At 37.0% G+C, this 276496-nt stretch overlaps 34 protein-coding genes and 1 long non-coding RNA gene across 52 annotated transcripts in view; 19 read left to right on the forward strand and 16 right to left on the reverse strand.

The window, feature by feature from the left end:
• The first annotated feature begins 2178 nt into the window (after positions 1–2178).
• Positions 2179–13048, forward strand: LOC132197368 (sarcosine dehydrogenase, mitochondrial). Its single transcript, XM_059620618.1, has 17 exons — positions 2179–2338; positions 2921–2963; positions 3025–3148; positions 3618–3871; positions 4912–5124; positions 5392–5515; positions 5719–5927; positions 6278–6440; positions 6497–6641; positions 7336–7477; positions 8025–8222; positions 8878–9126; positions 9178–9326; positions 9470–9675; positions 11279–11495; positions 11579–11686; positions 12371–13048. Exons 2-17 carry the CDS (start codon positions 2934–2936, stop codon positions 12528–12530), a joined length of 2691 nt encoding a protein of 896 aa, XP_059476601.1. The 5' UTR covers positions 2179–2338; positions 2921–2933; the 3' UTR covers positions 12531–13048.
• Positions 13049–14101: 1053 nt separating this feature from the next.
• LOC132197756 (serine protease inhibitor-like) lies at positions 14102–22425 on the forward strand. Its single transcript, XM_059621283.1, has 12 exons — positions 14102–14262; positions 16262–16383; positions 16959–17072; positions 17145–17330; positions 17595–17774; positions 17833–17928; positions 18368–18488; positions 18544–18758; positions 19892–20004; positions 21384–21489; positions 21824–21959; positions 22092–22425. The coding sequence occupies exons 2-12, from the start codon at positions 16285–16287 to the stop codon at positions 22238–22240; spliced, it is 1515 nt and encodes a 504-aa protein (XP_059477266.1). The 5' UTR covers positions 14102–14262; positions 16262–16284; the 3' UTR covers positions 22241–22425.
• LOC132197755 (uncharacterized) lies at positions 22417–26673 on the reverse strand. Of its 3 annotated transcripts, none has more exons than XM_059621282.1 (28): positions 26491–26673; positions 26350–26438; positions 26220–26291; positions 26063–26161; positions 25843–26007; positions 25723–25785; positions 25613–25657; positions 25473–25544; positions 25400–25423; positions 25275–25346; positions 25160–25222; positions 24942–25013; positions 24795–24887; positions 24672–24737; positions 24294–24611; positions 24137–24238; positions 23962–24078; positions 23858–23911; positions 23758–23805; positions 23662–23694; positions 23340–23399; positions 23229–23279; positions 23120–23173; positions 22994–23062; positions 22874–22915; positions 22764–22808; positions 22629–22706; positions 22417–22572 (listed from the first exon to the last, which is right to left on the reverse strand). In XM_059621282.1, the coding sequence occupies exons 1-28, from the start codon at positions 26556–26558 to the stop codon at positions 22562–22564; spliced, it is 2145 nt and encodes a 714-aa protein (XP_059477265.1). In that variant the 5' UTR covers positions 26559–26673; the 3' UTR covers positions 22417–22561. The 3 variants fall into 3 exon arrangements, with proteins under 3 accessions (XP_059477265.1, XP_059477264.1, XP_059477263.1); XM_059621281.1 differs by having other exon boundaries at positions 22764–22826; positions 25473–25535; positions 26491–26669; XM_059621280.1 differs by having other exon boundaries at positions 22764–22826; positions 26491–26667.
• Positions 26674–27281: 608 nt separating this feature from the next.
• LOC132197476 (uncharacterized) lies at positions 27282–28255 on the forward strand. The gene is made up of 6 exons (XM_059620782.1): positions 27282–27348; positions 27407–27498; positions 27596–27838; positions 27892–27957; positions 28024–28068; positions 28130–28255. The coding sequence occupies exons 1-6, from the start codon at positions 27338–27340 to the stop codon at positions 28156–28158; spliced, it is 486 nt and encodes a 161-aa protein (XP_059476765.1). The 5' UTR covers positions 27282–27337; the 3' UTR covers positions 28159–28255.
• A 3882-nt stretch (positions 28256–32137) lies between these two features.
• Positions 32138–36563, forward strand: LOC132196848 (general odorant-binding protein 70). The gene is made up of 7 exons (XM_059619763.1): positions 32138–32296; positions 34303–34426; positions 34934–35040; positions 35101–35136; positions 35306–35453; positions 36058–36122; positions 36215–36563. The coding sequence occupies exons 1-7, from the start codon at positions 32231–32233 to the stop codon at positions 36230–36232; spliced, it is 564 nt and encodes a 187-aa protein (XP_059475746.1). The 5' UTR covers positions 32138–32230; the 3' UTR covers positions 36233–36563.
• Positions 36564–39627: 3064 nt separating this feature from the next.
• LOC132198467 (IDLSRF-like peptide) lies at positions 39628–47876 on the forward strand. The gene is made up of 4 exons (XM_059622545.1): positions 39628–39813; positions 43746–43880; positions 45707–45859; positions 45969–47876. Exons 1-4 carry the CDS (start codon positions 39708–39710, stop codon positions 46160–46162), a joined length of 588 nt encoding a protein of 195 aa, XP_059478528.1. The 5' UTR covers positions 39628–39707; the 3' UTR covers positions 46163–47876.
• LOC132198466 (polyadenylate-binding protein 2-like) lies at positions 45630–53757 on the reverse strand. 3 transcript variants are annotated; one of them, XM_059622543.1, is made up of 7 exons: positions 53706–53757; positions 53091–53198; positions 52919–53033; positions 52798–52859; positions 52523–52717; positions 52041–52195; positions 45630–46158 (listed from the first exon to the last, which is right to left on the reverse strand). In XM_059622543.1, exons 2-7 carry the CDS (start codon positions 53196–53198, stop codon positions 46140–46142), a joined length of 654 nt encoding a protein of 217 aa, XP_059478526.1. In that variant the 5' UTR covers positions 53706–53757; the 3' UTR covers positions 45630–46139. The 3 variants fall into 3 exon arrangements, with proteins under 3 accessions (XP_059478526.1, XP_059478525.1, XP_059478524.1); XM_059622542.1 differs by lacking the exon at positions 45630–46158 and adding an exon at positions 48186–48784; XM_059622541.1 differs by lacking the exon at positions 45630–46158 and having other exon boundaries at positions 49110–52195.
• Positions 53758–54121: 364 nt separating this feature from the next.
• Positions 54122–63489, reverse strand: LOC132198043 (hepatocyte nuclear factor 4-gamma). 3 transcript variants are annotated; one of them, XM_059621770.1, is made up of 8 exons: positions 63210–63489; positions 57158–57380; positions 56510–56604; positions 56318–56451; positions 55986–56250; positions 55789–55926; positions 55488–55724; positions 54122–55107 (listed from the first exon to the last, which is right to left on the reverse strand). In XM_059621770.1, the coding sequence occupies exons 1-8, from the start codon at positions 63367–63369 to the stop codon at positions 54818–54820; spliced, it is 1542 nt and encodes a 513-aa protein (XP_059477753.1). In that variant the 5' UTR covers positions 63370–63489; the 3' UTR covers positions 54122–54817. The 3 variants fall into 3 exon arrangements, with proteins under 3 accessions (XP_059477753.1, XP_059477754.1, XP_059477756.1); XM_059621771.1 differs by lacking the exon at positions 63210–63489 and adding an exon at positions 59433–59745; XM_059621773.1 differs by lacking the exon at positions 63210–63489 and adding an exon at positions 57440–57747.
• Positions 63490–63722: 233 nt separating this feature from the next.
• On the reverse strand, positions 63723–66750 carry LOC132198044 (uncharacterized). The gene is made up of 6 exons (XR_009441954.1): positions 66605–66750; positions 65835–66130; positions 65498–65750; positions 65149–65436; positions 64809–65087; positions 63723–64741 (listed from the first exon to the last, which is right to left on the reverse strand). It is a non-coding gene; the product is annotated as an uncharacterized LOC132198044 (long non-coding RNA).
• Positions 66751–67722: 972 nt separating this feature from the next.
• Positions 67723–73843, forward strand: LOC132197533 (E3 ubiquitin-protein ligase AMFR-like). Of its 2 annotated transcripts, none has more exons than XM_059620875.1 (11): positions 67723–67867; positions 69222–69660; positions 70275–70532; positions 70816–70974; positions 71033–71274; positions 71438–71668; positions 71725–71835; positions 71888–72129; positions 72188–72488; positions 72541–72678; positions 72737–73843. In XM_059620875.1, the coding sequence occupies exons 2-11, from the start codon at positions 69421–69423 to the stop codon at positions 72840–72842; spliced, it is 2028 nt and encodes a 675-aa protein (XP_059476858.1). In that variant the 5' UTR covers positions 67723–67867; positions 69222–69420; the 3' UTR covers positions 72843–73843. The 2 variants fall into 2 exon arrangements, with proteins under 2 accessions (XP_059476858.1, XP_059476857.1); XM_059620874.1 differs by lacking the exon at positions 67723–67867 and adding an exon at positions 67895–68052.
• Positions 73844–78648: 4805 nt separating this feature from the next.
• Positions 78649–94129, forward strand: LOC132197178 (neuropeptide CCHamide-1 receptor-like). The gene is made up of 2 exons (XM_059620282.1): positions 78649–78722; positions 91509–94129. The coding sequence occupies exon 2, from the start codon at positions 91516–91518 to the stop codon at positions 92728–92730; it is 1215 nt and encodes a 404-aa protein (XP_059476265.1). The 5' UTR covers positions 78649–78722; positions 91509–91515; the 3' UTR covers positions 92731–94129.
• An 8597-nt stretch (positions 94130–102726) lies between these two features.
• Positions 102727–156691, forward strand: LOC132198041 (uncharacterized). Of its 4 annotated transcripts, none has more exons than XM_059621766.1 (40): positions 102727–102863; positions 118670–118742; positions 124393–124423; positions 136319–136400; positions 139451–139641; positions 140382–140522; positions 140916–141499; positions 141594–142317; positions 142477–142842; positions 142944–143120; positions 143327–143697; positions 143762–144024; positions 144216–144532; positions 144594–144775; positions 144835–145295; positions 145350–145774; positions 145835–146086; positions 146150–146513; positions 146651–146742; positions 146839–147056; positions 147122–147374; positions 147638–148479; positions 148938–149058; positions 149120–149548; positions 149776–149909; positions 150021–150387; positions 150508–150714; positions 150829–151243; positions 151362–151662; positions 151750–151987; positions 152048–152260; positions 152320–152475; positions 152532–152658; positions 152864–152932; positions 153293–153483; positions 153607–153932; positions 154128–154590; positions 154899–155309; positions 155426–155572; positions 155848–156691. In XM_059621766.1, the coding sequence occupies exons 2-40, from the start codon at positions 118677–118679 to the stop codon at positions 155877–155879; spliced, it is 10749 nt and encodes a 3582-aa protein (XP_059477749.1). In that variant the 5' UTR covers positions 102727–102863; positions 118670–118676; the 3' UTR covers positions 155880–156691. The 4 variants fall into 4 exon arrangements, with proteins under 4 accessions (XP_059477749.1, XP_059477750.1, XP_059477751.1 ...); XM_059621767.1 differs by having other exon boundaries at positions 155426–155566; XM_059621768.1 differs by lacking the exon at positions 152864–152932.
• A 245-nt stretch (positions 156692–156936) lies between these two features.
• LOC132197058 (ER membrane protein complex subunit 8/9 homolog) lies at positions 156937–158327 on the forward strand. The gene is made up of 5 exons (XM_059620099.1): positions 156937–157247; positions 157316–157392; positions 157449–157518; positions 157575–157678; positions 157783–158327. The coding sequence occupies exons 1-5, from the start codon at positions 157047–157049 to the stop codon at positions 157976–157978; spliced, it is 648 nt and encodes a 215-aa protein (XP_059476082.1). The 5' UTR covers positions 156937–157046; the 3' UTR covers positions 157979–158327.
• A 13788-nt stretch (positions 158328–172115) lies between these two features.
• Positions 172116–198248, forward strand: LOC132196657 (protein spaetzle 3). Its single transcript, XM_059619448.1, has 5 exons — positions 172116–172704; positions 194486–194610; positions 196832–197152; positions 197399–197524; positions 197584–198248. Exons 1-5 carry the CDS (start codon positions 172171–172173, stop codon positions 197750–197752), a joined length of 1275 nt encoding a protein of 424 aa, XP_059475431.1. The 5' UTR covers positions 172116–172170; the 3' UTR covers positions 197753–198248.
• A 1359-nt stretch (positions 198249–199607) lies between these two features.
• LOC132196296 (centrosomal protein of 290 kDa-like) lies at positions 199608–207130 on the forward strand. The gene is made up of 35 exons (XM_059618842.1): positions 199608–199778; positions 199843–199945; positions 200004–200119; positions 200173–200268; positions 200326–200461; positions 200521–200657; positions 200719–200829; positions 200889–200998; positions 201049–201166; positions 201221–201411; positions 201464–201602; positions 201655–201814; positions 201874–202039; positions 202096–202228; positions 202284–202540; positions 202603–202726; positions 202778–202918; positions 202972–203121; positions 203186–203285; positions 203337–203455; positions 203510–203853; positions 203917–204187; positions 204241–204393; positions 204448–204726; positions 204775–204926; positions 204974–205198; positions 205259–205331; positions 205514–205645; positions 205702–205929; positions 205993–206207; positions 206268–206544; positions 206596–206709; positions 206763–206850; positions 206901–207022; positions 207084–207130. The coding sequence occupies exons 1-35, from the start codon at positions 199608–199610 to the stop codon at positions 207114–207116; spliced, it is 5484 nt and encodes a 1827-aa protein (XP_059474825.1). The 3' UTR covers positions 207117–207130.
• Positions 207131–207655: 525 nt separating this feature from the next.
• LOC132197420 (zinc metalloproteinase nas-4-like) lies at positions 207656–209737 on the forward strand. The gene is made up of 3 exons (XM_059620705.1): positions 207656–208133; positions 208776–209212; positions 209434–209737. Exons 1-3 carry the CDS (start codon positions 207803–207805, stop codon positions 209536–209538), a joined length of 873 nt encoding a protein of 290 aa, XP_059476688.1. The 5' UTR covers positions 207656–207802; the 3' UTR covers positions 209539–209737.
• A 34-nt stretch (positions 209738–209771) lies between these two features.
• Positions 209772–212035, reverse strand: LOC132196297 (phospholipase B1, membrane-associated-like). Its single transcript, XM_059618843.1, has 8 exons — positions 211802–212035; positions 211524–211734; positions 210891–211126; positions 210666–210828; positions 210341–210492; positions 210098–210275; positions 209884–210042; positions 209772–209776 (listed from the first exon to the last, which is right to left on the reverse strand). Exons 1-8 carry the CDS (start codon positions 212033–212035, stop codon positions 209772–209774), a joined length of 1338 nt encoding a protein of 445 aa, XP_059474826.1.
• Positions 212036–212224: 189 nt separating this feature from the next.
• LOC132196882 (phospholipase B1, membrane-associated-like) lies at positions 212225–215918 on the reverse strand. The gene is made up of 7 exons (XM_059619816.1): positions 215392–215918; positions 214788–215001; positions 213284–213510; positions 213052–213214; positions 212828–212982; positions 212600–212768; positions 212225–212539 (listed from the first exon to the last, which is right to left on the reverse strand). The coding sequence occupies exons 1-7, from the start codon at positions 215581–215583 to the stop codon at positions 212373–212375; spliced, it is 1287 nt and encodes a 428-aa protein (XP_059475799.1). The 5' UTR covers positions 215584–215918; the 3' UTR covers positions 212225–212372.
• Positions 215919–217702: 1784 nt separating this feature from the next.
• LOC132196880 (nucleolar pre-ribosomal-associated protein 1) lies at positions 217703–225566 on the forward strand. The gene is made up of 28 exons (XM_059619813.1): positions 217703–217996; positions 218099–218233; positions 218500–218648; positions 218721–218904; positions 218959–219104; positions 219162–219368; positions 219429–219652; positions 219704–219853; positions 219906–220067; positions 220118–220543; positions 220658–220930; positions 220985–221285; positions 221337–221596; positions 221650–221874; positions 221928–222157; positions 222208–222359; positions 222439–222657; positions 222715–222929; positions 222979–223087; positions 223150–223323; positions 223382–223660; positions 223715–223842; positions 223902–224086; positions 224144–224386; positions 224440–224688; positions 224743–224881; positions 224933–225118; positions 225232–225566. Exons 1-28 carry the CDS (start codon positions 217953–217955, stop codon positions 225535–225537), a joined length of 5700 nt encoding a protein of 1899 aa, XP_059475796.1. The 5' UTR covers positions 217703–217952; the 3' UTR covers positions 225538–225566.
• LOC132196881 (protein Peter pan) lies at positions 225554–227491 on the reverse strand. The gene is made up of 8 exons (XM_059619814.1): positions 227366–227491; positions 227111–227287; positions 226725–227048; positions 226462–226646; positions 226252–226399; positions 226091–226200; positions 225854–226035; positions 225554–225802 (listed from the first exon to the last, which is right to left on the reverse strand). The coding sequence occupies exons 1-8, from the start codon at positions 227381–227383 to the stop codon at positions 225579–225581; spliced, it is 1368 nt and encodes a 455-aa protein (XP_059475797.1). The 5' UTR covers positions 227384–227491; the 3' UTR covers positions 225554–225578.
• Positions 227492–227829: 338 nt separating this feature from the next.
• On the reverse strand, positions 227830–230028 carry LOC132197929 (lysophospholipid acyltransferase 7). Its single transcript, XM_059621544.1, has 7 exons — positions 229593–230028; positions 229375–229501; positions 229185–229323; positions 228980–229131; positions 228709–228920; positions 228462–228641; positions 227830–228399 (listed from the first exon to the last, which is right to left on the reverse strand). Exons 1-7 carry the CDS (start codon positions 229802–229804, stop codon positions 228009–228011), a joined length of 1413 nt encoding a protein of 470 aa, XP_059477527.1. The 5' UTR covers positions 229805–230028; the 3' UTR covers positions 227830–228008.
• A 506-nt stretch (positions 230029–230534) lies between these two features.
• LOC132197930 (sphingomyelin synthase-related protein 1-like) lies at positions 230535–234661 on the reverse strand. 3 transcript variants are annotated; one of them, XM_059621547.1, is made up of 7 exons: positions 234505–234661; positions 234103–234414; positions 233401–233876; positions 232894–233011; positions 232328–232478; positions 232086–232252; positions 230535–231710 (listed from the first exon to the last, which is right to left on the reverse strand). In XM_059621547.1, exons 2-7 carry the CDS (start codon positions 234280–234282, stop codon positions 231495–231497), a joined length of 1308 nt encoding a protein of 435 aa, XP_059477530.1. In that variant the 5' UTR covers positions 234283–234414; positions 234505–234661; the 3' UTR covers positions 230535–231494. The 3 variants fall into 3 exon arrangements, with proteins under 3 accessions (XP_059477530.1, XP_059477528.1, XP_059477529.1); XM_059621545.1 differs by having other exon boundaries at positions 232328–232485; positions 232871–233011; XM_059621546.1 differs by lacking the exon at positions 234505–234661 and having other exon boundaries at positions 232328–232485; positions 232871–233011; positions 234103–234498.
• A 7-nt stretch (positions 234662–234668) lies between these two features.
• On the forward strand, positions 234669–235899 carry LOC132197935 (26S proteasome non-ATPase regulatory subunit 10-like). The gene is made up of 5 exons (XM_059621558.1): positions 234669–234869; positions 234989–235087; positions 235145–235291; positions 235375–235544; positions 235596–235899. Exons 1-5 carry the CDS (start codon positions 234762–234764, stop codon positions 235747–235749), a joined length of 678 nt encoding a protein of 225 aa, XP_059477541.1. The 5' UTR covers positions 234669–234761; the 3' UTR covers positions 235750–235899.
• Positions 235900–235930: 31 nt separating this feature from the next.
• Positions 235931–240186, reverse strand: LOC132197933 (putative RNA-binding protein Luc7-like 1). Of its 3 annotated transcripts, XM_059621555.1 has the most exons (8): positions 240007–240025; positions 239511–239605; positions 238085–238188; positions 237416–237514; positions 236947–237066; positions 236581–236892; positions 236326–236522; positions 235931–236270 (listed from the first exon to the last, which is right to left on the reverse strand). In XM_059621555.1, the coding sequence occupies exons 3-8, from the start codon at positions 238094–238096 to the stop codon at positions 236150–236152; spliced, it is 861 nt and encodes a 286-aa protein (XP_059477538.1). In that variant the 5' UTR covers positions 238097–238188; positions 239511–239605; positions 240007–240025; the 3' UTR covers positions 235931–236149. The 3 variants fall into 3 exon arrangements, with proteins under 3 accessions (XP_059477538.1, XP_059477536.1, XP_059477537.1); XM_059621553.1 differs by lacking the exon at positions 238085–238188 and having other exon boundaries at positions 240007–240186; XM_059621554.1 differs by having other exon boundaries at positions 238085–239605; positions 240007–240061.
• LOC132197932 (guanine nucleotide-binding protein G(o) subunit alpha-like) lies at positions 240082–243245 on the forward strand. Of its 3 annotated transcripts, none has more exons than XM_059621552.1 (9): positions 240082–240231; positions 240399–240556; positions 241046–241193; positions 241269–241453; positions 241530–241690; positions 241748–241876; positions 241933–242047; positions 242108–242282; positions 242351–243245. In XM_059621552.1, the coding sequence occupies exons 3-9, from the start codon at positions 241070–241072 to the stop codon at positions 242539–242541; spliced, it is 1080 nt and encodes a 359-aa protein (XP_059477535.1). In that variant the 5' UTR covers positions 240082–240231; positions 240399–240556; positions 241046–241069; the 3' UTR covers positions 242542–243245. The 3 variants fall into 3 exon arrangements, with proteins under 3 accessions (XP_059477535.1, XP_059477533.1, XP_059477532.1); XM_059621550.1 differs by lacking the exon at positions 240082–240231 and adding an exon at positions 240297–240311; XM_059621549.1 differs by lacking the exons at positions 240082–240231; positions 240399–240556 and adding an exon at positions 240579–240702.
• A 569-nt stretch (positions 243246–243814) lies between these two features.
• Positions 243815–245917, reverse strand: LOC132197936 (synaptogyrin). The gene is made up of 5 exons (XM_059621559.1): positions 245782–245917; positions 245082–245319; positions 244892–245031; positions 244667–244832; positions 243815–244431 (listed from the first exon to the last, which is right to left on the reverse strand). Exons 1-5 carry the CDS (start codon positions 245878–245880, stop codon positions 244397–244399), a joined length of 678 nt encoding a protein of 225 aa, XP_059477542.1. The 5' UTR covers positions 245881–245917; the 3' UTR covers positions 243815–244396.
• Positions 245918–246074: 157 nt separating this feature from the next.
• LOC132197937 (DNA-directed RNA polymerases I, II, and III subunit RPABC2) lies at positions 246075–247148 on the forward strand. The gene is made up of 4 exons (XM_059621560.1): positions 246075–246168; positions 246236–246299; positions 246732–246820; positions 246873–247148. Exons 1-4 carry the CDS (start codon positions 246140–246142, stop codon positions 247081–247083), a joined length of 393 nt encoding a protein of 130 aa, XP_059477543.1. The 5' UTR covers positions 246075–246139; the 3' UTR covers positions 247084–247148.
• Positions 247149–247761: 613 nt separating this feature from the next.
• LOC132197931 (heparan sulfate glucosamine 3-O-sulfotransferase 1-like) lies at positions 247762–249480 on the reverse strand. The gene is made up of 3 exons (XM_059621548.1): positions 249032–249480; positions 248790–248960; positions 247762–248569 (listed from the first exon to the last, which is right to left on the reverse strand). The coding sequence occupies exons 1-3, from the start codon at positions 249463–249465 to the stop codon at positions 248158–248160; spliced, it is 1017 nt and encodes a 338-aa protein (XP_059477531.1). The 5' UTR covers positions 249466–249480; the 3' UTR covers positions 247762–248157.
• LOC132197928 (pickpocket protein 28-like) lies at positions 248844–256739 on the forward strand. Of its 2 annotated transcripts, none has more exons than XM_059621541.1 (11): positions 248844–251346; positions 251401–251604; positions 251997–252138; positions 252191–252541; positions 252993–253263; positions 253326–253385; positions 253684–253897; positions 253952–254043; positions 254093–255278; positions 255449–255660; positions 256604–256739. In XM_059621541.1, exons 1-9 carry the CDS (start codon positions 251087–251089, stop codon positions 254266–254268), a joined length of 1770 nt encoding a protein of 589 aa, XP_059477524.1. In that variant the 5' UTR covers positions 248844–251086; the 3' UTR covers positions 254269–255278; positions 255449–255660; positions 256604–256739. The 2 variants fall into 2 exon arrangements, with proteins under 2 accessions (XP_059477524.1, XP_059477526.1); XM_059621543.1 differs by having other exon boundaries at positions 255452–255660.
• On the reverse strand, positions 249745–251033 carry LOC132197934 (heparan sulfate glucosamine 3-O-sulfotransferase 5-like). Its single transcript, XM_059621557.1, has 4 exons — positions 250847–251033; positions 250594–250785; positions 250323–250496; positions 249745–250239 (listed from the first exon to the last, which is right to left on the reverse strand). The coding sequence occupies exons 1-4, from the start codon at positions 250999–251001 to the stop codon at positions 249789–249791; spliced, it is 972 nt and encodes a 323-aa protein (XP_059477540.1). The 5' UTR covers positions 251002–251033; the 3' UTR covers positions 249745–249788.
• Positions 256640–257587, forward strand: LOC132196300 (transmembrane reductase CYB561D2). The gene is made up of 2 exons (XM_059618854.1): positions 256640–256699; positions 257078–257587. The coding sequence occupies exons 1-2, from the start codon at positions 256640–256642 to the stop codon at positions 257585–257587; spliced, it is 570 nt and encodes a 189-aa protein (XP_059474837.1).
• A 1229-nt stretch (positions 257588–258816) lies between these two features.
• Positions 258817–260103, reverse strand: LOC132197636 (heparan sulfate glucosamine 3-O-sulfotransferase 5-like). Its single transcript, XM_059621036.1, has 3 exons — positions 259778–260103; positions 259555–259725; positions 258817–259347 (listed from the first exon to the last, which is right to left on the reverse strand). The coding sequence occupies exons 1-3, from the start codon at positions 260011–260013 to the stop codon at positions 258882–258884; spliced, it is 873 nt and encodes a 290-aa protein (XP_059477019.1). The 5' UTR covers positions 260014–260103; the 3' UTR covers positions 258817–258881.
• Positions 260104–261112: 1009 nt separating this feature from the next.
• LOC132197290 (organic cation transporter protein-like) lies at positions 261113–265292 on the forward strand. The gene is made up of 9 exons (XM_059620485.1): positions 261113–261378; positions 261473–261590; positions 261648–261751; positions 261811–261965; positions 262921–263228; positions 263933–264263; positions 264453–264628; positions 264883–265005; positions 265072–265292. Exons 1-9 carry the CDS (start codon positions 261113–261115, stop codon positions 265225–265227), a joined length of 1737 nt encoding a protein of 578 aa, XP_059476468.1. The 3' UTR covers positions 265228–265292.
• Positions 265293–266913: 1621 nt separating this feature from the next.
• The window catches only part of LOC132196301 (voltage-dependent calcium channel gamma-5 subunit), a 14810-nt gene continuing 5227 nt past the window's right edge, over positions 266914–276496 (reverse strand). The window contains exons 2-4 of the mRNA XM_059618855.1: positions 268038–268115; positions 267311–267448; positions 266914–267164 (exon numbers count right to left, since the gene is read on the reverse strand). Of these exons, the coding sequence (XP_059474838.1) occupies positions 266914–267164; positions 267311–267448; positions 268038–268115 (467 nt within the window). The remainder of the gene's footprint in view (positions 267165–267310; positions 267449–268037; positions 268116–276496) is intronic.
• LOC132196302 (EF-hand domain-containing family member C2-like) overlaps positions 267384–276496 on the reverse strand; it is a 23098-nt gene continuing 13985 nt past the window's right edge. The window contains exons 15-16 of the mRNA XM_059618856.1: positions 268038–268115; positions 267384–267448 (exon numbers count right to left, since the gene is read on the reverse strand). The gene's annotated coding sequence lies outside the window, so the exon portion shown is untranslated. The remainder of the gene's footprint in view (positions 267449–268037; positions 268116–276496) is intronic.

The raw sequence follows: 276496 nt of genomic DNA on the forward strand, positions 1-276496 counted from the left end.
CTATCATATATCTGCGTCAATGTTGAGTTCGCGAGATGAACCGTTTTTGTAAGTGCGCGTCATGAAAGGCAACTAACAAGAGCGTTAATAAATTTGCATTTGAATAAACTAGCGTTAATTTGGAGCAGTGCAAATAATAATACAGCTCGTAATTTTGCATTGCTCGCTTTTCTGTAAAGTGCCAAATGGAGCGGAAAATTTCACGCGTCAGGACGTCAGCGGCGCGCATGTTTCACAGGCGGTGTGTAGCGTGGGTGGCTTTGAAGCCGGCGTTGAATAATGAATATTGTTGGGACGGTCTCGACTCTACGACGATTTGAATTTGCAACGGCTCAATGCCTCCATACAAGAGCCTCCGACCCTGCCACTGGGCTGCAAACCAAATATTATTCTATCCTTTGCCCTTTCTCGCTGTCAAAACAAACCCACTGTATTTTCTGCTATTCCATTTTTCATTAAATTATAAAAAGGGGAAAATTTACAGACTTTGCCACAAGAAGGGTGAAACTTTTAACTTCTGCTATAAGGTTAACTTCATTGATTTTTTATTTTATTAATTCAGCTCAGTTTATTGAATTTTCAAAACAGAACTTGTTAATAAAATATTATTAGCAGGACGAGTATTTAGGTTCCTCTTGTAAAATTTTGAGGTGCTATTTTTTGTAACACGGCAATTTTCTCATTTCTTAAATTATTTGCTTTAATTTATTCCAAGAGAGCATCCAAGGCCGTTCACTCATTATAATTTTTAGAACCAAGAAAAGTAAAAAATAAAAATGTCTGTAGGCGCGCTTTGATCATTACATTTTTTAAACTCAAAAATAGTAGATTGAATAATTATAAATTTTGATTGAAGATGAAATTAAAACGGGCATTTAATTTCAAATTTTGAAGTGTAAACAATATTTGAAGCGTTGAAGCAAAAAGCCGAATAATAAGAAATTGAGGCTAATTGGCTAACCATTTGATGGTAAATTAATTATGTATTACCTCGTTAAGGGTTCTGTTGCTAATTAGAAAGCAAACAGATTGAACTATATTAATCACAAAGCACTGTTGCGAGATGCGAGAGTAGGCGGCTTGGTTCGCTATTTATTAATTACGGCGGCCGCACCACGTACCCTCATCAACTAGAAAAGGGCAAATGAAATAAACATGCCTTGAATATTTCCATGTGTTCAAAATCAAAAGGTTATACAATTGTTTTGCAAGCAAGTGCTGCCACTTCTGGTTGTAAATCTCACTCAAAAATCCGAGGAAACTCTGATTTTAATTTCAAGTCACATCAATTTATTTTTGGTTAAAATTCAAGACTGTTCAAGACTTTGTGAATTTTTAAAGTTTGGTTGAAAAAACAACGTTCCTTGGAAACTAATATTGGCAAGGGTAATTTACTTAAAACTGTTATTAAAAAAAAATTGGTTTTAATTTAATTTCATAAATTTTTTTATTGCAAATGGTTTTCCTGATCAAACTAATTTTTTTTCTTTCTTTTGTTGGTAATGATTAAAATTTCACTCCTGTATTGACGTTACTCAATTCTGTTTGCGTGATTATTGTAGCTGGAATAAAAACACAACGCAAAAACGTCTGCCGTGTTGCAAAATGAAGATAGACATGGTTGATTTTTCCACTCCGTCAAGACACAGTGCAACGCAAGCTGCTCTCATTCCTAGATAGGATTGCTTTTCCCTGAGAGACGTGTGCTATTTATATTATTTTTATTCGTGTGACTTAGACGCAAAAGTCAGAAGGCACAAATCATTGGTTGGTGCAAATGAATGTAGAGCAACAAGATGCTATAGCTTATGTTTTCTAGCAAATTTAAAAATTTAGTCAAATTATCCAAATTATTACTTTAAGTGTATTTTTTTTATTAACTGCAAAGATCCAGCGATTCTGAAAATAGTTTACAGTTTTCAAATAAAATAATTATACAATATAATATGTCTTTACCCATTTTTCACTGATTATTTGATAAAAAAAGATCAACATTCCAAAAAATGACAATAAATCGAGAAAGTAAGCAAGTATTATTGCTAAAAATCGACGATTGTCTATGTGCGTGTCAAAGACCTATCAGCTCTGATACAGCGAAGGAGGGGTCACCAAACATCAGAAAGAGATGCGAGATGCTTGGAGGTCAGCGAGGACCAGCAGCCGCACCAATACACACACAGCGCACCGATCATCTTAAGTTAGTCTCATTTGCCGAGTCGTCGAGAGCGGCGAATTGGTCCGACGATCGGCGGACAGCGGGTGACCTTCGACGCCACCGACCAGTATATGAGAGACGCACAATTTACATTTGCATGCATAAATAATACAGCAGCTGAAGGTATTACAATATTTACGTGGAACAGGTCACATATATTTTTTTTATTTGAATATGTCAAGAAGTTAATACGGAGTCGGTAAATTATGTTTCTTTTGAAAATACTTTTGATCTAGTTTTAGTGTTTATAACAAAAACACACAATAATATAATATGTCAATTCTCTAAAAATTTATCCAATTTTAAAAAGTTTCAAATCTCCTGCTGTTCACTCCTGGTTAAAATTTGAAAGTTAAATGTTATAAAAAATTTCTTTTTTTATAAAAAAATTCTAAAGAACTTGTTTAAATTTGTTTACTTTTGAAAAAAAAAAACTTTATTCTCCAAAGGAAATTTAGAAAGTTTGATTTTTTGATGCACCCACCAAGTCATGAACTTTGCTTTGATAAGGTTATGATAAAAAAAATAATCACTTATCAGTTATCTTGATGTCAGTGAACTTTGAACGTGCAGCTCGCATCTTATACATTTGGTTACAGACAGAAGAAAACAAAACAAAAACAAAGTGTGACAAAATAAATTTTGTAACCTATTTCATCAATTTCTACAACTTTTTCCTAACTGATAATTTTGAAATATTTTTAGATCAAGAAAAATAATGTTACGAGCAACTCGTTTGAAGTGGGCTGTAAGAAAATTAATTTTTTAATGATTTTTGCAAATATTGATTTATAAAAAAAAAATCACAGAAGTCGGTCCTAGCAAGGCAGAACAAGAATTGCCTTGTGAGGTCGATAGCGACAGTCCCAGAGAGTCACCAAGAACCCATTGAGACGCCTACAGTGCCAGAGACTGCTGATGTAGTTATTATTGGTGAGTTATAATTACAAGTTGTTATTTCTGCAAACGTCAATTCCACTTTGAAAACAGTTTATTCACTATGTTGTAAAACTAATTTGTCCCAAAGCAAATTAATTACGCGTCTGAAACATGCTTTGCTGCAAAACTTACTACTTATACTTGTTTCCTTTGCTCTAATGTAAACCTTCATTTTCTTTTCCACCCTGACTATATTCACTTCAAGTTCTCAGTGTTTCTAATTATAGTCTGCTCATGATAATTATACTCATTACACGTTCTCCGAAACTATTAAAAAGTAAAGCGAACTGTAATCTTAACATCTTAACACAAACTAGTCAAATTACAAAGGACAAAGTAAATTCTTTGAAAAATTTCACTTATATGAAGATTAAAAAAACAAATAATAGAAATAATTTAAAAAAATTTCCGATTCTTACATATAATGATTTAATTTAAGTAATGTGGCTAAAAATATTTGTAGGTGGTGGTTCAGCAGGATGCAACACGCTGTACCAACTAGCGCGGCGTGGTGTGCGAGCCGTGCTGTTGGAAAAGTCGCGACTTACTGCCGGCACCACATGGCACACTGCCGGCCTGATTTGGCGCTTGCGACCCAACGACGTTGAAATCCAACTTTTGGCCACCACGAGGGACCTACTGATGAGACTTGAGTCCGAGACCGGTGTCGACCCTGGCTGGATTAACAACGGCGGCCTTTTCATCGCCCATTCTAAAGTACGCAAACGAAAATAAAAAATTTCGTTTGGGCCGGCCCATGGGAATTCTCGAGCAGATTTGCTCTCATTAATTTTGCAATGCTGCACAATCTCCATTCCGGCACCGTTAGTCCTACGGGAAGGCTCAAAATTGCTTTTGCTCAATCCCAGTCAATGATCTAGGGAGTTCAAACCGGTAATTGCATTTTGCGTCGTTACTCATAAGCATTTTAACAATGGCCCCTCTGAGTATTTTTTTTTCTTTAAATTTTTGGACATTCAAAGCATAAAACCTTTATTCAGAATTTGCCTTACCTTGTACAAAAATGATTTTATTCACACTTTTATCTTGAAGTTGGAATTTACAAATTTACAGTAATTTATTTAAAATTAATCTTTGAAGAGAAAATATACTATGATTAGCCGCCACTTATGATACGTAAGGCTTTAATTTATACAATCTCCTAAATCCCTAACCACGAGTGAATTCTTCAGCACGAGCAACACGTAGACAATTTTGTTAAACTTCCTTTTCCACCTGAGTTGGACGCCTGTAGATTTGTAAATTATGCAATGCGGCGCGCATCCAAGTTCTGCTGGCTGAATAACCACCAATCTCGCCAGGCTCCCTAGGGGACGCAATTTTGCTAATGTGTTTTAGCGCCGTGAGTAATTCCGTCTGTTGCCGAAATGTTAATTAAAAATACGCATACATCAAGCTAAGTTAACGTTATATCCATCTGGAGGTGAAAGCCAGTTTTAATTGAAATGGTTCTCTTTATTTGGCTATTCTTTATCAAAAATTTGTGTGATAATATATACTATTTATTTTGCTAATGTGTCCACATTATAAATTTTAAGCATAAAGCAAATTTTTAACTGAATAAAAAAATTAACATAGCGTCCTAATTCAACATAATTTAAGTGTCTGCTTGAACACAATTAAAACACCGCATGCAGTAAAGTTAATCAAAATAATTTACATCAAAATTTTTTGAATTATTTAGAATATGAATATAGATGAGTACTAAAATTACCAATTTACATGATTTCTCTTAGGAGCGTCTGGACGAGTACCGGCGGTTGGCAACGGCGGGCAGGTATTTTGGAATTGAGTCGCAAATGCTGAGTGCCGCCGAGACCAGTCAGCTCTTCCCTCTGATCGACGAAAAGGCCCTTTATGGTGCTCTGTACAGCCCCGGGGACGGCACCGTCGACCCAACAGGCATGTGCGCCGCCCTAACAAAGGCGGCAAGCCGCGCCGGAGGCAGGGTGAGTTTCTCTCATGCATATAGCGAGCCGTGACAACGTGTGTGCTGCTAATTATTAAATATGAATGCGCATTCATTAGTGTTGCGTGCCAGAAAAGACTTGTTCATTCCCACCAAATTCACGACAGTCGAGACCCAGCAGTTTTGCATTTGCATTTAAATATCCTAACTTTAAATTCAGAATTTATCATTTTTTTTTAATTATTCAAACCATAAATTTTCAGGATGATTTATTCAATTATAATATTTCTTTTATATTGATCCTCAGGTTATAGAGGGTTGTCCAGTTTCGGGCATTCAGGTAGAGCGGAACATGTTTGGCACAAAGCAGATCACGGCGGTAAAAACGCCCTACGGCACCATCAAAACAGAGTGCGTTGTTAATTGTGCCGGTAAGTTTTTTATTTCACTTATTTTCTTACAATTTTGTAGCTCAGCAGCTCTTCTATCTCTCTGCTTTTCTCTCCACAAAAAGGAGTTGCGTCGCTCATTTTTATAAAAGAAGCTCACGTCCAGAGTTAAAAAACTTACTCAACTTCCTTCGTTGTATTTTCCCGGCTTAATTAAAAGTTTTTCTGTCCGAATCAAATGTCAGGAGTGTGGGCGCGCGAGATTGCCGCCATGGTCGGTCAGCACATTCCGTTGGTGCCGATGAAGCACGCGTACGTGGTGACTGAGGAAGTGCCCGGTGGAGTTAGGACTTTGCCAAATGTCAGGGATCACGACTCGTCCGTCTACTTTAGGGTGCAAGGCGACGCCCTCTGTGTTGGAGGATATGAGCCAAACCCTATCATCCTCGACTCGGTAAATCAAATTATTCTGACCTTTCTGGAAAATTTTAAACTTCGGGCGAAATTTTTCGATAATATACAGAGGAGCAGAGGAAAAACTTTCTGGTTTTGCAAGAGGGATATTTTTTAGGAGGAATAAAATGATTTAATTTGGGTTTTCTCAATAATTTTTTTTTTTAATGTCCGAAATTATCTTCTATTACCGGGATCAAGAGTTCAATATATGTGAAGAAAAATAAGCAAATAGCACAAAACATTTATTTTGCAAAATCAACATTTTTTAATTAGTATTTTTTTTTCAAAATAAATTTACTTCCTATTATTATTTTTAACAATAATTTAACAAGGAAACTGATTTATTAGGTTGCAAAAGATTTCATGTTTGGCCTATATGAATTAGACTGGGATGTTTTCGGCGTCCACGTGCGCGGCGCCGTGCAGCTAGCACCCCTTTTGGAAACTACGGGCATAAAGTCGACGGTGTGCGGCCCAGAAAGTTTCACTCCCGACCATAAACCTTTGCTCGGTGGGTGTCTAATTTAATGTGTCCGAGCCTTAATTTGTATTTACAACTACTTTTAGGAGAGGACCCGAAAATTCGCGGCTTCTTTTACGGGTGCGGGTTCAACTCGTCGGGGATGATGTTGGGCGGAGGTTGCGGAGAGCAGCTGGCTCAGTGGATCATCTACGGCCGGCCCGAATTGGCCATGTACGCGTACGACATTAGGTGAGTGAGTTATGACTAAGATGTGTATGAAGAATTATGGCAAGGGCTATAGAAACCATTTGCAAAATTAATTGAGCTGCATTCATTATTCTTCTCTTTGTTTATTAAGTTTTGTAGCAAAAATTTCATATTTAATTCCATACTTACAAATTTGTCAAAGAAAAAAAAATATGTTAAAATGCTTAATTTTTTTTATCAATTTCACTAAAAAACGCTAAATAAAGAAGCAAAATTGTTCTGATTATTCGGAGGGGTATTTTTTTCCAAAATTAAGAAAAAAATTGCAATTATTTACAATAACGTGTAAGTTATCTAGATTTTTTTCCAAAAAATTAATTTTATTCAGCACATGCATTATGAAAACAATACCAATAAATCCTCTTTAAAGCCACCCCCGCGGATAAATCTGCCTGGTGTAAAGCGCAGGAAATGCTAAATTGCTGCTTGGCAAAGCCGCTTACCCCCCATGAACGCGAATGGGCAATTCGGTTGTGGCAGCTACGACTTCGAACTGTGGCACACGTAGCGCAATTTCCCGGCATAAATTGCATTCACGTCACACACCAGTGGTGCTCACGTAATAACTAGGAAAAAGCTCCCAAGTTTTATTTCACGAACGTCACAAGCCAAAATCTTTTGCTTCGGATTTCACAATATATTTTTATTTTTTGCTTTTCGCTGGATGAACAAACAGACGCTTTAGCCCAGAGCAACGAAAAGCAGTGGCGTGGGCGAAGGAACGCAGTCACGAGAGCTACGCGAAAAACTACAGCATCGTCTTCCCACACGACGAGCCTCTTGCCGGCAGAAATTTCAAACAAGGACCCTTCCACAAGGTAATGCGACCCCCGTCGAACCAAAAATCTCGATCCAAAATGAGAAAATGAAAACGGCTACGACAAGAGAGGTAGTGTTAGAGGCTCTCAAGTTTTTTGATTTTATTATTAATACTTTCCTTACAAGGCTTTCAAACCTTTAGAGAGTTAAGAGGAAAAACGTCCGAGCTTGAGTGGGCCGGTGTAATAATTTCATAAATTTTGTTCATTTCATTTTATTCCGTGACGATAAAGATAAAAAAGATATATAAATAAACAGTAAGAAATTTTTGTTACCTGAAAATATTTGCTTGTTAATTCTTTGCAAACTGAATAAATATTTTTTTTTTTTTAATTCGTCTATTTTTTAATTTTTATGGCTGAGCACTCTGAAACAAACACGTTTTTGAAGTATAGATTTTTTTTTAATTTCATACTAAAAAATTCTTAAAAAAATATTTTTGTACACACTTTCAGAGACATAAATTATTAAATTATTATTAATTTTTTATTATTTTAATACCACTATTTTCTACCTCAATTTTATGATATTTTGTTTTTTCCTCAGGAACTTTTGGAAGAGGGATGCGTTTTCCAGGAGAGACTCGGCTGGGAACGAGCCGGTTGGTTCACCCTTCGAGGACCTGCCCCTGTGCCAAAGTACGACTGGTACGGCGCTTATGGCAACTCGAAAAACCCAGCCTCCAAGTACAAAGAATTACTTCAGGGCGACTACAGCTTTGGTCATCCCGAGCACCACCACGTGGTAAGAGAGATCCTTGAAAGTGGTTCATCTTTCTCTTTCCAGCTTTATTAAAAAAGTGGGATAAGGGAGAGAGAAAGAGAGAGATGATGATGAAAAGTAATGAAAGATTCGTGCGCAGATCATTAATTTTCGCTTGCTTTCATTAAAGTTGCCCTACTAAAGCTCGCTCGCTGAAAGATGAAAATGAAAAACGCGAAAATAATGGATGCGGAAAAGTAATTTTTCCTGCTGCTGAAAAATTTATTATGCAAATGGAATCGCTTGATACACTTTTGATAAGCCATAGATGTGAAATTACCCAGCAGAGAAGTTGGAAGCGACTTCTCTTGGTTTCATCCTTTTTTGTTCAATTCCCACAACGCAAGTTCTGCTACTTTAAATTCCGCCTTTTCACCACTAAAACTTTTAAAATGATGAACTTGAGAACATTAAGTTCTTTGATGAGCCATACACAATTGATATTGTTTTAACATTGCCACTATTCTTAAATAATTAATTCCTTCATATATTTATTCCAATAAAAATAAATTTTAATTACTTAATATTCATTAAAGTGCCCTTTTTTAAGTCATTATTAGAAAATCCGAGGAAATAATTTTTTTCTTTAAACCAAAATTTAATTTCATGCCTTCAAATTTCATTAAAAATTTAACAGATTGGCCAGGAATGCAACGCTTGTCGCAGCCAAGTGGCCCTTTTTGACATGTCCTACTTTGGAAAACTGTACCTTAGCGGTCCTGAGGCCCAACTGGCGGCCGACTGGCTCTTCACGGCCGACACGCAACGGTCGATCGGCAGAACCGTTTACACGTGCAGTTTGAACAAGCGAGGCGGCGTCGAGGCCGATCTGACTGTCAGCGCCATCGAAACAGGGCACGGTGGACAAGTTGATCCTATTTTTAAGGCAAGACTCAACAATCATTTTAGGCCTTGACTGAAAACTTTTGTATTTAAGGGTCGCGGATTTTACCTTGCGGTTGGTGGTGCTTCGTCTCAACATTCTTGGGCCCACATCAATTGGGTGCTCAAAGAGAGGCAGTTCAAGGCCCAAGTTTCAGATCTGAGCGAAGGAATGGGCCTCTTATCTATTCAGGGACCAAACAGGTGTTATTTTCAATTATTTCTAATGAAGAACATTTTTAAAATTAAATTAAATAAACGTAAAATAATTTTTTTTCGTCAAAATTTATGTGATTCCTTTTATGATGATATTTTTAAATTGCATTATATTTTACTATTTTCGTTAGCCGAGCACTTCTTCAGAATCTGGTTGACACTGATCTGAACAACGACTCTTTTCCCTTCTCAACCACCAAACTAGTCAAAGTTGCTGGTCACCTGTGTCGCGCCATGAGAATTAGCTTTGTGGGAGAACTGGGTTGGGAGCTTCACATCCCGCTCGACTCGTGCAAAAATGTCTACCGTGCCATTGTGCACGAGGGAAAGAAACACGGTAGGAAAATTTATGAAAATTTGGAATAGGTATTAAAAAGTCGATAGTCCCATTTTATGACTTTATAACTTCATTTTGCAAAGGTCAAGCGATAATTTAACGTTGTCTTTGAAGAGGAGTTATAGAGAAGATCTTAACGCTCGGCCTTGCACCGTAAAATTGAATTAGAAAGTGCACTTTGTGTTCGAGGGTTCTCTCTTTAGTACGCGCCTGCGATGAACAAGATGCAACCGGCCTTACTCTCACGTTAGCTCGGTTGCCTACCAACTATCTCGTCTACAAAGCCCCATTATTTGCGCAAAAGGCAGCAATTTTCTGACTGCTCCTCGACCATTGTTAAAAAATATACGATCGATTTGCTCGATGGTCAGCGCTCGGCTTGTAAAACCTAAAGTAGATAGTCACATCCATAACGATTCGCTTCATCACAATTTTTTATTTACAAATTAAATGTATATAAGGAATAATGCAATGAGATGAAAATATTAATTATATCAATGTACACATTTTGCAACTCTCAGATATTTTACATTTTCTAATAAAATAATTTAAAATACTCTTTTATGAAAACACACGTAATTGTTTCATAATTTTTTAACGTTCTTCATTCCATAAACTTAAAAACAAAAATGATAAAAATAAAATTATGAAAAGTTTCAATCTACTTTAACTCTGATGCTCTATCCTTAGTCCCGTTTTGCATGGCACGTTTTCCTCTACTTGACATTACGATTTTATTGGACGACGGTGAAAATTGCTATCAGAAATATAATATCCGAGCCGTCACGAAAATATTGGTTTATCGTTTTGCCGGCAGCGATAAAAATTGCTAAATTTTTCCGCGCATGAAACTGCAAAATTATGCATGTAGAACATCCATCGTGGTAGTCATAACGCCGTGCAATAATAGCGCATTTGAATAATTGTTATCCACGGCGCTGTGGCCACATTATGCAATCGATGCGCTTCGCTTACAAATCAGTTTGGTAATGATACTGATGCCTCTGGGCTACATTGCGGGCTAATGCACTCCGGCGTAATGGTTGGGAAACACAACGACGTCAGCAGAACCGGCAGAGCAGATGGGTACGCAGTGATTTGGGGCATATGATGTATCATGTCGCTTTGATAATTATACTGATAGAAAAATAATTGCATTGATGTAAAAATAATTCAATATTTTTTTACATATCAAAAAAGCATTTTATAGTTGCTTCGCAGAGGCGCAACACGCTACGTTGAAAAAAGCCCCTCCAAATTTACTTTGAAGGATAAAGGAGGAATAACCTTTGATATATTTATTCCACTTTTAAATGTATAAAAAAAAATTCCGAAAATATAAAATTGAGTTCTTTATCAGGTAAATGTTATAACTTAAAAAATTTTTTGTTCCTACTTTTTTTAAATTTTCATCTGATCTTATAAAAGGATTTAAAGATATGCCAGAACGAGAAATTTTCCCTTGGAAAAAGTCTATAGAAAACTGTCCGGAAAAACAATTAGGACTCTCTCCGCCTTGTTTATGGCAAATAAAGATAAAGGGATATGTTGGGATTCATGTTAGTAATGGGACTTGATGCCCCCCGGGGGTTTTGTTCCGCAGGTCTGAGGCACGCCGGTTACCGAGCGATCGACTCGCTGAGCGCCGAAAAGGGCTTCCATCTGTGGAACCTGGACCTCCGCTCCGACGACAACCCCCTCGAGGCCGGACTCGGCTTCACGTGCCGCAAAAGTGGCGGCGATTACTTGGGCCGGGCCACCGTCGAGGAGGCGCGCAAAAAAGGTCTCGCCAAGAAGAGGGTTTTCTTCGAGCTCAAAGAGTGAGAGACACTACATTTTAACGCCACTTTTGCTTTGTCCTTTTGCATGAATAAAGCCGCGGCTGCTTTTTTGTTACACACAGGCAAGTGCCCGTCTGGGGGTTGGAAGCCGTCTATAGAGACGGCGACGTTGTCGGCTACTTGCGAAGGGGTGAATTTGGATTCACGCTCAACGCCAGCGTTGGATTTGGGTAATTATTAATTTTATTTCTAAATTTTTCATCGTTCTATAATAATTTTTTCCAAAACTAATAAGGTTTATTTAGAATTGTTATGACATTTAAATTCAGTATATAATAATTTTAAATAAATTAGAATCAAAACAGAAATTAAACAAGTTTTTTTTTGGCAATCCAGTTCACTTGCATTCAAAATCATTTTTTTAGTATTATATTTTCAATATTGAATATAATAACATAGCATAAGAGGTCGATCATATGTTAAGGATGGGAAAATTTGTTGGAGACCTTTATAACCTATAATTCTGGAATCGGGAAATTAACTAAAATGAACTAATAAATACCAAATATTTGAGCATAAAAAAAATTCTATTGAATTAATTTCGTTATTTATTTATTTATTTTTTTGCCATTTATCAACTATTTTTATTTTTAAATCACCTATTATTTAAAAAAAAATTGCCTAAAAATTCCCCCTAAAATAATGTTTAAGCTTGCTTGAATTTTGACTTGAAACTATTTTTCATCTACAATTACCTTTTTACACTGAAAAGAAATCCCCTATTTTGCCCTTTAAATCATCAATTTTTCTGAACTCGAGTTAGTCGAGTTGATTTGATAATCCTGTTATAATTATCATAATAAATGTAAATTGCAAATGAAAATTAAAAATTATTTTGTATGTTTCATTTACAGGTACATCCGCCGTCCAGACGGTTTGCCGGTGACAAACTCGTTTGTCACAAGTGGCAGGTATGAGATCGAGGTGATGGGTGAGCGCATTCCGGCGGTGGCTCACTTGAGGAGCCCCTTCGACCCGGCTGGAAAACGAGTGCACGGGGTGTACGACGACTGATCCCATGCACGTGTGACGCAGTAGGTTTCGCTGCTGCCGCTTTTTCCATTGTGTGCAGGCAGAGTGAAAATTCAGCGCGCCTCCCACGGGATCTCGACCCGAGGGCTTTAATTTAAATGGCAGCAGCTTCAACGCTCGCGGAATGTGTGTGTAAATATTTGCAAGTAAAAACATCCGTTTCGAAGGCAGCCTGGCTCGCGTTCCCATGCGATTTCTATACCTTGCTAATGCTTCACTTATATTCGGCGGCTCTTCGTCGGTGTGCAGGGAGGCGGAAAATGGTCCAAAAGTCGATTTCGTTTCCAGGGTGTTTTCATTAAATTCCAACAGTAAAATATTGTTTTAGTTTTTTACAACGTTATTAAAAAAATACATTAATTTCGTAAATAATATGAAAACTGCCTTCAAAGCATGGGATATTTTTGTACGAAGAGAGATATCAAATGTAATGTTATATTTTGATTTTTTTATAATAAAAAGGCTTTTGAAAAAATAGAACTAGAATTACAGATTTTACTATTTCAATTTAACACTTACTAAGAAGAGGATAATTATACATTTGTAATTCAAGCGAAATAGAAATTTAAACAGACCTTGGCAATTGTTAGATTTATTTCATTAATTTGTACCAAAAAAGTTGAAAATTATTGCTGAAATCCACGAAAGGGAATGTTTAAAAGCAATTTGTTTTTTTATATCGTATTTTCATCAGATTATTAAATAAAATGATTAAAAAAAATCTAATTCAAAACATAGCAATAACTAACAAAATAAAACTTCTTTATTATGTTAGTCACATAATTTAGAGCAGGGGCAACTTGATTGGTCTGCCGAACGAACGCGTAGTCAATTGCCATATCATGGCAAAACAATTTTTTTATCGATTGTAAATAAAATGTTATCATTTTTTATGGAATTATTCAGTTAAAAATGTGTAATTAAAAAAAAACATAAAAAATGCTAAAAATCGTGCACTCCAATTTTTTTTATGATATTTAATTAAATTTGTGTTAAAAACTTCCATGAATTTAGCAAAGAGCTCATCTAATTTAGCTGTTTGCCATAAATCAAGGAGCCTGGCATTAAACATATTACCATCCTAGAGGTTACTTTTAAAGGTCAACAAGCGGTTTTTGAATATTTTAAAGAATTAATAATTAATGACTGAAGATTAGCAGATTTCCTTTTAGATGTAAATTTAATCTTGCTCGGCACGGCTCTATATAATTAAAAAGTTGAGCAGTATCCGTGTTTTCCAGATTTCTCCCGCAGAACTAGTTAAAATCAGCTGGCTCTAGTAAAAGGTACTTCGACGATGAGGTCAAGTTTTAAAAAAATATTTGGGCAAAAAGTCGCGAGCGGAGATTGCTTAATAAAATTCAAAATTAAAGGCATCGTCGATTAATGGGAAGGAGGTCTGGCGACGCCGATGTACGTAATGAGCTAAATTCGCCAGCAGGCGGTGGTGGCCTTGAATCAGGCAGGCTTTCCTGAATGACCAGCTCCTCGTCGGTCGCGGGGCCGGCGGTCGTGCGAATTACAAGAAGTGAGCACCGAAGCGGCGGCGGCGGCGTTTGGAAGGGGCCTTGACCGCCTCCGTTAAGTGTGCGATGGGAAGCCAGTGTGACTGACGAGAAAACGACTCACTCACTTTTGTTGTTGCTTCCTCGCAGGGCTTGTACAGTCTCAGCACAGCGGCCCAACACGTCTAACCTCTGCAACCTGCGGCCAGGTGAGTTCACCATCTAAGTCACGCTCTCGATCTCACGTCCGTGTTTACCCGTGATTTTTAATGAAAAGTCTTGGTATCATAAAAGATATATAGAATGTGACCGTATTGGCTTTGCTTTCTCCTATTCTTGATTGATTTCCAATATCATATGTACATATTTTATTACTGTAGCTTTCTTTATTATAATGTAATGAAATTATTTCTTATTATTGATGCGCTGCATTTTAAGTTAATGTACTTAAATTTTTCAACATTTTTTGTAATTAAAATTTTATTTTTAAACATTTGTTGTTCTAAAACTAATATATTAAAAATTAAAATGCTTTCTAATTAATATATCTTTGCTTCTTAAAATTGCTCTTAATAATCAATATTGTTTTTCACAATCACGGATACAATTGAAGGGGAGGAAACCGTAAATCCAATTAACCACTATTTTCTTTTTGTAATCAATTAATATCGCTCATTTTTATCCAAAAGAATAATTATTGATTGTCTTTACTTTAAATTACAAATATTTCTATTGAATATTTTTTATTATAGCAGTAAACGTATGTATAATTTTATGTTAATTAATATTAAATTTCACTCTTGCCGTGAAAAAAAAAACTCGGAGACATACACATTTCCTTTGTATAAAAATAAATATTGTGCTCCTTTCTGTCCTTTCAAACGCGTTCCAATTTATAAAGAAAATTTATAAATAAGAAAATCTTAACACACATAATATATAAGAACGAAAAAAACTAGTTTCTCTCGCTCAAAGCTCAAAGCAAGGCCTTGAGTGTTTTCATTCTTCGTGCAGCATTCATTGCAGACACGATTTTCATACACATTTTTATATTTCTTTCTTATTGACGTGCTCTTTGCACGTAGATTTTATTTGACTTTATAGCCTTGCATTTTTGATCAATAAGATTTTCTTATATCATCTGTTTTCTCATGCCACTTGAAGTGGTGACACGCAGCCACGAATTCTGACCGCAAACTTCCTTTCGGAAGTTTTTTTTGTGTCATCATGAAAAATAAATAATACGTCAATGCTTGGTGCAAATTGAGCTGACTATGTCACACACCGATGTGAATGATTGGGAATTTCAAAGTTGAGAAGCGTGACCACCTTGCTGAATGGCAGTGCTTTGTTGATTGTGAGCCGCGTATAACAAAGGGATTCCCACTTTGATTTTGTGTCACTTTGCTGTGCAAACACCGGCCCTATTTTCTGGCGTTTGACGTAGTTATTCTCCACTGACGTTTAAAATAATGCGTAATAACCTATAATTTTCTGGGAAAAATATTTTGTGTTGTAGTTCTAAAAATTATTCTTACAATTAGTAAAAGTATATAAACGTCAACTTTAATCTCCCCGAAACAGTGAAATGAATTTAAAAAATCATTTCATCCCCCTTTTAATATTTTTGTATTTTATTTTGCCAATTTTATGATTAGGTCAAAAGTTCTTCCTTTTTGATGCATTTTTCTTTTTCCAAAAAGCTAAATTTGAGATGTTACAGTTACAGGAAAAGAAACCCTGTAAAGTTTCTGATTAATTTGATATATCGTCGCATTCAATTATGAAAAAATAAAAAAACTTTCCCACTACCCGCCAAAATAACCGTGATTTGACATCTCTGACTGACAACTAGAGTCAATACGTCAAAACCGTTCAGCTTAATTGCGCAATTCTAAGCTGCTTGTCAAACTGACGCACATAGTTTAAATTACCGATGTCAGTTTAGCGTCACTCTGCTTTTGAACGTGACATTTGCTATTTGCTTTTGGTGTTACGTGTCGAACTGTCTGTTCTACAATATTATTATTTTGTCCTCAGGCGCGCACTCGAGTGTGCACCGAAACTGAACTGCTTGTGTAATAACTTTTGACGGCGCGTCGCTATTGTATTATTTCGGAGAGCCTCACTCTCCGACTATGACTTTGTCGCGCAGAGAGTTTGTTGTTCTCGTCTCTGGTTAATTAGCTGATTGCTGTGTGACCGCAGAAACACAAACGGAGACAACAGAAATGGGAAGTCGGCGGAAGGTTGTGGCCGGCACGATGCTGCTGATGACTTTCAGCTTGGTCATCACGGAATGCCACACGACGGCGATCACGTTTCCGCAGGTAATTAAAAACAAAAACAATGCGAACAACGCTCTCGCAAAAAAAAAAATAAACATCAATAATTACACGTGATGGGAATTGAAATGGTTTTCCTTGTTCAGCTGGGTTTTACTGTATTATTTTCCGTGTTGTCAGTTTTTAACATGTGGTTTTATTTTCATTAAATTGAACCAAAGATCATGGAAATAATATGAAAATTTTTAATAATAATATGGTCAAAACGCAATTTTTTTTTTACTGCTTGCACTTTTACTGAAGTTTTATATTTTTGACAAAAAAAAAATAGCACTGTCAATAATTATAAATCATTTGTTGGAATTTAAAACAATCATTTTCCGAAAATTTCAAATAATTTTATTGTTTATCGCATTTAAATTAAGATTCAATAAAAAAAATATGTCAATTTAAGAAAATAATATAATTTTATATTAATTCATGAGTGGAACATTAATAATTTTTCAATTCGGATCATATGGCATAGTAATTTTTTTAACCATCGCTACAATCAGTTGAAGGTATATTTTGTAAACTGTATTTTTCCTTGCTTGAAAATCTGATTTATCTAAAAATGTCAGGAGTCGTCAGAGAATAAAAGAGAGACCCTCATCCTGCAAAGAGAGCAGCAACTGCACATGCGAGAACAGGCGCTGAGGGACAGAGAGCAGCAAATAACGCAGAGAGAAAAAGAGGTACATTATTGAGCGCGCCACTGCGAAAAATTGGACGTAAACATCCTGGATGATTGTGCAACTTGTTCGCAGGTCTCGGAGCGTGAAGCTCACCTCGTAGCTGAGATGAAAAAGAAGCATGAAGCCGAAGCGGCGGCGGCTGCTTTGGCGCAACAAAGCATAATTGACAGGTTGGGTGCGGAAGGGGCAAAACTGCCAAAGGATGACCTGAACGAGTTTTTCACGGGACTTTCTGGCTTCTCGCTGGACATGATGCAGGTAAGGCATTTTCAATTTTCCCTTCTGCATTTAGATTAATTTTATGCCTTTGTATAAAAAATTCAAATAATCTTCTCTAATTAAATATTTAATAAATTTCTTAATTTTTTGTACCAAGTTATGAAGAAATATTTGTTTAGGTTTTATCGCTTTGGAGAATTTTATTGTTTGCACTCCCAATCAGACGTGTTAATTGCTACAAAAATGTTTCCTTTGATGCCATGTTATGATCCGGAAATTTGTATAGGGATTTTTATCTTTCAGAGGTTGGCCAAGAGCGAGACGAACGTTGCGTTTTCTCCTCTGACCACGTGGGTTTTGCTCGCCTTGATGAGCGAGGGCGCTCAGGGGTCAACTCTTCAAGAGCTCGAGACCACCCTCGCCCTACCCAAGGACAAAAATGTTACCTACAGAGGCTTTGAATCGATCAGAAGTGACATTATGGTTGGTTAAAATCAATTCAAGCTAATCAGTATGAACAATTTTGTTAAAAAATATATAGCAAATCATGAAAGGCAACTCGCTCATCAATTTGGGATCGGCTGCTTTTACTAGTCCACGATTGACGTTGAAGGATGAATTCAAAAGAATTGCGGAGGTAAATTAAATAAGAATTTAATTTTCCCTTTAAAATTTTTTCAAAATATAGTCGATGTTCTTTTAAGTAAAAAAACATTTTATGCAGGGATTTTTAGAAACAATGAGAAATTTTAAAAACTTATTTCATAAAACTTCTTATTATATGATTAAATTTTTTTGCTATTCTTCTTTTTTGTTGGTTTCAAATAACAGGATCAAAAAATTAAAAAAAAAAAAAATTTTGTTTCAATTTATCAAGTTTCAAGTTCTAACTCTTCTTGACTGTGAATTTTTTAGATTTCTGACATCTTTTTTTTTATTTTAAATTTTGTATATTATTTATTGCAAAGTTTTAGTCACAAATTTTTATTTTTAATTTAATCATTTTATATTTCCACCCAATTGCTTTTATTACTAAACTTACTTATTCTTGTAATTTTGAAATATATTTTTTACAGGTTTGTTACAACACCACCATTCAGAATGTAGAGTTCCGAAATAGATCGGCTGCTGCCACGGTGATTAACAAATGGGTGGACGATCTTACCATGGGCAATATTAAAGGAATCGTTCATCCAGGTAATAAGAGAGGTGTGGGAGGAATATAGAATTTTAAATTCAAAAACGAAACTAGATGACCTGGACCGCGCTGAATTGGTGCTAACTAGTGCCCTTTACTTCCGCGGCTCTTGGAAAGACGCATTCAATGAGAGTCTGACTCGCCGAGAACCATTCATGGACGACAGCGGGGCGAGGGTGGCCGAGGTCGATATGATGTACCAGGTGGGCCGATTCAGACTCAGCTTCATTGAAGGTCTCAAGGCGATCGCCCTCGAACTGCCCTACTCGGTGAGTCGCACACTTTCCTCTCAACTTTCAGGGATGGAATTTTTTAGAGAGGAAGAATAAAATAATACAATTATTTCCCGAGAGTGGTATGCAAACTTTCCCTTGTCGACACTCGAGTCATTTCGCTTTCAATTATAAGTCGCAACTCTAGCAAAGCACTCGGGGGCCTACACTGCACACTTGTTTCGCAAGTGAAAACAGAAAGCAACTCTTAACTTGTTCTTTTTTCTTATGTTAGCTGCCTTTCATCTCTCGTTTAAAAGCAGAAAATATTTACTTTGAATTTTTACTTTTCTACAATAATTCAAATATATGAATACACTTTAATTACTATGCATTTAAAACATTTTAATTTAAATCTTATAGTTTTTTCTTTTAAATTCGCATGAATGTAAAATTTATAAAACCTCCAAAACACTTTAACACAAGAATCACACCAAATAATGAAAAGTTCGCTTTTGCCCTGACGGCAAAATGGCAATTTTCCGCCTCACAAACTTTTCCCTCTGTAGCCCTCTGGTATTTTTGATGCACAATGGGATGAAATTCGCAGCTCGCAGTGCCATTCATCTACTGCGTTGCTTTCATCTCCGGCTCCTCGTGTTTCATACTCGCATTTGAAATCCGTCGGGGCTTCTTTCAAAATTTCACTCTCTCGCCCCGCTTTGAAGTCGAGCTGAAGGCATCCCACGCCAAAAAAACCAAACCCGCACGCTCTTCTAACTGATAAGCTAGGCGCGGGGATTAAGTTCCTCGCGAATGAAACTCATTAAGTGAGGAAGGATTTATTTTATTTTGCACGCACTTGCTAAAAGATTTTATTAGCAGGGCTCTATTTTGGGCACGCGCAACGCTTCCAACACACGCTAATTGGATTTAAACTTTGTAACTAGAATGTGCTTGCTCTCAGAACATAAATTTATTTCAACCTGATTGAAAAACTTATTTTAAATTTAAGGAATGCGTGTTTCTAAGATAAGAAAATAATTTTAAATTAAACATATCCACATGCATCAGTAAAATGCGTCAGAACGTAATAGTCATTATAATTTTTAATCTCAAATAAATATTTTTAGAGGTAAAAAAAGGAATATGGAGATGATTATTTACTTATTATTTTTTTCTTTTTAAAGAGCGAAAGAAATTCAATGCTCCTTTTGCTGCCTCGTCGTGGAAGCACCCTTACTGATTTACTTTCCAACATGGCCAGCTACACGGAACCACTTGTGCCCAGCATTATGAAAAAGTGAGTTGTTTCCTCGTCAATGAAGATTAATGAGAACAATTTTATTTCCAGATAAAAACTATACCCTTGTCAAAAACGAGACCGTTGGAGGTCGTACTCGAACGACCTCATATTTTTACATGGTAAATGTTTAGGGGCAACGGGCGGTCGCGATCGATCTCGGGCGGCCGCGATCGACCTCGGGCGGCCGCGATCGACCTCGGGCGGCCGCGATCGACCTCGGGCGGCCGCGATCGACCTCGGGCGGCCGCGCTCGACCACGGGCGGCCGCGCTCGACCACGGGCGGCCGCGATCGACCACGGGCGGCCGCGATCGACCACGGGCGGCCGCGATCGACCACGGGCGGCCGCGATCGACCTCGGGCGGCCGCGATCGACCTCGGGCGGCCGCGATCGACCACGGGCGGCCGCGATCGACCTCGGGCGGCCGCGATCGACCTCGGGCGGCCGCGCTCGACCACGGGCGGCCGCGATCGACCACGGGCGGCCGCGATCGACCTCGGGCGGCCGCGATCGACCTCGGGCGGCCGCGCTCGACCACGGGCGGCCGCGATCGACCTCGGGCGGCCGCGATCGACCTCGGGCGGCCGCGATCGACCTCGGGCGGCCGCGATCGACCACGGGCGGCCGCGATCGACCTCGGGCGGCCGCGATCGACCTCGGGCGGCCGCGATCGACCTCGGGCGGCCGCGATCGACCTCGGGCGGCCGCGCTCGACCACGGGCGGCCGCGATCGACCACGGGCGGCCGCGATCGACCTCGGGCGGCCGCGATCGACCTCGGGCGGCCGCGATCGACCTCGGGCGGCCGCGCTCGACCACGGGCGGCCGCGATCGACCTCGGGCGGCCGCGATCGACCTCGGGCGGCCGCGATCGACCACGGGCGGCCGCGATCGACCTCGGGCGGCCGCGATCGACCTCGGGCGGCCGCGATCGACCTCGGGCGGCCGCGCTCGACCACGGGCGGCCGCGATCGACCTCGGGCGGCCGCGATCGACCTCGGGCGGCCGCGATCGACCTCGGGCGGCCGCGATCGACCTCGGGCGGCCGCGATCGACCTCGGGCGGCCGCGATCGACCACGGGCGGCCGCGATCAATCAAATAATAAGAACTCGTTACTGGAACCTTAATGAAGCAATGTAATTAGTGACTCTTAATTAATCCGCCTTCGCAGAATCCGTTTAATCCCATGTTTTGTACGGGCACGCCAGCACCAGTTTTTGCCAAAACAAAATCGCGTTTGAGCCACTGGCTTGCTGCGTAGGCGATATCTAATTACTCGCCATACAAACCGCTCCCTTTGGTGGCGAACCACCCCCTGCTAAGCCAACGGGGTCACGCGGGATACTCTTTCACACTGTTATGTTTCCCTTTTGCAGGCTCGAGGAAGACCAAATAGCCGATACTGAGGACGAGGACACTCACGTTTACCTGCCAAGATTCGAGCTCAACTCCAAGCTTAAACTTGTGGACCTGTTGAAAAAGGTAGAACATTTTTTATTTTATGGATTTCCGATAGATTATACGGACTATACCTCATCGATCGATTAAAAAAATGTAATTTTGTTTATTTTTATTGTTTCAAAATATGAGTGTTTAATTTTTAACTAGTTTAATAAATAATCAGGATTTTTTCATTAAATTTATATCAAATCAATTAATATTAATATTAAATTAAAAATTGAACAATGAGCTGGATGAATTTTTTTTTTTTTTTTTTAATCATTTAGTTACTTTTCCTTTTTTCTAGAAGAAAATAATTTTAATCATAGTATCTCCATATTATCGCTATCTAATATTTATTTAAAAAAAAACCTAGATGGGCATCAAGAAGTTGTTTGAATCACGCGCAGATCTGAGAGGTGTGTCGACTTCTAATTTGTACGTCAGCAACTTGATCCACAAGGCGGCCATCAGCGTCACCGAAAAAGGAACCACAGCTTCTGCGTCTTCAGGTACACAATTAAATTACTTTCAAGATTTTCAGGTTTAGGAAAATGACATTTTATTCTAGCAGAGAAAAATTCATATTCATATTTCATCAATTAAATTACATTTTGACCAATCGATCAATTTTATGATTTCAGCGGCTGTGTTGCACAACTACAGTCTTCCCTCCACATTCAAAGCGAATCGACCATTCCTATTCATGATTATCCAACGGGCAACCAACGCAATTCTGTTCGCCGGAAAGGTAGGCAACCCCTCGCCCAGCGTGCAAACGAGGACATACTAAAGAGCGACGCGTCGAATCTACATTTATTTACCTCTGCACGCCGCCGCCACGCTGGTAGTTGATTAATTCATTCTGAATTCTCTGTGTAAGGTCACGCAACTTCGCGTTTTTTCGTGCGTAGGAAAAATAAGTACTTTATTATTACACTGATAAATAATAAATTAAATATTCAGTTTTTCGTTAAACGTGGAAAGAGTTTTATTCAGAAAAATTACTACTTTTTTTTATTACACTGATAAATAATATATGTATAAATTAAATATTCAGTAGTTCTTTGTTAAATGTGGAAAGAGCTATTTCCTTGTGCCTTCTCGATGGAGCTCAACGGCCGGCTAAAATAATTTATTAAATTATTTTAAAAGTTGAAAATAAAAATTTAATTTATAACCTGTTCCTTGGTACGGAATAGGTGCCACGTCGGGATTGTGGTTGTTGTATGGGCAAGTGCACTGACCGTTCATCATAACTGAAATGTTAAAAAAGGGCTTTTTCCTCGTTTAAATTTATTTTTTCGTAAAGTTACCGCCTTTCTTAATTCCTGTAATTGATGTTTTTGGAATCGAGGGCTCTGTCACAACAGGTGCAGCTGTGGATAAACTTAAAAAAAATCGTGAACCCAAAATTAAGTTTTACCTTCCTCCAGCGCGTCGCTACCAGCGTTGTTTTCTTCCAAGCCTGTGTGTTTATATTTTCGTATTCATTTATGAGTACATAGCGCGAAGGTTTTATGTTACGAAACAAAACATATATTACCCGGAGGAATCACGTTTGCTTGTTCAGCCGCATCATTTGGTCGGAGGCCTTGGTGATCATTATCAGAACCTAACGAGGCGTCATGTAATAATAATGCACAGCGGAATAACAAATGCGACCACTCACCTGAAATTTCATCCTCTGACGCAGAAACGCCGTCCGTCTGCTCGTTTACCAAAGCTAAAAGTGAATTAAATTCAATTTTGGCGGAAATAGTAATTTTTTTTTTTTTTACAATCTGCTGGTGGAATGGGTTTCGCTTCAAGCGTTTCAGAGAGCACCTCGTCTGATTAAATTTCATTTTTTTAGCGAAAAAAAAATCCAGACACAATTAATTCTTTATTACCCTCAGGTTGCAACACAACAGGTGGAACGGTGGTGGTTCGGTCCTCGACAAATTTTCCAACTGTGAATATTAATGGTGATTAATTGAAATACGGCGGGTAATTGGGTCGCTGGGGAAAATGGCCTCAATGAGTTGATATGGGCAGAGATTGCCCTGTGGTATGCTCCAATAAACTTCATTTGCAACTATAAATAACTGCGCTGCAACCCGCATCACATCAATACAGCACTTGTTGCATAACCGTGCATTGTAATTAAAATTTAAACACCCGCAGGCCAACGTGGATTCCCATCTGATGATTATTTGGAATTGGGGTAAATACCTGGTTTCGCTGCTGGTGTAACTTTACTCGACACTGCATGTTGTGAAATAAAAAAAATTAAAAAAACGATTTTTGATAGTTAGAAGAATTGGTTACCTGGATTCACAACTTTGGGGACTTTGGTTGTAATTACTGGTCTTACAACTATATTTCAAAAATGATTTAATTTATGTAATGATAATCTTATTTCTTTTACCTTTTTTATTGGCATTGGATGGAGGCACTACAGGACTTTGTGGTGCACTTTGAGCTAAGGCCAAATTTGTAATTTTTTAGAGAAACTCGACAAACACGTTATACCTTGAGAGGAAGCGGGTGGATTTTGCGCCACAGGAACCGAACCAACTGGCCTTTTTGGTGGCATAGCCGGAACTTTTGAAAGTTGAACTGGTGATGGATTTTGTTGAACTGGCACAGCTAACGATATAATTTTCGGATTAAATCGAGTATAAAATTATGGAATTTCCTTTATTACCTGCAGGGGGAGCTGGTCTTACAGGAACTTTCGCGGGAAGCGGTCGTGCAATTGGCGCTGCGGTGGCTTGTGGCACCACAGGGACTTTTTTGTTTACACCGACTAGCAATAAAATGGAATTAATTAAAAAAAAAAATAAAAATTAATAGTTCTATACTCGTAGCTATTTGGTTGGTTATGGGAGATTTTCCTGGAAGTTTAGGCGGTGCTTTTTTTTCTTCGTCAGAATCGATATTTTGACCAGCAGGGGCAACAGGGAGTGGTTCTTTGTAAACGGGTCTAGAAACTAACCCGGGCGCCGGTTTGATTTGAGATACGGGCGAAGTATGAATAGGCTTTGGCGTAACGACCTTTGGCTTCTTTTTCTTGAAAATCTCCTCCTCTGATTCCTCGCTTTCAGAACTGTCCCTGGCCGGGACGTTGGAGTTCAAAAGTGGTGCTTTGGGTGCACTTAACGCCGGTTTTATTGTTGGCCCTTAAATATAAACACAAAATTCTTTAAAGTTTTTAAATTATATTCTCATAAATAAATTACGTTTCACCAAACTTTTCGGCTGCTCGGTTGTAGGGTAAACTTTTGGCGCGGTAGGAACTTGAGGAACTGAAGTGTTAAGAGAAATTACATATTTTCAATTTCTTATAATTTTTTGAACAATACCAGGCTGCTTAACTGGTGATTGGATTGGGCTGATTGGGTTAGCTTGAGGAACTTGTGGCTTTTCATTGACAGTTTTACTGACCGCAGGCGAGACTTTAAATTGAAATTTTAAAAACACGAGATTGATTGTTTTAATTCTTTGAATACCTTTTGAGGGCTGTGCCGGCTGTGGAATTGCTTGAACGTTGCTAGGCGCTGCCTCAGTCTTTGCTATATTTTCTATAACGTTTGAATATTGCAGAATAAATTATTCTATAAAATAAGATTCACACTGATGTATTAATGAATATTTTTTGAAAAAAATTTTCTTTTTTTGAATCTGTAGTTCATATTTTTAAGATTTATTTTAATTAGAAAAAATATACCCAAGGGAGCGGTATAAGTGGCGTCAGGAGTTTGAACAGGTTGCTCGTTATCAACTTCAGGTCCTAAGTGATACCAGAAGTAAAACGAATTATAATTTAGTATTGAAGAAAAAACCTGTCTCTATGATGTCTGAATTTTCATTATCAACAAGCTCTGGTACAATTCCATCCTCCACATTTTCAGGTACTAGAATACATCTCTAGTATTTTTTTAGATTTTCACAAAACAAATGTAATTACCCGTCAAGCCTTGGTCTAAGGGCGCTTTTAATTGAGTTTTAAAATTAATATCTTTAACATTTATTTTATGAACCTTCTATTGGGCCCTCTACTGCTGGCAATGCAATTGGTAACTCATTTTCAAGATCCTTTCCAACTGGTTCGACTAACAGAAATTATTTTGAAACACGAAATTAAAGATGTTTTTTTTTAACAAAATTTATTTTAACTGACCGTTCATGTTGTTTGTGGGAGATTCAATGTCTGGAGTAGGAACGTCTTTAAAGATTGGATAAAGAAAATTTGAGAGTTAAATTGCAATTTGAATAATTAACAGTTAATACCAGAATTAATTTGCACCTCAGGGTCCTCTACAAGTTCCACATCCGCGTCGGGGCTTGCTTCAGCTAACACGGCAATTTTTTAATATTTAGTTTTCAATAGCAAATTTAAAATATTTTTACGAATATTTGCGTCAAGATTCTGTGGTATTTCTGCGGGCACAGGAGATTCATTTTCCTGCGCCTCATCAACCGCGTTGTTTGCCAAATTTTCCTCGTCCTGCTCGGGAAGAATATTGCTGACGTCAGTTGGTGAGTCTTCAATAAGCTCGGGGTTATCTGCCGATTCTGAATAAAAAAAGCAAAATTTAGGCTGAAACGTTTGCACGGGTTATTATTAAACCTTCTGCGTTGTTTGTTGACTCGCTTGGTTCACTTTGCGGATTCGTCAATGGGTTCATGTTTTGATTGTCAGTCGGCGGCCCAATCGGTTTATTGAGAGCTTTCATGGTAATATTATTAAATCTGAATAATGGAAAGTTGGTGAGCGTCGAGCTTACCTGGGCTCATATTAGGACTCTGATTATTTATCAAATTTGCAAAGGGACACGTACACTTCCCGTTTTTAATAACTGATATGAAATAAGAAAAAAATAATTAATTAATTTTTTACGAATTAAATTGACATACCTCCCATTTGCTCATTATCCTTGGGCTGAATATTTTGCAAATTCTGAGCAAAAGTTTGACCAGATAAAAAAATTAGGCACAGCGAATACCTAAAAATTAAATTTAGGTTATGAAAAATTTCCAGTTGTGAGAAGGTCCTACGATAATACTGAGAAGTCCATCGTCATCCGGTTGCGAGCAGAGTTTGAATTGCAATGGCAAATTCCCATTCAGAATTTGCGAGATCGTTTTATACGTGCCACGGTTTTGCATTAGTAACGTTTATCACGAATTCCTCATTCACAAGACAAATAAGCGCAATGGAAATTCCGTCCGTATTGACTCAGCCAAAGGGCACATTTCCCATTTTATGTAGAGCGTGCATTAATTGATATAACTTTGCCAGCTCCGCTAGAACGAAGTAGGTCACAAAAAGTAAACTCTTTTCCAACTCTCGATCCGTTACATTTACACTAGCAAGTGGAAAAATCCCAAACTTTAATGCGCAAAATGGATAATTATAAATTTGTCCTTGTTCAGCCCAGCGGGCCGAGAATTGATTCCTCTAAAAAATACTGCTCTACGTCGCGATCAATTAGAGTAAACTGTTAAATTAATTAATTTCAATCAGTGATGTATTTACAGCATGCAAATTTTATACAAATTGCTTAACTGACGCTATATTGCAGAATCATTAATATTTTTATTTACACTGTTTCAGTTTATTTTAAACAGCTACAAGCAAAAAAATTGGCTTCTTTAACTACCAAGGAAAAAGATATGGTCTTTTGTATACAAATTCCATTTGAAGGAAAATTTATTTAAAGTACTTCTAATTCTTTCACGTAAAGAGAGCACTATAATTTATCATTGTTTTATTTTTTATTCAATATCCAGCCAAGCAAATGCTGTCTCTCGTGCGTTCATAAACAGTTGACGCTATAAATAGAGGCATCAAGTTTGATTTGTTAACATTCACTGAAAACCCTAAGGAGACAACAACGGCACGATGGTGAAAGGGTAATTTTCAATTAATATACCTCAACCCTTGGGAACTTTTATCTTGAAATATTCAAAGGATCGTTGTTCTTTTGGGCATATGTGCTGTCATCGCTCTCACCAAAGGCACGCCAGTGAAAAATGCAGTCGATGCTAGCAAGTTGCTCAAAGGTATGCATAAAAAAATTTCCGTCTATTTGTATCAATATAAACATTTTGCTTGATGCTTGATTAAAAAATATTTTGTCATCTTATTATTATCTTTTAGCTCTGAATGATGCCACTGTAGAAAAGCCAGATGTTGCTGGAGTGAAGGCCAATGGGGAAAAATTGCTTGCTGGAAAAGCAGCAGGTTCCGTGGTGGTTGCTGACAAAAAAGTTGAGTTGCCTTTGCCCGCGGACCGGCGTCGCAGGGATGCTGTCAATGTAGACGACTCGGAGATCAAAGAAAAACTGGGCGACAAGGCGGATAAAGTGAAGGACACGGTGGAAAATGCAAAGGGCAAAGCAGGTACTTCTTTGCAATTTTTTCGGACCATCAAAGTACGCGTAAAATTTAAACAGGTGAAAAAATCAATGAGGCACAAAAAAAGGTTTCGGAAACGTTGAGCGGTGCCACCGATACAGTTGGTAATTAATGCAGTTAAAAATTAATTTCTAAGATAATTTCATTTTTGAAATTGATTGCACGTCTAGGAAAAGCTGCTGAAGAAAGCAAGTCAAAGGTATCCGAAATGTTGGGTAAGAAATATACATTTGAGAAAAAAGCGACGTAATTTGGAATCGTTTTTCAACTTTTCAGACAAGGCTAGAGATTTTCTTGGGCTTTAATAATTGCGAAGCAGAAAATTTATAATAAGTTGGCGCAATTCATTTTTACTTAATCGTTGTATAAAGGCAAGCAGCTGATATTTCCTCCAAGCATAAATATTGTTTTATTTAATAAAATAAATTATCCTTTAAAAAGTAATGGTGGTTTGGTAAGAGTTTATTTTCAAAATAAAGATAAAATATATCACTAATCATGACTTAAAAAATTGCAAATAAGTCATGCTGGGAATTTTTTTTAAAGAAATCAATGCAAAGAAAAATATTTTTTGAAACTGAAAAAATTTCCATCAACATTTTTCATAAAAGTAATGCAATTTAGTTTTCTTCAACAGAATGTATTACACAAATTTAACTCTAAAGTAAAAAATCTCGGCGCCGGGCCTGGAGGAGTTTCAATTTAATAAAAATTGAGTTTCAATTTAATAAAAATTGAAACTCGAGGCTGGTCGGATCATCTTAGCGTGAAAAGATGTTGGTCTATCGTTCATTCTTTGAGCTCTGGTGCGTCTGCTCAGCGTTTCGCAAAAGTGAAAATAACGGCGGGGCGATAAGGGATAATGGGATGAGAGGCGAGGGGCTCGAGGCGAAACGACTTGCTAACTCGATTACAAGGCGGCAAGTGAGTTTGTGTCTGTCTTTCCACACCGACCGTGTTTTTTGCCAAAGAATAACACGAACCGCGCAATTCCATCAGTTTATTTGGTCCCCATATCAATATAATAAAACCTTCTGAACAATAATTGTTTCACCGAATCGATCGCCTGAGGCCCCGACGTCATAGGTCAAAGGGCCACGCGAATTTGCATCAGACAGATCGATGCATGGTTTTCCATTCAACAGATACCTTGAAAAAAACTTTGATTTTCAATCCAAATAGACAACTTTTGGCTTCATAAAATTAATTCCGGATTAAGCTTTTGATAAGCATTTAGCTTAAACGAGTAAAAATTTTGCCGAGAATTATAGAACTGTACAATGTTTTGGCAGGAGTCATCTGTTTTTGATCAAATTTTTAAATAAATGCGGTTCTCATTAAAAAATCGCGATTATTCACATTAAAAAACCCCAAATTCTTATTTAATTACTTAAATAAAGAGTTATCATTGTATTGTAAAATGAAATAAGGTTTTTGATTGATTCTCCCATTATAATTTTTGGCACAAAAAATTACAATATCAAGAAAACGCATAAATAATTAAAAAATTAAATTTTTGTGTTATTCATGTTTTTATAAAAAAATTTGACTATGAAATGTTTATTCAGAGTTCAATGCTATTAAAAATGTAATAGAAAAAATCGGTTGAAAACAAAATAGCACGAAAAAATGTAATTCTTCTATCGACACAAAATGCAAGTTCTAATAATTTCATTCAAAAAATTTGTCTCCTTTAAATCTTTTAATCCTAACTTTTTAGCTAATTGCTTATGGTTATCATTGGCTAAGCATGACTATACTATATCTTATTAATATGTGATATGTTGTTGGTGTTGGTTGAAAGTGCGTGCAAGGCAAGGTAATAATACATAGTAAATGACATTTAAAAGGCGAGGCGAAATTGGACGATTCATCGAGCGTCATTGGCACACGTCGCGCCACATGAATATTCATCATCATTTTCCAGTGTCACGAATTGCGCACGTCTGTCCATCACAGGTATAGCTGTACCGAGAGTAGTTGACAAAAGAATTCGGGCCGCGTGCGACTCGAAGAGAATCCATCGCTCACTGCCGCTGTCAAGTGCGAAATTCCATTTGGCTCGCCCGTTCCACTCCGCACCTGCCTGAATGGGCCGACAGACAATTCACCTCTGACCTACGGAAAATCAATAGTCGGCACCGCCGTTTTCGCATCGAGAGATGATCAGCGCGCGCGAGTAAATATTGGATCGAGCCAATAAAAAAGTCTCTGCGGAAGGCGATTTTGATGTCCGTGTTTCTCGAGAAGCAGACGATTCAGCTTATTGCGGCTTGTTGTTATTTTGAGCTGACTACCAATATTATTTTATTTTTTTACAATGGTGCTCACGGCGTATAAAAATACTAGCACACAGAAAAACAACTTTTGTAAGAAGTTAGGAAATAAGTCTCAAAATTATGTTCCAAAAAGGCAAGCTTACTGGGTATATGATTGCATAACCAAAATATATTTTACTCTAAAATAAATTATAATGAAAAAATCTAGTAGTAAAGGTAATCTAAAAATATCATGTAAATCACGAATAAATATTTCATTATTTTAATTAAAAACTTTTGTATCATATTTTTTTAAATAAATCACAATAATATAAAAATAGTTATATTGTTATTTGTGATAAAAAAAGAATTAACACTATAATTTAAAAATTTTAAAATAAAAAATTTTTATTATTAAATAATACATTTTTTTTTTTAATCAATAGCCCCTGTACGTGAAAACTTTAAGGATTTAGAATGTTCAAATACGTAACATGTAACATAATAAAATAAGTAAATATTCAGTTGATGCACCAATTATGTGATAATCTTTGCTTATCATTGCCAAATAACTCCAGAATATTGCGGGAACAAAAAATTTATATTATACACAAAAATTAAGTGTTCAAGCTGAAATAAAAAAAAAAAAAAAAAAAATGCAGTTATTGAATTAATTTCTTAGACCCCAATTTTGAAAATTTAGCTAAAATATTGATTCCTCCAGTTGCTAGTTCCCCGTTGAGTGAAATCTTGAGAATTCTTTGGCAAATGACTTCAGAATAGCAGTGAGATAAAAAAATTATATATTAACAAAAATTAATTGTTCAAGCTCCAATAAAAAAATGCACAGTTATTGAATTAATGACTTAGACCCCAATTTTGAAAATTGAAACCTAATTATTGATTTCTTCGGTTGCCAGTTTTCCGTTGAGTGGAGTCCATACATATGTGTATAAGTTTACATTTTTTTTAATCAATAAAAGTGAATCCTACTTGATGGTTAAAAATTGAATCAGCTTGGAAAAATTTATTTGTTCCTTCTCGTTTCAAAATTTCTTTCACCCAACAACCGTTGATATTTCACTTTTGATCTTTATACAGAGATGTCGTAAACATGATTTGGCGCGAGGCAGCCGCTGCACTATTTTTCCCGGGAATTACTTAAAGCGGAAATCTTTTTTGATTCATAAAAAACCTGACAGCACCCAGCATACCTCGTAACAACAAAGCGCTAATCTGAACAAAGCAGCACGTGCTGGTGACAACACGTCGTTATCGCGTTGACGGCGGTTGTTTTATTCTTGGATTTTTTTTATCAAGTTGCAGTTCAATAATCTGACGAATAATGAATGGGATGCCGCCGACGCTCTCTATCAAGCACGCGGTGTTACGCATGATTCGTACTTAACAATTAAATTAATTAATAATTTTCATATTATTGAATGTCGATATAATTAAAGCTGCATTTTTAATTCATTCAAATAACAGTAAAAGCGACAAAGGCGTAAAAAACTTTGAAGGAGATGTTTGAAAATCTTTAAAAATCCAAATTAATCTTGCTGTTGTCATGTATACATATTTTATTTTTTGATTTTATCATAATTAAAATTAAATAGTTGTAATAAATTTTTTTCCATGATTTGCATTTTTTTAACCGTAACCCACTTGCTAATTTTATTTAGTCGTTTATAAGTATTTATTATTTTGAAAATGGTAATTGAACATAAAGATGATATATATAAAGAAAAAATGGTTTTATTAGAACTTTGGAGAATCTTAACATTGGCCGATGCGGTTGAATGCCCTGAGCAGCAAAACAGACAATAAACTTCTAATAATAATTTTCAAGGAGAGATGGACGATGTTGATTGATGGTTTCACTTTTACAAATTTTGAAAGTTGTGTGCGCGCCCGTGTCATATTTATATTTTTGACGGACGAGCATCTGGCGTGTAAATTTGCTTTGCCTGGACCGCGGCTTATCAGCGAGTGGGGACGTGCGTGAAACTGCAAGGTGCGTCCGGTGAATCGGCCGACGGGAGCAGCAAGGCGGCAAGGACCCTCTGCTCTCACCTTCCTTCAATTGAGGCCACTTGCTTAGTCTGCGTCAGGTGTCGAGATGAAGCTGCTGGTGCTGATCGCCGTGCTCGTGGCTTGCGCCGCCGCAGCCTCCACTCTCAATCAGGTACGCGCAAACAAACTCAAAACATGCACCTATAGTGCTCCAGAACTGTCATTATTTTCTTTCATACACACTCGAGAAGTAATTTCAAGTCTAACTGCTTGTTTGATTCAACGCCAAGAAAATATAAATTACTGCGCGCTGTTATTATTTAGCCTTGTGCGGCGTTTTATGTAATTTAGCACAGTCAGCGCAGATTAAGTGGAAAGTTTGTAATTGCAATCTAAGTTTTATAAAGCCGCCATTAACTAAAAAAAAAAAAATGAATACAAGTTAAATTTTTTTAATTAATATCTTTTCGGTGCAAGTTTTCACCATTTATATCTTTTGATTTTGATTATGGACAATGTAATATTTTTTTTAAAGTGAACGCTTTAGCAAAGCTTAACTTATTTCAAAGTTTATTTTGTAAAAATTTAACCGTCTATAAATGGTATAATTTTTTTTTTTTTAAATCAAGCCCTTATTTAAGTTTCCACTTCAATGCTGCAGGTTGTTTGATCAAAAAAATGTTGTAAAAATCCACAATTAATCTTTCTAGACTGATTAAAACCGTCCATGTTTCAAATTTGAGTTTTTTAGTTGGGAAAATAACAACGAAAATTTATGCATCCGATTTGCCAATTTTATTTTTGAATTATTTCAATAAATAGTTGTAACTTAATAAATTACTCTCAACGTATAATGTGAAATTTTGGATTTAGTGTATTTATCATTTATCAATAATTTTATTGAACATAATATTTTTTTAGTACATAAAAATAAAAAACAAACATATCTGATTTTGATATTATAACAGCAGGTTCTCCGCTGACTTTCTATTGCAAAAGTCAAAGGGTTAAGACGTTAAGAGATGACTTGCCGCTTAAGTTAAGCTGCTTTTTGTTTTCCGTCGCTAAACACAAACATCGTGTGCGCAATTTCCTTTTCTTCCAACAAGTATTATATCAGACGAGCGTCTTGATGAGCTGATGGCGATCTCACGTGCTCGCTCGTTGCAACAGCAATTATATGCAACTAATGCTCACTTTCACTGCGTTTAGATCTAAGGTTAATCTCCCATCTTTCAACAGCAGCAACTTGCGTTACTCCCGGCACGAAAATTAATCTTGCAATCCAGAGCAAAGAACTCGCCTTCCACCCAAAGGGAAATAATGATGATAATGGTTTGGAAATTAGCACCGGATTATCTTCCGCATTAGCAATTTTTTACGATAGGCGATTGCGGTTCGAGACGGTCCCATTAAAAGTGAAAGGCCGGCTAAAAATTTAACCTGCTTTTTATTATAATTTACATGCGAAATGAACCAGTTTAGTTCAAATTTTTTTATTCGGAGACCGCTCACTGATTTTCAGCGGTAAAACATGCTTGGTCTGAGAAAAGTGCAAAGGTGTCACTGGGACGAAAACGCGGTCGATTGTGCAGCCGAGTCAGCGACCAGAACAGTAAACTGGTCTCGTTGGTATATATTATTAAAGTTGTGAAACTCCCATATGTTAACATTGCAGTGACTCGGCCTCAAACATTCACATCAAAAACGTAAAATCCAGAGAGTAAATGGAAAACTTGACAAAGAAGCTGCAAGCTAGGATGTGAAATTTTTATTAAAGGGGAAGAAATTTTTTTGTATCAATTTTTACAAGATATCTTTAACACTCAAAATTTGTAATTATATGGTAAATATGTATATAATTAAAAAGTACTTATCAATATTATTTTTATATATTTATACAAGCGGTATTAAACAATATCAAAAGAAAATGTTTAATTAAAATTTTTATATTAACTAATACCGATTAATAAAAAGCTAATTATTCTATATTATCAAATATTTATACAACTCACAAAATAAATTTGTTTGACAAAGTAAAAACTGTGAAATAATTATGACATAATATGACGGTAGTCTTGACAGCTACGGACAAAGCAATTTAATGTTTCCGAGGCAATTCCACATTTCACATTCATTTCCCTCTTTTTTAAAGTACGCATGTTTGTATTTTTGTAGTTGCCACGCAGCAAAAATGTATCAAAGGGATCATTTCGTTGCAAAGCTCCGCCTGTCTCGCCGCAGAAAGTGGAAAAAGTCATCAACCAATGTCAGGACGAGGTCAAATTAGCCATCATCCAGGGTAAGAGAGGCAATTTTTATCTTTCCCACATCTCTGGAGCAATTTTCTTTCATTTGGGAGATGAAATTTTCTGCCCGCAAAGAGACACACGAATGTAATTTTCCTCTCTCTGAAAGGACTGGCTCTGAGTAGTCTGAGTAGCAGACATGATGATAGTGCTCTGGTATTTATTGAAATTTAATAAGAAAACTTGCAAAGTGAATTTCGTTTGAAGTTTTTAATTGAAAATGAAAGTATAATATAGGCAGTAAATTCAAAATAAACACTTGAAAAAAAATGAAATTACAGAAAATTGCTTATTCTAAAAATAAAAATTTTAATCAGTGCTTATTCATTAAATTTATCCTGAAAACATATACTTGCCTTTTTTCTATACCATTCAAAAGAAGGAGAAATAAAGAATAATTTACGGCCAATTCAAAAAAGAGCGAAGCCGCTCATTTAATTGGAGCGCACCTTATTAAGGAATTTACGAGAGCTCTCTCTTGATTTAATTTTTTTTCGCAGAGGCCTTGGAAAGCTTGCAAGAGGTGAAGGAAGAAGAGCAAAAACAGCAGGGCATTCAAAGAGTGAAGCGCCAGGTTTTCTCCAAGGACGAGAAGAAAATCGCTGGGGTAAACGAACGGCGAAATACTCACTTTCCACGCGTATTGATTCGCGAATTATTTTTTCAGTGTCTGCTGCAGTGCGTCTACCGGCAGGTGAAAGCGGTGAGTCACAAATCAATCCTAATTAACTCAAATCCATAATTCATTGAAAGCAAAAACGGCCACGAGCCGAAATTGATTTTGTGGCCAGGGAGAAATTGCGCGGCTTTTCCTGTAGCTGCGTGTGCGGATGGGAAATGTTATAATTGAGTTTTCATTCGGTTTGGCGCAGGTGGATCAGCTCGGGTTTCCTGAGACGCAGGGATTGATCAAGTTGTACACCGAAGGCGGAGACGACCCAGAATACATCTCTGCCACCACGAGAGCGGTCCATGCGTGCCTGGCAATCTCGAGCAGAGTTATTGCCGAAAGATACCAAGGTATACATAATATTGAATGGATTTATTTACAGCAAAGAAATTTACAGGAAAAGAAAGTATTTTTCCTTTCCAATGGTACTCATTTTTATTGGAAAATAAGTTCACGTTATAAAGAAAGAGGGAAATTTTGATGATTTATTTAAAAAAAGAAGACAAAAAAAGTAAAATAAATCTTTGACAAAATGTAAAAAGACCACCTAAGACTACTAAATTAATTTTTTTTTTTTGAAATTTTCAATTCAAACTAACTCTATCGTTTTCCTAAATTTTTTTTCGAAATTAATATTTATTTGTTGCATCCAAATGAATTTTATTTAGGACTAATGCAAAATTTTAACATATTTTAAGAAATTTTGGAGTTTTAAAGTAGTATTTTTTTATAATTTCATACCCTAGGTTAATTCAACTAACAGGAAAATAAAAACTTTACTTTATTTTTGTTTGGGATAGGATACTAAAAGCAGAAAAAGTTAGTAATGTCCGACCACAGAAGTAGATAAAAAATTTATATATGATATTTTTTACCAGAAAAACGCAAAACATATCATTTTTTTCTCATTTTATTGTATTCGTGTGTCTCTCCACGCTATTAATCAATTTTCAGAGCCTGGTCTTGCCTGTGATGTTTCATATGACGTGTTTGAGTGCGTCACCAACAAAGTTGCCGAGGTAAAGTGCTAAATAATTAATCTAAATTTAATTGAAATATAAATTCGTCTGTGTGCTTATAATTTTAATCAAATGATTCCAAATAATTCCAGTACTGCGGCACAATTTGAGCGACGGGAAAACTATAGGCGGACTTGCTTTTCATCTCATCCGAAGGAAATTGATTCTTCACGATTGCTCTCTCACATCTCGATTGACTATCGCTTATTTCACTTTGTTTAATATTTATTATATTGTGTACCATTCTCGCAGATATTTTTATCTGAAATCAAATCGTGCTCGAAAACATTTCAATTTCACATTCAAGTTCCTTGGTTAATCTATGAGCTGCCTTTTGATCTGTTACAAATTGCACAAAGCAAGTGAATTTTCACCTTAGAAGCCATGTTGTTTTTAATTAAATTTGAACAAATGAAAAGTTACAGTAACCTTTTATTTATTGTAATTATACCCACACATCCAAAAAACGGGGAGACCTGAAAATAAATATACAGTTCTGCACAAAGATTTTTATGGTTTTTCAAAAATACCACCGACTAAAAAAATGGGAGAGAAAATTAATTAACAAAAACACACTACGGAACGCACAAAAGAACCTTCAGAGTTGCTAGTTGCACAAAAAAAAAAACGAAACGCGCTGAAATGAAATGCCATCAGCGTTGGGTACAAACTTTTGCAAATTATTCTGCGGAACGAGAGAATTGTTTCTAAAAATAGAATCGTGAACACTCAAGAGAGCAAATTCCAACACTTGCTGCTTTTTCTTGTGAAAAGTCTTCCCAGATTTGAATTTTGTTACGCGAAAGTACATACATACGGCTGTTGTAAACTTATTTGCATGTTCTTGCTTATTCGCGCCGCTGGCTGCTATACTTGTTGTTTTTCTACACCTTCTTCAAGACGCGCGCTGCGAAAATGTGCTTTGCTGAGAAACAAGAAGGCTTCTGTTTTCATCGTGTGCGCCAGGCATGCTGTGTGGGTGTGGGAAAAGTCACTTGTAAATACAAAATTTGAGGTAAAATTGAATGTTTTTTCTCCAAGTTCATAACCGATTGCGATTTCAAATAAAAAATGAGCACATCTGTTTTACGGAATTGGTAAATGATAAAATCAAAATTGATTTTTTTGGAAAGATATCAATCAATATCAAAAAGACTATTATTTGTTGAAAACCTTAATGTAAAAAGTTGGATGCTTAAGAAGCAACTCTTGAAATTAGGACCACAACTGGTATATAATATTAATTATTAGCATCTTTATTATAAAGAACAAGGAAGTGCCACTTGTTTTCTTACTACTTCAGGATTCAATATAAAATGACGCTTTACAAAAATCTTCCAAAAGTCAAACCACTATATTGAGAGTCTCTTCTGTTGCTCTAGAAATGGCTTTTCCCGGGGTTTACGACCGCCATTTTTCACGGCAGAATCAAGCACTTTTCTTTTTAATGCTTTTTCTCCGGTTAGCATATTCAACGTCGCGTGGACGGAAAATAAACACGCGGTGAAGATGAATCGTAAATATTCATCACAAACTGCAAGTACTCGGCAGAAATAAACTTGTAAACTTAACGCCGATGCAACTCCTCGCACGTGTCAATATCGCGCAGGTCGGGTTTTATGCAAATTAGATGTTGAAGATGAAATTGTCAAGGACTTGTTGCAATTGCGAGAGAGAGTATGTATATAGGAGATTCGTTTAGCACGCTTTGCTTCTCCTTGCGAGCGGATGGATTGGATGGAACGAAGCTCGTTGGTATTAATTTTACTTTACTAACGTTGGATTTAATTTGCACTAACAACTGATACAGACATAAGAGATATGACCTCTCGAGTAGAGAGTGCATCTCCTGCGGACTCCCAGGAGGTAGAGAAGTAAAACGAGCGATTACTACTATAGAAACTAGAAGAAAATCCATAACCTGACTTTCAAATAAAATTATTTGATAAGATAATTCACATTAAAATGCATATAAATATAATTAAAACTAAAGAATGCATCCGTTAACCAGTTTTTACAGGCTAATTTTTACTCATAAATATTTGGTCGGTATCCCCAAATAATATGCTATTTTTATGGATCAATTTGGTTTTAATCTATGCTTCTTTTTGGTCAAAACGACAATGAAAAAGCGATTAATAAATTTTCCAAGGTTATATCACTACGATTGTTGAGTGCGTGCACGACGAATTTCAATAAATCATGTGTTCTCTCAAGGCCAATAATGATTAAGCTTTTGACGTAAATAAAATTTGCGTGATTAACTGACGCGTGTGAAGGGCGCTAATTACAAAAACTCTCATTTTGATAAAGGACGGGCGAGAATATTTTTGCATTTTCCTATCTAAGAAGATAAGCAAACGAAGTAAAAATTGGAAAAAATCTGATAAAATTAAAGAGCAGCTTTAATGGCTACTGCAAAAAGGTTTGTTTCCTGGAATACGCCGCTTTTCATTCGCCCCATTTCCTCCCACCAGAAAAAAAGGAAAATCTTCTTATAGCACTGAGTGAGGATTTCCACGCATTTCTACCTGGACGAACAGGAAAATCCTATTATGAATACATTTTTTATTTTCGACGAGTTGCTTTTTATTTATGAAAAAATTCTGGGAAGAGTTTTTGAAGACTCTCACAACGATAAATTTCAAATGAATGGAAAATAGTAATAAATAAACAAAATATTATTTCCATATAATCTCAAACTACTCGGTTTTCAGTAAAATCATTTGGCGAAAAGCATGAAAATAAAAAATCCTGTTAACCTTAATTTGAACTATAAGTATAAGCATAATCGAGAAACGAAATTATTGCTGCCATTTTCTTTTGATGCAATCCTCCCTTTAATATACGCCCTTAATTTACAATAAATTATTTAATTAGAAGTTTAAAATTATCCTACTGGACCACTCTAATCCAATCCAAAATACAATCCACAGCATAATTGGTATACTAATGCACTTTTAAGCAGTAATGCCCAGCCGCAAGGGGTGAAATCTAATTAGTACGAATTACGTTAATTTTAATTTGAGTTGATTAGAGCTTTATTCTAACTGTGCACACTTGTCAGGCATAATTGGAAAATTGGGGAGAGACAATAAATCCGTCCCAACCACTTCTAGTCGAAAGAGCAATTTTACGGTTGACTTATTAATTAAGTTATTAACAAGAACAGGAGGCGAAATGAGCACCCCATTATCTAGAGACAAGACGGCCGAGATTAGAATAGGCAGATAAAAATTCATAAAAGCCGCCGCGGGCGAATAATGTTGGGGGCTAAAGTACGAGTGGAGTGAGTCTTTGTGTTTGCGTAATGCAAATTAGGAGCCATTAGGCTGGGCTCTCTCTCTCGCTCTCTCTTCGTTCTCTCTCGCCACCTACAACCAACTGCAAAGGTAGAGCAACGGGGATTGGTCGGGGCGAATCGATAGCAGTGGCTCGGTGGTGGGCGTAGGCTGGTGCTCTATATAAGCAGGGGTGGTCGCTCGATACCCCAGCAGTGGCACTCGCAGCACCCCAAGCGCCTCCACCTCCCTTGCCTGCTGCAAGAAGAGCGCATCCGAGGGCGCCCTTTAACGCACCACCAATATGTTTAAATTGCTTTTGTTGTTGTCCAACGTTTGGTTCCTGTCAGTGGCCGCCATAGACCTGACCAGGCTCGGCTTCTACGGCCGCATCACCTCCAAGCGCAGCAGTGAGTTGCCCAATTCAAACGCTCGTTTCTCGCTATATTACTTCACTTTTCAGCCTCGAGCACTCCTCAGGGTGGCGGATTGAAAATTTTTAATATTCTTATCCATTTTCCTCAAAGCTTTTCTGTCAAAATTTCAAAAATTTCCTCCCTTTTCACTGGCTGAAAATCGGTCCTGGTCGGAAGGGACTTGTTGAATACTCGGTCTAGTAGAAGAGAAGAGGGCTATATAATTTTATCCTGCGTTGGTTGAGTGGAGCTTTTCTCTCAGGATACTGAAAGTACTTTTTTATCGCATTAAATACCAAATTTTCACCCAGACAAATCGTGCTCGTTGATTTCAATTCTTAAAGAATATTTTCTTTTCGTGTGCTAAAAGAGGTTGCACACGGACGCTGAGCACGGTCGTAAAAAGTACCTCTGTACAAATTGAAAAGACTTACTGCGTCGTAAAATTCATCATCTCTCCTCCTCGTAATGACTAACGAGCAAATTTTCACAAAAGTAGCGTCTCTGATAAGAGCCAACCAAGCATTTGCGGAGCTCATTTGAAGTGTCTGGAACTTTCGTGTGGTGAATATTAAGAGAGAAAAGTCTTTTCAACCTGCACATCTTTCTTTGCGTTTGTTCTATTTCCGTCTGGCCTTTTATGTCTCCTTCATTAAAACTAAACAAGCATTGCCGGTGCTTATCTAAACTCTTCCCAGAGGAGTTGAGGACCGTGTTTTCATACAAGAGCCACTCTTTTTTTCTAATTTAAGAGTTGCAAGTCGCATCTTTGTTCCAGCGACGATCCGCCACCTTGATATTATTCCTCTTCTGCATGTTCTCCAAATTGCACCCCTTGTCCCACATTCTACCATATTATTGCACACACGCACCACCCGAAAAGCAAGCAGACTTAGCAGACGTTTAGGAGTTTCCTTCTTTCGCAGCCACAGGTTTTTTTACGACACACGTCAAATTGGTCGACGGGCTGTCAATTATATGGACCATTAAATTCTGGGCGCCAAATTTCCCTCTTTTTATACACCCCCTTAATTCAGTTGAATGATTCACCCGGCAAAAAGTTACTAATTGAACCGTAATAAGAGCATTTTTATTTTGTTTCTTTAAGAAATGCGATACATTTTCACCATTTTTCAGCTTTTACTTGACTAGAGAAGTAAGTGAGCAGTCGCCGCGTAATTGCTTCCGACTTCGGTATCGCCGTTCTGACATTGCTATGCAACCGGCCGCACTCGCGTGCAGAGCGAGTTGCTTAAATCAAACTCCGATACACAGCCAACAAACGGGTTGTTGAGTCGTTGATTGATTTCCTCGACTTCCTTAACCGACCGCCGTCAATTCGAAAAACATTACTGTGATATTAACTTAAAAACAGTTCTGAAAGTAATTATATTTCCGGCTTTTATACGCTTTCAAAAAGTGTGTCGTTTTTGCTCAATTAAGACATTTGCAGCCTATCAAAATTTAAAATTTAAACGTAATATTACTGCTTTTTTATTTAAGAAGACGAGTCAGAAATTGATTCAAAAGTAAATTTTAATTATACTTCAATAAATTTTGAAGTAACTTCAGGAAAATTATTGTGCTGGAAATTGCATCATTAAAACCAATTCCAATGTATCGATGAAAGGAGTATTTTAATTTTTTTTTTGCAACAATACAAATTGTGAACTGCTTAATAACTTTTTATAATTATTAAAATGAAGAACAGTGGTCATTAAAATTTCTAATTGTTTTCAATATAATTGCAAAAAATTGCTCTTATTGTTGTAAATACTTGATTTAACTATGGCAATAAGGTGTCCTTAATTATTCGCATGTGATTACTAGACTGCCTGCTCGTTTTGCCAGCGATTCGTGCAACCCAGTTATGAAATTGTGTGCCGTTGTCATACTTCTCTAATTGCGCATGAATCTCTTCCCGAGAACACGCGACGAACTAAAATAAATTGCGTTGGGTGAAGGAACTACTTTAGTTGCATTCTCTAGGAACAAACTGGTAACTTGCCAAACATACCTTTTTAGTCAGAAGGCACATTTAAATAACACGCGGTTGACCCCGTGATTGCGTGAATGAACAAATTTAATCCAGGCGGCGTTAAAACGGAACCCACGAATGGAATCGACATTTGGCATTTTACAAAAGCTTTTTATCAGTCGGCAGGATCGTCACATTTCTACTTTGCCCAGCTCATTATTATTCTATATTTCCACTTTCGGGCAGGTCGAACTATGCACGCACTTTTGCCCGGCGGCACTAACGGCGCACTTGCATTTTTATCGATTCGGCCGCCGTCTGCTATCACGGCCCTTTTGTTTTCCGACCAAAATTTGCCGGCGGGTGTGAGCGCCGTGCCGAAAATCGTCGGTAATTTACATTTGGCGCTCAATGCTCCGCCCGAGTCGTACACGTCTGACGTAATTTGAATTTTAAATTTCCATCCAAGCTTTATTTCCTGAGAAGAGCTCCCTTGAGTGAAAAGCTCATAAATTATTTCAAGCTTTATATAAGGTGTAACGTTCTGGGAAGCCAAGAAATTCCTGTTTATTTTTATTTAATTTTTTTTAAAGTGAAATAGAAAAAAGAATTTGTTTAAAAAAAGGTCTCGGCAGTAAAAAAAAAATTAATCTTAAAATGCATTAAATATGATTTATTTGGAAATTGATTAACAATATTTCATTATGCTCCAACCTCCAACTAATAGAAAGTTTTAAGTAATATATTAAATTTAAAAAACAAAAAAACCCAAAAAAAACTTTTAAATCTGCGATAAATTGCAAAGTTAGCAAGCAAGCCATTTGTATCAGTCGAAGTGCACACTTAAGAGTAAAAATTATTTATCTTCTCCATGAGCATGAGCAGGATGATTCAGATACATCTAGTTTACATTTTTGTATTAGTTGGTGTAACTTTTATAAACCAGGTATTTTTTTAGAAATTTTGAATCATTCCTTTTAGCAAATCCTCAAAATATTTTGTAATTTATTTTTTAAAATAAAGCTAAAAAATTTCATCAGCAGCAGATTTAATTTTCTATTTAATAATTCTTTGAACTCTAAATTCAGGATTTAAAATTTCCCCTTTGTATAATTATGTGATGGCGCATCCCTTTCAATAATACTTTTATGAAGCTCTTACATGAATTGAAATGAAAAAATTTATCACAAAGTTATATGCAGACTATTATTTGCATATGAAACTAGCCCTCCCATGCTAGGCACTCACTTTTGTGCCGCGAGAGCACTTGAATTTTTCTCTTTTTGCACGACCGCTTGCAATTTTATTATACGTAGGCAAAAAGGCTCGCGAGTTTTCCGCTTGCAATATAATTGAGGTTGCGTGTGTGTGCAATCCCACGAGCGCACAGTAGCATAATTTGCACCGTTCTTTCTTTTTCGTTCCATTGTGTGGCAGCACATCAGCACAAGCAGCACCACTTTGCACGCCCACGCGGCAATTTGCACTACTTCTCGTTGTATTGTCACCACCCGACTTGATTTGCCCGACCCTGCTGAGGTGAGTTCCATTAATGAAATGACCGTTGCAGACTTCGGTTTCGTAGACTGCAGCTGGGAAGTTTTCTTGTCTGTCTGCCGACTGTAGAGAAGTTCCATCTTTTCACAAATTTTCTGCTATCGACACAAAAATAATGCTATTCAATAAAGCAAACCAGATTATCCCTTCATATACAATTTAATTAAAATAAAATTAAGAAGTAAAAAATCAAAATTTATAATTCAATAAAGATATGTTTTAAATTTTCAGGACCCATTCTTAGGTTTTAATTGTGTTATTAATTAACAAAAGTATGGAACAGTTTCAAAATTTCAGATGATTTTTTTTTTAAATTTAATGTTCTTCTCTGGAATTGAATGTATATGCATAATTTTTGGGTTTATTATTAATTTTAGTTTCCGTTTTCCAGCTGAAAACTGTCACCCGTATGAGCCATTCAGGTGTCCAAACGAAGAGTCCAAGTGCATTTCGATCCAGTATTTGTGCGATGGCGCCCCTGACTGTCAAGATGGCTATGATGAAGACTCGCGCCTCTGCACTGCAGGTGAGCTCCTTTCATCTCTGGTTCGCCTCGGGGTACAATTTACAGCAAAGATCAAATCAAAGCAAACTCCACTCGCACACAATGGCGTACAAAATACTAATGGAAAAGATGAAACAAATTTTAACCTTCAAAAGAAACGGAAAAAACTTATCTCTCTGTAAATAAGTAAATATTAAGTAATGCTACTTTGGCCTACATCATTATTTGCCAGAAATACACAAAATCCTTCTTTTAAAAAAAAATATAATTTTCTCGACAATAAGGATTTTTTTTAAAATAAACATAATATTGTGGATTCACTTTTTACATTGATCCTGAAAAATAAAAGTCAGGAATTTATAATCCCATAAACAAGATTTTTTTAATGATCGAGATTTATTTCAAATTTATCTTATATCTTAGATTAGAAGCACACAACTCTCGTTTTTTTTTTAGCAGCATGCTTTCCGCATTGTAAATTATGCATCATTTAATTTTCCACGTCACTTGTTCATAAATTCCGGAGAGATTACGCGCGGGGAATTTCCTTGAACGAATGACACGCGACCTAAATTTTTATGGCATACTTGACGCCTGAACTTTGAAACGAAACGGAGTTTCGCGTTTTGACGTTCCTGGTTTGTGGGGGGAATTACAATGCCCTCAAAATAAGGTGAACGAGAGTGCTCGTGATGAAAATGAAAAAGGCTTTCGGCGCACCGAGATAAGTTTGAGCCCCAAGGCAGCTTTAAAACGGATTATATAGAACCGCGCCCTGTGAGGCATCATCGATCTGTTTATAACGCGCGCCGTGTGTTTTTCAGATAATAATGTGGGGCTTTGGTAAAAGCACAAACAAGGGAAGGTAAACAGTCTTGATTGCAATTCCATTACCTGAGCTAATTTTGTAACACTCCAAATCCAGACTCTAAAAGCAAAATTTGAATTTATTTTCTCAGAATATTATAACACATATTTTTTGGAAAAACTAGAGGATTTTGAGTGTTTTATTAGATTTCGTACAAGACAAGACTGCTCTTGAAGAAAATTTACTGCATAGCAACTCATCCATCTTGCTCTCAACATATGTAGCTTCATAAACATTGTCCCGAGAGACCGCAAAAGTTTATGCCAAGGGCAAACTTGCTACTTATTCATCGACGGCTGCTGAAATTCAGGCAAAGCGCATTGCATGATTCATGATGGCACGTCGCTTCTGACGTCCAGTCTCAATCCTGCATGCTAAACTCTGGCTTGTTTTAAAATTTAAATTCTAATGCACTTACGTGCTGGAAAGGTTGCGGAATGCAGGTTAAAATTTAAAAACTCAAAAGACTTTTAAGCTAGAATGAAAAAGTGGTTTCACCTTTTCTGAACTCGAGATTAAAATTCGCGATGGCATTTGCAATTTTCGACTGCCGCGAATTAATAACTGCGCAGCAGGCGACAATTTAATTTTGCAACTCTTTTTCCTCAATTAATTTATGCCGTGTGGTGTGGAAAATGGTGGTGCTCATTAATATGCAGCGACCCATTAATTTGATCGCACTCGACGGGAGGCGAGAACAACACAAATTTAATCGCACTTGAGCGCCTGCCGCGGGTTTGAATATGCAACCCGCAGCGCTCCTTGATCAAAAGCTGCTGCAACAGAAGTTATAGCAAATAACACGACGATTTCCAGTTAGAAAAATAGCTTTGATAATATACACTCGGTCTCTATAAAAAGTATTTACATATTTTCCGTTTCTGGTTTACAGAATAAAATTGGCCACTTTGCAAAGAGGGTTTTCATTTATTTTCCGAAACACAGAAATCTCATTCTCTAACAATGTGAATTTTCGCAGCAAAACGACCACCTGTGGAGGAAACGGCGAGTTTCTTGCAGTCACTGATTCAGAGTCACGGACCAAATTACCTGGAAAAACTGTTCGGCTCCAAGGCGAGAGACGCCCTGGCACCTTTGGGAGGAATCGACAAAGTGGCAATCACACTTTCGGGTAAAAAACAACTTTTTACATTGGATTTTGGCTGAGTAATAATTGATGAAGCATTTTTGGGGGTTTGAATTTTGAGCCGGTACAAAAGATAAATTTCAATTTTCAACAGAGTCGCAGACGATAGAGGATTTCGGAGCAGCTTTACATTTAATGAGATCTGACTTGGAACATCTGCGCTCCGTGTTCATCGCGGTCGAGAATGGCGATCTCGGAATGTTGAAATCTCTTGGCATCAAAGATTCAGAGCTCGGCGATGTGAAATTCTTCCTGGAGAAGCTCGTCAATACTGGCTTTCTAGACTAAAACAGGCAGAAAAGGAAAAGCGTCAGTTTAGAGAAATGTACCTCGTAGAGAAGAAAATTCATCAAAAATTAATTCGTGGTAGTCAATGGGTTCGGTTGGAGAAGAAATTTGTTTATTTCATCTAGAAAAGTCAGTGAATGATTTTGGTTTTATTGGTTTGTGCGTTGCCGAGATACCAGAACTAAGAGAACCCTTATATCTATATCCATCCATCATTTAAAAATATCTCTCGAAAAGAATTGACGAATCAAAAGAGGAGTGTTTTTCTGTCCTGTCTGTGTAACCTTGGAACCTCTGTCAATTTTACAAAATTTGTTAAACTAAAAGCCAAGCAACACGGTTTTCTTCTATTAGAGAAATTATTATAATTAACTCGTGACTTATTGACAGCTAGAAATATGTAATTTGGTAATTACGGTAGAATTGAATCACGTTTATATTAATTTTGTTGTCAGCGAAAGTGGTGCAAAAATTAGGTAGCCATTATTTTTGTATGTATAAAAGAGCAATACACCTATTTATCAGCGCGCATAAGATTAAGGATAGAGTTGGAGCAATGGTAACTTACAGTACATCAATGATATCGATTTGAATCACATTAAAACATACACACACACGCAAATCCATTCTATCTCAATGTTTAACGTTTAACTCGGGGAAAATTACTTGGAGACTTTTAAATCGCTTGATCTCTACTTAGAATGAAAAACGCAAAAGAGCCACTCGTACTCGCTTAATATGATTTCAATCAATCGCGTCCGTCGCTAACTCCAAGAAATTTTCCTAATCAAGACTGACATGGTACGCAAAATATGAAATATTTTGAAAATATTATATATCACACACACACCTTAATTAGAATGAAAATATTCTGCATTGCTGTTACCAATATACTTATATCAAAACAAATATTAGTGTACGAATTTGGGACCGCGGGAGCTTGGATGAGTTCGATGGCATCAAAAATACCACTACGCGTTTAGAAAAACGTTCTTTTTCTTCTACGTAATATAGCATACACATTAAAAAGTATTATTAATAATTTATAAGCCATACTTAGATTGCGTAGTCATAAATAATAGTAAAAAATTATGAAGCGCAAAATGAGTGATTGTTTTTCACAAAATCAGAAAGGATGGTTTGATATGGTTTAAATGTGTTCTGTGATAGTAGCTACAAGGTTAAAAAATGCACAGAAGTATGTTGAAAGTAGAGCAGCGGAATTTAAAAAAAAAATCTTAAAATTTCAGCAAGCTATTAATTGTTTCAATTGAATTTGGCGTTGACCGCCACCGATTGGCCTAAAAAAATTATTTCTTTTGGCATGTGTGGAGAAAAATTGAAATTATTTTACTTTTCCTCGTCTTTAACACTACATCAAGTGAAAAACCATACTGTCTGTCAATTTTTCAGGTATTGGGCTTTGAAAAGCAAATGGTTAAAATTAAATTTTTTATTTCGCACACAATCAGTTGCGTGAATTATGCAAAAAATCTCTGAAACCTCAACGGCGATTGAATTTTCTTAACATTGTCTGACTCTCAACTTGACGCGCGCCGCTTCAATCAAACGACGTTGAGGCAAAGAGATTTTCAAAGTGTACATCTAATATTAATTGAAGTTGGGCATAAAGCTGAAAAGGAATTGAATGTATCATGTGTGATTAGTTTTATTTTTAATTTTCAAATATATGTGTTAAAATAATAACGACTTTACTTCATTCACCGTCTTTCCTTGTATCACACACTGAGCAGGAGAATTCAACGCCAGGGATTTCAAAGAATCAAGGATTTTTTTTGTGATACTCTCATCTTGATTTTATTATTCGTACATTCTCTTTTCAATATACATTTTTCTATTTTTGTCGGGAACGATTAGACGTAAAGGATCAAAAGGATGTGGAATCGGATGGATTGGGAACTCGGCTACATTAATTTTTTTCACTGGAAATCTTTTCCCCCATACATTTCTTTTTTCTTTTTTTTTATTATATATGGTGCTTTTTAATTATTTTTTTTCTTTATCTTTTATAAATTTCATGAGACCCCGGTAGGTGCGCTATTTTTTATGTCCTGAAACATAAAAAATATTATCTCGAAGCACTCACTTACCTCTGGAGTCATGAAAGTTGATGAGGATGATACCATGGAGACTAATTTTTTTGTCAGTATTACACAAGTACATAAGAGCAACACCAGATTCGGGCTAACTTTTTTGACCTCGCAATCCCCAGTGAATTTATTAGATAGGGGAAATTCTTTTATGTGCCCAAATTTCACATTAAATTGACGAGATCTTCTTACATTGGAAATAATAATTTTTTCTTTGTGAATTAGATTTGCATTAATCGTACAACCTTAAGAAAGTCGCTAAAATTACTACAACGTCACAATCCTGACGCTTCATTAAACACGAAAACATAAATACGGCGGACCGATTGATAAAAATAAAAACGGAGTTTGTTTCAAAACTAAACGACAGTCATCGAAAAAAAAGAGTGACCAAAGTTGGAAACAAATGAGCGTCTCTTGTCGGAATCAACCAAGCACACTGTGAGGCGCGTCTCGAGCCTGTCCGTAAATCCTTTAGTACGGCGAGAAATACGCCATACGGCGGAAACCCCTGCAACGAGATCAAATTTTTTTGTTTTAGTCACACCGAGCAGCAAATTTTCTATGGCAACCCTTATTTAATTTTAGAGATATTTTTTAACTAAGTCGATATGCTACGCCGAACCTTCACACTTTTCATGCGCGAATTTAAAGTTCCAAAACGATAATACTCATGCGAGAGACTTTCAAATGAAGTAGAGACAGCTTAATCTTTAGTGATATGATAAGGAAAAATCAGCAGCAAGGACGAAAGGATCAAGGAGGGAGCTGTGGTCAAATAAGCAATGGAAAAAGGGGCGTCGTTTGTTTGTTTTGCAGCCAAATAAGAAACAACATTTAAGGTTTCCATAACTTTATTAGAGATGACCACAGTTATTGATTTTTTCAGTGTTGTCATTTTTTCCAAATTGTCAGTCATCTCCGAGTTGTCCACCAATGATAAAAAAGTAAAAATAACGAATGCAGCACTAGTAGCTGTGGAGCAATAAAATGGTTTGGTGCGAGAGTTAATCAAGTACAACTTCATCGTCTTCAACAACAAAAACCCTTTTTCCATTGGTTATTCAAACAGAGTGTACAAACAGAGCAATCATAATAACAATTAAGAGACAACTTAATCTTCAACATCAACAATAATTATCATAATAAGAGGTGATTCACCATAATCATCATCATCAGTTTAATATTATCTCTGGAGTAATTAATTGTATAAATATGAAACAACATGGCGTTACAAAGTAGTGCTCTAAAATGTGGCAAGGGTCGATTTATCTTGTAGCTTGTATAAAAGGGGGTTGTTTTTACATTGCAGTTAGTTGGTTGGGTGGTTGTGTCCGTTATTGTAACAAAAGTTTCATCTTTTCGATTTTTTTTTGTTGGTAGATAAAAATTAATAAGTTGCTCTCCAAATGCGTGTGAATCAAAATCGTATATATCAATATAACTTTCTGTTTTTGTCACTATCAAACAAGCCCCTGACGATAATAATTGTTTCATTTTTCTCAAATATGTCTGCGTTTTCTTTCACTAAGTATAGTAGTTCAGCCTTAAACAAAGCAGCTAGCCCGTCTTGCGCGGCGGCCCCCCGATAATATACCAGGGTGTCCGGCGAGCGGGTGCCGCGGTAGCTTTTTTTAAGGTCAGCACCAAAACACATGACTTGACTGGCCCAGGGGCGCGCGCAAAAAGTAAACGGTTTTGCCGACGACCCTCCACAGGGCCAATCATAACAGTTCTAAGATTTGCTTCATCGTGTGTTGTATAACAAGAATATGCGATACAATTAAGTTTATTGGATGACGAGGAGGAGGAGAAAGTAAAAGCAGGCGCACATTGCCGTAGGTCGGAAAAGTCTCTCTCGGACCCCCAAAAGCCAAGGGTCGCTTCAAAATATCAGATAATGGATGGAGGAGGGAGTTTCGAGTTCCACGACACAACAGCTACGGGAGGAATTTCGCGAGTGGATCGCTCTGCGCCAATCCAAAGCGTCTACTTGCTAATGTGCACTTGCGACAAGGAGAAAACGGTGAAGAAGTATAAGTCTAGTAATAATTATTTTCGCAAAGACAGGCCGCCGGCCCGGACGAGAGGGTCTGGCCGGCCGGCCGAGGCTTGGCAAGATCAACTAGATTCAACTCTGCCCACACGTAGCCTTCGTAAAAAGACATTGAGCATTTCAGGTGCTTCCTCTGTTCGTGAACATTGCTTAAAATCTTTTGTAGAGGTAGCGGATATTCAACATAAAAAAGTGAACAGCCAAAGTGTGGGCATTTCATCTAACAGTTAGAGACAGGAGCGTGTTTGTTGATTAATTCCATTTTCCCACTAACGAGAGATAGATAAAAATAGTACAGCACAGAATTGTATTTTAATTACTTATCATTCATCGTTTGGGGCGTCTGACTTCATAAGTCAATGACTCGGTATAATTATATTGGAGTTGCTTTTTGCTTTGACTAGATGCGAATCAACGCAGTTAGTTGACACACTATTACTGCCAATGTGCATCTTCCATTCGAAACAGAGAAAATTAACAGCAACTGCTCACTTTACAAAGAGAGGGATTATTTAACTTGAACCAGGGCACGGCAGGAGAGAAGTTGGAAAGCGGCAAGGACCAATTTTAGTTTTCTGCTATTCCATTCAAAATAAGCTCCACGTGTGTTGTTTTACCAATCGTCCTCAAAATTTGCTCTTATGCAATAACGTGCTCTAGTCATAGGAGACGAGTGTGGGTGTGTGTGTGAACAAGAAATATAATTATCTCCACATACAAACACTTTACGATATAAGGTTCTTGAACTACACAAGCATTAGGAAAGTAGTGTGTGTGTGTATGACGACAGCAACAACTGTGGAATATTACTTTTTTAACATTGCATCGTCTTAATTTGTCGAGTAAGAAAATCCGACTCCTGCTAATTTGCTAAGCGGCAGTATCGTTTGATTAATAGAATCCTTATAATCCAAGAGAAAAACAACAACTCCGTACGATTGTATTCAAATTCAAATAATGTAACAACACTCCTTGCACGCTAGATTACACAAGGTAGAACGCAATGTGCAAAAATAAACACGACAACTTTGTTAATAATTATGGCAGTATAAAATAAATGTGGAAAGTCATCATTAAAAGTTGCTTTCTTGGTTTGCTATCTGTTTAGTCGACGCAGCAGCACAGAGAGTACCTCGGCGCCTCTCCCTTCCCCGCTGGGAAGAGACGAGCAGCAGCAATGGGTTCTTCAATTATCATTTTAACTACTATACAAAAACGTTCAACGTAGGGTTGAAAATTACGACGGTGAAAATCGCTTACATCAGTGGTAGCATTTTAAGCTGCAGTCAAGCATGGAAGAACTATCAGAGCTCTGGAAAGGCCCTGAACCAACCAGAAATGAATTTCTAAACTACCTGCCAGGTCACTCATCTGGCATCAAAAGAATAAGAAGACAAAAGTACAAGCAACCCAATGCCTGATGCAAAAGAAATGAGAAAAATGTGGTTGGTCAGGCTTCCAGAGCTCAACAGACTAATTGTTCAATAGCGATTTTTTGTCGTGTCGGAGGAAGATTGCTGCTGCTCACGTGTGCGTGTCCCTTCTGCTTCACTCGGGTAGCAGATGGGTCGGCCACAACGGAGGCGCAGAGGTGGCCGCCTGTCAGTGAGGGAACTGTAGCCCCAAGGTGGGTGGCTGGTGAGGGTGGTACTGAGCCATGATTGGCATCACTTGAGGAGGGGGCGCTTCTTGTGCAGGAGGCGCAACGTACCTTATACCCCGACCACGAATGGCCCCACGGTAGCCCATGAAGGCCGGTGCACCTCGTGAGCCGCCGCGGCCGCCACGGAATCTGGCTGCCCCCATGCCTCTGGGAGGGCGATCAGTCTTGGATAGGCCTGGTCTGTTGGTTCGTTTTGGCATCACCTGCAAAAATATTATCTTAATTCACTAAGTTTCTAATCAAATAAAATTTAAAAAGCAGCATTTCCTTAAAAAAAAGATAATGTTTTCACTTTGGGTGCAATAAAAAAAAAAAATTAAAATCCAAAACTTATTTAAAATGTGACCCAGGCAATCAAAACTAAGAAAAACATTATTTGTTCCATGATATGAAAGTGCCTGTTTGCATGAATGTATAAGATTGATTTCTTCACTGAAAAAAATAGCCACAAAAAATGAAAATGTTACTAATCTCAGGTAAATATTTATAATACACAATGCGCTATGGTTTAATACACAAGAAATCCTCACCTTGATCTGCCTGCCACGGAACAAGCTCTCATCCATGGCCATGGCAGTGGCCACGGCCTCTCTGTCAGCAAACTCAATGTAAGCAAATCCTTTTGGGTGTCCGTCATACTTGTTGCACAAAATAGTGACTCGGTTGACACTTCCACAGCCATGGAAATGCTGTTCCAGCTCTTCTGCGGTGGCTCCGTAGTCAACCTAGAGATTTTAGAAAAAAATTGCATAACCAAAACAGATAAATTTTGATCCAAATTAAAGAAAAAAGAAATGAAACCTACATTTCCAACGTACACAGACCGAGCATCAACCTCCATTTTTTCTTCCACAGACAAGTTTGAGGCTAAATTTAAGTAACATTTAGCATATTAACTAGTTTATTAGATAGGGTGAAATACATACCTCCTGCTGAGGGGCTGTGCATTTTCATCTGTTTGTCCACTTCACTTTGCAACTGCTTGAGTTTTTCAGCCTCCTCCTCCATCTCCCGAACTCTGGCCTTTATAGCTTCCAGTTCCTGTCAGAATAAAACAAAATTAGGAGTTTTCATTTTGAGAGCAACAAGAAAACTTACGGCATCGTCGGCTGCTCCAGCCCCAGAGTCATCGAGCAGCATGTCAGCCCCGTTGCCTGCCCCGTTTTCCAGCCCCTCCATGTCGCCCATATCTGCCTCTGCCGACATCTGAAAGCAAACAGAGAATGACTATGCACTCGAGAACATCCCTCGTGCTTATCCGATTAAAGTTCAATCGCTTCTAATTCAATCGTTCAGCCCTGCGGCATACTGATCATATGTTTGCAATGTCGGAAAGTCGATCGTGTTATTTGGTTACGCCCTAAACGGGACCTTCTCAGACTTTCGCCGAAAAAAGTTAAATTCTTGGCTGAAAATCTGAAGAGCGTCGATAATTTGAATAAAAAATACTTAATTCCATTAGTAAAACGCTATAAATTGTGCAAAATATGCAAGCGGACGCCGAATTGCATGTTTGCCATGGAGAACAGAGGTGCCGACTTTTCACAGCGACCGGGATTTGCAAATATTTTGCAAAATTATGTCTGCAGCGGCGGAATTTAAAGTTCATTCGCGAGATAAATATCTAAAGATTCATCTAGGCTACTAATTACATTCTAATTGAGTAAACAAACGCCGATGTTTACAGATTAAAATAAGACAGTTCAACTTTACCTGTGATTTTCTTTGCGGCAACTTGAAGGGCTACCAACCAAACGGAGTGGCGAAACGCCAGAGCCCGCGACCGCCCAAGACTTGCGTAAAAGGAAGCATGTTTGTATTGTGTCAATTGTGTGCGAATTGAAAAGCGAAAAGATAATGAATATTTCCAAGATCGGTGTAAAGTGAAGAGATATTTTTCAAACTTTTTAACGTTCAACGTTGAATTCACCTTTTCAAATGAATTTCCCTTTAGTTTTTATTAAAAAATTTAAAAATTTCATTGAATGCAATTCGCAAAATCAATGATATTTTGCAAAGAAGTTATCATCATGCATTGATTATGAACTGAACAGTCATAAATATATTATTACATACTGATTATTACATGAAAATAAAGCAAATTTTTAATTATATTTTATATTTATTCCACTTGAACCAATATACTTATCATAATTATACCCCGCAGTTTTATAAAATCATAAAAATTTCATATTTTAGTATTCACCAATTTTATTTTGATTTCTTTTTTAAAAAATTCAATTTTAATTTGATGTACATCACACTTACAAATGGTCAACTCCTTAAAAAAGTTTTTCTTTTCTCTCCAAGAAAAATCAAATTGAAAAAAAATTTATATATAAAGACAAAATATTTACAAAAATAATTAAGCTTATTTTCTTATGTTTTAATCCTATTTCGGTTTTTTCAATATTGCATCCTGTACTTGTAGATTTTTGTTGGCATTTTTTTTCAAGGCCTTTGGCAACATTTAAGTTTAAAACAGTTCATATGAAAACATTCTCGTAAATATATTTTACATATTTTATGGCGTTGATTTTATGTGTGAATGATAAAACATGATAAAAAAATATTTATGGCCATTTATGGTCAGACGAATTGGCAGTGCGGCACAAAAAGGGACATTCGTCATTTTACTAATTTATAGTGCATTTTTGTAAATGTTTACAGACATTTTAGAAAATTTGAAAGAAAATAATAGATTTACAGTCTCTTTAGAGCATTGAGCAAGTTTGATATGGATAATTTTTCCTCTAGGGAATAAACATTGTGTTACACCTGATTAAATAAAATTTCTCTTGGTGCCTTGGGTGGGTGCAACGGAGTCAATAGGGCGAGCTAGGCTGGAGTTCTCTTTTGAAGGTGCTCATCAGTCCTTGGAAGTGGCCACTGTTGTGAGTGGGAGAGTTGCCTAAAATCATTACGTCCCCACTGGTGGGAGGCTGCTCGATGTCACTGCACTCGAGACTGCTTCGCGGCGGACTGGAGGGATCATCGACGTCCGTCCCAGGAGAACTGAGAGCTGTGCCGTAGTTGTGCACAACTGCGCTGCCGTTCATACTCTGCGTGAGTCCTAAAGTGGCGGACCCATTGGGGACAGACTCATTCGTAGCCCCTAAAAGTAAAAAATAATATATTGATGTAAGTAAATTTAATTAAAAATTCCATCCGGGGAACTAGTTTCGTTTTTGCAGAAAAAAATATTGTGTCATGTTTATGTTAAGATACAAATTTTTCTAAGGAGGAATATGATTATTTTGATATTATTAATAAAATCACAGATTTTAAGTAAAAGGAGCTTTTAGCAATTCTAAGTTTTATTTTATGTCAAAGAAAAAGTTGAAAGTAGAAAAATGTAATTTAAATGAAACAAACAATGTTGAAAGTTGAACAAGCAAGCCACATTATTAAATGACAAAAAAAATTAAGAACAAGAAAAGAAAAAGCTACATTTTAAGCCCTTGTTGATTTAATTTGGGTTCAAATAAAAATTACCTCCAAGAAGCATCTCCTGCAGAAGAGAGTCAATTCGAGTAACGCCAAACAATTTGGCAAACTGGATTTGCTCAATCATCTGCCAAGTGATGGACTGCAGTGCCGGGAGGGTCAAAAGCAGCTCCCCGAAGCGGCCTCTTGAGTTGTACTGGCGATCACTGATGTAGTCCTCCAGGTTGATTTGCACCTGGTAGCGCATCGCCTTTATCCGCGCTGTCTCATTCAAGCCTTTTGCATCTACAAAATTAATAAATTGATTTTTTAGTTCAATGCAAAATATTTAATGAGAAAAAATACTCACTTGGATCAAAAAAGACTATCGCTTTGAGGCAAGCGAATTCTGTGTCGTCGATGTTGGCCTCTGCCAAAGGCTTGACCAGCTCGTCCATAACTCTGCAGCCAACACGGCTAATGTCAAGGTCTGAAGACATTCCAGACTCTGCAAAAATTGATTTGAATTAGTTAATTTAAAATATTCATGAATAAAAAAAAATTAACCTGCTGGGTATTTGGTTATGATGCAGTTGTTACCGAGCAGGAGCACCTCCTTGAGATGAAGGGAACGTCTCGCAAGGCCCAGAAGAAGATGTTCACCAGCGTGCGCCCTGAGAAGAGCCACTTGGTCGTCCAGGGGCAGCTCGGTGAAGGCGGGAATGTACTTGGCCCATTCCACCAGCATCAGCAGCTGCTGTTTCATCGAGTCGCACACGTCAGTGATGTTGGCGATTTTTCTGTTTGAGATCTCATTTTCAGTGCAGTTTATCTAAAAAGTCAAAATTAAATTATTGCGGATCTGATATAGAAATTTCCAAATGTAAATAAATATTTACCTCGAGGGCTGCACCAACTTGGCGTGAGAGCAAGTCTGCGTTTTGGAGTGAAGCCACCGAGAGACCATTTCCGACGGAGGACTCGTCGTAGCTAGGACGCCGACAACTTATCCTGTCACGCTCATTTTGTACGGCTGAAATAAAAATTGTTAGATATTTTTTTTAAATATTGCATCACAATAGATAATATACCTTCTTTTTTCATGCCAGCTTTGAAGCACTTTCGCAGACGGCAGTATCTGCATTGGTTTCGCTTGTCCTTGTCTACAACGCAACCTCGACTGAATCTGTAGGTCAAGAGATAATAATGCTTTTTGAGTACTTCAGTTATATTAATGATAATTATATTGCTTAATGCAATAAACTGACTCATGCATATTTAAATTATGAAGTAATTTTATGGATAAAAAATAGCTTATTAATGATATTATTTCAAACAATTAAAGATTTTAAACTTTCTTAATTCAAAATAAATAAAGGTAAAATACTATGAACATTACATTACTTTTGCTGCCTTTGGTTTTTTAAGTTTAAAAAAATCAGACGATATAGCATACATTTTATAATGCCTTTAGTGAAGTAACAGCAGCACATTTATTTATTTTTATAAACATTTTATTTTTAAATTGATGAACAATACGAACAATTAGAAATAAATTTTACCTTTGCTTTAAAGTCTATGTTTACATTCAAGAAAGTTATTTTATTTTATACTTATTTAGTCGCACATAATTTCAGACAAGTTGAAGCTGATCAAATTCATAAAGCTTAAATAAAAACTTTAAAAAACTAAAAACGGAAAGTTAAAATAAGCGTATGTAAAAAATTGAAAATTCAAACCTGCAGGTGTACAGGTGATTTTTGCGGACGCTGCGCCTAAAGAAGCCCTTGCAGCCGTCGCAAGAAGAGGCGCCATAGTGCTTTCCAGTGGCCCTGTCACCGCAGATGGCGCACTGCTGTTGAATCAGACCCTGCGGAGGGTTGCTCCCTGGCGAGTGCACCTGGCCGGTCGGCGAGGACGAGCCGCTGTTCATGATGGTGAAGTTTCCCAACTCGGGAGAATCTGCCAAAATAAAAGGCACATTTTTCAAATTCTGATGAAATGGAAAATCTTTCAAGTACGCGGACGTGACTCGAGAACCGAGTCAAAAGAAAGTAAGTGCTTGGCCGGTTTGAAGAGTTTTTCGTCCAGCATTCTGCTTCGCGCCGTTCCACAGAGCATCATATAAAAATGCAGTTTGCTCCAGGTTGAAATCAATTTAATTGTCCATCAAATGAGCCTCTTATCGCGGCAACCCGCACTTAAATATTAAATTAATCGTGGGTGGACTTTGAACTGGCTATTTTTGCGCACATCTTTTTCCCTTCACGCATGAGGTGTGAAGATAAAAATCTACTGCTCGGTAAACAAGGCTGATCTTAAATTTTATGATAGGAAGACTATTCTGCCATCAAGATTTCAAGTTGTGCGCGCGCGAGAGGCCACTCTTAATTGATAAATTAATTCGGTTTTTTTTATCTGACAAGCAAATTGAGCCGCCAAAACGATTAATATATGCGCAGACACATATTATAGAGATTGTTTGTTATCTATCTTAATAATAAGAGATCAGGGGACGTACGGTTTATCACTCTGTTCTCCACGAGGTTCTCTTTTCTTATAAGTCTTTAGTCACCTCTGGCGATCCTTGCGTAATTAAATGCCAATTATTTTCCACGCATCCATTGTGATAAAAGGCATAATAATATTAAGTGCATTTAATCAAGGTTTTACAATCGTCTAGCCCTTCTTCACATTCTGCTCACATGATTCTGATAAGATTTTCGTTATGGTTTTATTTTTATATTTTATGAGACATGAAAACTGGAGAGTTATAAAAATTGCTACTTTTAGCTGCTCCTATCGAGAGTCAAAATGGTTACACAAAATTAATAATTATTTAAAAAAATATTTCATCTTAATTTTAGTGCTCGCATCTTCCTTGCATTTGGTTGCTGAGAGCAACAGACATAAATGATTTATTTATACATAACCATGTACAATATTGAAGTGACTGATAAGCGAACCCGGATAGCTTGGTCAAAGGTCACCACGAGGTCATCATGCATTATCACGTGTGTCAAGTGTGGATCCAGCAAAAGACAATTATTATCGAAGAGGGAAAAAACGACCAATTTTTTTCTGTCAGTCAGGGAGCAGGCCAACTTAAATAAAAAATATAACAGCAGAAAAAATTATCGTTTGCCGCAAGATCCTGATGCTGAGCTAGTTTTGAAGATTTACTTTGGAATCAATATTCGTCGCAATTTATATGACAAATAAATAAGATGAAAAGTTTTCAGAAGAGGTCAAAAAAGTCAAGTGGAGATTGTTGTTAAAATAAAAATAGGATCATATGTTGAGGGAAAAAAATTAAAAATTTCTGCATCAACGCTGACGTGACTCGGCGAAAATAATGAGCAGCAAAGCAAACCTTGAGAGCGAAAAAGTTATAGTTTGGGGTTGTTGATGACGAATAGCGAGGCAAAGTTATTTGCTGTATATCTTGCCAAGCATGGGAGCAATGCGCTGGATGCCAACCTCGCACACTCTTGTTATCTCGAGAGACATCAGACAACACACACGGAGGATTGAATATTTTGCAATTAAATACTGGGGCTTTGCATGTCCACCACAGCTGTGTGGATGTGTCAACGCGGGTACGGCAAAAACCAAGAAACGATAGTAGTAGAAATAATTAAAATAATACATGAGCGATCAACCGGCATTAAAAAATCAGATCAAAAAGTTATAAAAAAATTTCCCATGTAAAGGAAAAACGAATTAGTTTTCTAAAAAAAATCTTCTGACAATTTTCAATATTTCTTTTTAACAAAAAATAATTATTTCAATATTTATTGTTCGTAAAAAATTACTTTCCCCCGATTTTTTTAGCAGTCAAAATAATAAACAAAGTGTGACAGATGGCACAAATTTTAACTGTGTTGCAATTTTTTCTTGTGAAAATGCTCGTCGGCAAAATTTCCGCGGCAACCGCAAAATCAAGCGAGGCGATGAAAACATGCGTCCGGTGCCCACAAAGCCATTCATGAAAAACAACGTATTTTTCCTTACCCGGGTTTGCTTTCATGTCCCACTGTCCGGACGGTACGTACGAATCGACGTAAAAGTTGCCGTTGAAGTGTTCGGCGGCGTGGTTGAAGAAATCGGCGGTGCAACCGATCGGCGGCATATTTTGCTGCTTGTATGAGATGCAATGAGAGCACACGTGAAAAACCAAGAACGAGTTGTTTCAATTCTGTTCTCGTCCGCGCACGAGCTCTGCGTGAATGAGACTGTAAGGCCCGCTCCCTCGCAGTCCAAGCCGAATAAAAAGTCGAGTGACGTCACACTTCTGCCAGAGTGACTAATTTGTCATTATTGCGAGCCGATTGTTGGGATTGTGATTGGAATCTTGAATGATGCGGCGATTAGGGTTTTCTGGACAAACACACAACCCCAGCGGGGAGAGAAATAAAATGATCTCGCGCTCTGCACTTCTGCAGTTGGGAGGGGATGAGTCACGGTTGCTAATTGATTTGTTTTGACCAGAAGTTTGCTTTTGATATGATTTCAATTTTTTGCTGCGTGTTTCTACAATTCCAGTAATAATAAAATTAATTATTTAATAACTAAATGACATATTCTTATGAAATTTTACTTCCGAAATCATTTTTTGATTAACTATTAATTATATTTTATTTATATCAAATATTTAGTTAATTGAAATAATTTTATAAATTTATTTAATTTTTCATTGCTACTTTTTCAATATTTTTTAAAATTAAATGAAATATCTGTCGTTTGTTCGCCTACAATCGCCTGACGCATTCCATAAGAGAATTAAACTTTAAAAAAATGCACTGATATTAAAAATAGTGAAGATTTTAATAACAATAATAATTTTCTGCATCAAGCAGCTTCAAATTGTCATAGCATTGAATTTTATACGTAATCCTATTTTCGAACGTTGCATCAATAAAAATTGTCTGTTATTTGAATCAATGTAATGAGAGTATAACTAAAAAGAACTGAAAAAATTTAATTGTTAATTATTGTTGATTACAATTTTTCTAAAATAATATTATCACATATTAATATACTGTTAAAACAACACATATAACTGGTCATATTAGTAAAAAGTCTTAAAAGAAATAATAAGTGACCAGAAATGAGCAACCATAATTATATGATTATTCTTAGCTCTTTGCTGGTGATAAATGCAGATAAATTTTCTTTCACAGAAAAAAGAGCAGTCGCAATTAATTTCAAGGATTGCGAGTGAACTATGACTTTAACAAAGTCAGTTTTTCTGATAAAACTCGCAGCAAATGCACACATCCTTTTGGCACACTTCCCGAGCATGTTTTCCATAACGAAACAATGAGAATAGCAATTAAAATAATGAATGCACTGTTTGCAATTTAAAATGTTTTTTTTTAACAAAGAGGAAAAAGCAGAATAAAATCGTTTCATTATTATTATTATTTATTTTGCAAAAACTGAAGACACGAGGTTATATTCAGATTCAGAGTTAACAAAAACACCTCTCGTTTCTTGTTGCGAACGAGAAATTATCTTTATTGCCCTTTACAAAGGCGCAAATAATATACCTGAAAACAAGTGCAGTGTTTGAAATATTCACAAAATCGCAGCGATTGATTTACAGCGGCTTTGAACGCGCACGACCACCGCCAAGGACGAGGGCATTACTTTTCTCAGCCCTTATCGCGGCACCGACTCGGAGATAAAGAAAGAAACGCAAGAGAAAGAGCCAATCCTCAAGCACGGCGGCCTATCGAAAATCATCATGTTTTATCTTTTATTATTGATTACATTGACGGATCACTTGTGCTGCACACGTCAAAAGCAGCATAATGGAAAATAATTTCTACACTTTTCTCGTTGCCACGAAAAATTTTCAAAATGATTTGGTTGCCGACTTAATTAAATTTTTATCATTTTTTTTCTCGAAGGGCGCGTATCTAGGATCAGGAGGTGACGGGTGGGTGCATCTTATTCAAATAGATAAAAAGATAAATATCAAGATGGGGAAGAAGGTCAAATACAAAGTGGAATAAGTGGATGACCCTGCTTTTAACATTACGAATGTGTGTGCATTTGTGTGTTATCGAAGGGTTAGAGCACGTGATAAGTCAGAGAGGTTGCATGATCCCATCCACTTTTTCGATCGTTCGCCGGCAAAGCATAATATATTATAATGATTATTCAACTCGCAGCTTTAATTAATTACCCTCCTCGTCTTTGAACGAGGATGCCTAGTAACAAGCACATGGTACTCCGCGAGCTCAATTTTTCTGCGATTAAAGAAGAAGAAAGCTAAGAATACGTTTACAAAATATCCGGTTAGACTTTTTTTCAATGAAATTTTAATTAAATTTCAAATAATTATTTTGAAAGTTCTTCTTATCTTAGCAGGAGATTTTATACACGTGTTGTATTCTGCAAAAATGCCTTCAAAACCGCGAATCTAGATAAAAAAAATTTATAGTGATAAGTGATATCAAAAAGTGTTGCAGCCAGTCAGCGAGTGCCAGCAGTAATTATATTGGCATTGCATAACCCCGCCGATTTAACATAGCAACGCCCAAAATAACCCTGCCAAGGACGAGAGAAGATTGAAAATTAAAAAGTCAATAACAGTGGGACGTTTTTTACTAGAATATTGGAGAATAACAAAAGAAGAAGTTGTCTCGGCGGGCGTACACAAAACGCTGTTCGCAGCGAAACGAGGAGACTTTCACGCGGGAGAAGGATGTTTCTCGCGGAAACACAATCAGCAGCAAAATGCGGGCGGCTCAGCGAATTCTTGACGATCTACCTGAGGCAGGCAAAAAGCGGAAACCGCAGATTTGCTTGATTTTTTTTTTATTCTGGATGGCGCCGATTTGCTAACGCGTCTGGCTGAGCACCGAAATAAATTCAATAATTATTTTGTCTGTCGACGTTTTCGATCAACATTAAAAGTTGTGACGTTTATTGATTTCGGCCCGAAATACTTATTCCGGCGGCCCGTCATTGTTTAAATTGACACAGCGATTGAGTTTGTTTGCATGAATGTGTAAGACGGGAGAATTGTGCGCTTTCCGAAATGATGGTCCGACTGATGGTTCACGCGCGCAGCGGCTGATAATACGACGGGCAATATTAAAATCAAATAATCCAAAACGCTGTATGAATTAGTAAGCAGGATGGCAGGATCTATTTTGTGCAAATAAATCAGAATGATAAACTAATTAAACACACAAATGTTTTGTTTTCAACCAAATCATTGTTGGTTCTAGCAAAATAAATATTATTTATATCTTTAAATTAACATTGGGTTAAAAAAATTATAATTTTTATTATCGTGAAGCATGAAATTGTCTTTTTTCATATACTTTAGGTAATCCAATAATTAAAATTTGCTCAATATTATATATTAAATTAAATTATTTTACTGACGCTGCATGATTACTTTTGGGGAAAATAATAATTATAATTTGGAGGATACAAGTTATTTTAGCTTCATTATTACACAAAAATGTCCTAAAATGAACTGATTTGTTTGAATAATTTAATTCCAACATAATTGTTAGCACTATTCATGTCACAATCAGTAAATGATAATATAATACTGTGAATTTTTTAGTGAATTTCTATATTTTTATTAAATATCTAATAGAATTGTTTATAATGTACATAAAGATAATTGTGAGAAAATTTCATTATTATATATAGTTGTGAGCGAGATTAAGACATTTTTGTAGTAAAAGGCTATTAGGGGTACAAAAATCAGCAGAGAAATTAAATTTATGCAAGATTCAATAAAATATAATAAGCAAGACCTACCGTGGACAGTGACAATACTGCCGGAGCCGTTGGTTACAGACGAGTTGTGGACAATGACGGAGGGCGAGACACCCTGCTGTTGCTCCACGGTGACGTTGACGTCCATGGAGAGGGGTGTGCAGCCAAGGGCTGCCCTGCGTCGCTGCGGACCCTGGATCATGACACCCTCTGGCGTGGAAAGGTCATCTGCAGAGGCATCCTATCGTGCCTCGAATGGGCCGTCCAGCTTCTTGGCCTGTGGCGCTCCCTGCGGTATCGCACCAACTACTGATAAGATGCGAGAGCCGCCGCCGCCGCACGCTCACCACTCGCACGACCACGGCACTTTTTCGACTAGATTGACATCGTACTGCGATGGATACATGGAATTGGACCCAATTTTCTCGCGACTTCCATAAACATCTCTACACCCATCGATCCGATAAAACTCTGCCTAACACGTTTATCTTTATCGTGTTTCTTGACCTTTATTTAGTTTTTATTTTGTTGCAATAAAAATATCAAAAATATAATATGCTGTATATATAATACAAGCATGCACATTTTTTTTATTGTTTAAGATATGTTAATATTTTGATCACAAATAATTTTTGTTTTACAATAACTTAATAAATCTAAAAGTTAATTATAAAATTATATTTATTTCTGCTGATACCTCCTAACCCCTTTTTCAACTAAATTTCACCTGGGATACAAAACATGTTTTTTTTTTTAAGGTTGTAATTCCGTTATTGTTTATATAATGTGTTGGGGATGTGTTAATTCACTGCTGCAAATATGTTTTAGTTATTGAAAATATTCAATTATATGTGAATTTTATTGAGGGCAAAAATCGGATATTTTTTCATTGTTATTTCAACACTATACATATAATTTATTTGAAATGGAGACAAAGTCATCAATTTGACAAAACCTTAACTTGCTAGAACAAAAACATTTGCACTTTTGTTTTAAGAACCCTACCCAACAATTAGAAAATCAAATCATAAATTGGCCTGCTGCCCCTGTTGGTCCTCATATCTGGATAACTCTAGTTGATATTGATAACGCAGTTTATCCTCAAAAGCCATATCCTCTCAAACTTGGCCCTCTCCTCGATGGATAATTTCTTCCACTCGCTGGAGACAATTTTGTTGATCCTCTTTGGCTGAGGATCCATGTCCTTCAGGTCTGCGCACCTCTCTTTGACCTGAAGTAGTTATAAGCAGTTCGTGGACCAACAACTGGAAAAGTCAAAACCACAGGCTCTTCTACAGAACCTGCAGCCTGTTCTACTCTTGCTGGCTGTTTTTCTTCAACAGGCTCACTTTATTCAGCTGGTTCTTCTTGCTTTTGAACATCCTTGTTGAAATTACTGGCTTAAATTCTTCGGCTCGAGCTTCAGTTTGATCCTCCAGCTTCTGGTCGGTACTCTTGGTTGGAGGCAGGTGGTGAACGATGAGTTGCGGAGACACGTTATTTTTCAGCAGCGCTTCTCCAGCTTGGGCTTCAGTTTGTTTGCCAATTTGATTTTCTAGGCCAGCAGCAGACTCCTAAATTTTTAATAAAAAACATATTCATTCCCCAAAGCTATAATTTATGTTATATTTTGTCTCTCACCTCATCTTTAACCATTTCAGCTACTTGAGCCGGATCCTCCGGCTTCTGGTCCTGCCGGGTCATTTCTCTTGGTTAATGATCGATGTGTTCCGCAGATGTGCGAGGTCTGCTGCTGCTCTTCACATTGAAGAACATCACCGTCTGGCGAACCGTCTTCATGGTCATGCTGATGAACTTTGGCACTCTCTCTTGCTGACCCTCGTCATTTTGCAGCAGCGCTTCTTTGGCTTGGGCTTCACTTTGTCTGCCAATTTGATTTTGCAAACCAGCAGCAGACTCCTAAATTTTTAATTTAAAACATATTCATTCCCCAAAAAGCTATGATTTGTTTGTCTCTCACCTCATCTTTAAACTTTTCAGCTACTTGAGCCGGATCCTGCAGCTTCTGGTCAGGGTCATTTTTCTCGGACGGTTTGCATTGCTGGTCAATGTGTTCCGCAGCTGTGCGAGTCTGCTGCTCTTCATATTCACCGTCTGGCAGCGAACGGTCTTCAAGGTCATGCTGATCAGCATGAACTTGGGCACTCTCGTCTCCCTCCTGCTGACCCTCCTCATTTCGCAGCGGCGCTTCCTTGGCTTGGGCTTCACATTTACCGCCAATTTAATTTTGAAAACCAGCAGCAGACTCCTAAATTTTTAATTAAAAACATATTCATTCCCCAAAAAGCTATGATTTGTTTGTCTCTCACCTCATCTTTAAACTTTTCAGCTACTTGAGCCGGATCCTGCAGCTTCTGGTCATGGTTATTTTTCTTGGACGGTGTGCGTTGCTGGTCGATGTGTACTGCAGGTGTGCGAGTCTGCTACTGCTCTTCACATTCACCGTCTGGCAGTGAACGGTCGTCATGGTCATGTTGATCAGCATGAACTTGGGCACTCTCATCTCCCTGCTGACCCTCCTCATTTTGCAGCAGCGCTTCCTTGGCTTGGGCTTCACATTGACTACCAATTTGATTTTGAAAAATTTTTAATTAAAAACATATTCATTCCCCAAAGCTATGATTTGTGTTATATTTTGTCTCTCACCTCATCTTTAACCATTTCAGCTACTTGAGCCGGATCCTCCGCCGGCTCCTAGCTGGTCCTGGTCATTACTCTTGGTTGGTGTGCGTTGGTGCGGTCGATGTGTTCCGCAGATGTGCGAGTCGGCTGCTACTCTTCACATTGAAGAACATCACCGTCTGGCAGCGAACCGTCTTTTATTCATGGTCATGCTGATGATGAACTTTGGTACTCTCTCCCTGCTGACCCTCGTCATTTTGCAGCAGCGCTTCTTTGGCTTGGGCTTCACTTTGTAGTAAAGCGCGCTATGCACAATAAACCTTAATTTATAATTCAAATAAACTTCGTGCAAATTAATCTTTACTCCTCATTTTAATTTTGGAATAAGTTCTGGATTGAATTTAGCAATTTTAATGCGATGACATCAAATTTTTTGTAAAATTGGGAAATTGGGAAAAAGAAATTGAATTTTTAAAAATCATAAGCAAAGCTTGCGTGCACAATATACCTTACTTTATGATTCCAGTAAAATTCTTGCAATTTTATCTTTACCTATGATTAAAATTTTGGGATAAATTCGGAATTTAATTAACAATTTTAATGCAAAACTATTTCAAAATTGAGAAATCGGGATTTAAAATAACTCGTAGTTTGCTACAATTATTTCAATTTTTATAAGTGATCATAATTATCAGTAATTTTTCTGGAGATCATAAATTTAATGTATATTATTGATTTGAAAACAATAAATATAATTCAAAGAAAGGGAATATTTTATCACGTTTGAAATTTACATTTCAGAATGTGAAGGGTTCACAGCATGCGTGTGTCACCAACAGCTAGCCTAATTTGATACGGAAGATGATTACATTAAACTCTAAAACATCCGCTAAAAAATTGGGTTATGATATTTAGGACAAATTTTGTTAATTTGGTGGTGATTTGAATTTAAAATCGCCTTTTCCTCGATGGGTTTTTGTGAGTTGTTTATCATTTCAGAAAAACAATATCCTGCTCTACATGTTTCGGCTGCGGGCTGCAGCCATAATTCATGAGCTGCGGAAACATTTTGACAAAAATTAGTACAAAAATAAATCTTTTTTCAAAAATTATTTTTCTTTCAAATCGACAATTTTCCGTGAAAAAATTATTTAACTTAATCTTGAAAAAAGGTTTATTTTTGTACTAATTTTTGTCAAAATTTTTTCGCAGCTCATGAATTATGGCTGCAGCCCGCAGCCGAAACATGTACAGCGGGATATTGTTTTTCTGAAACAATAAACAACTCACAAAAACCCATCGAGGAAAAGCCGATTTTAAATTCAAATCACCATGAATCAACCCTCGATCGTGAAATTCTACCACAAAATTGTTAATTTGGAATTACATAAGATTGAAAGATTTGAATAAATGGAATTTAAAATGAAAACATCTAAAAAAATATTATATTTTACTATAAAATGAACAGAAAGAAAAAAAATATCGTAAATAAAAAATAAATTGACAATTGACACAAAAAGTCAGTGGCTGCAAAAATGAATGTAATTCTAAAAAGATATAAATGCTCAGAATTGTCTTTTTTTATAGCTTCCTGGGCCATGATAATTTCCCGTTACCAAATTATAACATCATTTTTAGCTGAATCATTGTGCATCATTAAAGAAATGAAGCATAAAAATCTTTATAAACAATTCACGAACTAGCTGAAATATGGCGAGACATCACCGACGAAAGGGTTAATGTAATTATGCTGCACTCGAGTTTTATTGTTCCAAAGTGTTAGCCGCGCGAGGCGCGAATAGAATGGACCTGAGGAGAGCTAAAGGTGAGCAGCGCGCGTAAACAAGTCTTGCAACGCTGGGAGTTTCATAAGCGCCGCCGTCGCGCAGCCAAGGTGCAGGGCGGCCTTGCTCTAAAAAAGAAGCGCCTTTGATAGCCGTACTTTCATATTCGCGCGAGAGAAGCCAGCCAGTTATTTGGCTGCTCGCTCACTTTGCTTTATTGCCAGGCACTAAAATTTTGTGGCCCTTGGAGCTCCTCTCGCGGCGGGGGAGTAGGTAGGTGGTGCTCTTTTTATATTTTCGAAGCAGTGCGTGCCCGAGCCGCGAGTAGCTCGCCAGGGAATGTGTTTATGTGTCCCGAACGACGGTGGATGTTTTTATTCAAACGCGTGTGTGATCGGGCTGGTGAAAAGTGACAGTGCCCAATCAATCTGCTTCATAAACAGAACAATACACCACAGGTCTTTGTTATGCACTTTTGAGTATTAATTTTACAATAATTAATTAATTTGATACTATATTTTTTAAACCGCATGCTACTGATTTTTAATTGCAATGAAATTTAACGATTCCAAAAATTATTTAATTACTAACTTTCAGGTGTCTTGTTAAAATTGTTTTTATCAATTAATTCATTTTCTATTAAGTTAAAGTTTAGAACTTTTTTCTTCCTGCGTCAAGCAATCTCATATAAATATTTACAGCAAACGAGCATGATTTTTTTTCATTGTTTTCTGTTTTGTTACTTACGTAACGTTTTCCAAAATAAAGTTCAGTATGAAGAAGGAACAGATTTAACTATACTAAATTTACGGTAAAAATTAATTTAATTAATGCATTTCACGTTTTTTCTCCATTGAAAATGTTTATGTTCAACATAATTTACTGCCAGCTTTTCATTCAAATTTTCATTGCAACTGTCTTTCCGAGATTTACTTGTTATTCAGATTTGTTTCATTCTTGCAATACTATACCTCCTTACAAATAGCCATAGTATTGTTGATTTATAAGTTAAGGCATTACGCTCTAAAACACTCTAAAAATAGATAGACACAAAGCGGCTTTTGTTGTGCAACGACACGTTAATGCTGTAAGAAGTTAGCGCCTCGTTTTACATTCTTTTTCTGTACCGACGCACGTACGTTCAGTTTTTAAAATCTCATGTGCAATTTTTTTTTTCCTTTTAAAATTTAAATTTGCAAATTTTTTCACCACCATATAATACGCTTCACACTCCTTATCTATCAGAAAAGTCACGCCACCTTAATTTCATTTAATAGTTTTTTTTTGCTAATCAGCAATCAGCTCTCCGCACGTCACTTCTTACATTCACGTGAGAGGCAACTGTAACGTGAAGACCTTGGTAGTCGATTTAACTCTGCACGTACCCCTGCCATTCATGACATAGACTACCCCCATTGCAACACCGCCCACCCAGTTGCATACCCTCCATTTATGAATGAATAAAGGCAAGTGGGGGTCGCGACTAAGCCGGTCTTAGCCGATTTCCATCGCAAAAATTAAAATTCAATTTATAGTTGTCCGCCTGATGTTTGCGGTGCGGCGTATTTTTGCCAAATTTTGCGGAAATCGGAGCGTGGTTTGCGAATTTTGCTGTGTGTGTTGGCAGGCTTGCGGGCGCCGCGACTGCAGCCTCGAGAGAGTTGGCAACGTCGCATATTCAGCTGTGCGTAAAACTGTCAGAGAGGAAGCAAGAAAAAAGAAGGACGATTGGAATACGAAATAAATCGGCTAGTTTGTCCGTCCGAGCCGAGTGACAGCGGCGATGGCAGTACCCTGAAGGTGACCATGCCCTGAGCGGACCGAGGATGCCGGTGGTGCTGTTGGACAGACTACCCCTGCCCTCGCTGCCCGCGTACACAGCGGTCAGCGTGTCCCTGCTCGCCTGCAGCCTCTATTATGCGGCCCAGAACGCCCATCAACTCGACTTGGAGCGACAGCCGCCCTTGGCCGAAGGACAACTCGACCTGGCCACCCTGTGCTGGGTCTTCGGCAGGCGATGCTCGACAATTCTCACCTTCATGATCCACGAGCCCTTCTGCATTTGGGTTCGTCCAAATCAATTGCATTGTTGTTGGTCTAGATTTTTATTCTGGTTTGGCCTTGCAAAAAAATTTGACTTGAATTTTGGCACTTTTGAAATTTTCTTCAAACCTTTTAAATCTTATTCTCGTGAAAATGTATAGTAAATTTAATAGTAAAATTTACACCGATTTTCAGGATTTTAAAAACAAATTTTGGTGAATAAAATCTCCAATACAAATACATAAATAATTCAAGGTCTTTGACAAATTTATTTACATACGAGCTTGTATTTAACATTATATTTTTTTAAGCGTACAAAATTTAGCAGAAACGTTTGCAAAGAAAAATGAAACTTAATTTAAAATTTTTATGTTATTTAAAGATAATTAATTTTGATAATTTCTTTCAATTTAATTTAAATTTAACTGGAAAAACAGCTAAGATAAAATATATAATTTTTTTTCCTAACATGGATAAAAACTTTAAATTATTCCTCACTTATTTCTTAATTTACTTTTCACTAAATAATTATTATGTAAATAATTTTCGCTAGCTTTTTCTCTCTCGTAGCAGCAGTGAAATGTTTTTGCGTCTTAAAATTAGGCCGTTGATCTTTGACCTGTGCCTTTCTTTGCAGCCGCTGGTGAACATGGCCTACTGCGTGTTGGTGCTGCTGGGAAAGTGCATCCAGAGCGCCGTTTTTGGCGAGCTACGCGTCTCCGAGAGCAATGCCATTAAAGACACGTTCTGGAACTTTGTCTTCTACAAGTTCATCTTCATCTTCGGCGTGCTCAGCGTGCAAAAGCTGGAGGAGGTGGTCCTCTGGTGCTCGTGGTTCACCCTGCTCGGCTTCCTCCACCACTTGGCCCAACTTGCCAGAGAGAGGGCCGAATATGTAATTTTTTTGCTAATATTTCATTTTTTTTTCTAAAACAAAAGTTTAAAAAAATATGCAAAAATTCCCTATTTTTAAACATTTTACTGAAAATGATTGATAATATTTTTTCCTTTTTCTTGAATTGCTTTCTACTAATTTATTATTTAGCTTAAAACCAAATACTCATATATTTAGTAAATCGCATAATTTCCCAACTAAATTTAATATATTTGATTTCACTATACTTTAATTTAAAATCTTTTTCCATTCAATTAACTGAATTTTTAATTTAAATTTGCAGTTAAGTATGTCTGTGAGCCCTGGACGTGAAAGATGGAGACACGTTCGCCTCCTAGCCTTGCTTGCGGCCATTCTTCTGGCCTCTGGAGCTATGCTTCTGGTCTGTGTTGCAGTCGGCCTTCTTATTTCCCTCAACACCTTTGCTTTTATGGGTGCAGAGGTAAACAAACTACCTATGGTGCCATTTTTCCTCCTATAATAAATATTAAAAATTTCAGTGCATTCTCCTTACTCTGCGAACGCTTCAAACAATGCTGCGCTACTTGCTTCACCTTTATGATGTGGCCCACTCCGCAAATCCAGTGCATCACTTCTTCCCTAGTGTGAAATTCCCAGCGGCCAAGGGTCACGCCCGACAAAAACTTAATGAGAAACTGAGTGGCGACGAAAAGAGCAACGACAGTTCCTTGAGAGATAATGTTGCATCAGATGTGACCGACAACACAGCCTCTAGTCAGAAGTGAGATTTTTTTGCATTTTGAATCTGAAATATTGTTGAAAGAGGGTTTTTAGCCTTCAAAAGGTTTTTTGTTGATTATTGTTTTATTATTACTTTTTTTTTAATTTCAAATTATTTTAGTACTATTTACATTACTGCCATTAAATTTGGTTATATTTTGCAGATGGTGGGTGCGTGGTGGTGGCGCCTCGTATTACCTGGAATTGCTTTTCGAGCTGGCAGCCTTGCTGCTGGACCTTTTGCATCACATCCACATGCTTCTCTGGTGCAACATTCTCTTGTCGATGGCCTCGCTGGTCATTTGCATGCAGCTCAGACTGCTTCTGCACCAGCTGAGAGCCCGCCTGGCCAGGCACCGACATCGTCTCCGACTGCAGGCCTACATGAGAAAACAGTACGTTTTTATAATTAGTTATCCAAGACTTTATTAATCTTTCTTAATTCTTTCAGTTTTCCGTCAGCTTCCAAAGAAGAGCTAAAAACTCTTGATGATGATTGTGCTATTTGCTGGGAAAGTCTTTGCACAGCACGCAAACTACCATGCTCGCATTTTTTCCACTCGTAACTGTCTTAAAATTGATTATGATCCTCTTATAACATTCAATTTTATTAGTTGGTGTTTGCAATCTTGGCTGGAGCAAGACCCATCTTGCCCAACATGCAGGATGACCCTATCCATTGGAGACTCAAATCCTTCGGCAAACCTTACTGCCTCAACTGGCTTTGTGGGGTTATTAGGCAATGTGCTGGGAGGCCTAGTGGGCTCCATTAGAGATCATGATACCCTGCTGGAGAATGAACAGAGGGATCAGCCTCAGCAAATCAACAACAATGCACAAGTCTTCCACTTTGATGGTAAAATTTTTCACAGTTCTCTCTTGTAAAGATATCATTATTTTTTTTTGCACTACAGGATCTCGATATGTTTCGTGGCTGCCCAGTTTTTCGGTGGAAGCTGCACATTCGCAGTTGGGAGGCCATGCCGAGTTGAACCCGTCATCCCAGTTGCACAACATGGCTCTGCAAGTGCAGCAGATGTTCCCGCATTATCCATTGTGGGTGCTTGTTGCTGACTTGCGAGTCTCTCACTCCGCAGAATTGACGGTCGAGAACATTTTAGAGGGTAGGCTTCTGCCTCCAGCCCCAATGTTCAACCCGGACATGACGGAAACTCCAAGAGATCCTGAGCCAGCTCAAGAACAACCTTCTCTATTGTGAGATTCTCTAAAACGACTTATCCTCTTAAATTTATTTACAATTTTATAGTTCTGATTGGCAAGAAGAAAGTCCTGCGGAAACAGCAACAGATCCATTTTCTCCAGTTGCATTCTCAGACGAGGCTACAGAAAGGCAAAGAACTCTAGCCAAACGAAGAGAAGCTTTAGTCCTGCAAGCTAGACGAAGGTTCGTATCAAACAATATAATGTAAATTTTTGTAAACTCATGGTGATTTTTTAACTAGATATCTGCAGAAGAGCTCAAATTCCTGTGAAGCTTCTGCTTCGTGCTCTCACGGTGGAATCTCATCCAATACAATATCAGATGCTTCCTCTAGCTCATCTAATTAAGTATTAAGTTTTATCTTCTTTTCCAAATCAAAACGCTAGATTTAATTTGAGTAGGTTTGACCTTTGGAAAGGGGAAAGTGTTTTGTGTTCATTGGGACAAAGGTGGGATTCAGATTGCAGTCTTCCTTTCCCTCCTGAAAACCATTTAATTTACAAGTTCGGCTAATTAATTAAGAGGTAGAAAATGCATGGAGACTATTCATATTAAAATCAGATTAATTTAAGACAAATATCGCCCGACTTCCATCTCCAAACACCCTAAAAAATTAAATTGTGCTGTATTTTCAATTGAACGTTTCCCCAATGAACACAGTTGTCTGTAAACATTTTTCATTTTTATAATTTTTATTATAAACATAGAGAACAGTAGATTTTTCATTAAATTTACTTTTATCATAATGCCTTTTACAAAACCCTAACATTTTTTAGTGAGAATTAACTCAATAAGTTCCAGACGCAATTCATAATTTGACTTCTAATTTAGGTTTTGCAATAGAAACCTGTAAATATGTGCCTGATTTTTCAAGCTATTGCAAATTAGCTATTATTGTAATTCAGTATGCAAGAGGAAACGGAATTTTGAAAAGACAATATATTACAAGAAATGTTATAATCACACTGTGTGTCCTGACTGATTTAGGTTGTTACTATTAATTTTCTTCTCTCCTGTCCAATCCTTCTTTTATTAAGCTTGTCAACACCTTTAAAAGAGCAAAATATATTTTAGTGTGCTGATTGTGGCATCATTTCCAACAAGGATGCAAATAACTGAAACGCCAATTTATCAAAACAAGCCATTTTTCTTGTTTTTTTTTCTGAGAAGGAAAATGCATCGTGAGTCAAATGTATGACTGCAGAGAGCATAATATATATTATTAAAATAATGAGAAGTGACGTTCTAATTTACAACAATAAAGTAAATTATTTAAATGCATTAGTGCTTTGAATGATTTGTGGAAATGATAAAATGCAAAAATAAACATCAATTGAGCAAATTTCAATTCTGATTTTGATTTTGTGTCATGTATAGGCAGCTTTATTACAATTAAGAAATACCTTACCACACAACTCTTGTCTAAAATTGCAATTTGTTGCTCTGCTTTTCTTCTGGAGCACCCTATTAATTAATGAGCACGTTTTAATTATAAAGGGCGGTTTTCATCCCAAGTAGTGCAACACACGTTTTAACCCTTCCTCTCCCTCAAAACAAGCCACAAGAGCAAGCCTTAAAATGCTGGAAATTTCTCGGCGCTATTTTCCAGCAAATTAAATCAGGTTTTGGCAGCAGCGCCAAAGGGGTGCTGAGCAATCATCAAACATCATTCAGGTACTGCTCGACGTGCCTCCTCTCAATCGAGCACTTTGCTATTGTTCTCTCCACTGCTGTTAACTGACAAAACGGTGGCCCTTGTGCGTTTCGCAAGGTACACAAAACGCCTCTCATCTTGAATGTGTAACCTCTCTCGGCTGCTCTTACTTTGGGTGCGCGGCGTGCATGATGTGAATTAATTAAGGGTGCTGTATAGCTCCGTTAAATCAGAGCGCGCGCTCTTTGTGATGAGAGAGAGAGAGAGGGAGAGCTTCTTCCCAAAAGCTTCTGTGACTGAAGGTTGCTCACTTCTCTGCTTATTTAGTATTTTAATTAGCGCATACATGTTTAAGTAACTATAGGTGGAGAGTACTCGGCTGTCTTGTTTCACTTATTTCAACCACGTTTTGTTTACAGAAGCCGTCCCTGTCACAGTTACAATAAATGTTTATTAAAATATGTATTTATCATTACCACTCTGCCATGTGGATAGGGTACATTAAACTATGTAAATAAAGTTAAGGCTTTGGAATTCTTTCATAATTTTATGAAATAATCAGTGAATTTAATTAATTAAATTAATATCGTTTTCATGGAAAACTTTTTAATTTTGGATATTCAATATTTCGCTCTCATCAAAGTGAAATTGATTGCTTTTCCACTAACTGAGAGGAGGAAAGTTATTTAATAGAGGGACGTGCTGTGATAATTGCAGTGCACCGTGCTTCAAACAAAAAGCATCCATTATCGCTAGTATCCAACTTTGGAGCTCAATCAGTTTTCTTACTTCCCGAGATGCAATGAAGAAATAACACATTGCCCTGTATTTGTGAGAAACTCTATAGTTGCGTTCCACTTAGCTCTCGGAGCTCATCATTGTTGGCGAGTGCGGGTGACGCCTGGTGAAGATGGGGAAACCTTTTTTGCAGACCAAATAACATGAAACGAATAATATTGCAGTCAACAACGCGTGCTATATTTACACAGTTACAAAATATAAAATATGCTGCTTGTATCTCGACGAACATTAGCCGTCCAGAGAATACATTTTGGAAATGACAGCCAGGCAACTTGTTGAGAGAGAACCTTTCAAAAACAGTCGTTCCACCATCGCGAGCTGTCAATTTTGTGCGAGCACACGCGACTCTCGAATATGTGTAAATAATGCTCACATGGCCCCTGGCAATGAATAGAGAACCAGCCAAATATATTCGCCCATTGTTCTGCGCGTTCAGCATTCGACATTCACAAATTAAAGCTGAGGTTCGGAGCGAGAAATAATGAAGCATTAAAGAACCACTACAACTACACGATGACATGCCACTGCTGGCATTGTTGAAGCAAAAATTTTATTTCAGCAATTTATGCATATAGACTGAAAATATTTTTTTGGGACCTTAAATTTTTTTTAACTTATTGCTATTTACGCTATATTGAAAATTAAAAAAAAAAAACTGCAAAATTGTTAATGCCAAAGTAAAAGAATAGGCCTGACTTTATGTTTTTGGGGTTGTATGAGAGGTGAAAATTAAAAACATTTAAATGACTTATATTTCAAGATAAAATTAATAATTAATTTAAAAACAATTTTTTCTTTTAGCTGAAAACTATTATTTTTTTATATAAAAAATGTATCATTCGTAAAGTCGATGTGAGTGACATGCTTCAAATCTCATTTCCCAGTTACCCTCCAGTACCATAACACTAATATAACTCTCTGGTACATACATTAATGATAGGTGCACCGCAGTGAAGGCTGACGGGGCACGCAAAGTGTGTGCATATAAGCCACCACTATTAGTGTCATTTCGAAATCCGCAAGGTGTGCAAATACGTGATGGGAAATGGATTCTGGGTGGAAAGCTTTTAATCTCGAGCCACATAGACGAAGTGATGAGTTGTCAAAGTCACTTCGTGCAAAATGATTGAAAATCAATTTCTACTGAGTGTGTGCGTCACTTCTGTGCGCATTACCGCCTGCTTATAATTTTGATTTTATATTGTTTCATTAAATAGGTCACGAGAATGAATGGAACAAAGAGTAATTATGATGGCTATTTGAACGTTATGAGAGCCAAAAATAAATGTATTGCATGAAGTGCGATTAAAATCTTACGAAAATTAGTTTGCACTGCTGTGCTAATCGATCAAAATAAATATGAGATTTGCGTGTTATAATCTAACTGTAGGAAATTAGTGTGTGGGATTGCTTAATTTAGCCCTAATTATAACAAAGAATAATGGATGAAAAATTTATGATCTGCCTAGTCATTTTTCATGAAGTTCTAATCTATATTTAAATTTATGGCAAAATCAGAATTTCCTTTTTGAAATATATATTTCCTTATTTCAGCCTTGACAAAATATTCTATGACGATTAATTTCTTTTGATTTAACTGACATTCTGGACTCTCTGGAGCTACCGCCACTTTAATTACATCTGTGGATTTGTGCCATTTTGTCTTGACTTCGCGATGATGCAATTTCTGAACAATAAAATCAAGTGCGTACAGGACTTGAAGGAGAATTGGGGCAATATATATTTTATGGTACATGCACAATATGGAAGTCGCTTTGTATAGGAAGCCTTTGAAAATTTTCAGCTATAAAATGATATTATGTGGAGGACATCAGCTTGTCGCATCTGGACCAGAACATATGCAGCCAATTCAATGTGGCCTTATAGTCATTTTATGCGACTTGAGATGAAAGAAAACGGGAGAATATAGAGATGAAAGAAAGCAAAGCTTTTGTGCATCCCGCACAATTGCATATAACCTTGACACATTGTAACGCACTTAACCCAGCACTTCATGCATTGTGTGCGATAAAAGGTGAATTTGATCTATTTCTAGATTAACAAAAATATATTTCCATTAACTCTAAAATTGTTTTTAAAGTCCTACAGCTTGAAGACACTTAAAGAGAAATTTAATTGTAAATAAAATGGAAAAGGAACTCGTTTTAAATACTTGCAACTTCCAAAACAAGCCAAATTTATTTTGGGCAAACAAAACACTTGCCTTGATTAAGCTTTTTGTGGCATCAGCGCCATACATAAATTAGACTTTTTGCGTCTACTACCGCAAAGGGAACTTAAAAGATTGCTCAGAAAAATCCCCGCGGGCGTTATTTCTTCACTGCAAGAAGAATTTTCCCTTGGTACTGTGCTTGGGGTGTGCCGAAAAAGCAATAAATAAATAAGAACTCTTTGCCGTTCGTCGTCGGTTGACTTTTTTGCTCCGAAGGCGGCTGCTGTCGGAATTATTGTGAACCCAAGCAGGAGGAACAAATTTCCCAGCGTCGGTCCTACGACCGCCTGCGGGGCCGAAGTCGCGCTTCGTTTCAGCCGCGAAGGGCTCGACCGATACGCAAAGGGCAAAAAGTCTACGCAGTACACAGAAGTTGGGAATTTGTGATTTTAAAGGATAGATAATTCATGCTCTCCTCTGCACTCTATCTGTGCATCAGAATCATGGTCCGTTTGAAGTTTCACTCGCAAAAGTTATAAAGTTAATATCGCAGCTCACATCAAAAATTCTTCTGTTTACTGCTTTCAGAGAATTTTCGCTTTAAACCATCAATAGCAAAGTGTTTTCCAAAGGATTTCTTTGAAGCTACAAAGCAAAAACGTAACTATAAGCCAAAAGGTATGAGAGGATGGATAAAATGAGAGCATTTCTGTAAAGTTTCACGGAAAGAACGGCGCATAATATAATTTTCTGATGCGGAACATTATCCCTTTTTAAACTCGGCCTCGTTTATTTTTAATAACTTTAAAAGTGCTGAGGATTAGTAGAGAAAATAATAGAATATTTACAAAGTAATAAAGCTGATTTGTGACTCATAAAGAGCAGACGTAAAAAAAATTATTTAAAATTCTGTCTGCTCGTGAAAAAGATAATTGGTCTCAATCATCAAAATCCAGATATATGCCAGAAGTCATAATTTGACAATATTTTTAATTAAATTCGAAAAATAAGATTTTCTGGAAAAGTTTAAAAAAAGATACCTTGAACAACGATGTTAAAGTGCTACTCAGATAATGGCTAAAATATATTTCAATCATCTTTTTGTGTACATTATAAAATAAACATTTTTTCTCTTTTAGGAAATTGATAGCTTTTTTCAATCATACTGTGAATTATTTCGAGTGGGAAGTTACACCAGACAGATCTGGATCAAAAGCCAATAGGGTTCAATTGGTTCAAGTAATGTGAGCAAGTCTTTTTCAAATCAGGCGCAGCACAATCAATTACACGCCTCGCATCACGAAAAGACGATTTACACCAAAATAAATGAGCCGACGTGCAAAAGAAACTTCTGCGAGATTCTGCCGTTTCCACAGAAACGCCAGTGGCCGATTCATCAGGCAAGGGTGTTCCACCCAGCGAGAGACGCGAGGCGCACCAGCGGCAGGGCGCCAGCGCACATTCTTCCCCTGTTTGGTGAGTTTATGAGGTGCGTGGTCAGAGAGTCTCTCCCACATTCACATCACCGCCGTCGCCCTCGCCGTCCGTCCCATACTGCCTGTCTGCAAACAACCAATCCAATAGCTGATTTTTTTTAAGGTAAGCGAAATGGAAAGTAATTTCTATAGATAGCATTATTCTGGCTCATGAAAATTTTACAGCAAAAAGTTGATTGATGAAATTATACTTTTAGTTTTGGTGAGTTTAGGCACCTTTTTATTGTAATTTATGCTGCTCTTCTATTATAAATATTTGCAATAAAATTTTGATGGGGGAACTTTCTAGTCACGGGAAGTGAGGAAAATTATTTAAAATTTGATCAGAATTCAAAGCCCAGAAACCACTAGAAACAGGAAATAATTAAATTAGTAATTTTCGACTTTTACGTGGAATTACGTTCCAAGATGTGAGCTACAAAACCAGTGTAAAAAAGTTACAAAATTCTTGTTGTGATAATAAAAAATATTGATTGAGGGAGAAAATTTTCCAAAATTAATATATTAAGTGATAAGTTACTGATTTAAAAAATTTGATCAGTTAATTATATATTAGTTTCAAGGATAATTTGAATTATTACGTTCAAAAAAATAAAAATATTTCAATTTTTTTACTGAGGAATACTAGAATAGACAAACAGACCATGGTTTAAAGAACGTAAAATGTTTTTAATGATGCACATGAAAGAGTGTTAGCAACGCTAATGAACAACCCACTCAAACTTGTGGCCTGCTTCGTATTTATATTTACAGATAGGTGATAAATATCGGACCTCTCTAGTTGCTTTTTTTGCTGTAAACAAAGAATAAGTACAAAGCGCATTAATTTTATTTTAAAATAATTTACAATTCAAAATGATTTTGTGTGTGTTTTGCTGTGATAAAATTTGGTGCTTTTGATTCAATAAATCGTTTTATGTCTTGAATTTTTAAACGCTTTTGTGAGAAGTGAGTAGCTGAATTACTTCAGGCGGTAGGTTATCAAAAAATTTGAGACTGCATTTGAAAGGTTCATTAAAACTTTTAGCACGAAATGCAGAATTTGGAAATAAATTATATATGCGGCATCGCCTTGAGGCAATTTTCCTGAGACATGCTCAACGGGAGGACGTGCCATCATCTCGAAAACATCCTTTGAATTCACCCTGCGGTGGTTCATTGCAAACCGAAGCCGCCTCTTTAATCAATCAAAGTTTCCTGCCAGCCACTGCTTATTATAGTTAATATCGATAAACAAAGTTTTGAGCGGTACTTTTGAAGGCGTCAACAAATACTCTCAAAATGGCAAACGTCCAAAAAAACAGCGTCTGTGTTCTTTTTTGATTAGACAAGTGGTTGCAAAAAAAAAGCTGAAAAAAGGCATGTGTGTGCGTTTGATGCGACGAGCCCTTTCAAGCAAACGGATGGAGCAATCGGTGCTGATTTTGCACACAGGGAGTTTTCTAAAAGGCGCGCTGCCACTTGCCAGCGGGGGTTAAAAGCGTCTCGTACTAAACTCAAGTGCTCCCTCCTTCGTCCGTGCGATGCGGAAAGCCGAGATAGAAAATATTAAAGGTGGACTAGCGACGTTTTCTGCCTCCTCAGCAATACACACACACGCACAATGTTTTGGTTTAAAAATAGCGACGCAAAAGAACCTTGACTTACAAGATGGCTCATTACGCGCAACTGGCTCGTCTAGACCGCTGTGCCAATTTTATAGACTATTGTCATCGATGGCGAGTGGTGTGCGTCATAAAAATCGCAATTAAAGAAATGGAGCTCCTATTCATGACGGAACGGGAGCTTGCGTGGGAAGGAGCACCAATCCAATTTAATTTATTTCATAAAATCTCTCCCGACAACTTCTGATTGTGAGATGCGTCGTCTCAATAATATTCACTGGTTTTCTATATCACGCTTTATTTGAATTCATGCAGAGTCTTTTTATTTCCTTTAATGTATTATTTGTGTGTGTATTTCTTTGTTCTGTAAATAAAAACTTTTCAGAGGCCTTCTAACAATAAGTAAAAACAACAGGCAAGGTAAAATAGGTGAACCATGTTTTTTTTTTTGCATTTTTCATTTACATAATGGTATTCCATAGTACTTATTAGTTGAAATTTATCCAAAACAAACCATTCTGTCAACAGTTAGTCAGGTGGGTTTAAAATTTTAGACCGTTGAGAGAAATTAGTAAAAAACATAGGCAAACTAACTGAACGCCGTCAATAAAAAGTAGCAGCTAATTTGACAGGAAATATAATAATTATATTTATAAGCTTTTAACTACTAAAAGCTTTAAATAATTTAAAACTATCACCCTGGCGCTTGGGAGATGAAAGATTTCATATTTTATCGGCAGGGATTTTTCATGAACTTCGCCCACCACATCAAATTAAAAATTCAATTTGCGAAAAGCGGAGGCACGTTTTTTGCGCGCCCGGAGGCGTCGCCTTTTAACCAAAAAGGACGAGAAATTATTAAATCATTATGCAACTGGCTGCTCTTGCCTGTCGAGCCGGTTGCCTACCTACCACCCGCAGGCGGAGAGGCATTTCAAAGTATGCAACGGCTAAACAAGCTTAGTGCAAAATTTATATTCATCATATCCGGCGCTGAAAACAATATGAATGTGCTGCTGAATCGCTGTCAAGCACTCTCGACGCTTTATTTTGTCTGCCCGTAGGCTGATCAAATACGTCTGTTTGCCAACAGACAAGCAGGCAACATAATTACAATTTAAATAATTTGTGAGAGAGAAAGATACATTATTAAATACTTCGTCTCACCTCAGGACTCGGGTCATTTGCCCTTGGACGAAATGAGAACGCAATTAATAACGGCTGCCTCAATCAGAAAGTTAATTCCTTTTCATCCGGGAGCTTGCACGAGCGGCACACGCGGCTGACCACAAATCTTTCCTTCCCAGAGACTTGGGTTAATAAAACTTTGGGCTTAATATAAATCACAGGAAATTAACTTTTTTAATTCCCTAAGACGGCCGAGACATATGAGCATGAACTTTGTACTTTACGAGCTGCTTATGCTTTTGAGTTATGAATGATAAGTTTATGAGTTTTAACGAGTTTTTTTTTTTTTTTAATAAAATAAGTTTTGAGGGCAAAAAAACCCAGTTGGTTATATTACAGTCAGCAAATTGCAGCGAGAGTGGACTTAATTACAAATATTATCGCAAGGCAGTGTGGTGTCTCTAACTGAATATGAATGAGAATTATTATTATGCCCTCGTGTTTAGATAGCGCCAAATGGGCCACCTCGTGTTTTTCAGTCGCCCACAAGAGCCATTAGGCGACTTCATAACAGACATGAGTCGTAAAAGTAAAACCCTCAGAGAGGAGCAAAGATTCTGCTTGCTTTGAGTATGATACATACACTGTCTGTCTGCCTCCTCTCTTGCCGCGAGGACATTTCTGAAAAGGCGGGCGACCAGCAAAAGCTAATTTGTAGCTCGTCTTATATAATTTTTTGCTTCGGTTAGGGGAAAGTAAAATGTTATTGGCGCTGGGCCAGACCAGCTTTGCTCAAATCTGCCTCGCAGCCAAGCAAATTGACATTTTGCATGTTCCTTTGCCAATTTTCGTGTCCGATTTAACTACGTTTAAGGCAGAAACGCAATGAATGGATAAAAACAAACTGTTGAATGGCAAATGCGCGCTTAAGAGGAATAAAATTGAGAATGGCTTATTAATTTAGTTAAACATTTTGGGAGAGTGATTTTGAGCTCTAATGAATGCACAAACTTAGTTAATTACATTTCTGCAACACTTTGGCTTACGATGAATGTTGCTGACGTTTTCGGGACTTCATACTTTAGGAAGAAAGAGAAAGGTGTAGGCTTTGAAATGCAAATAAGGCGCCATAAGGCCCTTTCACGCAAACTCCAAGTTACCTGCATGACTGATGGTTGAAAGATCGCAGAAACTGAATTCCCATATAAACGGGTTAATATATTACAAAAAAATATAAATTAAATTAATTGATGAAGCAATGTTTCAGTAAACAAAATATAATTTTATTTTAAAAGCAAAGAAAATATTCCTATCAAGATTTTAATTACTTTTTGAGAAAAAGCTCCTAATCGACAAAAAAAATATTAATTCATTAATCACTTCAAGAAATTTTAATTGTGCATAACTTTCCATATTATAATTGTGATAAATCACGGCAGCTAAAGAATAGTTAATTAAATTGGGTTTCTCCTTTGGATGGAGTCGATTCATGAAAAGCAGGAAACTGAAGCTGGAGTCCATGCAGTGACTAATCACTCTCTTGATGCCTGTTTGTAAAACGTCATGAGTTGCTGCAGTTCATTTATGATATTGATAATTATGCGGGTTTCATTTGTATTGCATTGGACAAGAGAGCGCAATTAGGCTGACACACTGATCTGTAATTGCAATGTAGAAATTTTACATGCGGAATGAGTGAGCTTTTTGTTCCGAATGAAAACGGTGAAACGAGCAACTTTTTTTCATCAGGGCTGAATGTTAAAAACACTATATCATCACCTCAGTAACAAAAAATGAAAGGGGATTAAAAATTCACCATTGGATGAAATTGCAGACTGGTCTTGTTTGCGGAAACTTGGGCTTGAATTTAGTTTGCTACCGGTGTGCAAACAACTCGCAGCTTCCGCGCCGAATGTAAATTTCTCGACTAAATGACCCATACTGATGTGAATTGGGTTTTGTTGGCCGGTCGAAAATGGTTTCGGTTCCCTCGCTTGCAATGCTCTATCGGATTTCCATTCTCTGGCTGGCAGATAGTGGCTGTGCTGTTGCCGCTTGGCCAAACAAGAGCGAATAATTCACAGGGCTGAAGGCAGTCCGTTCATATTTTTGTGACGCCTTTTGAAAGAGCGAGAGAGACTCGGGTAAATACATGCAGCACCATTGTTTTGTGCTCGTAAACAGGCACTGCTCAAGCACGCCGTTGTGAAATGCCTAGCAAAGAAAAGGAAAATGCCCTTTTTATTTGCTTCTTTATTCAGCTTTATTAAAATTTAATACAAAAAAAATGAGAACGTTTCCTTCAGAGGAAGACATGAATTAATTCCCATCTTTAGAAGAGGATTTTTGTTTGAATAAAGCGAGTATGTTTTTTTTCAGCCCGAATCTCGTTTTACTCGCAAATATAAATTGTGAAACAAAATGAAAACATCTCCAGAGACTCGCGTGTCTTCAGTGGCAATTAAAAGACGAGAGAGACAAGCAGCGCCCGGCATTAATCAAATTTGCACCCGGCAAAAACAGTCCAAGCCTGAGAGACCTAAAGACCCGCGCCAAATTGCCAGTGCAAATTGCCAGCTGAATCCACGACGGAGCTTTAATGGGAATAAGAGGAGCTGGGCCCTCGCACTTGAGCGAGCTTGCAAATTAAATAATATTTTCGTAACAAATTAAACGAAGACGAGCAGTCCAGGTCGAGCGGGATTGCGTAAATTTTTAAATTTTTCATATATTACGAAAATATTTATCTTTAGCGTTGCGCTTTTTCGTTTAGATCTTCTTGCCGCTGACATTTTTCCATTTTTGTTCTCTTTGAGATTAATTTTGCAGAGAGGTTTGTTGGTCGTAATTAAAACGCGTGTTGCAAACGAAACAAGAAAAGCCTCTTCACTGAGAAAGGGAATTTTCGAGGCGGATTATGATGGCGGCGGTCAAAAGGGAAAGAAATTTCCTCTGCTGTTTCATTTTGTTTCTTTCTGCCCCTATTGTCAGAGCCGCAGTTTTCATTAGCTGACGAGTGGGATTTGGCGCCACGCGAAGCACGAAAAGTGGAAAATGAAAGGGAATTGATCGTCGTCCGTCGAATAAAGAAAATTTGCTCGCAGACAGCCTGCAAACCTTGTGTCACAACGGCTCTATTTCCTTGACGACAAATTTCCTATTCAAAATGAGATGACACAATTTTTTCTTTGACGTTGAAGATGGGTTCTCATTTTTGTAAAAAAAGACATCACGCGCAAAGATGACGGAGACCTCCCCTTTTCATTTTCTCTTGATATCCTTTTCAGATGCATGTAATGGCAAAACGTAAAAGAAGTTAGGTGCGTGAAAATTGAATTTCCTGTTGAATTTGAAATAGACGTTGGGATTTATCACCAGTTTCGCGAATTTTAATTTCGACTATAAGGATAAAAAAAAGTGGAATACTTTTTCTTCACACAAGTTCTATGACCAAAATTTATATTAAAAATAATATTAAACAGAATAAATTTGTTACATGTGTAGAAGTTACTAAAATACAGCTTTATTAGAGCCCAAATTAATTACCAATTTCTGACTAATTTAAAAAAAAATCCTCTTGAAAAATTACATAAAATTGGTTAAAAGTTGAATTTTATTGAATTTTTTCGAACTTTTTGAAAAAAAAAAATATGGAAGAACAATGTTTAAATTATGTCATATTATTTTGAAAAAGGTACTTTTAAATCTAAAATTAAACTTTCTTTCAATAATCTGACGAAAATTTTTATGAAAAGTTGGATTCATTTCATTCCACTTTCTCATTCATTCTACAGAGTGTACATAGCAGTACATACGTACATGTGGTACCCACTAAAGTTATCACGGCGTGAATGATGGAGTGCTGTGAAGAAGCGGCTCGGTTTTGCCACGTTTATTTTTAGACACCGGCGCCTCTGAAGGTTTTATCGCAGTTTACCACGTTGAATTCTAAGCAACATCGACTGGCGTCAATTTGAAAAGTGGCGGAGAAAAATTTTCAGCCACTATGTATTTCCCGGAACGAATTATCCAAAGTACGGAGGAGGAAATCTGTCACCTAGGCAGGTGGCTTTCTTCGTAATTGGCGGCCACACAGTGTGCTTTGCTCATCGTGATGAAAAGGCCATAAGTAAGTTTGGGCTTTAGCAGCAGATTATTTCCTGTGAGGAGTTAATTACTCAAGATTATACGAAGAAAGCTGTCAAAAAGTTTTCAGGGCGGAACAAAGACGGCGCGAAACTTGCTTGCAGACACTTGCCCAAAACTTACCAGGCCTGCTGGCTAACTCATCCCCTCCGTGCTGATGCAAATTAGTGCTGCAGGGTAAACCGCGGAAAAAGTCTCCGGTTGCTATTATTATTATTTTTTAACAAAGACTCCTTTGTCTCTATTATATTTATGACCACTGTAAAACAAATTATCACTGATTTATTATCATTAATTATCTTTGTGAGATTTACAAAAAAAAATCTTCTTTACCTCCTTCATTCTTCTAAAAATTGTGAGAATAAAATGAATTAAAAACACTCCTATGCGTCAATCATCCAAGGAAGGACTCTATTTATATTTATTCTCATCGTCATATTCAGCCAAGAATATTTAATTCAGTATTAACTGCACAGTAAATAAATGTATTAAGAGTTGTATATCTATTCATTAGTTAAAAATGGCTAGCACAACAGACGCTTGCAATGGGCTATGCATGAATTAAATTCCGCTGAAAAAAGTAAAAAAAATAATTAATAATTTTATAAAAGTTTAATAATTGAATAACATGGTCAAATTTACAAAGAAAAATGTAAAAAGTTATTCAATAACAAAATATTAATAAAAAAAAAAAAATCAATGACACTGAAAAAAGAAATAAATAGTTGATTCGCAATACAGTTTAAATACATTAAAAAATGAAAGTTAAACATTTTGCATTATATTTTACAATTTCTTATTATAAATGATTATTAATATATTAAGAATCAAACCAGAATTTTAGACAAATTATTAACAAAATTGGTTGAAATAAAAATACATTAAGGCAGAGAATTTTAAAAATTTGCAATCATTATCTTATGTTTGTGTTATGGGAGTTTGAGGGTTCAAGGATTTGATTTTTTTGGTGCACGTTGGTCCTTAACCAATTCGCAGAAGTTCCTTCCAAGCAAGAGACGTGCTCTCGCATGAATGATTAATCAACTTAAAATCGTGGGGCCTTCACTGTCGGCGAATTTCTCTGGAGTGAGTGGCAATCAATTGGCGTCTCTGCCAGGTCACTCGATGGAATGCCCACATCTTGGTCTATTGACCGCGCTTGGGCAAACAGCACTCAATAAGTGCGCCGGATTTGATTCCCGAGTATTGCTCCTCAATCAAAACAAACCAGCGCCTTTCTCCTTTCTCGGCTTCTTAAAATAATAAACCACTGGCGCGTCAGAAAAGCTTCCCTTGTTTGATCAACCAAAAACCTTCCGTTGCAATATCGCTCGTCGTGGGTGGATGGATGACGACGGCGACAATCACGCTCCCATCATCCCTGTGACACGTGGGGTGCGGCCAGGCACTATTTTCTACGCTCGAGTGCTTCTTCAAGAGCGTAGGGGGTGACCGACTTTTGGGTATGAATCTTGACTTGATCAACGACGACGTGACGAAGAAAAAAACACAAGTCCCGAAGGGTGGAATGCAAATTGTTATGTAAAAAACTGCGTTGGTTTCCAAAAATGATATGCTTCGTCTGCATTTTGCGGAGGACTGAGAAATTTAACCGAGATATAGAGAGTATCGCGCTTCTCCCGCAGGGCGCAGAATTCCTCGTCGAGCTCTTCTTCAAAATGAAACATTGCTCTGCGACGCGTGGGTTCATTTGGGAGTGGAATAATTAACATATTTGCATGCTTGGAGAAATGCGCCATGTTTATTTGCGTATTCAACAGCGAAAAGAGAAAAAAAAATTGGTGAACGCATTATTATTATTAAAATGAAAAATCTGTTGGAAAGTTGATTTTATTTCATATTTTTTCCAAGATTAATTCTCTCAGGAAAATTGTTATTTTTGGCGCTCAGAGAAAATAATCTTCCTTGCGATCGATGTTCTGTTGTTTTTATCATTACAGAAAAGCAATCTCCAGCGGCTTTTCAAGACCGCGACATTTTCGAGAGTTGGCAGAGAAAATTTGTCTTCCTATAATTATATCAGAGAAGGAACAAAGAAATTAAGTTTGGCCATTGAGTCTTTCCTAAATAAAATCTGAACTTGAGGAGAGTAACTTGATAAAAGAATATGAGAAGGAAAAATGACAAGAGCTGAAAATTCAGTTATTTGTTCTTTCTTTCATTTTCCTCGTTCAAGGTTGCATTCAATTACAAACCATTATTATTTAAAAAATATTTTCAAATTTCTCCAGATTATAATTTCAATAATTGAACGTAAACAATGTGATTGGAACCATCAATAAACAACAGTGATAATTTTAAAACCGAACAACTAAAAAAAAAATTAATTATGTGCATAATTGGAAAATGGGTATAATTGGGTAATTTTTTTAAGGAATATTGCCAGAGGGACGTCAAGGATGCAATTTTTCAAAATGTGCCCCTTAAAAAATGTTTTCCGATGCACCAATAAAATATTGCTGGTGAAGTGGAGCAACCCATCTTGAATCCAACAAAAAAGAGACAGGCAGGCCAAAAGCACGATCCGAGAAACTACCCCTCTTCTTCAGAAGAAGAAAAACATATTATTGGGTTGGAATATTGCGTCTTCCCATCCAATAAATCCGTCATGACTTATCGGAATATCTGATGCGAGCTACGAAAAGCAATGCGGATACTGCACGGAATATGATTAAAGGTACACACAAGACGTGACGTTGAGCGTCCCGTGCCAATACATAGCCGTAGTTGAACCTCTAATCAGATTACCAAGAGGCGTTTGCAAAAGCATCACTTATCGAACGTTCCCAACCGATGGCGGATTGAGCATTTACACAGGGAAAATAATATTCTTTGTATAAAGCTCATAAATATGAGATATATTTAATGTCTCTCAATTTTGGTCAGAAAAAAATGAAAATAAATCGCTGTGATATGCACTAATGTATAAAAGAAACAAGAAAATAATTACAGAACCATTAGCGCAGTTTTCTGCAGCAAAGGTTGCTTAGAGACAGGTCTTGATTTTTGTTTATAAATTTAAAACTTGAAAAAAGGAGAATGTTAAAAAAATAATATATTTAATACAGATTAGAAATTAATTTTAAAAATCAAAATATTAATAAAATGTGTATACTATAAAATAATAATTTAAATTTTGATTACAATTAAAAATAATTAAATAACATAGTTAAAAATAACAATATAAATTAACTACATTAGATAAAATTTTAATTAAATTTTTTTCTAGCATACAAAACTTCAAGTTGAATTCATTTTTCAATATTTGTGATGGATAAAATATTTCTTTATAAAAGAAACAGCCAATGAAATTAACATTGGTTTTCACCTCATTGGTTTGTCATGCAGAGTAATTTGTGCTGATATTCGAGTTGATATGGATTATTAATTAGCCTCCGAGGTGCAATTTAGCTCTTGCACGTACAACACAGTGCGTAAATCAACCGCATACGAATATCAAAATCTCGGCGCGTGCTCCTCTCTCGGGGATTGCGAGCTTAAGTGAATTATGATGTGGAATCATAATTTAATCGCGTGGAGGCTGCTGTCAGCGACACGGAGCCTCGGTGGCAACGGCAATTTTGCCTGAAGCGGCTCGCAACGAAATTCGACAAAAGCCTGCGCGGCTATTTGCGGTATGATGGATGATCGAATGACGCCGCGCGTATACAATGTCCTACACAAGGCAGCCGCCATTAGCGAGGATGCTCTGCCTAATTACACTTTCGCGCGCGGCCTGAATTTCCTCTGTCGCGACACCCACACATCAAAAGTCGCGTCACCCCTTCCGGTGGAAAAAAAACATACAGAAAACTTTTCATGCAAATAAGAGAGCGAATTAATTAATAGAAAAAAGCTGAGCTCTGTTTTGAACTTAAATTTCCCTTCAGCTCGGAGAAGGGGACACGAGTTTTGGATCCTTGATGAATGAGTTTGCAGACTAATTGGACGGCAAATATAATGGGCGTGAATCCGCATAAATCACGGCCCGCTTTATCGCGCGACGGGCGATGCCAACGCATGTCATTAAATGAGAGGCGGATTATGGGCCATTGTTTTAGTCTGGACTGCGAAAGTGTAATAACTCGTTATTGACGGTTGTCACTTTTCAAAAGAGATTTAATTTGGATGGTTTGAAGGATGGCTTTTTGAATAAAAAGGACATAATACAATTTTTTATAAAAAAAAACATTTTTTTTGCCGCTTTTTTAATATGTTTATTTTTAATTCCTTTTTTTTTTACTCTTTCGCCAAAAATCAAAGTTTTATAATATTCTTTACGTGCGAATTTAAACTGTTCAACGAGGCGCAAATTTCTAAAATTTCCCTTCATTAACTGGTGATATAATTTTAAAACTCCACTTCTAATATTAAATTAAAATTTTGTTCTCAAATTGCAAAAAATATTAAAAGAGATTGAAAAGTGTAAAATACATCAATGGGTTTTTTTTCGCAACGATAGCGTTTGAGCTTCATGATTTTGTAATTAGACGATACTTTCCAGTGCAAATTAAAACCTGGCAATTAAGTGATAACAAAAAGGCGGATGGAAGCTTCCACGTCAGTGCGTTCTTTTTGTTGCCTCTCGTAAATAATAAGAGGAATGAAATAGCGTTGTTCGGGGTGGAAACAAAGAAAGACAGATAGCGTGGGTCGTTGGCTGTATGGAGTTTCTTCTTGCACAGACTTGCAGAGTTTGCAGACAGGTTTTTATTTACAAATATGACTGAGATTACGCTTTTTCAGAGGATTATGGTACTCTGTAAATTGTATTCGCCACACTTCTATTCAATTTTACTAACAAATCTACTAGCGGAAAATTCCCTCGCCAATGTAAACTTATGTGGACTGTAGACCCAAAAATTAATTTAATAAACCTATAGCGAACAAACGCACCGGTGCGTGCAACGCCATATCCACGATATTTCATTTTGTGTTGACGGCTAGTTTATCGTCAGACTGCAATTTGTCTCTCGAGTGGTGTGAGTGATGCACGCACACGCAACAAAGATTCAACAACCCCTACACACTGCATGGCTCATTTCGTGTTCCGCTTTTCTCCGAACTATTTCGGACGGCGATTTGTCTCTGCACCCTTTCAGCTTTTCACGTTCGCTGGCAAACGGTTATTCTTCATGCCGGGTTATCTCCAATCTTTTCCTAAGAACAAAACGAAAGCAAAAATGCTGAATTGTCTTCTTCGAAAAATCAATAAGCTCAAAAATAAAAGGGAGATTTGGCGGGAAACTTTATATTTCAATAGCACTCTGCATCAATTAAATTTTCTGCGAATTCTTTTTAATTTTATAATGACTCATTCTCAAAGTTGTACTTTTGTTATCTACAAAATTTTCCAGATAATTCCAATTAAACTTCAATCCTGCCAATAAAAAAGAGCAAAACTTTGGGTATTAATTCTGGCAGAATAATTTAATTTTCCGCTTTGCGTCTCATTCATTCGAATCAAGAAAATCTGCCGCCAAGTTGTTACAAAGCTTATAATGAACTTTCGTACACAAAGCTATATCACTTCGAGCATAGCTAATATGTATATGGAAAGGGAAGGCCGGCCCGCCGCAAAGACTCTATCGCCTTGTTATGGCCGATATAGGCAACAAGCTTGTCTCGGATGCTTAACAGGTTGCAACACAATATGCCTTGTCATTTCCATCGACTATCGATTACAGAGTGACCCTCTGGTTCCCATTATATGTTATGAGATGAGATTAAAGTTGCCCCGCTTATAAGTTTTCTAGCAAAGGGATATAATGAGGGTTGCTAAACAAACAACCACTTTTATTATTTCAAATGCCTAATTTATTAATGAAAATGGGTCAAATGTTTTACCGTTCCTCTTTTTTTTTAATTTTTGAATCCGCATTTAGACGAGGTTTATTATTTTGCAGCTATTATAAATTCATGTGAAAGCTCCCTTTACCAAAAAAAGTACTATTAGCACATTTAAAAATTCCATTCGTATTATGTTGCAGACTCACAATGTCTGAAGAGAGCATGATGGACAACACTACGGAATCAGCGTTTGAGCGGCCGTCAAACTCCACGGCTATTTTAGCCAACACGTCCCTCTCTCCATTTATTGATGATGAAATGCAGTACGTCCCTTACGAGCAACGCCCTGAGACCTACATCGTGCCGGTAGTTTTTGCCATAATTTTCGTCGTCGGCGTTTTAGGCAACGGATCCTTGATCCTGATTTTTGCCAGACATCGCCGAATGAGAAATGTTCCCAATACCTACATCTTTTCACTGGCGCTGGGCGATCTGATCCTAATCGTAAGCTGCGTTCCCTTCACGTCAACCCTCTACACTTTTGAATCGTGGCCCTACGGTGCCTTCATCTGCAAGCTATCTGAAACAGTCAAAGATCTGTCCGTCGGAGTCTCGGTTTTCACTCTAACGGCTTTGAGCGCTGAACGGTACTGCGCCATCGTCAACCCCATGCGAAGACACGCGGGTGGAATCCTAGGCTCTAAAACTGTAACTCTCTGCACCGCTATTGGCATCTGGATCGTTTCATTGATTTTTGCAGTTCCGTCCGCTGTCTTCTCTCGACTACGGGAACATGTACTGCTGAACAACCATAGCGTTATCCTCTACTGTTACCCTCTGCCTGGAGACATTGGAGACACTCCAGACAAAATTGTAATCGTCTTCAAATTCCTCACCTATTACGCCATTCCCCTGTGCATCATTACCATATTCTACGTCCTCATGGCCGTGCATTTGGAGAAAAGTGCCAGGAACATGCCAGGCGAGGCGGCTCACTCGACTCAGGTTCAGGCCAGGAAGAAGGTAGCTAAGATGGTTCTGGCATTTGTCGTCATTTTTGTGATTTGCTTCCTGCCATATCACGTTTTCATGCTGTGGTTTCACTTGAACCCTGACTCAATGAGCGAGTATGACGAATTTTGGAACACTTTGCGCATCGTGGGCTTCTGCCTGAGCTTCCTGAACTCCTGCATCAACCCAATTGCTCTCTACTTTGTCAGCGGCACCTTCCGCAAGCACTTCAACCGTCACCTGTTTTGCTGCTGCTGCCCTGATGAGATTCCTGAACGCACTCGGCGCAACACCTTTGACAAGAGTCGTCGCAACGACGCCTCCTCGCACACCCTCGTCCACTTCCACAGCTCTGTCAAACGCCACCACGAGGTAACTGTGACAACGGCCTTCAGCCTAGACAAAACCTGAGGTCGCGACGGTGCTACCAGCTCGTGTTGCACCGTAGCCTGACGACAGGTAAAATTTTCACCTGAGAGTGAAAGGCGAATCGAGACGGTTTTTTAGAAATGAATAAACATATTTGATTTTAATTGTTTCAATTATTGATAATGTGGCAACAGGGTGTCGTTTGGCTCAAGGCAGAACTGACAGAAGGAAAAGTGTTGGAACTGCTCTACTACAAGTAAAGTGAAGTGATCAGGGAATCAGATACACAGACGAAATAGCCCTAATAAATTATTTGGTCTTCTGTCTTACTCAAATTCCTTTGTAAAACAAAAACCGATCCAAACCCCTAACTGTTAGTACAGAAGAGATAGAGATTTGTTAAGGTTGTAATTCCAAATTTGATCTTATTGATGTTAAACAAAAGACCTGTGGAAGAATAATGCTATGAAACTTTTAAACGTTGGAAAATCAGAAAATTAGCGCGATTTGTTCAATGTTTGATGTGATATACGTAAAAATAAGAAGTATAAGTTGCTAAAAATAAAATAGAAATGAAAAGTACACTGGGAAAGCGTAAGAATGGAACACTTGAAAGTTACTAAACTTCACAGTATACTATATATTTATCCTGGAGAAACCTCACTTATTATTAATTTGCTCAAGAATCGTATATCTTAATCGCCATAGTGTAAAGAAGGATAAATGTATAACTGTTGAAAATTCAAATAAAATATATGGAAAGAAATGTTATTTTGTGTTATGTAGATGTTAAACGTTATGCAATGGAAAATCTTTATGAAATATCTATAATATTATATGAGATATAATGAATGTATATATATATGTTTGATTTTTTGTTTTTGTAAAGTTTCTAAATTTCCCAAATTCAAGTAAAGCAATTTAATTCTGAAAATACTTTTGGCCACGGAATTTAAACTGATTCAAACTAAAATTCAGATATACCACAAAATTGTATAATGTAAATCAATTCATGTTATTATTATTTTTTTTTTTAAGCACAAAATTATATAAATATTTTTTAATTTATGAGTGTAAGTTGTCAAGAAATGCACAAAATGCAGCATGCTCTACATCGTCAATTTAACTCAAAAATTCTACGTTATTTTGTTTGTGATGTAAACTGCTGGAGTTAAAGGTATAATGCAGTTAAACTCGCCACTGTAAAGCATAAATACTACTCAAAAATGTGCATTTATGCAAACTTGGTAATTTCCTGAATTTTACACAATCTGTCATTACAAATAGTTGCATGATCAAAATTTACTCCTGTGTAAGGATTGACATTGGATTTTTTGTACTTTAATTTCAATATATAATTATTTTGAATATTAAATTGCATTACGTTGAATATTATGTCAATTGGTAGAAATAAAGAAACCAGAAATAAATCAGGCTCACCAATGCAAAAGTCTATTTTTATCTCCCTTGTTTGGAGTCATCTAACAATCAAGATTATATTGCAATCCGCTAAAACCCCTCAATGATTTGCAGTTGCATTATTTACCAGGAGATACGGAAAAAGTTTTGATGAGAAGCTGATAATATATTTATTCTCCACTTCAAGGTATATATTAGGATATCTATTGCATTTATAGTTCAAATAAAAGTTTGTAGTCACTTCTGCTACTTGCGACACTTTTACTTCTAAATAAAGCTCAACGGCTCGTTTATGAATGCGGGAAATAGCGGTGGTTTTATTGCAGCAAAAGTTTACAACTTGAGGAAACTATGCAACCTGCAATGCATGCATAGTTCCCAGATTGCCTACACAACTGGTAAGATCATAAAAACGCGAACGCTGTGGCTTTTAGTATTATTTGAGACTATTGTATTATTTCTTGGCCGGCAAGATTTTTTCATCCTTTCCGTCATAAAGTTTGAGTAGACGTAAAATTAAAATTTAATGAGATAAAAATTTGAAAAAGTTAGAAAGTGCGAGTTCTGAAATCAATTTTAACAACGCTTTATAAAGTTTGACGGCTAATTAAAATGAGTTATCTTGCAAGTTCGTCAGAGGGTGTTATCATCTCTCACGTAACGAGCTTAATTATGAAAAATTAGGCAGCTAATGAATTTTGCGCGAGCCAGAAAAGGCAAGGGTCAGGCAAGTGCAGTGACACCCACCGCCAATTCCGTACGCACCTCACGCAGCAAATCCACTACTTTATGGGATGCACAGGAATTTATTCATCGAACGCGCGTGGTTGCGTCACCAAACAAAACCTTCAAACTTTGGAGCGCGGCCCAGCCTAATAGAATTACACCTGCGCCGGGGTCAAGGGCACAGGCGCTCATCTCCCCAACCGCGATTTAATCAAGAGTCAATGAACATCAAAGTTTCGCCAGCTATGTCATCTAAATCGAATAATAATTTTTTACACGATAAAACTTTTTATTAGTAAATGTTTTATTTGATTGAATTTGTTATTAGGATTTAAAAAAGGAGAACGTTTTCAATGAAAAGATATAAAAAAATATTATTTTCTTTTTTTTATTCGGCAGCTGTTTCTGTATTCAATGGGCTATCACAATGAACCATCAGATGGTTGGCCATACTCGCACCTAATCAATTGCGGCATAAGGACGTGTTACTTGTGAGGAGCGGAGCAAACGTGCGAAGGAGAATTCAGAAGGCAATCCATCTATCTATAGGTTTTGCTGGCGAGCAAATTGGCTGTGACGATGCAAAAGGAATGCGCGTCAGGCAGCCTTGCGTAATCAGGCGTGGAGTGGCCGCCCTGAGAAAGGTTGTCGACCCTCGCAACTCTCATCACTTGCGCGCGGCGAGGAATAGCGAAAAACCTGCTCTCAGGAAGTCCGCTGCTGAAGCGGGTATTCCGCAGGCAAATGCGCCAGAGCCAGCTTTTTTAATTAACTTTTCTCGCTCACCGCGATAACACACCAGAGCCACACACCATTTCTGCTTTGGTGGGCGCCGTCTGTGAAAAAATCTGAATTCGACCAAGTCATTCGCTCTGGACTCGATTGTTCTCGTGGGACGTGCGGAACTCGTGATTGCATTCAGCGTGCTGGGACTTATCGGTTTAATCAAATTTTGTCAAGGTCGCTCCCTAAATTCGCTTTATCCATTTTTCGATGAATATATACATTTTATAACAATAAACTGGAAACGCAGATTTTAATCATAAATTTTATCAGGATATTAAATTATATTTTGATATTAAAAGAAATTATTAGAAAAAAAGCATTTATAATCATTGAGACGTTATTTCATTATTTAAATATGTTTTATTTTGCAAAATAATGATGAAAGTACCCTAGTTAGATATTTTTAAAACGAATTCGGCATTATTTCTTTTGCTGACTCTTACTTTCTGGAAGTGTGGCAAATTTTTTGTCTTGCCCGCGGAGGAATCTAGTAGGCAAGCGAGGATGGCTGAATGTAATTATTGTCTGCGCGAGTTGTCCCGTTATTTTCTTCTCTCGGCGCCGCGTATTTGCTTGACCGCTCCTTTCCCATCTTGTGCAATCTTTCCTCTCGCGAATAGGCGACCACGCATTTTTTGGTTCAAAAAAGATGGATGCTAATTGTCTTCAAAAACAACTTTTGCCGCGGTCCAATGGCTTTATGTGCCGATTCTGTTCGATTCGCAACAAACTATGGCGGTCACGCTTCAATTCCTATATCCGATTCTCTTATTTGAGCAGTGTTACTGACCAGGAAAACAAACTTGACTCTGAAAAATTATTAATCCACTCTGAAGGATTTCATTCTGAATGTAAATTAATGATTATGGCTCAATCTGTCAGTCACAAACAGGCATGTAACAGTTCATGAAGTTGTCCGGTTTATAATAAAACGCAATTATTTTGAATTATGGTTCATCTTCGTGCGCACCGCTCGCGGAAGCGCAATCTCTAACTGTGCTCCACATGTGCTCTGCAGAGACCGCCAAGTTCATAATTCAGTTTCATCTGTGCACAATATGTTATGTAATCAGGACGAGCGTTGAGGGACAACACAAATCGCAAATCACATTTGCAGAGGGCTCGGTGTATCCTCGCAGCGATCTGATCTACCGCCTTTGAAGGCGTTTACAATATGTCATGTGGATGAATAATATCGGTCACAAATGGGATTTCAACAACATCAGCTTGATCTCATATTGCTATTGAGTAATTGCATTGATTCTAATGATGACACCAACAAATCATGTCCTCTCTGAACTGGATTGGAATATTTTCTTTTCAAATAATTTTTTAGTGAAATCTAAGTTAATGACGCAATTCTCAGTGAATTGCTAATAAAAAAAATATGAATTCAGAAAAAAATTTATAGCTCGTTTTATCAACTAATAATGTAACCAATATTTGACTATCATCACATTTTTATTCTTTTTTAATACATCTATTTTTTGTTGGAAAATTTAAAATATTTAAATTGACAAATTAAAAAATGAAAATAGCAACGGAATTTAAAAAAAAAATGACTGTGTATTATTCTAATCATATAATCAGATATTCTTTTACAAATTATTATTATTATTTTAAATTTGCGTTACATGATATTCCTTTATGACGTTGAGCTGTTGAAAATAGCTTAATTATAATTATTGTTAGTTTTCATCTTCAAATAATTGTTATTTTAAATGTATATAAAAAAAATTCCCTATTTGCCAATTTCATCCATTTAATTTAATTTAATTTTTTCAGTGTTTTCCTTATGACCGCCAGTGGCGACTCATTTCTGAATTCTTCTTCTACAATGTGTGAAATTCTCCTCGTCTCATGCGCCACAACAATGTCGCCGTCGACCGCTATATATCGGAACAGTTGTCACGTCGAGTGGAAAACAATTTTTATAGTTTAGCAGGAGCACGTGCCGCGGCTGTAGTTTGCACACAGTGTGTAATGCACGCGCGGAGCGAAAATATGTAACGGCGCAGCACTATTAAGGCATTGGAGCCAAAATTAATAGCAGTAACTTCCTCCTTCCATACCAAAGGTGACACTTCCTTGTTTGAAAATATTCTAAGGAAAAGGGGCCACCTCGCCCACGCCTTTCTTTATCTTTATGTGCCGTATGGCGAGTGTGCAGGATTTATTTTTGAACAATTATATTATTACATTTGCCGTCTTTTCTGGAGAGGAGGACGAGGTATGCGAGGAAGGAGAATCAAGTGAGAGAGAAAGAAAGAGGCGGCTAACCCGTTATGCACACGGCAGCTGAAGTGAGTGAGTGAGTGAAGGCGTGCAATCGGTTATTATTGTTATTTCATACAGTTTACAGTAACGAGAAAAAGACGATTGAAGAAGAACACCGGGCTGAACAAACATATGGTTTATTTAAAAAATAACTTTATAATTTTTTTATTATTTTTCGTACATTTATATTTTAAATTTCACTAAATAGTAATAATTTGAACAACAATAGCATTCTACTAGTACCTTTAATTTATTATATTTTCAATTGTTATAAATTTAATATTTACAATTCATTCAAAATAAACTCGGCAATGTTAGTTTAATTTTATTTTGTTTATATTGGAAAAGAAATAAAACCTTAAAAGCTGGTAAAAAAAAATGTTAAATTTAGACTTTGAAAATCAAATTAATTATTCAAAATTCATTAAACGAATAATAGACATAATCTTGGATTTACTTGAATATTACAAAATAAACCATCATAGTTGGTGCAAATAAAGAAATCTGGTCAAAATTTTGCATCAGTAAATATGGTAGTAATTAAATTTTTTATTGTTTCTTTAAGAAAATCACCTGGCAAATTTTGAATATTCATATCTACGGATTGAATTCAGTATAATCAATTCATAATCAATTTTATTTTGCGCTCATACACAAAATTTCACTCTCCATGGCACACACAGAGTTTGAAATTAAGAACAATTGAATTTAGCTGTGCATGCATGTGTGCTTGAAGGGCTTACTTAGAAAATTTGTCCGCATACGAGCGAATGCAATTCAAAGCATTGCTCGACAAAAGCCTTTATTCCTCATTCTTCTCAACTTTGAGACTTCAAACGCTTGCCGAGTCGGTGATTCTCGCACGGATCTGGGGCTGGTATCACGTAATGAGCACAAAACAAACAACTCTCAAAAAGAGGTGCTCCACTGACGGGGTAGCAGCAGCGAGAGAGAAAGAAGCAAGAGCGTTGTTTTCCTGGAAGTCGCTTGCCTCTTCAGGATGAAAATCGAGTCGGAAGAAGAGAAGCGCGCAGCTTGCGAACAAATAAATTGAATTTACATTCGAAATCGTCGCCGCCGCCACTGAGACGTGTAAAATGTGTGTCCCAGTGCACGAATAAAGAGCGCTCTCCGGATGTAGTCTTATTGCGCGACAACCAGAGTAACATGTTTTATTGCCGCATGATCTTGAATATTTACTAACTTTATATAAATTTGCTAACAATAAGCCGAATAAATTGTTGACTTTTAAAAATTATTTTTGCAAACTTTTTTACAATTAAAATTTGTGAAAAGTTGATATTAATTTTATTTTATTTGGTAAAAAGTTAATAAAAATTATTATTTTTTTTTTAAGATATTAAATAAGGAATAATCTCTTCCCCACTCAATAAAGCTGGTTTGAAGTTGCATTTTGATGAATTTAAAAACATTTCAGAACAAAATTTATCTATTTTGAGCTTTTCATAAATAATCAATTGGGGAGGATCCAGGCAGGTGGTCCTAATTTACATTTTTATGCACCCAAGCAAGTTAACGAAAAGCTCCTAATCGTATTCCACCGACACTCTCCCTTTGGTCAAACACGAACACCCATTAAATTTTTGAAGAAAATTCCACCGACTGCCTCTGAAACAAAAACAACGCAAGCTTTATTTCCATAAAATTCCTGTAAATCAAAATACACTTAATTTCCTGTAGCTCCTGATTTTGATGCAGGAGGGCTCGACGTTCATGATTTTGATTTAATAAAAACGCTCAAACGCAGGCAGGTATTAGGGGTCGAGTTGTTTTCGCTCTTTTATTCCAATCTTCTCGGTTCGGGGAAAAAATCTCAGCAGCATCTCTCGTCCCCTTATCCAGCAGGTGTTTTCGCCCTTGGGTGGGATGTTAATATGTTTTCCCGCCACTTTTTTTTGTTCGTGATGAATGGGGCTGAAAAGCTGTGCGTCAGGGGTCGACAAAAAAAGAAGCATTCAAAGAACATCAATCCCTTGGTCAGAGAGAGCAAATGCGCTCCCGCTATAATATAGCAGCAGCAAAAAATTCAAGTGAAAACAAATATTTCTAATTTTTAGAGTTTCTGAAGCAAAAATCTGTCCACTATAAATACTTTGCTGACGCCAAAAGCAAAAATAAATTTGATATTATTATTAATTAAATTCTTTTATTGAAATGCAATTGCTTTTGAATTTTACAAAAATATAACGATGATATGTATTTATAAATTAATGTAGCATTTATACATATAATCTATATTAGTTTTAATTATAAATTATTTTATTGATTTTCATGCTATTCTAGATAATAAAAAACTTTATGTTACAGCATTTGATTATTAATGAAATAAAAAAATGTATTAATTTGTAATGAAAAATATTTATAATCTTTATTTTACATTGCGAAGATTTAAATTTATTATTATTTTTTTTATTTGATATTGTATTGCAAAATTAAAAATTACTCCAAGTCCGGTCTTTATGATAAGTTGCTACAACCTATAAAAATACTACATTTTGGTAAACAAAATTTAAAAATTAGGTTCCAGATTGAGCAAGTAGTTTTATTTAATGAGAAAGCAAACCTAAATTTCTAGCGATTAGATTTTTCAACACAGATCAATGTTGTTAAAAAAATTATATGAAACAAGTTCGCCCATTTCCTGTTAAATATTTTATTTCATTTAAAATGTTTAAATTATTTGTAAGGATTTTCCATAAAATAATGATGATTATATAATATGCATGTTGTGAAACTATATCAAACTAATCTTTTGAATTAAAAAAATAATCATGTTTTATTCATTTTTTGTTAATTAATAAAATCAATGCGGACTTGAATAACCTCAATAAGACAACCATCAAATTTTAAGGGCCCCATCTGCCATTCTTTTCTGGAAGGATCAAGACACTCACTTGTCTTTGTAGTTTGGCCAAACATAGTGCAGCAAATTTAGAATGGGCTGTTGCTATTTCGAATGCCGGCGGTTTCAGGAAGGTCCTCCTTATTTGCGTTGCGGCGGTTTTCGCTCTGGGCCCATTCTTGCGCCGAGCCCCGCCAGCGCAGATTCCTAGCGCGCGACCGGCTGAAAGCCGCCTTGCCGAGGGGCCTTCTTTGTAATCTAACTGTACAGCGTCCTTACCTTAAGCCTTTCTTTGCCGATAAAAATGCAAAAGCCGCACCAGAGCCGACCGGCCGGCCATGCAACAAAACAATTTCGGTCTCGTTCTCCTGCAGACTCTTTCTCTTGGACCAAACTCATTACTCGCGCGGCGCAACCTGAGTGCTGAGATGAAACCGCCGCACAATGGACGGCCCGAAATTGAAATGTAGGGTAGTGAGTCGGTGCTGGGCGTCTCTCGCAAAAAGTTCTCCACGTACATTGGCGTTGCAGTGATTTCAAAGAGACTCCATTCCTTCCCTTTCCTTTGCTCGCTGATTTATCAATTTATTTTTAGGGAGTTTTCTTTCCGAGCTAAATTTGTTTTTATTTCTTCTCTGCTGCGACGCACAAGAGTGACGGAGTAATATTGTTTTGGTGTACAAATTGGCTTTGTGCGCCGCTAAATTCAACAGAAAGCTCCCTCTGTTTCTTTCCTCATTTTATACATAAAAAGATGTATCACCAAATTGGCTTCTTTTTTATTTCTTTGCTCTATGTGCAACGCGAATCTCAATATATAATACAATTTAATACAAAAAGGAACCTGTTGAACAATGAAAATGATTAAAAACCTATTTTTAGTTTAACTGTGATTTGTTTAAAAAATCCCTTTTTTGTGTATCTGCTATGCCATCAAAGGCACTTTTATAGGGGTGCAATTTTTTTTGCACGCATGAGCAGAGTGCCTTCACTAACTCAATTTGCGAATTTGAAAAAACATCTGACACACGCTACACACGTGACTTGCATGATGATGTCATTTTGCTTTTGGTACAGCCCGCGTTCTTTTGGTCCAATAACATTTTGCATACATAAAAACGATACAAAAAATTACAGAAAGATTTTAATCGCTGCGATTAATTATTGCGTCTCATAAAAAGCTTAGTTTTCTTTCGTAAATATCATTTTCAAAACTATTTTAAATTTTAGAATTGTGTGAATGCATCCTACACATGGAAATATGGTATTAAATTTTATATTATTTAGTGGATCTAAACCGAATTGAATTCTGTGAATAAGAAAATAACTTTATCTAGATATATATCCAGTTAAAAACCAAATAACAAATGATTTTCAATAATCTTTAATATTATTAGTTAAATTAGGACTTCATTTGATTATTAAATTTCAAATATATATATCAATGAAAAGTAAAATTGCCTTAAAACTGTGAAGGATTTTTTTAATTGCATATTCCGTTTAGGTTTTTACACGTAACGTTATCAATGCTAGATCTTTGACCTTTTGTGTCATGAAATTTATTTCATTTATCTGATAGACATTCGATAACAAATTGATATAAGGGAATTTTTCAAACTTACAATCAACGATAAAAATCTACACAGTGAGACAGGAGTCAGAATTGTGCCATGAGAAGAGGAGTGATATTACAAATGTGTGGCTCAATTATCAGCATGCGTTTTCTTTCCCATATTTCGTGGCCCGCCGCGAGTTTGGAGAGAAGATGTTCCCATGGAATGCAGCCGGCGGTACGCACAGGTGAAGTAATCGAGGGGAGCAGCGGCTCGTAAGGCCCATTATGCCGAGGCAGAGGCACGCGGAGTGGTCCTTGCGGCCGCTGCCAGCTCCTCAGGTAGTGTCAGCCAGGTAAGAAAGTGGGGGAAGGAGGTGAACAAAGTTCTTTGCTCGACGCAGGTACAGCGAGCGAGGCGTGTAGTGTAGCGTTGGAGGGCCGCCAGGGCCATCGAGCGCGTTCGTCTTGCTTGCTTTTTCCGTGAATTTGGTGAAAAGGACTCGCCACCTGCGTGATTCGCCCTTGGATTACTGTGATTCGCACCCCCAGGTAGGCACTGATCACTTTTTACAATAATTTCCACGCGAATTTCGACGGCATTGTTGCGTTTTCGTGCCCCCGACATGAGGCGCGGCCGAGCCGGCTTCTCTGCAGCATTTTATTCTCCCAGCGTGCAAGCTTGCTTTGTGAACAGAGCACCCTCGGATCACAGCAATGTCCGGCCGTGTTTCGTTTCAAACTAAACGAAAAAAAAATATCAAAATTTGGAATACAGAAATTCAAATTTCTAAATTTAAAAACAAAATAAATTAAAAGATAAGTTTTCAGTAAATTATAAAGATTTTTTTATTTTGTTTAAATGATTATATAATTAATTTATTTGTGACAGTCCAGAATAAATCCTGCAATATCTAAAATTTTATAAAAAAAAATTATACTTTTATTCGATCCAAAATTCGCAGAGTCCGATGAAAAGCTCACAAAAATCTGAATCGACGATCAGATTATAGAAGCACCTCTCGCCTGCTCTCGCCTATTAATATTAGCCAATCTTTGATGGAAGTTCAGTGACCATCAAATCCTTTAATATTTCTAGCGGTCGCTGTGGAAACCTTGAAAATCAGCAGCTCGCGGGACCGATTATTTTAAAGAAGTATTATTAGTTCCCTAGATTACTAGGAAATTAACTTTAGCTGCTGGTTTGATTTTTTAGCTAAAAAATCTAGCTCATTTTAAATTAATTTTAATTAGATTTTCAAATCTGTTCTGAACCAAATTAACATTAAAGAAATGTAAAAAAAAAAATCTGGTAATTCTCTTTTTAGTTTTTACACAGTAGATTATTTAAATTTCAAACTAATTTTTTAAGTTGATTAATGCAAAAGGTGGTTAACAATCTTTAATTAAATCAGGACGATCATTATCATCTGCATAAAAAGAGAAGAAAAGTCATGAGAACCTGGGGAATTTGGTCCCACACGGCGGCTCCTATTCTGAAATTTAATAATTATATCGCGAAGCATGATTCGCCTCCAGCAACTTGTGTAAGAAGGGGTTTAGTAGCGACGGTACGTGAATAAACGGCTGTAAATATTTTCATATGTATAATTGCGCGCAGGTGACGTCACGCTATGCATTTATTGTGTCAGGCGCGGCACAAAGAGGCCTTCCAGCGCTTGCTTTCCGAATATGAATGATTCAGAAAGTACAGTAAGGGCGAAAAAGCAACGGCATTCTCATTTCATGAGCACACACATATTTTTAACGTGTACTAGTCATACACGGTCTCTATTATAATATAAAAACCTGTTTTTAAATCCGGCTTCTAGAACTGACCATCAATCATTACGAGATTTAAAATTAATCAAGAAGTTTATTTAAGAAATAAATTCCAACAAATTTAAATCGGGTGCTGAAACACTTGATTGAATACAAAGAGGAAAGTACCGGAACTCTATAGAGAATCCTTCACTGAGAGAAATATTTACTTGTATGAAATCATATTTACTTGAATTCAGTCACTTTTTTGATCGATTTTGAGCCAAATCAGCTCATGACTTGCGCCAACAAATGCCCATGTCTTGAAATTCAAGTCATGATATTTTGTTGTCCTAAGTCATTGGTTCAACTCATTTATTTACTTGAATCAAGTCATGGATTGAGTTGAATTTTTGCAGTTGCGCCTTCCAGTCAAGTCATCATATGACTTAAATCAAGTCATCTTTTACTAAACTGCCAACCTTCTGTGCTTCATATATTTAGTCACATTTTTAGTTGGTTCAAATTACTATTTATTTGAAGGAACTTAAGGTTTTATTTGAATTAAGAAAATTTTGTTTTCATTTGACAAATAATTTTATTGATTGTCCAAAACATTCACAAACAACGTAAAATGCGCGCGGGAAATCTAAAAACATTAACGAACAAATTTGCTGGCTCTCTGACAAAACATATGACAAAGGCCCTGCATTGAATCAAATATTTGACATTAAAAATTATACTTAGGTGAAAACCTTATCTGGCGCGTCCACAAGGGTACACTGCTGATTTGGAACCACTGCATGATGCCAATTAGTGCTGATCATGGAAATTTTGGATGTTGCAGCAAGAGTTGGTTTCTCACTTGGTGGAAAATTTTCAATCAATTCAAGTGGGATGTCCTTTCATTTGTGAAATAGAAGTGTTTCCATTGTATTGAAACGTCCTCTGAAAATATTTTAAATTATTTTATTAATCTGATAGAAAAATGTCGAGCTTCGTAAATTCTCTTTTATTCGACTTAAAACTACTTATTTCTTATCAAATTGTTAGAGCGCTTACCTTCAAACAATGGGTGTATCATTAATTGATGCCTCCGCTAGGTTTTTGTTGCCTGAATCCGCAAAATATCCACATTTTCTTGGAAAATAATCAGCCGACATGATGCACGTCCACCGCCATCCTCTTAACTGAACCTGACCATGAGGCCGGAAATGACGTAGTCAGGTGGCGCTCGTAGCAGTTTTGAACCGTTCAAGTCATTTTTGACTTGTTTATAGTAAAAGATTGTTGGTCGCAACAAATTGATTAGTTGCCATTAGCTTTCAGTATTACTTGAAATCCTTGATCAAAAAACATGGCGAATTCAACAAAATATTTACTTGTAATCAATCAAAATTTAATTGTATACAGAAAAAAACATTTAGTTAATCAATAAATAGTGATTTGTTCATTCAACAAATAGCAATTGCTGCTTTTACTTATATGAACTTAAAAAGTGAGTTCAATTCAGTAAAAATAATTAATTGACGCTCAACAAATGCCCATGACTTAAAAGTTAGTAAATATTTCCCTCAGTGTTTGGTCTATTAATCGTCAATAAAAATACTTAAATAAAGTAATTTATTTATTTTAGAGTGCAAAGCCCTATTGAAGCGATACAGAAAGTTCCTAACAATAAGTGTTGAAATGTGTTGCAAGCGTTAAAAATCAATCATTGCACGCCCTTTGACGTTTTCATCCATTGAGTTCCGCGCGTGTCGCAGCGGAAATGAATTCGCCTGTCACCGATTCATTTGGATAAATTTTGTAATATCTCCGCGGGTTGTTTTGATTATTCGCTATGCAAAATGCCGAATGAACGTCACGGTGGTGAATTTGCATCAGTGGAGAAATCTGGTAGCGTTTCATTATGCGCGTGAAAATTAATTCTCCAACACAAAAGCTGCGCAGAAATTAATTACAAATATTTAACAGAATAGCTTGTTTACATTGCCACCGAGTTTATCTTGATTAATCATACGATGGTGACGCGTGGAGTCGAAAGTTCAATCCACCCACGTAGACACATGCAATCAAAAATGAATAACAAAATTTGACCTTCAGCTGAAAAAAATTGACCATTTCAGTCAATTTTATAAGTTTTTAATCAGTTTAAAATGAGTAAGATTATATATTGAAACAAATTTTCTTATGAGAAGGTTAATTAACAAAATTCATAATGCAAGAATGACTCTGCAAATGGCTCAGTTATATGCAAAATAGCAGTCTCAGGCTTTGAGATGCTGTTTGTGATGAATCATAGCTCGCCGTTGATCCCACACAAAACGTTCTCAATTCTAGGTCACGCCGCGTTTCCTTGATGATTGATTCACATTTACATGAGAGCTTAATTGCTATGAAATAACTTCTGACCATCAATTAGTGCAATTGATGTGTGAACATGAACCTTGATAAATAGCTTTCCGGGAAAATCAACCCTGTTGCTTTGCACCTGCAACATCAGTTGCGATTTCTCATGCATTTGGCCAGTCTCTGCTGTTTTTCCAACCCTTAGGAAAATATTATTTTTTGATGCTGTATTTTAACGTTCACCCCCGTGGATTAATTTTGCTTTTTCGACGCTGGCCATTTTTAATCTGGTGCCGAGTAATCCAATTTTCAGGCCAGCCGATCAAAAATAAATCAAATTCATATATTGACAAAAGCTGCCACCTTTTTCGATTTTTCCAACCGAACGATTTTGACTCTCTGCCCTCGGCAAATGCATACAACACTTTTTAATAAATCCACCGCAGCAATTTTTTTCTGAAACTTTGTTCCCGGTATTCATAAAATTTAATCGTTGCACAAAGCTGCCGAGGAATAAAAAAAAAGAATAATATACTAAAGCATAAATAAAACTTTTCCCGGGGTGCAATATAGACGAGCTCGACTGCCATAATTAATAACTTTGTGTCGGTTCTCGCTCTTGCGGCCGCAGCAACGTTTTCTGCGGTGGGGTGGCAAACTTTGATAATCTGTTAATGTCCCCCAGCAAACGGCGTCCCCACTTTTGAGGTAGAAGTCACGCTGCGTTGCGAAATCGGTGGTCTTCCGCCGGAGATGCACATCTCCCAAACAAACGTAATAGTTATAAACGCATAGCCAAGCCAACTCATCCTTACGTAATTATGAACACTCGGCCGCATTTGGGTCGTCCGTGGGGCGGAGTCGTAATTTGCATGAAATCGGCTGCAATAAAACGCGTGAAAAGGGGCCGATGTTTGTTTAAATTAATTTTTTCAACGCGTCCTATTGTCAATAGCTTTTGTCTTCAAAATTGCAAATTATGCAAATTTTCAGATAATTTTTCTCGGAAAACACAATCATTTTCCTTTTAGCCCTAAAGTGAGTTCATTCAGAGAACGCAGACACATTTAGAACAATGTGCATTCCGCAAAAGAGGAAAGAGCCACGAGCGATGCCCAATGTTCCTCTCACAGCATTCCGAGTCGGAAAGTGGACTCAAAATTCCTGACATCCCTTTCTACCCCTTTCGCCTTTAGGATAATATACAAAGCAAGTTAATATATTTTGTGAATAATGTTGTGTGCTCAAAATAAACCCTTGTAGAGAAACCACAGAAATTGCAATTGTTAATTGCGTCAATTGTATGAGAAAGTTAAACAAAATTTGGAGAGCCGTGAATAGCTAACTTCAGCAAAAAGCAAACATTGACAACATTTCTCTAAATGATTTTAAAATTCTCTTGTTGTTTTTCTTGAAAATTGTTTTATAAAACTTACAATAACAAACTTACAATATATTTGTCTCGTCGTTTATTTGCAATCCGTCCGAAATTCAGATAAATTCCAACACTCACTGTCAGTTGCAACTTTTTAACGGAGTTTTCCGCTTCGATTATGAAACCAGAATGTTCTACTGATTTTTAAATTCAAATTTTATTATTTCCCCATTTCCTTCTCAGAAATAAGAGTCGTTGACATTGTTACTTTTGAAGTGGAATTGATTTGCGAATTATTTGGCATGTTTATTTCTAGAAAATCAAGCGCATCAATGATTGCCTGCTTTTTATAATGAGCTCGGCGTCCTACACAATTTTTGGCCGAGGGCCCCACAAGCGATACACCCGGATTAGGCCCAGCGCATAAGCCCTTTCAGCGGCAATAATCCGCTCCGCCTGCACGGACCATTATCAAAAAGCAGCACCCAGTTTCGCACACCACCCGTATACGTTATATTTTTACGAACAGATAAACCAACTCTGCCTTCATTTTCGGGTCCGACCATCAATAACCTGCGAAGCATAATTGAAACTCGGCGCAGTTTGCAAGACAAAGTTTCAAGTGGAGCACTTTGGCCACCATGCTCATAATATGGCACCTGATCCGTTGAAAGCGGCGATCGAACGAGCATCAGCAGGTACTACTTTTCATTGCTGAATATTTCATATGAAAAGCAGCCCCTTGGGCAAACACGTGCGTTTCTTCCTTGGCCGATGTGTCTTTTTATTATTTGCTGCCGTGGCAGGTATGAGAGAAAGCACACGAGCCCAAAGCCGGCCGGCCGGCTTGCCAAGTTGTGGAACTCGAAAGCCATCGGAGACCACAAACATCTTAGGTCAGGGTTGTTTATTTTAAACGGTAGGTTTTTAATTAACATGATTTAAATAATGTTATTAAATTTTTTTTAATAAAATGAATGGTTTGGGAAGGAATGGACGTGTCAGGAAATATTTCATGCAGTAGTAATGTGATTCAAGGACCAAAAATAGAGTTTAATCGTCAAAATTTTATGATAATTAAATCATAAAAAAGTATAAAAAATAATTCTTGCACAAGATAACTGAGCGAAACATCCACTTTTCACTGAATATATTAAATTTATACTATGGCAGGAATTAATTTAAATATTAAGAATAAAATAAAAGCTTTTAAATCATAATGATTTGAAATCACATATATTTAAACAAACAATTTTTTTAATTTTAGCAATTAGCAAAACTACATTATGGAAAAGAAAAATAGCTGAATTAAATTTAACATTCAATTATTAATATTTGACATTTGACAAAAAACCTGTTTAAATTTTTAAGTTACATTTTATATATACTACTTGTATGTGTTGTTATTAAAAATAATAATATAAAAGCTGTACCACCGACAGCATATTATTCTAAATTCTCTTCCTCATGCCTGTGCTGTAATTAAAGAGCCAAATCTTGATTTGACATTTACACTTGCCGCAATGGCCGCGGGTCGTTTTCTTTCACTCTTGCCAATCTGGTCGGTCCAGACGGGCAATAAAAGCATTAAACCGGCGAGGGAAAGTAGTACCGAAATCCATCCAGACGACCCGTTTTACAGATTTACGTAACCCACAGCATCCACCGTGCAGGTGCGGAGAAAAATCTCCAGCAAACACATGCATTAATCAAAGCCATACACACGCTGGAGCATTGTGTCTGGCGAGAAAGCGAGCCAAAGTCCCGCAGGCTGATATGGAGTTTTATTTTATATTCCAAAGCACAACAGGCTGCAGCACTTCAGGAAATGAAAAAATGTTTTGTTAATATTCTGGGCGAGATTTTTGAGTTCGTTATTATTTTCGCGTCCGCCGTTGCGCTGCGAGGGAGAAAATGACCGACGGTTTTTTTTATTCTCGGCACGCCTTTTTCACGCGCGTCTTCAATTCATATCCACAAAACTAATTTGCATTTTGTAGAGGCCACTCTCCACCTCAGAGAAAAGGAAAACTTCTCTGAAAAAAAAATAACTCTCTGCTGACAATGAAAAATATGCATTTATAAGATTTATGTTTCACAGAAAATGGTAAAAGGTAAATGCTTGTGAGCAAAAAATTGTTATGCCTTTTTTTGTGCATTAAAATATTCTGCGTGTTTTAAAGTAAAATCAATTTGCTGGATAATTATTTAAAAATAATTTTCAATGCGTTTGAAATCCTTTTAATGGTCACCATTATTGATGGTAAGTTGAAAACAAATCAAAATTGTCATTTCTCTCATGATTTTTACCCGAGTGACCATCAACCGTGGAGGCTGTTTATTCCACACAGTGTCGGTCTGTCATTGCAAATTTCCCACGGTGCACGACGACACAAAGCTGGTCGTTAACTAGTTCCATTGTTTACAAGCGCAAACTATAAATGACTAAAAGCCAAAGAGACACAGAAGAGCGTAATAAAACTTTGGTGTACGCTGGGCACGTTGATTAGCCGGCTCGGAACGGACGTCGCTGCACATTGAAATGCAAAATGTGAACGGCCGCTAAAATTGAGAGCCTTCTTTGTCAAGGGCTGACTCACCTCGAGCACCTATTCAAAAGTGTCATTCGTTAAACTTAGCAGAGAAAAACTTGACGAGAGTATAAAAAATATTCTCTTGCGCTATTGAAATGAAAAATTATTTATTTTGGAAGATTCCCACAACTGTTTCAACTCTGATGAATCGTCATTAGCAGAAATTGAAAGGAGAAATTTATAATGCATGCATCCAAGGAGAAAACTATTTTTTATTTTTACTTTCATTCGGCATTGTTTGCTTCTTCCTTTGCCGAAATTTACATTTCCGCCGCACTGTATATATAATAATATCGATCGGAAGTGAAAGCATTTCGCGCATGCACCTCAGTCAGTCGGAGAGCAATTGGAACTAATGCACAATATAAAAAGGCGGCTTGGATCATTTGAATGCGGGAAAAATAAACATACATTGCGATGCTCCGGTGGTTAAAAGGGACGCACTAATAAATATTAACATATGTACACTTCCTCCTCTGCTTCTCCGTTTCTTAAGTTTTCAAGCTTGGCTGACGATAATTGGTTTGTTTGACAAGTGGGTGATAATTTGGTCACGCTGGATACAGGTCTTTGGGCCACTAGCGGCACCGATTTATGTTAACCAAGCATTTCACTATCAGCATAATATATAGAAATATGATTCTTTTTTTTTATTAATTTCAAATTACCAAGAATTATTATTATTATTTTTTAATTTAATACACTCCAGTGAAGTTAAATTTGGAAACCACTTAAGAGTTACTTGAGATACCGAGAGACGTGTAACCATTCAGATAAAACATCAACTTCCGGTCGGCTCCCTCTCCTTTGTGCACCAAAAGGAGGTTCTCGTAATAAAATTAACCGTAATTTTGGCGGTCAGGTGCAGCTCGGTGCGGCTTATTTTCGGCCATTATTTACGGTTATTAAATTAATCAATTTCGGTGCTCGGCCATCGGCGGAATTATCGGAAAGGGTCGCGGATCACTGACCTCCCTCGCCGCTAACTCCGCAGGCCTTATATTGCGCCCTGAGGAAATGCATGAGCCGCCTGCCAATTAGGCAGCCGGCCCCGCCGGCACTGTGCACCAAAATATAACACGACGAGAATGTCATGGTTTGCAGGCGGCATTGCCGGTTTGACCCACCCACCCAGAGCCTTATAACAAACACGTCCTCTCCAGAAATGGAGGCTCCATTGTGAAGAGCCCTTTTTGCCTGGGGGCCGAGGTTGTGATTGATGGAAAATGAAAATAAAAATCACCTATTGTGACGCCTCTGCTGGAAATATTTTTTCCCGCTTTGAAACGACGACTGTTCGTGGCACATTTTGACTCCGGGCCAAGTGCTGGCAAAATAATTTCGGCCTCTGCTGCCCCGATGTATATATTGGCAATGATAAAAATTCATTATTGGAAATTTCTGGAGCTCACAATAACGTGAAAATATTCAATTTCGAAATTTACTACATTTAATTTGCCCGATTTCATATTGTTTGAACGGTTCAAATTTTTTTCAAAGTTTTACTTATTAAAAATAAGGTGATATTAAACCTGACCTTAAAAAATCAACATTTAAACTCTACAGCGGATGTTTTCATTTCAGACAAATGTATTCACAAATATACATATTATAGGGAAAGTGATAGAAACCCTTTTTATTTTAGTTTCCTGTGAAATCTCCTTTGTTTTCTTGTTTTTGTATAATATTAGTTTATTTGACCTGCACTTCAAGGTGTGACATAATCTGCCTAGCATGTATTAGAATTTCGTCCCAAAAAACAGCACCAGAGTCACTTTCAAGGTTTTCGCCAAAATTTATGACAGCATGAGAGCAACGCTTCCTTTGTTTTGTGGCTAAGCCTGTGAGAATTCTGCGGCTCAACCGTCAAATTATGCGCGCAAATGCAGCAGAGAGGAAAATAACTCGCAATCATACGCGTCGTGACGGAAAAACGGACAACCGAAAATCATCAGTTCCACTCAAAATCTACCAAGCACGTTATTTGTAAATTGAAGTCGCTATATATAATTTCTATGCAATTGCAATCGTCCTATTCATAATTTCCAAAGCCGCTTTTACTTTGAACTCCCATCATTAGCTCTCGGTGTCGCAAATTGCATTTTAATTCACCTGCAGGCAATGTGGAGCACGCTTGCTTTTTGTGCAAAACCCCACGCTGAGCACACAACTAATCCTATTTGGAGAAACCGCGACTCATTCAACACTTTGTGTTATCGAAGCCACTCTTGGTGGTTTCATCTGATCACGAGTGGCAGAGCTTCTTATGCAACGATATACGACGACTCGGCGAGAACGCAATTGTGTGCGAGAATACCAAGTGCCATTTCCCACCGAGAAGAGAGAATTAAGCGAATCAGAGCGTTATTTGCACTGTGTGGGATGCGAGCATTCAAAGAGAATGCAGCCGCAGGAGCGCCTAAATTAGCACAGGACTGTCTTGTATCAGATGACACTCTCTCATTAGTGGGCTAACTTTTGCAACAGACCTCCAAGACGTAGAAAGATGAAGTTGCTAATAAAATACTTATATACATATAAAAATTAAAAATCCTTTACTATCTATTAATTTTTGAGTTACAAAGTTTATTACTTAATTTTTAATTGTATTTTATTATAATTTCCTGTGCATAAATTATTTGATATATTTTCTATTTTCAACAACAAATAACGCATTTTAAGCAATTAAGCAAAGAAGTTATAATTATTTCGGTTGCTAAATGCATTAGGAAAATTTCAACAGCATAATTTGAAGCTTCGGATTGCCTGTTAGTCTAATTGTTGTTTAACATAATAGTTGCAAATTGTGTATATAATAATATTACTGAGTTATTTAAAATTATGGTAAATTAAATTAATATATCTAAATATAGATTTTTGTGCAACACAATTTAACTTCAAAATACAAACGCACTCCACCAATTGTTTCTTCACTAATCCTAAATTACGTTGAATGATGCTTTTGCGTGTATAGATGGAAAAGTATCAGTTGGATTTTTTTTACTTTACAGCATGTTGCGACAATTTATAAACGCCGAAGCTTACCGTTTTCGTTATGGCTTTATTTTAAAAAATGCTTTCAGCCTTAATGGTTTCGGTAGCGGTTTTTGAGAGCCGCTGTTTTGTTGTTCCTGTCAAGGTGCAGCCGGCCCACATGCTGGCTGGCAATTTGCAGCACGAGCCGCGAGCGAATTTGTACGTACATGAAGGCAACGCACATGTGACATCACTTTTTTCGCCACCTCTGCGTATACTCGAATCGCCATTTTCAATTTCCCCGTTCGTCGCTCCTAAATGAAAAAGTTCGAGGCTAATTTAAATATATATTTCGCGTTTTGATTTATTTTGCTCGCAGCAGAAAGAAAAGTACGACACGGCTTTTGGAAACTTTTAGCGTGTCAGGCAGCCCAGGACCAGAGACGAGACGTAAAAAAAACTTTTTACGGGTACAATGGGGTGTGATTGCGACAAAAGTTTGCTATGTGAATTAAAGAAAAGGTGGTTGAAAAAAATTTCTTTCCAAAAGAGAGTAACTATAAATTAATATAAATCTTACAAATACACTTCAGATGTGATTAAACTTGCGAGATTCATTTGGCTTCTTTTGATATCTAGAGATGAAAAACCGTCAAAAAACTTGACAATTTTAGCTCTTTGACTGAAGACGGTGTGCTCGTGATTAATGAGCTCTACTTCTCTGCAAAAGGCAAAAGCTAAATTAGCGTTTCGTCTCCACGTTTCTGATCAACAAGAAAGGGCAGTGAAGGAGAAAAAAATTGGCGTTTTACGCTCATAAACAAAATTTCAGCTTTTTGGTCCTACGTCAAAACGTTAGATATAGAGTTGCGAAAATAAATTAGAGTCGCAGGAAAAGGAGAACCATTGAGTCGCAAAAGAACACGATTGCCAACCGGCGTCTGGGGAAGCATAATTAATTTCTTAATCGACAATGAGATTCAAAGAGTCTCAATGGAAAGTAATCAAGTGAATTAATTAACGTTGCAGCTCCTGCTGTGAGCTCCGATGAGATTAATTAATTTTCTTTGCAGCCGCGGTACTTTTCTTAATCCAATATAACTCCTCGCTTGGCCACGTTTCCTTTTTGAGAAAAACTGTTTGGCACCACCACATTTATATTAATTGCTCCCTTTCGCAATTAGTGGTTTAACTGTATACCGCTTTGTCAGGGCGGCTTTTGCGTTTGATTTGAGCTTTAAATTGCTATTTTCGCTTCTTTATTTCCTGCCATGGAGCGCAAAAAATAGCCTCTCGCGCCGAGAAAGAACAATATAAACCTAATCACGTGGCTTTCTCACGTTTATTTACAGCTACGGAACGCTCGCCGGCGCGGGAGTATTTCATTCCCACCTCTGACACAATAACTCATATTTTGCCAATTGGCCTTTGAAGCAAGAAAATTGGGGTCTGAGCGAAAATCCGGCATGAAATTGGGAATTACTGAAGGGTATTAAAACGTAGTTATAAACAAATTCCATTTAATCCGACAATTTGGTGTTCTGGTGGAAATAATCCGCGAGCACAGGCGCCAGGTCAATATCGTCATAAGCCGCCGCTTTTTGCTCGTTAAGGGTAATGAGAAAATCAATCTTCAGCTTCGTTTAACACTTTGGTGGAAAATGCGAGGGGAATGAAATCCGTCTCAATTTCGCACGTGCGCGCACAATTGTGAAAGTGACACACCAATGAGGCCCAATTACTGCGCGATATTTTTTGATAAGGAGGGTTAAAAGGGTATTGGTGCGTAGATATAGATCATTCTCAATTTCTGACGTCAATCCCTCGTTTTTCATTGGTCGAAAATTGAATATTTTTTTAATGAGAAAGGTTAAAAACGAGTTTATTGGCATATCAATCTCTGTCAAAATGTATCATTTATAGGTATTCAAAAAGAAACAAAGTGCTACTATCAACCAATTAAAATAAAAAATATACAAATACAACCTTTTTAGCTTATCAGAAAATGAAATATTAGAATTATAAATAAATTTTGAATATATATATTAGTTATTGAAAAAAATTATGATCCATACAGAGATATTTTGGAAAAGTTCTTTCAGCAATTCATACGCCTGGTTGGATATTGGATACTAATTCTTGTGCCGAGATTCGATCAAGCGAATAATCGGAGTTAAAACTCGCTTGAGCAGAAGACCGAGTGCAAAATTTAAAAGAGAAATAAGGCTTTGTTGTCGTGACCGAGAGAAAGTCGCGGATCTTGCAATTGAACAGCGTCGTGCCTGAGATGCAGCAAGTAATCCCACAGACTAATCCATTTACTCTCGTTGCCACATGAATATTATTATTGAGAAAAATCACATGGTGCCAATTCTAATAGGCTGCTTGAGCGTGTGAATTAGACCCGATGAGATCAAAACAATTGATTCTGACGTAATTGCACTCTTTTGAAAAAATATTCTCATTAGCACCGAGAGTTGCCAAGGGAAATGAAATATTTACTCTTTTTGATGGCTATCGTTGCAAGCTTAATGACGATGGCAATTGTGTTTCACTGGAACGAACGGTTTTATTTCCATCTATTTTTGGAAATAAAAAAATATAAGAAAACTCTTATACGGTCCATCTAGCACACCCTGCCCAACAAATCTTTTTTTATTGTAACCTAATACACTATATTCTCCGCTTCCCTTTTTTGGTTCTTTCTTCTCCAATGTCCACATATTACGGAGAGAGGGAAAGGATCGACTTGGTACCCAGCAGAAAACGAGGCCAAAAATCACTCTCGAGACAAGTTGGACCCGGAATAATATTATATCGCCCTCGGGGCTTACGGGAAAGTAGTTTTTTTCCCAACGCCGAGCGAGGGCGGACGCGGAAAAATGATCGGCTGGTGCAAATGAATATGTTACCCCAGCAGTCATGACGGAAAATGTATAACTCTGTGGCCCTAGCTCGGGTTTGATTTATGGTCCGGAGAGCGTCGAGACAAAAAGAAAGATGAAGAAAGTGAAGAGCGTATCACGTGCTAGTGGTAATTAATTGCGTTAAGGGTGCCGCGGATCACGTTGCAGGATCAACTTTTTCGTGCCTTTGAGCAAAAGGCCGGTGCTGCTAACTTCAAAGCGAGTTTCAAAGTGGAAATTCCTTGAGAGGCTATGTATGGCAAAGGAGCCTTGGTCGGCAAGGAGGGTCCTGATATGAGAAAACTTTGGCGTCAAGACACCCTTAATTAATAGATAGCCTGCAAAAGGCTCATTGAGCAGAAATTTTATGGTCGCTTTACTAGAGACGTTTGAAATTGCATTCTAGAAACCTGCTCTTTACAGTCAAATAAAAAATTGCAGAATTTTATTTGGAATCAATAATAAATTCAGTACTACAAAAGCAATTGAAATATTCTAATAAAAATATATAATGAATGTTTTAAAATTGCTACTCATAATAACTATTGAAACAAAATTTAATGCATTGAATATTCATTTTATTCCCTTTAATATACGCAATAAACGCCATTTATCTCCTTCTCAAAAAGAGCACAAGGAAACTCAATCGGGTATTTAATGAACCCCTTTCAAAGCTGCATTCATCGTCGCCACCGTTCCAGAGAGATAATTACTCAAAGGGGAAGACACGGACGTTTTTCATAAACTGCTCTCTGGAGAGTCCATTAACAAGGAAGCCTCTCTGATAATAATGATGAATATCATTTTCTACCTGCGGCGGCGGCGGCAACCAACATCAGAGAGAGACGCGCCCTTCGGAAAAGAGTAATGGAATGCACTCGAGGAGGAAATAACGCTCTGTAGCCAAAGGGTGTTGTATTTTCGTGTCTTGCGTGTCTGAACAGTTGCACACTCAACACGGCCGTACACTTGTATTTTATACTTGCACACACCATTTATTTTTCGTAATTACTCTCCAGAGCTCAAATTCCAGCAGAAAAAAATAAATAACCAAAATGTAGGCCGAGACCGCGTGACACGTTGATCGAGATTTTTCCCAAGTAAAAAATTTGATATTCCACTCGTCAGACACCTGCTGGTGCAAAGTGCACAGACGCATGCGATGAAAAGAATATGAAAAAGATTCGCAGTGTCCGTTGAGACGGCCCTGCAATTGAAAAAAGATCGGGAAAATATTTTTGGCTTCGCGGTGTTGCTGCCCGCCGAGAATGTGATGTGGTTTTCTGATGCGACACACCGCTCGCAGGTATTGGGTCAGCGCTGTGCCGAAATGCCAAAGTTAATACGTGCAAATATTCGCGTGTGGTTTTTCCTGAATCCCTCTTTGACCATATAATTAGGTTATCTGCCAAAAAAATTGAGTGGTTGGATATTTGCATGTTTGTAGTATTTCAAATTGATATTGAAATAAATTTATTTCATGCATAAAACTAAAATGTCTCAAAATGAAGTTCAACAGATATGGATAATTGATAACTTAAATTATTGTTCTGGCAAGGAAATAATATAAACATTTCTTTGATTAGTGCCTTTGCTGGAATATTTAAGCAACTTTTTTTTCAGATATAGATATTAAAATATAATTTATTCAACTTTTTTTAGAAACTCCTTAACTATAAGTTTACCTATGGCCCACACAAATTGTTTGATCTGCTTAACTTACGGAAAATACAGTTTTTGGATCAAAAGCGCCCAGAACAGCACAGAAGGTTTATTCTACTTTTTACCCCTATATGCGACAAATGTCATGCGCAGCTAGGTATAAAATAATGAAAGGACGTTGGCGGTAAATTCTTTCCTTTTTCATTGCTCCCTGGAGGATATTTTCCTTTGTGCTGCTTGAATATTTAATGAAAATACTCATTCATAAACATTAATGGAGCAGGCTAGCTCAAAAGAACATTGCAAATTGAAGCAACGGAAAACTATGTTTGCGCTGCTGTTCCAAACCATGCGCTGACAATACAATATACCATGAGAGCAGTTACCATGCGGCTATAATAATGTAAAAAATTGTATCGTTTAAAATACAATGCAGTCACATAATTGCGAGACGTAAAAAATGAAAATATTTAATAATCTTTTTTACACAACATTTTAAATCCTAGTAAATTGAGCAAAACATTTACCTTAATATTTCCCTTCAATAAATTTTCTCTGGAAAATGGAAGGAGCTCTGAACTTTGATTATAGACTAATTGTTTAAGACTCTTTTATATTTAATATTTACCATATTTACGCACTTCAAAGACCTTCTTTATACTTAAAATAACTCTGTTCTCTTTTATACAATGTATTTGTTGATACTAACGCAAATTTCTTCTATTGTTTCAGAAGCAAGATGTGGCTTCGCGGTTTAGCCGCGTTAGCAATATTGCTGTTTCTACAGCAGACAGCTGAATCTCAGGTAAGCCAAAACTTTATATATATTTTTTTTTTGGTACGCGAGGAAAAACTCATTTGAATACGTCATCGTCACAGCTTGAAATGAAAAGATATTTACTTATTAAATTACCTGCCATGAGCAAGCCAAAAGGAATGCACGTGGGAGTGAATATTTCTTTCTCTTGATCCCTTCAAAATTTTGGCATATACTTGATCTCATGAAGAAGCTTCTTTAACCTTTAAAAGCTGATTTGAGACTTAATATTCCCTCTTATAAAAGTATCTCATGTCAACCAGTAATAAAAAAGACACAAACTTACTTATCGGCTCGTTATTATCAAATTCGTCAAAAGATACTAAGCGATAAGATGATCCCAAATAATTTCCCTTAAAAAGCACCCCAAACGGACTTTTACTTTTATACCCTGATCGGATTCCAGCCGTGTAATCCACCCTGCCTGACGCAATAAATTTCAACACCGCAGAGTCTCTCGACGATAAAGAGAGGAAAGTTGCTATCTGCTCTTTGTGGCGTCTGGCTGCATTAAAAGGGACAAATCTGACAAAGGGTCTGGCTGTGCAAGGGGATGCGCGCCGCGCGCTTATCGCGAGCATTTTTTTCTTTATTATTACGCTCTGGGAGACACACGAATACAATTTATATCTGTAGAGCAGCGCTCTGCTTTTTTCCTAGCTCTCGCGTCGGCGACGTTGGTTTTTTCTCACGCCACTGACACATAATCTGGCTGACCCTCTTTCTTCTCCATTCCTCCTACGCACACCGCGGGCTTAGAAACGGTCTTTGTCGCGCTGCACAAGAATGGCGAGATAGATGTGGAAAGATGCCATAGATGCTTTTTTTGATCACACAATGTGTGGAAAAAATTGTGAAAATCTTACCATCTGAAAATGCGTGCTGCTTTTTAGAGCATTGTCGTGCCGTCGGATGCACCTGCTTTATTGAATTCACTTGTGCGAGGAAATGTGTCATGTGGAAACGTCGATTTGGAATGATTTTATTTCACACAATATACAAAAGTTACGCCCCTACCTATAAAAATTCAAAATCTTGTATTAACTTTCCATGAAAGTATGTTATTTAAATATTCAAAGACTGGAATGAATGTTAAATTAAAAATATTCATTTCTATAAAATAAAGTCAGTCGTCCCTTGATGTCACAGAAAAACTAATCAAAGTTGATTTCAAGCTCACCATGTTAATTTGTTTTTGCCCTTTGCTCACACATCCTCACTCAAGTTTCGATATATATTAATTTATTGTACCGACAAAAAGCTAATTAAACTTATCCGATTCATTTTCCATACCACCCTTTGCTACTCGTCATAATTATAAATCATCGTTTCGCAGCCACACAGCAAGATTCGTTTTTATAATTTAAAACCTGCGGCACTTCTCTCCGCTCCCTTTCATTATCCTGTGCTTGCTTTTCTTAATTAATCTCAGGCTTCGTTGCTTTTTGAACACCTGTCTCGCAAAGCGGGAAAGAAGCAATCATAATAATGACTTTTGATGATTTCTTTGTGCAAAAGCAAAAGTCACCGAGAAAATAAAAGATCAGTGCTATTTTATTTTAAAGCCACAAGTAACCATTCGATTTTTTTTATACTTCCGTCTAACTCCACAGAACATTTAAAAAGCTTTTGACCCCAACAGGGCTCAAAATTGGCCGGATAATGACTAGGGAAAATCACAGGGGGTAATATTTGTTCTCATTTGTGCCCTACGGGGATAATATCCACCCTTGCTAGAAACTTATCTCTCAAAAAAATGAAAAAGAGCGGCCAGTGCATAAAAAATACATCTTATCCAAAGTTTTTCTGAGCCGAATACCAGGAAAAGCAAAATCCTCTCAATGACCTTTTCGCAGGATTTCTTCAAATTCGAGGAAAGCTAGTCAGGGCAACTCCATCCTCTTTAAACTCGGAGAAAAATCCGTAAGCTTACCGGGAAGAACAGAAGGCTCGAAAAGCTTTTTATATTTTTTATTCACCTGCCCGGACATTTTACTCCCCTTTTCACCTTCGCATTCTTACCATTATTTTTCTTTTTCACTGGCGGCAGACTCGGCGGCGTGCACGGCCATTGAAAGCAGAGAAGATTCTTTAGCACAAAAGGCCAACTACCTGTTCCAACCCCAGCTAAAAAAATAAAATAAATCCACCTCGCACAATAGAATTTTATGTAAGCCGAGAATTTTTCATCTCCGAACAGGACGTGTCTCCACATAAAAAATGATTCGATGAAGCGTCAAATGCATTTTAAATGGGCTTTTATTAAGTGAGAACCAAAGGATCAGAGGGTTTTTGTTTGTGTTTCATATAAATGAAAATGTCTTTATTCACCGTGTTGAGGCAGACGAAGAGGGTTAATTCGTAATTTATTTCTTCCTCTGACGGTCTCTTTTCAAATGCGGGTGGCCCGTTTGAATTAAATTTTCCGGACCAAGGGGGTTATTTCTTTACAGTCTCGAAATGAAGAATTATTACAAAACTGTCTCACCACGTCAGTGTGTGCGAGTTTTACACTTTGTACGCATGTCAAGAGCAAGCACGCATCAACAATATTTCTCGAGAGCGAAAGAAATTTTGCAGTGCGACGGAATTCATTTCCACTGATGCGCTTTGTTTCTTTCGCGACGGAGAGAAAGGGGTGCTGAAATATGCTTCCGTCCCTGCAAATGTTTAAGCCCCATCCATCACTGCTGCAGCTTTTCCCAGAGGCTGGTCTGGGACCGTTTGCAAAGACAGATTGTTGTACGCACAAAACATTCCAGAATAACTAAAGCATTTTAGCAGAAAGCTTTTAAATTCTTTGTTCCACACTACCCCTCTGAAACTTCAATAAAATACATTTTAACAAAATAAAAAAAATCGTGGCTCTGCTCAGGTGTTTTTACTTTGTGGTACAAATATACAACATAAATTTTTGCAATTTCTTAGTTTGAATCTTTCAAATTATTTAAAATGAATAAGAATAAATAACTCTTTTTCCAAAATTTGATCAAATCTCAATTTAAATTAAATATATCGCAAGGTTAGCAAAACAAGGCTTGCTTAAGATTCTCTATGTTCATTTTGTCCTTCCAAAATTGGGTATTCGCGAGAATCTGCAACAATAAAATCACCTCATTCCATCAAGGAAGCGGCGAATTCCGGAGAGCGAACGCAACAACAAACGCCTCCATATAGACCGAGCCATAATTCAAATCCGCCCCGTAACAATGAGCAATTCTCGAGAGGTATCCGCGTCGAAATCTGGCCTTGGAATGCCGCGTGTTACCCTATTATCCGACAACAAGGCCCGATTTATTTTCCGAATGGGGCCATTTGCACAGGGCGAATCGGTTCCCAGCGTGCGGAGTGCATGTGTGCGGCTTGTTGTTATAGGGTTTGTGGCGAGCAAAAGATAAGCCGTGGATTTCATTACGAAAACCACGCCCTGAAATATGAATTCACGCAGCGGCGGCCTCGCTCGCACCCGAGACCTCTCACCTCTATATTGACGCTTGTTCGCATGCGGATTGTCAGCCAGCTGTCCGTCGATCACGGTCCTTTTCCATTATCTGGGTCCCGCACAACAATGACCAAAAACATGCTCCACCCGTGCTTGTTTTCATAGCTTTCAATCAGAGAACAAACAATTTTGACTTTGGAATTTTTACAGACCCTATGATCTCTTTTGATATTGCATTGATTTTTCAATCTATAGATTAAAGCATTTTTGAGACATATATATTATTTATCTAAAACACAGTCTATTATATATATAAAAAAAATACTACAAAATCTTAATACGCAAAATTCCTGTAACAATTATAAACAAAATATTATAAAAATTTCATATATTGAATAAAATGGAAGGACGAATCTTTAGGGTGTTCTTTTGGTCAAAAATCATTCGGTTTTTACTGAAATATAAATAGAAATTTGATTCAATTCAATTTTTCTATTGTTGTGAGATTGAATACAGTAGCTGCTGCTCTCTTCGAACGAAAGCATACAATAAACGACTCTACAAGGAAACCAAAAAATATCTGCGCTCTCTGCGAGAAGTCACAGACCATTTTTCCTTTCGTCTTCTTTTCAAGCACGGCGACTCCCTATTTTCAGAAGTATCCTTGGCTTTTAAAAGCTCTTTCCGCCTCTCTCACTCCAGCATAAGTCTCCAATTTTTCTCTCAAATTTTCGCACGTGTCTGGAATAAAAAGATCAAGGTACTATACTTTAACCATGCTAGACGATTTGTGAAAGGAAGTGAAAATGTCAATTTTTAGGGATGTAATATTTTCCAACTAGTGTTCATTTCTTTTTCATTTCGCGCAAGTTTCTGTTTGCACTGTAGTGTGCAATCAGCTAGGAGCATATTTGCGAGGAAAATATGTTCTGCCGGCTCATTTGCACAGCGTGCAGTTTTCTGAGGGCAAAAAGTTGTGCGCTCGGATCCTCGCACTCGACCCTTATTTTCCAGCCCAGCGAGAGATAAGCTCTTCACGTGTGTGCTACAGAATTGGTTTTTGCATCATGCTCAACACAATCTGCTCTTTTCATATTGCACTCTGTGTTGGAGAGAAATTGCACGAAAGAGAGCCGAGAGCGCGTTATATGGATGAGTAAAATACCGCGATTAAGGGACGTGAGCGTTTTGCAAATAGAAAAAAATATATGTAAAAAGCATCATTAACACTGGATGTGTCAGAATATAAAAGCTCCATAGGTGGAGATGAGAAGATTTAATAATTAAATGTCAAAATTTAAGTCTACAATTCTCGATCAATATTAAACCGGGCATTGTTAATTAAAACTTTATATTTAAATTAAATAAAAAAATATTAAGTTGATTTATCTCATTTACATGATTTTAATTTATCCATGAGGAAAATTTCATGCAATTTCTAATAAGGGCCAATACTAATTAACAAATTTTTTGCTAATTTTAATAAATTCAGAATTTTTTTGAAAGTTTTTCAGGAAATTTCCATAAATTTAGAGAGCTTATAACTGAGCAAAAATTGAGACAAGGCCAGTGCAAAATTTAATTTCACAAGACGAGAAAGACACAATTAGCACAAATCCTTCGGGAACGCGATTTGCAATTGTAATGCAATTCCCTAGCTGCAGCAACGACGACTGCTTTCTTTTGCAGACAAAGCAAGATACGTTTCTCACAGTTACACGGCACCGGTGTGCGGATAATTCACGACACAAACGAATGTAATGCAAAATTTATCAAGGAATATTGTGTTGTACCACGCAGCTGGTGCACTCTATTCAAAAACAAATCCGATTTGCATATCAGAGTGGATGAAAAATAAAAATTCAAAGCTTTTTATCTAGTGCAGCCCTTGTTTGCCCTGATGATGGGAAGGTACACACAACGTCTTGAAATTCATACATGTGCGCGAAAGAAAGGAAACGTTCTCCAACTTAAGCCGCGGCACTCCATGCTTGGCGGCGTCTCTCCCCGCGAGAGTAGGGCAGGATTATGCTATGCGCAAACCGCATCTTGTGCTGAAAGAGGGCCGCGAGCAGCTCGACCTATTCAAACGCACTTGACATAATTCTCCCGCCCCCGCGCTTTGCAAACACATTTGCGATGATTATCTTCGATCCGCCAGCAAATCGATTAATGTGCAATTTTTGTTTGTTTCAGGAAACTTCTAGTTTATTCACATGTCCCAATGGTAAGTACAAAAACTGATAATATTCCTTCTTATGATATTTGTAAAATCAAATACTGGTGACACAATAAATTTTTAAAACAAATAAGCAAGTCAATTTGATGAGAACCCTTTTGTAATATATATTAAACGTGAAATTGAAAGAAAACATTTTATAAATCAAAAGATTATTCCAGACTTAAACTGTAAATTACAATTTTTTTTCTCATTTAAAATTTGTTTAAACTATTTTCGTAATTTCATGAAATTGATCATTTAGGTTTACATTGTTGAGAAAATTATTAAATACAGATTGAGCACATCAAATTGTGAACGTCAGCTTGTTCTCGCAGCGCCAATTGAGTTAATCCCTCTGCCCCAAGCCGCGTCGCGCCCCGTGATGAAAATTAACGCGTGCCACCCTTTCTGAAAGCAGCTCCTTTTCCTGCTCCCAACATTAGTATGGAGAAAGAACGTCTCAAATTCACACAGACGGCAAGAAAACATCTCGGCGGCTCGTGCGTCTGCATACAAATGACGTCATTTCAGTTCCGCCAGCAAACTCTGACCTTTCTCCGTATGTCCAACCAGCAAGTGCCAAGAAACGTGTCAATTTTAATCGCACTAGCCTTCTGAAAAGGGATAGTTCGTTGTTTACTTTTGCGCGCAAATGTGCACAGCGAGTTTGCCTTCTCATGAGAAGTTTCGCGCACACCCTAAAAGTTTTGAATAACTCTTTGATGTAGGCCATATGTGGAGCAAGAGAGCCGTAATAACACGCAGCAGCACACGCGCCGAGATTTCAAGCAAGCTCTGAAGTAAAAAATTTCTTTTTAAAAAAAATATGCTGTCTCGAAACTTTTCAGAGTAAAAATGAGAAAAGAATTGAGACACATTCCGTTGTTACTTTTTGGCAATATTTATACAAACAAAATATCGTCCTAGACGAAATCTTTCAATCTGCTGATGCAATTATTAACCTAATAAATTATGCCACAGAATTAATATTCATAATTCACATGCTAAGTTATCACCAGCAAACCCCAAAAGCAAGTTAGCAAGAGATGAGATTCTTCAAATTCTTTGAAATTCTATTCGATAAAGAGTTGAATTTTTTTTAACGACTTTTACCAACTTTTTGTTTTGAAAAGATTTTTAAGCCAGTCAATATAAAATTTATTATATATATGCGACATAATGAAAGACTGCCAACTTTGATGAAAGGAAAAAACCAATTTCTCAAGCAATGCTCAGGCTTCCCTGAAGGTCTTCCGCACCAGACGATGAATAGCCGCCAATATTGAACGGATAGATTACAACGATTAGTTCCGATTCACCCACTATAAAGGCAGAAAAATCAAAGAGCTGTGCAAAATGAAGCCTGTACAAACTTCCTCTATTTTTTTTCTTAGTGTTTGCAAAAAAATTATCCAGAGCGATGCAAAACCTTGCACGCCAGTTAAACTTGTATTTGAATAAATTGCAATAAGTTGAAAATGGCAGATTTTAATTTAAATTTCAAAGGCTGAGAATCGAATAATTTATTTTCTTTGAATTTCGGAAGGAGAATGTAAAAAAATATTTATTTAGATATTCCTTCACATTTTCACTGCTCTCAAGTATGCACACACAAGACATTTTTTCTCATTTTGAAAGTATTAAAAATGTTCATGTTTACTCTGGAAACCCCAGTACAAAAAAAGGTAGCTTTTTAAGCATTCTTTATTCTCTGCGTGTATATCACTCCGAGGGCCACTTTGCAGAGCGTGAAAATTAATTTTTAATCAGCAGCGGCGTAATTGACAGTGGCAGCTCCGCTTCCTCTTTATTAATTCACCACATTCCACGGCCGCGCGGAATTCAAAGTTTGTGGTGAGATAAATTACGGCGAAAATTGCCAAGGAGTCGCGCGACAGGAAAAGAAGTTTTCCAATTATTTTTGTGTCAATTCTTGCCGTTTATCTCTTCCTCGAGCGACAAAGCTTTTGTTCCCGGTGGAATTGGATTGCTTGATAAATTTGTTATTGGGAGCGAAGAGACTTTTCCCGATGATGCTGTTGTTGTCTCTTAGCAAGTTTGCAAAAGCGGCATAACCGTTGGCAAAAGCTTTTAACTTTTTATATAGTCACGCCAAATACATCGTTTTTGCTTTTGACATAGGAAAAAGCTAATAATTTATGGAAGCGATTTGTACATGAACTTGAGAAGGAAACCTTGCGAAACAAAAACTTTTGCTTAAACTAACGTTTTTATTTAAAAAAAAGGAAAACATAAATTTTGAAACAAATTTGGCAACCTTCCTGGGTTTTATTATTTATTCTTCTCGCGCAAATTTCCACTATTTAAATATTCTATACAATAACTTAAGAAGAGAACGCTTTTGTAAAGAAAAATAATTAATTTCTTTTATTTTTTTAATTTACGACTAAGTTTTGAGATTTTTTTGTTCTCTTAAATTTCAGATTTAAATTTTTTATTTTCGCATCAACATTGAGTTTGCCACCTGCTCACTTTATATGCTTGTGTCATACTGGCGAACAAAAACCTTAATTTGCGCAATAAATCTCCCAGCAGTCGGTTCAGTTACCGGTAGGCAGACTGGACGTGTACGCGTTCAATGATAAATTGAATCTAAGTGGCGCTCGCAATCTGTTTCTCTTGCCTCCTTTGCAATTCGCACGTTTCTCGCAACTCACCGTCGACAACGAGTCGCACAGAGACAAAAAAGAAAGGGCCGTTCACTTGGCTCGCGTGTGCACACATAAAGGGTGGAGGGTTGCCCACGCAGCTGCCGCAAAGACAAACAGAGAAAGGGGCATTGTCATTTGCTTTTCTCCTTGGCCACTCGCCGGTCATCAGCTCAGAAGTAATTTTGTCAAGTTTCCGACGCGACACTGATGATGGAAAAATCATTGATTGCTCTTTTCCAAAGAGAGCTCAGTCTCTTGAAAGTTGCGGGAAGCTGCACGAATGCCGTATATATGAAAACTTTTGAACTCGAGTGATGAATAGAACTTCCGGGAAAGGTGGAGACATTTTCCTCATAGGAGAGGCCACAAAGTAATCGCATTAAATTAATAGGATGAAAACGTATTTTTCTGCTGAGAAATTAAAAATTCAATTATTTCTCAAAATAAGGTACCAAGCACGAAAATCACTCGATTAAATTGGTTAAATTTTTTAGGGTCATAGCTTTTGTCATAAAATCTTAACTGGAATAATTTCTTGTGGATTTTCTTACAAATTAATTTTTGTTTCCAGATATAAAAATTTATCATTTTCTGTGGCAAACCATTTTAAAAAGCTCTCTTTTTGTAAACTAAATAAGCAACAAATATTTTGAAACGTGAGCACAATATTTTTGCTTTTTCTTTTGAATGCCAGCAAGCGCAGCAATAAAAAGCCAAATTGCAGGCTGCCTTATGGTGAGGAATAAAAATCATGCTTCGCGAGTCACGTTGCTTGGCTGATTGCATAGCCTTGAATTGATTCCGAGAGTGTGTGTGACTCACGAGTTCACGATCTGAGAGAGACAAAAGGGCTGGCCCCTGGAGAGCGAAACACAGCAGTGCGAACTCGAGTCGGTCAAAAGGTTTATTCAAATTTGCTCGAGCAAAGGGCGAGAGAGAGAAGAAGCGGCGTTGATTGTGACGCGATTGCCGCCCGGTAAAATAAATCAAGCATGACGGAGCTCAGTAAGTAGTTGGCTTCCCTTGGTGCAGGACGAGAGGTGCTAAAATCAGAGACACTCGCACTCGCAGGAAATCGCGTTACCCACCCCGGCCTTGGATGAACACTTCTTCGTACGTGTACAACGCCTCCGCTGCTGACTTTTTTCTTGCAATTTGCTTTGCATTCATCGAGTAGAAAAGAACTTTTCTCGACTAAAAAAGCGATACAATTAATCACGCTGGTTAAAACGCAAAACTAGTGTCAACACTGTGCAGGAAATTACCTTTCACAAACTTCGTGCAAAAAATTGATCTAAACCAATCTTGCATAAATTTAAGTGATTCAATTTTAATCTTTTTTTTGTACATTTTTTATTGAATAAACTTATTGTTGATAATTATTATAAATATATTTTAGTGTCGAACTACGCTCGTCAATTGATTAATTTCATATTTATTAATAATTAATCCTGTTGGGTTTTTTTCGTTATGCAAACGTTTCATTGTTAAATGTTGAGAGATAGCACTGCATTAAAATAATTGAAATAAAAAAAGGCAGCAGGATTACGACCTTGCAAAATGCTGCAGACAACAGGTTCTGCCTGCGCACCACCAAAAGTGGAGCATTTAAAGAAAAGCTACTTGCATGTCATACTTTTCATCAAATATAAAAACGATGATTTAAAAGAAAAGGAATAATACAGATGCGGTCGCTGTACGTTTTAGTCTTTTTTTTCCAAAAATAATTATGATGAGTGGTTTGAGAGAGAGAAAATCCTACCTTTTTGCAGACCAGTTTGTTGTAATCCTGTAAAAAGAAAAACGTATATTTAATATTTCTCATTAAGGAAATGAAAAATGCAGGAAGTCTGATTCATGGGAAAAAAATGTTTTTCCGACTTTCAGAGAGATTGGATGGATTTTATTCAAATTGCGTCATCGGTGAATTTCAAGAGCACGCGAACTCACTCTCTCAAGTCTTTCCAGTGGTTATATACACTGATGCAACCGTCTGCGGCGAAAGGTGCGCCAACAAGGGCTGCACAGTCTACATTATAAATCCATTCTGTGTCTCCGTCGAAGGCCAGCCACAGTATCTCGTTAAAGGGAAACCAGGCGTGCACTCGAGAGAAAGATAGATTATTTGAATTGCAGACGGACTCGTCGTCGCCGTGCAAATATATGTACATACAAAACCAACGAGAGATGTTCTCCTTTTCTTCCGACCGCGCGTGGCCAGCGTGGAACAACTTGATTAACCCAATATTGGCACACAAAAGCTCTCCGTGTGCGCACTGGGATCAATTTGGCCAGCTGAACTATCAGACGAATCTCCTCTACCTCTGACTCACTACTACACAAATGGACCTAATTGGATTATGTTCGATATTCAGTGACCATACATAATATTTAAACAGTAATTTTGAGTTTGGTCAAAGTTTTTTCACCATTCTTGTAAGTGCGCAATTGTTTTAAAATATAATGTTCAAGAACAATTTTTGACAAACATTTTCAATCGTTTAATTAGCATTAGGATTTTTCAATTTCATTATTAGTAAAAGTAGGCAAAAGGGAAAGGGTACTTTTTGTTCAAATGGTATAGTGAATTTTTCGTTTCCATTATCAGCAAAAATAAATGAAAGATATTTCTTTTGATTTTGAACGGAGCAAAAACGTTTCATACGTAACAGGAATCGCGAGTAATGAGCAAATAGATTTAATTACTTTGCTCTTGTTTCGACGGAAACAATTTTGCCAATTAGTCCGTTTTCGGCAGGGCGTCTTCCTGCACCTAGTGCGAAATTGCAGTTACACAAGAGCGAGCGGCACGAACCCAACTCTTGCCATTTAGTCAGAGTTCACTAATCACCGCGTAACGTTTTCATAACATTCTTTTCACGAAGCACCCGGAGCAACTCCCGAAAATTGGATAAACCCTTGAAAATACGGCACGCAAGCCACGCTGGTGTGAGCACACAAAGTCCCGTATTTCGACACATCGCAGCTGCCGCAAACAAAATATCTCGATATGCTCAAATGGCGAATTATTGGCACGGACACTCCATTAACTTTTACATCAGAGCAATAAAATAAATACAGTGAAAGAAAAAACAAGTGCGCCCAACATCCTCCAAGGTTCCGCCTGTGCGCACGGCCAGATCTTTTCTTTCTTTCTGACCGTGTGTTGAAAATTCGCCACGGTCATTGACAGCGGAATTGCCGGACGGCATTCTTTGTATGTTTTGCTAACTGACTATGTGCGCCGAATTGGCTCAAATCTCGCACTCTTTCGGCGCCGCAGCACGGTAAAAAAAATTCACAAATATACGTTTTGAGACGCTTGGTTTGCGAACCTATTAGCGCAGCGATTTTTGGTGAAGGTGCTTTTTGTTCATTCTCGGAATCTGGCTCCTCCAGTCTGTTAAACAACCGTTGATGTATTTCTTGCATTTACTCAAGATGATAGGCGTAAAATATTTACTACTGACCGTAAAAATTTCTAAGGAAAACATAATACTGTTAAATTGAAAAAAATATCAGCCGCACATTTTTCTTCAACTAATTAACTTACATGACAAATTTGAATGTATAATTAAATAATTATATATTTTCAAAGCAAGCGAAAATAAGGAAAATAAATCAATAATATAAAGATATTTGATTGGCTTGAGTATAGCAATCCATGAACACTCTAAAATAAAATTTAATACTTATTGATTTGACAGATATTTAGAGCAAAATAAAAATAAAACTATGTTAATTACGGAATTTTTTTTTGGGCAAATTTTTTTACACTATTTTACACTATTTACACAAAATTCCAACTATTTTACCAACAACTAACTAAACCCCTTGCCAAAAATGAGTGTCTATAAAAAATTTATCAAATTTATTGAAAAAACTTTGCAAAATAAATTTATTTCAACCACACTTACTGAATTTCCTCACAATTGGCTTCTTACTTTTATAACATTAATTACAAAAATCACTCGGCATAAGAAATAATACTGTTTTTTATTCTCTTCTTTCCTCCGAAAATTGACCTGTCCGATTCAGCAGAGCGTGAATTTCAATAAAGTTCGCACAATCGTTTTCGCTGCTATCGCAGGTTGAATGCGTGGTTGATTTTGTGCTCTCTCGTTGGTTCGTTTGTTTGTTTTCATCGTGGAACAACGCGCGAGTGTGTTTTGATTCGAACTGCGCGAACCGGCGCTTTTGAAATGAAAAGAACTCGGTGGCCAGCAGGCGCTGCAGATATGGGAAATTAAATGTACAGCTAAAGCACTTTGCACGCGGAGAGCGAATTGTTGTGTATGAAAATGTATCCGAGTGGCTGGCTGAGTCAGAGCAGACTCGCCTTTATTATTTCATCTGATATAATTACCAATTTACAGTTACGACGCAGGGAGACGTAGCTCCTCTAGAGCAGAACTCGCGGCCGTTCTTGCTGTAGAATTATTACAAGAATACTCTGCTTTTTAATGGAATTAAAAATTAATTTGTTAATTAACAAACTGAGTGTAAATTCAAATAATATATATACAGTGGTGAAGTCAATTAAAATGCAGAACGAAAAGGAATTATAATGGTGTCTAAGAAATTAAAGTACAAATTAAACAAAAAAATGAATTGATAAAAATTTTGAAATGAAATAACTTCAGCTTCGTAAACAATTTCATCAAAAGAGCAGACGTATGTATATTTAAAATTAAAAATAGTTTTTAAAATTTGGTTGAATTAAAACAATCAATTTAATTTTTACGCCCTATTTTCATGAACGTATTGCAAGATTAATTTGCTACTTTTGGAATGTGAATCATCTGATCGGCATCTTTGTCAGGCCGATAGCCAACTAAAGAATAGTACATTGAAGTAATGGTCATGCGCACGCTGGCAGCATTAATAAATAATTGAGCTGTTCACGCCATTGTCCATTGAAATTATTCATGAATGGTCGGAAGATTAGCCAGATATTCCATTTCCAACGGGTCGGTGCTGGAAAATAATCAGCGGATTACAAAACGCTCGACCTCGTTACCAAAAATTAGTATTCAAAAAGCTTGTGAAACGCGATTTATCACATACAGGACTCGTCGACATCAGTTAAAATGTTAAAAGGAACGCTTCAACAGAGATGGAAATGTTTCTAATTGCAGTTGGAATTGCGCCACCAAGGTGCAATAAATAAATGTGGCCTTTAAATATGCACACGCATACAGAAGATTAAAATTTTAAAATACTTTTTAAAAAGTAAAAATAGATTTTTTTTTTCAATTTTAATACAAAAAGGCTATTTTTTTATGCACACAAAGTGGAAGAAAATCATGATTTAAAAAAATGCTTTGACCAGATGGAATCAAGTTGGTAAAAAAAGGGCTGAAAATTCGTTTTATTTTTAATCTAATTTTTGGACACGCCATCTGCCTCCGCAAACCCTCGGTGCGAATCGACGCTTTTTTAAATGCATGCGAGAGGTCCAATTATAAAACATTTTCCCAACAGACGCGAATGTAATTTTCGCGCTGGCGCGAATCAAATCACACGCGTTTGGTTTCTCTATGTAGCTTTTTGTTCCCCGCGCGTTAATTCCAATCAAAAAATTAAGCTGGAATGAAAGAGAAAAGAATTAGAGTCAACGAACTCTCTCGACTTTACGCTTGCTCACGTATCAGGCTAGGTCGGCTCTGAATATTTATTAGAAGAGCGGTGGGCAAAAAGTTGTTTGACACCGACGTGCGGTTCGGTCGGTTTTCGCGGCCAATGCGGGCCGGACCTCCTGTTTGTTTTTTGCCACCAAACGGAGGCAGCCAGTGGAAAATTTAAGAGGTGCTCAGTTGGACACTAACGTGGCCCTTCATCAATCCTGCCGCTGCCAAAGAGGCAAAAAGTGAAAACTTTTCAGAGGTCTTGTCCGAGATTAAGTGATCTCAGCCGCTTTTGATTTGAGTCATAGTATGATAATGATAATGTTTGAAATGAACTATGAAGAATGAATTACTTACGGAACTGTATCATTTTAATTAATTACAATTATCTAGTGTTAACCTTTGTGGAGATTAACTCTTATACAATTTTTTATGTTTAAATTATATATATTTTTTTAAATAAATTTCTTATACACAGTTTTATTAAAAACTTAAATATCATTTTAAATAAAATAAAAAACAAAGCATTTTATAATGTAATATATTTAAAAAATTTAAAATAAAGAAAAATTATCTTTTAAGATGTATCATTTGTCATATTAGTGTTTACTAATTTTTAAAATTATATTAAATTTGATAAAACAAGAAAACGTTAATATATTTTTCATCATTATTTCATTTCATTATATTTTCAAAATAATTTCTTATTTATCATATTTTCTATTATGTTTCACTTGTAACTATGAAATAATTTGGTATTTACTATATGTAAAAAAAATAAAATTATCAATACTTTATTAATGCATAATTTTTAATTTAAATAAATTTGATCACTTCTCTCACTTGTTTTACTTGGGAAATTAGAGGCCACCAGAATACATACAGCAAAATAACACTGGGTCAGTGTCAAGTCACGTTTTTCTCCAGTGATCTAGTTTCGAGGGCGATCCATCAAATTCGATTTACTCAACATCGCAACTTTTTCGTCTCTCGCACGAGAGAAACTTTCGCATTTTTTCACATATACCACTCGGAAACGTGACAAGCGCAGTATTGAAGTTCACGTAAAGCACGCTTATACTTTTTTATGCAAATTTTATTTGTATCAACTTGTTCCAATTCTTTTGATAAAAAGTCTTCCATTCAAATCAGGAATGCAATTTCAATTAAAACCGCAACTTTAGCAGCTGCGGGAGTTCAATGAGCTGCGATAAAAGTGGCACACAAGCGGCCCACTGAATGCATATTGTAAGACAAAGAAGAGACCTGAAGGGCTTCCAAAGAGCGCATTACGACCCACATACTCTGCGCGATGATGCACACTATCAAATGCCCATGCAGTCTGGCCCCTGAGGCGCCTTCTAAAAAAAAATTCTGCGCTGTTCTAGCGTTTTCATCATAATAAATAACAAAAATGCTTAAAGAATCGTGATGGTTTGACGTCCCATTTTTTTTTCATTTTCGTGCCTAATTTATCGCTGTCATTACCGCACAGCTTTCTAACACTCACAAAACATAAAATCCATCAAAACTTTGTGTTGAAATGGAAAACGGGCCGCTCAATCTGACGCAAAAAGATATATTTTTCAATTTTACCTTTTATTTTAATAACGAGTGAATAAAAGATAAAAATAGCTACAAATTTAGTCATGACATGAAAGTTTTGGAAACATGAGATCTTTAATTTTTGGAAAGCAATTGAATTTATCCTGGTAAGTTAATTCTCATGTAAAAATACTATTTAGTTTGCAAGTTTAATTCCATTATATAGTATTTCCGAGTGGAACTGCAGGCAAGAAAGAGAAAACGAGAAATGCGGATTAATCGAAGCTGAGTTTCGAGTGGCCCTAATATGGAGCGCACTTCTCAGTTGTCTGCAGATTGATTCCCATCGTCATTATTTTATATACCATTACTCTACACACGACACTCTGTGTGTTGTTTATTTTTTCTCTCTTCATTCTATTTACGCTCAGCGGCAGCAACTCTCATTCTTGCCAGACAACTTGCCGGCCGTTTTTCACCAAAGTAAAACAATGAAATGCGCTCCTGATGGCCTCTTTAAATGTTGGTCATTCATCTCGTTCCGAGAGCGGCGGTGGCCAGATTAATTTTATGCTTCACCAGAATTGTTTGCATGCGGAGAGAAAAGACGAGCTGCTGTAAAGTACGCCTTTTTTAATTCATATCGGGAGGCTGCTGGCGTTAATTTGATTGTGAGGAGATACAGTTAAAAACGTTTTATGGTTCCAAAAGTCAATCTCTTATTTTGCTAGAAGCATAAAAAAAATCTAATTTTCGTTCGAGATTCTTTTTAAATGAACGAAAAACATATTGGAAAGGAAAAATACCAGACTTATTTAGATAATCATATTTTAAATTAAGTCTATCAAGAAGATTAAATGAAATTATAAATTTAAAGTATTATTTATTTATTTTTATCTTACTTTAATAATTGCTTAGCTATTTTTTTTTTTTAGTTAGAGTTGCTCTCAATTTATGACCTTTTCATCCCCAATTGTAGTTTGTCGCAACTGCTGAGAGCTTCATTTCTTAAATTGATGGAAAGATCGAAGCAAGGAAACTGCATTAAAGTCTAATCATTATTTTATTGATAACAAAATGAAAGGGAATATAAATTTTTATTAACTCAGTTGCCGGTTTCCCTTTTTGGGCTTGGTTATTGAGAGCAGCTCTTGATTTGGAAATTAACCAGGTTCTTGTCCTGTGCGTTCTCGTTCATTATAATCAGCCCATTATTTTGTGGCGAGCCGATGCTCTATCCGAGATAAGCCAAAAAATGAAGGAAGTCTTCAAGAAATCCGAGCCCGGCCAAGCCAGACAACAATTACACTGGGCTCGGACTACAAGGCGCTTACACAACCCAAAATTATGACGTGCATCCGTCTCTTTCTCAGTCAGTCAGTGAAAAAATGCGTTGGCCTATCGGTTGAAATGTATAATGACGAGACGAGAAGAGGCCGCATGTAATTTACAGCGTTTCATTATCGAGCACACAGGAAAGGTGGAAATAAAACGGCGCGACTTGACCTCTAAAAGAAACTGCCGCAGCGGTCACGGTCAAGTGTGTCGCGCATTTTCTTGTGCATTACTGTTGTAAATGTATGCACTTGATAAATATTTATTACTTCGGCAATTTTTTCAACATGTACCCTCGCAGACCTGTTTTTGAATTTAAAAACAAAAATTAAATTGCGTGCGGAAGGTTTCTTAGACTATAAGGAGGAAATTATTCGTGTCTGCCGTGGACATTCACTGCCGGAGAAGCGGTGATTTTAATGAACGGTTGCATGAGTAATTAGATCTGAGAGTGCGATTGCTGAACGGTATTATTAATTCCTGGTGCCGCAGCTGCGAGAGGGAAACCCTTTCCTTCCAGCAAACGAGATTCTCTAATTCAACTTGCTCAATTATTTTATTGGAGGAAAATAAAGCAACGGGCCATTTGACGGGCTAATTCATCTCGCAGAACTAGTTTTGAGCCAAAAACGTATCAGATAGATATTTTATTTTAGCAAAACCAGATTTTAATGGCCCAATTATAGTTTTCTTCTTCTCATGAATGTTTTATTTTGTTACAGGATGGGAGATGAGAGGACTGCACTGTTACAAATTTTTCAGTATAAGACATTCATGGCAAAAAGCTGTAGAAATCTGCAGAAGGTAAGTTCAACCAGAATTGGTAGATTTATTTAATTTTATTTTACGAGTCCATTGACCGACCAAGCATGAAATTTGCGTGCCCAAATTAAGCGCCTGCTTTTCAATGCAAATCAGCCTTGCGTGAATTTGGCATAACTTCCGAATCGCCATGACCAATTTGAGCGCAATTCAAAAATTAATAGTCAGTCACACGTTTTTATTAATAATTCCTTTCCTTCCTGCGTCATAAATCCGAGCTCACTCACTACTTCCCGATCAGGCCGCGAAACTATTCAAATCAGTCGATCTGCGGTGTGCGTCTTTGCTGCGCGGTCAAAGACCTTTTGCCGCCCGTGTGCACCTGATCGTCTTTGAGGAAGACGCAGGCGCGCAGGTCTCTCTCTCAGGGTGCCGGCCGGCCGGCTCGGCCGCACCTTCGCGTGCCTTCCGGGTCAAATTCACCTGTGGCCCCTTCTTTGACAGTCATTATGTTAATCAAGCCGAGAGTTCGGCGGACGGAGTTGGATAATCGTCCAATTTTTTATTCTAATCCTTCGCTGCCTTTTGTCTGATATATTCAAAGGTTTTCTCGCGTGCAGGACGTTGGCTTCTTTTGTAATTAGAAGGAAAATAAGTTCGCGGTTTTCGCAGCTACGGTGCTAATTGCTTTAATGTATAGGCAAAAAGATTCACTCTTCTGTGGTTTTCTTTCCAATTGACGGAGCAAATTTTTTTTTTATACACGCGCTCCTTTTTAAAAATGAAAGCAATTATCTAAGAATTCCTTAATAATTTTTAATAGAGTTCAATAGAGTTGAATGTTCTTTTGTTTTGCATTTTTAAAATCACGAAAGTTATTTTGTCCAGAGGTAGAAGATAAAAAAAAAATGGAATAGTTTTATTTCATTGTCTTAATTTTAATTAAATCGAGATCGTACAATATATTATCAATCTTACTCTTATATTAATATTAACTGTAACAGATCGTTTTTAACATAATAAACTTTTCTTAAATCCAAAATCTATGGAAGTTTTTTACAAAATCATTGTTTTGAAAGCAAGTGAAATCAGGAATTAAATTATGTTTATTATTGAAAATAATATTAAATTAGCTTTAAGGTAAGTAAATTAGAAAATTTTTTCCTCAATCAACATCTTACACATTCAAATCTATCTGAATTACAAATTCTTAGTATGACACGATATTTATACTTCTTTCTTATAGAATTTACAGTTTAAGCTTCATTGATTCTAACGCAATTTCATGAGAAAAATTTCTTGGGCTTATACAGGTTATTACGTGGGCGAAGATCTAGCTGCGTTACAGAAATAAGACAACGGCAATAAACATGAATTTTCCGTGGATAATTTTTCAAACAATGCTTGACGTTTTTCATTCAAGATTCAAAAGTTCTCCGAGCAGCCCAATGGTGCATGTCAGAATGAAGCTCTTTCTTTATGTACAAGTGAAAGTAACGCCGCGTGAATAACAATATGGAAAGATGTAATTTAGGTGCAGAGGCGGCGTTTGACATTTAAAGATTGCCAAGCAAGGATTGGCTCATCTCTGAGTGGTGATTCACGGCAGGGGACGCGACTCGCAGCAACGAGAAATAATTTTACATGAAGTAGGCTACGAATGCCAGCGCATATCACGACCATTATATATTTTACTTTGCTCCCTATTAGTACGGGAATCAGGTGCCGGAATCTCTACCACTGCTACTCGGCTATTTCGCTCACGATCCGCGTTATGGGCTTTGTGCGCGGCCAGATCCAATTCCAAGCACCTTTCATCGTTCTCCGTCGTGAGGTTGAATTGTTAATTTGCAAACCGAACGAAAAGTTAAATGGTAATTCAGCGAGGGCGGACATGAAGCGAGGCATCGTGGGATTTGAACAACTTATTTACTTGAATCGGAATGAGCGTGATACCCATTTTAATTAAAAAGTTCAAACTCATTGATATTCTTTCCTGGTACGTGAACTTCAATTAAATTTAGGTCAATCGTTACAAATTCAGTACAGTTTATTTGATTTCAATTTATTTTGAATATTTTAGAATTGAAATTTTTTTTAAAAATGATATTGGTCACAAAAGAACAGTTTATTTTAAAATTAAGTATTAATTTATATATATTTTACTATAGCAATGTCTTTTATATAATCAGGCCGCATTGCACTCTGGAAGGAAAATAGAATTTTTTTTTTAATTTTTTTTTGCAATAGTTTTATGAATGTCGATTGTGCCGACTGCTTCACCTGTACAACAAAAGGGCATAAAGCTAAATTAATGTCTCCCGGCGGCAAACTAAAAACGTGAACTCTGAAGATTTATTTTAAGATTGCGGAAATTCTCATTCCGTGAAGCAACGCATTCCGCACGACTCGATTTCTCCTTTCCTCTATCGCAAAATGGCAATTTTTTCAATTTATATTCCGTGCCATCTTTCACCTTTATCAAGCCAAACCCCCTTTTCGCGGCCCATTACTTGGCCATCAAACTCAAAATAATTTGCATCGCAACGTGTGATTTGGCGATTTTCTTGGCGCGCCGAGTCTCTGTTTCTGACACTAATAAACGCGCCGTGTTTGTTCGCCAATCGAGTCGTACATTATTTATAAGAAAGGAGTGCTGTACCAGCATGAGAGTCGTGACTGAAAAGTCAGCCAAAATGCACTTACCGGGGAAAGAAAAGTTGCCGCTCGCTGAACTCTCAACTTGTTGCTCTCTGGAGGCATGACAAATTCACCTGTGCGCCACACAGCGATTGATCCAATTTTTTTGCTCTCATGCCGTTTCTCTTCAAGTGACTTTTCTTTATTGTCACTTTTGATGATGCACGTGCGCCGCAAATTTCTCCTTGGCTGATTTGTATTTTGTCAATTTCACTTTAGAAATACTTATTCCTAAAAGGCACTTTAAAATTTGAACTTTGGAAAGTAATAATCAAAATATATTAAATTTTGCGTAACTATTGATAGCGAAAATTTAATGATTTTAAAATAAAATAACATATTAAAAATTTGTTTTAATTCAAAACTCATCATTTTTCTCCTTTTGATTTCAGGTATGGCAGTCACTTGGTGCTGGTCGAGTCTTACGACGAAAACAACGCCACAGCCAGCCTGGCGGCCAGAAGTCTTGGTTCACCATCAGGAGGCTCCAACCCCAAATACTGGCTGGGGTTGACCTCTCTCGATGATCTCAGGACCAACACTTTGGAAGCGGCCGCCGGTCTCCTCGTTTCCCAGTACTCAGGTAACTTTTAATTTTTATGTATTTTTAGCCCACCTGAGAAAATATTTCGGAGGTTATTGGCTGGGCGGCGGCTCTGATTTACAAGTTCTAGGTATCGCGAAGATGAAAAATAATATATCTTTAATTGCCCGCCTAGCTGAGGAGCTATCTGTGATTATCTAACTGGAGGATCGACCCACACGCGTGTGGCATCCTGTAATTATCGCAGTTTATGACGCGCCCTGGGCCAATCGAAACCGCAGCCTGTCATTCCGAAAATGAAATAATTTCACCTTTTTTTTTGTCCGAGTGTCAATAAAGTGGTCACTTTATGGTCGCGTCGTTACGCAAGCAAGCGAGCGATTCCGGTTCCCAGCGCAGCAGCCGAATTCACTCACTGACACTTTCTTCCCATTCGCTCCGTAATTTTATTGCTCAAGTGTCGCGCAGGACCCGATTTGTCTGTTCGAGATTGACAGTAAATTTACCGTAATTGTCACTTTTGGAGGAAGTTTCCCATGGACAAGATTTTCTTGCTACTTCCAATTTATTTAATTCAAAAATTGAATGCTTTTTGTTCAGTCGGAGACAGGCGTGCGAATCGTAGCAATAAAGACCGCCTGCCAATATCTTCACCGTTCCTTTCTCGAAGCGCATGAAAAGGCGACTCGCTCCGTCTCTGTGCTTTCACCTATCAGCCTAGTTGCATTATTATGATTATTCGGAAGTGGCTAATATTTCCTTTTTGTTTGTCACTCTAGGTTTCTGGGAGCAGCAGCAGCCTGACCCCAAGTCTGGCGTTTGCGTCGACGTGGCCCTTACTGACGACGCCCAATCATGGGAGCTGACCACGTGCGAAAGTCTGTTGCCCTTCATGTGCCGCGCCAACGCCTGTCCTGCAGGTAATAAAATCATTTTTATAATACGCCTCTTTAAAAAAAGAGATTTATTATTGATAATTTTTTTTTGCATTCATAGTTACTTCTTTTATCATTATTTTGTAACGTCTTCCTTAAATATAATTTGTAAATTTAAATTAAAAAAAGAAAAGATTTTAAATATATAAAGAATTATTTTAATTAAATATGATTGCGTTCCATATATTCTTAATATTTAAATTTATCTATTAATTTAAGTCAAATTTTAGTTTCTTTATATTTATAAAACTTAATTTGCATTCATGAATCTCTTTACGCAACTCAATTAGAAAAACATTAAAACGTGAAAACTTTTAATTTTCTATTTTACCAAAGATGAACTTTATTTTTATCAAATTCTCTCTATTTCCTTTTTAGGTTCATTCCACTGTTCGAATGGCAAGTGCATAAATTCCGCCTTCAAGTGCGACAAAACCGACGACTGCGGCGACGGCTCCGACGAGCTGGACTGTCCCAATTTGTGCCGTTTCTACTCAGCCAGCGGCGGCGATGTTTTGGAGAGCCCTGGCTACCCGCACAAGTACTCGTCCCTGGCCGACTGCAAATGGACCCTGGAAGGTCCCAGCGGTCACAACATCCTGCTGCAGTTCCAGGACTTTGAAACCGAGCGTGGATTTGACACGGTGACCGTTTTGGCCGGTGGCCGCACTGAACGTGAGGCCGCTCCTTTGGCCACTCTGTCTGGAAAGCAGGACCTCAGCACGCGGCTGTTCGTCTCTGCCTCGAACTTCATGGTCGTCAAATTCAGTTCAGACGCTTCGGTGGAGAGGAAGGGCTTCAGGGCTTCGTGGAAGACGGAGCCTCAGTCTTGCCTGGGCAACCTCAAGGCTACTGGACAGATGCAGGAACTTTCATCCCCTGGATACCCTGCCAACTACCCTGGTGGACTCGAGTGTCTTTACATTATTACTGCTCAACCCGGAAAGATCATTTCACTTGATGTAAGTAAAAACATTTCTATTTCAAAAATTATTACCATTTTTTTTATCAAAATTTATATATATATTTTTTTTAAATTTTTTAATTTGGTTACAGTTTGAGGACTTGGATTTGGAAAAGGGTCGCGATTCAATCATCATCCGTGACGGCTCCTCACCAAGGGATCTTGCCTTGGCTGACATTTCTGGCTCTTTGGATGAAAACCCTCGCCTGGTCATGTCCACTGGAAACCAACTCTATGTCTACTTCAAGTCCGTTCTTGGAGACTCGAAGAGAGGTTTCAAAATCAAATACTCTGAAGGTTGTCGCTCGACCCTTTTCGCCGCTAATGGAACCATCACCTCGCCTGCTTTCGGCCTCTCCAACTACCCCAACAACCAGGAGTGTTTGTACACAATCAGAAGACCTGGAGGCGGCCCAATGTCCCTTAAGTTCGACGATTTTGAGGTCCACCAGAGCGACTTTGTTCAGATCTACGATGGCGCCTCCACCAGCGGACTCAGGCTGCACCCTGGCGAGGGCTTCACGGCCTCCAGCAGGCCCCGCATCACTCTGACCGCCAATTCTGGAGCAATGCTGGTGCGATTCATAAGCGACCCTCTGCACACCGCCGGCGGCTGGAAGGCAACTTTCTCTGCCGACTGCCCAGTTTTGCAGCCCGGCGAGGGCGCTCAGGCGTCCAGCAGGGACACTGCTTTTGGAACTGTGGTAACTTTCACCTGCCCCAGAGGACAGGAGTTTGCCACTGGAAAGCAGAAGCTCGTCACCGAGTGCATGCCTGGAGGAGAATGGTCCATTGCTTATATCCCCAAATGCCAAGGTAATTTTAATTTAGAATATTAAGAAAAAAAAAACGAGAAGAAATTTTAATTTTACAGTAAATCAAATTATTAAATAAAATATATTAATTTTTTGAATAAAGCTAAAAGATTTAATGAACAAATATTTTTTTTTTAATAAAAATGAAATTATTTCGCAGAGGTTTACTGTGGACCTGTGCCACAAATTGACAACGGATTCTCGATTGGCTCGACCAATGTGACCTACCGAGGACAAGCGACCTATCAGTGTTATGCCGGTTTTGCCTTCCCAACTGGTGAGCCTGTCGAGATGGTCTCTTGCGCCGCCGACGGCCACTGGGAAAAGTTGCCCACCTGCTTGGCCTCCCAGTGCGCTCCTCTTCCTGACATTGTAAATGGAAACGCCACCATCATGAACGGAGGCGGACGCACCTACGGAACCATTATCAGGTTCGAGTGTGATCCTGGCTACGTCCGAAATGGAGCTCCAGTCATTCTTTGCTCAAGCAATGGAACTTGGTCCGGAGATGTCCCCACTTGCTCTCGTAAGATTTATTAATTTTATTTTATAAAAATATCTAAGCCACATTTTTATAAATAAAAAAAATATTTATTTAACCTAAATTATTTTTGCAATTGTTTACAGGCCTGCACTGCTATGATTTGCCAAAGATTAAGAATGGATTTGTCACTGACGTTTCTCGCAAGTACCTGTATGGAGATGAGGCCAGAATTCAATGTCACAGAGGCTTCAGGCTTATTGGCTCCAACATTGTGCGCTGCGGTGAAGACGAGCAGTTTGAAGACTTGCCAACGTGTGAAGGTAATTTATGCTCAAAATAACCTCTATTAAGTGTTTCCTTGACTTACATTCTATTTAAAATTTAATATGTAAATAGTTAAGCCAAGTTTAAATTTGGCCAATTAGTATTTATCAAATAAACTAGTATCTTTTTATGTCGATGAAGCAAAGTTCTTTACTTTTTTTTATAAACTTTTTCTTAAATTCACTCTCTTAATTAAATCTAGATGTGAACGAGTGCGCCAGCTCTGGCTGCGATTTGGCCTCGACCGAGTGCGTTAACACTCCCGGCGCCTTCCACTGCAAGTGCAGGCGTGGCTTTGCTCCCAGTCTTGAGTGCAGACCTGTTAGTGACCTCGGCCTGAGCGCAGGAGGCATCCCTGACGAGTCCATCACCGTGTCGAGCGCCGAGCGTGGTTTTGAAAAGGAAAACGTGCGTCTCAACAGCGCCACTGGCTGGTGCGGTGCCAACCCTGAACAGGGCACAAACTGGATCATGGTTGACATGAAGGCGCCTACTGTACTCAGGGGCTTCAGGACGCACAGTGTGCCTCGTCAAGACGGCAACCTTGCCTTCACCTCTGCTGTCAGAATTCAAGTAAGGCTTTTTATTTTATTTATTTATTTTTTAAATTAAAAAAATTTAAAAAAATATATTTTAGTACACAAACAATCTGACTGATGTTTTCCGCGATTATACCAACCCTGATGGAACTCCAGTCGAATTCAGAATTCTCGAACCCACCCTGAGCGTTCTCAATCTTCCTCTGCCCATCGAAGCCCAATATATCAGGTTCAAGATTCAAGACTTTAAGAATGCACCTTGCATGAAATTGGAACTGATGGGATGCACCAGGTTGGAGTGTGGTGATATCAATGAGTGCGCCGTCAACAACGGTGGCTGCGACCAGAAATGCATCAACAGGTACAATGAGCTATTTAAATTTACAAGTATAACAATTTAAGAGAAATTTTTTATCATTTTTTTTCTATTTCCAAACTGGTAAAAAAAAATTACAGCAAATTTTAAAATCACAATTCGTTTTTTAATAAAATTATTTTTATTATATTTAATTTTTTCTCAAGTTCATTCTAATTTTAAATAATTACAAACAGCCCTGGAAACTTTTCCTGCGTGTGCAACAATGGATTTGAGCTATTCCGCGCCAATGGAACCGCAGGCTTCAACGTGGCCAGTGGCGAATCTGGAGAGCGCGACGGAGACGTCTACCAGCGCAACAAGACCTGCGTGCCCGTCATGTGCCCCCAACTGAAAACCCCTGAAAATGGCCTTCTTCTCTCCACCAAGGAGCAATACCACTTTGGAGACCTGGTCGGCTTCCAGTGCAACTTTGGCTATGTCCTTGTCGGCGCCACCAACCTGCTCTGTACCTCTGGAGGCGTTTGGAATGGAACCGAGCCAGAGTGCCAATGTAATTATTTTATTTTCTCAATTAGAAGAAATAAATATTTAATTTATTCCGTATTTCACAGACGCCCAGTGCGTGTCTCTTCCGGATGACAAGTCTGAGGGACTCTCAATTATACGGCCTGACCCTGATAACGTTTTGGTGCCCTTCCGTGAGAACGTGACCATCAGTTGTGGAGTGAATGGACGCCTGCTGCGCAAAACATACTCTTCCAACTTCAGACAATGTGTCTATGACCCTAAACCTGTAAGTTTTTTGTTTATTAAAATCTGATCATGATTTAATAAATTTTATCTTTTTCAAAGGGTTTCCCTGATTACTGGCTCTCTGGCTACGCACCATCCTGCCCAAGAGTGGACTGTGGTGCTCCACCACCAACTCCTGGCGCCGAGTACGGCAAATATGTGGACACCAAATACCAATCATCCTTCTTCTTCGGCTGCCAAGACACTTTCAAGTTGGCCGGTCAGACCAGCAACAATGACAATGTGGTCAGGTGCCAGGCCAATGGTGTCTGGGACTTTGGTGACCTCCGCTGCGAGGGACCTGTTTGCGAAGACCCTGGCAGACCTTTTGACGGATATCAGATTGCTAGGAGCTACGAACAGAGCTCCGAAGTTGAATTCTCTTGCAACCGCCCCGGCTACATTCTCATCAACCCAAGGCCCATCACTTGCGTGCGCGAACCTGAGTGCAGAGTCGTCAAACCTCTTGGTCTCTCTTCAGGTCGCATCCCTGACTCCGCTATCAACGCCACTTCCGAAAGGTAAAATTAAAATTTTAATATTTTTGTTTAAAAAAATCTAAATATATTATTTAGGCCTAATTACGAAGCAAAGAACGTCCGTCTGAACTCTGTGACTGGTTGGTGCGGCAAGCAAGAGGCCTTCACCTATGTCAGTGTTGACATGGGCCAGGTCTTCAGGGTCAAGGCTATCCTGGTTAAGGGTGTGGTCACCAACGACATTGTGGGCAGGCCGACCGAGATCAGGTTCTTCTACAAACAGGCTGAAAACGAAAACTACGTTGTCTATTTCCCTAACTTCAACCTGACCATGCGTGACCCTGGTAACTACGGAGAACTGGCCATGATCACTCTGCCCAAGTACGTTCAAGCTAGATTCGTCATCCTCGGCATTGTTAGCTACATGGACAACGCCTGCTTGAAGTTTGAACTCATGGGCTGTGAAGAGCCAGTTGCAGAGCCTCTGCTCGGCTATGACTACGGATTCTCTCCTTGCGTTGGTAAGATAAAAAATAATATTATTTTCAAGCTTGTTTTACATAAATTTTGTTTTATTTTAGACAACGAGCCCCCAGTGTTCCAAAACTGCCCTCAGCAACCGATTGTGGTTCAGAAGGGAGCCAGTGGCCTCCTTCCTGTGAACTTTACTGAGCCCACCGCTGTTGACAACAGTGGCAGCATTGCCCGTCTGGAGGTCAAGCCTGTTGGTTTCCACACTCCTGTGACCATTTTCCAGGACATGGTTGTGAAATATGTTGCCTTTGATTATGACGGAAACGTTGCCATTTGCGAAATTAACATCACTGTTCCTGGTAAGAATTTTGAGCGCTACTGAATAAAATTTATTATTTTATTAATTATTTTAACTACTTTAGATGACACACCACCGTCACTGAGCTGTCCTCAGAGCTATGTGATTGAGTTGGTCGACCAGCAGGACAGCTATGTGGTCAACTTCAATGACACAAGGCGCCGCGTCAACGTTTCCGACGCCTCAGGCGACGTGACCCTCACCTTTGTACCTGAAAAGGCCACCATTCCCATCGGCGGATTCGAAAACGTCACCGTGGTTGCCGCCGACAAGTTTGGAAATCAAGCGTCTTGCCACTTCCAAGTAGCAGTGCAGGCGACACCATGCGTTGATTGGGAACTGAAGGCGCCTGCCAACGGCGCTCTCAACTGCCTTCCTGGTGACAAAAGTGGCCTTCAATGCATTGCCACTTGCAACCCTGGATTCAGGTAACTCGACAATTAATTTATAATTTCATATTTAAATTAAATTGCAATTTTATGTACTTTAACGCATTCAAAAAATTTCTTTATTGGACGGTGACCAGCATAATACAGCTGATTTTAATTTATAAATGAATTTACAGATTCACGGACAACAGCCCATCGAAGACATTCAGCTGCGAAGAAAAGAAAAAGTGGACGCCAACTGCTGTTGTGCCTGACTGCGTTTCTGAAGGTGCGTGTTGCAAAGAATAATTGTTTTAACTTCTTTTATTCATTTTTAATATTATTTTATAAAATTTAACTAACGATTTTTTATGTCATTTTGCAGACACCCAGCAGGCCGACTATCTAGTGGTTCCAGTTGTCACATACAGAGCCAATGGAGCTGTCGCTCCTCTCTGCCTGCCGCAATACGAGAGCTTTATGGAGCAATATTACACCGGACTCAATTCCATTCTGACCCAGCGCTGCTCCAACGTCAATCTCAACATGAACGTCAGTTTTGTTAAGACAAGGTCTACGATGATTGCAGAAAACCTTGTGAATGTAAGAATTTGCAAAATATTAAAATTGAAGGGCACTGACTTTATTTATTTTTTCTTAATTTTTAGATGAACTTCATCATTGAGGTCGTTCCTGTGATCAGACAGACCCAGCTCTACGAGCTTTGTGGCTCCACCCTGAACTTGATCTTTGACCTGAATGTGCCTTACGCCAGTGCTGTGATTGAGCCTTTGCTCAACGTCACTGCCATTGGAAACCAGTGTCCTCCTCTGAAGGCCCTCAACTCTTCCACTACGAGAGGGTTTGAGTGCGGAGTTGGAGAGGTGCTCAATAGCAATACCAATGATATTCCCAGATGCTGTGAGTTAAGATTTTAGGTTTAATTTAATTTGTACAAAATGAACGTAAAATAAGTAGATTAAAAGATTAAGAGTACAGAAAGTTTCATAAAAAATTTAGATTGCTTAAATAATTCTCTTAATTTAACAAATTAATTTCAATCAAAGTGGCTGAAACTGATATTTTTTTTTAAATTTGTACAGTATTTGCATTCCTTACATTAAAATTTTAATTAAAAATGTTGTGAATTAAAATTAATAAACTACTCTACTTCTTCATTAAAGTGCACTGCCCTGCTGGAACCTATGCTGGTGAAAAGCAGAAGACTTGCACGCCGTGTCCTCTCGGCTTCTACCAGTCCAAGGACCGTCAGGGTGAATGCGAGCGCTGCCCCACCGGCACCTACACCAGGGAGGAGGGCTCGAAGAGCTCGGCCGCTTGCGTGCCAGTCTGCGGCTTCGGCACTTACTCGCCCACCGGTCTTGTGCCCTGTCTGGAGTGCTCGAGGAACTCATACACCAGCGAGCCACCCACCGGTGGCTTCAAGGAGTGCCAGGCCTGCCCGACCAACACCTTCACCTTCCAACCAGCCGCCCCTGGCCCTGAATTCTGCCGCGCCAAGTGCGCCCCTGGAACTTATTCGGACACTGGTTTGGCGCCGTGCGCCCCTTGCCCTCAAAACTTCTACCAGCCCCTCACGGGACAGGTCAGTTGCCTCGAGTGTCCTACGGACATGCAGACCAAGAGCACCGGCGCCGCTGGCAGGGAGGAGTGCGCCCTCACGACCTGCGCGGACAACGCCTGCCAACACGGCGGCCTCTGCGTCCCCATGGGCCACGACATTCAGTGCTTCTGCCCTGCTGGCTTCTCTGGCCGGCGCTGCGAAATTGATATTGACGAGTGCGCCTCCCAGCCTTGCTACAACGGCGGAACTTGCTTGGACCTGCCTCAGGGCTACAGGTGCCAGTGTCCTCAGGGATACTCTGGCCTCAACTGCCAGGACGAACAGTCCGACTGCCGCAACGACACCTGCGCTGAACGCGCAATGTGCAAGGATGAGCCTGGAATCAACAACTACACTTGCCTCTGCAGATCTGGATACACTGGGGTTGACTGTGACATCACTGTGAGTAATTTTTATAATCCCATACTATTGCAATTTTAACAACTTTAACGTCTTAAATTGGCATAAAATTAGCTTTTAACTTGGATTTAGAATAATTTTTATTCGATTTAAAAAAGAAAATATATTAGAATAATTTTATATGATATAGATATTTTACATTTAAAATAATACATTTTACATTTTTTATAATTAAAATTATTATTATTATTATTTTTTTTTTGAAGAAATTTTAATATTTTTATTTAATATGTACTGCGAACAATTTCAATTTAATTATTATTGTTTTATTTAATTTTAATGACTAGTTTAATATATAATACCGACATATATATGTATTTATGTGCACAATTTTAGAATTCATATCACTGAGCTGATCATGTTTTAAGATTATTAATATAAAATGCGATAATATGTACATTGCATTTGAATTATTTGGTCATTCAAAATTTTAACTTCAGATTGACCCTTGCACCAACAACCCATGCGCTAATGACGGCTCATGTGTGGCTCTGAAACAAGGCAGGTTCAGGTGCGAGTGCCCTCCAGGATGGGAAGGCCAACGTTGTCAAAACAATATAGGTACTAATTTCTATTTTCCAATAAAAAAATCATACATGTAACAATTTTTTACTCCTACTAGATGACTGTGCTGAACGCCCTTGTCTTTTGGGCGCCAAGTGTACCGACCTGATCAACGACTTCAGCTGCGACTGCCCGCCTGGCTTCAGCGGCAAGCGTTGTCAGGAAAAGGTCGACCTCTGCGGCGACAGCCCCTGCCAGAACGGCATCTGTGTGGACAGGTTGTTCTCACACCAGTGCGTGTGCCACCCTGGCTGGACCGGCGCCTCTTGTGAGGTCAACATCGACGAGTGTGCCAACAACCCATGTAAAAATGGAGGCCATTGCGAAGATGGAATCAATGACTACACCTGTACTTGCGAACCTGGTTTCACTGGAAGAAAGTGCCAGCATGAGGTTGACCACTGCAAGGTGGCGCCTTGCCAGAATGGAGGATCGTGCGAGAACAACCGCGACAGCTTCACTTGCAGATGCAGACCTGGTTTTGCCGGCAAGTTCATTTAATTTACATATTAACGTTTGCTATTTTTTTTAATTTTTTATTAAAATTTAAAAATAAAAAGTTATTTTTTGGCACTTAATTTTAATTATATATATCCTGTATATATCATGGTTTTTATTTTAAAACTCAACTGCGTGCAATTTTCTACAATAAAAAATTGTGCCCGAAAATCATATTAATTAATATTTAATGTTAATTTCATTTATTTTTAACAGGAATTAACTGTGAGCTTGAGATTGATGAATGTCTCAGCGACCCTTGCAATCCTGAAGGAACTGACGTTTGCGTTGATGGGGACAACAAATTCACTTGCAAGTGCAGAGAGGGGTACAGTGGCGCATTCTGCCAGGTATATTTAATTAAAAAAAATTAATTTTGCTCTTCTTTCATTTTTATATAAATAATTTTTTTTCTAATTTTTTTTTGGAATTTAATTAATTAAATTTGTAAATTTCTTTAGATCAATGATGATGACTGCTCAAGCCAGCCTTGTCTGAACGGCGGAAAGTGCAGGGATGACGTTGGCAAATTTGAGTGCACTTGTCCTCCTGGCTGGACTGGCCAGAGGTGCGAGAAGGACGTCGGCTTCTGCTCGCAAAGGCCTTGCCAGAACGACGCCGAGTGCATTGACCTCTTCCAGGACTACTTCTGCGTCTGCCCCTCTGGTACTGACGGAAAGCACTGCGAAACCGCTCCTGAGCGCTGCATTGGAAACCCTTGCATGCACGGAGGAAAGTGCCAGGACTTTGGCTCTGGACTCAACTGCACTTGCCCCACAGACTTTACCGGAGTTGGCTGCCAGTATGAGTTTGACGCTTGCGCCGCAGGTATTTGCAATTTTTATTCAGAGATTTACTATCTAATTTATAGAGAAATTTGTATTATTTATATCAACAATAAAATTATTTTATTTTATGAAATATTGATAAATTATATTATTTTTTAAGGTGTTTGTGAGAATGGAGCAACTTGCACAGACAATGGTCCTGGTTATGAGTGCGCTTGTGCTCCGGGATTCACTGGAAAGCACTGCGAACAAGACATTCAGGACTGCCAGGAGAACTCATGCCCACCTTCGGCCACCTGCATCGACCTTCCTGGAAGGTTCTACTGCCAATGTCCATTCAACCTCACTGGAGATGACTGCAGAAAGAGTAAGACCTTACTTTTGTTTTTAATTTAGGTTCCAAAAACTGATTAATTTTTATTTTTTTTTTATTTTTTCTTTGATCTTTCTACTTATTAATTTTTAATAACCTTTTTATTAGCTGTACAAGTGGACTATGACATGTACTTCCCCGAGCCTGAGAGGAGCAGCGCCACTTTGGTGGTGCCCTTCAGGACAGGTCCATCTCAGAGCATGACCGTGGCCATGTGGGTCAAGTACGCCCAGCGCGACGAGAGCGGCGTCTTCTTCACCATGTATGGCGTGACCTCTCCGCACGTGCCCTCAAACAGGAGGGTCATGCTCCAGGCGCACAGCAACGGCGTCCAAGTGTCTTTGTTCAAGGAGCTGCCGGACGTGTTCCTCAGCTTCAGGGAATACGCGACGGTCAATGACGGACAGTGGCATCACATCGCTGTCGTTTGGGATGGCTCGGTTGGCACTTTGACCCTGATCACCGAAGGTCTCATCGCCAGCAAGGTTGAAAATTATGGCGCTGGAAGACAGCTCAGCGAATAGTAAGTGGAGAAAATTTTCCTGATTCAGTTTTTACATAAAAAATCCCATTATGCCAAAATTTTGACCTTAAATTTTTATATTTGATGGTGCTAAAATTTATTTTTTTAAATTTTTCAGTGCTTGGGTGTCCCTTGGAAAGCCAAGAGGCGATGCTAAATCCTACTCTGACACCGGTTTCCACGGCCACCTGACCCGCGTACAGGTCTGGGGACGCGCCCTTGACGTGACCTCTGAACTGCAGAAACAGGTCCGAGATTGCCGCCTTGAGCCTGTTCTGCACCGTGGTCTTGTTCTCACTTGGTCTGGTTTCGAGGACACTGAGGGAGGCGTCGAACGTATTGTTCCATCCAAGTGCGGAGAACGCGTCTGCCCACCTGGCTACTCAGGTCCTCGCTGTGAACAACTCCAGCAGGACAAGGTAAAAATCATGTTATTTTATTATCCCGACTCGTTTGACTTTATATTTTATTATGGAAATATATAAAATGTTTATTTTGTATCTCAGGTTGCTCCTAAGATTGACTACTGCCCTGGGGATGTTTGGGTTGTTGCTCGAAATGGATCTGCCACAGTTTCGTGGGACGAGCCTGCCTTCTCTGACAACGTCGGCGTCGTCCGTGTCTCTGAGCAGAGTGGACACCGTCCAGGTCTCACTCTCATGTGGGGAACCTATAACATCGCCTACGCCGCCTATGACGCTGCAGGAAACGCCGCCACTTGCTCATTCAAGGTCTACGTCCTTTGTGAGTTAAAATATTTGAATTCTCAAAATGGAAAAAAAATATTTTCTTTTAAAATTTCAGCTGAATTTTGTCCCGAGTTGGCTGATCCGGTTGGAGGTACCCAGGCTTGCCGTGATTGGGGCTCAGGAGGTCAGTTCAAGGTGTGCGAAATTTCTTGCAACTCTGGAAGCAGATTCTCCGAGCCGGTGCCCAAATTCTACACTTGCGGTGCTGAAGGTTTCTGGAGACCAACGCCCAAGCCCGGACACCAGCTCGTCTACCCCGCCTGTTCTCGTAAGTTAATTCTTGATTAATTTTGTTGCCAAAATTTAATAATTTTGGAAATTATTTAGCTGCAAGACCTGCCCAGAGAGTATTCAAGGTTGGAATGCAGTTCCCCAGCTCGGTCTTGTGTAACGAGGCCGGACAGGGAGTGCTCAGACAGAAGGTCAAGAATGCCATCAACACTTTGAATAGGAAGTGGAACTTGTGCTCTTTCAATGTTGAAGGTAACAATTTTAAATTGATTTTTTAATACAGGATTTTATTCAAATTAATTAAATAGGAACTCGAGAGTGCAAGGACCTGAACATCAACGTCAAGTGTGACCACAGAGTGAGGCAAACAAGACAGGCGCCCAACAATGAGCACGGAGGAACTTACGTCCTTGAGTTGAGCCTTCCAGTTGAAAGGTAGGGAGAGAGAAAATTCAAATTGTATAAAAATTCAACTCTGTGATGCCCATAGTAGTCTTTAGTATTTTTTGCACTATTTTATTTAAATATCAAAAATTTGATCTTTTCAATCTTTTGTAAATTATATGATTATGTACTGTGTTACATAAAACATGTAAAACTGTGAATCATTTGGGAAATCTCTGTCACTTCATCATTACAGGAAAACGCGTCAAGTGAGACAGGCAGCCAGTGATACATATCACATTGATATTTCATTCCCAGCCGCAAAGTAAGATAATCGTACTGTCTCAAGTGTTTCAATGTCGATTGCGGCTTTTCATTGCGCTTCTTACGTTTAATATTTGCTCTTCTTAAAACTGCCAAAAAATCTATGTGCTTTTAGAAACTTAGCAAAATAATTTTCACGTTAAAATGTGATAATAATTCCTCAGCTCTGCAGACCAACCGATTGCCAACTGCACTTCTTATATTTTCATGCACCATATTGATGCAGCCACATTAACACTTCTTGCAAAATTTAGCAAACGCCTAATTTAATTGTGCTTTTAGTGAGCTTGTCAATTATTCAAGCTTTGCATAAATTTTTAATAATCTCCACCTTTTCTAAAAAATTTAATAATTTCTCCAGCGATCCTGTTGTCAACATTGACAACCAGGAGAGAGCTACCATCGCTCGTCTTCTGCAAAAGCTTATTCTGGAGGATGATCAGTTTGACGTGAGGGAAATTCTGCCCAACACCCTGCCTGACCCTGCTTCACTTAACTTGGAATCTGACTATGCCTGCCCTGTTGGACAAGTTGTAGTCGCCCCTGATTGTGGTAAGTTTCTAAATTTTAAAATTAATATGCTCTTTTCAAAATTGAATATGTTATCTAAAATATTGAATAAAAATTCAAGTTCTAAGAACTTTTAATTTATTGCTATAATTCCTAAATTTTTAGTCCCTTGCGCCGTCGGCTCGTACTATGACCGCGAAACCAAGGAGTGCATACCTTGCCCGACCGGCTCCTACCAGAGCGAGTCTGGCCAGTTGCAGTGCATCCAGTGCCCTACAATCGCCGGACGCCCCGGTGTAACCTCAGGGCCAGGCGCCAGGTCAGCAGCCGACTGCAAGGAACGCTGCCCTGCTGGCAAGTTCTATGACCCTGAAGCCGGACTGTGCCGCTCTTGCGGTCACGGATTCTACCAACCTGAGGAGGGCAGCTTTGCTTGCCAACTCTGCGGACTTGGAAAGACCACCCGAAGCGCAGAAGCTGTTTCAGAATCGGTAATTATTTTACTATTATTTCAATTTTTACATTTTCACTAGTTTCTAATATAACTTATTTATAATCATAATTCTTTTCCCAAAAATTGGAGACCATTATTAAGTTATGATTTTATTAGACAAACCCTGAAGTATTCTTAATTTTTTAAAATTATAACTCGTCACTGTACTTAATTTAAATAAATTTTTTTAAAGGAATGTCGCGATGAATGCTCGTCTGGCCTGCAACTGGGACCTGAAGGTCGCTGCGAGCCCTGCCCGCGAGGCACCTACAGGTCTCAGGGCAGACACGCCGCCTGCCTGCCTTGTCCTCCAGGCCGCACAACCCCCAAGGTTGGCGCCGCCGCCGTCGAAGAGTGCTCCCTGCCCGTCTGTCTGCCAGGCACCTACCTGAACGGCACCCTGAACACATGCGTTGACTGCAAGAAGGGCACCTTCCAACCAGACTCTCAGCAGACCTCTTGCGTCGCCTGCCCGCCAAACACCAGCACCCAGGGCACCGGGTCGACCAAGGAAGAGGAGTGCGTCAACCCTTGCGAGATGAGCGGCGCCAACATGAACTGCGACGCCAACGCATACTGCCTGCTCAACCCTGAGACCAGCGAGTTCAAGTGCGAGTGCAAGCCTGGCTTCAACGGAACTGGAACTGTTTGTACTGGTGAGTAAAATTTAATATGTTAAATTATTTATTTAATCTATAAAAAAAACTTTGCATTCATGAGTTAAAAATTTTTAAACTAGATCTTAAATTCAGTTAAAAAATTTTTTGGCCCACAAGTGAAATAAACAACAAAATAACCCAATTAAACATTATTTATTTGTAGATGCCTTAGCTGCTTACAAAAAGCTTTAATTTTCCTCCTAAAAGATATTTTTAAGTAATTGTGATTTTTTTAGTAATTTAAAACTTATTGCAACAGATTAAATAATTTTCATTAATTTAATTGTGATTTTCTTTTTGTTTAGACCTTTGTGCCGGTTATTGCGAGAATGAGGGTGTCTGCGTGAGAGACGCCAGAGGCCAGCCCTCGTGCAGGTGCATCGGCAGCTTTACCGGCCGCCACTGCGCCACCAAATCCGACTTCGCCTACATTGCTGGTGGAATCGCCGGCACGGTCATCTTCATCATCATCATTGTGCTGCTTGTCTGGATGATCTGCGTGCGCTCGACGCACCGCAAAGAGCCTAAGAAAATGATGGTGCCTCCGATGGCTGGTGCTGACCCTGCAGGGTCGCAGGTCAACTTCTACTATGGCGCTCCCGCGCCCTATGCCGAGTCGATCGCGCCCTCACACCACTCGACCTACGCTCACTACTATGATGACGAGGAAGATGGTTGGGAGATGCCCAACTTTTACAACGAGACCTACATGAAAGGTTCGTTTGATAGAAAATTTTAATTATCTAATCCAAGCACTGATTTTTAAGGGATTCTTTTAAGTAGAATTTTTTTTTAAATATTATCAATCTGATTTTTTATTTTTATTTAACAGAGAGCCTCCATGCTAGCGGAAAGGGAGGAATGACGGGAGTTAGCAACATGAACAGTCTGGCAAGGTCTAATGCCAGTCTGTACGGCACCAAGGATGATCTGTATGACCGTCTGAAACGCCATGCCTACCCTACCAAGAAAGGTAAAAGTGCGTATACAAAATTTTAATTGAGAATCAGGAGAATGGATAAATCAAATTTCATTAATTGCTGATCAGAATGAAAGTCAATTTCCAAAATGGATAAAAAAAAATTTAAAAAAAAAAAAATATACTCATTGAAATCCCTTTTAAAAATTAAATTATTATCCCTTAAAAAAACTTGAAATTATCAAGTCAATTTTGATGAAGCAATTATTATACATTTTAATATTCATGATAGAGTCAGTGAAAATAAAAATAAAATGAAATATTTTGTGTTTCAGACAAGAGCGACAGTGACTCCGAGGGCCAGTGAAGAAACCGAACTGAAAAATGCTCAAACCGAGCTACACCTTGAGCGTGGCTCACATCACACTTTCTCCTTGAAACCGATGCCGGAAATCCATATTTTATCAATTAACTAATTGTCATCAATAAGTTCAATCGCCAAAATTTACTATTCAGAATAAGTGGGTAATCAGCTAGACACGGGCTAGGGTGGACGGTCGGGATTTTTGATCATCCTGTAGACGTTAGAGTACCACATTACAGCCATGTGATAGTCAACTCGCCCGCACACCCTAACCGAAAGCCTTGGTTTCATGGAGACACATACCCTGGCATATGTGTGTGTTTATTTATATATGCATTAATGCTGAATCAATTCAGGAGCTAAGATTCGGACTAATTAGTCCGAGTTTTATCAATTGACAAGAAGTGCCTTCATTTAGTTATGACATATAGATTGTAGGGGAACGAGACGAGTAATTTATAAATCTGGCACTCAAAAGAGATTTTATAAATAACAATAAAATAATAACCAGCAGCCTGATGTGCTCTATCTGGAAGGCGCCAGAATATTATTTTCGTATGTAGGTTTATAACAACGAAATATACATGCTGTCAGACAATATTTAAATCGAAAAAATCAATCAACAAGATAACGTTTGTAGTATCGTAATAAGCAACCAAAATCTGATTAATTGTAACTGTGGGTGAGTGAACGATCAAAGTGAATGTACATGAATTTTTTTATAAAAATGAACTGCGTGATTGTGCATGCTGCCGAGAATGACATTTTGTGTGCAAAACAATTTTTACTGCATCAATAAAGGACAACCTCAAATATAATAAAAAACGTGTTTTTTTTTTTTAAATTTCAGTCAATCTATATTTTTAAAATTTTGGCAGACAAAAGAAATTATAAAATAATTAATACATATTTTTCTGATATTTTTCATAAGAAGAGAGATAACAGATAATTTTATGCGATTTGAAGTACTTCTCAAGTATTTTGCTTCGCGTGCTTTTGGCGCCGTCAATTCAATACCCCAGGATGCGATCGCAGCGCCATCGCAGTGACGTTTCAATCCAGAGACAAGAATCTTGGCCAGCTGAGGACTTCCGGACGTAAATAAATGTCAATCAGCGTTAATGAAGCTGTAATTTAGCCTTCTAAACCGAGAATTTTCGCCTTTTCACAATGACTGAGGTCAAGTTCAGTCCCTTGGCGTACTGCAAAGTGATTTTGCACGCCGTAAAATATCCGCACGCGTCCGTGAACGGAGTTCTTTTGGCCCCGGAGAACGCGAAACGTGACGGCACATTGATCATCGAGGACGCAGTGCCGCTTTTCCACATGGCCCTGACACTCGCCCCCATGGCAGAGGTCGCCCTTCAACAGGTCTGATGAGATTTTAAAAGTCCTCAAGTGGATTGAAATTATTTTGGAACAATTTAAATCATTTGCAGATCGACAACTACGCGAGCAAAAACAAGTTGGTCGTCGCCGGGTATTACGAAGCCAGTGAATTTCTCAACGATCATTGGTAAAATAATTTATAAAATTATCCCATGATAAGTTTAACAAACCAATTCATTTTAGTGATTCGAGGAAGGCCAACAGAATATCATATAAAATTCAAGAGAATTTTCCAGGGGCATGTTTTGTTGCTGTAAGTTAACTTTAGTTGGTTTTTAATAAATCATAATAAATCTTTAATTTTTATAGCTCCACAACGAGATGCTGTCTCTTGACCAGAGCGAGGTGCCTTTGTATGCAACAACCAAGACGGACGACTCTGGCTGTTGGATATTCCCCGGGAAGAAAGTCAAGTAATAAAATTATTTAAATCACTTCTTAATAAATATGATAAATCATTCAAAGTAAATTAAAATTTTCTTATCACAATAATTACCAAATAAAATTATTTTTCCAGACTGGAAAAGGAATCGATCACTTTGCACGCAGCTAGTATTTTGATAAACCTGCAGACTTACGATGAGCTGGTTGATTTCGACAACCACCTAGACTGTCCGAGCAAAGACTGGACGAATTCAGATCTGGAGCTGACCATCAAAGAAGCCCTAAGTCATCCCGAGGAAGAAGACGACGACGAAGAAAGTGACGAATAAACTAAAGTTTTGTATTCTCTTGGTGCATCGCTTTTTAATTTGTACAAAGTTTTCTTCTCAAGGGTCTCAAAAAATCCCAAAGTATTGATAGTCCTATCTTTACTACATAACTTCAGTGCCATTTCATAAGGCAAAGAATTGTACTTGTTTTCATTATTTATAATTTCCTTGGTTTCATTTGGTAAATTTTATAATAGCCACTTCATTGTTACTTCCTAAGAATTCCACCACTGAATATTCCGAAATTGTCTTTGATTGTCCATTAAATCTTGTTCTTGTTATAAAAAAAAAACTTGTCAGGAATATGAATAATAAATATTGGCCTTCCTGATGTATCTGATTTAAATTTTGAAGCACCTTGCATAACACAATTTAACCCAGCATATTAAATTAATTTTTTTATATGTGAATCTATGAATATGAACTTTTGTTTTGATGAAAATACTGATTTTTTTTCTCTCTGGAACAATTTCGTTCTATCTACAAACAATTATTAATAAAAAAAAAAATTGCAGGCAGGGCTTCATCCATATCACATCAGTGAATAATGATTTAACAATTCACAACAGAGAAAACTAAAAGTGTAAATTTAATAATTTATTCAATTTACTAGCAGAAAAAAACGTATTGAATTGAGTTGAAATTAAGAATAATATAATATGTGATATCTACGTAATAGCTGCAATTTTTTAGAATTTAATGGAAAAAACTGATCCAGTGGTATTTGTGAATGATATAACACACGCCTGATGAATTATTGGTCATTGTTTAGCAGTTCATGAAAGCCATGCTGGAGATGAGCCACCTGCGAATGATAAAATTGCGACTTCCAAGTACACGTCTGAATGGATTTTCAGCTGCCATATATCACAACATGCACAGCCGCGTGCTATAAATTATTTACGAACTTCTTTCGTTCAACAACCTAAAAATTTTTTATCTTTCTCAATACTCGATTTCAATTAAATAAGTAAAAAAAATTTATTACAAAGAGATTTAGACTACTTTTAAAAATTTTATCTAAATAACGCATTTCATAAAATTTGGAAGATCTTTTATTATGAGTGGTGTATTTGAAGGGAGAGTCCATTTCTTCTTGAATCGAGGAATGCCAAAGTGTGTGTTTTGTAAATTTATTTGGAGCGCAGGCCAGGCCCAAAAAAATTCGCAACGAGCGCTGCTTGTATTCACATAATAAACTTGGCTGGATATATGGAGTGTAGTGTATGATGGATGTTTTGAGCCAAGGTCTTCCTTCTCTGTCTGCGAAAGGTCGCCAAATTCAAGTGAGCTCTATTTTTAAATCGCATTTTGCTCTAGATCGCTCTTGAGATGAGCTAGCAGGTTGTTCTTTTGGCCTGTCTACCAAGATCTGACGACGAGCAATAAAGCCCAAAGGTTTGTAATTTGAATTAATGGATCTATTTATAACTTCAAACTAGAGTTGAAAAAAATTAAAATAACTTAAAAAGGAGCTCAGAGAATGTTGTTGTCAATTAAATAGGCATATATAAAATATTATTCTGAAAAGTCAAGAGGTGGACAAATTTACTTGTTATGCAAATCACAGTAATTTTTATTTAAAACATTTTTCCTCGTTAAATTCCTTGAAAATGTAGCCCAATTTAAAACTTATCGCAGATTCAAATCTGAAAGGTATGCGAAAGTATGAATCCTGTTTGAAGAAATTTTAATAGATTCAATACATTTGACGACCTTCAAAGTAAATTGACTTACAAGATTTACATAAATGTATTCTATTAAATAAATTTAAATTTTTTTTTTAAAGTTGAGCCCAAAATTCGGTAATCCTTAAATCTTAACCTTTTTCCTTCAAATTCGTACATATTATAGTCATGGATGAGGCAGTCATCAGATTATTATCTAACAGTGCATGTCAATAAACTGTGATTAATAAATTACGTTTTCTCCGCGAGGATACTGCGTGTTGTGCAGCCTCTTCGTTATTTTATAGCGACCTCTCCGCCTCTGCGAAAATGCACCTGTTTCGCCGGCCGATTACAAAATCCAAAGACTCGCAGCGGGAAATCAATCAATATCGTATTAATAACCGATCTTGATCTTGACTGCTGTAAAAAAAAATAATATTTTCCTGGAAGTTGCTGACCAAGCAGGCTGCCCGGAAGTGCTCGCGAATAATGAACAAGCGTGGCCGAGAGCGAGTTATATATTGCGGATCTCGGGCTGAAAGTGCGCGCGGGCACGGGTGTGGCCGAGGCCTCCGGACCCCCGGCCCCCTCCTCCCACACCCACCCATGGAGGTCATCCCAGGCACGTGTATTTATCTGCGAGGAGTAATGTGTCTCGTGTAATATACCAACGCCGAAAATCTGTCCGAAGCGTGTGTTACAATTCTTCTGCGGACGATTGTTGTCGCCGCCGTAATTACAATGGGGCATTACGGGGCCCACACTCGCTCTCCACGTCCTCCCAAATATAGATTCCATCAGCGAATTGGGTGGCTCTGAAATTTCAGTCGATCCTTTTATTTGAGTTGTTGCAAGGCTTTTTGCCCATCGCATTTTAAATGACTTTAAGATTGTAGCCTGCTCTGAAAGAAAATAATTAAGAATTGGAAATTTTTATATTTGGCCAATTGCAAATTCTGCAATTTTTTATTTTAATGGTTTTGGTACTGTTGGTGTGACAGATGAAGTAAATTTTATTATTGTATTTCTTCAGTGAGGCTTTCAATTTTATTGTATTCTATTGCTTTTTTCGGGCACACCACCTGAAACCACATTATTTTACGCTGAATTAAAAATAAATAGGTTTGCAGGTGATTGCTGAGAACTGACCAATTTTTGTTTACATCACAAATGACAAGATCAAAAAGATGGCATAATCAATATCTAAGAATCCGCAATTTCAATATAGAGGGCTAAGAAATTTCTCATAACGATTTAAAATACATAGAATTAATTAAAACCACTATTTCAATTAAAAGCTATTTTCAGTTACGGCAGAACTGAAAAATGAGATATCCTTGTTAATAAACGCGGACAAGAAAATTAATTTAACAAGTGTGATACACATTTTTATTTTTTTTTACATAAGCGGCGGCGTTGCGCACGTACAAAAGCATCGATTGTTGTAATTCAGCACAAAGCGCGCTTTAGTTTAACCTTCGTGCTAGCGGCGGCATTCACTGATTATTTTTCCAGCTGAGATTTATACTGCAAATAACGCGAGATTGTTTAACTCTATTCTCTGCATCGATGCACTCGACCGACGACAGAAATCAGACTTGTTTCCCAATGAACTTATTTAGTTGTACCATATTTGTTCTGACAATTAATAAAATATGTTTATGTTTAATTATTGCTGCAATAGTCGAGTTCCGTCTATTTCAAAAAGTTGAAATTAAATATTAAACAAAAGAGTATCTATTTTAACGGGGGATATGCTATTTTTATCACAAAATAGAATAAAAAAAGTTTCCTTGAATTGTTTGTACAATAAAGGGCACTGCTTTTTGTCGCCGCACCTTGACATCAGTACAAATACTGCGACTTTGTGCTGAAAATCAAGCGGTCGCATGAATGAACGGCAACGACATTATAAATTTCATTGATAAATCGGAAGTGAGACGACGTTTTACAGCACTCGTTTTACGCACGATCGCACTCGATAAATGGTCGCAAAGCAAAAACATGGAAACATGCAACTGAATGAGAATTAGGAGGCGGACAAAAAGAAGCTCAGAAGGCCGCCTTTGCTGACTTTGAAAGAGACACAAATATAAATAAACACGGGAATAAAAAGGCGTGCATTATTACTTGCTCTCTCTCCATTCAGCCACGGACATAAATCACTCTGTACTTTTTGCGGTCGCACACAATCGGCTACAATGATAATAAATAATAAATCGTATGACTGATGTTGCTCTTGATTAACTAGACGAATATATTGTTACTCAACTTTTTATTACAAATTGAAAGCAGCTGTTGTACGGAGATTCACTTTTAATAAATAAACTTTGCACCGCTTTGCACCATGGAAAAGCTAAATTTAATAATAATATACAAAAAATGATTTCATCAGAACGTCAATCAGACCAAAATGTATTGAGGGAAATAAGCACAATTAACAATTTAGCTCTTAATTTTCATGAACATGATTCAGGTGTAGTAAAAAAATCTTAGTGAGCATTATGAGTAGCATATAACGCTACTCCAAATAATAAAAAGCATCCTCCGAATAACCCCTTTCAACCCCTAGACTACCGTCTAGCCGAACTTTTCGTTCCAACTCAAAAGTCTTTTGATAATCTTGAAAAGAAATTTAATGAGAAAAAATTTATTTAAATGAAATAATTGGCGAAAAAATTGAGGATTTTCAAAAGGTAATGCGCATCTCCCTTCAAAAACTCTTGCAAAAACGATCATAATATAATATTCTATTTATTCAATAATTCGCATCGGCGTGTTCGGTTTGAAAGAAATTCAGTCCAGTGGATTCGTGGTAAACATAAATATCCGCAACGTGAGTCGATTGGCGTGATTACATTATGTCAGAAAAAGTGAAAACAATGACGGCTGGATTTGCAGAATGCCAATAAGGCATTGACATTGAAACAATGAAAGAAACGCGCATAGAGAGGCGACACATCTGTCCTCTTATTCTCGTCACGCCGCCAAATCTTTGACTTGTTTAATAATAATGAAAATGCGTCAAGCACATTTCAAAAATAAGAGGAAAATAACGAGCTTCAAGAGTTAAAATTTGAATAGAAAAAGAGATCCAGTGTCAAAAAGTGACTGACGTTTAAAGTCAAACGTCATTCTTATTGTTCTTTCAAATGTCCAAAGATAAAACAACTCTATACGAATGTAAATTTTCTTCGAACTTGTGATTCTTGAAAATTGCAAATTTGCTTTTCGGCTTATTCCGTTTCAACAAGAGCTCAGCGGGACTGCAGCTTTGAATCTGCAGCTGCACCACTCCTTGTGAGCTCGGACACGCACGACATGCAAATTCCGAGCCTGGACACGCTGAGTGCGTTTTGCGACATTTGGAGACAGATACTTTGTTGTTTGCTGAGAAGAAAAAGAGCCGCGCTTCCAACAGCGATCAAAATAATGGGTACTTTGCGCCGGGACAATACAAATGGCCTGCAGTGCGGGTGTTTCGGCGCCGCTTGAGCTGACTTCTAATGAGAGGACCACACGCAAAAATGCAAATAGATGACAAGGCGATTGGATGACAATACTTTTAATAATTTTAATCGGAAGAACAGGCAAAATAATCAAATGGTTGAACAAATGTAAAAATTAATAATAAAAATCATCTATTTAAAAACTGCGTTTTAAATTTTAAATTTTAACTATGTTTATTTACATCAACCGAATGAAGAACTATTTTTCAACATCAGCCGAATGTAGAACTTTTTTCTACATCAGCCGAATGTAGAACTATTTTTCTACATCAACCGAATGCAGACCTATTTTTCAACATCAGCCGAATGTAGAACTATTTTTCTACATCAACCGAATGTAGAACTATTTTTCTACATCAACCGAATGTAGAACTATTTTTCTACATCAACCGAATGTAGAACTATTTTTCTACATCAACCGAATGTAGAACTATTTTTCTACATCAACCGAATGTAGAACTATTTTTCTACATCAACCGAATGTAGAACTATTTTTCAACATCAGCCGAATGTAGAACTTTTTTCTACATCAACCGAATGTAGAACTATTTTTCTACATCAGCCGAATGTAGAACTATTTTTCTACATCAACCGAATGTAGAACTATTTTTCAACATCAGCAGAATGTAGAACTTTTTTTCTACATCAGCCAAATGTAGAACTATTTTTCTACATCAACCGAATGTAGAACTATTTTTCTACATCAACCGAATGTAGAACTATTTTTCAACATCAGCCGAATGTAGAACTATTTTTCTACATCAACCGAATGTAGAACTATTTTTCAACATCAGCCGAATGTAGAACTATTTTTCTACATCAACCGAATGTAGAACTATTTTTCTACATCAACCGAATGTAGAACTATTTTTCAACATCAGCCGAATGTAGAAATTTTTTCTACATCAACCGAATGTAGAACTATTTTTCTACATCAGTCGAATGTAGAACTATTTTTCTACATCAACCGAATGTAGAACTATTTTTCAACATCAGCCGAATGTAGAAGTATTTTTCTACATCAACCGAATGTAGAACTATTTTTCAACATCAGCAGAATGTAGAACTTTTTTTCTACATCAGCCAAATGTAGAACTATTTTTCTACATCAACCGAATGTAGAACTATTTTTCTACATCAACCGAATGTAGAACTATTTTTCAACATCAGCCGAATGTAGAACTATTTTTCTACATCAACCGAATGTAGAACTATTTTTCTACATCAACCGAATGTAGAACTATTTTTCTACATCAACCGAATGTAGAACTATTTTTCAACATCAGCCGAATGTAGAAGTATTTTTCTACATCAACCGAATGTAGAACTATTTTTCTACATCAGTCGAATGTAGAACTATTTTTCTACATCAACCGAATGTAGAACTATTTTTCAACATCAGCCGAATGTAGAACTTTTTTTCTACATCAGCCGAATGTAGAACTATTTTTCTACATCAACCGAATGTAGAACTATTTTTCAACATCAGCCGAATGTAGAACTATTTTTCTACATCAGCCGAATGTAGAACTATTTTTCTACATCAACCGAATGTAGAACTATTTTTCTACATCAACCGAATGTAGAACTATTTTTCAACATCAGCCGAATGTAGAAATTTTTTCTACATCAACCGAATGTAGAACTATTTTTCTACATCAGCCGAATGTAGAACTATTTTTCTACATCAACCGAATGTAGAACTTTTTTCTACATCAGCCGAATGTAGAACTATTTTTCTACATCAGCCGAATGTATAACTATTTTTCTACATCAACCGAATGTATAACTATTTTTCTACATCAGCCGAATGTAGAACTATTTTTCTACATCAACCGAATGTATAACTATTTTTCAACATCAGCCGAATGTAGAACTATTTTTCTACATCAACCGAATGTAGAACTATTTTTCAACATCAGCCGAATGTAGAACTTTTTTTCTACATCAACCGAATGTAGAACTATTTTTCTACATCAACCGAATGTAGAACTATTTATCAACATAAGCAGAATGTAAAACTTAAGCGATTCCAAATAATTAAAAAGATTAAAAGAAAAAAAATTATCTCTGTTTACGTGAAAAGATAATTTGAAACTTATTTTAGATTTTAGTATCTAATTTTTGCAATAATGTCAGAATGAAGTAGCAATATAAATTTTATATATCTGGTATATTACCAAAATTAACGATTAAGTTTTTTCAATCGTCTTTGCCATGATTTAATTATCGCTATCAATTTTTAAATGGTTATGCGGGTTATGCAAACTCATTGCAAAAAATTGTCCTTGTTTGGAATTTTAGTATTTAACAAACCCCTAAACAAGAAAATATGGAACTTCAACACACGTGCATGCAGGTGGTTGAAATCGTAATGCTTTTCTCCTATGGCCATTATTCAATTACAATTTGGATAAACCGCGTAATTTATTCCTGGCGGTCGCCGAAATTAGCATACCGTAGGTCACATGTGTGTGGTCCAATGTGGAGAGTACCGAGAGTATCCATGTATGTAACATGCTTCAGTGACCCCTCTGATCTAGACGCGGGAAAAAGAATGCAGATGCAAGAGGGAAAATGACTCGCACGATATACATTTAACGCTCGGTTTTACTTTCTAACGAGATCACGCTAAGGAAAACACGATTCTATTGAATAAAATATTTATGAGCAAGATGATGTGTCTCTTTAATCTGGCATTTTAATTAGTGCACAAATTAGCTGTGAGGAAATAATAATTTTAAAAATGTGTGTAGAATTGAATCACTGGACACAGCTTTCTCCCTCGGAAGAGCAAAAGTCAAAAGAGCACCGTACTGTTTTATTGGGCCTCAGTTTGAGATAAAATGGGATCGGTAACATGAATCTGCCATCAACGTGTGCTAATTGTGCAGAAGAGGAAAAAGGCAGTTGGGATGTACAGCCCACACGCTTGCAAAAAAGGTGTTTAGTGGGTTCAAAACAGACATGTTAAATGAAATGAGAAGGAATGAACGAAAATGAAAGGAAAAATTCTTTACAAAAAGAAATCTCTAAATATGAATATATATTCAATTTCAATATTGCGACTGCAAGTTAGCAAATGGATGCAAATTTATAAATAATTTTATAACTAAATGATCGATAACCATGAAATTATATGGTAAAATTAAAATATGATTGGATGGTTTTAGTTGCAAATAATATTTATTGATATCACAGAGGAAATCGCTGCCCACATCAAATATACATTGATTATAAATTCAGAATAATTCGAATTAATTCATATTTAACAAAAAACTTTCTTTTGTACGGCCAGGCCAAGACAAAGTCTTGTCGGCCTGTGCCCTTTTTAGTGGTGAAGAAACACACCACCCAATTAAAGTTTTAAAATTTTTTATTTTTGGTTCGAGTGATAAAAATTTAAAAAAATAATATGGTATATTGCACGTGAAACTAAAATGTTTTGTTAAATAGCAAAGCCCTTAATCTATAAAATTATGTCTTCTTAAATTTGTAGTTATTCCTTTTTTTTTAACCATTATTTTATTTGAACAGTGTACTTTTTTGCGTTGTATGTACCATGAATAGAGAATATATTAAATAAAAAAAAAATCCAAAAATATTGAAATAAGCCACATAAAATTTAAATCTACGTAACCTGAAAATTAAAATTTTCCTGAAAAGATAAAATACTTATTTGAGAACAGACTAAAAGAAAAAAAAAAGAAAAATCAGTCTAATTAATAATTGTGTTCTTAATTTTTTTAAGTAGCGCTTAGGCATGAGTGTAAGGCCTTACGCACCAATGTAAGCTTAGGCATCAATGATAGAGTTTTTTTTATAAATAAGCTTTCTTATAATTTCTTAATAAAAAAATTAACATAGAATTAACTTAATTTTTATGGCGTTTCAATTCATCAATCTATTAAAAAAAAAAAAATTATGAACATTGAAAACAAGAACTTTTTCTTTAAAAATTGAGTTTTTTCTTGTAAAATTAAAGCTATAAATTTTTAAAAAAATATTTTTCTGCCACCTTTAGGTGCGCACGAGGTGCACGTTTAATAGAGTTGTGATGTGATGCTCGGCACTCATCACTCATTCACTTGCTGTTGATTGTCAGTTTCAAATTACATAAGCACCGGTTGTGGCAAAATGCACCCTATCTTTGAGAGACGGTCGCTTATTTTGCCCCGAGGGTGTGGCCAGCGAGCAATCAGAGCAGAGAGCGATCACCCACGCCTCAATAACCAGCAGATAAACACACCGAGAGTATTACTTATTCTCTCTTCTTGCTCTCCGCACGGCAAATCTCAAGGCCTCAACTTTGGAAAATTCATTGCAGGGCGCGGTTGGAGCGCCGAGTTTGGATTCCTCTGTTCATTCTTATTCGTCTTGAAAGTAATTAGCCACGTCTCGTTAAATTTAATTTAGGCGACGCAGATTTATTTGATTGCTCAATCCAAATATGTATAAGATATCGCCCAGGACATGTTGACACGCCTTGATAAAAAATTAATAGCTATTTTGCAAATTGAATTTCACATGATTGAATTACCGTTTTTACAAGCAGCAGAAAAAAATCCATAAAAATGTTTAAAATTTTAATATTTCAAAGTCCAAACAATACCAGTAAATTTGAAAAAAAAATGTGATAGAATTCTATAAAAATAATTAACTAAAGAACAAAATTTATCAACGCCTTTAATTGAAATGTTGTACGCACGTAGGATAAGAAACACCTCATGGCCAGTGACACGTTCGATCAGACATTCAAATGCAAAATAACGTCCAATCATTAATTAATTACCTCGCATTATTCAAATTAAATCGACTGACAGATTAGAGTACTTGCTCGAGAGTTTACATATTTAAACGCAGCGAGTGGTCTAAAGAAAAACTCAGTATCAGCAAAAGGCATCTGACTGCCGAGAGTATAACGTTGTGAAAAAGCAGTCCTTCTACACATGCTTGTCACTTTTCATTGTTGCATTCCAGCTGCGGGCGGCGCACTGCCTGCACTTTCTGCATGCCGCGCGCGAATTAATTAATCATTATTTAACTCGAAAACTTTCCTGTTGGTGGCAAAATCTGTAACGGAAATGCCTTTCAGTGCAATGATAAAATAAATTACGTGATAATCGTAAGTAATTTTGTATTTCTCAAACGCCGCAGTGAGTAATTTAATTACAAGAAGTGCAGGTCATATTTATGTCGCGCATTATGTTGACACTCAACGTGCACGCCGCGAGATTATTTATTATTTTTGTCACTCGCTTGTGTTCTATCGCGAGAGATCAATTTTCACACTTTGTTGAAATTATGCGCTGTATGGAAAACGGCGCGGTCGTGATCGGGAAAATGTGCACGATTAAGGTACATAATGTTCAAACGCAGTTGTTGTGACGAATACAAATTCTAGCATTTGAAATTTTATCTCATTAGCATGCTGGGTATTGTGCAATTCACTTCTCAGAAGGAGAGTTTGTTTTCACTGATCCTCTCTGGCTACGAAACTGATAAAGGAGAAACTGCTTTAGAGCTAGGTTATTTAAATTTGAATTAGAAATCATTCTTGTTCAATACCATAGATAATGGATTTTTTGGCTTATCATGAGAAAAATAACCAATATAATCAAAAATTGAAAATGCAGTCCTTTCACCAATGAAATTTAGAGAAAATTAATCGTATTAAAAATCATATATATTAACTAAAAATTTATTACACATAATTAAAGCAACAATTTGGTGCGTATTTATGCAGTTTATTTATTTTTAATATTACTTTTATTATCATATTATTATTATTTAATATAATCATAAATGATTATAGATTAATTGTAAATTGAATGGAACAAAAAACGTAAACGTATTATTAATTGATATTTTTTTGCAATACTAAAATTTGTCATCAGAATAAATATAGACTTGACCTTTATACCAATGTGAATAGCTTATATATAATCATAAAATTGTTGTTTATTCTGCGATACCCTCCAGTAAAAATTAATTTAAAACAAATTATATTTTATGAAATTTACGATTTATTTTACTAATACGACCTTGTTTATAACTGCAACCTACATTATTTTTTTTTAAATAGTCTATACAAACCAACAAGCTACAGCATTGAATCACTGTGCGAACTCGGGCCTTATCAATACGTTATTGGAAAATTTTAAACTAATTTATCCACCATCAAGATAAGAACCCCAATCCGGCTTGGAAGAAAATTAATCATAAATCTTAAGTTGGCGTCAGCTGAGGTTGTAAATCATTTCCCGGTTTGTTATCCTGTGATTTTTGCAAAACACAAAAATGCGCGCGCCAAGGCCATTTTCATAATTTTAGGGACTCAAAAATCGACTCATATCTGCTGGCGACATTGAACCAGATCAAACGCATTCCTGATGTCAAACCTCATGATGCGACAACGAGGAAAAGCGGCTTTTAAATGCAGGCTCCAATTTCGCAGAAATGTGTTTTTGATTGATCTTGCAAACTTGGCGAAAGATTAATCGCTGCGAAAATTTTTCGGATGATGAAAAAGGAACGAGTTCGGCGCGGGTGACCTCAAAAGTATTATACACGCTTCCCTGCGCCGTCGTTGAGTTGAGTTGTCACTTTTTTTAATTGAAGGCGGAGACGAAAATTGTCATAACATGCTTCCCTGCCTCACCTTGCGGCCAAATATTTGTCGCGCGCGTGATGAATCGATGTGGAAATTCGTCAGGCTGCTGCGTAAAATAGAGTAAATTTTTTTTCTTCCCAAATTAAATGCCTTTTTTCCATTCAGAAATGCAGACAGAAGCTCCTGCAGCTTCATTAAAAATGTTTGTTATTTAATCGACAGACATAAATAATTTTTTTTTAAATCGTTGTTCACGATATTTTTAATTCATGGATTTTTAGACATGTGAATTTTTTATCATCGCTAAATTTATTTATTTATTATGACCTCAAAATTTAAAATGAAGAATAAATTTGTTTATTTCTTGAATTTCTTCCATGTATGATGTCCAAAGAAAAATATGTAGATTTTAACCAGATGAATTTGAGCCTTCATTATTTTCAATGGAATTAAATTTGATTCAAAACGTTTTCAATAAAAAGTTAAAAAAAAATTTTTATTTTGATTTGCAGGTCTCGCATACATAGCGAATTGCACTGGCTATTAACGGTGGGCGCTCTCGTTTTTTTGCTGGCCGCTCAGCCAAGGTAAAGGGGCAAGCAGTCAAAAACGCACACATAAAAAGTGATCTCTCTTCAATAAATACGCGCTGCGACCGATCGAAGGTTGCGATTGCTATCTCTTAACAAAACACACACACACATACACACCGCAGCAGAAAAGAATATTATATTGTGTGTGTACGATCAGCACATAGTTGCTGCCGCCGCTCTTAATATCCTTGGTCTCTCAACTTGTGTATATTTTTATTTACTTTGCACGCAACCAGGGAGGCAACCAATTAGCCGCCCACCGCAGCAGATTTTGCACCTGATCGGCGACCCTTTTTTTGAATGAAATTTTCCATGCACCGCAAGAGCAGGAAACCGCAGTGCCGGAAAACGGGTAAATTGACGCCTATTTGAGTTTTGATTTAAAAAAAAAAAATGTACAAACAGGACCAGGATTTAAATTACGCACATGCTTTGAGCTAAATTTTATGGGTTTGGATTTTAATGCTCAAGTAAAGCTCAAATGAAGTCTCCCTTGTTGAATTTGGCGCAAGTGATCTCATTAAACTGGAATATTATCACCTTACAAGGTTGTTAATTTCCAACTACAATTTTTTTCACGGTATATTAGCAACTGGGAAATACCAAAATCCGGTACAATTCGTCCTTGACAGATCCTTCATTAACAACATCAGTTAGCTTCTCACAAATTAGTTCTATTAGTTGTTTAAATTTAAAATTAGAAGTCATCTTCAAAAAATTATACAGTAAATAAGGAAAAATTGAAAGGAAATGTGATGTATTATGTTTTGATTATTTTGTAATTTTGCATTTGAAATAAACCATTTGAACAGCATTTTATTTTATTAAAAAATTTATTATTTATTTTTGCAATATAATAGCTTACTTAGAGCACAAAATAATGAGGGCGATCCAAAAGCCTAACCTGGCCCAGGCTTACTTGACTTAGCCCCGGGCTAACTTAGCCCACCAGCAAAATTGAATGGCGGGTTAAATTAGCCCAGGCCAGGTCAAATTAGCCTGGGCCAAGTTAGCCTTTTGGATCGCCCTCATTATTTTTATGTGATTTTTCATCTAATTTAAACCGTTCAGATTCTCTTTCAATTTATAGATAGATAGAAATTTGTTAAACACATCACTTCAATTTATTCACTCAGAAAATTTAAATTTGGTACACCACAAAAATTCCCTAATCACACCTTCCTTTGGAGAGTTGACTGAAAAAGTTTTGCAACCTGATAAAAATAATTTTAAATAGCTTTTACAGAGAAATACTGAACCAAATTAAAGTTTCCAACAATGCGCGGAATAACATAATTCTGAAAGAAAGGAGATAGATCCAAAAAAAAGTATAAGTATAAATTCCATAAGTTGCTTTCTGCTGCAAATATTTTTAATCTATTTAATGAAAAATTGTTTTTCATCGAATAAACATAGAAAGATATTTATATGTTTGACAATTGCTACAAAAATGTGGTGTAAAGGTATAATAAAAACTAATTCTAATTTGAAAAAGAAATATATTGTTAAAATTTTAATTTTCTCCTGAGGTGTCTAATTTTTTTTTAGGATTTTGCAATTGAAATCATGCGCAAAAAGTCAACTTGTTGTTTTCCGCGGAGCACTGACACAGAGCAGGGCACCCCCGGGGGTCACTCTCACTTGCTGCAGCGGCAGGCGCGTCGACGGACGGCCCCTTGGCTGCCCCCACCTCGAGAGGCAGCGCGGCGGGCGCGCTTCCTTTCTCTGCTCCAGCGCTACTCGTCTGGCAGGCGTGCAGGTGATCGCACCTGAGCTGCTCGTCCGCGGCCCCGCAGGCCACCGATCGATGTCGCTCGTCAACTTCAGTCTGCCCTTTGGGGGCGCAGCCCCGGCCTTTGCCGAGCCTTTCTTCAACCTGCAGCAGCCCCCGCCGCCGCCTCCGGTGGCGCGACCCACCCCTGCTGAGATCAACGCCCTCTATGCACCCCAGCAACAGCAACGGCCCCCGCGCCGCTCCCAACAGGGGCCCTACCTGCCCCCGAAACGCAGTCGACAGCCGCCTCCGCCACCCCCACCAAAGCAGGACCGCAGCAGCGCCCCCGGCCGTCGCGCCAACAAGCCGCCCCCACCGCCCTCGCCGCCGCAGTTCACCCCCGTCAAAGGCAACACCAACAGCAACGGGGGTGGCAAACCGACGCACACCATCCACGCGGTCATCGACTACGACGACTATGATGAGGTGCTGACCTCTGACCTGCCGCAGCACGAGAACGGGGTCACCCCTATCCAAGGGCCGATTTTGCTCAAGAACGACTCGGTGCCCGTCGTGCCCCTCTACTCGTACCCTCTCCTCAGGAACGGCTCCTTTGTCCAGATACCGGTAAGTACTTTTCCATTTGCATTGTTATTTCAATCATTTCAAAAAAGCTAAAATTTCATGTTATTGCAATTAAAAATCAGTATTTATTGGTATATTAAATAGTTCCATGGACCGACATAATTATTCTTAAAATGTTTTACATTACAAAAATTCAACGGTTTAAAAGCGACAAAAGTGCATGTATATTTCAGAAATTTGAAGCTGAAACCATTTTAAATCTTCAGAAATCACTTGCGCTGGAGAATTAAAAAATAAGTTAAATCATGTTTATACGAAAGTTTCTAATTGTAATCTTCAAAAAGATACCATAGATTCAAATTAAAAAGAAATCTCATCAATAATGATCAAAATCTCTTTTAATTCAAAATTTAATTCTGATAATTTTTTACTTAACAAGAGAGAAATGTTGAGCATAGATATAATTCAATTCGTCACAACAGGTCAAAATTTATTTAAATAAATAATTTAAAAAATTTCAAATTCTGCATGAATAAATTAAGTTAATAAATAGCTTAAAAGATTATATGGAATTGATCTAATCTTTTATCATTGCTTATGCAGATAAGGAAGCGAAATATATGCGTTTTAATTTTAAAAATATAAATTTTTACTATTTTAAATAAATTTTAAGCAAAAATAGACGAAAAATTATTAAAATATAAAAGACAATAGTCCCGCTCAAAATGTAATAAGCGCTTAATGGTAAATTTTAATTAAAATATAATGGAAGGTAAAATAAAATTTAAATGATTAATTGTTATCATTTTTTTAAAATTTTGAAACACTTATCAATCGAAAGAAGCCATGCTAGTAATGCTTTACTCTCGAAATGAAGGCTTAAAAAGTTTTCAATAATGAGAGTTTAAATTTCATTGTGTATAAAAAAGCTATAATTACGTGAAATACTTCGAAATTTTGAAATATGACTGTTTCAAATGCTATGTCAATGATTGCACCTCATTAAGCAGCTGATGTTTTCATCACATGTGTCTCTGTGAGACGCATCACTCTAATTTGCCAGAAGACATTTTAATTAGCTCTAAATGGCAGAAAATTATGTGTTTTGTTTACGATCGAAAACGACCTAGATGAGAACGTGTTCTCGCCCGCGATTACACTTGTGTCCGACAGCAGTTGTTATAGTTCCCTGCCTCAATCAAGATCAAGTCTCGCGAGACGCGCGGTAGAGGATTAATAAATTATAATTGCACGTTCGGGAATGTTAATGGCTGCAATTTCTAATAACCACGGCGGCGGCCACTGGCTATTAATAATATTTCACTTCGCTCTGTCCAAACGAGCAGACAACGAGCAGCACTCATTGTTGCGACCTACACCTTGATTTAATATAGCCCTGACAAGTAATTAATTTGGCAATGGCGCGGAGGGTTTCATGCTTTACGTCAGAGCAAAGAGAGTGTGTACGCATTCAGTTCGGAAAATCAGCCGTAATTTAATCAGTATTCAAGGAGATTCAGTCTTTGGCGGACGCGAGGCACGTACTTCCAAAATTGGTTCATTCTGATCTTGATAAAAACAAAGTTAATTTGCTTTTATAATCTCAAAGTGAGTGGATAATGAACCTGAATTGCACAATATTCTAGTGACAGCATAATATGATGAAAATAAAAATTCATAATTCTTTCCAGAATAAAATTAATTTTTTTTCTCTTCATAAAAAAAGGTTTAATTCAATTATTTTTAGTATAGAATCAAAATTTTAAATTTTCCTAATTATTTTTGCTTCACTGTGAGAAAAAAGGAATAGGAAATAAGGTTTTTTGTGAGAGGCAAAGAAATAAGTAAAAGAAGTGAACGCGAGTGACTTTTAATGAGCAACATATGGCCAGCTCTTAAAGTTGTAGCACCTTTTAACGACCGTAATTGCCAACAAGATTTATCCTCCCCGCTGAATTCCGACACCGAACCATTAAACAACCAAAACATCAACCTGCCCCTGATTTGCACACGTCTGAAGTAAAAAAAGAACACGATTCTTAAGTCCTTTAAAGGCAGTGCAGGGCTCTGAGCTGCACCGCTGCAAAATTAATCAAAGCGCCGAAATTCACGGTCGCCGCGCTAACAAATTTCGCACGCGGCCGGAATGGACAAAATACAAATTGCAGGTGCTAACTGAAATCGGTGTGTTCTGCTGCGGGTGAAATTCTTGGCGAGGGCGTCGCTCACTTGCTGAGCCCGAGCGAGAGAGCGAAAGAGCAACTTTAAAAGAGCAGTACGCGCCTTGACGTGCGTGTTTCATTGTTAGCGCCGCGCAAGACCTTGGCTCTGCAACTCAGATACAACAATCATGTGCATTATTGGACACGTTTGCTCTTTACAATCCATCATCATTTGCAAACAAAAAATATTTGTATACAATAATAGATTTTGATTTGGTCTTTCATCGAAATTTCCAGCTTACACGGAAAATTGTGATTCTTTTTTATTAGAACAATTTAAAGCAAGAAAATACAACGTTGTTTATTTAATTTTGATATATTATAATCATCAATAATTTAATTTATTACTTAATATATATTTTTAAGTATATATTATGAAATAATACCTGCGCGCAATACAGTAAAAACAAGATCAATTAAAATTCATCCCCTCAATATTCTGGAATTTGTATTGAATATTAAATTATTCACTTTCGTGAGCTGTTCTTGAGTAGACTGAAGAATAAACAACAATAAATAAGGTTTCAATTTTCTTTAAATCTAGATCTCCTTGTCTTGCTAAAAAACTAAAAAAAGGCAGATTGCGTAAAATCAAAATTTTCCCGAGCGGTTTAAGCCAATGTACGAGTCGATTATTTAAATTATGTCTTTATTGTTAGTGCACAACTAAGCAGTTTATTATTACTTTATTATTTTATTTCAGGATGATTAGAAAGGCTGCCTTATTTTTTAGTTAACTCTAATTCATTGTCAGATGTATTGCCGATTCACTTTGCCAGTGTTGAAATTTAAATTCAGCGTACCAAAAAAATTAACAATATATATACATCTGCACGAAATCTCGCGATTGGCCTCGTTTTCAATTCATATATTTTATGATTTTTTTATTTGAAGTTTCAGCCGAAACGCCAGTTTGATGCGAGTGAGCCAAGAAGTTTGAAGGGTACGAGTTTTTCAGGGTCCTCTTCAATTTGGCCCGCGAGTCGCACGACCGGCAGTATTATTCTAATTAGGCCTGGCGCGTGTTTAAGACAAGATGCATGCACAAATGCAAATCTCCCTACCGGCTTTCTTCTGTAGTTCAATGACAAATTGGTCCATTTAAAATTAGCAAGACTCGTGCTCCGGTTGTAAATACGTAAAAAGGTCCATAAAGAACCGCGGGCGAATTTTTTCAACTCTGCAAAGCACGAAGGAAATTCCCACGACGAGAAAAATCTTGATGATTCAATATTCTGACAGCGAACGCCAGATCATGATGAAATGAATCAAATGAAATCTGTAGTCTGTTATTTTACTGTTTGTAAATAAGTCACCTCAAAACCGATTTTATTTTTTCAATTTTTTTTAATTTCCAATACAAGAATTTTAAAATTGGAAAAAAAAGAGAAAAAAGTGCTTCTAAAATGCCCGAAATCAAAAGAGACAGCCGCCGCAAAAAATCCACACCACCAATTTTTTTTTTAGATTGCGTCTCATCTAAAACTTTTCCGAAATTCTGGATTACGTAAATACAATTATTTTCGCTTCAAAAGACTACATCTCATTTAAAAAAAAAAAAAAAAAAAAAAAACACACACAAAAAAACATGAAATTTGACCTTCGAAAATTTCCAGTAGTAAAGAAAACGAAAATAAAATTATTTCACCATGACAACTCATAAGTCTGTGTCGGTGTCGCAGAACAATCAGAAGGCTGAAGAAACATGACAGAATTTATGAGAGCAACAGCGGCAAAGTATATCACATAGTAATCTCGAGCACTAATGCACCCTAATGCGCGCTAGCTCGACACAGCAAATAAATCTTGGCGCATTTCGCAATGGGGGACACTCGTTTTTATGCTTGGCCACACACATAACGGCTAATTGCAAATAATACGCGAGCAGCAACATAAATAAGATTGAAGGAAAACGTCTCATGGTTTATAGAATTGATATACAAAAATTACACGAAAATCAAGTGGATTTGCACACTTGGTAGCAGATTTGTATAATTTATAGAAAGTGAAATGAGCATGTGAATGGCAATTTTAAAATTACCCAGGAAGTCTTTACTTTACCGCATAATAATAATAATATATAAAAAATTGATCTGAAAATCGTTCCGCCTCCAGGTCGACAGTTTCTGGTCAGTTTTTCCACCTCTTACAACTTGATAATAATGATTTTATTGTACAACACAACACGCATCTCTCTGAGCAGAGCACCAGGTGAAATCTTTTCTCTTTCCACGCGGTGGAGCGCACCTGTTCGAAAATCACGTAATTGGCTTGTTGGGAAATTTACGATTCTGCAGCTCCTTTCTTATCTAACGGCCACTTTGACGTCTAAATGCGCGTAGAAAATGAAGTTGTCAAATTTGATACACACCTTGGTGCCCTCTCGGCCTGGCCGTCAGCAAAAAACGAATCGCGCGAGATTTCCGTCGAAAATGATCAAATGTTTGCACGCATTTTTTTCTGGCATCGCGCGTTCCGCCGTTTGAAAATTCAAGCGGCGTGCTATTATCACAAAACGACACGCATGACTCACTCAAAGTGTGTCCTGCTGCCACGTGTGTATGCTCATGACTCACGAAATTATGTGAGCGAAATTATGTCATTCGGTGATTCCTAAAAATTCCGAGGCTGGCATTGATAAAAAAAGTCTCCTCCCTGATGGGTGTGTTGCCACAGGTCAAATTATTATCATTATATTGCATGGACAAAGAAATAAAATAAATTTCTTGCTTATATATTAAGTGAGTACATAATTTAATCACAATTCCACAAGTTCTCATTTCTTGAAAATTTTGTTTACAACAAAATTGCTATTGAAAATCTATAATTCAGAAAAATTTATAGCTATATACCTAGTATTCTGATAATTAAATAATTTATTAGCAATTGAATAAAATTTGGTTGATACAAGAATTGCGAAGATTGCATTTTAATCATGATTAATAGAAGGCCAATATAAAAAATAAGTGCACAACTGTTTTATTATTTTTTTCATCTGCCTTAATCTGAGATTCACCATTTTAAACCAATTATTCTTTGAATTTTAAATACCAAAATAGGTTTTAAAAATCCAAATGTTATTAATTTAAAGATGAATAATTAATAGAAATTAAGAAAATTATTATTTATTTAGAAAAATTGTAAAATTTTATTAAATATTTTCATGGCTAACTGCCTATATTTTATTATTAATTTCCATGCATTTTTATATTTGTATTACAAAATTTAGATTACATTTAAATTTTAAATTTTTATATACCTTCATGATGTACTGTTCATATTTTTTTTTTAAATATTCAAACGGCACCCTACCGTTTTGAAAAGCGATTTAATTCGCTCCTCGTATGCACTCTCGCCGCACAAACAAGACATAAATATAAATCACATTATGGGAAGTTTTTTATTGCAGAAGATGCACCAAGTCGACTGCTTTTTATCTTCTTCCCACGCTGCAAAAAGCAATGCCGATTGACCGGCAGCAGATTACAAACAAACTTTCTAACGATCTCTATTCATGGATCGAAACCGCGAATCGATTACGCGAGTTGCGCAAATAAAATTAGGCAGATTCGCCCTGCAAGCAGAGGCGCCGTTTCTTTCCCACCGCACCGGTGCCAATCGCTGGTGCCATTAGCTGGTGCCAAGACGCGACTAATTTCTCGGAAATGGCCGAGTGTTTTTGTTTGTGTAATTTATTAACAAGTAGATAATCATTATCGCGCTTCCCAACCTGGCGTTGCTTGGCATGCAGGCCGCGCAGACTTTTTGCTTTTGGCACCGAGCGAGCAAACGCAGACGCTCATTTGCATCACCTGTAGGTTTAACCTCGCGGACAAATTGTCAACCGCCGGCTGGCTGGCACTCGACGCGATAAAAAAGAAAGAGTTTTAGCTCCAGTATAAATTTATGCTTTAAAACACCAAGTGGCTTCAGTTATTTATTTGTTCAGCCACCATAGATTTAAATCATAAAATATTCCCAGGAAAAAAGTACCAAAAATATTTTGCGGTGATGGTGTGATAAATATATAAAAAGTACATACTCACCTCAATGTTTATTAAGACTCTCTTTATGTACTTGTTAATAAAATAAATTTATTTAAAGGGGGTTCGACTTTGACCATATTTGAAAAGTGTAAGAAAAGTTACATTCAGCTTGCAGAAGAAAATATAAAAAAATTATAAAAACAAGAATATACATATTTTGCACTGGATTTTTTTAAAATAATTTTCTAAAGAAAGTATAATAGAATAATTCTGGTTTTTTAATTTATTTACAAATTTAGATTATGTTAAACTGATTATATTAATAGGAGGAAAGTCCAATCATTTATTTTTTTTCGTCATGCATATTTTTTAATTATTTATTCGAAATAAAAATTACAAATATTTAAAAAAATTCTAAGATATATTTCATTTAATGTTTTATTATATGTTATAATGATGAGGATATATATCTGTTATCCGGCTCATTTTTTTGCTATGATTTTTTGGCTGCCCCCCAGCGAGTCATAAACGCCATCTACGGATCCTGATTCGTGTGTGTTTTCCCCAATTTGCTCGGAATTCTTCACAGAATTAGATCATCTCCCGGCGGCGACTCATGCAAGACTGACAATTTGGTTGCTCACCCTTCAAGTTTTGCCATTGAGTGGTCAGTCATTTCACGTCGAGAAAAAGAGATTCAAGTGGCTTTTTTCTAGCATAGCCACTCGAAAATGTCTCGTCATTTTAAATAATCTCTGTTAATTTCACTTCAACGTATTGTCCCGCTCCGGTCAAAAGATGCGCTCAACAAAGGCTTGTGCTAATTAAATTTTAAATGACAGATCGGTTTGTTAGGTTACAGCTAGCGTTACGCCTGAAGAAAGTTTCATCTGCATCCAAATACACACATCGAAATGCTCTGAAGATAAAAAAAAATTAAAAAAAATAAGTCTGGAAAAAACAACCGATTACTACATTTCTGTTGTTCGATTTGATCTTTGATCTGTCGATTTCTCTCAAACTAATGAGTGAGTACAGAGCTGTAGAATTCAGGCCGGCAATTGCATAATTAATACTTAAAAATTGAAAGTAAAAAAAATCAGTTGTTTTCAATCATTTCAATATTGAAATTGTTAAAATATTATCATTCTCCTCAAGAATATGAAGAAAATTAAATTTTAAGACATGCAAAAAATTGAATTCATAATTTATTTTGCTGAAAAGTCGATCTGGAAAAAGGTCAAGTAAGAAGACATAAAATACTTGCTGAGAGGTAATCAACATGTGCTTCTGTCGCGACACAAGTTATTTGCAACTCAATTACTACACCTTGTACTAATTACAAATACGCATTGACGAGGAAAAGAGAGACGGAAGTACATAGTGTGTTTGTGTGCGCCTTGTTTATTTTTTTCCTCTCAATGAATGTACGTAGACCATGCTGAGCATTAATCACACTCCTTTTAGAACTCTGTGTGTGTGAGTAATGAGATTAAGACCTCACAACAACGTCCTTGCGCCGGGAATGAATAATGCTCCACTTGTTGATGGAAATTAACTCTTGACTTGTGTGTGGCTGGACCAGGAATTTGCCAAATGCGCCAAGGTTGCGCACACATTGTTTCGCAACATTAAAAGTTATTATTTTTTTCACTACAGAAATGACAGGCGGTGTCTCTGATTAAAAAGAGATTTTTAGATTATATTCCACTGAGAAAGCAGTTTGATTCCGTCGCGATGCCACTCAGGCCTTCAACTCTAGGGAAACAACTTTTGCTAGCTGCTCCACTTCTGCTATGCGCAACGTCAATTTTCTTCCAACATAATATTGTGACATGGCACTCCCATCTTTTGTAATTAACAATGATGTGTCGGGCGCGGCTTTCATAGAGAAGTATTCAATTTGGTCCAGTGTGGGTGGCCAGCAACAGGTGCAGTACGTTTGTTTGTCTGTCTGTCCACCATCCTACTTGTTTCTGCACGGTCTATTGTACATTTTGCTTTTTTCACCCATCAAGAAAAAAATAAAATTAAAATAATATATTTGAAAATTGAAAGGTTATCCGCACACTTGTAATTTAAAATTGATATGAATGGTCAACGCAGGTCAACGTTAAATTTTATTCAACTTGATAGTATATTTTTCCTTTGAATGACAATCCTAACTGATTATTATTATTTTTTATTTATAGTTTAGAGCACTTGAATTTGGAATGGAAATATTCTTATTTTTTTAAATAAATTTTAATCGTTTTTATTTTTTATTTTTGCTCGTCATGTCAAAATCTGGTAATCTTTTACCATGGGCAATAGTTTGCCTTTCAATATATTTTCTTTGCAAAAGCAGTTTTGTCCGCGCTGCAAAGCAGTCTCTCTACATTTCTATAAACTCACTCCGTGGAATATATCTTGCCTTAGGTCAGTTTGCTTGCCAAAAATATGCATGACCAATTTGACAGCAACCGTACATATAAGTAATGACTGCGACTGCATCTAATTGTACACGTATTGTCCGCGTGGGAAGAGTCGCGAGAAGTTTGATGCCAAGTCCAGGCCGATTTCTCGAACGTGAAATATTATTTGAGCAAGAGCCAAGAATGTATTCGATTTATTTTCGCAATTTAAATCAAATAACTGACACCATAATAGGCAGTAAATTTATCAGAAGTGCGTTCGGAATTTAATGATTTAATTTGATGAGAGTGAAAAAAAACAAGTACTTATTTGTTATTGAGACGGTAAATAAATTGGTAAATTAAGGCTGTTTAAAGCAAAATGTATCCAAATAACATTTAATATAGGTAAAAGTTTTAAAGGTTTTGTTTTTAATGTGTAACTTTTTATTAAATTTTTTATTGGATTCTTACCTGAATAAAATATTAGCATTCGATCTGTCTTTACTCCATGCTATTGTTTTTTTTTTTTTTTTTTTTTTTTTTTCAATTTGCCGCGTCTTTTTCTTTAGACCTGAAGCATTTGAACTATATAATGAAATAAATTCTAATGGGAAAAATGTGCTACGTCTTTTTGAACAAATACTTTACCAGTAATGTTCAATTTAAATTTTTCTTTATGTTATTAGAGAGTTGCTATTCTCAGGGTGCACATAAGAGAGTCAAAAGAAAACCACAATTAACAAAAATCAAAGGCCTTGCCGAAAATTCTTGTTGCGCAAAGAATTTCTCAATTTGCGGCCGAACGCGAGCACAAGCGGTTTAATGAGCCGCAACGCTCTGCCCCTTCAGCCTGAAGATTTATTATTGAATCGCTTATTAAATGGATTTTTTATTGGCGAGTTTTACGCGTGTGCTAAAAAAGACGACGAGGAATACCTCCGCTTACTGGGTTGTCAATTAATAAATAGAGCGCTAGAAAGAACGCCATAAAAATTAATCGGTTTTTGCTCTTACGTGATTCCTAATTTATTTCATGATGTAATCGATCCTTTGAATTTGTGCGTGGGAATTTTAAAGCAGGCAAAGGACATTGACATGTAATTGTTACACTCATGGAATTTTCTTTTATGAGATCCCATGTTTTTTATTTGTTAAAAGATGTTTAAATAAATGATATAAAATGAACGAATGAATTTCATAATTGAAATGCCCCAGGTTTGAACAACCCAAATAGTTTTTAATCCTATATTAAATGTGAAATATTGAATATTATAACTGTAAAATAAAAATAAATTTTAAAATTTTCTTCAAAAACCTGAATAATTGCAGACAATCCAGACTAATTTTCAGCAAGAAGATGCTTTACAGCAAACTGATTTAGTTTAAGCCCATTTTTGTAAAAAAACCAAATTCAAGAGATGGTCAAAAAGACTCTTTAATATAAGTAAAAAACACATACATATCTCGGTTAATAATTTAAGAATCTGCAAATCATGCGACCAAATTTACTTCCGCTTTTCCTGTCCGTCGCAGTTAGGACCGTAGCTAACAAGACCTTTCCCTTTCAGGTCTCTCCTCGGTCGGCCGGACGGTATAGGCCGGTGTTTGTGTCGGCGCTAAAAGCTTATGAAATATGATTTGATTGTGGTGCGGCTAGTGGCCAAATAAATGAGTCGTGTTCCTGCAAGGCCGCTGCCTTCCGAAGGTCCGGCTGCTTTTTGCTCTTTCTCCGTGCGGCGCTCCCGCGTGCTCGCCTCTTCTCCATCCCCAAAGTTAATTAAAAGTGTAGCTAGATCGCATTGCAGCTCGGCGTCCAGTAATTAAAATTAGATAATTACACGTGGCGAGGAGCAATTAAAGCTCACACACAGCCGGGCATCGCGGAATTAGCTGCCAATTTTATCGCCTGGCTCGCTTGATTGAATTTTGGACTTGGCAATAATCATTTTGTGCAAGAGACCGGTTTGCACAGCAGATGGTTGATTCCGATTTCACGGAACTAATCTGAAACTGAGGAGGCTTCTGTAATGAAAATCTTGCAAATTTCATTGATTCGAAGATTATCTTTGGATCTTGACCATCTAAAAGAAGATAGGAATTCATATTTCCTTTTTTTTTTTTAAATTAGATATATTTATGGTAAATTAAGTGACCTACCTTAATTACTTAATTATTCAAATCAGCAAGATTAATTTTAATTGTTAATAGTCAATGTTTTACGAGAATGGATTTAAAATTTACAGAAAACGAAAAATTTGATTTGGAGTTAATTTGGACATGAAATAAAAAATGTATTTATTCCATTTATTCTATACTCCTTTGAATCTAACAAATAATTTGTTGTTGAAAAAATTTTATACATGGGTTCAGAAGAATATTATATGACGTTAAAAACAATAAAATTAATAAATAGAGAGGTAAATATCTTCTTCGTTGACAAATTTTACGAAAAAAAGATTTGGCTTCTTTATATTCTTTATCCTTCTTAATAAACACTCCTACAGATCCGGGAAAAAGAGGTGAAAAAAGATCTCTCAGAGTTTTACGACCGCAAAATTATAAAAAGGGCATCAAGCCTAGTGTCAATTCAGAAGCCGAAGCTGCCAGCATGGGACACGAAACGACCCAATAAATTATGCTGAGCAGAGAACCCTTTCTAAATTAGGTCCAGCAGGAGGAAACCACTTCGACAATGAGGCGCCATCGAAATCAATTAGTCGTTGGTGCGAATTCCAAAATCATCCATTTCAAGGCGGCTAACTCTATTTAAATTTCGAGAGCACCGACTCTGGTAATGAACTTGAGAGAGCAGCGAAATCTACTTCACCTTGTTTTTTGAAGGCCCTGGCTCTTTGCGGGCGTATATTATACAAGGAACAGCTTTAAAATGCGTGCTGTTGTCATCGATTACAATAGCCTTTGGGCCCATTGAAAATCAAACCTGCCGACCGATTTCCTCACTTAATTGAAGCTCAAGTGCGGTCTTTAATAGTGGGTTCATTTCAATTGGTCTGAATGTATGTGTCTAATGAGACGGCAAACCCGAGTTAATTACGCGTTTTGAAAGAGGAAATGAACATAATGCTCACCTCAAGAATTTATATCGTGCTTTTGAAGAAATGAAAATCTCTAATATTTTATTCTTTATGTCGAAATAGAGCTCTTAATTTTTTTTTAATCTTTGAAAGAAAAAGTTATTCATTAAGAGATTACATATATATATTTTCCAATTTATCTTCAAGAAAAGTTGTTTAATAATTATTGAAAAATTCTTAAAGTATCATTATTCCTGGATATAGATAGATTTTCTCTCTCAGCAAATCCAGAAAGAGTCGAGCACCGCACTCAGCCTCCAAAGTGCTGTTTTATTTCGCATCACGATTATTCTGTGCGATGTTAATCTTTAGTAAAACATGCCTGCATTCTTTTTATTGTTTTCGACGGCTTTTGCGGACGGTATCTGCAGAATCGAGGAATTCTGATCTCAAAAAGTACAAGCTCGTTCTCCTCCATAAAAGTCTTTTAATCCAAGTATGCACGCAACGTCCGCATAAGTGCTCAATGGACATAAAATTTGCGAAAATAGCTTTTTGCAAACAAGGAAATTTTGAACTCATATTTATAGAGAGCGAGTCACTGCGGTGTCGCTCAAGTGGAAAGAAGCACACGTTAGGAAAATCAATCGTCCTTTGCTGGGAATCCCTCGCGCCTTTTTCATGCAAAATTATTATTTTGCGGATCTGCCCAAAAAATTGTGTGAGCCTGATACAATTTCACACTCTGCCTTCTTCGCAGAATGCGGTTGAACAAAAAGCTAGCTCGCTGCGTCCAAGAATTCCTTTTCAAAATATGTGTCCGGTTCAAAGCCCTTTAAAAGCTCTGCGACCGCATGTTGTTTTTGTTTGACGAAGGTCCTCAAAAGACCTTTGCGGACAAAAAGCATCAGGGTGTTGGAATCCCAGTAATTTTATTTGCTACCCGAAATTTCCCTAATGAAAGATTTTGCTGAAATTGAAATTTACATCAGGATAGATCAATAAATTAATTTCTAGTCAAAAATTTATTCTATACAACAAGCATTTAAGTTTACGAGTGTTTGACATTAGTAAGTTAATAGTTCTGAGGGCATCATTCAAGAGATGCATGACATATAAAATTCAAATAAATTTATGAAGCATTGTTTCAGCAATAAAACTGAATTATATAATAATTAAAATAAAAATGAATGAAGAATATGCAAAAATTAATTTTAACTTTTAACTAATTTTAAATAAACTTGAAATAAAACTTAAAAAAAATTTAATTAATTTTTTCTAAACTGTTATTGTGGGAAAGTACATTAAGGGTCAGATTGATCTTCTCTCCCAGCAGACGGAAGAAAAAATAATCACGCGTGCGTCAGCATGCTGCCAGTTTGAACTTTCAATTGTTATTTGCTTGCAATGAAAGTGCAATTAATTCTGCCGTACACTCGCATGTACATACATTAGCGAAGACATATGTGTACGAGCACCACCGCAAGCGGAACAATTAACTTAGCGTTATTTGCTTGGCGGAGAGGGAAACGCAAAGGAACTCGCAGCGAGTGTGGACGTTGGAGTACAAGAGCGCGCTAATTGATTACTCCTCAACTGACCCTTGAGCTACCAGCTAATTAATTTGCAGTGCGTGCTGCGCAGATTGTTTAAGTAAAAGCAGCGTCCAGCACGTGCACACATACGCTGCAAGTACACTTCAATTGTTACAATTTAACCCAGTTTCGGTGGCAATTTTTTGTTTCTGTTAGTAATTGCATTACATAAGATTGTGCTATAAAGGCTATATTATTTTAAACATCCCATAAAACCCTTCTCGCCTCAAAAAACAGGAAAGAAAATAATAATTTAATTTATAAATTAAATCTAAATATCAATATTTTTAATTGAATTATTCATATTTTATTATTTTAACTTTAATTCTGAAACAAGCTGCAACAAACAATTAATTTTAAAATTAATCTGAACTCAGTTTCAATCAAATTTTATTATAAAAATTACATTGATCATAATAAACAAAAACTATTAATTCCTTTCCATTTTTAACGATCTCCTGATACTTTTCAAAATGAAATTTAAAATTCCTCTGTCAAATAGTTTGCTTGATTTCTTTCTTGAGTAAGACTCGCACTGTTTTCTCAAGCAAACTTTCTTCTGTAAATTGGAGCCTTGCCAGCCGATAAACACTGCTAAAGAAGTTAAAGTATACCTATAAGCATTATTTTATAAGTATAAAGAAGAATAATTTCCTAAAGTGTCCGAAAATAATTGTATCAGTCTGACTAGCGCAACACATTAACTTTGCAAGCACACATTACTCTATAAAAGGAATTCAAGTTTTGAGCGCGAGAGACCAGTTTGGCCGACGAGATTACATCGCGATTGCGCCAAATTACAGAATGTCTATCGAGCTTTGCTCCAATTTCACTCTTGCTCTCGTCCAAAACGAACGGAGCTCTTTGGCCAGTACGATTGATGAAATAAAATTTGCTCTTTTATGTTCCAATAAAAGAAGAAAGAGTGATCAGACAAATCAATAAATTTTCATGACTCGCTGCGTGCAGTTTATATTATGATGTAAATAAAAATATTAAGCGCGAGAATATTTTTTTTCACATGCAGACAATTTATTATGGAAGAAAAGCACGTGAATTTTTTGCCTCGTCAGATTCGAAGAGACCAGTTTCTCTTACAAACTCTCCGCTGATACATAAAGTGATTTTATATATTTTGCTCTTTTCTGGCTGGACTCTCTGCTCTTTACTATTATTGTGTGGCAGATCGAGATTGCGGCGGGTGATAAATTTTGCCCGCATTGTGTTACTTGGTATGCCGGATTGCTGGGGAGAGTCAAACTATTATTCGGCGCCAAAATAAAGTACACCAAAAAATTGCAAAAAAACCTTGCTCTCAAATTTCAAATAATTTTAACTAATTTTGCTGTTTTAATCAATACATGCAACGAAATGTTCCATTTAAAAATCATGCACAGGCAGCATGTGTCAATTACTCAAAAGATGCGGTTGCGGATTTCAATTTTTGTAACCTTGGTCTGTTTGTGCGGGGCGTGGTCGGTCGGACCGAAAGGGCCGCTTTTTGCGTCGGATTCCTGCTGCTGCTGCTGTTGCTGATGGGTGCCGGAATGGTATCAGAAGATTTGTTTCTGCAGCAGGGTGCGGTCCGTGGATCACGACGCCTCTCTGCTCGTTTTTATTCTGCCATCATTGTCTCCTGCTTTGCCAGCGAGCGAGCAAGCAAACCTTTCAGCATTGTCATGCCTCCTTAATTATTTATCCAGTTTGCAGCCGCGGGCAATTATTGTTTCGCGTTCGATTTTGTTCACAGAAGTGCATTGGCAGAATCGCGCGAGTGGAGAAAAACGAAACTGAAAACATGCAGGGATAAATATTCATATAAATCGAGATTGTGCACCTTGACTGTATAAATTTTCCCACATTTCACCGGCGAGAGCGCTATTTGTTATTCGCTCTCACGGCGGGGCAATTTTATTATTAAATGGCACGACAAAAATGCGAAATAATAAGCGAGAGATCGTTTTATTATGCATGCGGCCAAGTCATGTTACGTTCTTGAGAGCAGGTAGCGATTGACCCATTTTGCTGGAGCATGTAGTGTGTTGTATCATTTCAAGAAAAGAGAGTTGAAAACTGGAGTTGAAAATCACGGGTCTGAATCTGAAACGTGAGTAGTTTTGCTTATTGAATTTTTCGGCTTCGTGACTAGACAAACTATTTTTAAGACAATAGAGTAAGGAATCCACGCAAGGACATTAATTAGACTCCTAGACGGACGATAAAAATATATGATATCATCCGAATTCCATACAATATTGCTATATTTGTAATTTACCTCTTGAAATTATTTTTCTCGATTTGTTGCACGATTCAATTTTTTTTTTTAATTGAATAAGACATTATATAATTCAAATTAATTCTAATGAGTAAATTAACTAAAGCTATATTATGTTCGCTCTAGAAAAAAATTAGTGTCTTCATAAATTTTGCAGAATTTTGTAAAATCTTGAAAGATTTAAATTATCGAGGAGCAATTTTTCCCAAAAATTAAAAGAAGTTTCTATTTATGCTTTTCTTTTAAATTTATATATATTGATGCCATACTTACATTAAGAAATTTTAGATTTTTTGTCCATATTAAGTTTGGCCACTGCAAACTCAGGTAGCCTAAATAATGTTACTTTTCGTGCACCAGAGGGCGTTCTGTTTCAAGCACCTGACGCCAGCACCTGTCGGAAGGTACCTCAACTTTCCTCGCGCGTCCGCCCGCCCAGGGCAGCCGAAATTCAAACCTAGTCCAGGTCAAGAAAAAATAAATGATTGGATGACTTCAGCGCTCAAAATAGAGGCATAATTTTGTTTCCGCGCGACCTCCAGAAGCTGCTTGGCGTAAAAACGAAACGGACTATCTAAAAGACGCCGCCACTGTGCCGGTCATCAGTTGGTTTTTTTTCAGTCTCGTTTTTTTCCATCAACAACAATGAAAAGATGATGTCGAGAGTGAAGCACTTTCCATTTCTCTTGACATTGGCCCAGATTGTGATGGATTTAGGCCGGCGGGCGGTAGCTCTTGATTAGCAAGGTGCCATTGGCTGCCATGTGCTTGCGAATTTCGATGCAATTCCGACTTTAGATATAAATGTGCAAAAAATAGCTGGTGAAGCCCTGGAATTGGGCATAATTGCAATCCAGGCTCTGTTTGCCTTAATTTTCCGGGTTTTAATTAAGTTTTTGATTTTTTGAGACACAAAAAGATAATTTTTTGCCATTAAAATATTAATTTTTTAATTAGAAGTAAAAATTTTGGTATAATAGCATTCGTTAAAGCCAAGTTTTTCTCACACAGACTCAGTAAAAGCACGTAAAAACCTCTTTAAAAAAATGCTTAAGAGTTTGCGTAACCTTAAATTGAGAATTTAAGTTTATTCCAGGAGTATTACAGCAATTTTACAACTATTTATATAATTATATTGACTAAGTTTTACATTTTAAAATTTAACAACAAAAAGCATTAGAGCTGTAACAAAATATATTATCAATATTTAATGAATTATCCGGAATTATCTAATGCGCCGTCACATTATGTGATATTATGTTCTAATAAACGAACATTATTTATTTTAAAATCCCCAAAGGTTCCTCCGCTGGAAAAGGATCTAATAAAAGTTATTCCATTGATAAAAAGTAAAATTAAGACAATTAAGTAGTAAATTAATTTTTTTAAATCAACAGCTCGGCGATAAATTAATTACCAGTTAAATACCGTTCTTGGAATTTTTAGCTGATTAGCATCAGTCACCATAAAACTAACTTCTTACAAGAAATGGGTGCACATTTTCAGGAAAATCCTGCTTATTATTTCTAAACAAGAAAAATATTGTCACCCTCCCTTTGATCAGTCAACCCACAACACCGGCAGCAAATCCGGAATCCGGATGGAGGTGGGAAAAAAATTGGTGCAGTCGATAAATCAGCTCGTTGGGAATCCCTGACGCGAAAATTATGCCGCTCGTTTTCTCGAGCGGCTGACGTCACCGGCCGGCGCAACAATGAACCATTGACGAGATGATGATGGATCGGTGACGTCACTTTCTTTTCATTCATGAGCCGGCCGGCGGCCACGCGAAAATCGTCGGTAGTCAATCATCGGCGCGGGAATTAATTATCAATTCAATCAGTCAGGTGGGACATGCTAATGAGCCCCTGTGTTTATTGTTCACCTGATCGAGGCGGGTCCTCCACGTAAATCCTTTGGCGCTGCGTACAGGATCTCGTGTCAATCAAACTAAGCAGCAGGATGTGCGTTTTTAATTTTATTAAACACTTATCAAGCACATCGAAGGCAAACTGGTTTTAGGGTACCTAATGTGTAATATCTGGCCGAAATCCTGCTTGTTATTGCGCGTGTAAATTGCTCCAGAAGACGATAAAAGTTGCAGCACAGTTAGGGTATGCAACTCGCACAACGCGGGCACAATAATGGTTGCATAGCTTGTATTTGCAAAAAGATCTCCTAAAATTCATCACCAATTATATTCCATTTTTAGAAGTTCATTTCAAATGAAATATTCCAACATTTATTTAACCGAATTATTTTTTACAGTTTTAAAATTTTTTTTGAAAATTTAAATTTCCTAATGCAAAGAGAACAAAGATAAAATTTATTTATAAATATATTACATTTTTACTTCTAAGTAAATTTAATTCCCTTTGATAAAAATCATTGCTTAACTATAGGGTCACTGCTGTGAAAACATAGATTAAAATTGCCATTAGGTAAAATTTAGGCAAAGTTCACGCGGATAGGCAAATAAATAATGACCAGGTCGCCTAATTGAGTTAATGCAAGTGCGGAGCGCGGCGTGAGCGCGAGAGATGAGCAAAGAGAGGGAAAGTGAGATGCTGCCGCAGGTAGCGGGGAAGGTCATCACTCCTCCGTCGGTCGGTCGGTTGGTTCCTGGCCGGACTGAAGCGCGCTCGCAAGTCTGCCGCCAGTCGCCTCTTGGCTCCTCTGCCGCTCGTCCCAACACGCGACCACTCTCGCCGGCTTCCTCCTCGGCCCCCAAATGGCTGCAAACTCGCCCCCGATCATTTTCAACGTGTTGGTGAGTTGCTTCAGACCCGAAACAATGTGCTGGAGATTTTCTAAAAAAATTGGTTCTTGAAAAAAAAAATTGAATTCGTCTCTTTACTACTAATTGAATATAGTTTATGCCCTTTGATTTGACCCTTAATGAAAGGTGAATTCATTTAGAATTGTAAAATTTATTTAACACTTGCTCACTTAATTACAAAATAACTTGTCTCATTGCCAATGTTGATTGCTCAGGGGAAAGTGCGTGCCTTGTTTGTTTTGCTTTAAGTCAAGTGCACTCATATGTGTTTTGATGTCAGCTCAAAATTCCATTGCGTCATTCCGTTCACTCTGTGACTCACGAGAGTTTGCCTTCAAATTGATGCCTAAACGTACTAATTGTAAGTTTCAAACACTAATCATGATTTTAAGTGATGGATCTCTTTTGCTTTTTGGAGATATCAGGTTATGAGAAATTAATTTAAACCCTCTAGAAAGAAAGCTGTTTTGACGGTGCTTCCTCGTTTTGCAGCCAAACGTAATTTCATCAGAAATAAATCGTCACACGTAGCCTGATTTGCATATTATAAAAAAGCGTACAATAAACTTTGTTGGATTTGAATGCTTTTAGGCATAAAAATATCTAAATTATACGCTTCATAAATAAGAGCCTGAAATTATATAAAGTAAAGTAATAAAATTCATTCAGTAAAAGAAATATTTACATAAATCACTTTGTATTGCAGCCTCCTCCTCCATTACCCCCGAAAAATTCTGCTATTGAAACAGGCAAAATAGTGTCCCTTAATATAAGTTTGTGTAGACAAAATTTAGTATTTTTTTTTAGCATGCTCATTGAAGGCACATATCCAAACCCAATTGTTAACAATTTAGAAGTGCACAATATTATGTAACAGAAACTTGACGAACTTATAGAATAAAAGAAGCACAATATGCGTCAACTTTTGAGCAATCTGTCGTTCCAAGCCTCCGGGGTATATTATTTGACAATCGAAAATAATGTATTTGGAACGCTATTCTGGCACCTTTATATTGTAAAAAAAGAATAATAACTCTTGTGTGCACGCGGAATTATTTACATAAAAGAAAGTTCAAGAGAGCTTCCCTCGCTCAGCATAATTATTTGTTGCACGCCAGCACTCACGCAAAATCAAAGAGTTGCCTCACAAGCAACCAAAACGAAGCCATAATTCAGCCGCTTTCAAATTGTTTCAGTATTAACGAGACGTTGCTAATTTTTCCCAGATGGAAGTTTTAAATAAAGAGCTAGCAAACCTGGTCGACAGGCAATTTCGTCCTGTCCGCAATAATTTATCTGGTGTTCGTTTTTTAAGGAGCCACCTGTGAGAAAACGATATTTGAAAAAAAAAGATATGCCGAGCAACGACTGCCAGACAGCCGGCCGGTTTGCCTCACTTTTCGCGAATTGTTTTATCACTTGGCCCGGGCGCTTTTCGCGCACCCGTCGCGAATTCCTGCCAAAACGGAGCAACGAGTCGTTTCTCTGGCAACCACCTGACTTATTGCGGACCAGTCTTTCGTGGCTGAGAAGGTCGAATTCCAGACCAGATGGACTGAAACCGAGCTAATTCTTGGCACTTTTATTAAGGGTTATTGATGACATCAAGAATATTAAAAACCAAGACGAGACAATGCGATAAGCAGCTTTAGGCAATAAATTTCAGCTTTTCTGTGCGCGGCGCCAACGAAATTGTTTTCTAACACCTTACATACCATCAGAGTAGCACCTTAAGCCGTGTAGCGTTTTTGCGCGACCGTCTTTGTTGCTGAAAGAAGCGGCGCCACTCATCTTTTGTGCCTTCTCCACAAATTAAGTCCGTCGGTGCTTTATTTGCTTACTAATCTGCCTTTTAATATTGTTTAGTTTCATAATTTAAATTTAAATTTAAGCAATTTGTGACTTCTTTAAATGCTTAAAGGTTAGAAATAGGTGATTGTAACCAACATTAATGTAAACGTTAAAATAAATTTATAATACCTTACAAAACTTACATAATAATTATAATTTTCTGTTTTTAATTACTCTATGTAAAATTAATTCTCAATTCAATTGATACACATTTATTCAAAAGAGCAAAAAAAATTATTCAAATAATTTGAATTTCAGTATCGTTAAATAAAAGTAATGCTGAATATTGTTTGTCTTCCACGTCTCACAATTAATCTAGAAACCGAATTAAATGACAAAATTATAATTATTTTAAAGGAACTTTGCAATCGAGGATTGATTCATGGTGTTTCGATTGAATTGTAGTTTTCCCGCGATGTATTTTTTTCTTTTAGTTTATTGTTTTGCAAACTACACTCTAAAACCCAGTGGCAAAATTCTAAATTGCAATTCAAATACCATGAAAATTGAAATTAGAATTAAAATTAATGGCAGGTTAAAATTGTGGAATATATGATTGAGTTACAATTTTTAAAATTAGTTACATTAACGATTCAATAAAGTTAAAATTGTAAACTAGTTATTATTAATCGTTTTATTATGCATGGTAGAAGCAGGTTTTCTATGATAAGTTAATAGATCAACATAATACAAACAAAGCAAACAACAATCATCATAAACCAGTTGACCTGCATGAACGATTTTTGCAACTTGTGCTGTCAGTGAAAAATTGTAAAACCAAAGCTATGCAACAAGCCAATTCATTACGCTTAACCACAATAAATTACTGAAATCCTTGGAAGTGCACGCGCGGACAAGAAAATTAGAATGATTGTTCTTGACTGTTTGCAACAACGAGAGCAATTCAGTGCCCTTATAAATATAAGCGCGTATGCATTATTCATTTTTAAAAACAATGATTTAGCATCTGGAGGGAAAAAAATACAGCACGCTCTGAAAAAGCAGGAACTTAATTGTGTTTGTTTAGAAATGCGCTGATTAAAGCGAGAACGGAAAATTTAATTAATAAAACGATGAATTATTTATCAATCTACCCCGTCCAAGGTGGAATTGCCTGACTAATTGAAAGTAATGAGACCGTTTGCAATGAGTGGCTGCGTGGGTTTCAAATTATTCACGTGCGGCAACGATTTATGAATGATTTTGGCGAGCGTGGGCCGCCGACCCCCGGCCGCTGCCTCCGTGCGTGCAAACACTCCTCTGTTTGCATGCATAAAATTATTCGTCTGCTTCTGAATGACTTTCATCTTTTCCGCGCCACGCTATTTTCGAGTTGAATTATTCATTTGGACGAGAGCCGACAGAAACACACCGCCGCGGGGAATATATTTGCAATTATCGCGCAATGTACATTGTGCTTAAAAAGTTTAAAATCTTTTTACAGTCTAGTTTTTTTTTGCAAATTTTACTTAATTGGAATTTATAGAAAAAATACTACAGATTTTAATCATTAAACCAACACAATAGTTGATGAACGATAAAAATTTGCAATTTTTGCTCGAATTTATGATTTATAATTCTTTATGACTGTATCTATTTTGTCACAAATAATTAATTTGTATTTAGTCGTATTACTAGAAATAATTGTTTATCGTGCTTAATTTTGAATTCCTGGTCGTTTCAGATAATGTGGACAGCCCTTTCCTTAGCGCTTGGCCTAGAGATTCGCGGCGAGATAATCCGAGGAGTGCCCTGCATCAAAAGATACCACCAGCTTTTCTGTCCCACGGCAGGCAACAGCTATCCAATGTGAGCATTTTTTTTGTCCAATAGCTTTGCTGGTAGCCTTGAACGACGCACCCCTGGGTGTCTCTTCTATATGTGGTTAAATTTTCCTGGTCGACACGGTTCTTCCAAATCCACTTTCAAAAGAACCTCTCTTTTGTGACAAATAATCGAAGATGAATAAATTCAAGGCTTAATTATTGCTAAGTGTAGACGAAGGTTGAATTTTCGTGACGAGCTTTTCTCTTCTTCTTCAGTCCTCACATCCTAAAAAGTTCGATAACTCTGAAAGAATTCCTTAATGTGCCATTTGCGTCGCGGATGTTTCATAAATTAAGCACTTTTCCCGAGTCCACCCTAGCTCATGTTTTCCATTCGGGTGGAAACGAATGACGCGAGGGTGACGTCAAGATGAAGAGAACTTTGAATTCACAAACATCGCGGTGACTCCCTTTTTATTACCGAATCATGCATGGCAGCAAATTTATGTGTATTTTCAGAGACCATCCGTGTGAGTCAATCGCTTGTTTATCGCTTTATTCACTCAACGTAAGTACGGGTCGATCGAACGGGCACTTGTCTCTACTTGAGCAGTGTTTTTCTAGTTCCTGCTCTTGGGAATCCGGATACTCTTGCTGTCAACACAAATTAGTTGAGGCAAACTGATCGAGTTAGGAGCGAATTGCACGTTTTAATTGACGAGGAAAATGTTTATTTGATTCTACTGGGACGTCAATTAAAGTTTTTAAATAAAGAATTGCAGCTCTACTTCATGAGAAAAATGATAATTTGAAATTAGTTTATTTAAATAAAATTGCAGTCGTTTACTATAAATGTCTGCAATTTTATGTACTTTTGACTTGATATTATATTTAATAGTGATTTATATTTAATAATAAGCATAATATTTTTATAGAGGATGATAATTATTAAAATTAAGTAACAAGGATTAGTTAAATGAGGCCACTAAAAAACTGTTTTAATTTCAGAAGTTTTAAAATACTTATATAAAAAAAAATTAAAAATTATAATTTAGTTTAAAATATTTTTAATTTTCCTCAATTACACTAGCGATTTTGCATTGATTACACTAAAAATCTGCAAGTGACCATTCTATTCTTTCTTGGAAAATACAAAATTTATTACGGAATTGTAAACAAAAAGTGACAAGCGACAAATGTGATTAGTATGCGTGACGAGTTAAAAAGAGTTATCTCGTCCTTTTTAGTATTCGACGGTGATTCCATCAAGAGAGAAAATAATGCTGAAAATGGCAGTCGCAGAAACGAATTCGCATAATAATTTTCGCACCACGCCAATTTTCTAACTCATCAGTGGCACATTTAAATATCCAAGGTGCGCTCGTTCCCGCGTTAGTTTGGCAGCAAGTGTTATTTCAAAGGCGTGGTAGACCTTGATGGATCCACAAGGTTGGCCGGGTTGTCGCCCTGCCACTCTTCGTTCGCAGCCTCCACTTATTAAAATGGGCTCCTAATGGGCACTCGCGCGCCGCCAAGAAAAGAAAAAGAAGCAGAAATCATCTTTTAACAACCGCGCGCGGCACTATTGCATCAATTAAAGCACGCCTCCGATTTATTACGCGCGCGCCTTTCGTTTCGCACGACCATCAAATGAATAATCCTCTCGGTGCCATTTCCTTTAGCCCAGCCACTTGTGTGTGTACCTGCTGAAAGACGATTCTTTCACTTATACAAGCAGAATTAAATTTTCTCCGTATTTGCAATTTGAAAAATGCCACTGACATAATTTATTACGCTGAAACACGAGCGGCGGATAAAACCGGCCTCAAATAATTTTCGTGCGCGCAATTAATTTCCGCTGCCGCCGGTGTGTACGCAAAGGTCAGGGGTCGAGTGTTGTGGAAGGTTCACCTGCACTTTCTACACATTTATATTCTGCACACTTATTATTCACCTTTCCTCACATATAATATACTGCGGAGGATTATTTTTTAAGACAGAAGTTTTAGAGAATTCATTTTGTTTTGTCCAACAATTCAAATTCTTTCAAATAAATTGTTTTTCAATAAATGAACAATCTAAAAACTGAAAAAATAATCAACAATTGTAAAAAAGCATTAAGCAATAACTTTCTTGTTTTATTAGATTTTTCTTAAAACAAAGTTTTTACCGCGAAACTATTTCCACCATTTTTAAATAAAGAATTAAAATTTAACTTAATTTATATTCTTTATTAAACTAAAAATTTTTGTTTCTTATTTCAGTGATCGCATCGAGAGATTCATAGACGAAAACAAAGCGTTGATGAAACGAATGTACGGCGAGTTTCTAACAACGCCAGAGTATGGACCGCCGTCGCAACAAGGAGGTCCAGGACAAGAAATCTTCAAACCAAAAGGCCGCACCGTGAAACGAGAGGCGGCTGGTAAACCTGGCGGGGGCCTTCCACCCCCTTCGCCGGGCGACTCTTACTTCGCCGCGCAGGCGCGGCAGTCACGACAGTCCCAGCAGGGTACTTCTTCATCCGCCTCAGGGCCCAATGGCCCAGGACCATTTAGGACTAACCAGTCCAGCGAAAGTGGAAGGTGCGTTTAAAGTTTCTGACAACACTATTGTCCAACTTCTAAGGAAATGTGTTTAATTCTTCAAGTTAAATTCTAACAAAACATAATTTATTAAATCAAACTAAAGTAATCGGTAATTTAAAAAAGTATAGAGTAGAAAATTTCTTCAAAATTTACAATTTATTAATTGAATTTTGTTTGTATTTTCTTTTTATTTTGTTCATTGATTGATTTTTAAAATGTGTATTTTTTTATGTAAAATTGTAGGTTGGATTCCTGCGAGTCCAAAGTGGAAATTGTGACCCCCTACTGGGCCTCAAATAGTGCTGGAAAAATTAGAGCCATAGTCAACACACAGCATTTTGAGCAAGCCATCCACCAAGAAGTTTGCTCGTAAGCTTTGTCCGTTTTATAACAAAAAGAATGACCAACTGATCTTTATCGAATTTCAGAAAAGTGCAGACAAAACGCTGTCTCGGCGATTGTGGCTGCGAGCAGAAGTACAAGTGGCACCGTCTGCTGGCCTACGACCCTGACAACGACTGCAAGGGCATCTTCATGGACTGGTTCCTCTTCCCCTCTTGCTGCGTCTGCAGGTGTGCGCCCCTGGACGGCAAATAATTCATAAATTAAATGAGGACTGTGGACTGTTCCGGGCCGAGAGTAGAGACGAATTTGTGCAAACAGAGAGAAGCAAGATAGAGTCTAACTTGTGTCAGAATTTAAAGGAGGAATCGCAGCTGTGAAAAGTCTGTTTTATGACTCTGAAATAAGTGAAAATCTGTGTGCCTGAGTGCGGTTGATGATTGATGGTCGAGCACCATTAATTGATCCCGTGCAAATTGTAAATATTTATTTTAGACCTCATTTAAGGTGTTACTTTAAAAAACGCACATTAATTTACAAAATACATACTAGTTGCGCTTCAGATAGAACTTGAGACAATTTGTGTGATGCTTGAAAAAAAAGTATAATAATGTGAGATTTTTATAGCCTTATTTTGTCGTTTTGTAGTATTTTAGAAGATCATATACAGAACAGAGCAATATGTGGTGTAGTACTTTTTGTACAAAGAGCAACAAAATGAAGATGAGATTTTTGAAATGATGAATTCTAATTATATTGTTTCATTGCATAATACAAACCCAAAATGAAAAAATTAATTTTTGTATACATACTAAAATTTAAAAATGATTAATAACAGCAAAGTTTCATCTGAAACATGTCTTCGACATGGACTTAATTTAATTTTCTTTTCTAGCTTTTGATATGAATAATTAAAAAATCAACAAAATTTTATTTCTAAGGGGTGCATGCAAAGTTTCATTTGAAACGTGTCTTCGACATGGACTTATTTTAATTTTCTTTTCTAGCTTTTGGTATAAAACATTGAAAAATCATCAAATTTTTTTTTCTAAGGGGTGCATTGCTCAATTTAAAGTGAAGGTCTAATAAACGTGCAATTTTATTTTAATAGTTGTCCTTAAATTTGAAAATGTTTAATAACAGCAAAGTTTCATTTGAAACATGTCTTCGGCATGGACTTAATTTAATTTTCTTTTCTCGCTTTTGGTATAAAACATTGAAAAATCATCAAAATTTTATTTCTAAGGGGTGCATTGCTCAATTTATAGTGAAGGTCTAATAAACGTGCAAATTTATTTTAATAGTTGTCCTTAAATTTGAAAATTTTTAATAACAGCAAAGTTTCATTTGAAACGTGTCTTCGACATGGACTTATTTTAATTTTCTTTTCTAGCTTTTGGTATAAAACATTGAAAAATCATCAAAATTTTATTTCTAAGGGGTGCATTGCTCAATTTAAAGTGAAGGTCTAATAAACGTGCAATTTTATTTTAATAGTTGTCCTTAAATTTGAAAATGTTTAATAACAGCAAAGTTTCATTTGAAACATGTCTTCGGCATGGACTTAATTTAATTTTCTTTTCTCGTTTTTGGTGTAAATCATGATAAAAATCAACGTATTTTTAAGACTAGGGGGTTTGTTGCTCAATTTAATTATAGGTCTAATAAACGTTCAATTTTTATTTTCATAGTACAGATACAGACTGATAGTAGAAAAATTAACGAAAGGATTAATATTGTTGTTAGTTTACCAAACTAAATTAAAAAAAAATGAAAGTAAGAGAGGAAATTTTAAAAGAAGTTCATTTATTGGAGAAAATTAAAAAAAAAAAAATCGAAATTATCAAAAGTTTATCAAAAATTTAATAACTTTAAGTCGCACGTGCCCAGTGTTTTTACGCGGTGACCATGACGACGGTATGTAGGGGGAAGGAGTTACTCGCACCTGCCCTGCAAGCACGCCCTCACAAAGAGAGTCAACCCCAGTGCAAAACAAGTGGGGCGAGACTGAACAATGGTTAGCAGGCCACTCAACATTATCTTAATAACTTTTTTCACTGAAGATTGAAATTGTTTGATCATTTTCTATTTTTTGTAATTTTAAAGTAAAATGGATTGGGACTATTATATTGACATTAATTTTCCCGAGCTGAACAACGACAGTAAAGAAGAGTTGTGCTCGCAACTTTCAAAATGTCAGGTGGACGCAGAAGCGACGGACGAAGAGTTAAAAAAAGTTTTTGCGTTGGCGCAAAAATTACTCCAGTTCCGTGGAAATCAGGCAAGTCGGCAATTTTTTTTTGTACTGCGACTACGAAATATCAATTAATATAATCATTTGGCAGATTGAAGAAATTAAAAATGAACACGCAGCCACCATCGAAAAAATAAGGCAGGAATATGATGAGCTTGAAAATCAGGCGTCGTCAAGTAAAAGGGCCCGCAAAGGTTTGTCTGAGATGTTTTGGACAAATTATGTATTATATTGGTGTTTATAAAATTAAAGCAAGTGAGGCAAAGCAAGAAGCGGCCCGGTTGTCGAAGCAAAATAAAGAGCTTTTGGCCGAATTAGAGGTTTTGAGGAGGAGAAACAAAGGAAAGGACCCTATGATGGACACCGAGGTTTTTTTTCGTTTGCAAAAATATGAGAAAAATTTTAATGTGGTTTGGGAAAGGAGGACGAATATAGGGCAGAGAAGGAAAAGCAAAAAATGAAGAAAACTGTAGAGTTGCAAACAGAGCACATTGGCAGTTTGCTATCAGACTTGGAGGTAAAACTAATCAAACAATCGAATGATAATTAATTTCAAATTCCCATTGAACAAAAGAATACGGAGGCTGAGAACGCTAGTCTGAAGCAGCATTTGTCAAACCTGCGCGACAAGCTGGCTGAGGCGACAGAGGCTTTGGCTGAAACATCGGCAGATCTCACGAACAGCCAGAAAATCAATTTGGAATTAAAAAGTGATAATTATTTAGCAACAAAATAATGGTTTATTAAAAAAATATACAAAATATTTTAGATCGGTTTGGAGATTCAAAAGATGAGATCGAAAGCCTGCGAAGACAAATATCAGAATTGGTTGAGCAAAGAAGTCTGCTTGATTCACAACTGCTTCAGTTTCAGCATGCAATGGAAAGCAGGGTGGACACGTGGAAGGTAGTTCACAATCAAAAATATAAAAAAGTATGAATTCATCAGCATAATTTTAAAATTTTAGAATTTGATGGAAAAGAAGGATGGCGAAATCTCAGAGCTACGACAGCAAGTGCTCTTTTCCAGGCCAGAACAATATGCTCATTTGCAAGAAACAGTTTCTGCTCTCACTCAGGTGAAAATATTTTAAATTTTGTGATTTAATGTACTAAAATTGCAATTTCATCAAACAAGTCAATGGCTATAAGAGATCAGCAAGTGAACGAACTCAGCACGCGTCTTTCAGAAGCAACAAAGGATTTAGAAGAGAGCACCGAAGCCCTGGAAAAACTACGAAGCAACAAGTAATGTGAAAAAATTTGTTGACCACAATTATATTGAATTTTAATTTCAGGGGTGACGGCGAATCCAGAAAGCTGTGGCAACAACTGCAAAGGGCAGTCAAGCGAGAGAGAACGCTTGAAAGTAGAATTGAAGAGGCTGAGAGAGATGCCCTAATAAGAGGAGAACAGGTAAATTAAATTCGATAATCGTTGGAACAAATTAAAAAAATAATCATAACAAAGGTGACTGAGCTATCGACTCAGATACAAAAACTGGAGCAAGGAGAATTTGGCCTGCCAGAAGCTTTGGCCGAATCGCGGGAGATGAAAAGGAATTTGGCGGTCAGGGACGCGGAAATTGCGCGTCTGATAAAAACGACGAATCAGCTCCAAGCCAGTCTAGACGAGATTGCCGACCAAAATTTGGCACTCAGGTAGAATTATTTGAACATTTATTTAAGATTTAAATAATCGCTTAATCCAAAGAGAGCGATTTGGTATTGCCGACGAGGAGGTTGACATCAGTGGCGTGAGAGATAGAAGGGCCAGCGAACGGCAAAGAATAGAGTCTCTATTAAAACAAGTGGCGGGATTGGAGCAAGAGAAAGTTACACTCAAACTTCAAGTTGGTTTAATTGAAATATTTTATCCCATTTTTAATAAATATAATAAATCAGCTCCGCGAAGCTAGAAAGGGAAAAGGAGTTTTGGATCAAGACGATAAGCAATCGCTGCAGAGGGAAAGCGAGCAAATTGACTTTAAACTTATTGTTGAAGAAAACGAGAGTCTGCGAAAGGGGATGCACGAAATTCTGGAAAGCATCAGAAACCAAGATGGTTTGAGATGACTTAAAAATTCAGAAGTATTTATCTATTAATTAAATTTGAAATATAAGCCAACAGTGATGTGCATCTGGAATCAAACTGCCTAGAACGACTTTTAGAGGCCTTGGATTCTCGACATGTGGCCGGATGGTACCACCCTGCAATGAGGCTGCAGGCCCAGTTGCATAATGTCCAAGGCGTTGCTTCAGAACTGAGGGAGCAGTTAAGGATTTCTAGGTAAATATTTTAAAATACATTCCCATAAAATTTAAATAAACTTAATTAATTTAAAGGGAACAAGAGAATTTGTGGAAACAGCAAGTTGGCAGTCTATTGGAACAAAACATTGGGAGCGCTGCAACGTCCAATACGAATATAGGGCCATCAAATTTGAAAAGGACAAACTTTGATTTTCAGCCACAAAAAGTTATATAAAATTTTTAATAATCAACGTAGACTAATTATTTTTTTTATATTTTAGCAATTACATCAAGAATGGAAGTCTAAAATGCACACCTTGCAAGATGATCTGAAGGGATTGTTTAAAGAGGTGTCAAAAAGTTTGCCGCTAATCGCACATTCTAGGAAAGAACACGATGAGGAGTTGAGTGCAAAAATGAGCGATTTGGAGGGTTCTATTGAAGAGTACAAGCGGCACTTGGAGGAAGAAAATCATTCTGTCGCTGTTTGTGCTGCAAAATGTGCAACGCAAAGAATAGCTGAGAGATTTGCGCTGAGGCAAATAAAATATTTTGCTTCTATTTTCAGGAATTAAGAAAGGTTAAAATTTAATCTTGCAGAAAGTGTCACGGCCTGGAGGCTGCAAGAAAGAGGCTCAGTGAGGATTTGGAAAATAAATCTGTCGAAGCCATCAAATGTGAGGCAAAACTGGAGAAAGAAATTGCTAATTTAAGAGAAAATGAGGTTAATTTTTCTTTATTAATATTGCATTATTATTTTATTATTTGTATGAAGGTTTTGTTAAGAAATGAGAATAACAAATTGGCCGCTCTACTTGAAAGCTGTGTTCCTGCGGATGAGTTCAGATCAACACAACAAGAGTTGGCAAAGACGTCGGAAGCACTGAGAAAATGCTTGCTGGACACAATGAGAGGAGTAAGAAGACACAATTCTGGACAGATTTTAAAACTGATATCGCGCATTTTTAGACCGATGACAGCAAAGCTGAGCAAAACCATCTAGAAAAAATTGCACAGCTTGAAACGCAAGTTAAAAATCTCGTTCAAGAGTTAGAAAAAGACAAAGCTTGTCTCCACGTTCTGCAGGCGCAAGAGCAGTTTCCGGATGTTGATCAACAAGTAACAATAGTTATGGTTTTTTGATAAAAAATAATAATTTTAAATTTTAAAAATATTTTAAAAGGTACAAATACTGGCTCAAAAAATTAGTGCGCTGGAAGTTAATGAGGCGGTAATCGCGAAAAAAGCTGAGCATGCGGAAAAAATGTATCAACTTGCGAAAGGTAAAATATTAAATTAAAAAAAAAAAATGATAATAATAAAATTAAAAACAGCTCAAGTCATTGAATTGGAAAATGAAAAGAGGGAATTTGAACAGATGCTCTCTCAGCAATACTCAATCAAAGACTTGGAGTTGCCCATAATGCAGCAAAAGCAAAACGTTGAAATTCGTGTAGGTTTAAAAAGTGGCGAATTGTAAGAACAACTTCAAAATTAATAATTACAGGAGGACTTTGCTAAAATTGAAAAACTTGAGACGTCTCTTGTATCAGCGCAGAAACAAATTGAGTCCCTTCAGAACTTGCAGAACAACAGAAATTTTGAAATGGACGCTATGAGAGAACTAAACCAAGAGCTTCAAAGCTCTGGTGACTTGCAAGCGACGTTAGGTCGCATGACCGAAGATATTCTGGCTCTTCGACTGGAGTCAGAAAATTTAAAATTCAAATTGCAAGAGAGCGATAAAAAAGAGCTACAGCAACAGAGACGCAGTGTGGAATTGGACGTTGTTTTGAACAAACTGCAAAAAGAATTGATTGATCGCTCAGTAGAACTGCATAAAAGAGAACGGTTGGTCATTATCTCTGTTTTGTAAAAACTGAGTAAAAATTAATACTTGTTTGATACCTCTAGAAATCTGAAAGGCAAACTGGTGTCAATTTGCTCGCGGCATACTGCTTGTGTTCCGCTCTCTACGTTTGAGTTGGCAACAAGGTGGTTGAATGCAGCAAGGGAGGACGTGGAAAAATTACAAAATCAGCAAAATGAGCTGAACTCAAAACTCGACTGCATAGAACTTGAACGGGAAAAATTAAAGCTTGAATGTTCAGAAACTGAAAACAAAAATTCCCAGCCTGAGCAGCTGCAAGAATGGCATACAAGAAATGTTCATTTGCGGATAAAGGTGTGTATTAAAAATATTATTAAAAAGTCGAATTTATAATTATGTTTGGAAAGGAATTGGAGAGCTCAAGGAAAGCTGAAAAGTTGGAAAAGGAATGTGAGGAGTTGAAATGCCAAGTTCTGAACCTAAAAAATCACGCTCGATCTCTTGAGGACGAAAGGCTCGCTTTGGAAAAAAATTGGGAACAGCGACTAATGCTGTTGGAAGTGAGATTCTTAATTTCTCTTAAGATTGAATTAAAAATTTTTAATTCAATTTAGTATGAAAAATATGTTGACGGTGGAGGTGGATTTGTTAAGCCAGCAGAAGAAAAGTCCAAAGAACCTGATTTGGTGGTTGAGGAACTGGATGCTGCGCGGGAACAGTCAAAAGAAAAGCACCCAAATAAAAAGTTTATCAGAAGAGGAACTTTCACTTCGCTGAATGACAACGTGGATGTTTTGAAAAAAGAGCTGCAAATGAAAGAGGACAGAATTTCTCATTTGGAAAGAATGATGGATGGGCAACAAGGCGATTCTAGGGCTAAACTAGCCCTTGAGGTGATTAAAATATTGAAGTTTGAAACTCTAAAATAAATATTTTTATAGGCAATGGTGGCCAGTTTGTCCGAGCTTGTGTCCCTGAAGGAGGGAGCTGTTACTCGTGCACGGCAGCGTTTGAAAGAAGCCAACGATGACAATTCTGAGATGACCAGAGAACTTCGGCGACAACTTATTGAGCTGCAAAACTCTATGGCGAAGTAATAAAAAATGTATGCAACATTTGATATAATTAATTTTTTGCTAGGCTGCAAGGGAGTAGAGTAATGGAACAAGTCTCGCCTGAAATATCGCAAGGGCCAACAATCACCAAGCTGCTGACACAAGTTCACACTCTGGAGGACGAAATCAGAGTGTCCAACCACAGTGCCGCAACTTTAGCTGGACAATTGAGGTCTGTGAGCAGCGAAATGCAGCGGTGGAAGGATTTGGCCGAAGCAAGACAAACCAAACTGCAAGCAATTCAAGACAGGTGATTTAAAAAATTAAAATTGTAAGAAAACAAAATATCTTTTTCATTTTGTAACGGAAGGTATGAAGAGGAAGTGAGTCAAGCAATTGTCAGCAGATTATCAAGTAGCAGCAGAGTTGCTGAAAAGTCCGAGGTAATTATAGTGTGCTCTATTATTTATGAATTTTCATCATAAAAAATTAATTAAAGAAAAAAAAATTGAATAAATTTTATACTGTAGCCTGAATTACGCAACCTGCGAAACAACATCGTAGAGCAGGTTGCATAGCTAGGTATATTTAAAATGCAAGGTTGATAATTTTTTTTCATATACAGACAGAAATGTCAGAAAAAGAACTAACTTCGACGCGTACACACCCTGAGCTCCAAAGGTCACGTCAGGAAGTGGATAATTTGCGAGAAATGGTCGCTCAGATGCAGGAACAGATTAAAAAGCTGCAGTCTAAAGTTAGCAAATTACCAAAATTACATATTTACCCTTTAATAATTAAAAAAATTGGTAGGTCTCGGAAAGAAGACGGTCCCAAAGCTCACCACGGGAAAAAACATCAAAGATTTTGATCGAACCTGCTCAGAGGATAATTGAGAAACCACCTATGCAGCCCAGATTTGACAACTCGAAAGCGGCCGCTATTATTGGCAAGCTGCAAACGCAAGTCAAGCAGCTCCAGGAGGAAATTGACACATTTAAAACCAGAGAGCAGATTTATCTGGACCAGAGTAAAGCAAAAGTGCGTTTGAATGCATAGAATTATCATTTTTTAACAACAGCATTTTTATCATATTAAATTTAGACCAGTGAAGTTGTATCAAGGTGGGAGGAAAGGAAAAATCTGCAGGCAAAATGTGACAAGTTAAAACAAAAATTAGACGAATCAGAGGCGACAGCTAAAAAACTTAAAGAGAGCAACCAGGCGTTGAGAGCTTTGATCGAGCGTTTGGAACGCGAGAAGATTTTACTGGATCAGCAATTAAGGAGAAAATCCAAGGCAGTCAACATAATAGCTCAGTTAAAAAAAAATATAATAAAATTAAGTAAAAATTGAAAAAAATCTCAATCTTCAAACAGGCCGGCTCCCATTGAGGCGCAAATGAGCAAAATGAGGATGAAATTGGCCTCAAGTGAAGAAGAGTGCGCCTCTCTGCGACGGCAGTTGGAGCACCACAAAAGGGTATCTGAAGACGTCCCTCGGTTGAGGGCGGAACTGGCCACTTTGAGAGGGAAGTACGAGACCCAAAGAGAGGCGGCAGTACAGATGCAAAGCAAAATCGCACGTCTCGAAGCTGCAAATTTGGAACTGAATCTCAAAATAGACGATCTGGTCACTTCTGATGGAAATGGTTATGTATGCAGTTCAAACTTGTTGTAGCATATTAATTAAATTATAATTAATTAGAGAGGAGATAGCAGTGACGATGGCGGTATGTCCAAAGAGGAGCTTCAAAGATCGGTTTTGATGCTTGGACAGCACGTCCGGAAATTGCAAGAGAAACTCAGGGATGCGCGAGATGTAAATTTATTTAATTTTATAGCTGATAATATTCTATTAGAGCAAATTTTCAGAATGGCTCTGCGGAATCTGCAAGTGCAGAAACCAGTCAGAAACTGCAATCAGCATTGAGAAGGAAGCTTTCGTTAGAAAATGAAGTTTGTAAGTAAAAATTAAAAAACAAAAACAAATCTTTAAATATTTTAAAACAGCTCAATTAAAAAGGGAGCGATCAGAATTGTGTTCTCAGCTGAACCAGAAAGTAAAAATTTTGGTAGAGGTGCGAGCTGCTTTGCAAGAAGCGTCTTTAAGGGAGGCAGCACTCAAGTCAGAGGTAACTTAATATTGCTTCCTGCATGTAAGGGATAAAATTAAATTTGCGTTTAACTTTATAGGTGGCACACTTTCGGCGGTCACCCCAAAAATAAAAAATAAATCAAACGTTGTATTATGTATTTTCATACTTAAGTGAATAAACTCAAAAAATTCAGTTTACACAAAATTTTGATATTGTTTGAATTTGTGATTTTAAGATGCACATAATTTTTTTTTTACCACTTTGAAAATGAAATTTTACAGTAACATTTCCATTTTGTGCTATGTTTCAAGTAAATTTTTTTCCATTATTCTTCTTTGTTTCCGTTTATTATTTTCTACTTTTCCTGTTACAATTAGTAATTATATTTTCCTGTACATGTACTGATAAAGAAAGATAAATAGTTTAAACCACACGTCAGACTCAATAATTAAAAACTCTTTAAAATAAGCACACTCAAATAATCTATCTCACAAATAAATCCTTCTTTCTCTTGACGGGTGCAATCGCAACAAATTTGATAGGCTTGAATGTGAAGTCCATTGTCAGTCATTTATAATCATTAGCTGAAAATCCCAGGAAATGTCACACTGCTTTCTGCGATCCTCCCACTGCTATCGCAGCACACGACATTGGCCACCAAGAAAATGACAACTTGCAGGAAAGTGAATAAAAATTTAAAAGAACTCATTAGGCCGGTATCGCGGCTCTCGTCCTTGACAGCACCCTCGTTGGCGCTTTTAATTTTTCTTCCTGCGCGCGATAAATGAGGCGCCCCCGCACCTTCCGCACTCAGTCATGTTCCGTCTCCTGGTGCTGGTGGTGGCCGCCTGCGTGGCCGTTTGCACGGCCGCCCCGCTCGAGAAGTGGAGCACTTACAAAAACGCGCCCGACCTCAAACCGCAACTCGGCGCTCTCGCCGAAAGGATGTACGGCCGCCCTGACAACTCCACGGGCGAAAGGGTGGCAAAGTACGACCCGAAAACCGACACCATCAATCCAGAGGAGTTGGGCAGTTACGCGGCTGGTGACATTCTGGTGCCAGGAATGTTGGGCAGAAATGGTTTGGTTGCGACCTCGTCGCGATGGTCAAGAGGTCGGATACCCTTCATGATTTCAACTGACATTGGTAAAGAATTATAGTGTTAATTCTTTAAAAAAAAATTTAAAAAATAGCACGTTAAAAGTTTAAACTTGGATTTTAGCAAAATTAGATTAATTTCATTTTCGTATGAAAATTTTATTTAGAAAGTTGAATTCAAATAATATGAACTTTCATTGAAATTAACTGAAATTGACTTGTATTGTTTAATTGTATTTTGTTTAGACCAATATTTTTAAAATATGTGATTAAAAACATTAAATAATTAAATTTTCAATTCACATCTTACAAATTGCATTATGTAAGAAAAAAATACATAATTTAGAACGTAAACACCATGTTATAAAAATATCACTTATATCAGCATATTAAAAGATTTAAAATCTAGACTAATAATTTTTCTTTTTCAGAAAATAACCTACTTCAATCTTACTTTTAAACTTTTTATTTTCAACAGCATAAATTTCAACCGTGCTAGAGAACAAAGTAAAAAAAAATTATTTAATCAGAATTTTAATGCCAATTTTAATTTCAACTCTTAATTAAAAATCAATTCTCTGCCAACATACAAAAAATTTCTCCTAATTTCAGAAAAATCAACACGAAATATAAATTTTACCATCCAAATTAATAAATTTAATTTAATTTAAATAATTTCTGAATTTCCAGCGCCACAATATGTGGATATTATTTACCAGGCGATGAACGTCTACCACGAATTGACTTGCGTGCGATTCGTTCCCTGGAACGGTCGCGACTCTGACTACGTGACCATCGAGAGTTCCAGCAGCGGGTGCTGGGCCTCGGTGGGTCGCATCGGCGGTCGGCAGTCGGTGAACCTGCAGGCGCCGGCGTGCCTCGCCAAAGTGGGCACCGTGTTGCACGAGCTGATGCACACGGTCGGATTCTTGCACGAGCAGAACCGAGCCGAGAGGGACCAGTACGTTGACATCCTGTGGGAAAACGTGGAAAAGGGCCGCGAAGAGAATTTCAAGAAGATCTCCGCCTCGATTGCGTTTTCGCAGATTCCTTACGACTACGAGAGCGTCATGCACTACTCGACGGCGGCGTTCAGCTCCAATGGGAAACCAACCCTCCGGACAAAGGTTATGCTTATTTATTCGATTAATTGATTAAAAAAAAATCAAGCTGATTGAAAAAAAAAACAATCAATTACCACCGAAAAAAAAATTTCTTTATCATTTTACAATTTTGTTTGTCTAAGAATGATTTATTTGAGAATTTAATATTGCTGATAATGTTAATATGTGTTATTGTTTAAAACCCCAAATGATAATTTTCACTTATCAATTCATGATCATTACAGGCTTCTGGGGTTCGAGTTGGGCAGCGAGAGCGAATGAGTGTCGGCGATATTCACAAAATAAATATGATGTACAAATGCGACGGACCCTATTCATATGTTCAATAAAAAAATTGTTCAATTTATGTTTGAGTTACAAAAGAAAATTGATGCATTAAAGTTTGCTTTTTCTTCTCCCCTTCCCTGTGAGGAAAATGCTGGGAAACACCACAAAATGTGATAAAAAAATAATATATTATGCAAAAGGCACAAGGTTGACAGCATGCGTGATAATTACCCTTGGTTTTAGCGCATTTTTGGAAAATACACGTGCGACTGTAGAACTCTAACCTTCAAAAGTCTTAATCTTATCAAAAATAAACAGGAAGTAGAAACAAGAAAATTAATGACGCTGAAATTTACGTTTGTACAATTTTTCCTTTTATCTTTAATTTTTATAAAGAAACTAATTACGTTTTTTTTTTAATTGGGAAACAATTTTACTGTTTCTACCAGTAAAAAAATAAGGATGTTTGAAAGTTGGGCAGTGAAAATGGAAGAAAACTTCATCGGGTTCCATTGAATGCTTTTGTCCTATGGGCTGAAGCATGTTGTTCCACATGGCATTCGCCGCTGCAAATATATTTTAATAGATTTTGTTTAATTTTAAAATGATTTGCGTTCAAACTTATTGCATATCCGAATTGGTTATAATGGAAGCAGTCAGGGGAGGTGAACTTCATAATATCAAGCGGTTGGAAGTTGTTGGCTGGAGTGGCCACGAATCTGAAAATTGAATTCACCAGGTACGGCTGCGTGACGGCGGCAAAAGTTTCATATTTCCAGCTGTAGCCGCCGTCGTGCACCTGACAAATTTTCCATTTGAAATTTACGTTTAGCCAATGCTTTATGAAAATAGTTAAGTTTTTACCGCATCAATTGTGGCCTGTTGGAGCCTGTCAGAGATGCTGATGTAAAATTCTCGATTTGCCCTGTATTTTGGGCCGAAAATGCATGAGCAAAAAATCGTGTGGGTCAAGTAGCAGGAATTTGGGAATCGGACGCTTGGAAGATAGGCCACTTCTGTGTCATAAAAAATTTCAAAGAATTTGCAAAACACACCGAATTCAGAATGTAAACAAACAAGTGAACACATTTTCCAGAATATTTTGATCCATTTCATTTAGGCAAGCAATGTTGGAAAATTCAACATGTGTTTACGAATTCTTAACTAAATAAATATGTATTGTACTCACTGGAGGTTGGTACGACGTTGACAAAAGTTCGCGGCAGGTTGTCTCTGAGGTAGTCCAGGGCATCCCTGATGCTCCAGTAGTGGACGTCCACGATGATGTTAGGGTTCTTCAGGTAACACATTTCCGAGCAAATGTCATTGTTGCCAACCATGAGCGTCACGAGCTGAGGTTGTTTGTTGCGAAATAAAATCAGCAATCGGCACAAAATCATCACAAAGACCAAACCTTCCAGTCGCGATAAAAATCAACACTGTCGGATCCTCTGATTCGCTCCACGAGGACCTTGGCCTGGTACAACATGTGGCGGGAGAGGGCGCCTGCCTCTGCAACGTTGAAGGCCGCACCCCCTACCCTGCCATCAACACTGGTTGTTGTTCTGACTGAATAGCCAACGAGGTGCGGATTGTAGATTCGCAGGATGTTAGGCACAGTCAAAGTGTCCCGCCAGGTGCCAAAGCCACCTGAAAATTAAGGAGATTTGCTGGAATTTCAATGGACGTCTTGGTGAGTGAGAAAAGAAAACGGAGAGAAAACCTCTTAGAATTTTACAAAAATAATATATTAATTTAAAATTGATTTACTCTTGTTCATTTTTGATATGATCAGATGCTTCGTCACAAATGAAAAATTGAGGTTAAAATAAGGGAGGATTTTTTAGCGTAAAATTGTGCGCATAAAAAAAATTGATGATCAAAATTTTTATTTAATTTAAAAAATTGGAAAAATTGCACCCGGAATTAATAAATTATCTTGATTAAAAGAAATACATTAAATAGCTGAATAATTTAAAGAATGTGGTAGGAAAAACTATTAGATTGATTTTGAAAACTCGCAATTGCTATTAAATTTTAATTTTACCAACGCTCCACGAGAACCCCCTATTCTCGATCAACGTATCAAACATTGAAATTGCCGTGGCGCCCGTTCCAGAGGTCAAACTGTCCCCCATGGCAGCTACAACCTGAATATCTCCCGGCATCAATTTGTGGACACTTGTTGGTCGAATCGGAGATTTGAACCAAGATGTATTTTTGCAAGGAAATGGTTTTGAGTAAAACGGTTGCACCTTCTGAAATTCATCAACAAATTTGATTAAATTTTAATTATTGGTCTTTACCCCGATTTTGTGTTCTCACTCCTCGTGCCCTGGCCTTCGTTAACCTTCGAATGTCACTGCTGACGTCGGTTCCAATGACCGTCTCATAGTACGCTTGCTTTAGCTGTCCCTCTGATTCCGTTTCGAGTATTTGCTTGTGATCTACTAAGGGGTGAGCTTTGAGGTAAGGGTTTATAAGGCAAAAGATCGGCAATGGTGCCACAGCCAGCGCAAATAATAGGAAACGGGTAGCGCTTACATTTATCAAAGCCATTGTAATGATAGTGTAAGGTTTATCGTCACTGAACTCAATTAGAAATGCACATACCACGCCACTTTTACTTTTTACCCATTTATTTTTAACGCTCAATTTATCACCTGAGGGAGAATTCGTGGAGTTAAATAAATTTCCAAAAAGTGTAAAATTAACTCTTTAAACTGTTTAGGTGTTTCAGTTAAATGTTTTATAAATTTGTATTTTTCTAATATGTGTTTATTTTTTACAAAATTAAGCTATACATTTAAAACTATTTTGAGACATTTTTTGTGAGATTCTAAATTGTTTTTTTTTTTTTAATACCCATTTTAAATTAAACCAAACAGTGATATTTTCAATTTTTAACTCTACTTCTATTATACCTAATACTGTTTGAGTTAAAACTTGTGTAAAAATATGGCCACGATTCGGTTGGACACTTGAAATTTACGAGTGGCTCTGCCCAGTCCATTGACTTCTCGCCAACTGGCTCTAGCATGTTGTTCCACAAAGCGTTTGCAGCTGAAAAAATTTAACATGCATTTATTCAAATTAATTTAAAAAAAAATATTTTGTTTTTACCTCTCGCATATCCATATTGGCTCAAGTGGAAACAATCAGGCGACAAAAGGGTTGTGTCTGTCATTGGGTTGCCGTAAGTATTCATGTAGGAAGGGAAAAAGAGGTTTGCGGTGAACGGCTGCGAAACAACAGCAAAAGTTTCTAGGTTGTTGTACCTGGCCTCCTCTACCTATAAAATTAAATTTAAATTCTCTGAGTGATTTCAAATAATCTACTACTAATACTAACCACTTGGAAGGTGATGTTTTGCAGAGCATACACAATGTCGGAGTAAAGTATTTTTTTCCTGTCAAATCGCGGTCCAAAGAGACAAGGGCAGAATATTCTGTGCGGTGCATAACAGGACAGCGGCAAATTCATTTTGTGCAGCAACTTGTCGATGCCTAATTTAAAAAAAAAAAAAAAAAAAAACATTAATTATCGCTTCTAAAAGAGAAATATTATTGTATTACGTCCTAAAGGCACCAAATTAATGAGAGTTCTGGGCAGGTTGTCTCTGAGGTAATCTAGCGAGTCAATCAAATTTTTCTTGAACTGAGCGATAATAGCCAGGGGCTCATCAGTGTAGCACATATTCAGGCAAATGTCATTGTTGCCAATTAAAATAGTCACAAGCTACAAAAATCCATATTTTTAATTAAATTTAACTATGAAAGCAACCCTTGCCAAAATTTAGATATTTGCCTTCCAATCTTTTTCAAAGTTGACTTTTGGGTGCGACTTGATTCTCTTGACTAGCGCCTTGGACATGAATCCGAGTTCATTGGAAGTTGCGCCTCCCTCGGCCACATTAAAGCCGGCCGCGTACGCGTGAGCTGGCCCATCGCCAGTTGAGTATCCAACTAACGCTGGGTTGAACTGGCGCAGAATGTTGGGCAGCGTCAAGACATTTCTCCAAGTGCCGTCACCACCTGCGGAAAATTGATTATTTGGTGTCAACGTCCTAAGAGAAAAATAATTCAAACATCTATGACAAAACTAATTTATTTATTATTTCGCAAGGATATCTTGTTTGATGGATTCTTATTGCAAAATTGAAAAAAAATTAAATACTGTGAAAAAATTAATTACAAGAAAATAAACACATATAATACAATTTAAAAAGTGAGTCATCCTAATTTTTAATGCTTATATTGGAGACATTGGAGTGGACGAACTACCGTCTGTTGTACAAAAAGGAAATAATTGGGAAGAGGGTAGCGTTGCAAATATTAGTAGAATATCATGCTTTTTAAATTCAGAAATGTTTGTTGGTTTATCACCAGGAAATCACTCTGTTCAAATACTTTGATAAATTTAAAAAAAAAAAAAAATACACGAGTATCAAATAACAAGAGAGGAAAACAAATATAATCATTTAAAATAGCCTTCATTGTGTGTCATTTGTCATTTAATAAACTAAAAAGTAGTGAATAAGAGCACAGCTTCACAAGCAGTAGTTTGTAAAAATGCCCCTCTAAAAACTAAAACCGGCGCCGACATTTATGTGTAGTGCAAATATACCCTTTACGAGTTACGTTGGTAAAGACCTTGACATGCTCATAGGCTTCAAGAAATTATAAAAAAATTTTATTTAAATATTTACGCCATCAAGATTTAAAGGAAGAAATGCAAGTATTTTGATCTATACTTCTTGTAATGTTGTTAATTTAAATCCAAGGCCTTCAAAATATAGTAAGGGAGTAACTGTTGCCTTGCTTGGTCCAATTTTACTCTGCAATTTTCATTTTCAAACAGCCAATTATAATAAAATTCCATTGTGCAAAGAGCGTCAGTGTATATAAGTGACAGTGCTAGACTCTGATTATGTTGGCGCACCTATTTAAAAACTAATAGCGAAGGAGGGCCGTAACAATAATTCAAGGTGTCGTTAGTGACAATGCCATTTTTTTGGCAAGTGTAAATGTTTGCAGGCGCTCTTTGGTATTGTAAATAGAATTAACACTTCAAATAACTTTTTGACTGAACCATCTAAATCAGCAGTGCGTTGAACCGAAAGTGTCATAAATAATTTGCAAATCATCCGCCCTTGATCGGGAGCCCAATTAGTAAAATTCATCCGGGACCAATTTAAACAAATTATAAAAAAACCTTGAAGGCTTGCGACGCGTTTAAAAACAAGTTAATTTGCGTTTTAGCAGTCTATGAAAATACAGGAGATCTCACAATAACGAGATTATTTTTTTACCTATGCTCCAGACGAGTCCTCTATTTTCAATGGGCACTTGCCACTGGATCGTGGCCGAAGCTCCAAATCCTGCCGTCAAACTGTCGCCCATGGCCGCTATCACGTCGATGTCACCGGGCATTAATTGGTGGACACTTATGGGCTTTGACGCAGATCGGTATTTTGCAGTTTCATTGCAAGGAAACGGCCCATTGCTGTAGAGAGGCTGCATTTTCTAATATAAAAAATAAATAAAATTAATAGTTTAATTAATTCAATAATAACTTTTGCACGCTATATGTGGATTGGGGAAACATTTTTCTGTAATGTGCAGAGTGCACAAGCTAGATAAAGCCTCAAGAAATTGTGTTCTTAAGTTTTTTCTTAAAATTTTGAAACTATAAAAAATAACAAACTATATTTTGTAAAAGGCATTTCCAATTCTTCAATTAATATTTCTCATTTTAGCAAAGGCGCCAAAAACCTATATTCTAGAATGAAAAATAGTTGCTTAAGTGGGATCAACAACTTATTAATAGTGAATAACAAGTACATGTAATTATAAAAAGAATGAATCTTAATATCTAATCGTATCTAATAATAAAAACAAGAAAATTGCGTTTACCATGACTTTTTTGGCCGCCAGTCTTCTTGCCTGAACCCTTTCATTGGTCCCGAGAAATCTATATAAAAAGTCCTTGATGCCCATCTCCACTCGCATGGTGAAAGAATTTGGAAAAGTTATCGTAGCTCCATTTTCCAACACTCGCGAAAAACAAACGAGAAGGGCGAGCAAAAGCGCACCGGGCAGTCGCATGTTGATCTCGAGACTGACTAAGTAAATGCCCCCGCGGCTTCTTCGTGGAGATGCCGGCTTAGGATAGTCCCGCGTGTGTGTTTTCAATGTCAAGTTCAGGCATGTAGGAAGAATTAAAACACGTTTGGGTATCAGGTATGTTAATAAACGCTGCAAGGGGAAGGAGTGGGTTCAGCTTAAATGCGTAAAATTCAAGGGTGGCATCATCGATAAAAGCGCAGCCAAGAAAAAAACAAACTAACAACGAGCGTTACGACGCAGTGGATTTTAAGATACAGTCCGGACTAGCGTGAGTGCATTTTAATTTTGGGTTGGGAATTCCACATAAAAACAGGTCTTTCAGCATAGTTATTAGAAGTCAGGCGTCTGAACCTGACTGTTCCAACTGCCAATAAAAATGACTTTGTGTTTAAGTGCCACACGGCCGCTCCCTGCGATTGTTTCCCGCCTTGTGCGAATAATCTGCACCATAAATTTTGATCTTTTCATTTCCTCCTCTTTGTATTTAATTTTTCATCCTGGTACATAAGTCTCAATGACGCTTCCGCGTAGCTTCGACATTTTTTTTCTTGTTTGGCATAAAACGACAAAAGTTTTTTTATAATTTTAGTTTGTCTTGCAGATAAATGATTTATTATTTAATATCAGTTACACTCTTTAACTAAATAATACACCCCATATTTTTAATTTCTTTTTCTTTTTTAAATTGGAATGAAAATATTTATTTTAATAAAAAATTGTTTATATTATAATGATAAAATTTGATATTTTTAAGTGAAAATCATCATTTTCGTTTGATATAAAAAATAAACGGATTTAACAGTTTAATATTAAAATATAGCAACAAATATTTTATTGTAAATAACATTTTAACATAAATATTATTGAACCAAAAATGAGAAGATAGCATCAGAAAAATAAAATATTTTTAAGCTATAGAATCATAGATGCAAAAGCGCAAAGCTCACAGTAAGGCCCATAAGCATATACCTTTGTATATTATAACTTTGTACTTGCGTTTCCGTTTTTTCTCTCTATACTTTTTATATTTAAGTTGGCTTTGGGCCTTATAGCGCAATATGTTGTTATATAACTAATATTTTACGCGTTAATATATCTTATGATTCTTATGTTATCAAGATGCATCAAGTTACATTGAAATAATTAATTGCAACTTACATCAGTTGCATCATTATATAGCATCAAGAATAAAAATGTCAATTACTATTATACACAATAAAAAACCGGCTCAGCTGTGCTCCCCCTGTTTGTAATTCAGTTTCATGCCCATATTCAACTAACATTTGATACAGAAATTATATCCAAAGTCCCAAGGCGTATTTTTCTCTATGATGGTTTCCTGGAATAAGAAATACATAATACGCCTATGCAAGGTGCGCAATGATCTAGATTTTTTCATAATTTTAATTGCCATTATGATATATACGCAATAAAAAATTACTTTATGACATCAAGGCATCTCCCATCTTGTAACTTATAACGCATATAAAAACAACAAAAATAAATCAGAAGTATAATTAGTTGTTGATTGTTGCAGCTGCTGAGTATAGACAGAATTTATAGGATTTTTTAATTGCACGGTGAGATATTATTATGCAAGAAATTATTATTTTTTATTTCAAATTATCTCTGAACCATGAAATTTGCAAATTTTAGTGTGCATTTTAATTGCACTTAATCTAAATTTGCGAATATTTAGTTTCCCTTTGAAAAAAAAACTAGCATAAAATTACCAATGCAAACCCCAAGCTCTACCTCTACACGCACACAAAAATACATTAACACACACCTTCAAACTTACAATAAAATCAGCACTTATAAAAAAACGCAGGCTAGTTGTATAGTTGCACAAGTTATGATAGCTTTATCATGTTATAATTCTAAATATATCCGTATTATACTGTGCTTGAAACGAGACACTCGTAATTCGATCATTATATAATGTAGTAGTAGTATAATAAATTCACGATATAATTTAATTATTAATAATAAAATAATCACGGACAACTTTTTAACTTCGTATAATAATTAATTAAAAATTACTCATCAGTATCTTCTGTAACTTGCCAGTGAATTATTTTGTACGCTAGCAAAGTCAAAGTGTGCAGCGAGCTCCTGAATCCACGCGGGTGACGCGGTCTTTGATGCAAAATTTATTACGTTGGTACTTCCTACTGCTAAATGCTTGGCTAAAAAATGTAAACAAGGCTGCCGCATTCAAGAGTGAAGAGAAGACAGCACACGTGTTTTTCATTCTATTCTATCATAATCAACCAGACTTTCGTTTTAACAATTGATGAATGTCGTAATTACTTGCCAAGCAATAATTTACCAGGAAAGTGGTCTGCATGCCTGCGATACTTGAGAACAACAGTGAAAGCAAAACCAATCGGTATGAATCAAAAGGATCACAAAATTTCCACAATTTTCTGATTGGAATTCCAGCATGGCTCAATTAGCTCAATGATTTTTACATGTGTTATTATAATTGAAGGTTGAGCACCAAAATGAAAAGGAAAAAGGAATTGTCGCCCCAGAAAATGGAAGTTGACGAAAAGAATGGGAAGGTGAAAAGAAAACGGAAAATCGAGGAAGTTTCAGCGATGGACGAGGAAAACAAAGGCGACAGGTAAAATTATTTTCTCTCCCCTTCTATTTTTATGATTTTTGAGTAATAAGTGTGTATTATTATTGTTGTTTAATTATCTATATATTATTGCTATATATGACACATATATTTATATTCTAATTCTAAATGTTATTGAAAAACAAATTCTTTGAAACATTTTGATAAAAGGGAATTGTTGGCACCACCACTAGCAAATAATTTGCGAAAATTTCCGAGATCATCTGCCATCACTGTAGATAACAAATAACAAGGTATTTTTTTTTTAGATCCAGTGAAAGTGAGTTATCAGATGGATCTAATGGAGATGAGTTTGAAGAATCAGTTAGAGCACCAGAGCCTTTCAATAAAACTAGAGTTGTCAAGTTCGATGCTAACTTTTTTCGAAGGAAAATCTTTTCAAGGGAAGGAGGCACAGGTATGTTTGAAAAATCCTTGATATAATTTTTTATCTAACTTATAATTTTCCAACATTAATTGTTTTTCACAGAACTGAAACTCTTTGCCAAACTGTTGAATGAAAAAGAAGAAAATGATGGTGATGATTATATCAAGGAGTATATTGATGCAGGTGGCAGCGCTCGAGAAATTCTTGAAGCACTTTCACAATTCAGACATGCAGAACCAGGAAGCGCAATGGCGGCATTGAAAATCCTGACTATTTTGTTTCTGAAGTAATTTATTACCTCTAGTCAAGAATTGCAAAATACTTAACGATTGTATCATAGGACATTACGAGAATATCCGGAAAAGCAAGTTGAAGCCGAAGAAGTAGCACTTCAACTGATTCAAACTGCTGCCCCATTTTTGAACTCTCTGCTCATTAGCAAACATAGACCTCCAAACGTTGTGACTGGACTTAAACTTCTGACAGGTATTGTAAAATACTATATTATTTTTAAGAACCGAGTTCTCATGCTTAATTGTGCAGCCATGGTGAGTTTGTCACCAAAAGTTGGAAAGGAAGTTCTGCGAGTGATATCTTTGGGCAAAGACGAGATCTGGTTTTTGACTAGCCACGGCAACAAACCCAACGAGAGAGGCAATGTCCATATTCGCAAAAACTATCTCTTTTTCCTGATGGCATTTTTGATCGACAAGGATTCAAACATTATCCAACTTCTCATGGCTAAAGAAAGTAAGTCGATAATTCACCATCAAGGCTGTAGTTACTAGTTTAATAAAAAAATCTTTCTAGATGTTGTTGGATCTGCCCTTCTTGGTTTAATGCACGACGCTGCTCCGATTGTTAACCTCATCTTAACAACTCTGCGATCCAATGTTATTGAAAACTTAAACGTTGTTAAAAGGCTGAAGCAATCTGCATTCAACACAAGAGTTTTGGAAGCATTGGTCACGCTGTACGAGTGGCAAGGCCAAAGCAAGCTTAACAGATATAGAAAGAAGAAGAAAATAGAGACAGTAAAATAACGCCACAGAACTAAAGTCCAGATTTTCAAATACTGTTTCCAGGCTTCTGAAGAAGAACTTCATTTGGTTCAAGAAAGTATTCATGCTTTTCTGAAAACTCTGCTTACGTCCTACAAGTATGGAGTCGTTTTCCAGACCACTACGACAGAAGTCGCAAAGAACCATAATCAGCAGGCATTTTCTGTTTTGAGAGTAATTACCTTCATTTTCCTTTAATGTTTAATGTGAAATAATTTTTGTCAAGAAATTGCAAAGACCTTGGGACTGTCCGCTCAGAGGCGATCTCCTGATCAGTGTGCTCAAGGCTTGCCCAACATTGTTGAAGCCCACTTTGGCCATTTACACTGAGGCTCTAACCCCTCGACCAACTTTGACATGGGTGAAGTCTCTCGAATTTTTCATCAAAGTAAGTTTGCATATATATTGCGACCATTTTCTTAAATATGTGTACCTTAGGTCCTGGAATCTGTTGACATGGGATCATTTACGATTCATGAACCTGATAGACCAAACCCTAAAATGCTGACCAACATGATTTGCTGCATAGCTTTACCAGTCTCTCTTCTGAGCGCCGTTCTAACACCTGGTCTCTCGAATTCCCACGCTGCAGTCAAAGAGGCTACTTGCCGACTGCTGTCCTGCGTCTTTTCTCGTCTCAGCCTCCATCTAAGAAGGTGCCAAGAACTTTTCCATCTTCATGAAAACTTTTGTGACTCTGTGAGGAGCCAAATACAACACCAACTATCAAACATTCTTCCTCATGTATCACTAATTTGGGAAGCATGGAATTTAGTCGTTGATGATGCTGAGGAGCTAGAAGATAAAAGTCTGACGACCAAATCGACCAAGAAACTTAACATTCCTACTTTGGATGCATCGATTGTGAGACGAATTATTATTATTGTTTATTCTTCACAAATCAAAGTCAAATGAGAAAAAATTACAATGAGATAAACATAACTAAATTAAAAATTTAATATAATTCCTATTATTTAGCTTCCTGGAGTGACTTTACCAGCTGGGCCCCAGTCTTTGAGAGTGCCAACAAAATCTGACCAATTAGCTACTTACTTGTCAGCTCTCTTGGGCTACCAAGATTGGCTACCTCACTGGTTAGAAATGAGCTGGGGTGGTAAAAGTTCCACTAAAATCCTTTCATCGATCAAAAGCGCCGTTGACCTTCTAGAAGGCAAAGACAATAATGACCTTAAGATGAAAGCGGTCAGCCTTCTGACCAACTTGGACCAAATGACAATTTCTCCAAATCAGGTAACTGTTTCGGTTCATGGTACTTATTTTTTTACTTTCAATTTTTGATTTCAGACAATTTTCTCCTGGGCCATAGAAATTCTTGTTAATGGAAGCTACAAAAATCCAGAAGCATGCAGCACTCTATTAAAAATTCTTCAGCAAATTGGAGTGCTCTTAGAGAATGATGATGAACTGGAAGTATGGATTTTGAGCACAAGCGGAAGAGAGGATTGCAAAACAGTTCTTTCAAGTGCGATTGTCCTTTTGTCTAAAAATTTGGTTGATTTCACTGAAAAGCAATATGAGTTGATTAGTCGTGGCGAAGTCAGCTCTACAAAATCACACATTGACCAGCTCGATGATATGCTTGAAGGTAAAATGTGTTAGCAATAAAAAGAAATGAAATTTATTTTGTTTACAATAGAGTTGCAGCAGGAAGACAACAAAATAAGCGGCACCGCGTACACGGGCCCATATCAAGACGTTGCTTTTAGTCCACTGCTGGTGGTTCTGCTGCAGCTGGCCAAGGAAAAGTCGTTTGCACAAAAGCTGCCAGCTTTGCAACACATGGTCCAGGGAGCAACTATCCAACTTCTACTCCAACAACCATCTCCACACTACTTGATCAATGTAATCAAGTCAAATATCAAGCAGTATCCTGCAGAATTTTCAGCACTGATTCAGGTAAATTTTTGAAGGAAAATTTTAAAATCACTACAGCGTTTGAATGAAATTAGGATTGCTCTTCCTTTCCAATGGACTTCTTGAGTTCCACAGAGAGAAAATTCTTCTCTTACCTGAATGGAGAAAACTCGAAGCTTCCAAAGTCATTGGAGCTACCAGAAAGTCAACTGAAACAACTGTGCAGACTAGTTGTGTACAATGCTGCGCGGAAAGTGGACTCCGGGAAATTTGATGAATCAGCGCTGAAAACGCATTGGAAGGCATTGGAGAAGATTCTGGTAAATAACGATATACAGTTTTTTTTTCATTCAATTTAATGGTTTTATTTTAGAACAAAATGACTTCAAGTAGCCAGGTTAGGTGCTTGGAACTTGTCATTTGCCATCCTGTTATGCTCGACAATTTTTCACTTCACGAGAAATCTCCGTCCAGTTTAATAGCAAGCTATTTCCTGCTGAAAGTGATTCCGCTTCTTGGAGAACACCCAGCTTTGACCCCTCTGCGACTGAAGGCATTGCATGAACTAAAAAAGAGCCTTGCTAAAGATGGTGCAAAATTGAAGTAATCCTTTTTTAAGATAAACAAATTGCCTCATTAATTTCTAATATTAGTAAACTTGAATGGTGCCACCCAAAAAAATTGGGAGATTTGCTCCTACAACTGAGCCTTGATGTTGAAGATGTTCAATCAATTCTGAAAAAGCTGTTGCATTTACCCTCTACCGTTTGGACATCTCAAGGAGAGAACGTGTCTCAACTTTTAGGTATGCGCTTAAATTAAAAAGAGATAGTCATGACTTGTCTTGAACCTTTTAACTGAATTGAATTAATGTGTAACTCTAGCCTGCTTGCTGTCGAGCATTCTCCAGCGAATCTTGGCTCTCCGGAATGTAGCCGCTGAAAACACCCAAAATTTGAGCTTGTCTGAGAAAGAGATGACCAAGATCCTGGAAATAACCTCAAATCTGCTTCAGAAAGAAGATTTGGAGTTTGAGCGTCTTGAAAACTCCTTGCACATGTACCTTAGCACATATCCTCATCATGTTAGGAACATTGCAACAGGTACTGTGGCTAAATCTATGCTTAAAATTGTATACCAACTTTTAATTATTATTACAGATTTTCCTCTTGTATTACTAAAGAAAGAAAGTGAAATATGTTTAAAGCTTGCTCAGATATGTGTGACTTGGTCAGACTGTACTGACTTACAAAAGTTGGAAAACTGGGCCAAGCATGTGGAGATAGGAAAAAGCCTTCCAATATACAGGAGTCTATTGAGGCGCAGTGGAAAAGATTTGTCACATTACGAGGCAGCCATTTGGCCTGAAATTCAAGTAAGTTGTATTAGAATGTGTGTAATATTGCTAATAATTATTAATTTAGGAGACATTGTTTGAGACTTTGATCAGTGCAATCCATTCAGATGATGATAAAAAAGCTTTATTAGGTAAAAACAAGGACGCTGTTTTAAAATTAATAGAAGAATGCTATGGTATGTGTTTTCTCTTATCATTGTAGATTTTTAATATCGGCATGTATTTAAATTTTCTTTAGACAAAACTGCTGCATCTAAAAAAATACTCAAGTTGCTGCAAACCAGTTTTGCATCCGATACAAACACCGTTCAATACATGTGCAGCATCATTTCAAAAGGACACCAGAAAAGCCTTCCAGCTCTTGTTTTGTGGCTTTTGAAAAGCATCGTAAAGCTACAGGTTACCCCTGATGGTAAGTTGAAATATATGAATGGTCGCAATATTGTTTTTTAATATGGAAATAATTTTAGATCCATTGATGTCCACCCTTTGTGAAGAGCTATTGCGGGTGTTAAGAGAGAATAGTGACTCCAGCAACTTGTTCTCTGCAACAAGCAACGACGATATGTTTGAATTTTACAAGGCAACCCTTAACTTTGATGTAGGAATCAACAATAGACTCCTTAAGTTACTTGCTGTAGTGATTTCAAAAAATCAAGATCAAGCACACTCTGAAAAAGTCTTTAGCCTGATTTTGTCTCACAATCAAATTTTGAAGTGCTTACTTGGTCATGAAGAGGCTTTAAAAGGTAAATTAAAGCAGTTTGCTGAAAGTTATGTCGCTAATTTGTTATTTTACACAGTTCGAATTCTTGAAGTGATAGATGCAGTGACTACTGCAAACCATCAATTGATGGAACCTAAACTTGTGCCGGTTTTGCTTGGAGCATACAACGCCTCACTTAATCTCAGTGATCAAATTATTTTGAAGGTTAGGATTCCAGCCATTTTTCAAAATTAGTTTTTAATGGAGGCATAAATAATTTGCAGCTTCTACAGAAGTACGAAAAGAAAGGAGTTAGTTTCAAAGAGTTTCAACCTCTGTTGTGGGGAGACGCTGCTACCACTCGATACTCTCTCAGATCTCAGCTAGGCCAGTCTTTAAAAAATCTACCAAGCCCTAGCCAGGTTCTGAAGAATCTAGATCCATCCAGAGTTTCCGCAACTCTGAATAAGTATAATTCTATAGACATTGTTTAGAGAGCACTCATTTCTTTATCTTCCAACTTCAGCTTTCCACTTGATCGAGGTTTTGAGGAGGTGCTATCAGTAGGAGACGGGAGAGTTTATGACCCAGCGTTCCTGCTACCCTTGTTTGCCTACATTCTGCTTCCAGAAGTTCCACTACAGCCATGGCTTTTTACCAGGAATGCATTGCCCATCACGCTGATGGCTCTTTCGTCAAATGTTAGTGAAATGCGGAGACTGGCCATGCTGACGATATCAAGATTGTATTTCCATTATGAAGCTGGAAAGTATATAATCTGGAGAAAAATATTGAAAAAATTTTAATTTCCCTCCTTTCAAGGATATCTTTTGAGAATAAACTGTGGTTGAATTTTATGGACACAGTGAGGCTAACTATCAGCAACTGTGCAGATTTACAGCTTGCGCCTGTTATTGCCTTGTTCTTGGCGCGTTCATCTCAAGTCATCTCAAACCCAGAACACGACTTGTACACAATCTTGAACAAGTTTTTGCTTGCTAAGTCTTCGATTGATACAAGCACACTTCCAGAGTTCTTGCGCCTCTTGCACAGTTCCGTACCAGGACATAAGTTCGTTTTTTTATATATAATTTCAAGAGATACTAAATGGTTTTTGTTTTTCAGGACTCAAAGGCAGTGGATGCTGAATTTGATGAAGGATGGAATGCGAACACAGAAAGACTTCGACTTATTCTTTTCATCCTTTGCTTTTAAAATCCTTTCTTGTCTCTACAATTCGCCTCTTTCAGATCCCAAGTCAAAGGTAATTTTTTTTTATTGTGTCTTTAACATTTCCATATCTTTTCTATTTTAGATTGATGTTCTGCAAGTCATTGCTGCTGTTGCCAAAATACCTGGTGCTTCCAAGAGACTCCTCTCAAGTTCTGGGCTCATGAGTTGGATTGCTGGGGCAATCGTGTCTCTCCCCCCAGCTGCAACGAGTGACATTGCTGAGAACCTCATTACACTGTTGCAGAATATTTGGGAAAATTCTGATGTGGTAAACATTTTTCTTTAATTGACGTCATTTTTCAATTTAAGATATTTTTCCTGTCATTGCATGTTTTTGATGTTTTGCCACATAAAGATTTTATTTCTTGAATTTGTTTTCAGCCTAATATTCAAGACACCGTTCTTTACTCTGTTTCCTTGCTAATCAAGAAAATCCCAGCTCAAAGCAAGCTACTTCTCCCCCTGATCAAGCTATTGACATCAATTTTCCGCGGGAATGCAGCTGCGAAGGAAAGCATTGCTGCAGAGGAATTGGTCCACATTCTTGATTTGTGTAAAAAAGCAGGCATTCGGAATTACTGTCTATGCAAGGATTTGTTACAATTAAAAGTTGCTGGAGATTGTGAATTTGAACAATCCGACTTGGAGAGGGAAATGCAGGATCTAATCTGCCAGTGGATTTTATAAATAAAATATGTTTTAATTAATTGACAACCATAAAAATGTGTTTATTTCCTTTTTCCAAACTTTTTCCCACCCTTAGAACTCTGGAAGGAGTTTTTTGTAGCGTAATATTTTTCTCTACCACCAACCACTTTCTTTGAAGGTTTTCGAGTGTCTTCCTTCTTCCATCTCCTTGGTGGCTCGCTTCTTTCGTCCGACTTGTTTTTCTTCCTCAGCTTATCATACGGGCTGTACTTCAGCTTTTTGGCTCTCGGAGGTTCGAATAATCCTAATCATTAAATCATTATCAACTCAAAATTACAAATAAGATCTTTACAACCTTCCTCAGGTGCATGGCCAACTTCTTTCTTGTAGTATTCAACATCATCGTCTACCACTTCTTCCACAGGCTCCTCGTTTTTGCCTTGTCCACCCATAGATCTTTTTTTGTGTTCCTCTTTCAACTCAACCTTCCTCTTCAAATTGGCTTCCTGCACTTTCTTCCGCTCATCCTTGATTTGCCTAAATAAAACCATTTTCTTTCCTGAGAAATTGACAAGCGCAAATTTGATCATACTTCTTTTGATTCCGCATTTTGCTGATCTGTGCCTTTTCTTCTTCGGTCTTGAATACGAACTCATGGAACATCACGTTTCCACCCATAAGATCATCTTCCACTTTTACAAGCTGTTAATGGAAAAATAATTTTAATTAAAATTAATAGATATTTTTAATTACTTGAAGAGTCATTCGAGGTCCTAATTCTGAGAGCCTAATAGCTGTTTTGGTCGAAGCCACTGCTCCCCTCGATGGAAGGTCTTGTGGTAAAATAACATGACTGTTAGGGTCGTCTTCAGCTTCACTTTCTGATGTGGCTCCTCCATCACTAAAATTTGTTATCCCGTTAGAAACAATAAACAATTTAATTTTACAAAAATTGTATTTTACCGATCAATATACTCAGAGATATCATTGAACTTGGAAAGATCAGGGACTTTACTTTGCACAAGTTTTTTTACACCCCGGTTGAGTCCGACAGGGACAGCCCTGATTGCATAATGCCTGAAGTCAATAAGTTTGGTCTCTGGATCATAGTTAAGCAAAACACACCGTCTCACATTACTCAATTTAACCTAGGAAATGAAAACAAAATAAAAAATTAAATTAGCACGCATTTATATTGCAATATTACATTTTCATAATAATCATACCTTTGTCAAATTAATTGCTGGGAACATATTTTGGAATGCAGAGGCAAGAAGTTTGAGGTGCATTCCCTCTCCGGAAAAGCTGTTCAACACAACAAGAGGAGCACTTGCAAACATTTTATCATTTGAGACTGGTTTCTTCAAGGACGACAAAACATCTCTTGCAAGAACGTAGTCATGAACCTTCAAGGTCAAAGTGGGTCCTCGTGAGAGACGAGCCACCTTCAGATAAATTGCCATTTCTGTCTGTGTGAAAATGTTGAGATGGGAGACATGCAGTGGGCCAGCAATGGATACGAAGTCTTTCAAACTGTTCCTTTTCCTCTCCTTGAAGTAGAGTTAAAAAATATGACATGCCTAAATCAAATCAATGGGATTTTCACTCTCACTTTTAAACTTATTGCTGTGAACGGCTCCATGACTTTCCTAAAATCCTTAGTGAGCTCCTGGACGTAACCACTTGTGTTTCCTCTGGTAATCACAAAAGAGTGCGGTGCCCGCGTCAGCTCCTCTGGCTCATTTGATTCTCCAGGAGCCTTGTTCTTGTTGCGCCGAACTGAACGTCCCTAGGATTTGTGCGATCGCGTGATTATAAATAAAGTGAATGTCACAATCAAAGTAAAACATCTAAAAATAACACTCACCTTCCTTTTCTTCGCCATTCTATTGTGGAGATCTTAGATCTTCTTAAAAATTGAGTCCAGAATTGCACGACCACGTGTGTAGTGCTTGTTTGTTTACTTTCCTCTCGAAGCTTGAAGTTGAAGTGGGGGAAGGGGGGAGTGACTTAACTCCAGGGACCGGCATTAGGTGGCGCTTTCTTGCTACAAATCACGGTATTTTTATAATTTATTTCAAACATAATCTGATATTTTTTACACATTTTGTAAATTTATGTATTTTCAATCAACTAAATTTATAATAGTTGCCAATGCCGCTAGGCTATAATTGAATTTATTTCTTATTCAGTAGATCAAGTTATAATTTTTTTTTTTTTAATATTTTGCACCCTAACGAATTAACCGAATTTACTTCTCTATATTAAATAAATCCTTTTTGAATGGAAATTATGATGTGCTGTAAATATATCAATAATGCATTATTTATTTTAAGAACCAGCCTCTGTTTATTAAATTTTACTCATTTAAATCAACAACAATTAAAGATATCCAATTTTAATTTGTTAGGGGGGAAAATCTAATGTAACTTCCATGCCATGCATGAACATAAAATCTTATTAAAATGAAAAAAATAGAGAACAATTCAGGAACAATGTGACAAGGAAATTTATTCTGCTTTGCTATGCACTTTTTCACGATTAGAATCCTTATGATGAGGGTCACTACTTGATTTTCTATAAATTTTTCTAAGCCCAATTCCAATTATATATGCCAATATGCTGACGACATGGCCCATAAAATAAATAGCTCCCCAGTTTCTAATAATTTTATCTGGATAGAGGTAAATGAATGGCAAGGACATGTATGAAAATGCAAAAACTCTTGGAATCCAGAAAATCCAGTTGATGATTTTTCGCTTCGCTCCCGTGTATGGCTGTCGATACAGTTTGTCATAAATATCTTCTACGGGAAGATAGAAGGGAACAGATCCTAAGCACAGGTAATATCCAATGTAAACACCATGCCAATATGACGAAATGAACATAGTGGCTGCAGTTCTAAAATTACAAAAAAAATGTCAATTTTCATTTCTAAATATTGTTTTATGAACTTGATGAACCTAAAACTTTTGTTGGTAACTCGTTTGTAGACATTAATTGCCAGCCAATATTGTACAGTTGTATTCCAACAGTGCATTCCTTCCCTTACGGTGGGTGAAAATTCTACACCCCAAGGCTCAACGTTGTAGACAGTGGCAAAATTGTACTCTTCCTTTTTAAGTTGTTGAGGATGTTCATCGCTAAAAATAAAATTAATTATAACTAAGACATTTATAAAAAAATCAAATTAATAAAAAACTAATTTACAGTTCCAAAAGTTTGGTGTAATCCTGAGGACCAGTGCCAGTTCTGGGTCTTGTACTAACAGGATAAGCGCCGAGGCCAGCCATTATGCAGGCACACTCTGACAAAATCATGCCAGTCATGATTCTCATGCGAAATGTAACAAATGATGGAAGCATGTACAAAATCCTGTACACCAGGGATCGTTCGTAAACAAATTCGTCGGACAGTCCATACTACCACAGCAACATAATATTAGACGAATTGTAATTTTTATATGCAAAAAAAATCTTACATCCCACGGATACATTTGAGATAGAACATAAAAGGTGAATGCTGCCATCGGAGCAATAATTACTCGCTTGAGCATATGTTGAGTGCAGTTGACGTTCTTCCAGTACGAGCCGTGCATCAGGTCATAGTAAGTCCTGTATCTATAAAATGGCCCTAAAATCAATCAACCTATGGCAGTGGCTGTAAAAAGTGTTGTAAGTAATCACCTGCCAGGACACCAATGTAGCAAAACGAGTAGTGAAAAACGTCGGCCAGGTCTGGCTGGACTCTGAGAAATTCGTGTTTGTCTTTAGAACTCTTCATGGCCTTCTGTGTGTCGTGAACCTCAAAAGCTAGTCCAACCAACTAAAAAAAAAATGATTTATTAAGATTCCATCAAGTTTTTTAAAACCAAACCTTTAATGTAAGCATCATTTGAATTAAGTTTGTGTGACCTGGAGGATATGAGATTCCAAAGTAAACTGTTGTACGGAAGAAAGCCAAGTAGATGAACGTAAACGCAAAACTGTATAAATGACACTTCCTGTAAAGGATATTGTGATTAGTTTATCAGAATATACATAAAATTATTATTAATCACAAGAAAAATATAAGTGAATTTAAAATTGTCCTACATTTTGTCACCGTAGACGATAAAAGCTGCATTGACCACAATGCAGATGATAGGGTGGACAATGTGAAGACCCGAAGGAATCAGCATTATCATGAATCCAACCGCAGAGGCAGCCCATTTTCTTTGCAGTGGGTCCTCAATTTGCCGTAAAATGTGTCCAAATCCAATGGCAAATAGAAGCAAAACTATATAAATTATATCGTCCGAGTTCATTTTTAAATAAAAAGTGTCCTGCTCTCTCTCCCTCTCTCGCTCGCTTTGCTTGGGTCGGTGAACTTGTGCTACCTCAAGTTTAGTTTTTTTTCATAAGAATTGTTTGTTTTTTTCATGAAGGAACTTAAGGAACAACAATTATTTGTAACACGAATTCATTCAGCGAAGAGAAAAACAACACTCCCAAAACAAAGTCCAGCTGCGGCTGCGATCCAGTTCAAAATCAGCTCCAATCAGCTCATTATCAAAGTTGCCAACTTAACTTAGTTAAGCGCGGCCGCGTACCAACGTTAATAATGCCGCCATTGATTTACTAGGATTTGTTAGGTCCATGAATGCCGCGCATAGCGCATATTGTATGCACTAGGCGTTTAAAAAAAGAATTATTTTTTATTATTATCGCCAAAAAGAACGTCACATTTTCACAAACAAGGAGGGCCAAGGAGTAACAAACAAAAACTAGGAAAATTTTTATAAAATAATCTTAATTAAATTTAAAGCAGAATTGAATCTATAGTGAATCAGAAATATTTATTTTCTCTTATACATATACCCTCTTACTTATCAAATAAAAAAAAAATAAGCAAATATTAAATAGCCCAGCAATTTTTCTATCCCCAGAACGGCATTTTCAGCGGTTTCGCAGTTTTCATCGGTTTGCATACTTATTTTACCATTTATACCTATATATTTTACGATACATGCATAGATAAAAAATTCAAACAATTACTTTAGATTTCCAATTTCCATTATCATTTTTTATTAAGTCTTATAGCTAGGTTTGCATTTTGCTATTTATAAGAAAAGGGTGCATGTAGATAAAAACATTTAAGTTCAATAATAACAATGAATCTTGATTTCAAACTCATAGTCAGCATTAGCTGCAACAAATTACAAAGAGATTAGTCTCTTCAAATTAATATAAATATGATATAATTATGACATTCAACAATAAATTATACATTAACATCTTAATAATCAACAATTTAACAAAAGGCAAAAATTGCAATTAAAATTTTAACAATTTTTTTTGGTAAAATGAGCAATAATATATATGCTATCCATGATCAACCGTGCTTCAGTATTAAATAATTTTTGTTTGTTATAGATTAAACAATTATTACTTTTAAATAAAAATTTCCTTAACTTGCATTGGATCAACCAAATAAACTTTAATAAATTAAATTTAACAATATAAAGATATTACACTTCCTTGAATACTGAATTTTACTGTATAGATTTGTTCTTTGGAAATGACAGGGTGTGAATGCATTAATTGCATATTACATGTGCTTTTAAAAAGGACATCAACAAGAAAATATTATCTTCAGGATAAATGTCTTTTGGCCTTTTTCAGTGCTTAATCTAGAGAGAGGGGACTCTCTTTGAAAGAAATAGATCAGTAGCAGTCATTTGATAAGTATAGTTTCTATTCATTATTTAGTGGATTTAGTGTAACCTTCATATTTCTTCTCAATGAAAGTCAGTCCACCTGCGTTAACTTTGCATAAGATGTATGAGAGGAACATGAAAAAATTTGACTCTAAGTATGTCTCCAAGTTATTTTGTCCTTTTTTATGAATCAGAATAATTTATTTTGACAATATTCTCTTTGGTTAAGTGGGAATTTAAGAATTCACATGAATTTGAAAATGCTATAAATGCAGAAAAATACTTAATCACTGCTGCTTCAGTTTTGCTTTGCAGCTAGTTGTGTTCCCTTTTGCCGTAATGCTATCAAGGCTGCAAGGAGAGACATCATGAAGGGGGTTACCCATGCCTTGAGCTGTTCAGAAGTGATAGGCCATTCAAATTCATTTGGTACGATTCTATCAACTGACGACTCAAAGAAACTAAACAACGGGAACCAAACCCGGGTTCTGCCAGAGTCTCGCTGCATCAGTGCCTGAAATTAAGTTTTTATTTAATTATATTTTATTAAAAAAAAAAATTGAGTTCAAAAGCGCATTTTTATAATTTTTATTTAAATTGGTTTTTTTATTATTATTAAATAATATTAAAATCATTGCTTTTTTTAATTCTCGAGTTAAATACTACGCTTAAAATGCCAAGATTACATAGCTAAAGAACCTAAATCAAAATGAAAATTATCTTTCTAAGTTATAAATTCAATCAACGATGTATCATAGCTGTATTATGATATGTTTATAAGCTTATAATCTAGATGATTGAATTTGGAATATTAGAGATAATAAACTGATAGTTTTATTATCTCTTTATTTGATTATTACTTACTGTGCAATATTGTAAGTTCAATTACCTGATTATTGGCCAGTGTGTGATAGTACAGGAACAAACGAGAAGTGATGTAGAAAGCGATAAAAACGTCTATTGAGTAATGCTCATGTGCCGAAAGTATGAAGAATATTCCAAACATGTTCAAGAGCCACGAAAAAGTGTGCAGAAAATACATACGCCGAGGTGTGTCTGAAATAAATTTTGCATTTTGAAATCACTCAATAACATAAATTTCTACTTATTTAGAAAAAAGAGGTGACTCACATTCTGTGATGAAGAAATTGAGCATTGTCAGGGCTACAGTGTGACCACTAAACATGTAGTCGCCACAGGTGCGAACGCCTTGAATGGACATTCCTGCTCCGCGCCAAATAACGTAGGCATGCTGAATCTTTGCCCACAGTTCTCCATACGGCTGACCCGTAAACAGACAAAGAGAAAGTTAGACAAATATAACGTAATTTTATAAAAACAATCTTAAAAAAGAGAAAATGGAGCAAAGGTCATGAAGACAAGGACTAACTCATAAGGCAATTTTGCGACATGTGCAACTGATCTAATTTTTAAAATTGAATCATTTTTGGTGCTAAATAGCATTTGATTCATTGTTATATATGCAACTATAATAATTAAATCATATTAAAATTAAATCATTAAGTCCTAATTTTGCAATAAAGCAACAAGTTCGTGCGATCAGTGAAAAAGCTGTGCTTTTCCAGCTACCCGTCACCTGAACAGCACAATACAAAACAAAATAAGTAGCTTGTCAAGTGGCAGCTGCACATTAGAAATTCTAGTAAACCCTATCTTTTGGCCTGCTCCTCCCATACCCGAGGGTTGCACTCGAGGTGTGTTCCTGGCACTGAGAGTGAGGTTATGAGCATGGTGATGCATCTCAACAAAAACACAGTTCCGCTTAGCGCAAAGAAGCGGCGCAGAAGGATAAATCTGGAAATGGAAAACAACCTGGTTAATGATATTATTATGATTTTTATCAGAAAAATAATAATAATAAATTGTAAAATAGCATTTTGTTAATTATAAATCATTGACATCTACAAGTAAAAAATAAGCTCTTATCAGCACTTGCACAACAAATGGTCTATCTTTTGTAAAATATCATCAGGGATATCAAGGAATAACAAATGCTTGAATAGTGGAATTTGGACTTGACATAAATTTGACCTTTAGAATGATTCGAACAGGGACCTAATTTTTTCCTCTCCAGATCTTGATAACAAAATTTTGGAGGCTATCAACTATCAAATTTGAAGTTTTTGATGCATAGAAATTCTGTCAGAGAATTTTATGATGAAAATACTCAAAATAATTGTAACCTGTGCTTGTGGGTGATCAGAACAGCTACCCAGATAAGAAGTAGCAACGAGCCAGTGACCTCGCACATGTGGAAAGCCCAGGAAATAGTTGGCACATTATCAAGGAAAATATCTGGAAGAGGTGGGTATTTTTTCATGTCAGGCACTCGGTCATGCACGATGACCATGACAAATGCTGTGATCCACGTAACCACAAATAAATAGGCCATGCTGAGCAGAGTTTTGCTAAACTCGGGTGGCAGGTGGGTGGCTCTGCCATCTTTTTTGCCAGGTAATTTGTTCGTAAGTCCAGCATCTAAGGAAAGCTTCCCTTCACTGTCAAAGTCGTTAGTTTCACACGATTCTTCAATCTTAGGTCTTGAGTATGCTGGTTGGACGGTTGGCGAAAAGGAAAGGCCCAAATCTTCGAGGGAGGGCAAATTGTGTTGTTGGAGTATTCTAATATCAGCAGACAACCTTTTAATATCACCAAGAACCTAAAAATTGAAATAAAGTATTTTAAAATTTATGTACCAAAAAATAAAAATTTAAGTCAACATTCAATTAGTCAATAAAAGGAATATGCATCTTAAACCAAGATTTAAGCATGCAATTGAATATTCTATTTTTTCTTGCTAAAAATGAAATTGAAAGGTATGTATGTACAATATATTTATGTATACATTAAATAAATGTGCACACATCCCAATGATATGTAGTTACCTTCATACTGACAGGTGGAGACTTGAGGTCATTTTCTGTCAGCGTCAACAAGGCCTTGCCATCGATTTTGTGCTCATCACAAAGCAGACTAATCACATAATCACTGTGGCCGCAATCATGCAGCCAATTTTTAACGTGGTCGCTCGACCACTTAAGCACAGCACTAGGAAGATCACACATTTTTCGCCAATTTGTATGCGACCCTCAAAATTCAGAAAACTCAAACTCGAGGCCTCATTAACTGCGTTCTAGTACAGCAAGAAGGGTTGAGCACCGGGTGGCTCCGTGGGCAGTCTTGTGCGTGTGACTCATCTGAAAGGAGAAAGAATTATAATTCTCCAGCGACATCAGTGCGCTGCCTCCGTTATAATAGTTCTGCGCGATTTTCTTGCGATTGTTTACCATTTCGCTGAACGGGGTAATACGTCATTCAGCTAGCTGCGACAAGCGAGTTGCACCCAACGGATCAAGGTCAACGATCTTCTGCGCAATCACCGAGTTTGCCGTGACCACATTCCGCGTTGCAACTTGAAAGGAGGTGTACTCGGTCTTGAGCGCTGATTGGCTGTCAACTCTTGAGCCCGTCAAGTCAGCCAATAGCAAAGCATTCCTCCCGCTGCAGCTGCAGTGCCAGTGCTGATTGTAAATAAACATAAAACATGGCGATGGTCGAAGGTTCTGTGCACGACTCGGCGTACAAGGGCGATTTAGAGCACGTCCGAATCAACTTGGACAGAGATTCGACTTGGATTTCCAAGCAGGATAATGTGAGCTGAATTTCGTTTGATCATTGCTCCGTTTTTCCTCAAATCTATCTCATAATTTTGCTGTTGAAATTTTGCCGCATCATTCACCCTGGTTTTAACTCAAATTCATTGATTTTCAGAACGAGAGGCTTCTTTTGCACTGGGCTGCCGTGGGCGGTCACGTACCCATCGTGACACTGCTACTTGAGAAAGGCTCTCCAGTTGACCCTACTGATGATGTGAGCATTTAAATAAAAACTAGTGTTGCAGTGTTATGTCAAATTTTCAAATTTCAGTTTGGTGCCACGCCTCTGATTCTGGCTGCTTCTGCCGGGAAAGAAGACGTGGTGAATTTGCTCATTAAGCACCATGCTAACGTCAATGCAAAAAATCAACAAGGTCACTCTGCCCTGCAGTTGGCAGCTTCAAAGGGATGGCGCAGTGTGAGAATAAAATAATATTCTATGACTAATTTACTCATCAAAAATAAAATGTCGGATTATAAGAGACTTTTTTTCCTTTACAGATTATTCAGCTACTGCTCGCTGCCAAGGCTGATGTGAACATCAAGGACAGCAGGGGTGCAACTGCTCTGCATCGAGCTGCCTCCCAAGGCAGAACTCCAATTGTCAACATCCTTATTGCAGTCCCTGGAATTGATCTGTCTCCTGCTGATATTGATGGAAATACTCCACTGTATGACCATAATATTACTTTTTTCTCTGCTACATTTATATTTTAATTTAGGCACCTCGCTTGCGAAGAAGACAGGCGTGATGATGCTCTGGAGCTTGTGCAAAGAGGTGCTTCTCTATCCATTAAAAATAAGGAGGAAAAAACCCCCATGGATTTAGCATCTCCTGGACTTGGCAAGCAACTGAGGGAGTGCTCGGAACAGTAACTGTCGAACTGGATTTGTACACAAATATTTTTCTGGGAAGTATGGGCATTTGGACTGAAGTACCCCCAAATCAACCACTTAACAGACTGCTTATTATAAAACTATTTCTTTTCGAAGAATGAAAATAAAGAAAGGGTGATCACTAAATCTTTTATTTGAATTAAATGACACACCATGTGAGTAAGATTTGGCTTGATTATTTATTCAGATGCAAGATACATTTTATACAAACTAAATAAACACAATGTGCATTTTGACTGACATTGGAACAACTCGTCATGCTGCAGACTTCAGCTAGAAGACAATTTTTATGATACTTACAAAAAATTCACACTTTAAACTGGGAACTGTTACAAATCAAAATGCAAACTGAATGATATCTCTTGTCAGTTGGAAGAATTTAGTGCTTGCCATTATAACGGTCCTTGTCTCGCCTGCGACGGTCATTTGACCTAGAGCGGCGTCTGTCCCTAGAACGGGATCTGCGCTTCCTGTCCCTGCTGCGGCTACGAGACCTGCGCCTATTGGAATTTGCTTCTGTTAACACTCTTATCTAAAGTAATGCTTTAATTTTACTTTCTCTCGTGGCTTCGAGAACGGGAACGAGTCTTAGACTTGCGACGAGACCTTTCTCGGCTTTTGGACCGCCTGGTGAATCGAGCAGGCCGGTCATTGTCCCTGCTTATTCCACGATCGCCGCGGTCAATATCTCTATCCTCTCTCTCCTTATCCCGGTCATCTTTTTTCTTCTGTCGCCGTTCTTCCATAGTTTCCTATCGAGATGGTAAAGTTAGTTCCCAAATAAATTTTATTTAAATCAAATTAGCAAACCTGTAACTCCGAAAGCTTTTCTCGAATTTTAATAAATCCCAAGTGGAGTTTGCCACCAAAGTGATCAGCGAGGCGGCGGTCATTGTCATGGATGCCCAAATATGCAGAGCACACCTCGCACACTCGCAACTTTTGCTGCTGGTAGCTCGAGGCAGGCATAGAGTTGCGGTACTCCTGCTCGGCAGCCAGTTTCTTTTTGCGCAAATCTTCGACTTCCTCCATCAACTTCATGCTCTCCTCCACGAAACCTTCGGCACCCATTTGCTCAGCTTTGGCAAGCTGCTTGCCAATTTGCTCTGCCAGCTCATGTACCTTTAGAGTAAAAATTAATTAGATAATACCTAATTTGCCACATTTTTAACTTGCTTTGTTGGCTTTTGCTGCAACCTCGGCTGAAAGTTCTTCTTGGGTTTCAGCTAGACGTTGTTTAGCCAGTTCAGTCCGCCGGTCACAGTCAGAAATGAAGGTCTGAAGATGTTCAGTGGCCTGTAAAGAGCAAAATTTTAAAAATCACATATCAACACATTATTTTAATTTATTCACTATAATGGGTATTGGGTTTTTCAAATATAAAAACCAAAAATTGAAGATATGATCATAGAATATATTGAATTATCTTTTTCATTCTCTTGAAATTTTTGCAACTTATATGATCAAATTTAACGAATAATAACCAGGAATAAATTTCATTGTGCTAGAATTTTTTAAAGTGTTGTGGGCCCCTCAAATTGCGAATTGTGCAGGAAGTTTGGAAAAGCAATACCACAGGAAGCTGTGGTAGATCAATATCGTGAAACGGAAGCATTTTGAACAGATTGGGGGAATAAATACTTACGTCAATATCATAATAGTAGTCTTTTCCCGAGCTGGCCTGTTCGTAGTCGGCCCGTAGAGCCAAATCATGGATCTTCGGGCATTCACCAAGGTCCATGCGCTGTGGACAAAACAGCAAATTAGCAAAAGCTCCAGATGGCGTTTTGATAGAATTCCATTTATCTTAGTGAATAAAATATTTATATTCAAAGAGGCAGGTTGGACCAATGGGTCTATTTTTTATATAATATATTTGGGACAAAGGGGATCTTTGGAAACTTGTATAAGCAAATATTTCTCCTGCAAAAATCACACATAATCAAACTGATGAGAAGGATAATATAGACAGAAGTGTCAATCAAATCAAAACGACTGCTGACCCACTGAAGCTTTTGGAAAAAGTAATGAACCAAAAACATAATCATATCAAGTAACCACACAACCCGCAGAAAATAGCAAACGTGTGTGTGCATTTTGGTAGACAGCACAATTATGATGAGGAAAATTAAGTTGAACAAGATCATTTTTTCTCAGGAGGGGCGCTTTAATTATTTTTGACATGCAATAACTTTTAAAAATTAGAGAGCTTTTTGTTCCTTCCCGGATCGGTACCCTGCCAGCTGTCTACACTTATTATAATACTGATTTATTATTCTTTAGAGGTCCCTAGCAGCATCGGAATTGAACTTACAGCCAACATCATCTGACATTGAAGACTCAAATTGGCGCATCTCGGCAGTTGTCAACCGAATGAGGGATGGTGTGCAGCGTTATAGAGGTTGTCTCTCGCCCCACCTACACTATCCGAAATTTCAGAGCCTTTCCCAATCAGTAGAATAATAATCATTCAGGTGTTACAAAGTTCGCTGACCTTTCATGGCACCCTTGGAGCAAATATATATTATTTTTTAATTAAAAAAATAACTCATGAAAAATATCACTAAACAATGTTTTTTTATGGTCAGAAAAATTTTATGTATTAATTAATAATGCATTTTATTTTATTCAATTTCAATAAGAAGAAAGAAATGATAGACTGTTTAAACCGGTTTAAACTAAAATAAAATTCATAAATATAGAATGAAGCAATTTTTAAATTGCCGCGGATTGATCAAACATTAAATAAAATAAATCCTACGTCGGTAATTATTTGGACCAAGGGCACCAAAAGGTAGCGTGATTTTACGAGTCGTCAGAGAAGTTTAATGTTAAATTATTATTATTTTGCTACATAAACACCCTGTCTGAAGGAATTAATCAGAATTACTCACGGTGATAGAGAGAGGTCTTGGCAACAAGTAGTTGGCTCTGATTACAACCTAATATTCATAGTGACATGCACCGCCATACTTTCAAGAGTTTACTTACAGAAATCAATCGATCGGCATTTATTTATTTTAAATTTACGTACGTTTCTCTTTAGCTTTGTATCATTGGCTCGTTTCGCTATCTCATGTTATTATGTTTTACTTACCAAATTTTGCTCTCTTAAACGGATATCGGGAATGGATGGGGGGTTCGTTTGCTTTCGAAGGGGCGCTTTTGGTACTTACCAAACCAATTAATTTATGTTTAATGAACAAATCCCTATAAAAACAATACATGGAAAAGAAAAACTCACCCAACTGACAGCACACAAGAAACATAATTGATCAAAAGATTGATTGCTCTCTGTCACCAAAATTTGTCAAGAGGTTGACTCTTCAAAAGGAGAGAGAGATAGAGAAAAAATTGAGCATTTTGCTGGATACGCACCAATACGAGGAATTCTTTCTTGTGCATTTTCCAATATCAATTTTCGAGCAAAAACAGTGTGCGCACTTTGCCAAATGCCCCATTTTTAATTTTTTTATTTTTAATTTAATTAGTCTTTTGTTGAAAAAATTATTATTTTTAAAGGCATTGCAGCAAAGATTTGCACACACTTGATTTAGATATACGTACACAGATTTATGTGAATTGTGTGAGCATCATGACAACTCAACCCATATCCCTGCAAGCACTGCAGAAAGTCGTGATCAAATTGAATTGTGCAGTCTTTTAAAACATTTCTCTGATTTCCAAAAAAAGTCCGTCGAATAAACCCCATGGCACCATTTGGAACATGAAATACTCACCGTCGAGCAGAGAATTTCGTGAGGGCAGCAACCCAGGAGAAAACTCTTGCATACTTTACTGTCCGAGAACTTCACCTGGAACTTGCTGTTTTCGCCTGAAATGCAGAATGGGAAATTTCCATTTAATATCTCGAAGAATTATGTATTGTAAATAATTATTTAGTAGTAATTAAAAAAAAATTATCAGAAAAATAGTTTCAAATTGAATGGAAAAGGGGCGTAAATATGAGACTAAATTTACTCCCCCCAACGTTTTGGCGACATGTCTGAGGGAAGCGGGTGCTTGCAATAATATTACTATGCAGTCTTATTCAAAACACATAATATGTAGAATAAAAAAAATGGGTTTTTGCAAATTCTGCTACGAATTGCAACGAACATCGTACAGCACAGCACAGCATGCGAAATTATCAGAATCATAATCGATTAGTAGCCGCCATGTTGCGACGAAACATCTCGAACTATGACCCAAAAAATGGGTCGGTTCTTCACTTACCATTGCGTCCAGTTCCCATCAACTGGTCCAGCATGGCCCTGATTTGATCGTGGGCCGACATATTGTAGTGTGGCAAGTCGGTATAGACTTTGATGAACGAAAATTCCCCGACTTTTTAACTCGAAGAAAAAAAAGCGTCCGGTCTCTCTCCGGACACAAATAACGACTGTCACGCCACTAGTTGACAAGCTGAATTTTAGCGAAGCTCCAAAGTGCTGGAGTGGGGTAAGTGAAAAAAAGAGCGCGGCGCGCCTTTTAGAAGGGGGTTTTGCTGCTGCAATCTATTTCACTTTTTAAACTTTCCTGTCAGAATTGAATTGATAATTTATTTTTCAACTAATAATCCCCAGTGAGCAGAGTTATGTGTATTAAGATTAAGATTTCAATTACAGAACAAAGAGATTGAAGAATTTAGTGGAGCGCTGAATTCAACAAATTAATGGTACATGGTACAGCGGCAAAACAGGAAAGCAGGTTTCCTCTCAGGTTGGCCTTGAAAGGTGATCCGTGAGCCCTCTACCGAAGAAACCTGAGAAAACAAACCTCCCAGGTAAGCATCGATTGGCTCATTTTTGGCGTCATATCACAAGACGAGCAAAACATTCGCGTGCGGTTCCCATGCCGTGATATTTTTTTTCAATTTTATTGCCATCATGTGCACATTTGCACTTTAAATGGAGTTTTACTGACATCCAGGTAAATACCAGTAATTACTTTAGGCGTGATCGCGTGCTTTTTGCCAGGAGCTGGTTATTTTTTCGCGCATTTCCTCATTCACTGGGATGACTAATTTAAAATGCAATAGTGTGCATTGCACTTTTGCAGGGAAAAAATATAATTTTATTTCTTTTTCTGTGATTATTACTTTAATCAATAAATAAAATTTGGTACAAAGCTTATTAGGACGAGCAGTAAATTTATTTATCATCTTTATTTGAATTTTTTCGAGTCGGACTTAAAAGGAAACACATTTTATGGCACTGTATAATATTTTTTGTTATTTTAGATAAAAACCTGAACTTATTATGAAACTTTGCAGGTATTGTGGAGCAATGACAACACAATGGGTGGATGTTTAACACTTGACCGAGAAGAAGCTTTGGCGAAACGGAGAAGTAACGAAATAGACAAACAACTCCAAGCGTTTGCCAAGAGCGAGAGCAATGTCATCAAAATATTACTCCTCGGTACAAAATCGCTCTATTTATTATTATAAATTATAAATAATTTTTAACGCGCTGATATCCAATTTTCACAATCAGGAGCCGGCGAGAGTGGAAAGAGTACACTAGTGAAACAAATGAAAATAATTCACAGCGATGGATTTACTCGTGACGAGTTGCTTAGCTTTGCACCCACTATTAGAGACAATCTTTTGTCCTCAATGAAGTATGTCCTTGCTGGAATGGGGCTACTTCGTATAAATTTACAAAGCGCAAGAAATAAGGTAAAGATACAAGATAATACCATTCTTGTTCTTTTTAAACTTAAATAAATTGTATATTTTTGTTTCTCCTTTATAGGCTCATGCTCAGATGGTCCTCTCTACATTTAGTTCTCTAGACAAGATGATGACAATGATTCCAAGCGTGATATCCTCTTTGCATGCCCTCTGGCAGGACCGAGGGGTTCGTCTGGCAGTGGCGAGAGGATATGAGTACGAGTTGAATGACTCGGCCATCTAGTAATAAACTTTTAGCAAATTGTTTATCGTGCATTAATAAATTAATTTTTATCTTAGTTTGTTTGAAAACATGGAGCGAATCTGCAATGAAAAGTATGTTCCAACACCTACTGACGTTTTAAGAGCAAGGGTGCGGACGCATGGTGTTATTGAGACGCACTTCAAGTTAAATGATAACATTATCCGGTATTAATTATAAAAGAAAGAATTCAAATTCAAATAACTGGCTAACTGATTTTTAGAATGTTTGATGTGGGTGGTCAGCGATCTCAAAGACGGAAATGGATTTACTGCTTCGATGATGTCAAAGCGGTGCTTTTTGTTGTGGCCCTTAGTGGGTACGACATGACATTGGTGGTGCGTATAAAAAAAATAATAATGCGATTATCATCATAAATAATTCTACAAATTTTTCAGGAGGATCCAGATGTTAACAGGCTGGAAGAGAGTCTGAACCTGTTTTCCCAAATCGTCAACAACCGATTTTTTAAAGATGCTGCTTTTTTGTTGTTCCTAAACAAGTACGATCTCTTTCGAGAAAAGATTCTCTACTCTGGAAGGCACCTGAAAACTTACTTTGCAGAATTCAAAGGTTCAATCTAATGTGGAAAAATAATATTTAAAGTTAGTTAACTTGATTTCTTTGTGCGCAAATTGCAGGACCCGACTGTGATGTGGACAGGGCGGCTCTGTTCATCCAGCATAAATTCGCTCTTTGCAACACAAATCCTTCAAGGGGCGTTTCAAGTCATTTCATCACAGCTACTGATACGGCCAATGTTCAGGCAGTAATCCAAGGAGTAATAGACAGCGTTCTTAAGAAAAATATCAAGCAGGTTACTTTGCTTTGAACCTGTGTTATGTAGAGTACTTTTAAATTTTGAGGTACAAAATTCCTAGAGAATATACCATTTTTCCTTTTTTTTTATTAGTCGGCCTTGCTTGTTTTATTGAATCGGTTCATTTTTTGGTAATTGTCTGTGATACTAAAATGCCATCCAGCATTCTTTCATGAATTGTTTTTTAGTCTCTTGCATAAAGGGAATATGATGATTCAAGAGTGGGATTATATTGGTATAATTTTTGTCACATGAAATATATTATAATACTGCCGGCCTCTTGCGAATCTCATGTTTTTTTTAAACCGCGCTGTAAATGATTACTTAGTACGAAAAATTTTGATCTCGCTAAAATCTTCATCTTTACATTTTCCAAGACTGAAAGATGCTGCTGATTGATTAAAATGAATTGAATTGTATCACATCACAAAAATGAACATATTTTATCTCATCTCATTCATAATCAGATCTATTAATAATCTCTCAAGCGGAATTTTATTATTTTTTAATGGCAATTTAGTTCTTTTAGCCAATCTAATGTCCCCAACTTGAACTTTGAATTAATTAGTAGTTTTTTACTTTTCAATCTGAATATTTGGTAGAGGAAATTTCAAGAGGTTTTGAGTAGAATTAGTCTTAGTTGAATAAATTAAATGTACATAAAATATGAAATAATAACAATGAATAAATATTGTAGCTGATTTCAACATGAAAATCTTTTATTTTTGCCGAAAAATTACAGCTGTGCAAACTACCTGCCTATGGCTGAACCAGGTAGAATGACTTGAGGTTTTCAAATTTGTTTAGGAGCATTAATTGAGATGGTTTGGTAACTATCAATTTAAATTTTTTTCCAATGAACAAGTCGAACACATTTTAGATGCACATATTCACGAAATTGAAATTATTTTGTGACAGTAGTTGTAAAATACTATGGATGTACTCAGTGCATTTTTATGGCATCTTTTTGTTGAAAATATCATGTACTCAAGTAAATAATAGAAACAACATTTTTTTTTAATACAGTTATTCATAATTACATTTGGAGGCAAAATATATAATATATATCATTTAACCTTTCAGATTATTGAATTTGAATAATATCTGATGTATTATTGTTTGTATTTTATTGCTATCTAACATCAAATCGTTTTACTATTATATCATCTCTCATTTTCTACACATTTGAGTAGAACATGTAAATTAGATAGATACTGCCACCAACTTCACGAATCTGGATTCCATATTCATAGTAGCATATTGATTGGCTATCAATAAAATAAAATTGATTTTTGGTAACTTAGAGATTAAGCGCTGTGAGCAAATGAAATGGCAAAATTAATGATATGCTAGCAACATTTTGGAGCTAATTAAATCACAGTTTTAAAGCCAAAATAATTCATGACTTAAATAATATAAATATAATACAGACTAGTTATCGTTCAGTCCAAAATTATTATAGGGTTAATAATTTCTTAATGACTGTGATGCAAGATTAGCATTTTTGTTATAATTCCGTTGTGCTTGAGTAAATATACGCTTACATTAACAAACGTGAAATTTTCTCGCTAGTTAACAGTGTTCTAAAAATTTCAAAACAGTTTTTCTTGCTCCAGGATAATAGCAGCCGAATAAATGTACAGGCCGTTTAAACGGCAGATCGTTAATGAATTTTGCAAATAAATACAAGAAAATTCAACACTATCAGGCGTCTTACTCTTATGTATTGTTTTGTTCTAAAACCCAGCCTGACACCAACTTAGCAATTTACAATGAGAGATCTGGGAATGGAGAAAGTACAGACCGCACTTATATTTTCATACTTACGGTGTTTTTATCTCTTGGTCGACCATACTCTGCAATGAATTTAATACGTCGGAGCAGAGTAATCTCCCATTGAACCTACAACAATGAAATTACACATGAATAGATAATACAACTAATACACTGCATTAAATATAAAATATATATCAAAAATATTTAAAACATTCCATAAAAAATTTAGCATGAATCCTTAATTAAATCGAGCAACCAAAAAAATTTCCTTAAAATAATCCGATATAATCAAAGTCAATTAAAGTAACAAAAACCTTTTATATATATGATATGATTGTCTTAACTTGAGTAATGAATATACCTTGATTGTTTCCTGAGAAGGGAGGTTCATTGTAGCCACCAACTTCAGCATCAGGGTAAGAAGAGTAGCCAGCTTGGTTAACAGCAGGATCTGCTTCGTAGCTCGAGTTAAAGGCAGCTGCAGTGCCTTGCTTGAACCTTTGGAATGCAAACCAGGCACATCCAGCCTATTATGTGATTATAATATAATTATTTATGGTTTGAAATTAATTTTAATTCAAATTACCCAAGAAAAGATAGAAAAGAAGCAGAATGTTATAGCAGCCTGCACATTGCTCACACCATAGCCTCCTTCGGGGGTTTCTGCATCGCTCCATTGATTGGCCAAGTAACAAAAGCCGATGAAGTACAAAAAGGCCCAGAAACCTTTAAACAATTTTTAATTTTAAATTTCTCATAAAATTGAACTGAAATACCAGAAAATCCCAGGTCACCGAGAACAAAATGTTTCCTGGTTTTGACAGATGACATTTGTTCGAAAAGAAATTCTCCAACCAGGAAAATGATGGAAGCCAGGAATGCCATGACTCCAATGAAGGTGCCATAGTTGCAGGCGCCGGAGTCATTGTTGTATAGGCAAACTTCTTTGTTAGTTTCATTGTCAAATCTCCAGCCTTGAGAAGAGATGCATCCAAAAACTATGATGGCAAATAGCTGTAATTACAAAAAATAACAATAATTAATAATTGTTAATTGTTGTTATCAACAGTTTTTAATAAATAAAATATTCTTTTTTCCCGAGACCATAGCAAAAGGATATATTTTAATTACATTGATATACATATCATACATATATACAACGCAAATCAAACCCCTTTGGTCTTTTTAAATCTAAAATCCAGGTTTTTTGTTTTGTTCGAATTTTGATTTTATAGTGTATTGGCAGAGTTGTTTCAAAGAAAAAAAATTGGACCTAGAGGATTCTCAGAAACAAGAAAAGGCCTGCGGAGTTCAAAGAAAAACAATCTTGAAAATGGGCTACACATAAGAAAAATCAATATTGAGAGCCACAATGGCGAAAACATAGGCCAAAAATCAATGGTTACATTGGAGCCGATTTCAACCAAAGAAAGGGTAGGAATCGATGAAAGTTAGAAAATAAGTCGAAGGTCATACCAAACAAAGTGCCCTGAGGATGACCTGAGGCCTCTGAACAAACTGGATGGGGTCGAAAGCACCACCCGCTTTTCCACCTCCGTACGCTCCACCCTCCATTTTTGACAGGTGTTCTGCTTGACTAGGGTATTTAAAGTGCCCCTTAAAAGTTCAAAATCAATGTGAATTATAATAAACAGTGCTTAAATAATAAAAATTATTTTTTTAGCCTTATAATCTAATTAATTTCTAAAAGTTTACACTTTAAAATAAAAAAACTTATGATTCAGAGTTGTTCTATTGACTAGTCTTTCCTTCCATTATCCTTGTTCGTGTTCAGTTGGTAGCTCTGTATTTGTAAACAAAACATACAACAAGAATGGCAGACGACGAGTTTGATCACGATGAGTAAGTTATATTTTTTGAGAATATTGTTCGTCGTATAAATGTTAATAACTTAAACTCGTTCCTACAGGCCTGGAGATGACTTCGATGATGTCGAGGAGGACGAAAACATCGACGAGATGGACCAGCAAGAGGTAGGAAGCTGTTCACTAAAATGACCTTGCTTGCTTTCCTTCTAGATGTTTTCGTTGCCGGTTACACGTTTTTCATTTTGGGTTTGTTTCTGCACAGAATTAATACTGGTGCTAAAACTGCGACACTTCTTGCGTTTGCTCCCTGTCGTTTCAGAAAATTGTAATTGCACAATGATAATTAATAATCGATTTATTAACAAACACCATGCATGGATTTTCACCGCATAATTCATACCGTTAAAATATTTCTGTACCCTATTATTTACCATAATTTATTTTTCACCGAGAAAGGGAAAAGTGAATTAATTTTGCATTTGACTACGCTTATGATACATAGATTGTTATTGTTTAAAATGGTATTTTATTGAAATATGTTAAAAATTAATTGAAATGCAACTAAGTAAGTAATTAATTAAGTATTCAATTACTTAGGAGGAGGGCGAAAACATTGAGTTGATCGGCAGTGCCGAGGCTCTAGCGGTACAAAAGTCCAAAAGAATCACCACGCCGTACATGACAAAGTAAGAACAAAAACTTTTGACGCATCTCTGATTAACTCGGAGCTCATTGCAGATATGAACGGGCCAGAGTGTTGGGCACAAGAGCGTTGCAAATCGCTATGTGTGCGCCGGTCATGGTGGAGCTTGACGGTGAAACAGACCCTCTGCAAATTGCGATGAAAGAGTTAAAGCAAAGAAAAATTCCTATCATCATCAGACGGTTCCTGCCCGATGGCAGCTACGAAGATTGGGGCATTGACGAGTTGATCATAACAGACAATTAACTTTCAGTTCATTTAATTTTAATTCAATATTTTTAAGGGAAATAAAGCTTAAAATTTAAACATGATGTGAAATTTTTACTTCAATCAAGGAAACTAATTGAAAATATTATAAATTCCTCCACATCTGCTCCGCATTTAGTATTATTTAACTTGGTGCTTTATAAGAATAATATTTCAACTATCTTAATTAGAAAATTGAAGCCAGACTAAACTGTGTGGAAAAAATGACAAAAATACTAATGAAGTCTGACCTTTTTTCTACGATGTTGAGCCCATTTTTAATTTGCTCGAGTATTAACTCTCAATTTAAACATACACAAAGAGAATAATATGTTAATTTCTAGAAACCGTGGCTTACAAGTATTTTGATGGTGTAGTTAAAAATTGAGCATACTTTTTTTCAATCCAATGACATTAATAATGATCATTGACTTTTTTTAGATTTTCAACTGCTAATATAATGATAATTACAACAGCAAAAACCTGTAAATGAAAAAAACTCATTGATTTTTTATATTTTGATCAATTTTTATATTCATATTTATTGCCATGATAGGGCTTTCTAACTTTTTAAAACAATTTCTGCAGTTAAACTTTTTATTTTTTGGTAAATATAGTAATAAATTAAAAGGGTTGTTATTAGTAAGACTAAATAAGTATGAAGATCAAAAATTTTTGTGAACTGCTGCAATAATTTTTATTGTTTTTTTTTTGTGTATGACAGGATATAAAATATTCAATTGCAAGATATCTTCTGATCATCTCCCATACTTTGATCAGAGTTGAGTTTGGGGTGCAGAGCATAATGGATTTCCATTACAGCAGATTTAATTATTCACGCACATCTGAGTGCTCCCACGAGCGGCGTGCCAGTTCACTGCATTTAGATTTCAATTACGTATATGACAAATGGATTGCGGACGAGCGGCGATAATGACAGTTAGTTAAACTCACTCTGCGCGGACAGTTCATTTATTGCAAAAAGTTCGAAGAGAGAAGAACGCTTTTCATAAGGTTTGCATGAGTTAATATATTTTTTAATGTTAGTATAGGTTGAATGTAGAATTTAAAAATTCAATAGAGCCAAGTTTTGAAAAATTCGTCTCCTGTGAGCAAAGACAGTTCGTGGATAAGGTGGTTGTAAGTTTTCCTGGACTCGATTTGGATGCGTTTAAAGCATCTGGGAACGCAACGCCTTCGGAAAGTTTCCACGACTTTCTTGTCCTTTTCGTAGCTGTCGGAGACTTTTTGGTAAATTTCTTCCTCGACCTTATCGTTGTAAATGCTGTCGTCAACTCCCATAAACCGGCAAACTTTTTTCAACTCCTCAACGGGCGATTTGATTAGCTTTTCAAAAGGAACGACGTGAATTTTCTCCTTTGGAAAAATTTGCATAGCATTTTTGAGGTTCCTCGAATACTTTCCAACTTCAACGCCATCCACGATTTTCTTGATTTCCTTCTGCCTTGCGACGGGATGCCTCGGTCTGTAAAGTTAATTATAAAATGAAAGTCCAATTAATAATATATTATGTTTTTACTAACTTAGTTTTCGCTAAAAATTATAACCTTAATCAACAATATTTTTCATAATTAGCAGCATATGATTTTTAAAAATTTGATTGTTCACTTAAAAAATGTTAAATTTGCAAACGGTCTTTTGATTATGATTATTTAAATGAAATTTGAAATAAAATCAATTATTACAAATTTTCTGGCACTCTCAGTAGCACACGTTCAAGAGGATCTCTCAAGACAATCAGGAGTTTAGAGTTAGGGCTCATGAGATGGACCCTCTCGAGAATTTTGTGGCGCGAAAACGCGTCTGGCGAAACTTCTACCAAGACTTGCCCTTGAGAAAGTTGCGGCATCTGGGCTCTGCAACAAACGTCAAAATATCATCAAAGATTTGTTTAGATTTATATGAAAACCACCAAACGTTTACTTACTCGTACCAATCAAGCCCCCGTGCAAATTTGCTGTCGCTCTCGAAAAAGCCAGTCGACTGATTCACCGTTTTGATGCTCGGGTGCTCTCCTAAAAGTTTCAAAAGCAACTCATAGCCGCCGTCGCGGACGCCAATTGCCACCACTTGAGGAAGATTCCTCTGCAAGTGCGACGCCGAATTTTCATCAGGGGACAGCTCTTTGTTGTTTCTGCTCTTGGCTTGGGCAATTTCGCTCGCGTTTCCATTCCACGGGTCATATCTCGGGATTAGCTCGCGTCGTTTGGCGCAGCGTTCGTGGTCGTAGAGCACCAAAAGGGACACGAGGAGCAGAACACAGGTCACGATAAGGAGACACAAAAGTCTCGGGAACTTTGGCTTCTTTTCCGGAAACCAGAGGCTGGAGCCGACGTCCTCTTTGCCACTTTTTGACTCCATGACTGCTAAGTCGAAATAATCAAACAAGCGCGATCTTGTTAGAAAACAAGTATAATCAAACATTTCGCAAAGGATTGTTTATTTTTTAAATGGCACGTGCGTTTGCTAGTTAATTTAACTAAATAATCGTGAAAATTATCTGTTTGGTAATTTTTACAAACAGTTTTTGACACTTTGGCAGGCACGGTTGCGTTTTATTAATCACGTGCAAACAGCTGCGTATTCACTTTCCACAAGTCTTAAAAAAGGACGTAAATAAATTTTAAGGCTGAATCAATTTGAGAACATAATTATGAATTTTATTTATTGCACATTGATTCATATCATTTCCAGCCAAAATTAATGCCTGCCATTTTGTAAAACTCTTCGTTGAAAGGCTTGTAAAATTCTTTAAGTTTTGCAAGCACTTTTTGGTCCACATCAGGATGTTCCCTCCCTTTAGCCTCGTGCATACACTTATTTCTGGTCATCTGGAAGTTCTTCGAGCACATGAATCCCCTTTCTTCATTGAAGAAAAAGTGTTCCTTTGTGATCAATGGCTCGAGTCCGAGGAAATCCTCCACTTGCTCCACTACCATCAGAGGGTCTTCGATTAATATTTCCCCCGAGACGACCAGAATCTGTTCTCGAGGGAATACTTTCAGCCACCTTTGGAGATTTTGCGCGTACATTCCCACTTTGATTGGGGCCCACTCGGTGTTCACTTTGCCAGTCGCATTGTCAATCGCCAGTGACTCAAAAGGCGGCAAATCCGAGTCATGAGCATGATGGGCACTAAAATTGAATTAATTGTAATTTTTTTTAACATAATGCGAAATGTGTTCTCAAATTTTTTGGTTGTTGAAAATTTAACTCACAATCTAATGTGGACGTAGTCAGAAATCGCCCTTTGCACAGGGTCACGCACAATCAAGATAAGTTTGATGGTGGAGTTCATTTCATGGATTCGCAAAGGAGCAGGTTTGGAAACAAAGTATTTGGGTGATTTTTCAATTGTAATTTGATTTGGTTTTGACAAGGGTAACTGAGACCTACAATATAAAATTCAAGGATTAATTTTTTCTGGTGTACTTTCAAGGTTGGGGTAAATTTCGGAACCCTCTGTAATTTGAAAATTTTGCAATTTACCTGTACCAACCGTAGCCTCGTACATAAGTTTCGTTGTTGTCGAAAAAATGAATTTCTGTATGACTTATACGGATCCTGGGATGAATGTTAATGAATTCAATGAGAGCAGCGGTCCCGCACTTTTTGGCACCAATGATCAAAGCTTTTGGTAAACGTTGCGTCAGGTTTCCACCGAAATCGTATTCCTCAGAGCTGAAGAGAAATAGATTTACTAAAAAGATATATTTTAAACGAAAAATCTTGACAGGTATACTTGTCTTTGTCCAAAATATAGATGATGCGCCTCTTTTTCAGTTTCTGCTCTTCATTGTTTTCCGTCACAGTGAGAAATAAGCACCCAATTAAACTGAAAGCAACTAGAAGCGCGAAATAGTGAAATTTTACGCTCTGTCTGATTTCTTGCTGCATTGTTCTAATGGTCACTTGCTATCACTGACTCGAACAAAATTTGCACCTCGTATTATTTGATTACGTCGGCACTTTTTCGTTTTAAATGTTATTCATGTTTGTGTCTAACAAAATTAATTATTTAGAAATGTTGAGAATGAGTCACACTTTAAATATGCAAGAAGTTCTTCTGGCGAAAGAATGGGCTAAAATGGTCAAGAGACCGGCAAAGAAAAAACCAGTAGAAAACCCAGCCGAGGCAATGGAAAAATGGGATTTGCTTGCCCACGGGCGTCAATTTTGCTCCAGCACCTCTCTGCACGGCGTCCAGTATTTTGGGGAGCCAAAGCGACACATCATTGAAAGGTTTACAAAATTAATCGTTTGAAATTATGTTATATGAAATTATTTCGATGTCAGACTTTTCTGGCTCGGTGCTTTTACACTAGCGGTGGTGACCGCGGCATTCTTGATACATGACCTTTATCACATGTGGGACACCAATCCAGTGATTGTCTCTTTTTCGGCCTCCTCAACGCCTATCACGTCCATTCCATTTCCAGCAATAACCGTTTGCAACATGAACAACGCAAGGCGATCTGTGGCAGAATCAATTCTTTCTCAGTATGAAGCAACATAATTTAAGGATCAATATTTTGTTTATTTTCCACATTTTTACTGTACGATGCATTTTAATTAATTTATTGCTTTACGTTATCTAACATTATGTTTTGTTTTTCTCTTTATGTTCACGAACTTTTTATTCTTAAAAGTAATCTGTAATCTGCACAAAGGCCAGTGTTATTTGTTTTAAAATTCGTATCTTTCAAAACCGTATTTAATTATTATTTCCAATGATCTTCATTCCACTTCATTTTGTTCAATTTTTATATTCATTTCCTTTATTATTATTTACTTTTGTTTAAATATATTTTAGAATCTTCATTTATGTTTTAAAATTTTTTTGTTGCGGGAAAATATAATAAATGTTGTTAATTTTTTCTGAACAAATGAAGAACCGCTGATCACTCGACTGTCAACATCGAAAGGGTCCTTCTGAATGATGTATGCAATATGAGCTTAGGTTCTGAAGATCCAAAAAGAAAAAATCCAAAAATATCTCCTCAGTGGGACGACTTCAGAGATTTCATGATTAAAGTAAAACAAAAACGTGTAACGCATATAATTTTGCCAAATTACAATTTTAAAGGTTAACGAGCCGTGCCACGAACTTCTGCTGACTTGTCAGTGGTCAGGCGAATCTTTTTCTTGCTCCGATCTTTTCAACTCGGCGCTAACAGACGAAGGGTTGTGCTGCGTCTTCAACAGGGTGCCTCGCAATCTTCTTTTCAGAAACCCTGATGACCTTCCTGACTTGAACATAACATTTCCATTTCCCGCCTTTGATTGGAATCCCGAAAAGCAGTACCCGCCAAATGTGACGGCCAAAACATTGCCCTGGCGACCTGAGGGTGCTGGGAAGCACCTTGGTCTGACCATCATGCTTGACTTGGAGCTGCACGAATATTTCTGTTCCTCCACAGCCTCTGCTGGTTTGAAAGTAAAATACATTATTTTAAACATTTTAATAATAAAAATTTTAAATAAATTAAGCTTACAATTTGACGGTGCCAACTCTTAAATAATATTTAGGGCTAGTTTTAAAGAAAATTGAAAGCAAATTTTTAAACTATTATTCAGTTACAAAGTAAAAACCGAAAAACTCTGTTCTTCTTCTTTTTTTCTTAAATATTATAGAACCAAAGTTTTACTTTGAAAATAAAAATGATTCTGTTTTAATATAACGTTACAAAGAATAAATCATAAATATAAATAAGATATTATTTAGAGTCGATTGGAGTCAATGTGATAAACGTGAATGAATTTACGGAAATAATTTTTTGTTTGCTCTAAAAATATTAAAAATTTGGTCACATCAGGAAGTTAAAATTATTCTTAAAAATCTCAATTGAAAAGAGCAATATACAAATTGCTGTTTGTTTATTTCCCAGATGCTCCTCCACAACCCCGTTGAGTCACCGAAAATGTCAAGTTTCGGGACAGCCGTCTCTCCCGGGAAAGAAAATTTTGTAGTGATTCGGCCTGAGCTGACTCGGTCAACAAGCAAAATTGAGCCGACCGGAGTCAACAAAAGGCACTGCTTCTTTTTGCACGAGCGATCCCTTCGCTTCTACCGCACTTACACCAAGCACAATTGCGCCATGGAGTGCGAGGCAAATTACACGCTGGCCAAGTGCGGTTGCGTCGAGTACTTCATGCCAAGTAACAATCCGACCGCGTTTTGCGCATTCATCAAACACGCCGCGTTTACTGTTCCTTTTCAGAGGACAAGAATTCACGGATTTGCGGTAGAGACGATGACGAGTGCGCAATTGCTGCTAGCGGTAGATGAAAAAAAATTATGCAAAATGCAATGCTTAGTTTTTCCATGATACTAAAGCATTAATGTTTTTTTTTACAATTTTTGATATTACAGAACTTATTGAAATATTTAATTTTTTTTCATGGTTTTTCTTCATAGAAGACTCTAGTGAATCTTGAAAAATGAGAACCCTTTTTGATTATTCTTTTTATTTATTATTCTTTTTCTTTTGCTCTCAAAAAGGCAGGCTTACTATACCTACCCTGACCACCGATACTAATTTTTTTAATCCAATAATTTGTAAACAAATTAATTACCAGCCGAAGTGGAGCTGCATTTATTCGACGAGGAAAACAAGTCCAAGAATAAGCAGGGTGGCAACGCAAATCCAAGCTGTCACTGCTTGCCAGGGTGTCATGAGCTCACTTACAGCGCTGAAACCTCCAGCTCGATCCTTGTAGACGTTTTCCCTGGCAACGAGAAATACGTCGCCAAAGGCGAAAAACCGCGAATCGACAATATTACCTACTTCAAGTATAAACCGGGCTTAAAGCCTAATATCAAAGTTTTTAATTTACGATTTTATAGGGACAACGTTGTGATAATGCACTTTTTCTTCATGGACATGCAAGTGCTAAGTTACGAGAAAGACGAGCGGACCAATTTCGTCAATTTCTTGGGTACGATAATAAAAAAATTAAATTTCTGCCATATGAATATTGGTTTCAGCGAGCACCGGTGGGCTGCTCGGCTTGTTCCATGGGTTCAGCGTCCTGAGTGCTGTTGAAGTGCTGTACTTTCTCACCATTCGGCTGATTTGCTCATGGCGGAAAAATAATAACCGCGTCGCCGGGAAAGTAGGAAAGCGTGTTGCACCTCCGCCGACGCTGCCTTACTTTCCTTGATGGGCTTGAAGAATTTTCCAGGGACATGAAATATGATCCCATAATTTAGTGCGGCGGATAAAATATAACTTCACTCCCACGCTTTGGGTTTTGTTTAATAACGTAATAAGATATTATACACGTAGTTTATGAACAATGGGCAATTACTAGTTGATGTTAACCAAACCATTCCTTTGTGGGCAAAGCAACGTTGAATTGTTACTGTTCAATTAAATAATCGTGTTAATTGGTGTTGTCTCTACCATAAAAGGGTGCGTGACTTATTAGTGCATTGGATCCTTCAGAGTTGTGAAGGTGCATTGCATTCAATTATCAGGTGCATGAACATAAAATGAATCACCCGTTTACGCTCTAGCTTTATCAGAATACAAATCACATTATTGTTTGTATTGAACCCACACATCATTCGACTGTTGCTGAAATTTATTTGCTTAATAAATAGAATTGAATGAAATATTTCTATTTATTAACACAGCCCAAGGTTTTAGAGGAATTTATTTATATTTGTATAGTGTAACGAGCCTGGAGCAATACTGCCTTCGCCTTTCCCATCATTTAACGTGACTCAAAGCCATAAAAAGCGTCTATGGATTATTTATAAATCGGTTTGCAACACTTTATTGGTCGCGTGTAATTAATTCAAAATGCAGCCAGTCGCGATGTAATGTTATCCTCTCTCTTTCTTGCAGTGCTTCATTATTATCATTTGTCCGCTCTCTGAAAGGCAGTTGGATTGACGTCATTAACGCGGCGTGTAGAAGCCGAAATGAAAAAAATCGAGAGTTGTGAAATGTCAACGCGTGGTCAGCAATTGGAAAAAGGAAAAATAAAACGCTGCAAAGCCGCGCGGCCTCATCAAAGCTCTTGCGCCGTGACTCGCTTATTCAAGTGCACATAAATACTTTTCAATGCGAGCAAAACCAGGTCCGTCCTTAAAAGGAACCATTGAATTTGCGTCAGCAGCACGCATGAGAGTCCACCTCGTAAATCACGATTAACGGCAGTGTAAAGTAATAATTCCAATTAAAAGACATTAATTGCGTTAATAGTTTAATAAAAATTTATATCTTTTATCCGATCTAAGAAAAGTTCCACAATATTTTCAATATTAATTCTAGTTTTTTTCGTTTTATTAAAAAAAATCTTTGCTTGTTTTCTTTGGTTCTTTTTTCTCTATCAGTAGAACACGATATGGAATGTCAATATAACATTGAATCGTCACTCGCCCACGCCGTCATGCACATTGAGCACCACGCGTGCACCATGAAAGGAGGGGATTTTAGAGGGGCGTTGTTCCAAAACACTGGCGATCTTCATGGAGAACCTGTTGTTGGAGAACAAGATCAAAGACTGAAAATATAATTAAAATCGGACTGAAAAATTTTCATAAAGGTATTGAATTTTTTTCCTGAAATTTTTATGTTTGATTAAACTATCGACAGCTTTCAAAATGCTTATAGTTTGCTTTTTTTAAAAGATAATTTATTTTAAAATATTATAGTTCTGAAAAAAGACTTGCTCAAGTTTTCTGTTTCACAATAAGTATTATGGCCTTGCGGTTTAACTAGACTGCCAGACGCATTGATTAAAACACTAATCCATGTCTTACAATTAATCGCTCAAATAAGCTTTGAAGTATTAAGAAGATTAAGACTGATTGCGGCTTATAATAAAAAGTTGATGTTTTTTTGAAAGACTGTTCAAACGGGGGATTTTTCATTTAAGATGACATGAAGCTATCAGCATTATCACACGTGTTATGTTAACTCTTTTGTGCAAACATATTATGTAATATTTTTTGATTGCATGATTGCACAATATTTCTCTTTGGTTACGCGTTAGTTTATTTGTTTATTTATGCTTTTAATAAAAGTAACCACGAAATAATTATTTTGTTCATAAAAAAATCTAAATTTCCAATTTTATTTATTTGTTTGATCCTAGATAGAATCTTTTATTTTTATCCTGCTCATCACCACAAAATAAATGAAAGATCAAAATTTGATTGTGGCCAAGCAAACTTGATTAGTGGATAATTATTTTTTTATTTTCAAATAGAATCAAGCTGTACGGTGTTGCGAAAAACGGACCTTCATTAATTAAGTCTAGTAAGTCCTTATTGTGCTGTGTGCATCATGCTTCGGGACCGGGCACTCGTACTCACTTTTATCTGTCATAATCACATCTTTGAGGGTTTATATAGAGACAAGCTCAAGGGTTTGCATGGGTTTGCATAATAGCTCTGTGCTTCCCTATCTGAATCGCAATCAATAGTCCCAAGTACGCCAGGCGTTTTATCTCTTTTCGGTTTCAAGCGTGCCTGTTTTGCTTAAAGGCGGCCCTCAGTATGCGCCAACGCCGAGTAGGAAACATGCCTGACGTGAAGGTCCTCGCGGGCACCAACAAGAAGCCCGCTTCGAAGGCTTCGAAGGCAAAACAAATAGGGTTCAATTTGCTGGAAAGCTGCTGCCACGGAGTGATTCTGGCCGTCGTCATCTCAGTCACATGGTTCAGCTTCGTCAATTATAATATTTTCTCCTTTCATCCACCTTTGTTAACGGCAGGGGTGAGTTCAAATTTTATTTTCTGTATGTTCAAGAGTAATCATTTTGTCATTAAATATTCGTTTAGCTTAATTTTAACTACAGAGAATTTCAAATTTCATTCCTCAGTAAAAAAAAATTAAATAAATATCCCCTTACGGGATAAAAATGTTGTTTAAATAAATAATTTATAAAAAAGTATTTATTATGCTTTTTTTGATGAACTTATTTTATATTATTTTCCTGATGGGGATTTAACTTTGCAGTACTTCATTTTCATGACTGAGGGTTTCCTGATCTTCCTTCCGCAAAGCTTGCTGACCAAAGGCTGGAATCGGCCCTCGTTGGTCAAACTCCACTGGCTGCTTCAGGTCTTGGGCTTCTGTTGCATCGCCCTCGGCCTGATCGCCGTGGTCACCATCAAGATCATCAAGGGCAACCCGCACTTTTCCTTCCCCCACTCAATCACTGGTCTCGTGGCCATCATTATGGCCGCCTGCACTGGCATAGGAGGCTACGTCAGCAGACTTAAACCGCACCCCAAAGGTCCCTCCCTGGCCCAAATCAAACTCGGACACGTTTTCTTTGGCATGGCGTCATACGTTGTTGGGGTAGCGGCCCTTGTGCTTGGATACTTCACATCTTATTTCGGCAAACTGGTTGATTACGAGTGGCGCTTATTCATAGCTGTTATCACGGTACTTGTATCGACAGTGGCATTTGTCAATGCGTCTGTCGGATTTTACAGGCGGGCGAAAAATTTGTTCAATTTTTAAGTGACATCTCATTGTCAAGTGATAAAAACACGGACTGTAATCTGCGACTTCAGAAAAGTCCAAATATGCGGGAAATGAAATTTTTGCAAAGCAAAACAACTGATTTACTGCTGCTTTTGTAAATTTTTATTAGCTTATTTAATAACTTAATTTTACTAATAAATATTTTTTTGAAGATTTACAAAATTATATTTTTATCTGATACATCCTTCAGCATTTTGCCCATCTTCATAATTTTAATTTAGGATAACATTCAATTATTTGTCCGAACGTCCGAACCTTCAATTATAAAATTGTATTAAACTGTAAAATAAATTAATTTGTGTTGATAATTTAAAATATAGAATTGTGTTCTAAATTGTATCATTGGTATAAAACTATGCAATAAATATATTTTGTCTGATCCAAGCACGATTCATATTCTAGTTCAATCATTAACCTTTGATGTAGATTATTAGTTAAATTGTAGTAAAATTATTATTTTTAAAATTGAATGGAAGCCAAACAAGGAATAATAAATTTTTTTAAATTTCTTATTTTTACTGAAACTATTCTTGTGTACATTACAAACGTCTCAATATAATATTATTTAAGATAGAAACGCAATAAATACAATTTCAACCTATAAGCCTTTTAACCCATTTTTTTACAAAAACTCATTCTGTGAAAAGTTAATGTTAATAGCTCAGATGATGAACGTTAGTTGCAATTGCTGGGCGTTTTCTTCCTCTGTTTATTAATCCTATTGTCGCCCATATGCAAAACATTTCCACAAGTAATGAACCGTTTCTACCCTTTGAAAACGTGTCACTTTCTTTCACCCGCTGCAAATCACTATTTCTGACTCATCATTTTGTTGAAAATCATCACATAATGAATAAAAAAACATGACGTAATCACAATTGATTTTTAAAGCTTTAAAAGATTTTTTTTAAATAAATTATTGTATTGTTTTCAACAATTGTATGAAAAGAGATTATTTAAAAAATTTCTCGTTATTATGTTTCCAATAAAATGGTCTTTTAAGATTCTCAGGCTTTGATAAGACGACACAAGTTTTTCAGAAGCGTATTCAGATAACTCGTGGAGGTTTGAAGGGCAGGTTCATTAGCAACACCTTCATTAATTAAAATAAATATGATATAGACATTGTTTTAAACTTTTATCGCTTTTTATAATATAAGTAAGGCACTTGATAAAACAAACTCATTGAGATTAATTTAAAAGACATACATAAACAGTAAATTTATTATTTTTATAAATCATATTCAATTCAAATTAACAAAATAAAAACTCACACCTCACCATGCAACCATTCATTGCAAAAACTTGACTGAGAAAGCAATGCAAATCGGTTGACACTTGGAGTAAAGTACTCTTTTAAAACTTGATAAACTTTCTGTGCGACCTTTGGATGTTTTCTTCCCTTGTTGTCACCCATGCAAAATCCATTTACCCCTGTGCTTCTCATGCACATGAATTGTTTTTCTGGATTAAAATAGAAGTTTTCTTTTCGAATCGCTTGGCGCACTCCTAGGAAAGATTGAACTTTTTCAAGCTCAACCCACGGGTCCCTGATGAATTTCTCGCCTGACAAAATGAGCATTTGCTCCGGCTTGAAGAATTTCATGTATCGAGAGTAGGCCTCATCGTACAGGCTCAATTTCAATATGTTGCGATTCTCAATCACAGCCAAAGAGCCGTTTTGAGCAGTATTAGTCACAGCCTCTTCAAGTGACCATGTCTTTCTGTAGTGTATCCTAGAATTTAAAAAAAAAAATGAAATGTAACGTGAAGAAGTAAATATAAAAATTTATTGAACCATATGTGTTTAAAAAAAGATTAATAATAATTTTCAAAGAAAATCTATCATTGAAATAGAATTTGGAGCTAAAAGCAGTTTGGTATTATTTTAATATTTTTATTTTTTTTTTTAATAATGAAATTTGAAATAGAATGAGTAATACTTTTCGTGAAGATAATCTGAGACGAGTCGCACAATTGGATCACGCACAATAAGAATCAGTTTGACGTTAGGAATGCTATCATATATTCTTTCAGGTGCCGCAAGTGATGGAAAATAGATCGGAGTTTTCTCCAAGATCACTTGGTCCGGCCGAGCTGCTGGCATTTGCTTTCTGATCAACCGCAGTTTAGTCGCGTCAAATATCGTTTATTGTAAAATCTCACCTATACCATTCAAGTCCTTTAGAAAAATTCGCATCCTTGTCGAAAAAGTGCAGTTCATCCGAGTTAGCAACGATTTGGGGATGCTTTTGCAAAAACGTGAGAAGGGTTCGAGTTCCGCCCTTTTTCACTCCAATGATCAGCGCATCGGGCAGCCGGCGCTTGGGAGCAATTTTTACAGGATGTGGACCATTTCTTACAGAAGACTCGTTACCGTCCCTTCTAAACGCGTCGTCCATTGAAGTTCTGATAGTTCTGCTGCAAATGGACACGTACCAAGTTAAAAAAACAAAGATCGCTACGTAGGTGGCGGATTTTCTCCAAGTCGTTCTGCGAAACCTCCTAAGCATTATGACTGAATTGAGGAAAAATAATATAATGCGTCAGAAGAAGTGCGGCTGATAGTATAAGGTTGTTGAATCTAACCGGAAGTATGAAATGAACAGATAGCGCGTGAAAATTGTTTAAGGGCACGTCAGGACGCCGCAGGTGGAACGTTTGTTAACTTTTTGGAGTTACGTTTTTCGTGCAAGCTTTTTGAAATTGAACGCCCAAGAAATAATAATATTTCCTGTTTCTTTTTTCTATTTTCTAATATTAGTCAATAACCCCACCGAACCTCATATATGAAATACCCTTTTTAATTTAATTCAGCTTTAATTAATCTTTCACTTTGCAGGAGCTTAAAGCAAATTTCACAAATAAAGTTTGACCGAAGAAACATCCCACAGCTATTTTTTTTTTAATTTTACATCTTCATTGAATCCATATTTCAAAATGATAAATAATAAAAAAATTATTTAAATAATAAAATTTAAAAAAAAATAATAATATTATTATTATATTATCTTTTTTTTTTTTAAATTTTGTAAGAGAAATATTAATATACACTTAACTTTCTTTTGCAAAAATTTAAAAAGCTGCACTTGTTCTTGCGACTCAAATGTTCACAGCGAGAGTTTTTCTTTTAAGATCAGAGTACAAAATGAAAAAAAAGGAAATTAAAATTAAATATACTAATTGTTTTAATAATGATTATTAATAACCATAAAAAATTTTACGATTTAAAATCGTCTTTTTGTAAACAAAGTTATGTAGACATAAAGACACATACAATTGTGCTCCCTTTATGAAGCTGTGTCGTGAGCGACCCTTTTTCTGCCAACTGCAAGATTGCTCACCGAGATTAAGACAAATCCCGCTTAACGAGAGCATAGAGCCTCGCTTTCTTGCCTTTGAAAACCCACTCTTGTCCGAGCGCCATAAATCCCGCAAAGGCGAATTGCATTGCACAAACAAGCCGCGGCTAATGAGAGCGCCGAGTGTTCAGTGCGCGAGATGGACTCTTTCGAAGAGGACGACCAGGTGGAGGAGTCGACGCCGCGAGACAACGAGGCGCCCACCCTGCAGCTCGAGCACGCCCTCTCCGACCTGGGCAGGGGTGGAAGTTGGCTGCGGGGGCTCTTCCTTCTGGGCAGCATCCCCGGTGTTCTGAACGCCCTCCACCTCGTGGCCTACGTCTTCTTGGCCTGGCAGCCGCGTTTCCTTTGCAAACAAAACGCGCAGAAAAATTCCAACCTGGAATTAAGTGTTTTGAACGGCAGGTAAAAAAGTTGTTTTTATTCTGAACTTAAAGGGGATTTGTAATTAAATCAGTCAAGTTCGTCTGATGAGAAATTTTAAATTTTTATTTAATAGTTCTTGCTCCTATACAGAATGGAACTCAGAAGTTGTACTAAATTTTTCTATCGCACCTCAGCATTGTGATTCGTTTGTTTTCTTGGAACCAGTGCAAGGCTCTACAATTGTTTCCGAGGTTATAATCAATATCTATTTTTGTAATAATTTTGCATATTTATTAATCTTTTTTTAGTGGAGTTTGGTTTGCGATGACGAGGTTTGGAGACCAATGTCTCAAGTGGCGCTCGGTATTGGTAAAATAATAGGGTCACTAGTATTTGGTTGTATTTCCGACAGGTGATTGCCGAGTTTATTTTTAGCAAACCCAGCCAATAATTAATTTTTTTATTAAATAGAATGGGTCGCAAAACGAGTTTCCTAGCTGCCTCCTTTGTGTATTTGGTCGCAGGACCGGCGGCCGCTTTTGCGTACCACTATCCCATCTTCCTCTTCTTCCGAGTTGCTCTTGGCGCGGCAGGTGCTGGAGCCTTTTCATCAGCATACACTATCAGTAATTATTTTTCTCAGAGATTTATTTTATTTCTTTTAAAGATGAATATATTGATAAATATAGCGTAATAAGCAACTTAAAAGGGGTCCTGTTATAGGCGAATTGTCATTATCCTTGTTTAATTAATCAATTATAATAATTATGTACTAAAAATTCAAAGAAAAGTAAATATTATTATAATTTTGTTTAATATTATATTTTATTTTTACTTTTTATAATAATTTACATTTTTGTATAAATTTTGTCTTATTAATTCTTGATTAAAAATTCCATGGGTCATATTAATATAACAATTGATTTTACTTTCAATTTAAAATAATTTATTAATATCATCAACTGCGACTAACTGCAGGATTTTAATACAGAAATGTCATTTGATTCGAGCTGGGTTTTGGTCGAGCTTGTTAGTGACTGGGTGTATGTTATTATTTTTAATATACCTCATAATAATATTTAAATAGTTAAATTAAAAACTTTTAAATAAATTGTATTCAACAATTGATTTGAAACAATGTGGACAAATAAACAAAAGATAATTTTAATAATGTCATCTAACTTATTTAAAAAAATTACTCTTTGTAGATGCATTTTTTTTTTTAAATTAAAATATTTTATTATGTATCACAACAATCAGAACAAATTCCACTGTTTGCAAAGAGCTCTGATTGCATACAATTTAACTTTACCCAATCAGAGAGCTCAAACGGCAATCAAATTATGATTCATTGTTGCGATTCTGAAACCTTTGCTATAATTTTTATTTTTATTTATAGCGAAACCTTCAGAGTATAAACTCTAAATTATTTTTAAGTCGTTTGGAATCATTTACATACCTTACTAGCTAGTTTTATTTATGCTTTAATTTCGTCAAAATTAAAATTAAATTAATTTTCAAATTTTTTGCATAAAATTAAAAAAAATCGCGCAGTCATAGTTTTCTCTCCACTAATTCTAGTGGCCGAGTCCGCATACGCACCTAGGAGACCGACGTTGGCCGTTCTCTTCAACCTGTCGTACCCGATCGGTTTTCTGGCGGCGCCCGTGTTGTCCCTGATTTTCCCAGGGTGGCGCCCTTTCCAACTCGCGATCTCGCTGCCCGCCCTTCTGCTGGTGCTGCCGTGCTGGTCGCTGCCTGAGTCGCCGCGGTGGCTCATCTCGCAGGGAAGACACCGCGAGGCTCTGCACGTCGTGCGCCACGCAACCACCGACAATATCGACCGCCAACGCAGCATCTCATCCACCGAGAACAGGTTCCAGCAACAGGTGCAATATCCATACCTATATGCCACTAGAAAACATTCTGCTTGTTTGCGAATGTGCTAATGGGGCTGCACACTCCTCCTCTCTCCAACATTTAATTATTCATGAAACTTTTTGCAACGCTCTGCTCTCCACTGCGGCGATGATCGTTGCAACAAGTTTCACCGCTGCAAAACACTCGTGTCATTCATAAATGTGTGGGTCATTATTATATTTTTTGCAGTTTTTTTTAAATTGCTTGAAAATTAATGTGTGAAAAATCTAATTGAAATTATCTATCAGAGAAAGGCGCGAGATTTTACAAAATTGAATTTTTCTTATTTCATCTACTGCAATTTAATTTATTGTTAGAGTAAAGTTTCTTTCACAATAATTACTACATACAGGAATTTTTCTTTGAAATTATAAATTATTTTAAATATCTAAATATAATATTGAATTAATTTCACTTAAAATATTATTCGTTGCACATCAGAAAAGATACAGTCCGCTAGGCATGTATGTCAAGCATGTTGCATTTTCACAAACTCTGTTCTGTAATTGCATCGGAAATTCACGCGGAAAGAACTTTCTCATTGATATTTGAATTATAATGATACATTTTTTCAACTTTTGAGTTATTAAAAAGCAAACATTTACACTTAGTTTACTTTATTTAATAAATTAAAAACATAGGAACTAATTTATTTTGCTTTATATTCGTTAAGGACGAGGTGTCCTGCTGGTCGGGCACAAAAACCTTCCTGGCGCGACTTGCTGGCCTACTCAGGGACGCAATGTTTCGCAAACGACTGCTGCTGTCTCAGTTGACTTGGTTCTCGTGCTCCCTGACTTATCACACCCTGATGCTGAGCGGAGCCTCCCTAGGGCAGGAGCCGCACAGGTACGTTGTGCTGTTGGCGTCGATTGAGATTCTCGCCTACCTGCTGCCGCTGCCCCTGTTGAAAAAATGGTCCCGCAGAATCTGTCTGGCGATTCTTCTGTGCTGTTCGACAGGTGCACTTGCCACGCTGCTGCTAATTCCTCAAAATTTCACAGGTCCGGTTTCCATATTATTTTTTTCTCAAAAATTTTAACAAAATTAAATCATCTCGTAAAAAGTATATTTGAAAATTATTTGTGATTGGCTTGATTTATTTTTGTATTTACTTTGAAATTTTTCTTTTTCTTTAAAGGAAAAATATTTGAAAATGTAAATTTTAAGCTACTTCTTAAATTAATTTTTAGTTGCCATTCTGGCTGCTGCAATGGCCAGTCGGTTTTTCATCAGCGCTGCCTACTCAGTGATCACTCTGTTCACTTCTGAACTCTTTCCCACCGTTACTAGAAACACGGCCCTGGGAACGTGCACCACTTTTGCCCAAATTGGCTCAATATCGGCACCTTTCCTCGTGGAAATGACGGTAGGTCGATATTATTAATTTGCCATTGATCAGATTATTTTAATTGGTTTTTAATCTTTTTCTCAAAACAAATGGATTTATTATCTGATAATCTGATTCATATTTTAGAGCAGAAAATTCACTTTTCGTCAATTTTAAATAAACATTTATAAAAAAAATTATATTGAAGAAATATTTTCAAAATGGGAGGTACAATTTAATATATTTTCCCCACGTACACAGAAGTTAAAGTTGAAAAGTCAAATATTTCATAGGACGTAGGCGCCAGCATACCGACGTGGGTTTGCTTTGGCACGTCATTCGCCGCCGTCATCTTCTCTCTCGGGTTGCCTGCAGTTCAGAGTATTAGCCTGTGCGACACAATGGCTCAAGCAAGGGTAAAATCCGCTAATTATTTTCCCCCTGTGAGCACAAATATGATAAGATTTTGTCTCCGAGATCAGGCGCGCAGCAGCGAGGCCGAACTCAAGGAAGTGAGTTTCTTCAGAAGAAAAGCCGCCGCAGGCGACGATGACATCGAGCAGGACGTGGCTAATGAACTGTCAGATATTCCTGAGGAAGAGACCTCCCTTGACCTAAGCCATCTAGGATTAGGGTGAATTTTATCATCCAAAATAATCATTTCATAATCATCCAAAAATATCCAATGTTTTTAAAATGTAAAAATAAAGTAAAAAAAAAATCATTGGTTTAAATTTAATTTCATCAAGTTTATTGTATTTCCTACTAGAAATATCGATTGGAATTTTGATAAGCTTAAATAAGCATGAGTTATCTGAAATACGAAGCTATCAGTGTGTGTTTTGGACTGTTGATTATTTTGAATGCAGGAAAAAATCTCAAAGTCCCTAACAGTTCAAAAGTTCAAAGGGGCTTTGACGTTTAATTAATGAAGAGTTCTAATGCACGTAGTAATCGTCAAGTGACTATTCATTTGATAGCACAATTGTAAACACTTTACTTTCTTGTTGTGGTTCTAATCTGAGAGACGCTCAAGGGTACTTGAAATTAAATTATTTTTGCAATAAAATTAAATAATATTGGGGGATATTTACAAGCTTATGGGATTTTTATAATAATTACAGTTTAACCATTCATAAATTATCAATGCTAGTGGTTTGGAAGATATATTTTTATTATGAATTTCAAAATTTACAATATTTAATTTTGTGGACATTATAGGCGAAATTTTAGCTATGAACTATAATACCAAAGGTCGTATCTAGCGAGCATAAACAGTGACAAGAAAAGTTATAGCGTTTTAAACAGTATTGAATTTGGTTTCTTCTTTTTTGAAGGTCCGAATTTGCCTTTCGTGGTCAAGAAAAATACACTTAGAAATCCAAAATAGGACAAGGAAAGGCGAGTTGTGTAACCCGCATGAATCTTTTTCGCAATACATTATTTTATTAACAGCCCTGAAGAGCATAATATATTGAGATTAAAATGTGTGTCAAAACTTAAGAGCTAAACATAAAAGTACAAAAAGGATGATGATCTGTGAAACCATGAGTGATGAGTTTGTTACGAGAACAATTAAAATTTGAAAGAGAAAGGAAATAGTTAAGGCAAAAAAGTTACAAACCAATTAAGAGACTAGTGTCTTTATGAAAAGCCGCCGACGAAAAGAACATACACATGTGGGTAGAGAGACATTAGCAATTCCAGTCACAAGGCGGTGAAACCAAGTAGAAGCAGGATGACTCACTCAACGCAGTAGTAAAAATTCTCACAATCAAATGAACACATTCAGTTAGTTTTAAAATATCTTTTTTCTTTGCATAGTCAAGGGACAGCGAACAGGTGAGACGATCACAAGAGGCCATTTACAATTTTAAAGAGACTACTTCTTATTCTATAGAATAATTTACTTTGTTCACATAGATTCGAATAAAGATTTATTATTTATATTATCTTCGGATATTGCACATTAAATTTATTTAGGCCATGTCAACCCTTGCCTCGTGTTTGAGTGTTAAATATTAAAAATATCATGACTCTGCACACAATTAGGCCTGCAAAAATTAATTTTTCTATAGCGCTAGTTCCCTCAGTAGGTCCATGCTCACAGTTTAAACAATTTAAGACAGGGTAAAAAATATTGCAAGCCTTAAAATAAAAAAGTCGCACATATTTACATCTTTGTACACATTTTTCAAGATATTAAAAAAAAATTCTTTAGAGACAACTTAATAATTATAAGAAGTGTAACACAATCGAGGGAAGTACGACGGTTGGAACAAGAGAAATAGTTCTCATTATTTTTTCCTTCTTCAAAATTTGTTTCACCGCCCGATGATGGTGGGCTCGTCGGCCATGGCCATCTCGTCGTTGGGCGCCTTGTTGCCCTTGCGCTTGCGGGAGAAAATCATGAAGGCGCACCCTGATACAAACAGCACCAGGAAAACCAGCCAGGCCAGTGCAAATGACCAGCCGTAGCTAACTACCACCCCCTTGGGGTGAACAAAGTGCAGGTGCACCCGTTCGTAGTCGATCGAGCTGATCAGCACCTCAATCACCACCAGAACTGAGCCACCTATGAAACAGTTTTTTTACATATATTATCTATAAACAAATATCAATTAAGGAAAAAATTGCATTAAATAATTTAATATTTTCAATGCTTATTATTTTTTATTTTCTTCATTTAAAAAAGAGTAATTTAAATTTATTTATACTAACCTGTGATAAAGTGGATACCCCCAGCCAGACGCTTGAACATGTATCTTGGGTTTTGGAAAGTATAAAGTGAGAAGAAGAATCCCATGACCATCAAAAATAGACTGATGATGGCAAATGACACCTCAGTCCGGCTGTAGTCTGCAATAATTAAAATATTTTTTTCTAAATTATTTTAAATTCATAAGAAATTGATGATAATGTTTGGACGGGGGTTTTGTGCAATATGATTTTAATGTTAGTTTTTCACAAATTCACAACGGATCTCAATTTTAATCTACTCGCTAACCCTACACAAATGTTACAGACTAATTTACCTATGCAAAACATTTTGCTTTTCTGCGTCCTGAAGTTGGTGGGTTGGTTGAAAATGCTATTAGACTCGTTACATCCTGAGCAAGACATGTCAAGGGGACAGACAGACAGACACGCATTTATTTCACAAAAGCACACGAATTTTTTAATGCGAGTGAAGGAGCAGCAGCGCAAGCCTTTCCTCCGGCGGGTTGCCTATTACTCGCCTCCGAGGCAAAATAATTTTACGCTCTGTTTCTCACCGACTGAAAATGAGAAAAAGGCAAAACGGAGCAAAAAGGTTGACGGGAAAATTCTTTGGCAACTTTTCGGAGTTGGCGAGCGCAGCAAGCCGTGAATAATACGGTTCACTTCAGGTGAAAGACAATCAACGCGTTTTTGTTATGGAAAGTTTCATCTCTCCTGCATTACTTACTCAGACTGCCGTGATCGACGGTGTGGTCCACCGTTATTTTATGGTCGCTTGGGAAGAATTCTTGATATCTGCACTTTGCTGTAACAAAAGAAGTAAAATATATTAAGAAAAAACTTCATTATCAGTCAAAAAATGTCATTTTTTTTGTTCAATTGGAAAAAAATGAAATTATTTTTAATTGCTGAAGTCGATGAAATTAAGAGTCTTTAATAAACAAAATAATTTAATTGCTTGCACTCTACGCATTTAGCTATAAATTGATTGTGAGAGGGAAAATTTATTTGAAAGACATTTGAAATAATTTTACATGAAGTGTAACACAAATTAGTGAATGTTGCAAAAACTTTTTAGCGCCCAGCATTTTCAACCAGCATCACTCGGCACGTTGAATGTTTTCCAAACGAACGAGACGCCAAACATCATTAATATCAGCTCAGACCGCGCGAACTTCAACTGGCACTCGCCGGCGGCCGTCACTTTTGCGTATAATGAAAGCCATGGTTCGAAAATAAAAACAAACAACGCCATTTCCAGGGTGGAGCAGAGCTTTAAACACCGCTCGCGCTCATAAAAGTTCCTCTGTTCATTTGGGTTATTGCTAGCGGGAGAGAGACGAGAAAAATACCTCTCGCTGTGAGTAATGTAGGTGACAATCATAATGGTTATCATTATTCGCGAGAGGAAAGCCTTTTTGGAGCAAGGCCAGATTCTTTCGGACAAAAAAGCGTGCTCTTTGCACCCCTGGCCAACGCCTCGAAAGCCTCCAGCTGAACTCGTGCCGTTGCCAAAACACATTGTACGGTTGAAATATAAAATTTAACTGGGACCAAACAAAACAAGTCTATGAAAAAATTGCTTAGATTTGCTGTTTCTCTTTGAGAAGAAATTCTTTCTTCTGTTTGCTTCCGAGAACAAGAGAAAACACACACTCACAATATAAAAATAGATCAAAGATGCTTTTATACTTTGTATTTATTAATTTTATTTCATGTGGCAACCGCAAAATGCTCATCAATGGAGAGTTTTTAAACATAAATTAAAGAGAATTTTGATTGAAATAATAATACCTAAGAGAAAAGTTATTCTTCAAGCATATCATTTGCAAAAATTAAATTCTTTAACCCATTTAATTGCTAAAAGAAAAAAAGTTTATAAATTTTGGTTTCAATTAAATATTTATTTATGCGTTCACCCTTTATTCTCTGCCCAAGTATATCATATATAAATTCAATATTACAAATTTTGATATATTACACGAGAGAAAAATAACAAAATACGATAGAGAAAAAAAAATTCATTATAAATTTACACTCATTAATTATACTTTTAAATTTTCCAATATTAATTTCCTTTTTAAATTTACTTTCCCATGTTTGCATTTGATCTTATTTTTAGCTTTATGAGTTGTATGCTTTCATCACTTGAAATAAGACTTGTTAATTAAAATTATATATTTTCATTGGAAAATTGGCTACATTTCCGTATTTATATCAACAACAAAGCTCTCCATTTCCTGAGAGGTGGTGTTCCCTTTAAAAATTGTTTCCTCTCAGTTTTAATAAATGTACGCAACAATTTTGAAGCATTTATTTTTCGGCGACCCAGTTTGCAAATATACGCGAGGTGTGAGTTTCGAGGGCTGTCGCATTTCCCCTGAAATCGCGAATCTCGCCATTGAAGCGACTGGTAACCATGGTGACAATTGTGCCGCAGCCGAGAGGGTAAGGGACCTGTTGCCTTTGTTGGCCACTCAACGCGCGCCACACTCTGAAAGAGTTCCCTAATGGCCTCCTTTCTGGAGAGGCTGCCGAATTAAAAGAGAAAAAATCACTTCCCGCTGCGTGGAAGGAGGATGGATCGAAAAAGCGGCAGCGATTGACATCGACACCTCTTTATATGCTCAAATTTCGCACATCAATATCGGCCCGATTAGGAAAGTGTCAATTAGAGCTTTGATTTAATTGAAAAACTTCTATTCGTAAAAGTTTTCACCCAAGAAATCCTGTTAATTAATTGAGTTTGTGCGGATAAGTCCTGTTAAGAAGAAAGTTTGATTAAAACGCGTAAGACAAAATAGTAGAAAGCGGAGTTTTGCGCCTTGGAAACTTTGCGCAAGTCGTGTGGCGTGACATAATCCGCGTGTGTAAGTTGCAGATATAGCAGCTCACTCGGAAAACTGGCAAGTCCGATTTGCCTCAAGGTTCCGCGCTGCCCAGCCATCACTTCCAGTAAACCCAACTTTTCCTCTGCAGCATTATCCATCCAAGTAGGTTAAAGTTATGCAACATGCACTTCGCTTGAGCTGCGCTGGTTGCAGGAAATCCTTGTATGCAGTCCGCTGTCACATCGTATTCAGACATTCCAAAAGGGATTTTTCATTTTTATTGTTGCTGCTCTTGGTTGCTGCTTCCGATCGGGGTTTTACGAGGGCAAAATTTTTTCAGAATTAGTAAGGGATGGTGTAGATAAATATTGAAGTGGTATCGCTATTTAACAAATTACAAACTTTTAACAAGTATGTAAATGTCAAACGGATGCCACATTTATCAAAAGATCATAAAAACAAAGTAAAAAAGTTAACACGTTTTTAAAATAAATTAAATTTTATTAATTTTTTATATAAAAGTCAATATATTAAATTTTAATACAGTTTCCCTTTGTAACCTATATGATGACAAAGTCCTAAATTTACTTAGGACAAGTTTTCAGCCAAATTGGCTTTTCTAATGTTCACATCTTATTTCAAACTCAGAACAATTATCTCTGCACTCACTAAATAATTAGGAAAGTTTTACTCGGCAGCTTATTTTCAATATTAAAGTCTTGCACATTGTTCAGCTCTAATTGAAGGGCAGAATTTTGCTCCTTTGTGTCGTGTTGTAAAATAACGAAATGGGCGGTTCAAAAGCGGTCAATTTTCACATAATTAGAGTAAATTACGCCCAGGGCCGTGCTTCTGTATAAACGACAATTAAAATTGCCCTGCACAACCTCTCATTACTGCGCGTCTATTTACCAGTAATGGAAACATACAGTGGAGTGAACGAGCGAGCGAGGCCCTACAATGCAGCATTATCGTCCGGTTTCAGCGGCTAATAAATGTTCTTTTATGTGACACGAGTAATAACACACGCAGACCGGGGCAAGAGGTGCTGTGGACGCGCACAAATTGGCCGCTTCGATTCGAGGCTGGCGCACGGCCAGTTGCGAATTCCTTTGTTTTGCGCTTAAAACCGAGACTGACTTTCAGAATCTTGCTCAACTCTAGCAAGAGGGATATTTTCATCCAATTTTAGCTTGCGAGTAATTTTCTAGAAAATCCGATTCCGTTCATTTTTTAGTTCAAATAAGATTGTTAATATAACTGAATACACAAAAATTATTAAATATATAATTTTTTTAATATTTTGGGATATCAGAAAAAAATTTGTTTTATGAATAAAAAGTATTAAAATTACTGGTATATTTAAAACCTTGTAAAATATTGGAAATCAGCAATATTAAAAAAAAAAATATTAATTCAATGTGGAATTCCGGAATGTGGAGAGGAATTAATATTTAATGTGAACCCTATTATCAGAACGTGTGCGAATCCAAGCGAGAATAAAACGCGCGGCGCAGGGATGATGACCGAATGACCTAGATAATCCGAACCTCATCAAGTCGGGGAGCGCATCCATTCAGTGCAGTTGAAATTTTTACCAGATAACAATCTGGCTTGCATTGTTGCTTTGCTGCCGGTGCAATTTTCCATTCCTACAATTTCAATATGGCTCCGAACATCCCCGTTGCAAATGCGATGCACGTCAAAGAGCTGCATTGATAGAAGATAAAGAACTCAATTATTGCTGCCCTCGGCATCTATCATGATGGATTCACTTTTCTCTATTACATTCACTATTGTTTGTGATGAGTTAATATTATATGACTTTCTCTAGAAGATTTATTAGAGAAATATAATTATGGACGAATAATAGTAATCAACATTTTCCTCCCGTTCTGATCTTTAAAAAAAAATCACCAGTAATTAAGTTGAAAGGGAAGTTGTTGAATTTTATGCCTAGAGCACTTTTCTGTTAATGGAGCTTTTCGTGAAAGTTTCATGTTTTATTTAATACGAGGTGCCTTTGACCTTTTCCCAAAGTGGTGCACGGATATGTACCGGAGGTGAGAGGAAAGAGCAACACACTCACACATGCGGTTGCCTGTTCACGGCCTGTAAATTTTAATAATTAATTCTTTTGCCTGTGCGCTACAGGTCGAATGAAAACGCTTTCAAAGAGGAGGCGTTCAAAATTCACATGAGGTACAGCAAAAGTGCTGCTAATTTCAAAGAGATGAAATTTAACTTTTAAATGGACATTTGGCACGAGGAAATATTTTGGCGCCGCAATAGAAAAAAACGCACATAGGCAAAAAAAATTAAAAGTACAAATCTTTAAGTCCTCTGGAAAAATCTATCCTTTCCAAAGGGCCAAAAGATGTCTATAAAATTAGAACTTCGTAAAAAATCATCAAAATTTACCTAGTTATAACTCGAAAAATTATTTACTTAACCCCTCACGTCTATTGTATAAACGAACTGCATTCAAAATTAAAAAGCATGTCATCAGATTTCTTGTCTAATAATTGCGGAGAACAATTTTGGGCGCATCTTCACATTCACGTGACGGACTAAGTGTTTTCCGAGCGATTGTTGTGATTGGCATGGACGAATGTTATTTCTGAAGCCGCATCTCAACGCAAACTAAAAGCCTGAACAGTCGACGTGACATAACACACCGTGAGAGTCAAAAACACGCACCGTCAGGACCAAACTGGCACAAAAGTATCGCCTTTCCTATAATTACGACAACCCTTCTATTCGTCATTATGCAGTAGACTAAATAATTGACCTCGATTTTACAATTTTAAAGATAAATGGAAAATGGATTTGTATGAATCTGAGTGACCCCTGAAAGATGTTTATCTGCAATGCAGTAGTTTGTTTCCATTGATTTTTTTTTTGCGAATTTTTTAATATTAGTAATTAATTCCTGCCAAGGCGAACGCATTGTGTAGTAAAACAGAGTTTACTGCTGTAGACAACGCGCGTTTCCTTGTGCGGCATCTCCAATTTAAATTTACGTTTTACAGCCCTTCGGCTCACAAGAGCTCGCATTTCAGAACACGTCCGCTAATAAAGCGGCGGGTTTTATTAGCCCGAAGGATTGTTCTTGCAAAGAAGTTGTTCTCAGCAAGTCGATTTCTCTTTCAAAAGTTCAAAAGGCTCGGTTGATGGACGACCACTGCGACTTCTGCGCTCTATAAAATCACGCTGATGATGGACTTACTTCAATCGCTGGCCACCATTTCAAAGGCCAAATAAATTCGCGTCAAACTTTTGCGAAAAAGTGTGTGTGCGAGTTGAGGTGTTCGAGTTTAACCTTGATTTCTTGATTTTTCTTAAGCCATTGGCAGGGCTTTGTAGTACTACTACGCACCCACACACCAAACTATTCATACAGATGAAGATCACACAAGGATGACGAAGCGGTCTAAAATAGAATTCACGAATTCTGATCTCACCCGCAATATGAGATTCACAGTTGAATGAAACAACTTTTTTCTTAATCAAAACATTACAAGATTTTTAAAATGGTTCCGACGGTTTTTTTACGAATCATATAATGACGGAAATGGCTCAAATCTGAATTCCTCTGAAAAGGCCAAAATTTCTTCAAAATCAAAAGTGATAATAAATTTATAAAATTTTCCACAATTTTTGAAAATTAATAGAATTCATTGGTACTAAAAACTGATCTGTAGGATTCATGATAATGTAATATCTAGATTTTTTATCTCCTTGTGATATTTTATACGTCGTCTTATAATAAAATTATCGCTTTGAAGATGACAAATTTCATCAAAAAAGTTATCTAAAAAAAGCATCACTATTTTTAAATATACGTATAATTAATAAGAAATTAAAATATTTCATGTTGGCATTCAATTTATTTCCTCTCGTTTAGTTCAATGCGGAAAAAAAACATCATAAATGAGTAACGACTTCACTGATGTAATTTGTGCAAAATTGCAATGCTCTCGCGATCGAAGGCAAATGCAGTCAGTTGTATATTTTTATACGCGCTTGGAAAGTGGAACTGCATCATCTCATAAAACAAGGCGGCGTCGGTGAACGAGGCTGTGCCAACTGATCGATATTTGTCCTGGAGCTGATTAGTAAAAACGAGCCGTGCCAATTCGCGAAAACAAAAAGCATCAATGCCGCCGCCGCCGCCTGCACAGCGCGAACACGGAACTGGCTCCTGGCAACACGCCGCCGATTCCAATCAACTCCTGTGCGCCGTGAAATTTGCCGCTTCTCCATTGACCTCGATAGTATGACCTGCCAAATCCGCGGAATTTTAATTCAAATAAACGCGAGAAAAAATTTCTCAAGCGTTGTATCTACGCCGAGAACAGGAATTTTTACTTCTGCATGATTTCCATGTTGTTCTATTTTTAGATACGATTAATTTTATAATCAGATTTTTTTTAAATTGTGGAGTTGAATTTTATTAGTACAAAATTTACACACAAAGTTTTCAATGCGGTTCTTTTGATTGAAAAAAAATTAATATTCAACAGAGAGAAAAATTTTTCTACCGCAAAACCCATTAAATATACTGAAAATTTTTTCGTTTTCTGGATCAACACCGGCAAAAAAAAATATATATAAAAATCTTCATTGAGGCGCCAAGAAAAATAATATTATATATCATTTAAAAATAGTTTATTTCACGGTCTATATAATTCAAATAGGGACATTTGCCACTTGAACATTGGACTCATCAATTCGAAGCGGACAAATAAACGAGCCGCAGACGATGAGGTGGTTAAAAATAAAAGAATCCACAGGTCCAGAAATAAAAAAACAAAGCGCGCGCGGACGAGTTTTTCTCTCCTCTCTCTGATCCTACTCCATCTCCTGTGTTATCTTTTTTTTAATTCGGTGCACACTGCTCGACTATTAACCAAATTAACTCCGACCCATTAAATTCGCTCGCTCGCTTTTATTCGGTGGAAAATTTCATAATGGCGAGAATGCTAGACTTAGTTGTTATGCGAGGGAGATCGGATGGAGCAATAAAAGAGCGCAAGGTAAACAAACTCAAAGACACGACTGGTGGGATATTATTTGGATTCTGCATTTATAGGAGAAGATCGTGCCGTTGCGAAATAAATACAAGAGATAAGTTATACGTCAGAAGACTTTTTAACTAAGTAGGTAAAGAAAGACTTGAAGGGTGGAAAACCTTGCAAATATATAACATGTATAATTTATTTATGCTATAAAAATTAACTACTTGAAATTTAATTGAGGTAATTCTTTTTTTAAATTGTTTATTGAATTTATTTAATTCTTGATCTAGTTCTTGAAATTTAAGAATTTAAAAAAAATCAGAATTTAAAAGTAGCAAAATAAATTACTATAAATAAATAAATAATTATGCTTTGATCCATGAAAATTGTATCTGATCTTTTAGATTAAAACTATTATTTATTAACAAAAAGTTTTTATTATCTAATAGATAATATATCTTGTTTTTAGTTATTAATAATTTAATCTCCAAAATAATCTCCAAAACAATTGAAAATAAATTTATTTGTATTATTATTTTTAATATGAATTCATTAATTTAAAAATTAGCCAATTAGAGGTCAACAAAGCCAACGAGTATTTATTCTAGCACACAAAGTTAAGCTCTTGTGAAATTTTGAAATCCACTCTTTTTTTTCTTCCGCTCTAATTCGCATTTCATGCCCATTAATTAACCGACCAGCAGAAGAGCGCGTTTTTCGGCTTTTAGCGATTTTTCGCATAGTCGGCGGGAAGCAGCAGTGCTTGTATGCGCGGGTGAACTTTTCGTTGGATTCGCGTTGCTATCGAGAGAAAGAGAAGATTCGGGGTCGGGTCCTGCCTGGGCATTGTGCCTAGGGGCAGCCCTTGCGGCTGTCTAAATTAGATCGTACATGTTGGCTGCACAGCTGCGAGAAGAAGAAAGAGCAGCAACACGAACACTGCCGTGTGCGGCCGATGGACTCTCTTTCTTTCTCTCTCTCAAAAATCTTCTCTCCTCCCTTCGACGGCCGAGAGAAAAGAAAGAAAGAAAGAAAGAGCCTCTAACAATAGAAAACGTCGCGCAACCCTTTCTCCTTTTCCCAATGAGTCAATCGCGAGATATTCCCTGTGCACGCCGACTGAAATATTATACCCCCTCCCCCTTTGGCACCCTGTTCGAATCCTGATGCCTTTCCCTCCACCCGTTCCTCAATTTCGGAGCGCTGCGCAAATTAAAGTATGCAAATGAGCTCTTCATCTCCGCTTAATTGCGTGTAAAGTAAAGTGGGCTCACAATGTGTGCGCGAGTGCTTCGCTGAAAATTAATTGCGCTGCTACTCCACTCTTTATTATT

This window comes from Neocloeon triangulifer, unplaced genomic scaffold (genome assembly GCF_031216515.1).
Source record: "Neocloeon triangulifer isolate White Clay Creek 2 clone unplaced genomic scaffold, ASM3121651v1 ptg000012l, whole genome shotgun sequence".
In the NCBI taxonomy this organism is placed as follows: Eukaryota; Metazoa; Arthropoda; class Insecta; order Ephemeroptera; family Baetidae; genus Neocloeon; species Neocloeon triangulifer.

Coding starts and splice junctions, on each gene's coding strand:
- LOC132198467 (XM_059622545.1), top strand. CDS start 39,708: ATGTTTAAATTGCTTTTGTTGTTGTCCAACGTTTGGTTCCTGTCAGTG. Junction 39,814..43,745: donor CATCACCTCCAAGCGCAGCA/GTGAGTTGCCCA, acceptor TCCGTTTTCCAG/CTGAAAACTGTCACCCGTAT. Junction 45,860..45,968: donor AGTGGCAATCACACTTTCGG/GTAAAAAACAAC, acceptor AATTTTCAACAG/AGTCGCAGACGATAGAGGAT.
- LOC132197929 (XM_059621544.1), bottom strand. CDS start 229,804: ATGAACTCGGACGATATAATTTATATAGTTTTGCTTCTATTTGCCATT. Junction 229,502..229,592: donor ATCGTCTACGGTGACAAAAT/GTAGGACAATTT, acceptor TATCCTTTACAG/GAAGTGTCATTTATACAGTT. Junction 228,400..228,461: donor GTTACCAACAAAAGTTTTAG/GTTCATCAAGTT, acceptor TTGTAATTTTAG/AACTGCAGCCACTATGTTCA.
- LOC132198041 (XM_059621766.1), top strand. CDS start 118,677: ATGTGGCTTCGCGGTTTAGCCGCGTTAGCAATATTGCTGTTTCTACAG. Junction 124,424..136,318: donor TTTATTCACATGTCCCAATG/GTAAGTACAAAA, acceptor ATTTTGTTACAG/GATGGGAGATGAGAGGACTG. Junction 142,318..142,476: donor TTATATCCCCAAATGCCAAG/GTAATTTTAATT, acceptor ATTATTTCGCAG/AGGTTTACTGTGGACCTGTG.
- LOC132196848 (XM_059619763.1), top strand. CDS start 32,231: ATGAAGCTGCTGGTGCTGATCGCCGTGCTCGTGGCTTGCGCCGCCGCA. Junction 34,427..34,933: donor CAAATTAGCCATCATCCAGG/GTAAGAGAGGCA, acceptor TTTTTTTCGCAG/AGGCCTTGGAAAGCTTGCAA. Junction 35,454..36,057: donor TATTGCCGAAAGATACCAAG/GTATACATAATA, acceptor ATCAATTTTCAG/AGCCTGGTCTTGCCTGTGAT.
- LOC132197636 (XM_059621036.1), bottom strand. CDS start 260,013: ATGGACGACGCGTTTAGAAGGGACGGTAACGAGTCTTCTGTAAGAAAT. Junction 259,726..259,777: donor AAAGGACTTGAATGGTATAG/GTGAGATTTTAC, acceptor GCGGTTGATCAG/AAAGCAAATGCCAGCAGCTC. Junction 259,348..259,554: donor TCAGATTATCTTCACGAAAA/GTATTACTCATT, acceptor TTTAAATTCTAG/GATACACTACAGAAAGACAT.
- LOC132196881 (XM_059619814.1), bottom strand. Junction 226,647..226,724: donor CAGCAATTAATTTGACAAAG/GTATGATTATTA, acceptor TTCATTTCCTAG/GTTAAATTGAGTAATGTGAG. Junction 225,803..225,853: donor TGGCCATGCACCTGAGGAAG/GTTGTAAAGATC, acceptor TTTAATGATTAG/GATTATTCGAACCTCCGAGA.
- LOC132196297 (XM_059618843.1), bottom strand. CDS start 212,035: ATGGCTTTGATAAATGTAAGCGCTACCCGTTTCCTATTATTTGCGCTG. Junction 210,276..210,340: donor AACAGGCCACAATTGATGCG/GTAAAAACTTAA, acceptor AAAATTTGTCAG/GTGCACGACGGCGGCTACAG. Junction 210,043..210,097: donor CCAATTCGGATATGCAATAA/GTTTGAACGCAA, acceptor ATATATTTGCAG/CGGCGAATGCCATGTGGAAC.
- LOC132197933 (XM_059621553.1), bottom strand. CDS start 240,067: ATGTCGGCCCACGATCAAATCAGGGCCATGCTGGACCAGTTGATGGGA. Junction 237,515..239,510: donor ACGAAATTCTCTGCTCGACG/GTGAGTATTTCA, acceptor TTTTGTCCACAG/CGCATGGACCTTGGTGAATG. Junction 237,067..237,415: donor ACTACTATTATGATATTGAC/GTAAGTATTTAT, acceptor TGCTCTTTACAG/GCCACTGAACATCTTCAGAC.
- LOC132197420 (XM_059620705.1), top strand. CDS start 207,803: ATGTTCCGTCTCCTGGTGCTGGTGGTGGCCGCCTGCGTGGCCGTTTGC. Junction 208,134..208,775: donor CATGATTTCAACTGACATTG/GTAAAGAATTAT, acceptor CTGAATTTCCAG/CGCCACAATATGTGGATATT. Junction 209,213..209,433: donor AACCAACCCTCCGGACAAAG/GTTATGCTTATT, acceptor TGATCATTACAG/GCTTCTGGGGTTCGAGTTGG.
- LOC132197368 (XM_059620618.1), top strand. CDS start 2,934: ATGTTACGAGCAACTCGTTTGAAGTGGGCT. Junction 3,872..4,911: donor TTTTCATCGCCCATTCTAAA/GTACGCAAACGA, acceptor GATTTCTCTTAG/GAGCGTCTGGACGAGTACCG. Junction 8,223..8,877: donor ATCCCGAGCACCACCACGTG/GTAAGAGAGATC, acceptor AAAATTTAACAG/ATTGGCCAGGAATGCAACGC.
- LOC132197290 (XM_059620485.1), top strand. CDS start 261,113: ATGGACTCTTTCGAAGAGGACGACCAGGTGGAGGAGTCGACGCCGCGA. Junction 261,752..261,810: donor TTTGGTTGTATTTCCGACAG/GTGATTGCCGAG, acceptor TTTATTAAATAG/AATGGGTCGCAAAACGAGTT. Junction 264,629..264,882: donor CTTTCCTCGTGGAAATGACG/GTAGGTCGATAT, acceptor AATATTTCATAG/GACGTAGGCGCCAGCATACC.
- LOC132197755 (XM_059621280.1), bottom strand. CDS start 26,558: ATGGGAATTTGCCATTGCAATTCAAACTCTGCTCGCAACCGGATGACG. Junction 26,162..26,219: donor GAGTCCTAATATGAGCCCAG/GTAAGCTCGACG, acceptor TTACCATGAAAG/CTCTCAATAAACCGATTGGG. Junction 24,079..24,136: donor AAGACCAGCTCCCCCTGCAG/GTAATAAAGGAA, acceptor TTATATCGTTAG/CTGTGCCAGTTCAACAAAAT.
- LOC132197935 (XM_059621558.1), top strand. CDS start 234,762: ATGGCGATGGTCGAAGGTTCTGTGCACGACTCGGCGTACAAGGGCGAT. Junction 234,870..234,988: donor GGATTTCCAAGCAGGATAAT/GTGAGCTGAATT, acceptor ATTGATTTTCAG/AACGAGAGGCTTCTTTTGCA. Junction 235,088..235,144: donor CAGTTGACCCTACTGATGAT/GTGAGCATTTAA, acceptor TTCAAATTTCAG/TTTGGTGCCACGCCTCTGAT.
- LOC132197476 (XM_059620782.1), top strand. Junction 27,958..28,023: donor CGGTGCCACCGATACAGTTG/GTAATTAATGCA, acceptor TTGCACGTCTAG/GAAAAGCTGCTGAAGAAAGC. Junction 28,069..28,129: donor AAAGGTATCCGAAATGTTGG/GTAAGAAATATA, acceptor TCAACTTTTCAG/ACAAGGCTAGAGATTTTCTT.
- LOC132197934 (XM_059621557.1), bottom strand. CDS start 251,001: ATGCAGCAAGAAATCAGACAGAGCGTAAAATTTCACTATTTCGCGCTT. Junction 250,786..250,846: donor TATATTTTGGACAAAGACAA/GTATACCTGTCA, acceptor ATTTCTCTTCAG/CTCTGAGGAATACGATTTCG. Junction 250,240..250,322: donor GACTACGTCCACATTAGATT/GTGAGTTAAATT, acceptor ATTCAATTTTAG/TGCCCATCATGCTCATGACT.
- LOC132197756 (XM_059621283.1), top strand. CDS start 16,285: ATGGGAAGTCGGCGGAAGGTTGTGGCCGGCACGATGCTGCTGATGACT. Junction 16,384..16,958: donor CGGCGATCACGTTTCCGCAG/GTAATTAAAAAC, acceptor TAAAAATGTCAG/GAGTCGTCAGAGAATAAAAG. Junction 17,331..17,594: donor TCTCGCTGGACATGATGCAG/GTAAGGCATTTT, acceptor TTTATCTTTCAG/AGGTTGGCCAAGAGCGAGAC.
- LOC132197931 (XM_059621548.1), bottom strand. CDS start 249,465: ATGGAGTCAAAAAGTGGCAAAGAGGACGTCGGCTCCAGCCTCTGGTTT. Junction 248,961..249,031: donor CGGGGGCTTGATTGGTACGA/GTAAGTAAACGT, acceptor CGTTTGTTGCAG/AGCCCAGATGCCGCAACTTT. Junction 248,570..248,789: donor CTGAGAGTGCCAGAAAATTT/GTAATAATTGAT, acceptor TTAACTTTACAG/ACCGAGGCATCCCGTCGCAA.
- LOC132197928 (XM_059621541.1), top strand. CDS start 251,087: ATGTTATTCATGTTTGTGTCTAACAAAATTAATTATTTAGAAATGTTG. Junction 253,386..253,683: donor GTGCGCAATTGCTGCTAGCG/GTAGATGAAAAA, acceptor ATTAATTACCAG/CCGAAGTGGAGCTGCATTTA. Junction 254,044..254,092: donor CAATTTCGTCAATTTCTTGG/GTACGATAATAA, acceptor TATTGGTTTCAG/CGAGCACCGGTGGGCTGCTC.
- LOC132197937 (XM_059621560.1), top strand. CDS start 246,140: ATGGCAGACGACGAGTTTGATCACGATGA. Junction 246,169..246,235: donor GACGAGTTTGATCACGATGA/GTAAGTTATATT, acceptor TCGTTCCTACAG/GCCTGGAGATGACTTCGATG. Junction 246,821..246,872: donor ACCACGCCGTACATGACAAA/GTAAGAACAAAA, acceptor AGCTCATTGCAG/ATATGAACGGGCCAGAGTGT.
- LOC132197533 (XM_059620875.1), top strand. CDS start 69,421: ATGCCGGTGGTGCTGTTGGACAGACTACCCCTGCCCTCGCTGCCCGCG. Junction 72,130..72,187: donor ACAAGTCTTCCACTTTGATG/GTAAAATTTTTC, acceptor TTTGCACTACAG/GATCTCGATATGTTTCGTGG. Junction 72,679..72,736: donor GTCCTGCAAGCTAGACGAAG/GTTCGTATCAAA, acceptor TTTTTTAACTAG/ATATCTGCAGAAGAGCTCAA.
- LOC132197178 (XM_059620282.1), top strand. CDS start 91,516: ATGTCTGAAGAGAGCATGATGGACAACACTACGGAATCAGCGTTTGAG.
- LOC132196882 (XM_059619816.1), bottom strand. CDS start 215,583: ATGCGACTGCCCGGTGCGCTTTTGCTCGCCCTTCTCGTTTGTTTTTCG. Junction 213,215..213,283: donor ACTTTGAAAAAGATTGGAAG/GCAAATATCTAA, acceptor GGATTTTTGTAG/CTTGTGACTATTTTAATTGG. Junction 212,540..212,599: donor CCAATATGGATATGCGAGAG/GTAAAAACAAAA, acceptor AAATTTTTTCAG/CTGCAAACGCTTTGTGGAAC.
- LOC132198043 (XM_059621770.1), bottom strand. CDS start 63,369: ATGATCCAGGGTCCGCAGCGACGCAGGGCAGCCCTTGGCTGCACACCC. Junction 56,452..56,509: donor AGCTGGCATGAAAAAAGAAG/GTATATTATCTA, acceptor TTTTTATTTCAG/CCGTACAAAATGAGCGTGAC. Junction 55,725..55,788: donor GATAGTCTTTTTTGATCCAA/GTGAGTATTTTT, acceptor TTAATTTTGTAG/ATGCAAAAGGCTTGAATGAG.
- LOC132197932 (XM_059621552.1), top strand. CDS start 241,070: ATGGGTGGATGTTTAACACTTGACCGAGAAGAAGCTTTGGCGAAACGG. Junction 241,691..241,747: donor TTGAATGACTCGGCCATCTA/GTAATAAACTTT, acceptor TTTTTATCTTAG/TTTGTTTGAAAACATGGAGC. Junction 241,877..241,932: donor TTAAATGATAACATTATCCG/GTATTAATTATA, acceptor ACTGATTTTTAG/AATGTTTGATGTGGGTGGTC.
- LOC132196657 (XM_059619448.1), top strand. CDS start 172,171: ATGTCGCTCGTCAACTTCAGTCTGCCCTTTGGGGGCGCAGCCCCGGCC. Junction 172,705..194,485: donor GCTCCTTTGTCCAGATACCG/GTAAGTACTTTT, acceptor TGGTCGTTTCAG/ATAATGTGGACAGCCCTTTC. Junction 194,611..196,831: donor GCAGGCAACAGCTATCCAAT/GTGAGCATTTTT, acceptor TTCTTATTTCAG/TGATCGCATCGAGAGATTCA.
- LOC132198466 (XM_059622541.1), bottom strand. CDS start 53,198: ATGTCGGCAGAGGCAGATATGGGCGACATGGAGGGGCTGGAAAACGGG. Junction 52,718..52,797: donor GGTCTGTGTACGTTGGAAAT/GTAGGTTTCATT, acceptor TAAAATCTCTAG/GTTGACTACGGAGCCACCGC. Junction 52,196..52,522: donor TCCGTGGCAGGCAGATCAAG/GTGAGGATTTCT, acceptor ATATTTTTGCAG/GTGATGCCAAAACGAACCAA.
- LOC132197930 (XM_059621545.1), bottom strand. CDS start 234,282: ATGTGTGATCTTCCTAGTGCTGTGCTTAAGTGGTCGAGCGACCACGTT. Junction 233,877..234,102: donor CTCCACCTGTCAGTATGAAG/GTAACTACATAT, acceptor TTCAATTTTTAG/GTTCTTGGTGATATTAAAAG. Junction 232,253..232,327: donor CAATTTCTTCATCACAGAAT/GTGAGTCACCTC, acceptor AATTTATTTCAG/ACACACCTCGGCGTATGTAT.
- LOC132197058 (XM_059620099.1), top strand. CDS start 157,047: ATGACTGAGGTCAAGTTCAGTCCCTTGGCGTACTGCAAAGTGATTTTG. Junction 157,393..157,448: donor GAATTTCTCAACGATCATTG/GTAAAATAATTT, acceptor AATTCATTTTAG/TGATTCGAGGAAGGCCAACA. Junction 157,679..157,782: donor TTCCCCGGGAAGAAAGTCAA/GTAATAAAATTA, acceptor TTATTTTTCCAG/ACTGGAAAAGGAATCGATCA.
- LOC132196880 (XM_059619813.1), top strand. CDS start 217,953: ATGCCTGCGATACTTGAGAACAACAGTGAAAGCAAAACCAATCG. Junction 219,653..219,703: donor AGAAGAAGAAAATAGAGACA/GTAAAATAACGC, acceptor TACTGTTTCCAG/GCTTCTGAAGAAGAACTTCA. Junction 222,158..222,207: donor AAAGATGGTGCAAAATTGAA/GTAATCCTTTTT, acceptor TTCTAATATTAG/TAAACTTGAATGGTGCCACC.
- LOC132196300 (XM_059618854.1), top strand. CDS start 256,640: ATGCCTGACGTGAAGGTCCTCGCGGGCACCAACAAGAAGCCCGCTTCG. Junction 256,700..257,077: donor CCGCTTCGAAGGCTTCGAAG/GCAAAACAAATA, acceptor TTAACTTTGCAG/TACTTCATTTTCATGACTGA.
- LOC132196296 (XM_059618842.1), top strand. CDS start 199,608: ATGGATTGGGACTATTATATTGACATTAATTTTCCCGAGCTGAACAAC. Junction 201,815..201,873: donor AAGCATCAGAAACCAAGATG/GTTTGAGATGAC, acceptor TTGAAATATAAG/CCAACAGTGATGTGCATCTG. Junction 206,851..206,900: donor TTCGTTAGAAAATGAAGTTT/GTAAGTAAAAAT, acceptor ATTTTAAAACAG/CTCAATTAAAAAGGGAGCGA.
- LOC132197936 (XM_059621559.1), bottom strand. CDS start 245,880: ATGGAGGGTGGAGCGTACGGAGGTGGAAAAGCGGGTGGTGCTTTCGAC. Junction 244,833..244,891: donor TCTTTTCTATCTTTTCTTGG/GTAATTTGAATT, acceptor ATCACATAATAG/GCTGGATGTGCCTGGTTTGC. Junction 244,432..244,666: donor CTTCTCAGGAAACAATCAAG/GTATATTCATTA, acceptor TCATTGTTGTAG/GTTCAATGGGAGATTACTCT.